At 37.2% G+C, this 272,638-nt stretch overlaps 3 protein-coding genes across 10 annotated transcripts; all 3 read right to left on the reverse strand.

The window, feature by feature from the left end:
* Nucleotides 1-22,454: 22,454 nt before the first annotated feature.
* Nucleotides 22,455-102,065, reverse strand: ZC3H13 (zinc finger CCCH-type containing 13). Of its 7 annotated transcripts, none has more exons than XM_079137884.1 (20): nucleotides 101,575-102,065; nucleotides 94,289-94,411; nucleotides 93,862-93,971; nucleotides 90,942-91,053; nucleotides 76,515-76,623; nucleotides 69,077-69,216; nucleotides 68,222-68,379; nucleotides 62,198-62,395; nucleotides 56,565-56,875; nucleotides 53,295-53,759; nucleotides 47,859-48,050; nucleotides 43,844-43,927; nucleotides 42,935-43,490; nucleotides 39,323-39,426; nucleotides 37,767-38,978; nucleotides 36,261-36,776; nucleotides 32,648-32,800; nucleotides 30,675-30,875; nucleotides 27,648-27,811; nucleotides 22,455-23,299 (listed from the first exon to the last, which is right to left on the reverse strand). In XM_079137884.1, the coding sequence occupies exons 2-20, from the start codon at nucleotides 94,403-94,405 to the stop codon at nucleotides 23,129-23,131; spliced, it is 5,073 nt and encodes a 1,690-aa protein (XP_078994010.1). In that variant the 5' UTR covers nucleotides 94,406-94,411; nucleotides 101,575-102,065; the 3' UTR covers nucleotides 22,455-23,128. The 7 variants fall into 7 exon arrangements, with proteins under 7 accessions (XP_078994010.1, XP_078994008.1, XP_078994009.1 ...); XM_079137882.1 differs by having other exon boundaries at nucleotides 94,289-94,414; XM_079137883.1 differs by having other exon boundaries at nucleotides 101,287-102,065.
* Nucleotides 102,066-102,214: 149 nt separating this feature from the next.
* On the reverse strand, nucleotides 102,215-179,628 carry CPB2 (carboxypeptidase B2). The gene is given in 12 exon segments (XM_079137888.1): nucleotides 102,215-102,611; nucleotides 105,936-106,023; nucleotides 108,417-108,619; nucleotides 114,400-114,493; nucleotides 115,534-115,644; nucleotides 123,734-123,838; nucleotides 125,965-126,066; nucleotides 129,596-129,704; nucleotides 162,672-162,796; nucleotides 164,518-164,589; nucleotides 164,591-164,594; nucleotides 179,528-179,628. Coding segments are annotated over 12 exon segments (1,272 nt in total). The 5' UTR covers nucleotides 179,602-179,628; the 3' UTR covers nucleotides 102,215-102,426.
* A 26,753-nt stretch (nucleotides 179,629-206,381) lies between these two features.
* LCP1 (lymphocyte cytosolic protein 1) lies at nucleotides 206,382-262,005 on the reverse strand. 2 transcript variants are annotated; one of them, XM_079136129.1, is made up of 17 exons: nucleotides 261,990-262,005; nucleotides 260,239-260,349; nucleotides 240,307-240,395; nucleotides 239,120-239,283; nucleotides 238,804-238,933; nucleotides 236,492-236,624; nucleotides 231,306-231,387; nucleotides 229,613-229,778; nucleotides 227,834-227,976; nucleotides 225,337-225,432; nucleotides 223,836-224,031; nucleotides 221,724-221,802; nucleotides 221,080-221,194; nucleotides 220,047-220,180; nucleotides 213,913-214,036; nucleotides 210,511-210,635; nucleotides 206,382-208,183 (listed from the first exon to the last, which is right to left on the reverse strand). In XM_079136129.1, exons 3-17 carry the CDS (start codon nucleotides 240,368-240,370, stop codon nucleotides 208,051-208,053), a joined length of 1,884 nt encoding a protein of 627 aa, XP_078992255.1. In that variant the 5' UTR covers nucleotides 240,371-240,395; nucleotides 260,239-260,349; nucleotides 261,990-262,005; the 3' UTR covers nucleotides 206,382-208,050. The 2 variants fall into 2 exon arrangements, with proteins under 2 accessions (XP_078992255.1, XP_078992256.1); XM_079136130.1 differs by lacking the exon at nucleotides 261,990-262,005 and having other exon boundaries at nucleotides 260,239-260,364.
* Nucleotides 262,006-272,638: the final 10,633 nt, after the last annotated feature.

Genomic DNA, 272,638 nt, shown 5'->3' on the forward strand with positions numbered 1-272,638 from the left:
CTTGGTTGGCATCTATTTTCTTTCAGGGCTTGAAAAATGTTGTTCCAGGCCCTTCTAGCTTTTAGGGTCTGGATTGAAAAATCTGCTGATATCCGTATTGGTTTCTCCCTGAATGTAATTTGGTTCTTTTCTCTCACAGCCTTTAAAATTCTGTCTTTATTTTGTATGTTAGGTATTTTCATTATAATGTGCCTTGGTGTGGGTCTGTTGTAGTTTTGTGTATTTGGAGTCCTATAAGCCTCTTGAACTTGATTTTCCATTTCATTCTTCAGATTTGGGAAATTCTCTGATATTATTTCATTGAATAGGTTGTTCATTCCTTTGGCTTGTTTCTCTAGGCCTTCCTCAATCCCAATAATTCTTAAATTTGGCCTTTTCATGATATCCCATAGTTCTTGTAGATTCTGTTCATGATTTCTTACCATCTTCTGTGTTTGTTCAACTTTGTTTTCAAGGTTAAATATTTTGTCTTCAATGTCTGAGGTTCTGTCTTCCAGGTGTTTTATCCTATTGGATATGCTTTCTATGGAGTTCTTAATTTGGTTTATTGTTTCCTTCATGTCAAGGATTTCTGTTTGGTTTTTTTTCAATATCTCTAACTCTTTGTTGAAATGATCTTTTGCTTCCTGTATTTGCTCTTTTAATTGTCGATTGGTGCGATCATTCAATGCTTGCATTTGCTCTTTCATCTCATCATTCAGTGCATGCATTTGCTCTTTCATCTCATTGTTTGCTTCTCTGATCATTTTAATTATGTACATTCTGAACTCCTTTTCTGTCATTTCTTCTGCCATGCTGTCATTGGGTTTTATTGATGTAACATCTAGATTTGTTTGCAGCATTTTCTTTCCTTGTTTTCTCATATTGTTCAGGTATCAGTGGACCGCTGAGATATTGCAGATTTCCTCTATTGACTTACAATGTCCCTGAAGATTTCTATATATATCCCCCTTAGCCTTCAATAGGCTGAAGTCTTGGAGGAAGTTGATAATGCGGTGCTCCACAAGGAAGCTGGCTCTCTAGGAGTGGTGGCCTTCAGGTGGGGTATAATCCCTGCTTGTGGGCAGAGGTGCCTCCACTTGTTGACCAATGGTCATCCAAAGGGGACCTAGGCTGCGGGCTGAGGCAAGGCCTGTTTGGGCCTGAGTCTCTGGTTTTACCATCCTTGTGGGGAAACCTCACCCGGCAGGGAAGACTCACCCGGTGGGGAGGTCTCGCTGGTCAGTTCCCTCCTAGAGGTTCCCCTCAATTTACAGCTACCACCTGGGCTGGGCTGCCTTCCTCTGCAAAGTTCCCAGGGGCCCGGCCCTACCTCCTGGGCCTGGGAGCCTCACCCTTCGCAGATGAATCTCCTTAGGCTGCCCCTCCTCAGAGAATCTGCCCGCAGGCCTGGAACCTTCGCCCCGCCCTAAGCCTGTCTCTGTGCGGCTCTTCCACCAAGAAGCCTCCTAGATCCTGGGACCCTGCTCTGCACCTAATCGCCTGGCTATGCGGCCCCTTCTCTGAGCAGTCACCTGGGGCCCCGTACAATCGCTCTGAGTCCCAGAGACCCGCCACATGCCTCTTCCTCCATATAGCCACCCAGTATTCCGGTGCGGTCACTAGGAGTCCAAGAAACTCACTGCGTGCCTCCACCTCCCACCAACCACCCGTAGCCCTGGGCAATCAATCACTCCGAGTCGAAGTGACCCTCCCTGTTCCTCCTCCTTCTCCTGATAACCCCTCGGGTGTTCAGGAGCGGCTGCTCTGAGTGGCTCTGAATCCCCGTGACCCGCTGCACGGGTCCTCTGGGCAACCACCCGGAGCTCTGGTGCGGCCACTCAAGACCAAGCGACCCACCACGCTTCTCCTCCAGGCAGCGCCCTGTGTTCAGGAGCTGTCACTTTAAGTCCAAACAACTCACCACTCGCCTTCTGCTCTGAGCAGCCGCCTGGAGCTCCAATGCAGTCACTGCGAGTCCAAACGACCCACCGCGCTCCTCCTCCTCCTCCTCCTACTCCTCCGGGCAGGCCCCGGGGTTCAGAAGTGGTCTGAGTCCAAACAGCTCGCCACGCAGCCCCTCCTCTGGCAACCGCCTGTAGCTCTGGTGCAGTCACTCCGAATCCAAGTGGCTGCGCTCCTCTTCCTCCTCCTCGTCCTCAGGGCAGGCCCCGGGGTTCAGAAGCAGTCGTTCTGAGTCCAAACAGCTCGCCGCTGAGCTTCTCCTCTGGCAACCGCCTGTAGCTCTGGTGCAGTCACTCCGAATCCAAGTGGCCACGTTCCTCCTCCTCCTCCTCAGGGCAGGCCCCGGTGTCCTGAGTCCACACAGCTCTCTTCGCCACTCCTCCCCTGGGCAGCCGCCGGAGCCCCAGTGGTTGCTCCGAGTCCCAGCGCTGTGGGGAGCGGCCTTCTTTACGACGCTCCCAGTTGTCCGAGTTCACTGCTCCAGCGGGGGGAGGGGTGTCTCGCCGGCAGCTCTACTTCACAAAGTTTCCTGCATTCTGGGACCACCGTCCCATCCGGGATGCCTTCCCAATGGGTGAGAGTCACCCGGCTGCTTTGAGTTGGTCCCAAGTGTCTCAATATCTCCTCTTTTGAATCCTGAGTCCTGGAGCAACATGAAATGCAGCCACCCTCTAGGCCGCCATCTTGAAACCTTCTCACTGAGTTTCTTAGCACCTCACCATTGCTGAGGCTAGTTTTGAACTTGGATCATGCCTTTCATAGTGAAGAAACTCTTTGAGGTTGGTGTGTCTCTGACAGGGGCCCTGGTTCCCCAGTGTCTGTTTCCATCACTGAAGCCATCCCACTCCCAATCTTGAGATGAGAGTTAAGATTACCCTGATGGGAATACTAAAATAGACCAAGTGTAACTAGGGCCAGTGGCAAAGGGCTGCATCTACCCTTCCTCTCTTTAAGCTATTTTTCTGCAAAGTTCTGCAAAACGTGTGTACCGCACATCTGGAGCTCCACACCTGGCCTGGATGACACAAGGTATCCCATGATTTCTTCCTCAGTGGAAGGTGTATATGCATGCACATAGAGAGAGCTCATGCCTGAAGTGGGAGGACCCCAAGCTGATACTCAGAGCACCTGGGTTTAAATGTAGACTCCAGAATTGTCCTGCTAGATTTAGAAGTGGCTTAACTACTTTTAACCTTAGTTTCTTAATCTTAGAATGCAAATAAAAAAGATAAAAATACTTAGCCATACAGTTATTTTTTGAGCTTCATGATAGAATATATAAGCCATAAAACTTGTAGGCTGGGGATGTAGCTCATTAGTAGAGTACTTACTTGCCTAGCATGTGTGAGGCCCTGACTTCAATCAGCCCCATAAAAAAGGTTTTTTTCAACTTGTACAGTTTTCCACTCACTAGACAAACATTAAACAAGAGGCAATATGGTAAGAGGTTGAAGATGAGAAAACAGTGAATGCAGTCTCTGACCTGTATAACTTACTGCATTATGTCCCAGCTAGTCCCTTGCCCTTCCAGATCTATGTTCTATTCTTCTCCCTCTGCTATGGGCCACAGGAACCTAATGTAAATGGGCTATGTAATAGCTAGTCTCCAAGATGGTCCTCTGATCCCTGTGACATAATACCCACACCCTTGTACAGTCTCCACACTGAATCAGGGTTGGTCTGTATGACCAATAGAACAGGCTTAAAGTAGATGGTGTGTGACTACTGAGGACATTGTGATTTCTGCTTTCATCTGGAATCCCTCCCTCTGGGGTAAGCCTGATACCACTCATGGAAGCACACTCAGCAGCCCTGTGAAGATGCCATTGTGGGAGGCGCTGAGACTTCCCACCAACAGCCAGGTGAGCGGGCCATCTGGAAGCAGATCCTCCAGCTCTAGTTAGGTCCCAGAACTTCAGTCTAGTTGATGTCTCAACTTTAACTTATGAAACACCCAGTGAAATTGCCTGTGGACTTCTGACCTACAGAAACTAAGATAAAAAATATGTATTGTAGGGAAAAAAAAAAAACGCAGCTCAGTTTGGGACCCACAGCGATTCTAGTCGCCTCTGCGCACTCCCGCTGAATTGCCGCCCACTTGTCCATCTCAGTTGCAGCTCGCCAGTAGCTCCCAGAAAAATGCACCCCAGACACAGGCCTCACGCAAGAGACTTTATTATGCGAATGACTAACACGTCTGCTCCAGGGTGAAAAGAAAGGAAAAAAAGGAAAATGGCGTGTGCACTTCTCCCAGATATTGGAATCTCCCGGGCTGGAAGGAACCAGTAGTGGAGGAGAATACTTGCAAGATGACTGATGAACCAATAGCTAGCTAGCATGTTAGGACTTAAAGTGGGAAGCAGGAAAATGGCTCAGCATAAGCCGGAAATTTCTGTAAGGTAAGAGGTGGGCAGAGCGCGGATTGACAGGTGGTTGGGAGGCCGGAAATTCCTGTAACATAAGAGGCGGGCAGAGTGCAGATTGACAAGTGGTTGGGAGGCGTGGTATCGGCTTTATATTACATGTATCATTCAAGTCAGAAAATTTTTAAAGTAATTTATTATATGGCAATGAATAGCACAGATTTTGGTACCTGGAAGAGGGGTTCTGGTATAAGGAAAACAATTAAAATTGTAGGGGTGGCTTTGGAAGTAGACATTGGGCAGAAACTGGAAGACTTCAAGGAGTACATGAATACCTGAAGAACCTAAAGTAGCTATTGGTAGAAGCCCGTGGCCTTTGAAGAACCTGAAGGTGAGGGTTAGCAGGAAAGCAAGGTAAGGAAAGGAAATTTCTGTTACGGTGCAGCAGAATATTTGGCAATATTACCACCTGGGGTACCTTATATAAATAACAGAATGATTCAACTAAGAGTCCCAGGACAAGAGTTGAAGGTATAGCTTGGTTTCTTCTTTCCACTTAAAACAAAATATAAAAAGTGAGAGATGAAGGAAAGGTAGAATTTGCAGCACCCTCAGGAAGGTATGGGTTAGGGATGAAACCGAAGGTATGGCTACAAAGGATTATTACGATGACAAGAAGATCCAAGAAATTGCTTCAAAGAAATATTGAAAAGGTGGTTTCTTAGAAGTTTAAGAGGACTGTTCCTCCACTATTAACTGAAGCACAAAGTAGGGGAGGGCTTATCTCACAGGAGTGGCAGAGGAGCTTTGGTCTAATGGCATGAATCATATAATATTCACAGGAGACTCACAAAGTTTTTAAGGCCTTAGTACTGGAAAAAACACAGGGAATTGAATGTACAAACAGAATACAAAATTTAAAAGGGTCTTTGGACTCCCAAACCCCTACAGATAGAGAGAGGAAATGGGACAATCCTCAACTGTGAACCTAGACTGCCCTTCGTAGAAAATAAAGATGAAGAGCCACGGAAACTCATTCCCAGGCCATGAGTCCTATCAAGGAACTGTCAGCTGGTACCCAAGTGTATTTCAGAATTCCTATGGACTCGTGACTCCTGTGTTTTCTGTTTCCCACTTCCTCCTTTATGAACAGTAGTGTCTGCATGTCATTTTATGCCCGGGTCATTATATGTTGGATTTGGGGGAATCAATAACTTGCGTCAGTAGTTCACATTTGAATTGAAAGGAGCTATGCTCTCCAGGAATAACCAATGATGACAAGATTCCAGACTTTGAGGTGACTTTTGTAATGTAAAGGGATGAGACTTTTGGGGGCCCTGGAACGGGGTGAATGGTTTCTGGCTTTGTTTTCATGTGAGAAGGATGTGCGTCAAGATGGGCCACAGGTGGACTGCGGTTAGCCAGCCTTTGATATGAACCTCCATAGTCCATGACTTCTGATAGTCACCCATTTGTGGAGTCCTCTCCCTTATGGTACCAGAGTTGGTCTATTTTCAGGACTCCCTGCAGTGATCCCCCATTGTGTTTGGCCAGTAAGAGATACAAGCAAAGATTGGAGGGAGGGGAAGAAGGCCAGGGTGCTGGTTCTCTCACATCTTCTCTGTGGGACCACGGACAGCAGTGGTGGCATTCATCTCCCATGGGCCACCACTCCTGTCCAGTGCTCCCTCCCACAGCCCCCACTCCTCCAGGTGCTGGCTGGAAGCTCATGACTGACCCACAAATGATGGAGGCAGAAGATGGGGAGCAAACCTTGGATCAGCAAGCTTTCCTTTATTCTGCAGCCAGGTCAATCCATCAGGTACGAGAAGCCTCATTTTCTAGGTATGGGAAATGGCCTCCGGGTTCCAGAAGGAGACTGGGTTTTATAGTTTACTGTGAGGGTGAATTAATCATTGGAGACTGTGGACGTGCAGTTTGGACAGTCAGGGACCTAGTTGTGCAGGTTAAAATCTTAACTCAGGAAGGCAGTGGTAAAACATTTGAAACTCACTGTCACTGGGAAAAGCTCACAATTCAGTGTTCACTGCTTATCTTTTTTCCTCTGGGATCCATTGTTACCTCGAGCTTCACTATGTGCTTTTCTCTTTCCAAGAATCATCTTCAATGGCTAAGGTTAAAAATTCAGGCTCCAGCGTTTCAGTATTCACCTCCCTCCTTCAGGACCATTGTGGTTTGGAAGTGGTAAGTGTTTGCTTTGGGTGGAGATGCTGGGGATGAGCCCAGGAGGGGATGAAAATTTGCTCTTTCCCTCAGTGCCTGTTGTTACTGGGAGAGGTTTAATGTTTGGCTAATTTCTTTTTCTTCCTCCTGAGTCACACTGCCCACTTAGGAAGCTTCCTGGTAGGAATATTATTTCCATAACCCTTCACTGGTAACTATTCTCTCTGCCCCGAGTTACTTTGCCTTCCTTTGTTAGCTCCTCTCTTTCCGCACCTCAGTAAATGGCGCCTTCATTAAGCTGTTTTCAGTTCCACCATCTGATGTCATCTCTTGTCTGCTGAGACAGGTCCCTTCAGGTCCACTCTATCCCTCTGCCTAGAATATTCCATACATCTCTTGCCATAACCTCCTTTGTTTCTTCTTTCCTGGTGTTTTGAGCTGGATCTGGAATGTCCTTCCCCAAAGTCTCATATTGGGAACAGGGTCCCCAAGCCAACAAGGTTCAGAGGTGGGCTTTTAGTCGATGACTGGATCATGAGGCCTCTGACCTCATCCATCAACCCACAGCTGAATGGACCACTGCCAGGGAAGACTAGGTGGAGGAGGTAGATGGCGGGTGGGGGAGAAGCCTGGAAGGGTCATCTTCTTCCCAGCCGTGCCCTGCTGACTCCTAGTTACCATGAGCTGAGCAGCTGTCCTTCACTGTGCCCTTCCACCAAGACGTTCGGCCTCACGCAAGCCCAAAGCAGTGAAGCCAGCTGATCATGGACTGAATCTTCTGAAACCACTAGTTCAGAAAAGAACTTTCCTCCTCCGAGTTGTTTATATCAGGCATTCTATGACACAGCAAAGAAAAAGTGACTGACCTGGGGTTGCTCTCTCAAGATTCAACTCAGCAGCCACTTCTGGGGAAACTTTCCGGAACACCCCCTGTTCCAACCTGGCAAGGAGCCTCTGCCCTGTGTTTCCTGCTATGGTGACACTGACTTCATTCTATGAACTAGTCAGTTTATAATATATGGTTCTCCAGAACAACAGAACCAAGGTAGAGAGACAGAGACAGAGAATTATGGAGGCTGACAAATCCCAAATCTATGGTCAGCAAACTGGAGACCCAGGGAAGCTGATGGTATAGTTTCTGGCAGGCAGGCTGAAGACCCAGCAAGAGACACTGAAGGCAGAAAAAGAGACAAGTGTCCCATCTCAAGGCTGTCTGGCAGAGGGCATCTCTCCAACTCCAGGGAGGAGTAGGCCTTGTTCTAGTGAGCCCTTCCACTGATAGGACAAGGCCCACCCACCCTCTTTAGGGAGAGTCATCTGCTTTCCTTGTTCTAACATTTAAATGCTAAATTCATCCAAAAACACCCTCAAAGAAGCACCCAGAATAATGCTTGCCTAAATATCTGGGTATCCCATGGCCCACATGTTGGGAGTAATAACACGTTAACTAACTTAGGCTGACTCCTTACTCCCTGGCGAGTGAGCAAGATCAAGGCTCAAAGGTGGTTTCAAAGGTTTATGATGATAAATCGGACCACCGTCAGGGACTGGTTAACAACAGTTCCGCGAACGTGATCAGCTCGTGCTTGCCATATAGTCCTATGGGACTCTCGCCTGCATGAACCCCCCCCCATGCCTTGCTGACCTTTAAGCTGATTGGTTCCCGCCTAGCCTTCACCCTACATAAAAGCTGTGAGACTTCCTCAATAAATGAGTTCCTGCTGCGACTGGACTCCCTGATGGTGTCTGATTGTCCTCCACCCGGAGGGCTGGGTGCAGGCGGTCAGTCGGCCCTAAATTTCCTGGTCTGACCTTGTTGGGGAGTGCCCACTTCCCTTGTCGCTGGTCGAGAAGAGCAAGGGGGCTTAAGACCCCGACATCTGGCACCAAACGTGGGGACTCTCAAGGCTGATCCGCAGCCAAAGCAAAGAGGCAGCTTTGAAACTGAAAGTACCAGCAGATCAGGCCAAGCGAGTTCCGAGGTAAGGCATCCCTGAAAAGACGGGGCAAGCACACACCACACGTGGTGACCCTGTGCTCTCAGCTCTTAGACTCATACTGAAGAGTAGGGGCCTTGAGTGGTCTGATACACAGGCGGAAAAAGCCTGGGACACCATTATTCGGGTGGCCCCTTGGCTTCCCGCCGCTAATCTTTTTGACTGATCCACATGGAATCATGTAGAACAACTTGTTAGGAAGAGGGAAATCAATTTAGGGGAGGGTCCCCATTGGGAGTCTGCCCTACATTATCTGCTCTGAAGGCCTGCTTCTCTCCAGGACCTCCCAAAGGGGGTTCCAAGTTTCCCCCCAAAGAGCCGCCACCTAAAGAACTGCCAGCTCCTCCCATTGCATCTCCTTCCAGAAACTTGCCACATGGTAAACAACATTGGGAGACCTTTAATGAGGAGCCCAATCCATCAACGTCCGCTCCTCCCAAGGTTGAGGAACCAGGAGGGCAGCCAGCCTCTACACATAGCGAGGGCCCACTTCTGCCCTGGGGAGGCTCATTGCCGCCATCTTGTATTCTGGGGCCACATCAGACTCCAATGAAAGCCCTTGCCCTCCTCCTTCCGGATGGTGGAAAATCTTCCCGGTAGCCATTTTATGATACTGGGCAAGAACTCACTGACTCTAACCTTCCCCCCTCTCTGTATGGCCTTCCTGGTAAATGTTAAAATGTTAGTTTGGGAAGGAATGACTACCGATCACAAATTGGCCTGTGCAGGGATGAAAGATTGCTCCATAGGAAGGTGGATTGTGGCTACCAAAGATATTGGCACACAGCTTCTGTGAGTGAGTGGGCAGATGGAAAGGGATTCCTTATCTTCAAGTCTCTTCTTTCTTGCACTTCTATGCTTTTCCTGCAAACTCGAATGCCTCCTCCTTCTCCCCCTCTTAATCCCTCCTCCTCCTCCAACTTCCACTCAGTTGTTTCTGCTTCCATTCCCCAGCCCAGCCCACCTAGTCCTCCTGCCATGAGGTCCCAGCCCAACCATCAGTGGCATGTCCTAGTAAGGAGTATGATATAGTAGCCCCAGTCCCTACAAGTATTGGGAGATAATTGTTGCACAATTTTCTGCATCCAAACCTGAATTGATTACTAACCAGGAATAAGGGTTAAAATGCCCTAGGCATCAAGTTTCTGCTAGAACATTTTAGCCCCTTTCAGATCCAGTCAAGGCTTACCTTGAAATGTGAATAGAGGAAGACTGAAGGCTCAGTAGGAGATCAGTCTCAAACCCAAAGGGAGGGGGGGAAGAGCAAAAAGAGTCTTACCTGAACTCCAGCAAAAGTAAATTTTATGGTGCTTTACTAAAGTAATTAATGGCCGTATCATTTTTCCAGGACTCTTGTTTTTTTTGAATTCTACATTTTTTTGAGCTCATGACTTTTTTGATCACTTTTATTAACCTCCCTTTCTTCACGAGAAAACTGAAACTAATAATATCTTTCTTACATGTTTATGAGAATGTGAAGGGATAGGAAATGGGAAAGTGCCCAGCACTTTCCATGGTGTCCATTGACCCTAATGCCATGTTCCATTTTGAAAAGTGCTTTTGAGTACATAATTACTGAATTTGAATTTTGACTATTGTGGATATTTGTCCTTCTTTTGGCGTGGCATCTCTGAACATCCTTCCTATGTTTGGGAAATTCTTCACCTAATGAAATTGTCCTTCTCCCAAACCAAGGAAGAAACTAACTTTTCCAGTATCTATCCAGGGCTGGGGCCAGGCATGTGACCAGTCTCCCCCAATCAGAACTGCTACACAAAGATCCAGAGAAGGAAGTAGTTGCCACACAATCTTCACTCTGCTGAGGGAAGCAGTAGTGCCAGAGTTCCTTGGGGAGCACCTGGCCGTGCCTTGCACAGGACAAGCTTTAGGTCTGTATCAGGGATGAATAGTGGACCTCTGCATGGGAGTGATCCTGCAGTGTGATCCGGGCCTCAGTTCTGGTTGCAGAACTTTAAGCCTGGTTCTTTAGCCTCCTAAATATCCTTCCAAAAGTTCTTTTTCAGATTGAGTCAGGAAGAAAATTTTCTGCTGACCCACATAGGACCCATCTTTACTAGTCAACCCTGCTATAACAATCCCATGTCTCAGTGGTTTAGCACACTGGTCAAGTGGCTCTCCTCTAAGTAGGGTGATGACTCCTTCTGGCTTGTGACACCACTGTCTTATAGGGTCTTAGAGTCTTCTGCCAGAATCTCTGTTTGGTCTGGGTGGCTGCTGAACAAAGAAAGTATAGAATGTTTTATGGAGTTAGTAGTGCTGGACCTAGAAAGTGGCCTAAAGATGGACTAAATTATTCCTCCCAGCTATAATCTGTGGTTCTGATCAAATAGAAATAACATATTTGAAGATACATTGTAATGTTCTTTATGATACTTAGAATTATACTGCACTGCAAAAAAGTGAACATCCTGTGGCAACACCCACGAATGTATTCTTTGAAGCTGAGGGTCTTTTTGCAGCATGTCCCCCAGTCATTCTGAAGACCTGAAATGAAGTTGAACAATAAATTACTCTAAATTTGATCGGAATCAGCATCTAAGTGGTAAGGAGAATCTTCATTTAAAAGAGAGAAATTACTGCAATAGGAAAAGAAGGGCTCTTGCAATAGGGAGAATATCAGATGCTTTGTTTTACATACCTAACAGTTCTTTATTTTCTATTCATATGGTGACCTCTCAGAAACGTCACAGAGCAGGGCTTTGGCGCACTTGCAGTCCCTCACTCAACATGGAAGTCCTGTTGGAAACTGCTGGGGGTACTGTGCCAGGGAGAAAGGGCAGTGAGAGGTAAGAGCTCTTCACCCTTCGCCACCTTCTGCACCCAGCATGACCGGCCAGCCAGCACACTTTGGTCTACAGCACATCTCCACGTAGAGATTGGGGTTTAAATGCTGTTGTTACCTTGGGGATGGGGTGATAATATTCTGATTTGAACTGTTTGGTGGGGGGAAAATATGTGAGTTTTATCATCAGAGTAGGAACTGTTAAAATGTTTCTTTCATATTGAAGAAAAAAAGAAAGAAAGTGGCCTCCATCTTTCCTCAGGGCAGGTGGGTGGGATGACATAGGATAACTCTATGGCCAGTTCCACCACCATGGCCTTGGCCAAGACCTCCAAGCTCTACTTTTCTCATCTCTGGAAGAGCTCCCTCAGTCTCTCTGGATAATAGAGACATATGGGGGATATTTTAAACACTAAACTGTGTCAAATAGAAACAGATCAGAATCTAGGTGGTAAGGAGAATCTTCATTCAAAAAGAGAGGAATTACTGTAATAGGAAAAGAAGGACTCTTGCAACAGGGAGAAAACTCTGATCATAAAGTCTGCAAGCATCTCAAAAGTCAAGCAAAAGATTTTTTCTTTTTCTCTTTCTTTTCTTTTTTTTTTTTTTTTTTTTTTTGGCCAGGAATTGAACTCAGAGGTGCTTAACCACTGAACCACCTCTCCAACCCTCTTTATTTATTTTTAAATTTTGAGATAGGGCTTGCCTAGTTGCTTAGGGCCTCACTAAGTTGCTGAGGCTGGCTTATAAACTAAGCCTCCCTGCCTCAGCCTCTGGAGCCGCTAGGATTACAGGCACGCCCTACCATGCCCAATGGGATTCTTTTGTAACTGGGAGCAAATAAGGCTGGGAAGGGCAGGTGTGGGGACTTGGGTGGTATGATGGTATGATGGGGCAGCTGACCAAGGAATGCTTTTCCTTGTGTTAGCCAATTCTTAGGAAGGGATGTTGTTCTGTTAAGTTCAAGGTAGGTCAAGACCATGGTTTGGTGGGGAAGTGAGAAGCCTAACTGAAGTTTGTTCAAGTTAAGTCAATGGACACTTAGTTTAGATTGGTCAGTGGAGAGTGTTACTATAATTAATTGGGAGACCATTAGACCGAGACTGCTCCAGTGCCTTGGGTTCCTACATAAGCAATCGAAAAGTCAACTCTGTGTAAACAGTACACAGAACTTAAGCTCAACCATGCAGAAGCCCTCAAGTAACCTCTAACTAGGGATTTTCTGCCTTTTCCCCCTAGTACTAGGGATTGATCCGGGGGTGCTCTACCACTGAGCTACATCCCCAGCCCTTTTTATTTTTTATATTGAGACAGGGTCTCACTAAGTGGTTGAGGCTCACCTTGAACTTGGAATTCTCTTGCCTTGGTCTCCTGAAAAGCTGGAATTACAGGTGTGCACCATGGCACCCAGCTTTGGGACTTTCCACTTAAACCAAGTAGTTTGTCTTGCTTTCGAGAACACCTTTAAAAAGTTTCCCCTGTGCCTTCTTGGCAGCACGCTGAACTGCTTTCAGTATAGTGTTGCTCACTTTGTGAACCACTGCCTACTCCAATAAACTCTTTATAATTTCCATGTGCCAGAATTTATCTTTTAATGGGACAAAGCGTTCAGTTAATTGTTGATGAGACAGAGAATGGGAATTTGGAAGGTCTACAAATAGCTGTGTCATAGATAAATAAGGAGTGTCCCAGAGTCTTAGTTAAACCACCTGGGAAACGTGACTCTTGGCAGTAGCATGTCCAGAACATGATAAATGAGACTCAGGTAGACTTAATGTCAACCAAATACCCAGAATTATATAAAATGACTATAATAATAGGAACATGAGAAAGAATAATATGATTACCTAGCCAATTGATTTGTTATCTTTCATTTCTCTAATCTATTTTAATATATAATAGTGCTAAGTATGAGATAGGGTGCACCTCAAAGACAAACCACATCATGTATAGGAGGACAGTAATATCTGGGTTATGAAAATGACTTATGAATCGAGTTTTAGTGTTATCCATAAAGCCCTTGGCACTTGGAATTTTCATTCAAATAAAATTATAATTTCAGCCTATTTACCAATAAGGTAAGGCTGAAGTTTTTTTTATTAAATATTTTTACACAGTATTTTAAGTTTGTAATTTCCTATGTTTAGACCAGTTTCCAAATGACTAAGTCTTAAACCAGCTAATAATATGTATACAATATATATTAGTGTATTTTATGAATCTGTTGTTAGTCATTAAAATGTTATTACTTATGCTCAGCAGGTTCATTTCAATTCTCAGTATTTAAGCTGTTTACACAGTTAAAATACCAAAAAGGCTTACTCAACATTATGAACCAACAGTAGGAAAAAACATTTTCATAATTGAAGTAACTTTGAACTTATGTATACAAAACACATTTGAGATCAAGAAAATGCTTCCTACCCATCCTATGTATCATAAACTGATAGGTTTGCTCTTCCCACACAGAAAGATAGAGGAAAGAAATTTCCACACAGATGGTTTTGGGAGTCATGGGGAGGAAAGATAGGAGAAGGTTGTTAATGGCCAGCAAGTATCAGTCACTCTAGTAGGCACCTCTGTCTTACCAGCGAATAAAAAAGGGAAGGAGGCAGCAACTGAGTTTCTCAAAGAGCCCCAAATCCATAGTTTCTTATTATGGATTGAATTGTGAGGTTTCCTTCCCTGCACGTACCCTACCTAGACAGCAGAGTCCTTTCAGGTTTGTGTAATATTTGGTCTGTTTCACATTTCACAGGGAAAAGGAAAAGAGCAAAGATGTCCTGGGACACAATATATAGATAAATTAGTTAACAGGATCCATGGAATGCTGGTACAAGCCTTGATTAACTGATATCTGGGTCATGATCTCTCCATGAAGCCCACAGATAGGCTAGTGTGGAGTAAATAGAACACTCCATCTTTCTTTCTCTCCTAACATGATCTTTTTCAGGTTTAATTATATGAAGTTTTGTATGGATTTTTTTTTTTTTTTTTAGTATAATGGATTCTGATTGAACAATGATACTACTGGCATGTGCTATTTTGCATTCTTACCAAAGTCTGCTTGTTAAAGATAAGTGCTACAAGTTTAATTTATGCTGCACCCTGAGGAGTCTTGATGGAAAATAAAAGCCAGTATCCATTTAAAAATTGTAATATAAGATTCTTCTCCAAAGAAACCAGCAAAGAGCTTCGGGAGAGATGGTAATAACATCTCACACATAGCCACTAGAAATGTCATCAAGTTATTTGAAATTATCTGTTAGCCTTTTTAACTTCAAAATGACTAAAAGAGCTCCTAGGTTGCATAGCTAATATTAATAGGAAACCTGACCACATTTGCCCTTTAGGGAACTCACATTCTCTATGAACAATCAAATTCAAGGATGAACCCATTTAAATCCTCATTTGCACAATACAAAGATTAATTAAGCAATAATCTCTTTAACCCCTCTCATCCATGATGGATAACAGGTTTGCTAGTTAACTTCCTTAAGCTAAATCTATGGTGGTGGATATTCTGGGTAGCTGGTTAAACCACAGTAACAATTTTGACAAAGCTTACTGCTGCCTTCAATTTGCCCTTAATGATTTGTGACAGCTGCAATGAATTCATAAATATTGCTCACTGAAGACAGAAAGAATTGGTGTTTATCTTTGGGGTGCCTGAGACAGAGCAAGAATGAAGATAAAAATCAAGATGTGATTTCAGTCACAAATGTAAAAACTATATTATACTTTGAATTTTTAAAAAATTCATTAATTTTAATCATTTTGCTCATTTTTCCCATCATTAAATGTATAAATTGACATGGAAAAATAATGCATAGAACTGAAGTCTAGAAATAAGGGAGTAAAAATTAATGAAGCCTAAGAAATATTTAAGACCTGTATTTATGTCTTAATATGGAGAAAAGAAAAAAAAAGCTACATTAAAAGCACGAAAGTCTTAAGTGGACCCAACCAGAACCTGATTAAGTATCATGATTCTGCCATAAACTCCTTCTATCCTTACTTAAAGGAATAAATCTAGGGGGAAAATATGCCATAAATTACATAATAGACAAATTTTGCTTTGCAACTTGATTTAGCAAACATTTACTGTGGTGAAGTAAAAGAGCTATTTACTGTGTTGTAATGGGAACTGAAAAAGTCAATTAAAAATGGCCTCTGAATTCAAATTATTCATAGTATTAAAATAATTAAATGGGAGGTCATTAATCCAAGTTAGTTCTAGCACCATGGGGTTCCTACCTAACAACAGAATTTAAGAGAAAATGAAACTTAAGTCCAGTCACTCACAGGTGGCCATCTGGGAAATTAATTGTATTGTCCTGAACTCCCCACCAGGATAGTCCAAACAAGGCAATAGCTCCGACTTTAACCAATCAAATACTTTCTCTGTTGTGTTTCTACATTCCCTTTATAAAAGCTATCCCTAAACCTCCTCCAGTGGAGCCCCCAAACAATTTCCATTTGGAGGTAACCAACCCATGAATTGCTCAAATAAACTCTTTAATGTGCCAACGGTTTTTTTTTTTTTTTTTTTAACAAGTTTGAAATATAAACACATGTGAACCAACCAAAGACAGACATGGTATATAATACTATAAAACTATAATAATATAAAGTATTGTCAGAGGCATGCTATAACAGACAAAAAACAAGTGTGGAGAGAACAGTTTGTATTGAGAAATTTCATTGAAGAAATGGCACTTGAATGTAACAAATTTAGTAGGAAAAGGAGGGTTGATGGTAAGCAGGAGGTGGTAATCCCAAGACAGAGGAAGCAGCATTTGATATTTGTAAAGAAACTATTGGTGTGCTTGGCTTTGTGCTCTACCATGGACATGCAAAGGTAGACAAAATACCTAAGATGCTCAGAGTCAACTAGGAGAGCCCCATCTCTCAGAAGATGTATAGGCACACAGAGCTATGAAGTTCTACAGGATGTAAGAAAAAAGGAAGTCATGATTGGAGATGTGGCTGGAAGGTCCACTTTGGGATGAGATTATGAAGTGCCTTCATTAATCAAGGGTTGTATTTGGACTTTGTTCCATGGAAAACATGAAACATTCACAGATTCTTTAAAGCAAAAGTGAAAGTCCTAGAAACTTAGAAACAGGCTACAATCAACCACCTTACTTTTTATAAATTGAGAAAGTGATGCTCAGAGAGGTTAAGTGATTGGCTATGTTTAGATCTTTTAACAGTGGACCTCAGCTAGAAACCAGACTGAGTACATCTGCATCTTAGGATAATTTAGACAGAATATTCAGGTGAAAGCGTGGAGAACCGATTAGGAAGATGGGGCTGAGACAAGGTGTCCAAGTAGCCAGTAGCAGCGAGGAGGCTGTTAAATGAACTAAATAAATGAGATCTGGGATTTAGTATTAACTAGTGTTTTCATATAATTTTGGCTTTTTATTTGTTAGTTTCCAAACTTAATGTACTTTATTTATTTTTGGTACTGGGGATTGAACCCGGGGCACTCAACCACTGAGTTACATCCCCAGCCCTATTTTGTATTTTATTTAGAGACAGGATCTCAACGAGTTGTTTATTGCCTCACTTTTTCTAAGTCTGGCTTTGAACTCGAGATCCTCCTGTCTCAGTCTCCCGGGTCGCTGGAATTATAGGCATGTACCACCACACCCAGCCTTATTGTATTTTAAAATCAGAATTATTCTTTATTTTTATACAATTCTCTTGATGCTTTTATTTCACTTTGGAGAGCAGAAATAGGTTTAACTCCTTACTTCCTGTCTACAAGTGCTAAGGAGGTACACTGTACAAATGGAAGGACGTTTTGCCCTAAGTCACTGATCATGCAACAATGAACTACTGTTGGGTTTAATGAGAATGAATACATATTTAATGGCTAGTGAATGCAATTTATAGCACTTAATAAAAAAAAAGAAGGCTGTACATTTATATTTTAACTGTGGCTATGGAATGGACAATTTAGAGAAGTGACAACACTAGATCTGGACTTTGGTTCAGTCTTGTGAAGTTGGCATTGACTTAGGCCTGAACTTGCACCAATATTTCATCTTACCACTGAAATTGTGGAAGATACTATTAGCTGACAAACCAAAAACCTGTATCAAATCCTCATCTCCCTTTTAGCATAAAAGACTACATGTTCAACTTCCAAGTTTGGAGAGGACTTCAGGAATAAACATGTCACATAAATTTATTTTTCCCCTATAAATTATACACAAGCAACAGAGACTGTTAAAAAAAAAAAAAAAAAAAAAAACTCCATAAATTCTATTTCCAGAGAAATCAGGAGACAGATATAATCTTCAAATGCCAAAACAGGCATAGGGCTGCCAACAGGGCCAAGATTTTATTAAGTAGTATAGTGTGTGGAGACAGAGAAAGGCGGTGAGTCAGCAGGGACCAGGCAGTTGCATATCTAGCAAAAAATATCCTCTTTGAATGTGAAATATTCCCTCCTGGAAAGCGAACACAAGTCCTTTATTTATAACAATGAGGGGCAGAGAAGGGCAAGATTGGCTGTGGAAGCTTCTTGAACCTGATTTGGTTCAAGGAAGCACAGAAAGAGGCCACATTTACTAGAGGTAGCATACTTCTGTTGTGGCATTGGCAGAGGAGAAGCACAATTATGAAGTGTGGAAGTCTACCATGGCCTGCATTTCCTGCACATGCAAACACTGCAAATCACTGAGTATCAAGTACTTAAGAAAAACTGTTGTAACACTGATATAAAAATACTCAAAAAAAACCCCCCAAAACAAAAAAAACTAACAGAACAGGACACGGTGGTGCATGCCTATAACCCCTGCAACTTGAGAGGTTGAAGCAGGAGGGTTTGCAAGTTCAAGGCCAGACTGAGCAATTTAGTGAGACAGTCTCAAAATAAAAATATAAAAAGAGTTGGGAATGTAGTTTGGTGATAGAGTGCCTCTGGGTTCAAATCCCAGCACAACAACAACAAACAGAACAGAAACTAGAAAAAATTTACAGATAAACAAAATTACACACCTGCAAAATTTTGCAGAACAGATGAAAACATTTATCCATGAATATTAAAATCTAGTGATTCAATTGTCTCTATAAAGAAAATTGACAAAATAAAATGTAAAAAAATCAAGGAAGAGATGATGGGGTAATTAGAAAAAGCATGAGCTCAGAAAAGCTGTTATGGGAAAAATATACACCATGGGAGACATACTTAATAAAGAAATAAAAACGAAATGAAGTCTGGGGATGAAGCTTAGTGATAGAGTACTTGTCTAGCATGTACAAGGCCCTGGGTTTGAGAGCACTGAAAAAATAACAAAAAATCCAAAAGAAATAAAAATGAAGAAAACATTAAATCTTGTTCTTTTGTTAATAATTCAGATCAACCCTCACACTAAGGAGAACTTGAGGTGAACAAACAGCCTATTTAAAAAATTCTGCTTGAACATTGGAAAGCCAGTAAGGTATCAGAGAATTCCTGTGCCAAGATTCAAATAAAGATGGAAAGTCAGAGGTAAGTCAAATATTTGAGGTTAATTTTGCCTTGGCAATTTACAATATGAAAAGAAACTAAGGAGCTGGTCAGACATTGGGACATCCTCTTGGGGAAGACAGAAACATAAGAGCACAGGATTCACCAAGGATGGAGGTTATTGGAAGCCTTTGTACTTTAGGTCTAGACCCCAAAGTTGAACGCAAGGAATGAGGGCAAGTCAGGAGCGTCTGTGCATAAGGTCAGTCTAGACCTTATGGTCATCTTAGTGATCCAGATAACCCTAGTTCCTAAAATTTAAGATATCCTAAATCTGACAGTGAGTTCAAGTACCTGGGAGAAGCAAACAAAATTTGTCTCTCTCTGAAGGAGAAAGCAGCATCTTAGACCTTAATTTTTTTCTACAATTTTGAATATAATTAGATACCCAAGCTGAGAGGAGAGAATATGAAAAAGCAGCAATAGAAATACAAAAGAAACAGAGAAGCAAAACCAAATATTAGTATTGTTAAACATACATGCAGAAGTTAAATTAACAAACCTAAAACTTGGATATTTTAAGATACCAAGTAATGAATTATATACCATAAAATGAAATAGGAATTCATGAGTTCATTCTAATACAAATGAATAAGTGGGGAAAGAATGGGTAGGAAAAGTTGTTAAAGTAGAATTTTAATAAATGTGTAAGAAATGATGTTAGAAAATTGCTACTTGGCAACTACCACAGCAATAAGTACATAACACTTAAGCTTTAAATTTTTCTGACCTGTTCTATATTCCTTTTTCTCTTCTGTTTGACCTTTTTGATGTGATTATCTGTTAGCATTCTGCTTTCAAGTAAAATTCCAACTTCATATAGTGTATACATTCTAAACCTCAGTTGTCTGTGCATTAGTAATTTTTGTTCTGCCTGATCTACTTAAATTGTTTAGTTTTTACATTTATTCTGAAAGGAAATGTTATATTGTTGTAGCAAGTAAAAAGTCAGTACCATTTTCCATATACAGAAAAGAACCCAACATTAACTTAAAAAGTCACAACAGAAAGGGCTCATCTTATGTGCACTTTGGGAAATTCTATATTCCAAGAGGTTTTGCCAAGATTTAGACAAATGCCCCAAATGGTAGCCATGAGTCATATATAGCTATTTAAATGTAACTAATGTCAAACAAAATTTTAAAAACTCAGTTCTTTCACATGACTTTCTCTGACAATCTAAAATAGTACCCTACCAACCTCCATTAGTTATTTCTCATGCCCACCTTTTTTCTTTCATTATAATCACTGCAAAACTTAGAATTACTTTGTTCACAAGTCTGCTTACTTTCCATCTTTGCCTAAGCTATTTAAAATGACAAAGCCCTTAAAAATACATACCAAGACAGCATGATGGGAAATCTGAGTGAAGAGAAGCCCAATACAGTTGGGAAATTATGTCTACAGATTCGTGTTGAAAGTTATTTAATAAAACTTGTTTCAATTTTCAAACTATGAATTCCCCCAGAACACATCATTGCATTCAAAATACTCAAGTGGAAAGATCAACAAAACTAATGAATAAAGGAGTTTATTATATAGAGATTTAAAAAATGATAGCAAAATAAAGCAAGTCCAAGTTCAAATTTAAATACAATATTTTAAAATATGGCTATATAATGTTAGGGAAATCAGTAAAAGGAAACATCTCACTGATGATTCATAAACCTTTTTAAATAGCAAGCTGAGTTTGAGCTGGCAGCTCTTCTTGTGAGGTTTAAAAACATGAACAATACTTACCATATACCTTAATCTTACTCAATTTGATAGGAAGGAACAAAGTGGGATACTCAGCTGATGCCAAAAATGTGCAAGGTGACAAAATCGCAAAATCCTAATGTACTCATAGAATAGAATGGAGAAGGATGACCTGCATTCACTGTTCAGGTTAGAGAAGTGCCAGGTCATATTTTTCAGCATATTATTACTTAGATACACTCATAAATTTTTGTGAAATAAATGTTAACTACTGTCAGTACATTCTTTTACTAAATGGGGAGGATGGCTGCCAAAAAAGTATCAAACAGCTGACTCAATCATCTATGTGTTAACTCCCATTTATTTTGGATCACAAACATACTTTTGCTCCTTCTTTATTCAGACAACTCCAATAGCTTGAATCCACTTGTACAATTATGGCAAATGGACAAACCTGATTTGTCACTTATGAGACAGAAGAACCTTTAGGTGTACTAGCAAATAATTTAAAGACTGAAAGATGTTTGCAGGAACACTGGTTCAATTCAGACTTTAATTATGATCCAAGAGTTTTTAATAAGAAATCCTATAAAAAGATTTGCTTTAGAAAAACTTTTTAGATAAATGCTTAGCAATGCTGAGACTGATTGAATTAAAAAAAATTAAGACTTAACGGTACATTTCCACTGGGAACGTGAAGCTCTGAATATTGTGACCAAGTGAACAATCAACAGTTTTTAAATTTTCTTTTGCAATATAACAAAAAATTCAAAATAAAAAAGGCAACAGATTTAACTGAGTGGCAGATTAACTACATAATTTTTATTCTATAAATAATTTTTTAAATATTTCCATAGTGAACAAATGGAAAAAATCATTATTTTTGTCATATCCCACAATTATGGGAACCAGAAGTTTTAAGACTTTAAATCTTTCAATTTAATTTTTTTTTAAAGAACTTTTAACTCTTTATGCTACAGAGAACAATATTATCCACTATAATCAGGAAGTGGTTTCCTATCAGGCATTCGTTCTCTAGGGTCTTAATTTTCTTTATTTAAAACATTTACTAAAGGAAAAGGACACCAGGAAAATATGATTCCTTTTTTTTTTTCCTTCTCTGTTAGCGATTTTCTTATACATGCTTTCAAAGTCATTTGAAAATAAGATTATTTCCTTTGTTGGGTATATTATATAAACTAACTGTACAATGAATGTTTCTTCAAATGAACAAAAAATTCACACTGGTGTCACAACATAACTTTTAGAGAGAAGGAAACAAAACTACTGAGACAGGTAACATGGGCTCATAGTTCTGATAAAAATCTGTGAAAGGACATGATCGAAAAACATTTTTTATTGGTTTCCTTTATTATCATCATTACTATTACTACTTTTTGCTCACAAATTCTGCAGCTTGCAGTCCATTTCAAGTCTTTCTACTAAGATTTCACTTCATGAGTTAAGCTTGTACAGAGAACAAAGAAGGTATGCTGTAATTTTTAAAAAGTAAATTCATTTTACATAGTATAGGATGGAGGCAGTTTAATACAATTAACCCATTATGTCCCATCATCCTATATAGAATTCCTATAAAAACTTACATTGTGCTATTTTATAGATACCCTATATAATTTTATAGGTTTTTATAAGTGTCCTATATAAATGATGATGGGACATAATGTGTTAGTTATAGTACTGAAGAATATAATGGTAGATTTTTAAGCCTCAGATTACATAACTTTGTTAACTACTAGTTTAATTCAAGTGTTACTAGCTACATTTGAAGTATATCCTCAACACTTAATCACACTATGTCCAATTGTCCAATAATGACACGAGCAGGAAAATATTTGAAGCACAAAGTTGTAATGTAGATGATAAATGTTTCAGAACATAAGGAATAAAATTAATGAAGAGCAAAGTAAATCTATAACAAGGAAAGGCAAGGTACATTTATTAAAAATAAAAATAATACACAGTCTCTGAAAACGAACAACAAAAAAGCATTCAGAATACAGACATCCAATATACACTCAAACAATTCACACACATTAAAAAAATCAAAGACCCATGAAGTAATTTTTTTAGAACTTTTAAAAGGAAAAAAAAAAAACTGGCTTACTCCTCTAGAGATCTGCCTATAAACACACTATGCTAGACCAGCATTCCCTTTCAAATGTTCTGTTCGACATGGTGTTGCACAATGTGTGCAATTACTTTGATGAACATTGTTTCTGAATAAAATCATAGTTTCTGTATAGATGATCCAGAATATAAATCAGTGGTTCCATTTCATAAAAAATATTCATAAGCTGGAAGACCAGTGACGACCGTTTTCCAAAATCTTCAGTTTTAACAAAAGGTACAGACTACTAAATCTAGATGCTTTCACATTATTCTGCATGAGTATCAAGTACAGTATAAAAATTAATGTAAAATCCTAAGTTAGCCAAAACTAGTGTCTCTAAAGGTCAAAGTTCTTCTTTACTTCATGGCTGATAAATCTTTTCTGCCTTTGCCACTAGTAACGTTTGTCAAACCAAAGAACTTTGAAAAAGAATATGTACTGCTGAAGGAAGATAGTGCCAAAATGTCATAATGAAGTTCAGTCTTAAGACACACACAGTTCCTGTTGGATACTGGACTGTGATAGTTTATTATCTTCAGTCTTTTCATGTCCTGGGGCATGGCAAATAGTCTTCCGCTTAAATAACCGAAGACTCAATCGTAATAATTCATTGTCTACCATTGGATCATTTGTGTAAGCTTGTTTTACAGTACCCTATTTGGAGAAAACAAAAACAAATAAGGAAAAAAAATGTACATTATTAGTTGATAATAGGAAGGACAGAGAGGTTAACCTTTACCAAAAATATCAAAGTTATATATTTTGAATGGCTATTAACTAGCTTTACTGAATTTAAAAGCAAAATTACAAATGTTTCAGACACAACGAATCTTAGAAAAGAAAGAAAACTTCAGAGAGCACCTAGTCTAATCTCTTGCTTAATGTAGAAATTCTCTCAGCAGTTCCTGACAGGTAATCAAGCAGTTTTTACTCCATCATTTCTAATGACAGAAAACAAAAGAAAAAAAAATACACTGAAAATTCTATTATTGAATGGCATTATTTTCTTCATGTGATGAATAAAATCTTTTCTATAAAGCTACACCCTAACTCAATCTTTTTATTTGACAAAACTTAAAGAAGGGAAGAAATATGGCTTTTTTCCTTCCATTTTTCTTTTGTAAGAGTTTATGTCCCATATTCAGCTGAGCTCCAGCTGAATAATGACAGTTGGTCATGCAATATATGGGTACTACCACACACTAAAATGTATATATTATTGTAACGTAAAGTAACATTAGCATTTTGGAAAGTTACTGTCACAAAATTTTGTTGAATCATCCCTAACTGTGTGCATAATGAAATAAGGGTAAGATCTTAATACTACCAGCACTCCTCTTCTTTTTTAGAATCCTCAAATATCAGTGATAGTGGTTCCTGGCTCACATCTGTATTCTTTATGTATATGCCTGTGTATGTTACTGAGGATTAAACCCAGAGCCTTGTGCATGCCAGGCAAGTGTTCTACCATTAAGTCACACTCTCAGCCCTATTCTTAAAATTTCATGAGACAGGATTTTGCTAGATTGCCTAGGCTAGCCTTGAACCTGTGATCCTCTTGTCTCAGCGTCCCAAGTAACTGGGATTACAGACATGCACAATGGTACCCCACACACATATATTCTTTTTTATAAAACATTTTATTGTATAAGTTGAGGTACAGTAAAATTAACTTTTTATGTTAGTTCTATGAGGCCAAATTATGTATAGATTCAAGTAACCATAATGACAATTAGGATTGAAAAGTTTTATCACTCAAACTCCCTTTGCTTGCCCCCTTTGTATTCATATACTTTTTTCAACTCTAACCCCTGGCAATCAATGACACATCCTCTATTATAGTTTTGCCTTTTCTAGACTATTATATGAATACAGTTTATAACCTTTGGAGATTAGTTCCATTCCTCAGCATATCTTTGAGGGTCATCCATTTGTTAACAGTATCAATAGTGTGATACTTTTTGGTGACAACTAGTAAACTTATTGTATGGACTATGACACAGTTCATCCATTATCCAGATGAAAAACACTGGAGTATCTAGTTTTTAGAGATTATGAATATAGTTGCTACTAACTTTTGTGTATAGCTTTTTATATGAACATAAGTTTTCACCTAAGACAATACCTAGTAATGGAATTTCTAGTTCATGTAGTAAATTTATATTTAATGATGTTAAACATCTTTTCATGTGCATTGTTAATTAGTATGCACATATAAGAGAAAACATTCAGCTTTTGGTTTTTGGGGACTGGCTTTGCTTAGCATGATATTCTTTAGCTACATCTGTTTCTAAGATTTTGGTGCCTACGTGCTCATTGCTATAATTGTTTTTTGTACAATGACCTTGTTTCCTATGACCTTCTTAAACCCACTAATTGGTTATAGGATTCTTTTTCTTTTGGTAAATTCCTTGAAATTTTTTACATAGGTATCATGTTCTATCTACTAATACAAATAGCTTTATTTCTTCCTTTCCAATCTATATGCCCTTTCTTTTTCTTGCCTTACTGAACTGGCTACAACCTTCACCATGAACTATTACATTAACTACTATGTTAGTTATAGGGTCTAGCTACAAATTCAACTTAAAAAATAGATTAAAGACTATTCTGGTTATCTATTCTTGAGTAACTTTTGGTAGCCTGTGGCCTTATGAAACTCAATCCATTTATTTTAAATCATCAAATGTATGTGCATACATTTATTTTTAGTATCCCCTTATTATCTTTTAAAATACCTGTGGGATCTGTAGTGATATCCCTATTTCCATTCCTGATACTTATCATTTGGATTTTCTTTTTTGCCTTGTCAGTCTGGGTAATGAATTATCAATTTTATTAATTTTTTTCAAAGAACCAGTTTTGTTTTCACTAATTTTCTCTAATTCTTTTATTTCATTGAGTTCTATTATTTCCTTCTTCGGTTTGTTACATGTTCTGAATATCCTTTTAATTCTTTTTTTTTTTTTGCGGTACTGGTGATCAAACTCAGGGCCTTGTGCTTGCAAGCAAGCCTCTACCAGCTGAGCTGTCTCCCCAGCCCACTCCTTTTAATTCTTTAACACTGAGATTTAAATTAATTTACAACAGCTATGTGTTCTCTTTGTATCTGTCACCTATTTCTCCCGAGATACACTGTAAATTATAAGTTTTAAAATTCATTCTCCTTAGAAAAGATGATACCAATATATGGGGTCAACAGTTTTCCACTGTTTTCATCTGGTAAGAGTCTACCACTTACCCTGGTGAATGGTCCTATTATGTACCTTTCTTTTATAATCATAGAACCTAAAGGTTTTTCTTAGTATTTTGCATAGACTGTATAGAACCTGTAATTATTTTTCTTTAGTTGTGTCTTTTTCGTTTAGCTTTCGTACTAATATTTTTAACACTGAAAAATCTGAAAATTTGCAATGTTTCCTTCAGAAGAATCATTTCAGACATTTATAATGTGCCATTAAAACTTTTTATAATGTGTCAAATATTAACTGTTTGTGCCTTGTACTGAAGGATTATACGGTTCTGAACAAAGATTTGCCATGAGAAATTTTCAGGGGTGTTTTGGTTATTAAAATTTTTGAGGAGCACCATGGCATGTTAGAAGAACTAAGGCGGTGTAACACCTGGTGCCTGTCTGTAATCCCAGGGGCTGCAAAGGCCAAGGTAGGAGGATTAAAAGTTCAAAGGTAGCCTCAGCAACTTAGTGAGGACCTATCTCTAAATAAAATATAAAAAAGGGCTGAGGATGTGGCTCAGTGGTTAGGCACCCCTGGGTTCAATCCCAGGTACCAAAAATAAATAAATAAATAAATAAAAGCAATAGGATTCTAATGAGATTGTAAGCCATATTGTCTTTCTCAACTGACATTCCTTATCTGAACCAGACAGAAAATGATGTGAATAACAGTTTTCAATTTAATAGCAAAGAGGGTCACTGGTATCATTTTAGGTGCATAAAAGAGAAGGTGATTTATTCCACACATGTTCAGGGTATGGGGAGTTTAATTCTCTCAGAGAAATGGTCAGCTGAGAAAGGCTGCAGGGAGAGATGGGCACCTAGGTAAAAAAATAAGGAGACCCAAGTTACGTGTTCAAGTGGGAGGGGCAAAAGAAAGTGATTGAAGCAATTGTCAAAAGTAATTTTGAAGTAGGTCTTTAAGCAGGGAAGACTTGGTGATTATATAGTCTCAATTTAATATTTTAAAAGTCTCTTCTTCATATCTGTTTTCGCTTTAATTTTTCTTATTTTTATAATTAAATACTCCCCCCAAAACCTAAGTATTTTTCTTTAATGAAACAGCCTTTTCTTTAGTAATGTTATACATTCAAAGATAATTCTATGTTTTGCCAATAGCACCTACAAAGAGTCAGTAAAAGTTAATGTTTTTCTAACTTTTTAGGATTAGCTTCTTTTGTCATACTACTCATGCCTATCATACCCACCTCAAAAGTCAAACTTCCAGTTTACTGTTTATTTTTTTGACAAGTAAAGGATTTTAAGGCCAGTTTACTAACTTTAAAAAGCCCAAGATGTTTTTAATTCCCTTCCATATCTAAACTTCTTTTATTTTTCTTACTTCTCAATTCCTTTATTCTTCTCAAGCAAATGTTTAAACTTAATAACTTTCATTTATTTCCCTTTCTTCCAACTTGGCATTCTCATAAGCACTATTCCTATAAATATTCTCACCTCTGTATCTGGGAATTTTTGTTTTTTGATCTTCAATTTGAATACATTCTAATATGCCTGCTTCTCTAACAAAGCTTCTCACTTATGCAAAACATTTTCTAGAAGGAATATTTTAAACTTTTTTATGCATGAAGTTTTGAACAAATAATTATTTTTCAAAACAATCATTGATCAATGCTATGGAAGTAAAAGTACTACAAAGCCACACTTACAACAAAACTCAAGACTGCATTCTCATTGTTAATCAATCAAATGAAAAGTATTTCATTAATACTATTTACTTTGTATTTTTTCCCAAGGAAATAATAGTACCTTTTCATTTTTAACAAGCTGCTTTCGAATTGCAGAATCCCGTCTGAAGCACAGTGCTTTACAACATGGCCCAAGATCACTAAGAAGACTTGCTCTTTCTTCTTTTCGTAGCAATGCAGCCATGTTGAGAGCCCCCAATTCATTCTCAAATAGATTGTCTGCATCTTTCAATACAAATAAACGTGTATTAAGTTTTCCTACAGTAGAAAAGTATTATCAATGGCTTAAGTGAATGCTGAGTTTATGACTTATCAAAGTTAGCAACACCGGTGAAAATTATTTTACATTAAAGGCAATATATTCTCTGTAAAGGACCTTCAATATAGTATGTGGCTGGTTTTAAACAAACATAAATATTCTGACAGCTGCTTTAAATTTATTTAAGATAAAAGAAAAGCAAACATGGGGAGAATGTAGACTCTGATTACTGACTGTGAGAAGAAAAGTTTAAGAATTTCTGAAATCAAATTCAGTATGTTGATTTCCATCAACTACTTAGAGTTATAGATTTCAGCACTGTATTATAGTGAGATTGAAATATAATACCCAAGATGTGACCTCTAAAAAAAATCAACTCAGAGAAAAAAGTGATTAGTCAGATTATCTGTAAATTACTATAAAAACTTGAGACAGTGTATTAAATTAGTAAAAACACATTTTTAAGTCAAAACATACACTTAAAAACAGAAGAATTAAGAAAATATTTGATAAAAATTTACTGGATTAAAAAGTAAAAATAACAAAACAGGACCAATCAGTACCAAATAAAAGGTCAAGAGTAACAAAAGCATCAAGTATGCCTCTGTTTCTAAGACATTATCAAACAGGTTGTTAATTAGACTCCATCAAGGAAAGCAGTAAATAGCATCAAAGTAAATCTAAATCAGACACATTTGATAGAGAATGAACAAAGTTGCATTACACAATTCATTTGGATTTTCTGAGATACAAAGTACAAGCAACGAAATTAGAAAATTAACAAGAAACTACTTTTATATAATATACGTTGCAAAGAGGTTTGTACCTAGTTGATAGTTATATAAGTATAAATAAATAAAAACTAACTCAAAACTAGTTCCCAAACTCTGAAGTCTATTTGAATCATCTGAGGAGTTTTTAAAAATATACCAATCAGACCTACAAAATCAGAATCTCCATATTTGGGCTGAGATACTTTAAAGGAAAAATAAGGTAATTCCTCAGACGATTCTGTTTCTCTCTCTCTCTCTCTCACACACCCATGCACACACAAGTACTCATTGGCATTCGCATATACACAAAGGTATTCACATATACACATACAAAAACGTACTCCATTCCACTATAATCACAAATTAAATCTGCATTGAGCCCACACTCTTTTTTGAAAACTGTTCAGTAGGACAGATTTTTTTAAAAAGCATTTTTTAGTTATTGATGAATCTATTTTATTGATTGACTGTGCTGAAAATAGAACCCAGTGCTTCACAAATGCTAGGCAAGTGCTCTACCTCTGAGCTAAAACCCCAGCCTATATAGGACAGATTTTTACTGGTATTCCTGGCATCCTTGCCTTCTGTTTTCAGACAAGATGCAAAACACTTTCTTTAACATATGTAAAAGACTAGGAAACCTGTATACTTTTTTTTTTGGTACTCGGGACTGAACCCAGGGGTGATTAACCACTAAGCCACATCCCCAGCCCTTTTTATTTTTTGTTTTGAGACAGGGTCTCTTTAAGTTGCTTAGGGCCTCACTAAATTGCTGAGGCTGGCTTTCCTGTAAACTTCTTTAGAGTATAACATAGCTAAACTTCCAGTCTTTTCATAGTTTTGACAGACTATAAACACAAAATGAAGACAAGTAAAACAAAGGATGCAAAATAATTGGCATGGAGATACACTCTCTTCAGTGTTGGGGCACTAGAACAGACCAAATGAATACAAACATGAGTATCAATTATTTTGCAATGGTACTGGGTACCTACTATGTGTCAGGCATTGGTATATGCAATGCATAATTAGTATAAAGAGAAAATTAGACACTGGATGTAGAAATAAACAAAACTAAGTCCCATTCCATATGAAACATACATTCAGCATCCTTTATCAGTTCTCTAGTACCACTGTTAGGGAATAGACATATGTAAATGGGGGAACACAGGTTAAGAAAATAATTCTATAAAATGGAAACACTCTGCTGACCCCTACCATGCTTTCTTTTTCAAGAAGGAATTTACCTGCAGCTCTGTCTGGCTTCAGTGGACAGAATATATATGTCACATTCCTCAGCAAACTACCTGTTCACTGCAGGAGAAATGCAGGCCCAAAATAATGTGGATAAGAGGAACCCAAGTTATGTGAAGGAGGAGACTTTTGTGACCAGATCCTGAAACTCTGGGAGATAAGAACAGTTCCTCCTAACCATAAAATCTGTAAGAATGTATGGTTAAGAATTCAATTAGAACCAGTCAGGATGGGCCAAGGTGACCTAGAGTTGCCATGACAGTGGGGACTTTAAAGTCTGATGTCACCCTGGGCCTCTCTGGAAACTTCCATTCCTATTACTCAGAGCAACATTTCTGAAATCTTTCTGACTTAATTGCAAGAGTCAGGGTTTGAAGGGGGTGTCTTCACACTGCCTCAGTTTCTCAGAAGGTCCCAGATCTGTAATACTACCACCACAGCACCAAAAAATAGGAAAGGTCTGATTCTTAAGCAACAATCAAACCTTCCTCTTACAAACAGTTCATAGTTTCAGGTCTTACTTATCATTAAGCAAGTCCTTTGTTAAATTTTAATACAGAAAGTTTATTTTATTATTTTTGTAACTTTTCTGTAGGAAAAGTTTTCCTCAAAAATACATTAAGAAAGGAATTTTGATCATGAGAACTAAATAATGAATATAAATGACTGCTCTAAAAAACAAACAGCAACAACAACAAAGTTCCTATAGTGTGAATACTACATGATAACTAAACAGAATTCTTTTCAATAGCATCCTAATAGTTACAGCAGACATGACATAGTTAAAGTAAAATGGAATTACCTTTGGGTTTTTCTAAAATTCTCTGGCACGTTTCTTTGACTTTGGTAAAGAGCTCAGAACCTGCCAGCTTTTTAGAAATTCCAACTCTTAGCATAACGGCTCCAGGTGTGAATTTTAAGAGTGCAGCCCCAGGTTCTCGTGGTTCTTTTGGATGTTTTGGCATAAGACCAGACCAATCCACATCTATCACATCTAATGGATCTGTAAAAAGTTAAAGAATAACATTTTTCTTCACATCAGAAAAAATAGAAGTCTTATCTACAGAGGAATAGAGTTGGCTCTTGGTAACCATGGGTTTGTATGTGTGGATTCAACTAACTACAGATAAAAAATATACAGAAAAACAAGTCTGAACTGATCATGTACAGACTTTTTTTTCTTGTCATTATTCCCTAAATAATATAGTCTAACAACAATCTACAAAGCATTTACATTTTAGTAGGTATCAGAAGTAATCTAGAGATAATTTAAAGCATGCAGGGAGTCATGGATTTGTTACATGCAAATGACTGCATAAATCAAGTAAACACAGCCTTAACACATAAATAAATAAAATCATTTTCTTAAAATGAACGTCTTCTTATAAAAATGAATATTTAGAATCTCAAAACTCTCTATCAAAAGAGAACAGGTAAGTTAACCGAACCCTAGAAAATAACTGATTGAAAAATTAAATGGGAGACTTCCAATGAAAGAACTCCATTATTTCACTAAGATAAGGCCTGATGTTTTGAAACTTGGTAAGAGAATCCTGTCAAGGATTAAATCTAGGAGCATATTTAGTTTGTACAAATGCTCATACACGTACATTTTAAAGGTAATAATTAATTATGAAATTCCTCTAAGGATCAGACAGTGACTATTATTAACAGTGAGAGCAAATCATCCGTCCAAAAGGAACAGCTAAAGAAATATAATAATGTTCTATTTAGTAATATCTAATACCAGAAAATGACAAAGATAACAATTATATCTTCTATATTAGTATGAAAATTTGTGAAATATAAGAGCAGAGAAAAATCAAAATAAAATTTCATATTTTGGGGCTGGGATTGTGCGTCAGAGGTAAAGTGCTCGCCTATTTCAATCCTCAGCACCACATAAAAATAAATAAATAAAGGTACTGAGTTCATCTACAACTAAAGAAAAATATTTTACATAGACCAAGTACAGACCCTCACTATGATTAAAAAAAAAAAAAATAAGGTCGGGAACATTCAGACACAAATTGATACGATTCAATGAGAATGTCAAGGGATGTTTCATGGGACAGTCACTTGAGTAAGTTCTGGCAATGTACGAAGTGCAATAAGTAAAAAAATAATTACTGAATTTAGAAAACAAAGAAGTTACAAATACATTCAAATATAATTAATATAATTTCAACTACTTTTTTTGAATGGCTGTTCAAAAAGTTGGCTTATCGCACCACAGTTGAGAAGCATCATTGTACATCTACCATGTAGAACACTAGGAGGCAAATCAATATTTAGTTAGATTCCACATCATACAATATAAATCTTAAACTCTAAAAAGGAAATCTTATATTTCTGCCTTTTTTTTTTCCTTTTCTTTGGCACTGAGGATTGAACGTAGGGGTGCCTTACCACTGGGTTACATCTCTAGCACTTTTAATATTTTATTTTGAGACAGGGTTCCTGAGGACATCCTTAAACTTGTAATACTCCTGCCTCAACCTCCACAGTCACTCGGATTACAGGTATGCACCACCATGCCCAGCACAATTTTGTATTTTCAAATGAGCCTTTTGCAGAGCCAATGTCCAGTTAAAAATTATCAGGCATATAGACTATAATTTTCTTTTTATTGATCTTTCAACCTTACTTAAAACATAAAGGGGAAATTTCTAAATGTCTCATACAAAATTTTATAGCATGAAAACAAAGAATACTTTACTACCATAAATTATCCCCAGATAATTCTTATGTTCAACCACCTCTGCAAATGATTACCTGGCATCTTTTCTTCATCCTGTTGGTCCTCTCTCTTTTCTGCATCACCTGCCAGAATTTCATCTAGTTCATCATCACTAATTGGCTCATATCCTTCTCCAGCACCAGATCCTAATGAATGCGCATCATCTAACTTGGATTCATCATCTCCTGCTAATACACAAATTAATTTCATGTCATAAAAAAGTATTAAAGGGAAGGAATGACCAAGTCAAACCAAAAGGTAAAGGCTATACATACTATAACAATGTGAAAAGCATTTTTTTAACAGAAAACTATATTTTTAAACTAGTCAAACACTCCATAGTTTCAAAAGAAAACTAAAAAATAAAATTTAATTAGTTAAATTTACTTTTAGTGATAAGAACACAACATGAACAGCAATCTCAGATAAGTTCACAATTAAGATATCAGAAATAAAAAGCTACCATGAATACAATAATATTGATTATGTGTATTTTGTTAATTTTTGACAACAAAACTTTCACATTCAGAAAAATCTTCTAACTTCAAAAGACTGCGATAATTTCTTTAGCTATATAAACTCATTACTTAAAAAAAACTTGCAATTTTTTTTTTTGGGGGGTGTGGGTGTGGAACTGGGGATTGAACCACCATTAGTATTCTGCCTCTGAGCTACATTCTGAACCTTTTTTATTTTGAAAGAAGGTCTTGCAAAGTTGTCCAGGTCAGCCTTGAACTTGTGATTCTCCTGCCTCAGTCTCCTGAGTAGCTGGGATTACAGGTGTGTGCCACCACATGACTGGTTCACTGCAAACTTACTCTAAAGAGATATTTTAAACTTAAATCTTAGTTCATGATATTTCACTCATTATAGAAAGAACTTTCTAGCACTGAGGTAAAAAGTATCATTAATTCTCTTCCCTATCCCCACATTTTCCTCTAATTAATGAATGTGATTTTAGAAGAATGCTATGAAATACCTTAAAAATATTTTTGCTGGTATCAGTAGTATACATTGTATCAACTTTTCTCAACTAGTACCTATGCTGAACATTGTTTCCCAGTGAGTTAGTTATGTTTACTACCCTAACTACTGAGTACATTCAATGTTTCTACTAGCAATCCATGTACTTTATGGAATCTACAACTCTTGTTTTCAAACCACAACACTATGATGCATGGGTTTGAATGTGCAGCAAATAAAATACCAGGCAATGAAATGTTTCTCATCATTCTGATTTTTATTCTATTAAATTCTATAAAAACCTCCCTATATCCCCACCAATTCATTTCCAAGGCAACCAATTTTAATAACTTGGTTATATAAATATACATCTAAACATATATAATAGCACTTTAAATTTTTAAGCTTATTCAACTCATTTTTATATGTGATATACATATATATGTGAATACATATATCACATAGTAGATGATTCACCTGTAAATTTCTATGCTGCATTATCTGTAGTTGCAAATAAAAAGAGGGTAACATTTTAGGGATGAGGGACACTGACACATAAGAGAGCTATTACGATTAGTTCAATTATACCCCAAGGTTGTACCTCCATCAGAATCATGGCTCATGATGTGATGCTATTTATACTTAAACTTGAGATGAAAACATAATATGAAAAAAACTGAATAGAAATGTTTTTGTTAAGTCAAATAGAACAAAAATAGGTATAACAGCATATTGAGGTGTCTGTTTTTAAAAGTAGTGGATTTTACTATAGGTTAGATGCTATCATACAGAAAACTTAAAAAAATCATAATCTTGGTGCTTGGAAATAGGTTATTTCAGAACAGTGATATAAGCACTGACACCAGAAACAGACAGTCTCAGGAAGAGAGAAATTCCAGTAGAATTCTTAGGGGGACCATCACCCCTATTAACCTAGGCTATAATTCACCAAGGAGTAAGATGTGGGGCATACATGTACAGACACAACACATCTTCCTTTCATCAGACATTTAAAGCATCCCTGATGATTACGAATGAAAAACTCTGGTCCCTAAAAAGTAGTACCGTACAATGGGGAGAAAATTAATGAAAAATAATTATAATGCTAATGGGAATGCTGTAAAAGATGTACAAACAAGGTGCTATAGGAATTTGAAAAAGTGCCTTTTGCAGAGGTGCTTCCTAGAGGAAATAACTGAGACAAAGTATGAGTAAGGAAGAAATGATAAAAGGGAAAAGGTCTATCAGGAAATGGTTCAGGTACAAAAAAGGACTAGAGAATGGGAATGAATGAGTCAATTTGTCTAGTATACTGAAGGCAAATATTCTGAGATAGTACATAGGCAATAATATTTTATTATTAGTTTTATCGGCCATGTAATACATTTGAGCTATAGTTAAATCCATTGTTTATAACACCTCTTAGTTATCTAAATAGATATCTCAATATGCCATCTGTTCTATATATATACACACACACACATACACACACCCTGCCCGTTTGGCTTGACAAAAACAATTCCACATGAGAATTTTTTTTTTTTTTTTTTGGTACCAAGGTTTGAACCCAAGGGTGCTTAACCAGAGTCACAACCCCAACCCTTTTTAGAAATATTTTATTTAGAGACACGGTCTCGCTGAGTTGATTAGGGCCTTGCTAAATTGCTGAGGCTGGCTTTGAACTCATGATTTTCCTGCTTCAGCCTCCCAAGCTGCTGGGATTACAGGTGTGTGTCATCAAGCCCAGCTCTACCACAGATTCTTTATATTACTTTAATAAAAATGGTACTGAGGTACACAACCTTGGGGTATAACTGAATATAACTAAACTAATCACTGTGTTAGCACTCCTGCAAATGAAGCTAGAGTCCCCTTAACCCAATGATGAGACAGTTTGTCTAGCAAAGTGGTAGTGAAGGGTGAAAAGTAGAGGCAGTGGAGTGAGGTTCCACAGAGCCCAGGCCCCAAACCAGCTCAGACTGGGCCAAGGTGTTGATGCTGACTTCTCTGAGTTCCTGTTCTAGGAGTGAGGAGTGCCAGCAGGGTTCTACAGTTGATCTGCCATTAAATGCAGTTTCAGCAAGTGCTATTATTTCATATATTTATTCTTAGTTGCTCTAGAAAACAGGAACCACTAATAGTTATGTGAATCCCTCTCTGAACTAAAATGTCATTTCAATTTTTGTGATTTTATTTTTAACATTTAAGAAAAGATGTGATAGTTATTCTTTAAAATCTATAGACACTTCATTACCCTATGTACATGTATGATTACATGAATGGTATGAATCATCGTGTACAACCATGGAAACAAAATGATGTACCCCATTTATGTACAATGAATCAAAATGTAGTCTGTAAAGATTTTTAAAAAAATCTACAGACAATGCATCTAAGCAATGTATCATTTCAATGGTCTGGCATACACAGAACTGATTACCTCATTCTTTGATCTCTTTTTATTTTAATCACTAATTCTTTTATTTCAGTAGGATTATGTAAGCCAAATTTGTACTAGAGTGGAAGACATATTTTAGTATCATAGGAATTTTCCTTATGAATCTACTTCCCCTAATGAAGTGAATTTGCCTATCAATGAATGACCTTTCAAAAGAAAATATTTATTTCTCATGAAATTGGAAAAGGAATAGAACAATGTAACAGAGAAATCAGTAAGGCACTCACCTTCCACACTCTCAGTTCTCTCAGCTTTATTCATATCTTCGAATCCTTGCACAGATCCTAGTTCTTTATCCATTCTTTCTTTATCCAAAGCTACAGAGTCTCGGGAAGTACTTTCCAGGTCTCTTTCATGTTCACTCTCCAGTTTTGCTTCGTTGCGTTTCACAGACTCTATTTGAGAAGAAATCTCAAAAGTTCTATCTCTATCTCTGTCCCTTTCAACAGATTCAGGAATTAGTCTCTCTCTTTCCCTGTCCAGGTCTCTTCTTTTGTCTCGCTCTCTCTCACGTTCTCGCAATCTATCCCGATCTCTGTTCCGAGGCCAATCTTTATCAGCTTCCCTGTCCCATTCTCTTGGCCTTGTATCCCTCCTCTCTCTCTCCCGCTCTCTATCATGCTCATATCGATCTCTTTCCTGAAGCCTATCTCTGCTATCAAAAGATCCAGATCTTGAATGGACTTGCCGATCTGATTCAGGAGAACTTCTTCTTGAACTATGGCTTCTTGAATCCTGGCGATCTAAAATAAATATGCCACATACAAAAATTAACACTAAATAAAAATAAACTACTTCATTTTAGGATCTTTTAAAGTTACAATTTATGTTCCACATATTTTCTCAATATATTCAATACTCTATAAACTGTATATTCTACATAAATGTTTCTCTACATACATATGCAAATAACTCATTTTAGGGAAAAATTTCTTTCTCAAGGGACTAATTAAAAATTTCCTTGTCAGCTGGGTACAGTGGCGCACACCTAACAACTAGAGGCTGAGGCAGGAGGATCACAAGTTCAAGGCCAGCCTCAGCAACTTAGTGAGACCTTATCTCAAAATAAAAAATAAAAAAGGCTGAGGATGTAGCTCAGTGGTAGAGTAGCTGTGGGTTCAATTTCAAGTAATAAAAAAAAAAGTTTCCTTGTCTATTTCCACTATAAAAATATCTTGAAGTAAGTACATAAAACGGTTAGGTATTAATATACTTAATTCTTTGATTTCTCTCTCATTCCTCTCCTACCTTATTTTCTGAGGTCAAAAAGGGCAGTACTGGCTGAAGAAAGATATCAGGAAGGTTAAATTTGCAGATGTTGATATAGGGCTTGAGTACATATAGCTTTTTCACCAAGTCATATCATTAAAATCCCGACATTAAACTGTTAACAGCACTGAATGTACCTCTGTTATAATGTTGGTCTTAAAGTGATAATGGGTGAGATATTATTATTATTATTATTATTTTTTTTTGCGGTACTGGGGATTGAACCCAGGGCCTTGTGCTTGCAAGGCAAACACTCTACCAACTGCGCTATATCCAGCCCATGAGATATTATTTAATGGGATAAATAAGCCTTTTTTCCCCCAAGTTCCATTAAAAAAAAAAAAAAAAAAAAAAGCTTAGCCATCACATTAGAAAGCATGTGGTAAAAAGTAACTAGGTATTACTTTAGCATTGTAATTTGTATAAAATATACTAACACAAAAACAATGACTAGATCGTATTACCTGAAGAAGTACTTCGGCTAGGCTCTCCACGCTTTAACTGGTCAATCCTAGATTTTCTCTCTCCTGTGATTTCCAGACTTTTTGTTTTTTCTCTATCTCTTGAGCCACTATGCAGGACTCTCTTTCGACTACCTTGGTCATCCCCACTTCTATGGGCAGAATCGTTGGATGGGGAACGCAGACGGCCAGAGGTGTGACTACGATTACTCCGATTACTCCCAAGGCTGCTGCTCCTCTTTTGATCCACTGGCTTGCGATGTGGTGCATCTTCTATGGTCACATGAGATGCCTCTACTTTTTCTGCTCGTGTCCTATGGCATTTTCTATGGGACTCTTCATTGGCAAAAGTAGCACTGGTAGTGTTGGTGGGGTTTGCAGAGGTGGAAATGGCGGTGGAGGAGGCAGTAGCAGTAGTAATAGGAGTGGAAGCAAGAGCAGCAGACGCAGCAGTACTGGCACCAGCCAAAGGAGGTGGAGGAGGGAGAAGAGAAGACAAAGGAGAAGGGGTACTACCAGGAGTAGCAGTGGTGGCAGCATGCTCTGATTCTGTCACCTCAGTACGGTCAGGCACATCCTCATCAGACCAGTCACTAAAAGCTGTATCTTCTTTCTTCTGAGGATCCTCTAGCATACTATCCTTATCATTGGAAATTTCAACCAAATCCTCTTTGGTTGTCATAGGAGGAGTTCGTGGCCCTCTTTTCTTCTTACTTTGCTGGGCCACTTCTTCATCAGAAATATCAGAATCACCTTTGGATCTTTTACGTTTTTTTTCAATATTTTTCTTCTTCTGTCCTTTTTTAGGGGAAAAGACTTGACCATCTTCAGATGTTATCTCAATGTTACTCCTCTCTATTCCAATATCATCCTCTTTTTTTTTCTTAATAGGTTTCTTCTGAAGTTTAGCTTTTTTCTTATTTTCCTCATGAGCTCGATCGGATATATCACGATCTTCAGACTGGTGGTGGCCAATCAGGTCTTGTGTACGTGTTCTTGAGTTTTCCAAGATTTCTGTCTGCTCTCTCTGCTTATCTACAGAAGAAATTTTCTCTTTGAGTTCTTGCTCTTCATAGCGCCTTGAACTCTCTTTTCTTTCTGGTTTACGATCTTCCTCTTTCCATCTACCCTGCCTGTCTTCAGTGAGGTGTGATGGGCTAAGAGAACGAGATTCTTGAGGTCGTACAACCTGGCTCAAGAGTCTATGTTTTTCATCTATACAAAAAGATAAAAATAACAACATGTTCACCAGGTGAATAAACATTGCATGTTACATTTAAATAACAGTTGGACAATCACTCACTTTTCATTTGAAAACTTTTAAGATGACAAAGGCCTACTATTTGGCTTTAACTACAAATAGTAGGAAAAGGCAGTGCCATTATGATAAATGACTATACTTCTAATGCATACTTGGTCACAAGGAAATATTTTGAGGCAGTAGAGCAAAAAAACTTTCTCAAAAATCTTAATTTATCAGTTCCAATTAGTGTCAAAGAATGGTTTACTAGTTACAAATGAGTATGAATACAGAGATGCAGAAAACAGACAGTGCTTACTTTTATCATCTCCACTGTTGTAAGTGTCACTGTCAGGAGAATGTTCACGCCGGCGCTTAGGTGACTGCCGAGGACTGGGACTCCCTTCATTTCTATAGCGCTTTCTAAATTGGACAAACAAATGCATAAAATTACAAAGGGTGAAGACTTCTTTACTATGTTTTTTATTTGTATATTGTACTATAACTTATAATTACAGAAAAGCAATATTGTCTGAGCTGTATCACACAAAAGGTGTCCTTAATAAAGATTCTTTACTTCATTTGCTAACACTTCAAATTGTAGATTTAAAATACATGGCAACATTTCTTTCTTTCATTATTCATGTAGAATCACTCAAGTGAAAATTGCCAGGTTTAAATACGGCAAAATGGTAACATACAATTTGGAGAAGTCAATAAATTAATGTACCCTCTAATATAAACATTCACCAATTTTACAATTTCTTATAGAAATTGCCTTGTGCATGGAAGACAGATAAGAAAATCTTGTATTATCCTTGGAATAAAAAAGTTATGAGTTCAACTTATAGCCACATTATTTACTATGCAGCTTTAAGTGAGTTCCTTAAAGTCACCAAACCTTAGATTTCTCATCTGAAACCAGAGAAAAAATTAGTTGTCACAAGCCCAGTACCAGACATGTTATTTGTACGTCGTAAAAAGTAACTTCCTTTTCCCTTCTTAGAATTTAAATCACTTGCTTGACGATAGGTAAATAATTTATATGTCCATTATATTTCTTTTTCCTTAGTTGAGTTTTAAACAAATATTGATTTATACATCTCGGTACTTAAATTATTCTAGTATTTTCTTATGTTTTCATTACATCTGGACCATTTTTTTTTTTTTTTTTTTTTTGGACCACTTATTTTTCATTAACCTTGTTTATAAACATTAGGGTCAAAAGTTGAGGAAGATGCTGCAGCACTTCCATCGTGACAGCTCCTTTATGTAGATGAGTGACCAACTGGAGAAGGAGGCAGTCTCAAGTGTACTGTGACAACTCACAGGGCCCCAGCTTGTGCAACTTCTTATCCAAAGCTTCTCTCATCAATAGGTGACCTACTTCCTCATTCTTTAAGCCTGCGCTGGTCTAGTGACTTGATACATGACAAAAGAATATGGTGAAAGCAACACTGTACAAATTTGGAGAGGACTCAAGAAGCTTTGTGGCTTCTGTTTTTGCTCTCCTGATATGCTCCATAATTACACACAAAAACAGAATTTAGACTACCAGATGCTGAAAAGTCAAATGGACAAATAAGGTACCCCAATGTAAGGGCACCTTGAATCATCTGGGCACAGCTGAACTGTCAGGTCAATTGTAGACACATGGTCATCTCAAGCAGGATTAGCAGAAACTACTCTGCTAAGTCCAGGTAAAATCACTAATCCACAGAATCATGAGCAAATAAATGATGGCTGGCTTTCAACTACTAACTTCTGAAACAATTTAACACAGTAATAAATAACTGATACACTAGAATAAAATACATTTGAAGCATGAGAAAAATAATTTATAACTATTTTAAGGAAATACCCAATGAAACAAAATTAGAGTAAAATGAATACTATGTAAATTCAGCTAACCTACATAACAGATGTTTTAAAAAAAAGTGCTGGATAGATTCAAAGGACTGAGATGAAAATACAAGTAACAAAATAGTTAAGATATTAATATCATTTAACTGGTCTGTTTGACTTCTAAGTTTCTAGGGTTAGTCCCAAAGTTTCGGATTTTCATGGCTAACGAGGCATGAAAAAACAGAAAAAAAACTATTGCTTATTATAAGTAGAATGAGAAGTACAAGCAGAGAAGTGGAGAAAAGACACATGAAGTTTTTCTTTTTAATTTTAAATATTTTTTTTTTTTTTAGTTATAGATGGGTGCAATACCTTTATTTATTTTTATGTGGTACTGAGGATTGAACTCAGTGCCTCACACATGGGAGGCAAGCACTCTACCACTGAGCTACAATTCCTGTCCTAAGACACATAAAGATTTGAGAATTATAATCAGAGTAGAGAGATGCAGAAGTCAGACCAGGGAAGAGAAATATTACGTATGTTTGCCTACATATGATAAAGAAAGTTTCTTTAATATGAAGTTCATATTATTGTAGAATTTTTTTAATGTGGGGAGAGGGAAGCAGAAAGTAAGATGGAGAGAACACTACAGAAAATTCTGGTTGCAGATTAAAGAGCAGCCAAGATGAAGAAGAAGGTTCCACTTTGGAGCTGAATTGTATGCTCATAATTCAGAACAGCAATGATGGAACTGGCTTAGCCAATCGCTCTCAACTCCTCCACTAATGAGAGTTCCAACACAGAGAGGGTGCTAAGGTAGGTATAATCCTAAGCCCAACCAGGGCATCATTTGGAGAAAAATTTGCAAAGACTGGAACCAGCACAGAGGGAAAACAGTAGAAAGATACCATTCCTAATGCTATAAGAATTTGGTTATGGCCATAGCAGAAGAAACCAAAACTAACCCTCAATTTCCCAGGTACCTGAGCAAATAAGTTCTTTTGATGGGGGTCAGGGGAGTGGGGTGAGGAGAGAGTGAGAGTGATGAGAGAAAGATAATAAAGAAATAAAGAAGGAAGGTGGGAAATGCCCTCATATATTCTATGAGATGCCAAGAAAATATATTTGGACCCCAATAACCTATTATACCTTCACAGTATGAGAGGATACTTCCTTGTCTCTCATCTTCTAGTTATACAACTACAGGAATTCTTAGTTTCAATAACACTGTGAATGTTTCCTATAGGCTAGAGGTGGTGACTCCATATATGCAAGCGTAAGAAACTCAGGAATAGCATAGGGAGTATCTCTTGGTGACTAGCCAACATCATTAACTAGTTATCAGGAAGATGTGATAGGACACAAGTTCACTAACAATCACTTTTATGTTGGATTCCTGCTAAGGCAAAGTCTCTAGCAAGTCAAGAAGGTTCACATGCCATAAAAAATGTATAGTAAATAAGAAAGTATTCTATGGTTTGGGTGTGGTTTGTTTCCCCAAGGTTCATGTTATGGAGGCTTGGTCCTCCATGTGGCAGTGTTGAGGAGAACCTTTAAGAGGTGGGGCCTAGTGCAAGGTGATTAGGTCACTGGGGGTACTGCCCTTGAAAGAAACGAATGCTGGTCTCTCAGAATGAGTCAGTTCAGAGCCAGGCCATCCTCTCATTTGGCCTGTTTGCATGTGCTGGTTCCTCTTCTTCACTGTGTTTTAAGAGAGCCAGAGGGCCCTCACCAGAGGCTCAACAAATGGGGTTGATTGATCTTGCACATTCAAGTCTCTGAGCTAAATAACTTCTTTTCTTTATATATTACCCAGCTTCTGGTATTTTGTTACAACAATAGACAACAGACTAATACAGATTAATTTATATAAACCCTGGATTAAAAAATAAAATTTAAAAATTATTTTCTAGATAATTAAAGAGTTTACACCATTATATTTATATATAATAAATTTGAAACAAAAAAAGACAGAAGATAAAGATTTAATAGAAAATTAAGGGCACACTGAAAAGCATTAAATGAAACTTATGAATTGTTTACTGAAATGTTAACTTACAAAATTGATTCATATCGTTCTTACTTTGATTTTCTCTCATCATGTCCATCTCTTGGATTACGATCTTCTCGAATATCTTCTCGCTTTTCTCTGCGGTCATCTCGTCCCTTGTCCTTTTCTTCCCAGTCCCGCTGACGTTCTCGTTCTTTATCCCTTTCTCGCGCTCTTTCTCGTTCCCGTTCTCTTTCTCTTTCCCTTTCTCGCTCTCTCTCCCTCTCTCTCTCTTCTCTTTCTCGCTCCCGTTCTTTTTCCCTGTCTCGCTCCCTCTCTCTTTCCCTCTCTCGGTCATGGTCACGATCTCTCTCTCTGTCACGTTCTCTTTCCTTTTCTCTTTCTCTTTCTCTCTCCCGCTCCCTAGCACGCTCTCTTTCTAGTTCTCTTTCTTTCTCTCTTTCCCGATCTCTTTCACGTTCCCTCTCTCTCTCCCGCTCCCTGTCTCGTTCTCGTTCCCTATCTCTCTCTCTAGCCCTTTCATCTCTTCTATCATCCACTCTGTCTACTCTTCGTTCCTCTCTTCTTTCATCACGCTCAAGCTCGTCATTCCTTCCCTGATGTCGAATTGGTGAGCTTGGTCTTTGATCTACAATGAAAATCAAGTTTTGTCAGTGATTAATTTAATAGATAATCTATGGGTAATACAGCATGGCAAATCTTAAATTTTATCTGTGTATATATGGGTCACACTGGCAACAAATTATAAATCAAGTACTATATTTACTTTAAATTTAACCATCCAAATATTAATCACCCCTAGACCTTTAAAAATTATTTTCTTAAACATATATTTCATTTGCCCTCTAACTACCATGTTTCTGCTCCCCAGCAACCCCCAACCCCCTCCCACTGATCCACTTTTGATCTTTCTCTGCATGCTCCCTACCCTACCTCCAGCCCACTGCTCCAACCCCGCTTTCTGCCATCTCTACCCTTCACCTCTGATCTTCTCTGTCCCCCCAGCAGGACCTGAGAACACTGGTGGCAAAGGATAGGGGCAGCAGGAGGTGTAGAACATAGGAGCTGAAGGAAAAAAAAAATTTCCCTCGTAAGTCACACCTCTAATTTCAGGCCAAAATATATACACATCAAAGTGCAGCTATTATGTGAGGAAAATATTGTAGAACAAAACTAAACTAGAATTAAGGGTACTGATGGCTAACAATCTTGGAACAATCAAATGTAAAAAGTGTTTCATATCAGTGATATAAATTTATAATTAACTAACTGCTAATAAAAATTTTATTTAATCATATAAATGATCACTCAGATGAAAAGCTGTTGTCCTAAGATGTTAAATGAGAATCTCAATTACATTTTATATAATTTTCCAATCTACACACAAATCACATAAACACAGAGAAATGAATACATGCTGTTTAAACAATCACTTGAGCAAGAAAATTAGGCTGGGATCAAAAAATGTGTAAAAGAATGGCATGAACTTTTCCAAAGAGCCATTTTTTTTAAAGCAACTACTGTGGCACAATCTAGGCTATTGTGATGTTTCTATTTTTGAACCATACAAATATGTCTATTAGTTAATCAATAAAGATCAAACTATAATACATCCAACAGATTAGTAAGTGGAACAATCTAACATCAACTTATTAAGCAGAATAATTTTGGAATATTTCCAGAGAAGGATTCAAAATAGTAGCTTAAATATCCCTCCCTTAATGCTATGAAAAAGTTAAGACTTCTCAATAGTTACTATTTAGAGGTTATAGATTCAGAATAAAAAGGAATTTTAAAGCTAGGACAAAATGAAACCCTATTTAGTCTTTTCTTGCCTTTCTTCTTAAAAAACATAAATTATGGTCCAGAAGTGACTTTGGTGACTTTCCAATTACAGAGATGGTAGCTGCATTAGGACTTTAGGACTAGAAAGTCAGTTTTCCTAAAATCTTTTTACTTCTGCTAAAACTAATTTAAATTAAGGTGGTTCTATTGTATCACAATTTGGATTTTCAGAATGCTATATATGTATGTTTTAGATTATCTGAATTCTCAATTTAGGGATCATAACCCAAATCATAATTACAAAATTACCTGAAACATTCAACACTGCAACTTACATTAATTCATATTCAAAATTTATGAATAAAGCAATACCAAGGAATAGACTACTTTACTCAGACACCTTCTAGACAAATAAAACCTTTTCTCATATACAAAATGGCATTGTCCCTTACTTCAAAGGAAAATGGAAAGAATAAGAGCACTACTCTTAACATTTCTAAACTATCTTCCCTTTCTTCCAAAATATGTTCAAAGATGTGCTTCCTTCACAAATTTCCTTAAATAATGACAAACCTATTTGTTAAAGCTGGCAATCTCTGAATTATCCACATCTCGTTATTCCTAAGTACTATCAATTTCATTTCCAGAAAATCTTTCTTTTCCTGTCTCTATCTCTATAATTGTTATATTAATTCAGACCTTGATCAGCTCTTCTCAGAAGATTAGGTCATCAACAGTCTATCTTTGCCTTCAGTCTTCCACCAGATACTTAATATATTTTTGATGAAAACTCTATTTGTTCCATCTGCTTAAAAGCAGTTATCTTATAGGCAATGAAAAGCAGTTGAATTCAAAATGTTCAGCCCAACTTATTAGGTCATTAACAACCTGGTCTATAGTCTCTTACCAGTCCTCTTCCCTGGCTCCTTCCCTTCCCTACCAATTATAACATTCCTCTACTCCAAACTTACAATCTAATTCTTTATTCCTCCAAAGTATATGTTTCTTTTAGTCCTATGTGTCTGCTTATGTTACATCTCTCACTAGAAAATAGTTCTTCCATTTTTACTTCTAGCAAACTTAAATATTCTGAAGGCCCTGGTTCAGATGTCCCCCTCTCTAGTTAAAGCAACTTTCTTGGAATTCTTTTTGGTCCTTTGTCTTCACACAGAACTTTATACTGCAGTAACAATTATATTTTAGTTGTCTATTTGTACTGTAATTAGACTGTGAACATCAGATCTAAAGGAAAGATTTAAATTTCTGAGGACAGAACAAGGTTCTTGGGCATATCTCTACCCTCAACCTCCATGAATGCTATACTACTCACTATACTTTAGCCACATTAGTCTTCTTTCTAATTTGAGGACATGTTAGGCTATTTCCCACCTCAAAGAATTGCACCTGCTCTTTTCATGCAATGTTCTTTATTTTTGAAAAACCTAGCTACTTCTCTTGCTTTTATGCCTCTGCATATTGGCATTTTTCAATTTATTCATAAACACTATATAGCAGGTCCTTCTCTTATTCTTTATTCTATTGGGTCCATTGTTTGTTTCCTTGATAACCTCAATAATCATTTACTTTAGCGGGGAGAGGGAGAATCCCCACCTCCCTGTCCCACTTTAAGTTCTATAAGGAAAGAACTATTGTATTCCAATTGCCCAGCAAAGTGCTTGGCATGGGTACTCAATGCACATTTGCCTTAATTAACCTCAGAAATAGGTTTCTCTTTCAATCATACAATTGATATTTATTGAAGTAGTTATAGTAAAATAAATTAGAACGATGACGTATTCAGAAGACCAGAGTTTGAATTCCAGTTCTGGAATTTCCTTCTCTGTAATACGGGAAACTTACTTCTCTAGATTTAACCTCCTAAATGTGAAAAATGGACTATTTTATCATATATATAATATATATATATATATATATATATATACACACACACACACATACACATATATATATATGTGTACACACACACACACACTCACAGGGACATTGTAAAGATTAAGCTAAAAAATATATTTAAAGTAACTATCAAAGTTCCTGACACATCATAGAAGCTTAATATGTATGGTTAAACTAAACACAAGACTGAACACCAAATCTTCCTATAGAATTCTGGCATGAGACGAGGAAAAACTTGAGCTAGGATGTGAGAATAGAAAAAAAGTACCAGGACACAGTGAAGAGAGGTTGTCAAAATGCTAGGGAAGAAACAATTTCAGAAACACAAAATGTATAAATTCCAACCCTATCTATAACCAACGAAATCCTACAAATCTTTTAAACCAAATGCACTGGGCTTACCTTTAACAAACAACCCAACCAACTCTCCTGAGTCTGATCTTATCCTTAAAGGAGATGATTTCTTAAGGATTTTGCTTTCCTCCTGTTACTACCCATATCAAGATAGGATGATATCTCTTTAATGCAGCCCACACTAATGCACAAACATTCAATTTGCTGGTCCACTAAATTGTACACTATTGTAATCTCACATTATAGTGAACTGTTTTTTAGAAATCAACCAAGATCTGTGAGACCTTCTTCAGATTTTAAATGTTTAAAGGCCCTAACATGTACAGGCAAAAAAAAAGCATGCCAAAGAAAGTGCTTACAACCCTTAAGTGCTTCCTAGTAATCTTGCTTCAAAATGAATTTTAAGAGATCATCTATTAACAGAAAACTTTTACTTAAGACATCTAAGAATATAAAATTAAAAAAGCAAATATCATATATTTTCAGAACAGATTGTGAATAAAATGTTTCACTGAACCATCCCAGCCCTATCACTTTCCTTGCTCCTCTACAGCAGTCCTTATAAGACTCTATTGACCACAGGTAATGAGTAAGGAGGCAGGATCCTTAGGTGAAGATTTAGATACTTCCTGAATCAGAACTGCCTGGGATGGCACTCAAATCTACATTTTTCAAAGAGTTGTGAGCAATTTAGTTAAGATAGGAAACATGCAATAGCGCCCCCCTCCCCATTCTTATACTCTGCAGCCTGAGGTACTGATAGCTAGTTATTTACATAATGCCTCCTACAGCAAGTGAACAAAGACTATGAGTAAATAGCTTCAAATCATCAAGCACAGATCTTAAAAGATACTTTATATTAAAAATAAAATTGATAACCATTTTAAAAACAATATGCTTAACAGAAGTCAGTTACTACGTAATAAAATTCTGTTTGACAAACCTCTCTCTCTGTTGTCACGACGATCTCTCTCTCCATGTCTTCTCTCAAAGGAAGAATCCCTTGCTTGATCTCTGTTGTCTCTTTCCGGGTATCTATCTCTTTCAGGATAGCTACTTCGAGTTTCCCAGCTGTCATGATAGTTGCTACTACTACTGTGACTATCAATTTGAGAACCTCTTGTGCCTCGACTTCCTAGACAAAGGATATTCACACAAATATTTAACACACATACAATATTCAACAAGTTTTGTCAGTCACAATCTTTTCTCCTAAAAAATACTATTTTTTTTGTATTCTAAAATGTGGTAACCATTTTTTAAAGAATACTAAGCACTATAGCAGAACATCTAAGTTGTTCAATGACTAAACAGAGTAATATAAGTTCCAGTTTTCAGTTTTCCTTATCTCTGAAAAAAAGTCCTATAATAGAAACAAAGTAACACTGTCTTAATGTAGAAAACAAAATGAAAATGATTTTCACATATAATTCATAGAAATATCATGAAAATAATGATATATGAATATATGTTATTGTTTTAATTCCAGTTTACAGTAAAAATATTCCAATATAGAACCAAGGTTCTTTGGCAACATGAAGTGATATAAAAATTTTCATCAAAAGAATTCGGAAAAGAATGTTCATAAGTAACTTCATTCAGAGCAGCCCCAATTAGAAAATACCCAAATGTCTTCAAGTAGTGACTGGTTAAACAAATCATGGTAAGTGGAATAATATTCAACAATAACAGGAAAAACTACTACATACAATGACTTGAATGAACAAGATTATGTTAAGTGAAAAAGCTAGTGTCAACAGGACATACAGCATGATATCATTTATGAAACACTCATGATATAATATAAGATACAAGACATAATAGAGGTTGCCAGGTACCAGGGGTCAGAAAGGGTATGTGGGTATGGGTATGGTTATACTAGGGTAACACAAGTAAACTTATAAGGTTATAGTTTTTTTTTTTTTTTTTTTGTTTTGTTTTTAAATGACAGGATCTCACTATGTTGCCCAGGCTGATCTCAAACTCCTATAACTGGGGCTAGAGGTGCATGCTGCTGTATCTGTATCAGCTGAGTATCCTGATTATGAAGAAAGTAATACAATGCTACTCACATGATCAAGCTACACACACACACACACACACACACACACACACACACACACACACACACACACAGAATGTGTGTAACTAGAGAGATCTGTGGATTCTACAAATGTTAATTTCTTGGTTTCACCATAGGTGTGTAAGATGTAAACACTGGGAAAGCTGGAGAGTGGGTATAAAGAGATTCCTTGTTCATTTCTTTGAAATGCCTGTACATCCCCAATTACTTAAAAATAAATTTTTAATAACTTTACCTGGGGGGGCATAAAGGAAAGGGGTAGGGGAAGTTGTACTAGGGCTGTGATAATCCAGCAATACTTGACAAAAACAAAAGGCAAAAATTCTGGAGGGTTCTACCTTCCCCTTCATAGAATTACCATAGATAAACCCTGGGAAAGATGAGCTTATTCTAAATTTTACACATGAAAAGCCAACCCACCCAAACCAATAATCAGTCTTATCTAGAACTGAGGAAATCCTACACAGCTTTTTAAACCAAATGCAGATGGCATTTCTCCAAGATGTGCACAGACACACATAAACATATACATATACATACATACATACAGAGTTTACATGTAACAGGCCTGGAGCCCTAAAATAATCACAGCATAACTCTAATGTAATAAGGTATTATTACATTATTAATAATCTAAATATATGCAAAGAATATTTTAATAATTAAAGACCAGGAAGAAGAAATTTGAAACATTTTTAAAGATAATAAAAGGGCTATATATAAATCTAGGAATGAAAGGTTAAACATTAGATTAGATGCAACTAAGAAAAACAATACAAAGATAAGTCTTGAGGCTATGACTCAGAAGGCAAAACACTGATCAAAAAGATGAAATATTGAAAGAAACATTAAGAATCAAGAAAGATTCTATGAAGAGAATCAACATGTCTAAAAACTATATGTTGCTTAGAGTAATATTTAAAACAACCCAGAAAGATTGAAAGGATTGAAAAAGATTTATCAAATACACACTAACAAGAGCTGCCAGAATAGCCTTTTGTAATAGCAAATTCTCAAAAGTTAAATCAAAAACTGATCAAACTACAAGAAATTGACAAATTCACAAATTTCTACATGATAAAAGACTTAATTCACTTCTCTGTAATGACAGAACAGTAAGACTTTAAAACATCAGATGTAGATTTCAAAGTATTAACAAACCTGATCTTAGAAACATGCTTTATATCCAATCATTAAAAGTACAAGCACATGCAGGACACTTACAAAAACAGTTTCCTGGGCCACAAAATAAGATATAACAAATACTCATACCAAAGAACTTATATCAAACAGTGTTTACCTGACAATTAACATGGAGGGAAGAGACTTGTTAAAAGCCTGACTGGAAATCTAAAATCTAATTTCTACTTAATTCATGAGTCAAAGAAGAAATTATTAAAATTCACAAAGTGTTTAGAATGGGTACTAAGAAATATTATATATTTCATAGAAGAGTAAAGCACAACAGAAGTTATGAAATAGAATGAAAAATACAAAGGAATATAAACAAGGTCAAATACTACTTTTCTGAAAAGATTCAAAAAAGACAAATCTCTGGCATAACTGAACAAGAAAAAAATAAGGGAACATGACTATAGATACAACAAAGATCTTACAAAATATATTTAGGAACATCTTTGTATCAAAAATCTGAAAACAGCCATGTACAGTGGCACTTGCTTGTAATTCCAGTGGCTCCTGAATCACATATTCAAAGCCAATCTCAACAACTTAGTGGAAGTCCTAACCAACTTAGTGAGACCCTGTCTCAAAATAAAATGTAAAAAAGGCTGGGGCTGTGGTTCAGTGATTGAATGCCCCTGGGTTCAATTCCTGGGAGGGAGAGAGGAGAAGAGGGAAAGGGAGATGGAGAGGGAGAAGAGGATGACAGGGAGAGAAGAGAAAGAAAAGGGAAGAAAGAAAAGGAAAGAAAGAAAGGAAAGAAAGAAAAAGAAAATACAATAAAAAAGAAAAATTTCTTAGGGGTGTGGGGGGACTTAACTAGAACTGCTTCAAGAACAAAAAAAGAAAACCTATACAAATCTATAAGAGAAACTCATTTGGTGGAGAAAGCTCTAACCATCTGACAAGTGTTACTTAACTTTCAAAGAACACATAACTAAATTGTTCAAAAAATTTAAAAAAGCAACACATTATATATAACTAATATAACTTTGAGTCCTAACCCAAAGGAGGGCAATATATAAAAGGAAAACTCTGCAGCGATTTACTAGAACTGGTTAATACTGGCTGGGACAGCTGTAGGTATCTCTTCCCAATTCCACATGACCTCATGTTAGTAGCTTGAAATCTTCCATGGTAGAAATTATTTAGACCATGATAACTGGCAAAAGGCAAGTCAAGACTCTTCTGAATATTAAGTTGTTAAACATTTATCACTGTACCACTGATGGTATGCCAACCTCAATTAAAAACATAAATGCTTAATTTAAAAGTAAATTTTAAACAAACTTATTCTAGAACTTTAAAAAAAATGACGAAATTGAATTTATCTCAAGAATGCAAGGACAGTTGCAAATTTTAAAAACATTAACAAACTAATAAAATATATCAATGAACTATATATTCTCAAGAGAAAAAATCAGCAGTGACAGAGATTGTTGGCTAAATTGGGTAATTAGGAGACTCCTTAACACAATAAAAAGCATCTGCAAAAAAATCTACAAACACCACACTTGATGCTAGGAACAAGCCTTAAAAATCCGAAATAAAGCAAAGAAGCCCATTCTGTTTATATTCAATACTACATTTTTGGAGATGTTCAATAGGTAATTGAGAGAAAAATAATAATCAGAAATGAACAGTCAAATCTGTCTGTTCCCAGGTATATTTGTTAAAAGAATTAATTAGATCTATTGGGAAAATATAGCAACAACACTTAAATACAAGATTAATATACAAATATAAATTACCATTTCCAACCACCAGAAATAAGCATTAGAAAATATGTTTTAAAAGATTCCATTTACATGCACATAATTATTCACTAACACACTTTCTGAAAAAGACTGGAAAGACTAAACATCCATTAATGCAAGACTTGTTAACTTTATTATACATCCTACAATAGATACCAAGTGCCAAAAGGAGGAAGTAATTGTTTACTGTGGTGAAAGATATGAAATGATTTTCACAATAATTTTAAGTGAAAACAACAGAATCCAGAATAATTTTTTAATAAAAATTTCTTAAAAATTATTTTTGTGAAGCTAGAGGGGAAAATATATACATTTGCTTATGTCAAATGTTTTGGTAAGGATACATACGAAGTTGCTAAGAATCATAAGAGGCAGAAGGGAGGAAAGTTTTTCATTATATATCTTTATGTTTGAAATTTTGAAACAGGTGAATGCATTATTTAAAACATATTCTAACTTCAAAAAACGTTAAAGTAGCATTTATAATGGCAACAAAAATAGTATCCAGGAATAAAATATATGTAAAACCTTAATAGGAAAAAGTATAAATCAACAAATTTAATAAATTTAAATAAAAATTAACGGTATTTTGATGAAACTAAAAACCGTTTTCTAAAACTTAAAGAAAAAAAAGTGTCAAGAAAAGATGAGACAATTATGAAGAACTTTCAGGCTCTTCAACACTTAAATGTGAAGCAATAATATGGATGAGGGATAGATCAACAAACCAATGGAAAGAATACAAGTAGAGAGTTCTGCAGCAGTGTCTGTGGAGAGGGTAGAGAAGGAGGTGGATGAAGGAAGAGAGGTCAAAGCTAATTAAATCTCGGTAGTTTGGAGAACATCATAAATAACATTTAAGTCATGTGGGTGATGGTAAATGATTTTTCAGGCAAAAAAAATGGCTCAAGATTCTGATATGAGATGTTCTAAAGCAAGTACAAATACTACAGAATATATATCAGTCATTTCTGATGTCATCAGTTTTAAAAATCCACCATTTTAACTTATTCTAATAATCATTTTATCATCTATAAATAATTTATTAGGAAATACTTTCTTGTGATTCTACTATTTTGCTTGATAGTAATTTTCTTAGTTCGATACTAATCAAGATGGAAGGTATGACTGGATAAACCACAACCAGGGGGTCTATAATCCAACCAGGGGCCCCACTGTATTTCACGACTTTAATAATTCCAATATGGAATTTATAGGGAATATTGCAAAAATTACCTTGACAAAAAGACAACAATGAATATAAGAAATAATATATTTAGAAAAGAAATATTAGGAGATTTAATACTTTCTATATAAATATACAAGATACAGTTTACTGACAAGTCAAAAACCTTACCCTTTTCAGGTAACTCTGGACCTCTCCCCCTACTTCTGCCCATCCGGTCATTTCTAATTTCACTTCGAGACTCATTTCTGGAATCATTCCTTATTTCAGTACGAGAACCTTCTTCTCTCAAGTGATTTCTGCCATAACTCCGGGATTCTTCCTGATATGCATCCTCCTTTCGATGAGTATCTCGACCTTCACGGTCCCTGTAGTCGTGGGCATCACGAGCGGACCGAGAATCTCTGGGATCACGGGTCTCTTTACTATCTCTGTTATAATCCCTCATCTCCCTTGAGTCCCGGATATCTCTAGAGTCTCTTAGTTCCCTGCGGTCTCTGGTGTCTCTGGTATCACGACGGTCCCGACCATCTCGAGGTTCTCTTTCATCTCTGTGGTCTCTAGAAGAGCTCTGATCCTGTTCATATTCTCGTTCATCTCTGGTGTCCTTTTCTCTATCCCTTTTGCCTCTAGTCTCTGTAACACAATTTTGGAAATCAACTGTAATTCTTTTTACAAAGTTTCAGGAAACTAGACAATATATTTAATTAGACCTTTATTACAAGAGTAATTCATGTGCTTTGCAGAAAGGAGAAAACATGAATGAATGATAGAATTAAAACTATTTATATGCTAAAATTCAAAAGGTAATTTCATTAAGACTTGATAACTATGTTCTTAATTGGATAAATGTTGAACCCAAAGATCTCCACCCCAATTTAACAATACTTACAGATCCTCAACAACTGAAAAAAATAAGAAAAAAATAAAAAATAAATAAAATAATTCCTTTCCTCTCATTGCTGGCTTATTTTTTAGAAACCATTTTAGTTCCAGAGGTACGCAGTACTTCAATTATTTCTATTGAGTATCAGGCTAGATTTAAAACACACATGACCACCTCAAATCAATTTAAGTACTTGAGAGTGGCCCACCATCAGTAAGCTAGTTGGCAAAGAAATATTATTTTTCAGTCTTTTCCTTAGTAGGTCAATGGTATGACACTCATGGTTGTGACAGTTTCTAGAGCTTTCTCTATTTAAAGCATTTTCTGATGTATCATAGAAAAATAAGAAAATAATTCCACTTTTTAAAAATGGACATCACTGATTATCTAAACCAACTTTGTTGTTTTATATATGAAGTAATACAGGCCCAAAGTTTAGATATCTCATACCTCATGAAAATTTACAAAGATTAGAAGCCACTATTTAGGCATGCCTAGAAAAGGGATATGTTGACTATAAACATAAATCTGCAAGACAGTTAAAATATTAACAAGAACCCCAAAGAATAAATCCTGATCTTTTTATCAGACTCTTTTGCAAGTTCTCTTACATTCTGGAGTTGTCATAGTCTGAGGCTATTTCAGCAACTGTAGCAGCCTTATGCCTAAAACATTTTAAATTTATTCCTTTTATTGTCCTATTGGCCAGGTCCACAAACTCTCTCAAGGAATTCTCAAATAATCCTCAAGACCTGTAGACCCTCACATCAATAGCCAATCTCCCCTGCCAATGCCTGTGTCCATATATACCCATATTCACACAAATGCTAAACACAGAAGCAATGGGCAAGGATCTGATATAACCCTCTCTTCACACAACTATGACTTCTACTCCTCTTCCATTACTAACTGTACCTTAAAAATGTGTCCACTTAGTTCCAGACTCCTTTTTCATGATGCTGTCCTCAGTCTTTACAAATACACTTACTTACTAATTTTATTCCTTACCTCCCCACCCTTCCGGAAATTAAGGATAATTTCCTTTCAGAAAGGAAATTACATTTAAATAGAGGAAGGAACTTTGCTAAATCTCTTCTAAAAAAGATTAAAGAAACATCCTCTTTACAAAGGATTCTCCCATAAGCACTCACCAACAAAAAAGCATTCCTATAAGACTCGACTGATTATTTTCCCTTCATTAGTGTTTAATAACAATAAAGAATTTTCATTTAATAAATTGTCATTAAATGTATACTATATTCTTGGTCAAATCTAGTTGCTAAATTTTATTAAAATTAATAGGTGCCAGACATGGTGGCGCACACCTATAACCCCAGAAGCTCTGGAGGCTGAGGAGGCAGGAGGATCAAGAGTTCAAATCCAGGTTCAGCAAGAGTGAAGCACTAAGCAACTCAGTGAGACCCAGTCTCTAAATAAAATACACAATAGGGCTGGGGATACGGTTCAGTGCTTGAATGTTCAATCCCAGTATCAAAAAAAAAAGGTATAAGAGAATTTTCCCATTTTACCAATTCTCCATAAACTGTGTGGAAGATTCCATCATGAATTCTATAAATATAAATGATGTTCCATATACACTGTTATAGTGTTCTGATCCTATAATCATGTATATAAGGATTAATTCTATAAAACAGGTACTTTCTCTGGTCTCTACCTATATATCCACTAGTTTTTTGGATAGTAGATTTTGAGTGAATATTGCTTGCACCGTTAATATGAAGAACATAACACGTTTTATAGGAGACTGCTCTAAAGTACTCAGAAATTTAAAATGAATATTAAACCAAAATGTTGTTGCCAAGTATTTTCTAAATACTATGTTCAAAAAAACTAACTCAGGAGAAGTTCAATAAACAAGGAAGGAAGCTTAAACAAGAAGTACACAAAGGGATGAGAGCGTGAGTAGGGAGTTGCATATCTAACGATATAATTCTCAGGGATCCAGAAAGTAAAACTGCTTTGCTTACTTCTTTTTTTCAGTGCTGGGATTGCACTCAGAGCTTCACACATGCTAGTAAAGAGTTCTACCAATGAGCTATATCTCTGCTCATGCTTATTTCTTTATTTTGAGTTACGTCTAGAAAATCAATGCAACGACTTGGTTGCACTGACCTTCTAAAAAGTTTCCCCAGCCCTCGCCCCTTTATCAAAACCCTTTCAAACTTTTAAACTCTGCTCCCTGCTTTGCTGTTTTTCTTCCCTTTACCTCTTGTTTTTAAAAACACATTAGTTAACTGAAAACGACAAAGAAACAATCAGATGGGCAAAAGAACACACATCTCAGAAAGCACCAACTTAGCATACTTGTAAATGCCACTTGTGCATACTTAATAGTTTAAACTCCCGTATCTTTGAGCATTTTCAATTGCCCTTAAGAATGTTAGCCGTCATGCTACAATACTAAACATAGCATGAACCTCCTCCATCCCTTATAATAACATATGGATGTCCAATTTTTAATAAAGAAAATATGTTTTTAATTAAAATAACCTAAAAAAAAAGAAAGAAAAAGGAAGCTGAAAAACAGTATATACCTTCCCTCCTTTCATGACGCCGATCATGTGACTGTGAAGTTCGTTCATGATCATGCCTCCCTTTCTCTCGCATTGGAGAGCGATGTCTTGAAGGACTTTGCTTTCGCTGAGGAGAAGACAAGCAATGTGAAGGATAAGGAGAAGCAGAACGTCGTAAAGATGGAGTTAAAGTCCGCTGGTAAGATGGTGAAGGTGTTCTTTTTCGACGGGGAGAAGGAGAATGTCTTTGAATAGATGATCCTGATTGTGAGGATGATGAGTGATGTCTAGAAGATATAGGAGAATGATGCTGTCCTGCAGGGGAAGTAGATCTATATAGAAAAACAGCAATTAAAAAAGTGTTCTTTTAACAGCCTTCCATTCCAGCCAAAGGAATATCTTTTTTTTTTCTTTTTTTTTTTTTTGATGGTGCTGAGGATTTAATCCAGGGCCTTGTGCATGCTAGACAAGCACTCTACCAACTGAGCTATATTCCCAGTCCCAAGGAATATCTTTAAAAAGAAAACTAACTATAAAAGTTAAAAACTAAAGTGTAAGTAATAATTACAGGACAAGTTTAAATTTATAATACTCAAAAATTATAAATAAATTGCTTTTTAAAAGATGTGACTGACTTGTAAGTTAAGTGGAAGTAACAGCTTTAGAAGAGATATGCAGTGCCCTTCTCCCAAGCCTTGGTGCCAAAGCACGCTGACTTTTTCAGACAACATTCTCCCTGAGCAGACTTGAAGTATAGAATTCATTTTGATAATATGATAATATAAACAAGTATAAACAAGCTGTGAAAATACATGTAAATTCAAGGCCCTGGGGAAAGGAAAGCTATTCCCAACCACAAAAAGCAAATCTGTGGCGCCTGAGTTGACATTTAGGACTGTGAAAGAATTCTATGGATAATGAGAGGACAATAAAGTGTATACTGTCATCTTTAAAGTGCCTTCACTTGTGGGCAGCATAAACTGAGATTTAGTACATAATTCTTCTTAAACTAGGGCCTCCTCAACTCTAAATTGTCTTCTTTCACTGCTATCAGCAGAACAACTTATAACCCCATGAAGAACATCTGAATTATACCTAGAGTCTGTTATGCCATAATCTGTGTGTGATAAGATAAAGTAAACGTATCTGTGCAATAACTAACAAGAAAGAGTATACTGTTTACAAATAACATTCTATACATCACACACCCAGGTAAGTATCATATTTCTCAAACCAATAAGCTAGATGTTTATTCAAAAAAATTCTGACATTCTAGTCAAAGTATTCTAGAATTACCTTCAATGCCTATGATAAATATATTTTGTTTTAGTATCTGTAATGGTGGCATTATTAACCTTACACCAGGGTTTATCAATCCCTGTACTACTGACATTTTATACCAGATAATTATTAGGTGTTGGAAGTTTGTCCTATATACTGCAGAATGTTTAGCAGTACCCCTGCCCAAAAGTTGCTAGATGTCAGCAGCATCCCTACCACTGAGTTGTGACAATAAAAAAATTACTTCAGATATTGCCAACTGTCCCCTAGAAGACAAAATGATCTTTAGATGACAGCCACTGCCCTGTACTATGATATTTATAAATGATGCCTCTGTAATTTACGTGTGTGTGTGTGTGTGTATAAAAAGTGATCCCATATATCAGAAAGGATTTGCAGAAAAAGAATTTATATAAACAAAAAATAGAATAATAATTGACTGAAAAATAAAAATCTGCTATCTGGAACACTATATTTGTCTTAACATGTAGTTATCTGTCATTCCAATGAAGCTTTATGCTTTTATTTAAAAACTATAATTCCTTTCAAATATAATAAACCATAAACCACTAAAATTTAAAAGTCTCTAAATAGAAATTTATTTACTTACACATAGAAGTAGAAATGTTCAATTAGTCTTACCCAAAGTTGGAAAACCATTTATGATCAATAGCCAAACAGATGCATCTTACTGAGCAGGAAAATCATTACTGTCTGTTTCAATTTTGTTAAATGCTTGTCATTTGGAAATATCTAAACTAATAAAGACTGGCTTGTCAATGAATGAACGTTTTAAATTTATTTCTGACATATATTTAAAATTGTTTCATGAATGTCTATAACAGTCTTTGGTGATTAGTTCACTGACTAAAAAAAACAAAGGTTTATTTATAGTATCTTTTAAAAAACTTACAGTCCAATCACATTTCTATACAAACTTGTTATCTATAGCATGAAAGAAAAAACTAGTTCATGCTTGAGATAATCAAGCTAATATTTAAGGCCAAGATACTAACATATTATTACGTAATGGCTTCATCATTTTAAACATGTTTTCTTCTTACCCTTTTAGTTTCAGAAAATTCTTTATTTAATTAAATATCTTTGCATTTTCCTCTTTGTTAGTACTCTTTTAAATGTCTAATGACTGAGAAGAGGGAAAAGAGAAGACCTTGTGACCAAGACAAGATGGGTCAAATTATGGATGTGAGCCTAACTGGACATATACCTTTGCCCATTCTGCATAGAGCTGAAGAAAAAATAAAAGTTCAGAGAAAACAAGTAATTTGTTCACAGCTTTACAGCAAGTAATTGGCAGAACCAGGAAAAATTTTCATATGTGTAACTTGAAGGTTTGTGTATTTTTCATTACACTGTAACTCAGAAAGAAGAAACTGAGATCCCTCTAAAGAGTTACATGTTTCCTAAGGAAATATTAATTTCATGAAAGAATAAATTTGGAAATTAATAAAAAATGAACAAGGGGTGGGTGTTCCTTATCAAATCTTAAATATTTCATAAGTCTTGTGAACCAGGAAAATACTCGTCTCTGATGAGTACCAATACAAAAGCCCTCCACACAATACTAGCAAAATGATTTCAACAGCATATAAAAAGGATCACACATAATAGCTACATGGAATTTATTTCTGGAATGCAAGGGTGGTTCAACATCGTGAAACATTAACAAAATAAAGAAAAAGGACTACTTGGCATCTACACTGACATATACAAAAACATCTGATGAGATTCAACACCTATTTGTGATTAAAAATATTAAAATTAGGAATACAAGGAAACTACTTCAACTTAAGAAAAGGTCATTTATGAAAAACCCACAGCTAATATCCCTCTTAATGAAGAAAAGACTGGAGTAAAGTTGAGCCCAGAGAGGGAGGGCGAGTGGGTGGGCTTGGGGCTCAGCGGTTCATCTCACGGGCGCCCCGGGGACTCGAACCCAGATCCATAGACACGCCGGGCGAGCGCTCTACTAGATGAGCTACTCGCCCACTAAGACTGAAAGTTTTTCCTCTAAGATCAGAACAAGGTAAGGATGCCTCTTCTTGCCACTTCTATTCAATATCATGTCAGAAGTCTTACAGCAATTAGGCAAGAAAAAGAAATAAAAGGCATCCAAATTGGAAAGAAGTAAAATGATCTGTTTGCAGATGGCAAGATCTTACATGTAGTAAACACTACATTCTAAGAAAACATACAAAACAAAACCTTACTAGAACTAATAAACAACTTTGGCAAAATTGCAAAATAAACAACACACACACACACACACACACACACACACACACACAAAAGTTGTGTTTCTACCCACCACAATGAACCAATCTCAAAAGGAAATTAAAACAATTCCACTTATAGCAGCATCAAAAATAATTCTTAGGGATAAACCTAAATAAAGAGATGAAAGACATGTACACTGAGAACTATAAAACACTGCTAAAAGAAACGTAGAAATAAGTGGAAAGATATCCTGTGTTAATGCTTAGAAGATTTAGTATTAAAATGCCCATACTACCCAAAGCAATCTACAGTCAAAACAATTCCTATCAAAATCCAATGTCCTTTTTTGCAGAAACAGAAAAATTCATCCTGAAATTTATATGGAACTTTAAGGGCCACCTCTTCAAATAGCCAAAATAATTTTGAAAAGGAATGAAGTTGGGGGATTTGCACTTACTGATTTCAAAATGTATTAAAAGCTATAATAATTTAAAAATTTTTTTAAAAAAATTATTTATTTTGATTCATTGTACACAAATGGGAAACAACTGTTGTTTCTCTGGTTGTACAAAAGCTACAATAATTTTATCAAGTATTGTACTGCCATAAAGACAGCCTTATAGTTCAATGGTATAGAATACTTAGAAATAAATCTATATACGGTCAAATAATCTTTCAAAAGGATGTAAAGACCAATCAAAGCGGAAAGAACAGCCACTTCAACAAATAATTATGGCAAAACTAAATATCCACATACAAAAGAACGAAGCTTGGACCCTTGTCTAACACCATCTTACAAAAATTCACTCAAAATAGACTAAATACCTAAATGTAAGAACTAAAACTACAATATCCTTAGAGGAAACAAAGTAGAAAAGATTCCTACATTGGACTTGTCAATGATTTCCTAACTATTATACCATAAAAAACAACAGCAAAAATAAATGAGATTACATCAAACTTAAAAAAAGTTTGTATATCAAAGGACATTATCTACAGAGTAAAAAGGAAACATAAGGATGGAAGAAAATATTTGTAGATTTCATTTCTGAAAAGGGGTTATATATCCAGAATATAGGAAGAGCTCCTACAATTTAACTATGAAAAAAAAAAAAAAAAAAAAAAGCTATTTAAAAATGGGCAGATAACTTGGATAGACACTTCTCCAAAGATGATAAACAAGAGATTAGCAAGAACATGAGAAGATGGCCAATATCACTGATCATCAGTGAAAAGGAAATCAAAATCATGATTTAATCACCTTATACTCTTAGAATGGTTACTATAAAAAAACAAAAATAGTAAGTGTTGGTCAGGGTATAGAGAGATCAGAAGCATTATTTTCTGTGGGACTGTAAAATGGTGTAACTGCTATGAAAAACAACAATGAAAGTTGCTCAAAAACTTAAAATATAATTAACATATAACCCAGCAACCCTACTTCTGGGTTTATATCCAAAGGAACTGAAAGCAGGGACTTGAGGAGTACTGCCATGTAATAGCTATACTATTCACAACAGCCAAAAGTAGAAGTAATTCCAATGTCCATCAACGGATGAATGAATAACCAAAATTTATTCCACAAGAAATACTATTCAGTCTTAAAAAGGAAGGAAATTCTTTCACATGCCACAATATGGATGAACACTAAGGACATTATGCTAAGTGAAATAAACCAGTCACCAAAAGACAAATACTTATGATTCTACTTATACAAAGTATTAAAGCAGTCAAATTCACAGAAATACAAGGGAGAATGGTGGTTACCAGGGACTGGGAGAAGAGAGAGAAGGAAAATTAATGCTTGATGAGTATAACGTTTCAGATTTATGAAACGAAAAAGTTTTGGAGATTTACTTCATGACAATGTTTATATATTGAATACTACCAAACTATATACTTAACATGGCTAAGATGGTAAATTTTCATGTTTTTACCATATTAAAATATTAAAAAATAAATTCTTAAATTTAATGTATATTGAAATATCCATGACTAACTGTGGGAACTGTTACACTTATGCATACTTAATAACAAAACTAGATGCCCATTACAATAATGCCTGAAAGCTCCTGAAAAGGAAATACTCTAGATTCTAGAAAAGCATATTGTTAAAAGCATACGATCCTACTTACCTTGGTTTCTCTCTTTTTTCTCTTTGCCTTTCAAAATCCCGTCCTCTGTCCTTTCCCTCTCTTGGTTTTTCTTCTATCCTGTCTTTCACTTTATACTTTTCTTTATATTTTTTACCCAGAGCAATATCTTCTGGTATAGGAGGGGGTGGACTAGGAGTACGTGGCCCTTTCTTTTTACTCTGGTTGGTTTTTGAATTCCTGAAGGTAACACAAAGTTATTATTAGAGAGAGATCCAAGTATTTCTGTAAGATCAAATTGATATTTTTTAAAGGGCTTGGTTTCTTCCAATTCCTTGCCCTTTACTATGTTGTATACCACTAACCCATAGCCAGGAAAAAAATAACTCACAGAAAGGAGCAAAGAATTGTCTTGTTAACTTATTTTATAAATGCTGCACATTATTATGCAATTTTAAATAGTAGGTGTCTGAAAAAAGATACAGATGGAGCAGGGAGAAACTTTTAGGAAACAAAATAATATTGTAAAATAAAACAAATGCTTAAATTGCATTTTTTAGTTTATATAGAAAAGTAGGTACAGAAAATAAAAATCATCTGTAATTCTACTATCCCAAAATAATTACACCTGGATATGCTTCCACACTTTCCCCATGTCTCTTTCTCTATTTATTCATTTAAAATTAAATATTCACATGCAGAAAGATGAATCTGGACTTTTATATCATGTATAAAAATTGACACAAAATTGATGAAAAATCTAAATGTGGGCTCAGTTGGTAGAGTGCTTGCCTCACAAGTACAAGACCCTGGGTTCTAACCCCAGCACTGGAAAAAAAAAAAAAATCTAAATGTAAAATCTAAAGCTAGAATACAAAAAGTTTCATAACAATGGACTTGGCAATGATTTCTTGGTTATGGCACCTAACACATAGGTAACAAAAACAGAAACAGACAAATGGGGCTGTAATCAAAGGTAGAAAATTACATGTGTCAAAGGACACCATCAACAGAGTGAAATATGGAACCAACTTGAAAAGTAGAAAATATTTCCAAATCATATTTAGGGAATGGTTACAACTATTTCATCACTGGAAATGGTTGTTAATCTCTCTGTCTCTCTCTCACATACACACACATACTCATGAAAATCCCATTATAGTATTTTGTAAGATCTTTTTATACTGAACATAGAGTGGGTGTTTTCTATAACAAAAAGTAGATTTAAGTAATCACTATTATTGACTGTATAGAATTTCTTTGAATAGACAAATGCTCTGTAACTTATCTAATCAATTTCATATTTATGTTTTTCAGGTGGCTTCCAAGTTCTGATCATTATATAGGAAACACAATATCATCCACAAATGAAGTCCCAAGCATTGTTAGCAAACATTTATTTAAATCTTTGAATCTTGTTTAAGAAATCTTTCCCAACTTATAGATAATAAAGATGGTCTCCTAAAATTAGGGAATTTGTCTTTCATATCTAAATCTTTATTCAACTTGTAACTGATTTTGTGATAGACATTCTTTTGGCACTTCAAGTAATTTTATGTAAGTGGTATAACTTTGTTCCCTTTACATTCCAAACTGGCTGTCTTTGTCTCATACCTGAACAACAGTTTAAATGAATATAATACTTTCATGTCAAAATTCTTTTCCCTAAAAGCTCTATAAATAGTTACATTTTGTAACATTTAGTATTATAGATGAGTAGTCCAAAGAGTCATTTTCTTTCCATACAGATGTCCTGGCTTTTCTGTTGGGGTACCTAAAAAACACTCTTCCTTGGAAAAAAAATTTTAACTAAGCTGAGGAATTAAAAAAAAAAAAAAAAAAAAAAAAAACTTTGCCAGTACTCAATAAACTGTTCCAATATGAAATTTCACATTGTTTTACTCATTTTCATCTAGTTTTACTTCACCACTTCCTTGTATGATTTCTTTATTATTTAGTTACCACATCTCCTTGATCTTTCATATCAAATTCCTGTCATTTCCATCCTGCTCCTATTTTATAATAGCTTAAGCTTATCTTCAAATTCAGTAACTTTTCTTTTAAGTAGCAACCATTTTACTAATTCTAAATTTGGCAATCTCAGTATTCTCCTATTTTCAGCTTGAGAATCTTATTTTTCCCAAAATGATCTCCATTCTTTTTTCCCCCCAAGATCAACTATTCTCATTATGCCAATAAAATATCCTCTCTAACTGAACCAAATTTATGAAATAACTTAGTACTTAAATTTGTTCCTGTTTTCTGTACTAAGCTTTCTGTGTAAGCCATCTACTCTGTGTTTAATCTTGTACTAGGTTTTTTAGTAGCCCTTCTTTTCACACATCTGCTGAGTTTTCAATGTTTATTCATTTTACTATCTATTGATATTTATACATGAAGATTTACACCTAAATCCTGTAACTCATTTCTTAATTACCTTGAGTTCTCTAGTTTCAAGATTCCTTAGATATAAAATGATTAACAGTACAACCTTCAAAGTTCCTGATAAGATTTTTAAAATATAAAAGCATAAAAGTATCTGACTCATACTAAGCATTCTGAAAATTTTGTTCTCTTGTTTCTTGTCCCTATTTCTAACTTTCACAGATAGGGTCAACCACTTATGCAAGTAATATATTACTAAAATATGATTACCAAATTCATTTTTCACCCTTACCCTCTGCTAACAACCACATTACCACAAATCTCATTGCATATTTATGAGATGGTTCAAATTACTTACGCTTCTAACAGATAAGTTAGATGCCCAAGATTTCTAAATATTTTTTTTTCCATTTTAAAGATAAAAACTAGTCAACTCTTGGGATCTATATTAAGAAGTTTTAAATTTTAAAAACAAAAATGATAGAGGAATTTTTGACACAAACTGTATTTTCACATTATTGCCTGTGATAAAAGACTAGTTGGGTGCTTACCAAACTTTTCCCCTAGGCACAGGGCTGAACAATACTATCTAGACTTTTTTGAAATTAGGTGTGGCCCAACAAACAAAATCTGACCAAAGCAATGTGAGCAGAAGTGAGGAATAGCAATTCCAAGGACTCCATATGCCAGGCAACTGTAAACTATAAAGCTAAATAAATAAAATACTCAATTAAAAAAAAATCTTTGTACATTTCATTCTTTGGTTTCCTTGAAAGTCCAAGAAAATAGAGCCATAAGTCAGAAGTTGCCTAGGTTAACAAATTCCCATGCATATGACAACCACCTGTTAATCAGAAATCACCATTTTCACTTCACTTAAATAAGAAATAGACTTCCATTGTGCTAAACCACTGACATTTTGAGAGTAAGCTATTACTACACCCAGGATTATCCTAAAAGACTTACAAAAGTATAGGACTTCTTCACATTGCCTTTAAAAACATGTTTGAAAAACACAATTATGTTATACTGCATTGTTTTCCAAATGAAAAGGTCAACATTGGTTTTGCATATTCTGAAACCAACAAGAATCTTTTAATATTTTTAAAGTCAATGAATGATTATTCTAGGTAGCACCAAGTCCATTTACTATTTTTGGTACAGAGCATACTTATTCACTTCTATGATTTTTAGGTTCTCTCCCCACTGCCCCCAAAACCATTTCTTTTGAAGAGCTCTGGACACACTTTATACTTCTCTACACAAATAAGTAAAAGTTCACCTAATAAAAATTAAGACTAAAAATGCAGATGGACAGGATAATACATTTATGATTTTTAAATCACTCTCACATCTCAGAATAACTATCATACTAGATCTTACAATAAATGTTGGAAAAAAATGCCAGCTTTCAGAGAGAAGTTAAGTTTTAATTTGTCAGTAATTATATCTGCATATTCAATACAATAACCTAGTGAGACCAAGGACGAATTTATCTGATTGTCACCTCAGGTGACTTACTGGCACTGGGAGAAACGCTTCATTGAATTTTAACTGACATTCTAATACTTACTTGTTCTTAATATGTTTTCACACAGTTTATAGTATGATCTAGCAATGAAATTTAAAGTTGACTGACATTCTCTAGATAATGTGAAATGCCTAAAGAAATACTATAATTAATTCAGTTTTGTTTGTTTGTTTTCCCAGACACACAAATTTATTGAGGAAAACAGATACACATTTAAGGAAGAATACTGGTAATTTCAAAAGTGAAAAGGTACCTTTGGGAGTAAAGCTATGAATACACATTCAAGGGAGAACGTAGATCATCTTCAGAGAGAAAAATAGAGAGCCTTCTTTGAATTTTTAATGCACTATTTTCCAGGCCCTTCCAATTTACTATTAAATTAATGGTGCATCTTAAAGTAAACAACATATTAGAATACAAAAATACAATAGTTAAATCAATGTGACAATATTTATTAAAGGACAAGTTACTAATACAGCAGTGTGAGAGATAATACGAATAACAGGATGAAACTAACCCTCATCTAAACAATTATTAAAACTTCTATGAAAAGAGTTTCAAAGATTTCATGAATATAAAGGATAAGAAAGTGAATACGGTATATTTCTGATAGGCAATTTGTTGCAGAAATGAATGGAACTGATGAAATAATGTAACCAGTTAGCCAATAAGATAGAGAGCAAGCAGTGTGGATCACATCATTCTATGGTTCAACTTCTTCCCTATCCCTTTGAAATATTTCCTTAAACCCAGGAACAAAGGAGAGAACCAAGTCAACTTTACTGAGGGCTTTATTACAATGTAAAGCTTTGTGCAAAGTAGGCACTACTGGAAGATAGAACAATGAGCCATCAAGATCCCAATTTTCAAGAAGCTTAAATTTAATAGAGGTTGTAAAACATATATGTCATGGCTGAAATAAAATGCAAAGGCAATTAATATTAAGAGGAAGATATAAACAAAATCTGATAGGTACACAAAGGGAATAAAAATTATGTTTGGTGAAGAGAAATGGGAAAACTTAATAGAAATTTTAGAATTTAAGCTAGAAATGGAAGGATTGAGTGTAAAAGCTGATAAGTATGAATGTCATCTAAGGAATCTGAATTTCACAGTTTTTCAATGGCATAATAAACTAACAGAAATTGTTCTTTTATGATTTCTCTGATGGCATGTGTATAATTAATGGGTTGGGGTAACAGAATGAAAATGTATATGCCTATGTAGAGCTGAATACTATATAATGTAAATACATTTAGTAGAATGACATAATAATCTAGGTTAAAAAATAACTAAAGTCTGAATTATGGTGTCTCTACAAACTAGAAGGAGATAAATATGAGTTTAATTATGGGTTCATAGAGACAGCATTTGCCAACTAATCAAATGTTGGGGAGAAGTTGTTTTTGGCTATTTTTTAAAAAGTAAAATTAACATATGTTACTTTAATTAAAATAAAATTTAAATGGTACAGAGTGATATTAAGTGAAAAACTGAAGGTTGTGCTATTAATCCCTCAATGTAATTATATTTAATCATTTCTATTTTTATTTCTTCAGCTGGCTATTACAATAATTCTGAATAATATATTTTGCTGTTAGGTGTATAATATAAAAATTAAGCTCTTGGTCATGAACATAAAGAGATAAGAAAAATATTCATCATGTATACTTCAAAATAGCTAAAACTGAAAGTAACAAATGTTCAATAACAGAAAAGTAATAACTAGGTAGTATAAATACTTCAATGACCTAAGGCTACATGTAGCAATACAGACAGATGGAAAAAAATGCTCAGTGAAAAACTACACAAGGAAAGTTATCTATCTATACTACAATTAAAAAGAGGAAAGCTATAGTACATTTTGCAAAACAATACATGAGGGTATAATCACATATGCACAGTATCATAAATACCAAATTCAAGTGGGAAGGATAAGAAATGTATATTATGTTTTATTTCTTAAAAAATGAAAAGCTCTGAAGCATAAGCAGATGTGACACATTTTTTATAATTTTATTTTTTGTTAAAAAAAGCTTACACTAAATAGTAAACATTAAAAGTACCCTTCTATAATCAACTGAGTAATTCTTTTTAATATCCATTCAGAAAAGATACTTCTTTTTGGCACTACTTATCACCCTACTGACCTCTGCTGGTCCAATAGGGGAGAAGATACTGCAGATGTCTTCCTATCTTTCTTGCTAGCTGAAGATGACTTGGGGCTTGATTTTCGCTTCGGAGATTTGCTAGACTTTCTTAGAGAAGGTGATGGAGACAATTTTGATCTAACCACTTCTGGTGAAACCTTTCAAAAGAATTCAGTAAGTTAATTCAGAAACTCCTTCACTTATGATACAACAAAGCATATATCTTTAAAAAATTAAAAGAAAAAGTAAAAATTAAGTACTACTACAGCTACCATCTGTTAATAATAGCCTGACTCCTGAACTTGTGCTTTTTTTTTTTTTTTTTTTGTGGTGCTGGGGATTGAACCCAGGGCTTTGTGCTTGAGAGGCAAACACTCTACCAACTGAGCTATCTTCCCAGCCCCTGAACTCGTGCTTTTAACCAGGATGATAATTAACTGCTTTAACATATACTAGTATGACAAAAGCAAATGAAAATAATGAAATTTCAAACTCTCAGAAAAACCATAAATTATATTCAAACCAATTATATCTCTATATTTTAGAAAAATGAACAGGAATTCTAGAAACAACGTGGACCTGAAACAGGCATGTAATCTTGAGCCCCATTTTATATTAGCTGGTGATTCTAGCAAGCAAGCTTCAGTTTTGTTCAATAGCAAAATACTTCCTATTATCTAACAGATTAATGTGAAGATTAAATGATTAACATATGGAGTAGGTGATTTATAGTGAGCTGCTGATCAATATATTGGTATCCTAGTATAATTTAGGATGTAGCAAGCAGCTAATTTCTCTGAACAACATCAATGTTGATATTAATTACTAACATGAATATTGCAATAAATAGGATACCTCTTTTTTAATGATAATTTCTTCTCTCTTCTCCATATTTTCTTGTTCCAGCTTCATTAATTCCCTCTGTATCTTCTGACGCTTCATTTCCAATGACAACTCATGAACATAATCATAATTAATATCTCCATTGTCAGAATCTTTAAAATAAAAATTTCATTACTAGTCAGAAACTATCAATATTATCTATATAAAAATTATAGTTTTTTTTACCTATTTTTATACAAATTTAAATGGCAGATTCTTTCATTAAAATAATACACTTCTAAAAATTAAAGAAATATCTTGGTGCATGAAAAATCACCATGGTTGATTTCTTAATGAAAAATCACATATTTTTATAGCTTCCAGATTTTCTAAAAGTGATATGGGGTTGTCTAAGGGTTGTGTTTTTTGTTAGAGCTGGGAATGTAGCTCAGTGGTAGGGCATTACCTAGCATGCATGAAGTTCTGGATTCAATCCCCAGTACCACAAACTAGAAAAGTAAAGAAAAGCTACATAAAGCACCCAGCTGAATTTTCTAAAAACTGAAAATACCAAAGCCTTTGGTGTTTCACACTGCATGATATGTGGATATCTCCTTGATTTATTTAAAGACTTGTTACTAAGGTGAGATTATATTAGGAGTACAACACTGCTTCTATAATTTTGTCACTTTTATTTGCGAGACAACTGATTTGTATCTAAAACTAAAGTTAACTAATTTTAATACTAACATGTATACATATGCTAATTTCTTAAGGACTTAACATTTATCATTTAAATGGACTTATATGTCCTCATATTAAAAATGGTCCATTCTCAATGGATCTGATGCCATCTTTCCATATCCAATCTTTTTCGGTTTAGAAAAAAAATTAAAAAGAGAGTGGTATGAAGATCTATTTTATTATAATATACTGAGGTTTTCAATGGCTGCTGGCAGTAGTACCCCACTCTTCAACCTCCTGTGCCATAAATGTAAAGAAGTCTGGAGATAGGAATACAGTGACTTCTCTTCTAATCCATGACCACTGTTGAGCTTCACTGATCACAGCTGAGATGCCTTCTTAAGGCATACTTTCATCATTTTAGATCATTTCTTAACCTGAGGTAAAGAAACAAAATGAAGCCACTAAAGTATAATAAAGACGTCTAGTCATACTTGACTGAGAATAGATATCACAAGAAAACAGAGATCACTGTCACGTGCAGTTAAAATGCATTAGAATAAAATCATCCATTCATGCTTGAAGATTCAGAGGGTAGCTATGTATTTCAATCTGTGTGATCAAACTTGATTACACATCTTATGTTAAGAGTATGATGACAATATTTCAGTAAATTGTAAAATAAACTAAATCAAGTTTTTCAGTTAATGAGCAATTACTGAACATTTAAGGTAATGTAGATATTACTGGATAAAATAACTAGATATACTGAATTTAACTAAATGAATAATAGCTATCTATAGTTACTATTTTGTACTCCATTGAGACACTTTACATCAGTGAATTAAAATATTCAATGATCTGTTTTCATTGTGTTCTTAAATAAAATTCCATATCCAAACATCTGGGTAAAACAAAGGAAAGAGTAATTAATTGAAGAAAACGATTAAAAGTGTTTTTGAAGATATTATCAATAACACCTTAAATATCTAAAAACTACTATTAGGAAATATCATCAATATGGAACACATATAAGAAATGAGAAGATGCTTTCAAGTACTCAATTCCCAACTACCCAATCAAGGAAGAGAGGTCTGAGCTATTAAAATATATGTCAAAGTCAATGTGTTATGGCTAACATATTTTGCCCAGAGGCAAAGATCTCAAGTCTTTATTCAGAAAACACTTAGCTTTATTCATATCTATTATAATCAAAATTCAGATGTTTTCCTAGCCTATAAAAGATGTAAAAAACAGAAAGCACAAAATATAAGATGAAACTCAAAGACAGAAGCCTGAAATTAGTTAATAAATTTAGAAAATGTCTTATATATTTTATAGCCTAAGGTTATCATTGTAATTACCTTATAAAACCTCATTGTAAAACTGATTCTAAGAAAAAGATTCTAATTACATATTATAAAACCTGATTGTAAAAATGATTCTAAGAAAAATATTCTAGTTACATAATAGAAAGACATATTTAACAAGGCAGAAATTTGAAAAAATATATGCAACGAAAAGGTTATTACTCTTTATAAATAATTCTCACTGATTAAAAGAAGCACAGGCAAAGTAATTCACAAAAAAGAAAAATGCAAATGGTACACATAAATATGCCTTTTTATGTATTATGGACACATTTTTAAAAATTACCTTATTAATTGTTTACAAAGGTTCAGATAAAGAACATGTTCATTCTCCAGTGGCAGCAAAACGAGTATGTCTAATTTGTAAAATAATTTTGTTAATATGAGTAAAAGCCTTCTAACATTCATAGTCTTTAATATAGCAATTGCACTTCAAGTGAAATTTATTACATTAAAAAAAGATTTTAAAAAACATATATAAGGATTAAAGACTATAAATATTTATTTTTTGTTTTTATTTATGATACAGTCTCGCTGCTAAATAAATTCTGAGTACATAGTAAAATATAACGTTCTTATAGTCCTCCACTGGTATCCTCACTGCAGTAGTAATAATGCAAACAATTTAGTGTTGAATGCATAAAAATAAACCTTTATAGTTTCTTATTAAACAATAGAATCAAAACTACTAACACTGCTCTATAAACAAGATCTTTCCATGTTATACACAGAGCTTAGTCATCTTCACTTTAATATCTACAAAGCATTGTAAAATGTGAACATACTATAACTTACTTGACCAGTTTTGTTCTAACAGATGTGCAGTTTGTTTTCAATATTTTGCTGCTATCAGAAAGACTTCAATGAACATTTTAATATCTACCTTGATTTATAAGTACCAGTATTCTTTTATTACAAATTTCTCAAACTGCAATTTGTTGATCAAAGATATAAGTAGAGTCTCTGTTTTCACTATGGTCCAACTGCAATCCAAAACAGGTTTACCAATGTAAACTCTCACTTGAAAACATCAGTATTCCTCATTTCTGCCAAAATGATGGATGAAAACTCTGTACATATGTATGTACATATGTATCTATTTTTGTGACACTGGAGATTGAATCCAGGGCCATGCATATGCTAGGCAAATGTTCTACCACTGACTTCCAGTCCTGTCTTTATTTTCTTATCAGCCTTTCCCTGCAGTAAAGTTGAGTATTTATTGGTTATTTCTATTTCTTCTGAGTTACCTATCCAATTTTTGGGGCCCATTTTTAAGCTAATTTTCTTCCATATTTGTGGGAGCTCACTGTATGTTTATATTAGTGTCTTTATTAATGCTAGCACATTACACATGTCAAAAATTTACTCGAGCCTATCACCTCTTTAACTTCTACATTTATACAGAAATTTCTGAATATCCAATGGCTTTTGGATTTTATATTTATTTTAGGAGGATGAACCTGCCTCCAAGGTTACCAAAATATTTCTACTACAATGATACTTTTGTTTTTTATGTTACTGCACGTAATGAATAAATACAAGAAGTGTAAAAAACAAAAACAATTGGGGATGGGGACTGAAAATTTAAAAAGCAACCAGATAAAGAAAAGTTCGGTAGGCACAATAAATATCTGTACTTGCTCCTGAAGGCAATGGGAAATTGGAGATTTTTTAACAGGGGAGTAAAATGAACCAACTTTTTTTTTTTTTTAAGATGACTCTGCAACTCACAGAAGGATAAAAAATAGTTGCAGTACACAAGTATTTCATAAAACTCTCATATCCAGAAAATATAAAGAATTCCTATAATCACTAAGAAATAAACACAACAGAAGAGGCAGAATTGTACAAAATTGGGTTGTACAATGGTTGATAAACATCTGAAAAAGTTTTCAATTCCATTAGGAAAGTACAAAATAAAACCACATTAAGATACCACTATAGGGCTGGGGAGGTAGCTCAGTTGGTAGAGTGCTTGCCTTGCACCACAAAAAAAAAAAAGAGAGATATCACTAAACACTTCTCAAAAGGCTGAGATGAAAAGAGTAAAAAATACTACAGGGGTAACTAGTATACCAATTTTTATTTGGTATTATCTACTAAGGATGAACACACACACATATTCCATGGCTCAGCAATTTACTTTGGAGCTCAAACTTAAGAGAAATGTTCATGTTTACCAAAATATATGTTTAAGACTATTAATAACGCCTTGGTCATAATAGCCCTAAACTGAAAATTACCTAAATGTTCATTAACAGTAGAATGGATAACTTACGGCACATTTATACAATGAAATACTACAGCGCAATAAAAATTCATGAACTACAACTATGTGCAATAGAATATATGACTGAATCTTAGAGATGTATGGTTAGCAAAAGAAGGTAGGCACAAAAAGGGGCTATTTTGTGGATTGTATTTATATAGGCATCATTTGTTTTAATAAAAAAAATTTAAGATCATTTGGGGTTTAGAAAACAGAAGGAACTAGGAGACATAACATTAAACAAGGGATGAGATTAGAAGGTTATTTTGGAGAAATATATTCATAGGCAATAAACAAATATCTTAAAAACTAGAATAATAGTAGTAAATTAAGAGAAATGGATGGTTTTGAAAGATATTCAACAGGTAGAAATGTTGCTATTCTGTAAATGCCTGGATGGAAGGAAAGAAAGAGAATCAATAATGACATTCAGGCTTATTAGGAACCAATGATATTTAGAAAAATAGTATTTTTAAGATATGGAACTTAGCTGGAGATACTCAGTTGATGAATGTTAAATCTTTCAATCTGGAAAATCAACTGAAAATTCTAGATTTTGGAGTCATTAACATAGAAGTTAATGAGGCCTGGAAGCACAACTTCATCTAGAAGTAAAAACTAAAAGAAGAAGAACGCAAGGCAAAAGGAAAACAACCAAAAATCTTAGAAGCTGCCTCTGTACATGGTTCTCAGAGAACAGTCTGAGGATTTGGTGGTGGGGAGGAGGGTACATTCCAATTTCAAAAGATCCAAAAGATCAAAACTATTTCTATAATACTTGCCTGGTTTATTAATTCTCCACTGAGTACATAATAGAGTTTTCCAGATGTGATATCTTTAACAGATTGAATGTAGAAGCTGATATGAAAATTCAGCTGAATTCTATTAATAAGCCAGACACTGAATTGCCTTGAAAAAAACATGTAAAACACTATCACTTCCTCATATTTTTCCTTGTAAGAATAGTATTTTGCATAAAAGTATATATTAGGGTTTATTACTATCTTTGTCAAATAATTAATAAGTAGTTTTTAAATTTCTCAAATTCAGTTAACCAAAGAAAAACAAGAAATTACCATGTGATGTTTTATATGTAAAACTACCATTAAAATTTTTTCCTATAAGTCTCAAAGTAAAATCACTTTAGGGCTAGGGTTGTGGCTCAGTGGTACAGCACGCTCACCTGGCATGTGAGGCACTGGGTTTGATTCTCAGCTAGCTAGCTAAATAAATAAATAAACAAGTAAATAAAACAAAGGTCCATCAACTAAAAAATATATTAAAAAATCATTTTCGATTTTTTTTTTCCCCAAGAAGACAGCCAAGGGCAAGATGTTAAGAGATCAACAAATAAGGGACAAAACACAAGGAGTCTCTATATGACTGAAAGACTTAAACAGGAAGACAAAAAACTGAAGAGTGACAGTGCAAGTCAAGCAAAAGAGTGGTTTTTAGGACAGGAGCTCTGAGATGTGTCAAATGCTGCAGAAAGGTCACTTTAAGATAGACACAAGTACAGCTCCATTTATTCAGCAAAGAGGTTATTAGTAACCTTTAAGAGCAGCTTTGGTGGAGCAGAAAACTGTATACTAAGTATCAGGTGAAAAAACAGAGATAATAAGGTACATTCAAAAGTTCACTCTGAAGAATTTAGCTGTTAAGTGGGAATAAGCAGGGCAGTAGCTGAGAAATAATATAAGAAAAGGATGTTAGTAATACAGCTAATGAACATAGCTGCTGAGGTAGGAAGAAATCAGATTTAGAATACAAGGGCAGAAGAAAGATCTACACAGAATAAGAGGAAAATAAATACTGCAATATATCAACTAATTATTATAATTTTATAGAAGTAATATTAGATTATAAAGCCAATGAACTAATCATAAGGAATTTTCCTGTTTTTTCTTAGAAATAACTTTTGAGCAGATTGTACTGTTCCTTAATAAGTACTGATGTTCCAATTACTGGAGAGACATGTAGGGTACTTTTCAAGCCTTGGTCTGTTTTAGAGATCATTCTGAAATACAGTAATAAATATCCTAGACATGCAAGTTCTTGGTTCTCTATCACAAGGACTCACTGAAATCAGCCACTGTCCCCCAAAAGTAATATGCAGCCAAACAGGTATGGCTGTGTTCCAACAAGTTTGTTTTCGAAAACAAAAACAAGCAACATTTCATATCATATGCTATAGTTTTTAAACTCTGGTGTAAGTTTACAGCTTACCATTGAAAAAGCTGTTAAAATTCTTAAGCCCTTTAGTTTTGTCATCTGAAAATAGGATAACATAGCTTCTGAATGAGAATAAAAATTATGTTAAAATGTCCAGTATATTCATTGTATTCAGCAAATATTCGGTTCCCTTTCTCTATAACTGGGAACATGAAATTACAAGTGCTCACCTTATGGATCAAAGAGGTGGAGAAAAGAGAACATTCATGGTATGAAAAATAAATACTTATTTGTTAAGACAACAACTCAAAGATGATTTTGCTAATTTTTATGAATAAATTCCAGGACTCAATTATCATCTAATTTCTTCTGATAGAATGAAAGCCAAATTTCTTAGAAATAATTTTCCCAAGAATTTAAGACTTAAAAATCTCATTTTAAAATATTTTATGTAAAACAACATAAATTTAAATTTAATTTTTTAACTTTAGTATTGAGGAATTTAAAAATTTACAACTGTAATAAAGAACTACGATAATACACAGTTTTAAAGAGAAAAATAGGATAGTGAAGTTGAAATATGCACTGCAAACTCTTTTTTCTGCTTTTGTAAAGGGCTGCCATTTGCTAGTTTCTATCCTGTAACTCAGAAACACAATAATTCTGAAACAATGGGGAGATCACAGGTAATAAGTAATGATTGGCTTTTGATTTTGCTATATTAGGGACAGAACCCAGGAATGCTCTACCACTGAGCTACATCTCCAGCCCTTTTTATTTTTCTGAGACAGTGTCTCACTAAGTTTCCCAGGCTGGCCCAGAACTTAACAATCCTCCTGCTCCAGTCCTGATTAGCTTGGATTACAGGTATGCACCATCGCATATAGCCTTGAAAAATGTTTTAAAGCCTATAAAAGGTCTAAAAAGTAAATAATCAAGAATTGATTAAGTATGCAAAGATTCTGAAACTCACCATCTCTAGTAGCTTCCCATTCTACATTTTCTTCTTCACTTTCTGGAGTTCTCTCCTTGGTGATTTTTATGTCTTCTTTTTCTCTATGTCTTCCTCTTGAAGATTCTTTCTAAAAAGTATATACGCACAGATTAGTGTATTTTAAAATAATATATAAGGTAGTTATTGTAATACATAGTGTTTTAATTTCAGTCATCCTTATTTCATCAAATTAGTTTTGTAAATAATCATTTATCTACAAGTACAGAGGAGCATTAAGTTCTAGTACAGCAACAAAATGATAAGAATATAGTATAATTACTTTATTAAGAACTGCAATTTAGTAAATGTAAGAAGTAGCTAAGATTCAGAAAATGCAATATAAATGTAAAACTATTAAGTGTTTGATATTCTACTACTAGGTTTCTATGGAAAAACCATGTGGGAAAAGACAGTTTAAAATGGATAAAATGGAAAAGATTTGTAAGTGACCATATCTAAAAATTAAAAAAGTTCAGCTATTTACAGATGTTCAAAAATCATTGATCTAAAATAGTATCCATTTTTCTGCATACCTAAGGATAAATCAAACTCATTTAATAATTTAATAGTTCTATAAAGACTTTTTAAAAAGAGATTTTACTTATTTTGATGAACCCAAATGGTAGCTAAAACAGTTAACAGATTAATCCTTAATATGGTAGTTAAAGGACAGGTTTTACTTTGGAAAAACAGGTATAACAGTATCCTATGCACAAAACAGGACAACAGTAATTACACTTATAAAATTCAATTCAAGATCCTATTTTATAAGATTCCAAAGCACATTTTACTAGGTGGTGAGAAAATAACCAGTGCCATATAACTGTTGTCATTCCACCACAATGAAATTCTCACTTTTATTAACAATCTACAAAATACAAAATAATGACAATAAATAACATTATATGCTCAAACTTTGAAGTATTACCAATGATATAATTTGGCTGCCCAAAACACAAATCAATTTCTTCAAGTTTTATTTTTAAAGATCTCTGACATAACTGCCTCTCAATTTTACATATTTAGGTATAAATATGTTGTAAGACTTAATTGCAAAATGATATATATAGTTGCTGGTAAGACCATATAAGGCTAATACAAGTTATTAGAAGATTAAATGACAAAACTGCCATGGAAAAATTGTAAAGGGTCAAGAAAAGAAAATGAGCTCTTATTTGTACAGAGAAAAATAGGAAGACAATCTATTTTGAATCAAAAAATATAACCTGTGGAACATCAATGAAGAACTGTCCTTATATCCCATGCAACTTTGGAATACTGTTAATTAAACCCACTATAAATATATATTGTATATAACCACATCAAAAATATGTTAAAGGATATTTTTTCCAAATTAATAAATAAAATGCTTTGTGCTTTCTGCTAAAGTATAATTGCCTGACTATAAGTTTATTTTTTTTAGATTTAGAAACAGAAATAAAAAGTCATTATTTATGTAAATATTTCATAAGTATCTTGTATTGAAATTATATAATTTTTGAGTTGCCCACGTCTTAAAAATATCTATTATTAAACACTACAGACTACCTGCAGCTTCAATATGTGATGAAATGTCAAGTTAAAAAATAATGTTTTTTCCTAATAATTTGTCCCTATCTCACTTCAAATCATAATATAAGAGATTACTTTGATAATACTTATCAGAAAAGCCTCAGTCATTTAAAAGAATATCATATTTCCTCATTTTCTCTACTTCAACAACATATAACTTGTTCAAGCATGCTATTCCTTTATCAAAGTTATTTCCCCCTTTGTTTTATATTCAAAGAAATGGGATCTGGAATTACTTGTCATATGAGTACCATGGTTTGCTTTCACATTCCTATATTTCTTGAATAGAATAGTTTGTCATCATCTCTTAAATTCAAACATATTTATTAGAAGTGTAATCTTCTGACATTTTATTTTCTATAATTAGTCATCCTAGAACATACATGTGTTTAAATACTTGTTACAGAACCACAACATTTAGTCAAAACCACTGGCACCAGATATTTCAGAATTTTTTTGAATTTCAAAGCACATTAACACTGACAATAGCTTGGGTGTGCAGTGGCAGCCTCTGATCAAACATACTAATATTTTTTAGAAAAACAGGAATTCACCAACTGAGTAAAGATTATAATTAGGTCATTTCAAGTAAGTTTTACTGCCACATAAGTCTATGCCTAATTTTGGAAAAACATCAGACTATGTTTTTTGGATTTCAGAAATGCAATAAATAATTGTGGATACTTAATAACTGATTTCATTTCTATTTTAATATTGTTATACACATATTTCTTGAACATTATATGTTCATTTTGACTTTTATTGTAAGACAGTAAGATATAAAACAAACGAAAGTCTTGAGGCTAAGAGTTGAGAACCAATACTATAATAAGTGAATTAGTAACTAAATAATGAAATGTTAGGAGCCTTTGTGAATCATATAATATAACCTCCTATTTCATGAAGAAAAATTTTCTTTAGGACTAGTTCTGATCTCTGGAATCATGCAAAAGAAATTTAACACTTTTTCCACATGCTAGCCCTTTAAATATTTGAACAAATCTTATACTAGACCAAAGGTCAAAGATAAACTATGTTTATTGTACATACACATTTCATGATTTTCACACTTCTTGTTACTCTGCCATCTTCTCTATACAAATCTGCCAATGTTTCAATAAAATATACTACCCCAAATTAAAGAGTTCATATTATCTATATGCCAGTTTTTCGAAAATTGATTGAAGGATTAAATATAACTCACAGCAAAATCCAAGTAAGTTACTTTGTAGATATATGACAAACTGATTCTAAAGTTTTTATGGAGATTCAGAGTAGACAACAAAAGACTGAAGATCAAAGTTGGAGCACTACTACTGGACGTCAAGACTTAATATAAAGCTACAGTAATCAATACAGTGTGGTTATCAATTGATATAATATACAAATATTTTTTAAAAAGTGCCAAGAAATAGACGCACAGAGAAATAATCAACTGATCTTTGACAAAAGAATAAACACAAGTGAGTAGAAAAAGAATAGTCTTTCAACAAATGGTGCTAGAACAACTGGACGTCCACATGCAAAAAAAAAAAAAAAAGAATCTAGACACACATGTACTTACATCCTTCACAAAAATTAACTAAAAACAGATTGCAGACCTAAGTGTAAAATGTACTAGAAGATAAGAAGAAAATATCTATATGATTTTGGGTATGGCACTGACATTTTAAGTGTAACATCAAAGGCACCATCCATGAAAGAAATAATTGATAAGCTGGACTTCATTAAAATTTATAACATCTGCTTTATGAAAGATATTGTCAAGAGAATAAAATAGTCAAAGACCAATAGAAAACATTTGCAAAGGACATCTGATAACTGTTATCCAAAATGTGAAGAATTCTTAAAACTCAGTAACAAAACAACCTGATTGAAAACTGGGTCAAAGACCTAAACACACACTTTTATCAGATGGCAAATCAGCATATGAAAAGATGTTCAGCATGATATGTCATTTAAGAAACTGCAAAAAATAATAGAAACCACTATACACAGTGTGGTGGTATCTGAAGGCAGTTAAAATTCAATATACTGGTAAAACCAAATGCTGGTGAGTTGTGGAGCAACATGAACTCATTCATTGGTGGAAGGAATCAAAATGATATAGCCAGTTTGGAAATTAGGTTAGTAGCTGGCCCCCAATATTGGGAATTGAATCCAGGGGTACTCTACCACTGAGCTACATTCCCAGTATGTTCTATTTTTTATTTTGAGACAAGGTCTTACTAAATTGCCTTGTTTGGCCTCGAATTTGAAATCCTCCTGCCTCAGCCTCCTGAGTAGCTGGAATTACAGATGTGTGCCACTGTGCCCAGCAGTTTGGCAGTTTCTTATAAAACTAAGCACAAGCCTTTTGTAAAATCCAGCAATAACATTACTTGGTATTTCAAAGGAGTTAAAACTTAGGTCCACACAAAAGCCTGCATGCCAAAACTTAGGAGCAACCATGTCCTTCAGCAAGCAAATGGATAAGACTAAAAGGCCAAATGTATACTACATTTTTAAAGTGATAATGATTTTTTGATAGGGTCACTATTACAAATTCAACACTATGTGGTGAGACACAGATGGAGTTTGAGGAGCTGCATATGTGCAGAAAGAGAGGGTACGTGAGAAATCTCTGTACCTTCCATTCAATTTTGCTATGAACCTAAAACTGTTCTAAAAATAAAGTCTATTTTTTAAAAAAAGACGAATGAAATTACCTGTAATAGATAACAAAAGCAAAAGGTTATTACGGGTTAAATATCCCTAATCCAAAAATCTAAAATTTGAAATGCTCCAAAATCTGAAACTTTTTGAGCACCAAGATTCCACATGTGAAATATTCTCTATCTAACCTCATGTGACAGGTCACATGAATATACAGGGGCAGGCAGAAAATACTGTGTAAAATTACCTTCAGGCTTCATATATATCTTTATATGATTTCATGTTTAAATGCAGGTCCCATCCCTAAAATGTTTCATTATATATAAACAAATATCCCCAAATCCATAAAAATCCAAAATTCCAAACATTTCTGGTCTCAGGATTTGGGATAAGGGATGTTCAATCTGCATCCCTAAAATAGAGATTTAAAAATAGATATAAGTAACCCCCCCCTCTCAAAAAAAACAAAAACAAAAACAAAAACAAATAAAAACTGGAGGGGGGGGAATGGACAGGAAACAGAGACAGAATTCACAAAAATTATACTTAAATAACATGAGAATGACTAATGTCAAAATGAGAGAAACAAATTAAAACTACACTGATATGCCATGTTTCTCCTATCAAACTGGCAAAAATACAAGCCTGACAATACACACTAAGGCAGGCAAGGGGAAATAAATAGGCACTGTCATATACTACTGGAAACAGTGCAAATGACCCTGTCATTATTTAACTGTATGGACATTAATCCTTTGACCCAGCAATCCCTTTTCTAGAACTGTATCTTTCCCAAAACCCATAAAAATACAAAATGACAAGTGCACAGTCACCCACTGCAGCCCTACATAATAGCAAGACTGAAATAACCTATATTTCTCATATAGAAAACAGTTGAATAATGTATAATGTAAACAGTAAAAATGTATAAGAAATAGTCCTACACATTACTATGGAAAGATCACCGGGATATAGCATTAAGTAAAAAAAGCAAGTGAAGAAAAATATATAAAGCATGCTACCTTTTATTTACACACAAATCTGTGTGCATATACACACATATAGGTATGTGTATAAACTTATATATAAGCACACACATACACACATATATATGTAGCAAGATGAAAGTGGTTACCTACAAAGAAGAGTGATCAAGGGATGGAAGTTAGACTTTTTTTTTTTTTAATGTAGACTGTTTTGTAGGTCAAAGTTTGAATTCACTCAAGATTAAAAAAAGGAAGTCAAATTTTAACATCAAAATGAAATAAATGAACCCAACTATGTATCAATTTGGTGGCTTAACCATATATACAAGAACTATTTCAAGTCACTTAAAATACAATAATTTAATTATATATTCCTAATGGAAAGATTTAACAGGTGTATCTGTAATAGGATATATATTAAGAACTATGAAAATTTTTGAGCTCTTTTGAGTAATCATACTAGTAATAAAATTCTTAATTGCTATTCTGGAACTATTGAAGATAAGACAGATAAAATCAATGTCAAAAGGGACCAAACTATGGGGTTCAGCATTAAGAGGGGAAAAAAAAAAAAAAAAAACCAAAAAAATTAAATAAAAGCCCTGGAATCCTAAATCTGAATTATTTGAGCATAGTTCTGCTTCTTTTTTTAAGAGATAATACACATATATTTCCAAAGTATGCTTAATGAAAAGCAATAAAAACAATGACTAATGTAATGGCAATAAGTTAAGAACTTCAGGGAAAAATGACTGATTCCAAGTATAGAGTATGTCTGAACACATGAAACAATAGAACTATCAAAGATTACTGAGCTGGAATTAAAACAACAGTGTTACAGTTTAAAAGTGACTTGTACCCCAAAAGTTCATGTATGAGACAATGCAAGGTTTACAGGTAAAATTAAATCATCCAGTTATGAGAGCCTAAATCCTATCAGTGAATTAATCCCCTGAAGGGATTAACTGAATAATTGTAGGCAGGTAGGGTGTGGCTGGAGGAGGTGGACCCCTGGGAGAGTGCCTTTGGAGTTTATATATTGTCTTTGTTGGGCAGAGTTCTCTCTCTGCTTCCTGATTGTCATGTCCTGAGCCACTTTCTTCCATGATAATGCTCTGCCTAATCTCCAGCCCCAGAAAATGGAGCCAGCCTTTTATGGACTGATGAGCCCCATGATAATATTTTCCTCCTTTAGTTGTTCTTGTCAGGTGTTTTGGTTGTAACAAAAAAAAAAGCTAACTAAAACAAAAGGATATCACTGAACTTCATCAAAGAGGAAAGACATTTTGAAAGAAATGAAAATTGCAATGAAAGAATGAAATGGCAAGCCACACACTGGGGAAACATACATACGTAGACCTCACTAAGAACTGGTATCAGGAATATCAAGTTTATAAGACAAAGACATTAATTTATGAGGAAAAGATGTAAACAGCTAAACGTTCAATGAAAGACACACATAAGATATACAAATATCCAGTGAATATAATCAGAGATGGTCAACATGACTAATCATCAAGAAATTCAAGGTAAAACATACATAACTCGAATAACTAAAATAAAAAAGACCAACAATGTCAAGTATTGGCAAGAATTTCAAAAAGAAAAAAAAACTCATTTATTGTGGATGAAAATGTAAAATGGAACAAGTACTTTGGAAAATTACATAAGCAGTTTCTTATAAAGTCAAATATATACATATCATATACTCACCATTCTATTTCTAGGTATTTATCCAAAGATAACCTATGTCCACACAAAAACCTACACTCATGTTCATAGCAGTTTTATTCATAATAGCTGAAAACTAATAATAATCCAAATAACTGATGAATGGATAAACCAATCTTCACACGTTCATATAATAGCATACTAATCAGCAATAAGAGGAAAAACTACCGATACAATCAACAATGTGGGTGAATTTCAAAAGTATTATTCTGAAAGAATCAAGACAAGAAATACATATAATTCCAATCAGGGACATATCAGAGGTTATCAGGAATGAGTTTAGGAGGTGACTGACTACAAAAGGGCAAAAAGATACATTCTGGGATGATAGAAATGTTCTATATATCTTGATTGTGGTTGTAGAACAGTGTACATCTGTCAAGAATCAAACTACATACTTAAAATGGGAACATTTCATTGTTTACAAATTGCACCTCAATAAAAATTTTAAATGAGCTCAAGATCCAACATAAAAAGCTCCCAGAGGTAAGGGGGCATTTGGGCTTAAAAATATAATAGTGGCAATGGATTAATTTTGAAGAGACATCGGTAAGAACTGATGATTAGCTTAATATAAATACAGATGGTCACTAGATTTATTCATATATACTAGTTAGAATACCCATATAAATTTCTTTGCTCTCTCAGCTGAGAGGTCTTGAAAGAAATGACAACCCAATAGCAATAAACACATCTAGCTCCTAGATTTTCATTTCTAATGCCATTCTTCAATCAGAGGAATGGTGTGCATGTGTACTTGCCATGTCTTATTATGTGGTCTGTGGTCACTGTGCATCTACATGTATCTGTCTGTCTGTTCCCTTGGAATCCATCCATTAGACTTTGGGGAAGCCCAAGCTATTCACATGAAGAGAACCACATGGAGATGAACCAGTCTCCAGCTGACAGCTAGCATCAACTACCAGACATGTGAGTGAACAAGTACACCTTCAAATGATTCCAACTCACATGCTTTCAGAACTTAAGCTAAGGCCCATACATCACGAAAAAGACAAGATGTCCATACTGTACCCTTTCTAAATTGCTGATGGAATTTATGAACAAAATAAATGGTTGTTTAATGACAAGGGATAGCATGATTTTTTCCCCTTATGAAATCTTGTACTACAATTTTAAAACCCCATAATTATCCTATACTACACATTCATTACCAAATTTGTGCTCTTATCCTTCTCTTCTAAACCTTTCTTTTGAAATAAACATTCATTTGATCTATTTATAACTATAGCAATCAGCTTCCTAATTGCTGATTTGGTGACTAGTATTCCTATTTTGCATTTACACTATGCTTTATTCTTTCCTAAGAATTTTCATACATACTTTCTCACTTTATTCTCTCCCTAACTTGTGACACATTGGGGCAGGTACATTTATTTTACTGATTAAAAAAGCAAGGTCAAGAAACTTACTCAGGATAGTTAGTAACAGTGTAATGGCCCTCTAACTTAAAAAGTCTACCTCTACATGAATACTATTTAGCACAGCAGTTATAGTACTGTCCCCTTCCCTAGTCAGGGTTATTGTTTTGAAACCTAGTTAAAAGTATCGAGGTACATAAAAAGAGCAAAGTAATAGACTAGGGGATGGGAGAAGGAAGAGAGTTTATAGGAGACTGTGAAGCAAAACTAATAATTATATATACATTCTGGAAGGTACAGTTCCCAGAAACAGTAGCTTCTGGCTAGGACTTAATTTTTGATTCAGAATATGATTGAACCTGGCAATTAAGAGCAACAAAAGCTCTACCACAGCGTGCAAAGTCAATTTTAGAGTATGTGTGCTGAGGTAAACATGCAAAGTCAAAATAAATGGTATCCTACAAGACATGTGGAATAGGCTGGAAGTTGGGTAATCAAGATTCACCTTGAGATCCACCTACAAACCGAAATCAGAAAAAAAAAAAAAAAAAATCTGAGAAATAATCTTATTAAATTGATCCAGGACAAATATCAAGTCTAGATAAGTAACCAGTTTAGGGCAGGAAACCAAAGCAACTGATAAAACATTAGGCAAGGGAAAGAGAATATTATTCTGAAGTTGCAAAAGAAAAATCTCTGAAAATGACTATAGGGACCAGGAAAAAATCATTAAAATGATAGATTAAGAAAAATATTTTTAAAAATATTAAACCTGTTGAAATAATTAACATTCAAAATTAATACCAGCTGTAACATTATTTTAATTGTTTCAATTTCATATTAGAAGGCAGATAAAAAAAAAAACTGAAGACTGTAAAAACAAAGTATCATTCAACTGTACATCAAAAATGGTTAAAATGGAAAATATTATGTATGTTTTGCCACAATAAAAATTTTAAAAAAATCAATATGTGAAAATAAACAGATCATTGCCTTTGCAATATGTTCTGAGGTAAGATTTTAGGTAAGCAAAGGGATACCTAAAATAGATATTCTCCATGATGATGAATAATTTAATCCTTCCTGACTGCAGCCACAAAGCATCTCCTAAGAGACAAGGACCCCCATAGCCCATTAACATCCCTATCATCAACAAATGCTTGAAAATTCTTCTTGACCACTATAGTCAGGGGTCTAATTTTGCTTTCAATGCTAATTTTTCTATTGTGCTTAAATTTTACAAAATTACAAGACTCTGTTATAGAAGACAACAAAATTCAATTACTGTATTTGAAAAGTTCACTAGATTATTAAAAGCATCAATTTCCTACAGACTCTAAATAGGTCTCTTAACTGTCAGTTCCACTATGTTAATTTCTGTTCATATCAACTAGGGCAGTCCTTTCCAATACAAATATGTAACATAAATACATAAGTAATTTCATATTTTTCATTACCATGTTAAAAAGAAAAATGGAACGGGTAAAATTAAAATACTGATAATAAAGCCAGGCATTGAGGAACACACCTATGATCCCAGCTACTTGAGTAGCTGGGAGGCTGAGGCAGAAGAATCAGAAGTTCAAAACCATCCTGGTAACAGAGATTCTACCTCAAAATAAAATTTATAAAGGGTTGGAGATGTAGTCCAACAGTAGAACGCTTGCCTAGAATATAGGAGGCCCTGGGTTCGATCAACAACAACAAAAATGTTGATAATATATTTTATTTAATCCAATAGATTGGAACTGTTGACATTTCAACATATAATCCAATATAAAAATGAGGTATTTTATTTTCTTTCAGTACTATGTCTCTGAAATTCAGTATGTATTTTACACTATGGCACATCTCAATTCAGACTAGCCACCATGGACATCACAGATCCCAGACTACTAGAGGATTCTCAAGCCTGGCTGTACATCAGAACCACTTTTTATCAAGTCACCTTACTAGTTCCATGTTCTGGATGAAAGTAAATTGGTGAACAAGACAGATCTCCTGGCATACAAATTTCTTTTCTCTATTGCTAAACCATAGTGTGACACACAAAACCAGTCACAGTCTGGTCCTCGTATACTTCTTTAGTCCTTATCTTACATTCAGATACTATAGTTCCTAGACCCTAGGCAACCAGTCTCAGGGTTTCTCAAACACATTAGTCCTTTAAAATGCCTGACCATTATCGTATTGGATTTTTCTTCTTCCCTGCCACCCCCATTCACTTACCTATCCTTTAATACCCAGGGCAAATGTCAGTTCCCTCTGAGTAGTGTTCCCTGGTTCTTCAAGTAGTTATTTATTATCTCCATTGTGCATTTTCCTTATAACTCTCTGACGTACTAACATATGCTACAGATTTACACTTTATTTATTCAGGAATTTGTCTCCCTACAAAATTGGGGATTATCTATCAACCTCATAGATGTATCAGAGTTGACATCAGTAACAGAAAAGGGGTGACATTTTAGTTAACTTGCTGAAAACCACATGCATCCTATCTGCTATGCCTATATTATCTATGCCACTGCTACCCTTACCTAAAATAAATCTGATGTTCCTAAAGGAATTCATTACATGAAGATCCATAGTCACATGTGCTGCAGCAGGAATGTACCACAGAAATGGAAAGTACCTGTTAATCTGCCATACATAGCACCCCCCAAAATCGAAACCCTAGTGTTCCAGTTTATTAACAGTTTTCTGTACATTTAAAATGTGAATTCCCTTAAACTCTTGACTATCCCTTAGATACATATGAAGTCTGGGGCCTTTGAGGAATTTCTTATCTAGGAAAAGCATGAATCTGGCTTTAAATTTCTTAACAAAACACCTACCTTGCCCTCTTCTAACTTGATATGATGAATATATATGCCTTTATGTTATACAACACATTTATATTTAGATATTCATTAATAACCTAAATATCCAATGCTAACATTCATCCTCTATCAAGAGCTTAAGGTCAATTTACATTAAAGAAAAAGCTAAAAGCCATTTTAATACCAATATATACCATTTATTAAATAGTCAACATGGAATAGTCAATCACGTTGTTTTACATACATTTTCTTCACAACAACACATTAACAAAAGCCAATACCTCCATTTTATAGGTAAGGAAACTAACAACAGAGCTTAAAGAACAATGCCCAAAGTAATATATTCCAGATATCTGCCCCTTATGCTATTCAAGATCATCTAGTAGTATGCTAGAGGTAGTTTGCACTAATTTATAAGAGGTGACTTAAATTTTTAGAAAGTCTAGAAGCCATTAAACAAGTCATAATTAGAAATTAAATGATAAATAACAAATTATGCTAAAAACAAAGGTAGTTAATTACTCAGAATTCATTCTTAAATATTTTAGTATATTTTACTCTTTAGATTACTTGCATTGTGTGTGTGTGTGTGTGCGTTTATAGTGGGAATACCTTATATACTACATAATGGTATGATACTCAGCATCTCTTCCCAACTATGCATTCAGTGATATCTTTGATAGCTTCAAACTGACCATTATGGAAGTATTTACACCAAAGAAATTAATAAATCCTACAAGGCATGACTTTCCTCTAAGTAGTTTTTAAACATTTACCAGCTGATCAGAAAGTTCATCCATTATTCTAAATCAATACATTATTTCAAAATGCAATACACAGGTTTTATGCCTAACCCACAAATAATGATTTCATGGATTAGGGGTAGAATATCAGCATATGTGCTATGAAAATGATCTCCCCTCTTAAGGAATTTTAATAAATACCTTTTTGGACATTACTATTTAAGATTTCTAAAACTGTACTATTTTATCATACAAGCTGTTAAGAAATCTACATATTTAAAACTGCATTATTTTAGAAACCAGGAAGTCTTTAAAATTATAATGTGAAACTATTAAATTTTTTTTTTTTTTTAATTAAGGATCAAAAATAGTAACAGAAAGCTTCTACATATGTTAGAGCCAGGGTTAGAGATGTACTTCAGTGGTAGAGTGTGTACTTTCCACACACAAGGATTTACATTCAATCCCAGCACCACAAAATAATAATGATAGAACACTTATATGTATCGGAAACTACAGAAGAGGTTGTTGTTTATACAATTACATAGCTTTCATTAAAAAAATTATAATACGGGACAACTGGATATCCTCATGTACAAGTATGAGGACGGACCCTTCCCATAGTTAAAAATTAGCTGGAAATGTACCAAAGACTTAAATTTAAGGCCTAAAACTATAAACTTCTTTTGAGGAAAACAATATAAATCTTTTGTGACCCTAGATTAGAAAATATTTTTTAAAATGACAACAAAAAGCATAAGCAACAACAAAACAGATTAAGTTGGAATTCATTAAATTAAAAACTTTTGCACTTTAAAAGACACATCAAGAATAAGAAGAGAGCTGGGTGTGATGGCAAGTGCCTACAGTTCCAGCTACTTGGGAGGCTGAGGCATAAGAATCACCTGAGCCCAGAAGTTCAGCGTTACCCCAAGTAATATAGCAAAACTACTTAAAAAAGAATATGAAGACAATGCACAGAATGGTAGAAAACATTTGCCAAGTCATATATATGATAAGGGACTTATATTTAAAATATAGTGGACACTTAAAATACACTAATAAAGACAATCCAATTTTTAAAATGGACAAAGGACCTCTGAAGATATACAAATAGTTACTGAGTACATGAAAAGATGTTAAAGCAATGTCAGCTATCAGGTAAATCAAAAACACATAGATTATCACTTCACACCCATGAGGATGGCTATATTTAAAATGTCAGATAATAACTATTGGTAAAGAGGTGGAGAAATTGCAGTCCTCATGCTTTGCTGTCAAAAAATGTAAAATGGTGCAGCCTCTTTTGAGGTTAGGTGGGGTGGGTCTCTTGAACTCCTGAATTCCTGCCTCAGCCTCCCAAGTGATGGGACTATAGGCACACAACACTACACCCAGCTTTGGCACAGCCTCTTAGTAAAACAGTCTGGTAGTTCCTCAAAAGGTTACACATGGAGTTACTGTATGACTCAGCCATTTCACGCCTTTGTATAAATCCAAAAGAAATGAAAACATATGTTCACAGAGAAACTGGTACACAAATGTTCTGAGCAGCCTTATGCGTAAGAGCCAAAAAGCAGAAACAGCTCAAATATCCATCACGTGATAAATGAATAAACCAAATGTGGCATATCAATACAATGTAATATTATTTGGTAAAAACAGAAATACTGATGCAGCCTATAATCTTTCAAGAACCTTGAAAATATGCTCAGTGAAAGAAGTTGGTCACATAAGATTGCATATTTATGATTCCATTTATGTAAAATATCCAATATAGGAATGTCTATCAAAAGAGAAAGAGGATTTAGTGGTTGCTTAGGGCTGGTGGTCAGTGGAAAATAAGAAGGGTGACTCTAAAAGGTATGGGGTTTCTCTTTAGAGTGATGAAAACTGATTATGGTGACAGTTGCATGAATGTTTAAACCATTTCTCTATAAATCTGCTACAAACACAAACACACACTTAAATATGATAAATTTTTTGAAAAAGATAGCTATGGGAAATATTCTTATTCCTAAGAAACACTTTTTTTGTGTGTGTGAACAACATTATAAATTGTATTTCTCATTTGGCTTTACTGCCAAAAAACTCACAGCTAAATTTTGTGGTCCTATTTGCATTCTTCCACCTAAGTTTTCTAGTTCACCTTTTGTTATTCCACTAATTTGCTTTCATTGTTTTAGTTTATATGTGTTCTACTTTAAGCTACTTTAATTTTTCTTGGCAGCAAAATATGGCAGAATTTAGATACTCACAATTCCCACCAATGTACAAAACTTTACAAAGTTCAGTTTGAACTCTGCCAGTCAGTATTTTTCATCTTAACTATCAGAAAAAAATAAACAGTTTTGGCAAGTAATTTTTTCCCTCTAAATTCCATTAAACTATACAGGACATAATAATGACTAACTATCTATTTACCATATATTTATCATACATCATAACATTTAAAACCGTACATAAAGAATAAATCACTACTAAAATTTAAAACAGGTTTGGGGAAATGCATTCCTACCCTAACAGGTGAGGATGACTCCTCAGTATTTCGTTTCTGGGGCTCAGCATCCATATCTTGGCGCTTGTTCTTCATTCTTTCTCTGAGGTCTCCTGTGGGTCTTTCTGGGGACCTTTGTATCAAAACACAAAACAAACGATACAAAAAATGAAAATCTGTGTTTACATACATTTTGTAAGAATGTTTTCTAGAAATAAACTCATAAATCTCAATGTAATTTTCTAATAGTCCCTGGCTCCTAGATTTCTGAAAAACAGTTATTTTGTTTCAGCTTAAATATGAACATGTAAAAACTTGAGAGCAACACAAATCTTCTTCCAATACCAAGCAAATGTGTAAGTTACAATTCAACATACACAGGTACTGGTGATATGAGTGAGAAACGATATGTGAACTGAGAAAAAATAAATATGTGATTAATGGCTTGACTTCTTTAACTATTAATAACATAAATACATTAGTCATATTTGGAAACAAAAAGATAAAGTTTTAAGCTATAAAGTCACAAAATCAGTCTAGAGGCAACAGCATTATGATTTATACATGTATAAGGTTGTATAAATATCAACAAAATACAAAAATATTTTATAGAGCTTTAAAATAAAAGTAAACACATAAGTTTTGTGCTAACTCTGGCGACTTTTTTAAACTTTAAAGTATTTTAGAATAAGCTGGGCACAGTGCCACACACCTGTAATCCTACCAACTAAGGAAGCTGGGGCAGGAGGATGGCAAGTTCAAGCAACTTAGTGAGACCCTGTCTCAATATGAAAAATAAAAAAGGATAGGGATGTGGCTCAGTGGTAAAGCACCCTTGGGTTAAATCCCCAGTACCAAAAAAATTAAAAAAATAAAAAAATTTCAGAATAAAAATAAAAGAATTCAAAGCAAAATTTTAGAATAGTGATTTCATATTCTATGGATTTTTAAATGAGGGGAAATTACACATATTTATGTCTAATAATGGCAAGGCTTCATAATTTATACTAGGAATTTGATGGTACATGCCTATGAAATTATTTCACACTATTACTAACTAGAAGAGAAAGGAGAAATAGAAAAAGTGGTGACTTTAAAGAATATTCCTAGAGCAACTTTAAAAGAGGGCAATAGAAGGAATGCACAGTGCCTCTTTGACCATGAAAAAATGCTACACATATTCTTATGTATGTGTACATGCATAAATATGAGCAAATCACATAAATAAATCTATTTCAGATAATAAATGATTAATCACTTTATTCAATTTATCAATTATTAATACAAACCACATGGTTAGTAAATAATTTGAGATAATTCACTTTAAAGATCCTCACTGATACTTAAATGTAAATTTAAAATATCTATATGAAATGTCATAACAGTTAAGTTGAAATTGGAACCAGTACTTAAAATGGCCTAAATTGTAATCATGGTATATATCTAAATCATATGTGCCTTGGTTTCCCTTATATAATTAATAAAACAGTGATATGTACTTATTTCTATCTCATACAGAAACTAACAGAATGAATGCTCAATACACAATGAAGACTCAATAAATGACTTAAATGTCTTATCCAGAGATAGCAATTTCTAAAATACATAGCTGTTCTTTCCATCTTTGAATCACATTATGAACTACATTTTTATTCCCTACTAAAAGAAAAATAATAATACACAAATATGGAAGAAATATCAGATGGAAAGTATACATAAAATAGAACAATTACAACAAAAAGTTCTTTATTCTAAGTCTAGTAATAACATTATTTTTTCTTTTTTAGACAAAGATCTCTGACTATGTTCCTTAACTGCCTCATATGTAAAAATTCTGAGCTAACACTAAATTTGAGTCAGATAATAATAAGTATCAGATGAATTAAAATAAGTATTAAAAGTGTGGGATCAGAATAAACAAAACATTAAAATAGTTTCCCCAGATGTGTTTATGTATATATTTGTAGGTAGACCTATATAATAAAGACTAATTTCCCCACATTAACAGGAGTGACAAATGACCATCTAAATACAAATAAAGCAGTATTCGGCATCACAAAGAAGCTAAAATGTACAGTGTTTAAGTGGAAAGTAAGTTAGCTAATGTTAAGAGTTCGCATTTTAAATTCCACTAAACTTTAAAATCTGCGCGTGCGCGCACGCACACACACACACACACACACACACACACACACACACCCAAATTAAAAAAAAATCTACAATTGCTAATAGTGTAGATTTTCATACAGCTTTTCACACTGTTGCTGCAGCCTAAACCATGAGAACACCTATTTTTAGTACTAGGTAAATTATTTACCAATCAAACTTAAGTTTGTTGTTTTTTTTTTGTGACAATCTGCCTGTATGCTACCTCTATAAACATCATTACAAAATCATGAGGGAACTAAAAGAAAAATAAAAAGGTCTTTAGTAAGCAAATTTAATTTAGCCAAGCCCCCTCTATTAACCGCAAAATGATGTTCTAAATAGGAAGCATGTTTATTATGCACAAGTAAATACATACTTCAATTATACTAACATATTATGATAAGGGATTTGGCAAATGGAATTTAATCAAAGGGCTTGCTTAAAACTTGAATTCAGAGCACCTTAAAAAAATATCCTGAATTTTAAAATAGAATTCTACTCTCTTAAGTAGCAATTTAATATATACTTAGGGGGAAAAGTAAGCCATATACTTATTACAAAAAGATCTACTGTCAAAACAAATAAATATTAAGCATATATGCTAATTTTAAAGTTAACATTTTATTAATATAAAAAATAACAAGCAATAAATTCGTGTGATCTTTGACTATTGATAAACCACCAAAACAGAAAATATGACCAAATATATGGTTTTACTTCAGATTTTCGTACTAGATGAATTGAGAGAGTCAACGTCTAATAGATTGTGAACAATTCGAAGTTCTCCATTTACCTTCTATAATTGCTGCTATAACCTTTACCACGAGGTGAAGGGCCATGGACAAATCTACACGTGTTTCCATACAGGCAGTTGCCAGTCTTCAGCCAGTTACGGCACTGTGTCTAGGAGACAGATATTACTATGTAAATTTCATATTTATTTCTGGAAAAAAGATACTAACAGAACAAAATTAAAACAAATGCTATCAAAATTCCAGCTAATCTGTGATACATTACAAAAAAAATTTAGAATATGAAAAAAACCCATAAATGCTACCATCTTTTCCACTATTTTTTATAAAACACATTAAGCAAAATTTATTAAACCAACATTTCTATAATAAAACAACCCATTCACCTTTATGATACTGATCAGTATTTTCTATAACAGGATTCTAACAGAAACTCTTTGAGACTACTAGTGACAAGTGACAACTCACCTCTGCTGTACTGCCAGTGCTTGGTCCAAGCCTCTCAAATACACTGGGTCTTCGAGATGTGCTATCAGAGATGGTCTTGGTATTTTCCACTGTGACTTTCCTCCTAATTTTTGACATTTTGTACTACTTTAATGAAAAAAGAGAGAGGCAAAACTAAATTTCTTCAGTTTTAAATAACTAAGCCCATAACTTACAAGTAATAAAACTGTAGGCAAAATTACACAGGATTCTCCTTAGGGGAAAAAAGATATAGGAGAGATGATATAGGTAAACAAAAACAACATATCTTCTAAAACATGCCTTATTAATAAATTCACAACAACTTTGAAATATGATGTCTAGAAACATACCTTTTCTGCAGGGTGAACAAAATATACGATTCTACTCACAGTTTTCATAGTACATTCAACCTCAGAAAATACACTACAAAATGTTTAGTTTACAAGTTATTTACAAAATTTGTTTCAAAATTTAGTAACTCAATCCTTCAAGAAGTTGTTAACCAACTAGTTAATTGAAAAAGACAGCTGTGTCAAATAAAATGAGAAAATCAAATCAAATGAATTTTTATTGTAATTTTAAATTTTTTATTGCATTTATTTACTGTATAAAACTCACACAGCTGAAGTGACAACAAAAGTTAAACTTCAAAAACCAGCATGGGAGAAAAATGAATGCCATTTAATATTTTATTTGTCTAACAGAAGTCAAAGAAAACCAATCTGATCAAGGATATTTATTTTACAATACTACACAAAGAAGGAAAAGAAGGAAAGGAAGGAAAGGAAGGAGGGAAGGAGGGAGGGAGGGAGGAAGGGAGGGAGGGAAGGGAGGAAGGGAGGGAGGGAGGGAGGGAGGGAGGAAGGAAGGAAGGAAGGAAGGAAGGAAGGAAGGAAGGAAGGAAGGAAGGAAGGAAGGACGGACCTCAATGTTGCAACGTTAATAAAATGATTTGCTTTCAGAATAGGACAGGTTGCAGAACTAGAAAAAGTCAAGGTGTCCTATGTTGACATAGAAGTCAAAGGTGCTAAAAGTAATAAACAGGCTATTTTACCCCTATTAGCAGCAAGAAACAAAAGACAAATTGTAAAAAATATTTCTAAAAAGTAAATAAAAATATTCTAACACTAACTATAATAGAAAGCTGATTCTACTATATAACTGGATGATTCAATGACAAGTAAAAATATGACATAATGGACGTAAGGTATACATTAGAAAACAGTATTAAATTTGAGACCAAGAAATAACCCAGAACATACTGGGAAGCACTGTGAGAAGTGGGTAGAAACTGCCTAACCAGAAAAAAGGGGGGGAAAAAAAAGAACTAAACTATATCACACTTAATATTGACTAAAAATTAGCTAAAATCTTATTAGTTATCAAAAATTAGTTATCAAAAGTTCCTAGAATGAACCATGGCATCTAAAAAAGTCAAAGTTCCATTTGGTAGAGAATTAGTCTTTATAAATATTACAAATATTCTTTAATACAGTTTCAAAGTAAAGATATATTACTTGGAAAAATATTCATGGTATTACCAAATAATAATAATTCTTATTTTGTAAACAATGTTTGGTTGAATTAGGTCCTGCAGGTCATATTTTGAAAGAGATCCAAAAGATGAGGACGATGTTTGACAAGGAAAAACAGATGATGACTCAAAAGGAAAAGATAAATAATACAATATGGTTATTTTAAATTGGAAAATTTTAACATAAAATATGATCACTGTTTTAATAAAATAGCAAATTAGTTTTTAGTAATTCAAAGAAGATAGAAAATAACTTTAAAATGATTACATATTTTAAAAATCAGGCCAGGCATGTGGTACACACCTATAATCTCAGTGGTTAGGGTGGCTGAAACACTAAGTAACTCAGTGAGATCCTGTCTCTAAATAAAATACAAAAAGGGGCTACAGATGTGGCTCAGTGGTCCAATATCCCTGAATTCAATCCCTGATACCCCATCACCCCCAAAATTAGTTCAGTGTGTCACATAAATGAAAAAGAATTTGCTATAACATAGACTAACATGTATCAACTATTCTCCAAACAAGAAACTACATGCCAACTCTGCATATTAATATCAACCTTATAACATAATCTTAATTTTTCTTGAACTCATTTGCAACTCAAATATGAATTTACAGAGGAAAATTTGGCAGTTTCACATGTCCATTTGATTTATTTAACAAAAAAGAATGTAACAGCTGAGAGAAGTGAAGCTAAGAAAGATCTAGAAAATGTAGTTTTGATTAACTTAGAAAAATACACAGAAATTAACAATTTATATTTACACAGAATTCAATAAAAAGTAAATATGCCACCAAATATATAGGAAAAGTTAAAGAATAAAAAACATTTTAAAGTTCCATTATATATTACTATAAATATTAATGTGGATGTACATTCAATACAGTTTCAAAGTAAAGACATATTACTTGGAAATATTTCAACTTTAAGAAATTTCTTGACAAACTTAAAATTGAATGAATTCTAAAATTTCCTTATGAGCTATACCTAGAACCTGTAAAGAAGGAAAACCTTTTAGTCTGTCTCATTCCACCACAGTGCTTCAAGAAAACTAATGGGTTAATTCTGTTCCCAAAACCTCCACCTTCAATGTACCTCTATTCCCAACACACCCTCTTCCAAATTGGGGGAAAAAAATTAATTGGGAGATGCTGTGGACCTTCAAGAGGTAAAGCCTAAAGAAGGTCCTCAGATCTGGGGGCAAGGGATCAAAAGGGATCATGGGACCTAAGTTGGTCTGTCTGTCTGTCTGTCTGCTTTCTGGCTTGTACACAAGCACTTTGCTCTTACAAGCACTTCTGCAGACTGTACTACTCTCCCAAGAGGCCCAAAATGATGGGCCCAATCTTGGGCTTAAACCTCCAAAATTGTAAGCCAAAATAAACTTTCTTTTCTTCATAAGTAGCCTGTCTCAGGTATTTTGTTATAGTGACATGAACTTAATATACCATTCATAGGAACTTTTATCAGTAGTCAATAAAAAGTACTGAGACATTCATGAGACATTTTAGTATTGAGACACTGATGAATTTGCATGTTTTTGATTGCAAAGAACACAAAATATAACTTTTAAAATTCCATTTGTCTAAAAATACATATAAAACTATAATACATCAGAAATAACTACCTTTTCAAATATTAATTTAAAACTATGTAACCAATGTATGTAACAATTAGAATTTTCAATCCTACTTAAAGGTTTGGGTCCACAAAGGAAGAGGAATACTACAACAAAATAAAATGTAGATTTCATTAAAGGGGAAAATCTTTTCAACTCTTATTTGAATAGGCTTCAAAGAGCCTTATAAATGCTTCAAAGTAGAAGAGTTAGAAACAATAAAATAAAAATGCTATCACAGGGATTTTCCTATCATGAAGATCATATCAGTAACTTAATTTAATTTACTCTCATCTCTGAAGGTTTTCCTCCATTTGTTTTGGTTTAAGTTGCCATTGCACTTTCATTCACATCATGTTTTCCCAAACACAGGCATTACCAAAGCCAAGTAACATTGGTTCAAGTCTATTCAGTTATTCTCCTACTTCTTTCCATTTGCAGAGTAAATAAATATCTGGAGTTTCTATAATCTGTTTTCAATTTTTTTTTTTTTTTTAAAGGGGACACTTAAGAGTCTACTGATTAAAGCACAAGAGTCTTAAAACTTAGAATCGTTCCTCTGCTCCAAGGAACTTAACAATATCACAATGTATTCAGAGGTTCCTAAGATAAATATGCTGAAAAAGGAGAACAAAGATGCTCCTTTTTTTTAATAAATAAATACTCTTGAAGCCTAATTCCTAAAGTCTTGTCAACAAAACATATATAAATGGCGAATACCTCATCCAAAATGCTTGGGCCCAGAAGTATTTTGGATTTCAGATTTTGGAATATTTGAATATATAAAATAACTTGGCGATGGGACATAAGTTTAAGTACAAAATTCATCTACATTTCACACAGACTTTATACATGCAACCTGAAGATAATTTTACACAACATTTTTAGTGTGCCTGTGTTTTGGCTACAACCATCATATGAAGTCAGAGGTGTTATTTTCCACCTGTAGTGTCATGTCAGTGCCCAAAGAATTTTGAACCTTGAAGCTTTTCAGATTAGGGATGCTAATTCATACAGATATAGTATCTTTACTTTAAACCATTATTACATCTTTCCTGTGTCTCCTCTACTGGTTGCATAAATGAAAGTATAACTCATTTTAACCTGGATAAGTAGTAGCACAATACCAGAAAATCATCAAATACTTAAGCAATTAAAACTACATTAAAATAACTACTAGTAGGACAAATCTCTATATCCTGAATTTCTAAGATTAAAAGGGTTATTTTAAAAAACCTTTAGATTGTTGAAAGGAACAAAAACTATTTGATGCAGAGTTTTAGAGAACTTTTAAAAAAGAATTTTCTAAAACAACCTTCAAATTGCTAATCTGTAGATTTAAGACTAAAAGTGTTTCAAACTGGACACCAAATAGAAGGGACAACATATGTATTAACAAGGCGATTCTGTGGTACAGTGCAGTAATTTGTTAAAAAGACTGTGTGCAAAGAACATCCATGTTGCCAGCTACTATAAAGTGAATAGAGTTGCAACATGCAAAACCATTTTTAAGAGAATAAAAGGCACCAAAGGCTGAATGTTTTCCCTGATAAGTGGATGATGATATATATAATGGCGATGGGGAGTGGGGGGAAGTGAGAGAAGAATGGTGGAACTTTAGATTACGTAGAGGGATATGGGGGGGTAAGAAAAAGGTGGAATGAGAAAGACATCATTACCCTATGTACATGTATGATTACACGAATGGTATGAATCTACATTGTACACAACCATAGAAACAAAAAAGATGTACCCCATTTGTATACAATGAATCAAAATACAGTCTGTAAAAATAAAAAATAAATTAAAAAAATAAAATAAAAAATACCTTAAATGGGTGGAAAAAAGAGAATAAAAGACTGTGTGGGGCTGGGGATGGGGATCAGTGGCAGAGCACTTGCCTGGCATGTGTGGGGCACTGGGTTGGATCCTTAGCACACATAAGAATAAACAATATAAAGGCATTCTGTTCTACAACTACAAAAATTTTTTTAAAAAAGACTATATATTTATATACATACACCTATATACATATATAGATATATCTATGTACAATCTTTTATTCTTTGTGTGTATGTAATATTATGTATATATCTTCACACCAGTTAAAGTTTCCATTGCTACTAAATATCTGGTAAAGTAGTTCCACCTCTATGTAAGATGGGGGGTGGATGATGAAGAGGTGTGGAATACTAATTCTCCAAATAAACATAAGTTAAACAATTTTTGCTTTCAATATGCAAATGCCAATGCATATTAGAATATAAATCAACACTGATGACATTAAAATTTTAATGACACACAGAAGTTAAAACAGCACTTATTAGTTCTTAGTATTTTAAATTATATTACAGATATGAAAATGAGATAAGTTTTCATATTTCAAAATATGCAACCAATGTTCATTTGGAATCACCACTAATCAAGAAGTCAAAAAGCTGCATACAGTGGGCCCTCCACTTTGTTACTTTTTCAACAAAGTATATTTGAAAAATATTCAGAAAAAAAATGTGTACTGGAAATGTTCTAATTTTTTTCTCATTATTCCCTAAATAACATGGTATAACAACTATTTACATAGCATTTACAGTGTATTAGTGTATTAGGTATTCTAAGCATAGAGATGATTTAAAATATTCAAGAGGATGTGCTTAAGTTATATTCAAAAACTGTTATTTTACATATGGGACTTGAGCATCCAAGGAATTTGGAATCTAGAACCAATTCCCTGTGGATAAGGAGGGTCAACTGTGTATTTGAAAATATTGTTTCCTATCAGATGCACAGAGTGAAAGTCTTAGTTTCAGAGTACATTATTCTTACAGACACATGTCTGTGTCAACTTTCTTAGTGTCTTTTGTTATAATCTAAATATTAAATTGGAAATTATTTGAAAGGGCATAGATTATGTCCACAAAAATCTTCAAAAAACTGTCGCTGAAGTACTAAAGTCACTACTGTCAAAAATAACAGAACTAGACCCGGCTTACCCGCACCACATACTACTATACTGCATAATCATATGGATTGATTGCAACAGTATCATGGACTTTGAAAACTTGGGGTGTAAAGATCACTTCCTAAACTTTTTAAATTATTTGTCTGAAAATCCAAACATCTGCAGAGATTACACATGCCCAAAATTTTCAGAACAGTTCGAATTAGTTGAAAGCCTCGTAATATACCTGAATTGCTTAGGACATTACATTCCACATACGAGGTCCTACCAAAATCGCAAATACTATCAACTCTGAATACTTTCCAGCCACATAAATTATGAACCTATTTAGACAAAGGAATTGTCAAATATCAGACCCTCTCCTTTCACTCCACCTTCCCAGTTTCTGACATAGTTGCCAAAAGTAACTACCTAGGGAATGTGAGAATAAGTAGCACTCCTCAACTCCAGGACGTAAGTCGTTATCACTGTGGTGAGAAAAGCAAGACACATAATCAAAAGTTAAGAACCCCTTTTCGTTAATAGGCTAGAATGCGTAAAGAGGGAAACTCTAAATCTAAGGATGGTTGCACTCTTTCATAGCACACAAATGCGAATATCGCGCCAGGGTTTCCATGCCTATAGCAAATAGAAGAGAGGGGTAAAGCCTTCTGTCTGTGTCGACCTGTCCCCTTTAGACAAACGTCAGAATCATAAGTTAACAGCAAGAAACTAGGTCTGAGCACAAGGAGCTATTACAGAACTAGGGGTGGGATGCTCAAGCAGAGCTCAAAATCCCAGCGTAACCGAAGCGGGGATGGTGGACAGCCAACCCAGGCCTCCCCACTCCGGGCCAGCCCAACGCCTTTCCTTAGATCCCCGCACCAATTCACTGAACGCTTACCTCCTCCCGAGCTCCCTCCCCAAACGCAATCCGGAGGTGTCACCGCCGCCTCCGCTCCGAGGAGCTGGGGAGGCGACTCTCTGTCCCCGCGCCTGGCCCCGGGAGGAGGACGACGAAAGGGAAGTGCACGCGCGGCTCCCGGGAACCGGCCCTCGGCTAGCGAGGGACCCACGGGGCGTCTCAGAAGCGGAAACCGACTGCCGCTTCGCCAGTATCAAGCGAGAACCGAACGTAAGAAAAAACAGAACCAAAGGACTGGAGAGTAAGAAAAGGCAACGAAAACACTACCAGGCCGCTAGGAGGATCGCCTCAAAACGCCGCCGGAAGTCAGGGTTTACCCTGGTCCTCTGTAGACCAAGGCAACTTCCGGCCGCCGGATTAGTCGTCAGCGCGCCGGCACCGCCCCTTGGCAGACGCGCCTCCGGGGCGTAAGACCGGCTGCGCGTTTCGGGCGTTGGTGATCCTCGGTTCTGTGTTGGGAGAGGCTCCAGGGACGCTGGGGGCTTGACACCGCTGAAACTCGTACTTAAAAGTAAAGTGAAAGAGTTGCCTCTTTTCATTGTATGATTTCTTGCAATAAATAACTGCGCAAAATTCAACATTTATTGTTGAAAGTAACCACAGCCATTCATTCGTTCAACAATGTTTATGGGGCCGGGTGCGTTGGTGCCAGAGGTGGTATTTGTCCTGTATTTGACACCCCCTCCCCTTTCTGGGCCTTTGTCTATTATTGTGGAGCAAACGGAATACACTGTTGTGTTTTTGAAGATGCAAATTTATTGAAAAGTCGGAGCAGAAATCTTCAGTGTATTCCTGCCCACGTTTCCTTTTGTTTTTAAGATCCAGTGATCTGCATGAAACTGAATTGCTCGAGATGGCTAGTCAAACATCAGACATCAAAAGATCAGTACCTAGCCTCTTAGATTAAAAAAAAAAAAAAAAAAAAAAAAAACATAAACGTGAATTCCCTTGTCTATCTTAATTTCCAAGTAGTATGTATTTTGTTTTTGACAAAATCAAGAACTAGGAAAATCTTCGATCAAAACTACCGATCAAGCTTAATAGAAACTGGTACAACGATTTGGTTTTGCTGGAATCAGTAAATTAAAACTATGGGAGCAGAGTGAAAAATCAAGGACATTAAACGTTTCTGATTACATGCCAAACTATTTTAGCGACAGCGGCGAGAGCTTCTGTACAAGTAGGTTTGATGTAACGCTCAGGCAGCAAGAATCCGTATCTGCCTTTATCTCGAAGTTCAATTGTAAATGAATATTTGATGCCCAAATCATAGATCCAGTCGTCGGAACCTCCAGGAGCTAGGTCTAAAAGAAGAAATTGCTTTTTGAAATATAACTGTCAATTAATTAACAATGGAATTTTTAAATTTTTCTTTTCTTGTGAATATGAAAATAGCTTTGCTTTTTTTCTATAACCTATGTTTCCTATAGAAAGTGGAGAGTAAGGAAGAAAACAAAAATTACCCATAACTCTCCCATAATCCTACCAAGGAGTGATAATCACTAGTAACATTTTAGTGCTTTTTTCAGTGCATGCTTTCTTACTTTTTGTTTTTTTTTTTCCCCACATAAATAAAATCAGAGTATGCACATTGTTTTGTAGCATTTCTAAGCATAATCATTGTAATATTTCTAAATATAATATCAAATTCAAATATACATCATTTCCTATAATCTCATAGTATTACTTTATAAATCTAGATGTAATTGTTTTAAATATTTATTTAATTGGATACCTTTAAATTTTTTAATTTAATTATTAGAAACAACTTTACAATGGGAACCCTTACTTATAAATAATTGCTTCTTTGTTTCTGTAGGATATTCTTTCCTTCAAGTAGATTGGCTAGTCCAAGGTTGTACACTTTTTTTTTTAAACTTTATTTCATTTAGGTTTGGTTTTTTTTTGTTTTGTTTTTGTTTTTGTTTTTTTGGTATGTGGTGTTGAAGAATGAACGTAGTGCCTCACATGTACTAGGCAAGTGCTCCACCACTGAGCCACAAATCCAACCCCATATGCACTTGTTTTTTTTGCATTTATGAGGCATGCATTTCCAAATATACTTCAAAAGAATTGAGCCATTTATATTTCCTGTAGCAGGGTATGAATATGCCTACTTCTTCTATATCATTGATGGGAATTTTGCATTCCAGCAATTTTATGGGTGAAAAACAATATATAATTACCCTAATTCACATTTCTTTCATTATCAGTGGGTTGCACATTTTCTTTGGTATATTGTCCATCTTTTTATTTTATATCAATTATTCTTACTCATTTTTCTACATGGTTCATTTACAGATGATTTATAAAAACGACATTAATGTTGTTAGCCCTGTTTCATACGTGGGGAATTTTTCTCTCTCATTTGGATTTTTTGGCTTTGAACTCTGTGTATGACTAGATTTTTGTATTTTAACATCTAATCTGGAATTTATTTTGTAAAACATTTGTTAGTAATTCGACTACATTTTTATTCTAAACAACTTGTCATGTTTTTGAACTCCATTAATTGAATAATTATCTTCTTTTTGAGGTGCTTCTAAAATACTTATTCTTTCAAATGAACTTCAAAATCATTTAAGTGTTTATTGGGATTTTATTAAATATGCAAATTAATAGTTTTTTAATATTTTCTACTCAAAAACATGTAGACATCTCCTTTTATTTATCTCTTATATACATCAATAAACTTTCTAGGTTCTTCAAATGGGTCCTATAAATTTATTGTGTATTTGTGTGCACACACATACACTTAACAATAAATCCATATATGTGTGTGTATATATGTGTATATATATATATAATGCATCTGTGTGTGTGTATACATATAGTCAGATCTTTTTTCTTTGTTTTTTTTTTTTTTTTTTTTTTTTTTTTTTGAGGTACTGGGGATTGAACCCAGGGCCTCATGCATGCTAGGAAAGTGCTCTATCACCAAACTACGTCCCCATTTTATTTTCTGATTATTCTTAAATATAAAGAAAGTTCTAGATTTGTGTATATTTTGTTCACAATCAGCCACTTTAATTACCACTTTGATTTACTAATATTTTTGGTTAATTTTGTAGTTTCCCAAATAAACAGTTATTTAATATTGCAAAAAATGATTATCTTTGTCTCTATCTGTAATTGAATAAATGATGAGATTAACTAAAGCCTTCTTTATAACACTAAAAAAGTATCAAGAGTAGTTTCATGTAAAAAAATAGATTCATTCATTCATTCAATACACATTTCTGATAACCATGATCACCATCTGACATTTCTTCTTCCTGCCATTTCCCTGCACTTACATACATTATGTATGGATGAATATGTGGAGAAAGACTGATGTCATCTTAACTGGGAGCTGTTCTATAAGTTTCTCGAGGCACTGTAGTTAATGCTATGGGGAACAATAATAGAGAACAAGATGGGAACCAAGAAAACTTCAAATTGTGGAGGGTAATTGGGATTCCTCTGTAACAGGTAAGGGCATGGATCTAGGGCAGCAAAGTTAGCAGTAAAACACCAAGGGACAGAGATACCATGTGGACCAATCTGGCTGATAGTCTGGGATTGAGAGGAAGTGGGAGATTCTGGGACTTCCAACTAATATGGTATCTGGTGCTCAAGCAACTTATTAAAATTATGTGAATGTGATTGGTTTTATACTGCCACAGATCACGCTTGTTAAAGGAAACTCTAGGACTTCGAATACATTATCTCAAAACCTTTTCACATGTGATTCCCTCTCCCTGGATGTCACTCACTTTTATCTGGCAGCCCTCTACTAGGAAGTTCTCCCAGAAATGTCACTTGTAAAGAGGGACCTTCCCAGGCCTCTTTAGCTAAGTAGGGTCTATAATCTATAGTCATTCTCAAACCTATAAGCCTATTTTATTTTCTTCAAAGCATTTGATGAAATTACACTACAATTTTACGATTTGTTTGCACTAGGAGCTGGCAAACTTTTTCTGTAAAGGAACAGATTTTACATATTTTAGGTTTTGTGGGTCACATGGTCCGTTATAATTACCCAGGTCTGCTGTCATGGAAGCCCTCATACTCAGTGTGCAAATGAATGACCATGACTGTATTCCAATATGCCTACTTATACCCACAAATGTGAATTTCACATAATTTTCCTGTGTCAAAAATTGTATTTTTCTTCTGATTTTTAAAATCATTTAAAAAATAGGAAAATCATTCTTAGCTCACAATTTATATAAAAATAAGCAGTGGGCTAGATTTGAGTTCAGGCTGTATGTAGTTTGCTGATACCTGGTTGCATGTTTATTTTCTGTTCATCATATGCCATCTACCCTCCAACTTTAAAAGGGAAAAATCATTGTAATTCTACCATGGGTACAATAGAGTCTCTCAATAAATATCTTCCAGCAGAAATTAATCAAAAAGGCATTCAACTGCAGTGTGTTACACTATATAATTTCTTAAATGTCATTTTGGCTTCTTTTTAATGTGATCATTTATTAATACAGCTTGTTCAATACTGTCACAGCCATTTCACTTCTGTTTCTGATTATTTAAAGTTTCCATTTGGAAAAATTAAAACTACACAGAAAAACTGAACATGATTTCTTCAGTACTCACAGGTCTCCAAAATCTTAGGAAGAAATACTCACATAAACTCTCTGAGCCACTGCCATGTGTATACCTGATATTTTTATTAATACTCTCAATTGCACGAACTGCTTCACTCGCCACCAGAGACTAGAAGCAACAGAATGTGGAATTTCATTCATGAGAAACTTTGAAACAAGACAGGTAGAACTTTCTAAAAACACAGTCATATTAATTGAATCAAAGTGTTATACAGAAAGTCTGAATTTATCCAAAACGAAAATTAGGGAGAATAATACAATAACTAAAACACGTTTTCTACTTTATGGCAATCCCAACTGGGTGAATTTAAACTCTTCCAATGCACTGAATATTTTTATTTAATTTGCACAAAAATTATTCTCACATAACTTTCCAAGAATTCATTTTATGCAAAATGAACAATATTTTCACAGTTTTGGAGTTATTCTATGCCTATACAAAATTTCATCAAACTTTAAATCTAATCTCTCTAAACATGCACATATACCCACTGCATGCATGAGTCACTTCTCTTTCTTTCCCAAAACTCCTATTTTCTTTTTGGATAAAATGTTAAATGACTTCCAAAGACTCATCAAGCATAAAAGGATTATGCCTCCAGAATGGAGCAGGATAATGACTAAGCCCCCTTTCAACTACATTTGGTTCCAACGTACACAAAGCTTTTCTGAAGTTCCCACTTAACACCCATCTTTTCTGAAATTGGGATTAGCATTATGAGTTTCACTATCACCCTTATGAAAAACTCAGAGGAATGTCATAGGATATTATATTGTGATTTTTTTTGTTCAAAAATTACATTTAATGGAAACTGATTGGCTACATAACAAAATACAAATTGATTCTGACATTAAAACCCCTTCACAAATTGACCTCTTCTACTTCCTGATGGTGTCACCCTCGATGCCTGCACCCTAGGAGCACCTTGAACAACCTTCCTGTGGGAAACACTGTGTCCTCTGTGTGGAATGTCCTTCTGTAGAAGTCCTCCTTCAATGCCTGGCTGAAATGGTACCTGTTCCTTGACATCTGTGACACTTTTTTATTCCTGTTTCTTTATAGGAAGTCCCTCCTTGATAGACTGCAAATTCCTCAAGAACTCAGGATTTTATCCTCTCACTTATTTCAGCACTCCTCTCAGAATGAATTAGAGACCATCTCCTGCTCTCCCAGTCATCAGTGAGTTCTGCTGCCTGTGCCATTTATTTAGTAGTGACCATTAAGTCACCCACGGGTATAGCTATTTGTGATTGCTTATGACCAAGCTCCCTAATCACATGAAGTCATCCTAAAGAGCAGAGTCTTACCAAGTGCTTCTTTAAATGTCTATTGAATATAGCATTTTATACATAATAACTCTCAACAAATATCTGTGCTGATGATAATCCAAAAATAAGGCAAGTCAGATTTGCTCTACTTCCAAATCATGATATCCTTTAATTTCTTCAAAGATAATACTAGTAAAGACTACATTAAGTTTTGCCTTTGAGAAAAAAAAGAAAATCCAAGAGCCAGACATGGTGGCACATGCCCATGGTCACAGCTACTTGGGAAAAGAAGAGAAAGCAAGCTCCACTAGTGTCAAATATATCTTATTTAGAGACAGGGTCTCACTGAGTTGCTTAGGGCCTCACTAAGTTGCTGAAGTTGGTTTTGAACTAACGATCCTCCTACTTCAGGCTCCAGAGTCACTGGGATTACAGTCATGCACCACCATGCCCAACAAGATCAGACGTTAATGCCATAATACTCCACTGTCTGCAAATCATCTGCAATGAGGACTTGATTAAGTATAGCCATAATCTATCAAGAACCCTTGCTCCTTTTCCATTAACTCCAACAAGGAGTGTCTGGGTCCAAAAAGTGACCAGAGGGTAGCCCCCTGTGTGGGTTCTTTTTGAACTGTTTGTACTATCCACTACATTGCAAAACAAAACAAAACAAAACACCAAAAAACACAACCACCAAATAACAACGACAAAGTCCAAAAAACAAAAACAGACTCTTGCCTCAATGTAGAAATTGGAGATTCTTTAGTAGCATCACAATCTTGGGGATTGGGAGATCAGTGCATAAACTATTTCCATAGCTAATACTAAAATAATGACTGTGGTTCTGGGACTTAATCCATGGCGGGCTGTCCTCGGAAGCTAGTGATCCCAATGCACCTCCACAATTCCACAGACTCTTGTCCTAGCTCATATAGCTTCAAAAGCAGATCAGTCCAGGTTAGAACAGTGCCCTCCTGACCTTCAGAGAATTTGACATTTTCTTAGGGAAGCCATTTGCTTGAATGAAGTTCATGACCTCCTAGTAAGCCCAGTTCTTTATATTCTCTTAGTGAGCCCTGAGCCCAGGACAACTCTTGGTGGAGTTAGGCCATGATGTAAAAACATCTGTCTGTCCTCTAGAGGAGAAAAATTTCCCCACAGTTTCTGGTTCCTTAACTAAGCATTATTTTATTTCTGAAATACTGAGAAAAATAATTAAGTAGCACTTACCAGTTCCTCATGGTCTTTGCTTTTGCTTCTGTTATAGGAATAAGGAAACAGTATCTGCTGGGCGTATGAATGCATGCTAATGTAAGCTTTAATTTGGTTGATATTTTTCCTCAAGAAATCAGCCACTGCCTTCACTTCTGGTTCAGACTCAGGGTAAAGTCCACAGTAGGTTTCAGAGCATGAGAAACTTGATGCACCCTCCTCTGTAGTAAAATTGATAAGGAACAATTAATAATTTTTAAGGGGATGTGCATACTATCATCATTTGGGTTGCCCTAACAATGTGTTCTAATATCTGTGGTGCAGCAAATTTAGATAAATGGATTAGGTAAGTTATACTCCATGTATGTATAATATGTCTACTGTCATGTATATCTAAAAAACAAAAAAATGGATTAGGGAGAGTTCTGTAAGGACATATTTCTTGTGTCTAGTAAATATCATTCAAGGATCTTTTAAGCCAAATATTTATATGCCCTCATAGCAGATCTTCTAAGCATCATTCCCAGATCCTGTCTCCCTTGAGGCTTGCGGGGAGCCATTTTGCAACCTTGAGAAAGCAACTAGGAAAAGTCTCAGAGATGTTGGTCCTGCTTCCAAACTTCTGGTTATGTGACGAAACATAAATCACATTCTCTTTAATCTGTTTGTCTGATATTTGCAGTTTAGAAACTGCTAAGCAGTATAATTCACAAAAGAAGAGCCTCCCTTGGGAACTCAATATGCAAGTCTGCCTTCTGTACTGCTTTTAACTTGCTAACATGGTTTCATAAATAAAATGGGATACTGATATTCAGTGCAAGAATAATGTTTATTTATTCCCTTGAGTAAAGAGAGTGCATATCAGTTCAGATCATAGCCTGTCTTTCAACATTCCTCCCTCTGTCCCTAATTCACAGGTGTGGAGCTCCAGGGAGCCACATCTGACCCAAGGATAATTCCTGCTTGGGAACAGTTGATGTCCCAGACTTAGATCTTTAACTTGCATCTGCCAATCTGAATCCCTCCAATGATAACTTGAAATTGAGACCAAGATACTAGTTTCAGTACAACTTCTCTATTGAACAAAGAAGATAATAATAGTCATACTACCAACTTATGCCCACAGAGCACATGCTAAATGTCAAAAACTGTGCTAAGATTTATGCAATGTCTAATTTGATCCTCACAGCAACCCTGTGAAGTGTGTGCTGTTATTGTAGGAGTTGCAATTTTGACACTGTTGGTGGTAACCATCTTTCACCCTAAGAGGCTCTGTAACATGTTGTTAAGCATCCCATCACTTGGTTTTACTCTTGACTTTTCCATTCAGTAGTCATATGGCCTTGGGTATCATTTTAAACCTTTCTATACCTCAATTTTCTCATCTGCAAAATGGAAAAATTATACATTAAATGAGTATTGAATGAGGATTAAGTGAGCTACTTCATACAAAGTGTTTTGCACAGTGCCTAGCATATGGTCTGTGTTCCATAACTGCTGCTGTTTATCATCATCATCATCATCATCATCATGAATTGGGACCCAAAGAAAGCCACTGTGCATCATGGAGATGAAATGGGAAGAGGGGGAATCACTTGGCCAGTGCTGCAAGGCCAGTTCCTGTCTGTGTCTGAGTCCAGCTGCATCCCTGCCATTAGGTTCCATGGGCTACTCCAACATCCCCACAGAGTCTTCCTTTTTAATTTGAGCATGTTCTGCTTTCTTCCTGTTATTTGCAACAAAACAATCTTGATATTCCTTAAGCATTTTTCTTTCTGCACAAGGAAAGGTGCTGAACATCCTCATCCTTTCCAAGGATTTTTTTATTTTTTAAAAAAGTCTTTTCCAGGCATTTTTATTTGCTATTTTATTTTGGTTAAACCATTTTTGATAGTTCATGCACCTTTAAATTTCCTTGCCCTATTTTTCCTGATACATAGAAATACAGAATAAAGATTGTTTATTGGGAATGGAGGCTGGGGAGGACATGAAAACACCAAAAAGAGACACAGTCCCCTAATATAAATCCTCAGACTAGTACTGTTCAATTGAAATATAATGCAAGTCAGATATTTATTTTAAATTTTCAAATAACCACTTTAAGGAAAGTCAAAAGAAATAGTCGAAATTAAGTTAATATTATAATTTCTTTAACCCTATATATGTATATAAAGTCATCTCCATTTCAAATCGATGTAAAAATCATTCATAAAACATTCCATTACTCTCTTATACTGAGCCTTTGGATTCTACTGTGTATTTTATACTCACTATATGTGTCAATTCAGACAAGGCTCAGTAGACAGATTTGATTAGTGGCTACTACACTGGCGATAATATAAAAATCAAAATGACTAGAGAATGGTCAAATAGAGAGCAAAAATCCTTTTCTGGGCCTTAGAGACTTGCTGACAGGGGCGAACTGTCACACATCAGCATCATGTTGGGAATTGAATCAACCAGGTGGAACAATTTTCTGAAATCTAATAATACCTTGCAAGGTTTGAAAAATATGAGATTGGCCAGATTGCCTCCTGAGCTGGACATTTCAATGGACTTACAAAATGTATAAAACGCTGATTATCATCTGTTTCCAACCACCAAACTTGTGTCAATCTTACTTATCTTTCCCAAAGAATGCTAACCTGCCATTTCCACATCTCCTTGTTGTAAAAACACAAGACCACCTTCCCTAGGTGGAGCACGAAAACTGTTTCCCAATTCGCAAACCTATTTTACGCTCAAATGAAACCCTTTGTTTTTATTTTAAACTTGTTTATAATTTGTTGGTTTACACTGGATGGTGAGCTTCAGTCTCTCATTCTGTGACTGTCATTCTAGACATCTCAAATATTTTAGTGGAAAAAGTCCTAAAGAATCAGGAAACTTGCTTCTGAGACTCTGCTTTGCTCTTAAACAGCCATGTTAATCTGGGCAAACCATTAACACCTCTTTGAGCCTCAGGAGCCTCATCTGTAACTTGAGGCACTTGGCTTCAAGCTCAAGTATTCTTTGATTGATAGACATGGAATCAAGAGCACTATGAAATATCTAAAATAGGCTACTTCATAGAGATAGAAAGTAAAATTACCAGAGGTTGGGGAGAGGGTAGAGAACAAAGAAATATTGCTTAATGATTACAGAATTTCTATTTAAAGAAACAGAAATGGTTTTGGAATTAGTAGTGATGGTTGCACAACATTGTGAGTGTAATTAATGTCACTGAATTGTGTGATTTAAAAAATTTGAAATGGCAAACTTTATGTACATATTTTGCCACAATAAAAATAATTTTAAAAAACAATGAAAGAAATGAAAGATTTTTCATTGTACAAAAACTTTGTAGTTTAACTCAGTATTTTATAATATGAATGATGCTATCTTATGAAGTTTAACAGAGATCCTCATGTCCCTTGTGTATGGACTGGATTTGTATTTTGAGGTCCTAATGCCCAATGTAACTGTATTCAGAGATAGGATCTCCAAGGTGATAAGGCTAAATTAAGTTCTAAGAGTGAGGCACTAGTCAATCCAGCATGACTAGTACCCTTAAAAGAACAGAGAAGGAAAGAGACACCAGGTAGGTACTTGCACAGAGAAAAGACCTTGTGAGGATACAGCAAGAAGATGGCCATCTGCAAACCAATGAGAAAGACTGCTGGAGAAACTCACTCTGCTGGCACCTTGATCTTGATCGTCTATCCTCCAGAACTGTGAGATGATACATTTCTGTTGTTTAATTCACACAGCCTATGGTGTTTTGTTATAGCAGCCAGAGTATACTAAGATATCTCCCAGCAACCTACCCCAACCCCATCTCCAAACACACACACACATACTTTAGAATAAAATGAGCATAAAAAATGAATAAGTAGTCCATGTTAGTTTCCTGATGTGCTCTTTTACATAAAGAACCACATAGGCACATTCTGGTTGTATGGACAAGGAAGAGAGATTTAATTCTTTCTCACTGTCTTGTTTACACAGCATTGAAGAGATGTTAGTGTTTGTTCTATTGGGGATGCTTGCTTTTATATTTGCTGCTTGCTGTTTCTGCTTTTAACTCTTGTGTTATATAATAAAACCACAGTCTGCTTAAGAGGGGACTGAGATATTTCTTGATAACAATAACAGAATACATTTTGACTGCCTGGTTATTCAAACAAGAGGACACTGACTTCAACGTGAAAAGTACAACTGAGCATGCAAAGAGCTTGAAAGTAAAATAGAAGTTCTGAAAGGGAAATGATGGAAGAAAGATTGCCATAGAAGAATTTTGAAAAATCCAATCAGACTGGGTTTATATCCCAGCTCTGTCACTTATTTGGAATGTGTCCTTGGACAAGGGACTTGCTATGGTTTGAATTAGTTTGTCCCCTTTAAACTTCAGTTGAAATTCAATCCTTCTATGAGATATTAAGAGATGGCACCTTTAAGAGGTGATGAGGGCTCTGTTCTCATGAATGGGTTAAATTGAGAGTGGATCTCCTGTAAAATCCATTTTGGCTACATATCTCCAGTACTCCCTGTCTCTTGCCATGTGACGTCCTATGCTACTTCAGGATTCAACCAGCAAGAAGGTCATCACCAGAGTGACCCCCTCATCCTTGAAACTCAACCATGAGCCAAAATGAACATCTCTTCTTTATAACTTCCCCAGTCTGTAGACTTTTGTTATTAGCAACATAGAAAGGACTAGGATGGGACTGAACTTTTAAAGCGTATCTATGCTGGTTAAACCTAGGAGATGAAATATGTGAACTACTTCGCACTTAGTAACCCTCTATTTATTTGAATTATTTTTCAAATGAGCAGCTGCTACTTTGAGTCCCTGCACAGTTAACAGTGCTGCAGCAGCTTTTGGGTCCCTGGGAACACTCTTCTTAGGCAATCTCAAGGATGGCTCCTAGGGAGACACCCTGAGTGGCTGGTTCCCTTATGCCCAAATCAGGATTAACTGCTTCTTCCTCTGTGGTCCTTCTGCATCTGTAACTCCCAGGGCAACTAAATGCATTCACAGGTTCATGAAAGCAGCATTCTGTGAGAGCCCTCCATGTACCAGGTTGGGCTGGGTAAAGCCCCCACGGAGTTCTAATCTAGAAGGGGAAGGAAGTAAAGGAGCAAGGTGAGACTGCCACACGCGCTCTGGGATAGTGATGAAGTTCAACATCACAAATTTTTACTTCTTTTGAAGGAAATGCATGCGATCATGCTGAATTACACAAAAGTGTGGGAAAATGAGGATGTTTTTGTGGGTGCAATACCATCTCTCTCTTGTCCCCACAGAGTCATGTGTACCCATTTTCAAAAATACAGGTGATTTAAACTCATTGTTCAATGTAGCTTTGTTTTATAGCACTAGTAATACTATGGAAAAAAAGATGAACTAACACCTACCTCCCTGAGAGCAGATTGTTCTCAAGTGCTCAAATCAGTATTCACTGGGCATTGTAGCTCATTCAAATCAAAGAATGATAAATTCCCACTGTGCTTATCTTTCTATTTTTTTACATTATTATTTAATTATTTGCTAGTATCTTCTTCATATTATTCATAAAAGAATTTACAAAAGTGAAGAGAGAAAACAAAAGAAAAATGTTTTCAAACACTATAGAAGGTAAACATTTACCAGCACAATTGAAAAAGAGAGGCCCTAATGCCACCCCAGGTCTGTGATATCCTGAGGATGAGTGTTATTTATTAATTAAGGAAAGATCTTCATCTTATTCTAAGATAATAGAATCTGGAATTTTGAAGCCCAAAGGGAACTTAAAGAATTGGTCCCACCTCCTTTTTTCTTAAAGATGAGAAAACAGTATGGAGGAAAGAGTAAAGCGATTTGCTGATTCTAGTCAACATTCATAGTATTACATTTACCTCAAAAGTTTGTTATTTAAATTATTCCCCATCTCAGATGAGCCTCTCCTATAATTAGTTTGAATTCCCAATCTTTCCACCCTCTTAATGAAGCAGCAATACTAGAAATAAGCAAGCAACCTACCACACCAGTGTTTGGAAGCAAAGTTCCTATTCAGGTCTGTTCCAACACAACGATTGTTCTCATGGGAAGAGCGGTTCTTTCTCCACATTCGATTCTAAGGAAACAAAACAGAAAGAGATAACCAGGGTGGTGTTTGCAGCTCGAGGAAGTATAGAATTTATAAAGCCCAGGGGCCAGGGTCGGTTGTCTCTCTTCCACCCCACACCTCTGTCCATCATCGCAGCATTGTCTCTGCAGCCTTTGGTTCCACTAGGCTGCTTATGGACCTTCTTGTTTAATCTTGTTTCCTTTAACTCAGTTTTACACATAGACTGATTTTGAGTTCCTTCGAAGAAAAGCAAAATATTTTAACTTTGTGTCTCAACTCAAAACTATGAGTCATAAGTTTCGATGCCCTCTTCTGATAGGTGGTTATGTGTTAGTCTTTTTCTTTTTGAGATGCATGCTGAAATGTGTATTAATGAAATGATATGGTATCTGTGATTTGCTTCAAACAATATGAGGAAGGTAGAATGAAGTAGATAGAATGAAGTTGGCCACAGGTTGTGTTCAGGTTTGGATTCTAAACATTTCTCAGTGACCCATGTGCTGCAGTCTTGGTTCCCAGATTGTGGGATGATTGGGAGTTGGGGAGCCTTTAGGAGGCAGGGCCCAGTGAGGTAAAGTCAAGACATTTGGTGATGCCTTGTAGGGGATATTGGGACCTAGGTCCTCCTTTTGCTCACTCTGCTTCCCAGTCATGATGAGGTAAGCAACTTTGCCCACCACATGTACCAACCATGATGTTCTGCTTTGACACAGACCCCAAAGCAAAAAGCCAAGGGACCGTGGACTAAAACCATGAGCCAAAATAAACTTTTCCTTCTTTTAAATTGATTACCTCAGGTATTTTGTCACAGTGATGGAAAGGTAACTAACACAAGTTGATTGTACTTGAAGCTATGTAATGAAAACATAAGAGGTTACTGTACAAGTATGTTCATTTATTTATATTTAAATTTTCCATAATAGAAATTAATTTTTTTTAATAATAAGGCCTTTGTGCCAAGATTCAGGAATTTTCTATGAATAATTCAATCTGTAATTCTCATATCCCCAAAGCAGGCATGTTTTGTTTTCTTCACTTTCACCTACCTTTTTCCATGTGTAGTCATAACCATCCACATTAATTACTGGCATAACATAGAAATCCATGTGTCTCAGAAGATTGGTATACAGCTTTTCTTTCTCATAGAACTGAGTTACCTACAAATTAAATAAAATACATTTGATAACATGTCATCTTAAGTCCTTCTAAACTTGAGTCTGGTTTAATATGTGATTTTCTTTTATTTAAAAAAAAATCATTTGGCATGTTCCAATTTGCAGATTTAACTTTTAGGAAGAATATTCCTTAAAAGGACTGAATTAGTGGTGGTAAATGCCCCACACATTTTCTTCCTATTAAATGGAGTCAGAAAACACAACAATATTTATTTATTTATTTGTTTGTTTGTTTGTTTATTTACTTACTTATTTATTTGCTGTGCTGGGAATCCAACCCAGGGGCTTGTACATGCTACCACTAAGCTATATCCCCAGTCCCAGAACCATACATTATTTAAGCTTTCCTTCAAAAAACAGAAATAAGTCTTATTAAATACCTCTATAAAGATTTAAGGAAGCAAAAACCTGTATACAGTTCAGCTCCTCTTTCAATAATTCTTATCAGAACTTACACTAACCTTGTCTTGTTCCCCCATCTGATTAGATGATATTTTCTGTGTTGTCTTTAGAATTTGTTGTGAAGTTTAATGTTTGCTAGAATTGAGTGCTTTAAAATCTGTGGTAGTTTTTCCTAGGTACTCAATCTGAGTTCTAATACATACCATCTGAAATGTTTTCCTTTGCTTTAGACTCATAACAGTTTTGAGTCATACATTTCAGCATGATCCAAAGGCATCCACAAAGTCTGTTCCAAAATGACCAAATATGTAGGCAGGAGAACCACAGGGACAAGTTCTGACTGGTTAAATAAATTCATCTTGGGCAAATTTTTTTCTTAAATTTTTAATTGTGACAATATTGCTCTCTTTCAATTTGTGGATTCATTTATAATTGTTGCCTTAAACTTTATAAAAGATATTGGTAAGAAATGCTTTTTTCATTATTCATAAAGTGTTTTTTAAACCTACCTTAGCTGTAGCTAAAACTTTACCATTTCCACTTTAAATATTTAAAACACTGTATCCAAGTTTCCATTTAATAATCACAAGTCATTAAAATTTTTTTATCAGGATAATCATTTATGAAGCATGAGAAAAAGAAAGAAAAAACACAAGTTGTTGTTTTACTCTATTACAGGTCAGAAATAAAAGCTTAATAAAAGGAAACAAAATTTAGAGAATGAGAAAACCACTTTTTAAATAGTTAAGCAAGCAGTTACATAAATGGTTGTGCTACAAATTTGTAAATCATTGTTAGTGTCATTTTTCAGCACCAAATGTAGCATTTTATCCTTAGAACAATATCAGGAGAGTCTCTTACTTTCCAAGTACTGATGCATTTGTCATTTTAGTTTTTCAATGTTTGCTGAATTTTCAACTGACATGGGATGGTGGATTTCTTTATTTGCTTCTCTCTTTATTTTTCTACCTTTAGCATTGGTTGGATGAGTCTTCCAGTAAAAAGTTCAGCTCTGAGAGATGATCTGGGTTACCCTGGAATTTTTTTATGTATAGGCAGGCTCCAGATCATGGGAGAGAATGGGCTGCACTGGTCTTCTGTGCACCTAGTCCTGCCTTCATGGTGGCTGCAGTGGCCATCTCAGGGGTAGAGACAGCTATTTTTCCTTAACAAAATCATTGAAATACAGTTGACAAACCAGAAAAATTCACTGTTTAAAAGTGTGAAATTCAGTCGCTTATAGTATTCACAGAGTTATACAACCATCACCACTATTTGATCCAGAATATTTTTATCACCACCCATTAGGAATCATTCTCCTTCCCACTCCTTCCACATCCCCCAGCCTTTGGCAAAAACTAGTCATCTTTTTGTGTGTATTTTCTGGTTTGGGACATTTCATATAGACAGAAGCATAAACTATGTCGCTTTTTGTGCCTGGTTTGTTTCTCTTAGTGTAATGTTTTAAAGATTCATCTAAACTGTAGCATGAATCAATATTTCATTTCTTGTCAATGCTGAATGATAATGGTTTAGATATGAGGTGTCCCCAAAAGCTCATACATGAGAGTTTAAAGATAAAATGATTGGATTACAAGAGCCTTAATCTAATCATTGCATTAATCCACTTGAATGGATTCACTGGGAAGTCACTTTAGGCAGGTGGGGTGTGGCTGGAGGAGGTAGGTCAGCTGGGGTGTACCATTGGAGTTTATATTTTATTCTGGGTGAATGGAACTCTTGCTCTCTGCTCCCTGGTGGTCATGTCCTGATCTACATTCCTCCACCATACTTTTGGACCACAATGTTCTGCCTCATCTTGGGTTCAGAACAGTGGAATTGGTTGGTGTCTCTGGACTGAGACCTCTGAAACCATGAGCCAACTAAATTTCTTCTTTATTTGTTCTTGTCAGGACTTGTGATCACCGTGACAAAAGAACTGACTAAGACGACATTCCACCATATTTTGTATGTCCACTCACAAGTTTATGGACATCCGAGTTGTCTCCACTTTTGACTATTATGAATAGTGTTGTTATAAACATTTGTAAGCTAATGTGTTCCATTATCTCAGGTATGCATATGGTAATTCTACCTTTTGAGGAACTTCCAAAGTAGCAGCACCATTTTACAACCCCAACAGGAATTAACAAGCATTACAATTTCCCCACTTGTTATTATGTAGCCTTTTTTGTCATCTGTCTTGATTATTTTAGCCATACTAGTGAGTTTGACAGGTACTTCACTGTGGCTTGGACTTGCATTTCCCTAATGTCTAATGCTATTGAGCATCTCTTCATTTACAGTTTTCTTTGTCCATTGTGTCTCTTCTTTGGAGAATGGTCTATTCAGATTCTTTGCCCATTTTTAAATTGAGTTGTCTTTTTATTGTTGATTTGGAAGAACTCTTTAAATATCTTGAGTATAAGTCTTTTATCACATGTACTTAGCAAAAATTTTCTCCCATTCCATGAATTATCTTTTGAGATTCTGGATGGTGTCCTTTGAAAAACTCAAAAGCTTTTAATTTTGGTAACCTCAACTCTTTGTGTGTATGTGTGTGTACGTGTGTTTGTCTCTGCTTCTGGTCTCATCTCTAATAAATCATTGCCTAATCCAAAGTTGTACAGATTTACTTCTAAGAGTATTCTTCTATAGGTTTTATGTTTTCAGCTTTTACATTTTTGTCTCTGATGCATTTTGAGTTAATTGTTACACATGATGTGATGTAGGGGTTTAACCAAATTCCTTGGTACATGGATATCTTTTTGGATCTGGTACAAAAGCCTTATCCAGTTAGGTGGTAGGTCTGTCTAGGTGTTCATTCAGAGATGAGGATCCAAAGTAAGCAGGAATTGGTGATGATCTGAGATGCAATGGCAAGGTAAAACCAGGATTGCAGAGGAGAGGTGTGGTTGAAAGGAAAGATAGAAGGAAGCATGTGACAAGGGGACTTTTCAGTGCTGCTGGAGGAGAAATGGGTCCTGACATAAGGTTGACCTGAATGGAGCAGTTGGGTGGTTTTACAACATTCTTGGGACTTTGGATATTTTTCTAATCAGTTAAAGGGGACAAAATTGGAGTGTACTGGGTGATTGGCCAAACCTGTGTTCCTTTCCCAGCATTCTAGAGATTAGGGGCAAGATTATAGAAACAGAGGAATTAAAAAAAAAATTCTTAACTGTGAATAATGTTATTACTTTAAAAAATATTTCCAGATTTGATATTTTCCCAATTATTTATACTTTGAAAGCATACAATAGAGATTACCTAATTGTGACACTAAAGTAATGTAACCTGTAAAATACTATAAATTGTATGATTCTTAGTACTCTCAACTGTGGTTAAAGACATGATTTTTAAAATAACATTTTAGGTAACTTGAACATATTCACACATCTAATAAAATTCTTTTTTTCCCACCAGAAATCACAGTACATTTTATTATATTTTCTCCATATTTTTTATTGGTGAATTATAGTTGTACTTAGTAGTGGGATTTGTTGTTACATGCATACAGCATAACAATATAATTTATCCAGCATCATTCCCCAGTACTAATAAAATTGTTTACTATCAACTTTGGTTAGAATATCATGGATCTCTCTAAGCATATGTTAGCCAGTGTGTTCTCAGAGTATTCTGTGAATGTATTTACAGTTAGTTTTACATCTACTGAATGGATCATTCTTAATGAGGTAGGCAGCTGAAAGAATTATACTTGACACCTAAAATGCAACACATAAATATTTGTTGAAGGTCTGATTTCCCAACAAGGAAGGTAATATAAGTGAAATGGCAGTCCTGCTATTAAAGGGAAAGAAGAAAGATGAAGATAGGCTGCCAGAGAGGAGCACGGGAGGGAGCGGGAGGGAACGACTACAGGGGGACAGTGAATGTAGATGGGTTCCTGCCAGCAGGACCTGTGACAGAGGACGACTCCGCTGATCTCAGGTACACTGCAGCTTTGTCTCTTACATGATGCTAAACAACAATAATACCTCCCAACACTGGAACCCATGACCGTTTCACAGAGTATATTAGGACATAAAAGCACATTGGACCCAATGCATGGAAAAATTGTAAATAAACTGTTGATGCAGTTTACCATTAAAAATACAGAAAGGAGAGTAGGTCTCAGTCTTTACTCAATTTCCACATTATGTATACATTGTTCAGACCTTGTCCAATGGCAATGAAGCACTTAGCTCAGTGGTAGGTACTATGTAGGTACCCTCTGGACCCCAGGTTTGTATTTCAGTCTAAACCTAAAGCAGTAATTGAAATTTCGAATTCCACAGGGGAAGGAGGGCACTGATTGTGTGTGCCAAACAATATACTAGATTATAGGAACATGCACAAAAACTGACCTTAGGTGTAGCTTCTACCTTCAAAAGCTAACGATTGGAAAAGAGAGAGCAGCAATTCAATGCCATATGTGTTATAATAAATGCCAGGATATACATGATGCCTCAAAAGAAGGATAATTAATTCTGGGGTGTTTAGGGTTGAAACTTCTGAAGAGCAGGTCAAGAGGCAGGGGAGTGGGGGCAAGTAATTGAGGATTCAGGTAAGTGAGTGGTTTATGATGTGAGCCCGAACAATTAGTAAAAACAAGGTTCCTGGAAAAGAGCTGATAAATTAGAAAGAAAGTCTATATTCCCGGACTGGAAATCTACTATGGTTAATAATGATAATTTAAAAAAAAAAAGATGCATAGCAGGTATAAGAAATGAGAGGAGCAGAAGAGGAAATTAAATCAGATTAAATGGCTTCTTCCTTGTCCTTTCTATGGCCATATTTTGGATGTAAGGATCAGGGAGAGCATTCTCTCTGGCATTCAGAGGACGGTCCTGGGAGAATTTCACTAAGCCAGGGTTGAAGTGAGGTTTAATGTGGCAAAATTCAAGGAGGTGAGAAGAAGTTTGATAGATGAATCTCACACTCAAATTTTGAATGACAGCAAGTTGTGGAGAATAAAGAACTGTGAATGAGGGAATTATCTAGAAGCCAGTAGATGGCGATAGCAAGAAGAATCAAGGGTGGTGCAACCAGATGATGAAGTTCAAGGGAGAAAGAAAACAATGGCAACGTTAGGATGGGACTGTGGACCCACTCCTCCTAGCCACTGGACACCTGATAATGTGAAAGAGCAGCCCTTGTACTTGGCAGAGCGAGTGTGAGGCAGTATCCTTAGCAACTCATGTATCAGCTAAAGCGAGGAGAAGCAGAGAGAATTCCATGAAGGTCCTGAGGTTGGAAAGTCATCAACTAGGTACACGGTTAGATTCGCGTTCTCCATGGCAGAGGTGTGGAGCGAGGTTAGTAATGAGAAAAGCCCGTTGGTATAGAAAGTACTGTGCACATATTCACTGGGCTCTTACAGTGTGCTAGACCCTGTGCTGGGTTTTGGCTGTGGCACTGCAAACATGCACACGCCCAGTCTCCACTACCACCTTTGCAGAAATAGAAAGGATCTGACTTTAACTTCTTGAGGACCAATGGGAGGCACACAGAGAGATGATGTGCCCTGAGTTTCCATAAGTGTTCTACCTCCCTCACTGAGACCAGACTATATGGGTTTTGAAACTTTTAATGAATCGAGGAAGGAACTGAGAGATTTAAAAATGAAGACTTCGGTTCACCTCTGAGCTTACTGATTTTTAGAAGTAAAAAAATCTATTGAAAATCTTATAGCTACTGGGCTCAGAGGGACATGCCTGTAATCCCAGTGGCTTGGGAGGCTGAGGCAAGAGGATTGTGAGTTCAGTCAGCCTCAGCAAAAGTGAGGCACTAAGTGACTCAGTGAGATCCTGTCTCTAAATAAAATACAGAATAGGGCTGGGGATGTGGCTCAGTGGTCTTCTGAGTTCAATCACTGGTACCTGCCCCTCTCCCCAAAAATATTAAAACCAAATATTTTATTTTACTTTTCCTCCTACAATTGTTTGAACCATTGTGATAGTCAGATGATCTGGATTAGTTTGAGATAGGCTAGGATGAAACTTCTTAAACTTCCATTCAATAGAACTTCTTGACTATGTTGACATGGGCCATAAAAATCTGGTTTATACTGTGGAGGCAAAATACTTGGGCTGTATCTTGCTCCCTGTTGTATCTCCAGGGTCTAGAATCTCATGGTCAATTTATAAATATTTGTGGAATAAACAAATTAATCTTACAAAGATTTAGCAAGTGGGTAGAGGGTAGGATGTATAACAGAGAGTAAGGGCATCTATTAGGGACAATTTTACCAACATGAATTAGAGTTTATTTCTAGCCCTTTTCAGGTTCAACAATAGGATAAAAAATTAATGTTCTTTCTCTCTCTCTTGTACCTTTCTCCACTAACATCTGCTCCCTTCATTAAAACTGTCTAACTTGGGCGAAGTTTAAAATTATTCAATGATTGGGCTGTGTTAGGGTCTGGTCAGTTGGGACCAATCCCATTTGATTCAGGTAGTGCCAGTGGTGTTTGGAAGGTCCTTGGTGGGCTCAGGGATGATGCAGCTCCCATCTATGCAGAAGGGAAGATGCTAAGGCAAGTGAACATGGATAGAGGTGTTGGCATTTGTCAAGACTCAGTGGTGCAGAAATAGCTTTACTTTTTTTTTTTTTTAAGCACTGGGGATTGAACCCAGGGATGCTTAACCACTGAGCCGCATCCTCAGCTCTTTTTTATATTTTATTTAGACACAGGGTCTTACTGAGTTGCTTAGGGCCTCAATAAATTGCTAAGGCTGGCTTTGAACTCCAGATCCTCTTGCCTCAGCCTCCTGAGCTGCTGGGATTATGGGCATACGCCACTGCAAGTGGCATAACTTTACTTTTGATGTACCACATTTGTTAAGACAAATCTAAGTGGCAGTCTCTTAATTTCTCAGCTCAACTATTTTGTGTCACTGGTATTTGTGAATACAAAGACTATAATAACCATTATCAGAAGGACACATGTTTTGACTTACATTTCCAGTGGCATGATCCTGTGTTTCAATCAGTGTAGGTGATATGTATCTATTTTATAGGATTTGAAGCATAAAGTTTCTGTTTTCATTTTAGAGGATTTCATTTTAATTTTGGAGGATTATATTCATTCTGTGTTTTACGTTTTTGGCACACTGTTAGTCATATATGACTTTTTTTGATGCCAATCCCTTTTCATCAGGGACAGAATTCCCTACTATAACAAATGTAAAAACATTATCTGCCCTGTAAGCTGACTTCTCAAGGGCAGAGTGTGGCAAAAGATATTCATACTACGACTCAGACAGGAGGAGAAGGAAAAGGAGGAGGAGGAGGAAGAGAGAAAATTGAGACCCAACTTAGATAATTGCTTCAGACATTTCTTCTACTTGGTAAACATACTATAAATAGCATTCTGTTTCTTAATTACTTTCCAATATTTAGCTACAGACAGAAATGTAGGAAGGAAAAGATCAACAATCTTAAGGGTGATTTAAATGCTTGAAATCACAGTTAATGTGCATAAAGTTCACTCGGAAAGCTTGTAAGCATCCTAGCTTTCAAGTCTCACTTGCAGATTTTGAGTCAAGAATTCTGGGACGTGACCTGGAAAAATGCATTTTACTCACAGCCCAGTTGATTCTGACACCTGTGATCTTAGACCCTATATTTAGAAACATTGGCATAAGGGGATGGGAAGACTTACATAGCCAATGAACCACAAGCAGAAAGCAGGAGAGATCCATTCTCTGGCATGGATTCCACAGTCAATCCATATGGCATTTTTGGCTGTTTGTTCTTTTCCAGAAACCTGCTCAAAGAAACCCAAAAAGTGACAAAATTGAAAGCCTCAGTATAATAACTTTCATATCTATAGTGCTAATAATTAATTTTTAAGGGAAATTTTAAAAGCCAGAGAGATTAAGAGATGCTAGCTAGTGGTCACAGTAATGACACCAAGTCAGGGCTGAGGACTGAAGTCCAAACTCTTGACTTAAAGCAACTTTTATCCCCCCCCAAATTATCTAGTGGAGCTGCATGTGGAAGTGTTGAACAGAGGACAGAGAACAAATACTTGGGGCCATATCTTCACGCTTCCTTAGAGATCAAGGAGTGTGCATTGGGTGGGCAGCCTTCTGCTGGAGGTGTGGAGATACACAAGGAGACAAACTCCCTCACCATTGTCCCAGAGAGCACACTCTTTACATGTAAACTATTTCCCCACTTCACACAGGAAGAAGCACACTTCTATCTTCACATAAACTGATACTAATAGATCAAGGGACTAAAGCTTTTTTCTGATCAACAGCATGGCAGTATGAACTCTCTGGAATTAGAAGTCTCAACCTTTTCTCAATGATGTCTTCCAAAGAGTTCTCAACAACACCTTCACAATTAATCATACTTTATTTGATTTGAAAAATTAGTTACAATATAATTTGGGGGTATGGAGTGGAAGGAAAAGAGTGTTGTAAAAATCTAACAAAGATGTAGAGTTATAATTTCAAAACAAGAAAAGGAGAGTAAAACATTGCCATCTGAACCACTCTAGGAGGGTTTTTTGTAACCTGCAACTAGCAAGATCCAAGAAGAAAGTAAGTGTCAAATGACCATGAGTGATCAAACTGCACAGTCAACAGAATTACCCAGCTGATTCAACCTGTGTTCTGTCAAGAAAATCCAGAGTGGCCTAGATTAGTCCTTACATGATCTTTCTATTTTCATTGGAAATAGGGAGGAACCCTACAGACTCATATTATGTACAATCCTTGGTCAAGTAAGAGGAGGACTAAAGCACCCAGGATGCATGCTTTTCCAACGTGTTCTTTTAGATTCCAGACACCTAGGTTCCAAGAAGTACACACAACATGGCTGAAATAAGCATCATTGGCAGACGTGTATGTGATTACATGGATGTAATCTGATCGACTGACTTCACAACTAAGAGGACTCAACATTTCACAGGTCTGTCTTGAGTTTGCACTGTAAGCTCTTGCAGGGACAGATCGAAATCGAGAAATTCTGACACAAAGTCTTGTCTTTGGGTGACTGAAGAGGCTCACCTATCTGGTTTGTGTGTAAATTTGATATTACTAAAGCAAATGTACTTTTCCAGTGATTACGTTTTTTTCAGTCTCTTTAAATATTTTTAAGGGAGAGAGTGATAGAAGACAGAAATGCAGAATTAGAAACTGTAATAGTCAGGAAATATTATGGTCATACCTCCGAAAATTCTCCCAGTGGCTACATTCGCTGACCTTTACTAGAGCAATTTATTCAAGAGAGAAAACACCCAGTCCATGGTGGTATGGGTTGATTATATTCTCTCCCATAAGATTTTGCAACTGAAAATAACCAAGTGGATTATGACGGGAACATAAAACATCATGTTCATTAAAATGGATCATCATTTTATCAGATATCCTTGCCCTGGTTCCCATTTCCCTATGTTTGGTTGTTCAGCTTTTACTTTTGTTTAAAAAGTCACAGTAATGTTTGTTCAATAATAGACTCCTCTCTCACTTGCTCTCTTTCTCTCTCTGTGTCTGTTTTTCTCAGACTAAGTCAGTCAGAATGCAATGGCAGTAGTATAAACAAAACCAGTACTTGAAAAATAACCCAGGCCACTTCCTTCATTGAATGAATGTGGGTGCTGAATGAAGCCCACGTCAAGTTAAACAGCTTACCTAACATCACATAAACACAGAGTTGATTCTAAAACTGGGGTTTTCCCTCTTACATCTTTAATATATCATTAAAGGAAAAGATTTAACAGTAGTAACAAACTCCTAAGTAGCTGGATATTAGAGTTGAGGAATAATTGAAATACAAATATTTCTGTACTTAAACAAAAAAGGATCCAAGTTATAACAAATATTGCCAGAGAACTAATACCCCCTTCAAGTTGAAAGATCGATGACTTTCCTTACAACGTACCTTTAAAACATACAGTGGGTGCTTCTCATATGAGGATCCAATGTGAATTTTTTTAAGCATCTCAGGATACCTCTCAGTTATAACTTCTATCCAAGAATAGATCTGTCCAAACAGAAGTCACAGGTTAGTCACAGGATGAGTTCAAAGTATTTCTTGACCAAAGGAAGCAGACAACTTTTTCAGAGAAAGGAGATTCCTCTAAAACCTTTGTATATGGAAGAAGCCAGAAACTAAAACACTTGGAATGAGATGTTTCTTCTTCTATTTAGAAAAATTAATAAAGTCAAAGTTTTGATCAATGTGGTGTTTAGAGAAAGAGTAGAGAAGTACCAAGAAATGAATGGAAACATAGGAAAAGTTTATCTGTATTATATGACCTCTAAAAGTTACCTTTATAGGTTCATCATGTTGAGTCCCTGTCTCGGTGTATGAGACTGACTTGCCATTCATTCAAGAGTTCATGTTTTATATAAACACAATGGAATATTACTCAGCCATAAAGAAGAATAAAATTATAGCATTAGCTGGTAAATGGATGGAGTTGGAGAATATTATGCTAAGTGAAATAGGCCAAGCCCAAAAAACCAAAGGCTGAAAGTTTTCTGTGATAAGTGGATAATGATACATAAGAAGAGGGCAGTAGTGGGGGCAGGTAAGAGAAGAATGGAGGAACTTTGGGTGGTGTAGAGGAAAATGGGGTGAGAGAGGGTGGGGGAAGGAAAGATAGTAGACTGAGACAGACAGTATCACCCTATGTATATGTACGATTATACAAATGGTGTGAATCTACATTGTGTACAACCACAGAAATGAAAAGTTGTACCCCATTTGTGTACAATGAATCAAAATGCAGTCTGTAAAAATAAAAATTTAAATTAAAAAAATAAAATCTAAAAAGGGCTCAGTGGTTAAGCACCCCTGGGTTCAATCCCCAGTACCATAAGTAAATAAATACATAAAATAAAAAAAAAGAGTTCATGTTTACATGAAACTTCAAAAAAGTAAACTTGCTTTTCAAGGTGAAGGGAGCCCAAGGCACTGTTTTACCCAGCACAAACAGCACTGTCACTGTTTCCCACTGAACTGTGCAGGCACAGTGAGGCTGGGGGACTGGCAAGGGGCAACGATGAGGACAGTGTGGAGAAAACAACATTCCTTCTGGAGAAGCGTTTGATTCTGGACCTCCTCCTGGGTGGGGGTGTGCTTGTATTTCAGTTTCTGTCAAGATCATAGTGGGAGGAAAAACCAACTAAATTCTGGAGCTGCTTCTGCTTCTGAAATGGGAATGGTCGAGCCTTGGCTTTGCCTCTGGGAATTTTTCTAGAAGGAATTTCAAGTAGCAAGTAGGAGTAGCAATCCTAGTTAATGAGAGCTGGAGCCACTGACCTTCCATGAGTGGTGTGTGTGAGTGGCTGTCCCCATGCAGAGAACGAAGAGGCCTGGGGGCCCCACCTGCTGACATGTACCAACACTGTCAGTGTCTGGGGTGTTCGAAATGAAGCCAGCAGGGATGTCTTCACTGGAATTCCACTTCCTGCGTTACTCTTCTAGGTATGAATACACTTGAGAGGACTACTACCTGAGGTTAACTTATCCTATAGCATTGATAGCTCTTCCAATAGGGGAGGCTGTGTCATATAAGTCAGCTTTACTGGCAAACGTAACTCACTTCACACTCTAACCTGGGATAACGAAGGAAACAGCCTTTAATGAACTCTTGGTTCTCACTCTTTGTTTTAAGAAATATTTTCTGGCTATTCAATATTGATGTTCCTCACTCCAATGAATTACTTAAAATTTTCTGGTGTGATGAAAGAAAATTTCTCACCCATTGGGTCATCTTGTGAGGAGGGCTGATAAAAAGATCACTGTGGAAGGGGAAGGAAAGACTCAGAGGAATTACCTAAGAGCAAGATCACCATGGTTCCTATGAAAGGATTAGAAGTGTGTGAGGGCAGGAGAGAAGTCCCAAATATTTTCTGCAATGACATGGTGATGGATTGAATTGTGTCCACCAAATTCATATGTTAAAACCCCGACCTTGGGACTTCGGAAGGTGACTGAACTTGGAGACAGTGATTGAGTGAAAATGAGGCCCTTAAGGTAAGCTCTATTCCCATCTGACTGGTGTCCCTAGAAGAGGAGATAAGGACAGAAAGAGTCACCAGGGATGTAGATGCACAGAGAAAGAGTCAGCCATTTCATGTCAAGGAGAGAGGCTCAGAAGAAACCAAGTCTGCCAGTATTTTGGCCTGGGACTTCCAGTCTCCAGAACTGGCAGCAAACACACTTCATTGTTGAAACCACACTGTCCGTTCTTGTCATGGAATCCCTAGCTGATGAACACAGTCGCCTATTTGTTTGTTCTTCTCATATCATTCCAACCCTTTCTTCAGAATTTGTCAAGAAAACATAACTTTTTTGAACAAAACTATTAAAACATATTTTTAGAAATATTAAAAAATGCTTCTGTTTAAGGAACCCCCCTTTTCCCCATGAAACTCAACACAGTAGTGACACTTTCACCTTCTGCACTTTGGAAACCATGTCATCCTAGCATCTCAGCATCAAGTTTGTTATGCACCGCTGGTGACATAGGCTGAGGTTAAGTGGCCTATGTGGAACAGAGCAGAGTACAAGAGGTAAAGGAGCAGATGCCATTCTAAGATCCTCAGCCATCAGCCAGGCACATGGATTCTAGAAGCAGACTGAGCTTGGGTGTAACTGGAAAGCAGCAGATGTACCTAAAGATTAAATATAAAATTGATTTTTATTACCCAAGTCTTAGATGTTTAAAAAACATGGAAGTGGATCCCTAAAAGTTACTGGGAATGTAGTAAAAAATGATTTAAAAAAATCTAAATCAGGCAATATAGCAGCATGCTCTGAAGCAAGAACAAGAGTTATCAAGGTGTTTTATGATAGGGTATAAAAGAGAAAATTCTCTGAGGTATTTACCCTTTAATGAACAAATAAGAGAAATGACCCTTAGTGCATGATGTGAAAGCAACTGAACATGGGCAACATTTTCAGATTCCCTCTAGAAAGACTAGAACCTATAAGTACTAATAGAACAGAAATCCAGTTTCTTAAAGGTTAAAACACAGGCATTGTACGATTGTGATTATGATTATTACCGTATTAGTTTAAGTGGGTTCCTTCTCAGGGGAATAACATGCATTTATTTATACTGTATTAACAATAAGTGAATATATTGCTTTAATTCAGTGAGGTAATCTGGCAATTATTCAGGAAGAGTAAAATTAGGGTCACAGTCCAAAGAGACATGAGTATTGGGACTGGTGATTTTTTTGTGACTGCTTCAATCAAAAGCTTCTAAGTTTAATTTTCCATTGTTCTTTAGCGTGCAGTGGTATTCCCAGGAGCTAAAAATACTTTTAACTATGGACAAACATCCTTTTGAGAGGCAGTTTACCAAATAGGATGCAATCTTCTCAGGAAAGATATCTCAAAGAATTAGGTACCATCATATAATGAACCTTAAGTGTCTTTTTTTTTTTTTTTTTTTTTTTTTTAACATCTTCACCCGTGATGGTTTGTTGGCAATTGCTCATGGTGGAAATGGCAATACAGGTTAAATGAAGGCAGTAAGAGCAGTGTCATAACTTACTTCATTGAGTGAGTGATACTGTTCATAGTATGAGGAGGAAGCCCGGGGGCTGATTGTGTCATTGTAAGTCTGCTGTCGAATAAGATCTTCCACATCCGCCATCAAGACGCTAGGTGAGGAAACATAGGATGAGCTGGTTTCCAAGCAGAACACTGACCTTCCCGCATGGTCTGCTGCAGGCACAGTAGGTGAGCATGGGGAAAGATCATCGCTAATGAATCTAATAAACAGTTCATCAGGATAAAATGCCACCATCTCCCATTGTGATAAACTGAATTCACAGACCCTTTCAGTAGAGCCTGCGAGGGCTGGAGAGAAAGCAGCTTCTAGGATGCATGGTTTCAGGACTTCCAAAACCTCACCCTTTCCCACCCATATCTACATTTCTTTTTCTTTTCGGTACCAGGGATTGAACCCAGGGGTGCTTAGCCATTGGGTCACATCCCCAGTCCTTTTAAATATTTTATTTAGAGGCAGAGTCTCACTGAGTTGCTTATAGCCTCCATAAGTTGCTGAAGGTGGGTTTGAACTCACAATCCTCCTGCCTCAGCCTCCCTAGCTGCTGGGATTACAGGTGTGTGCCTGCCTGGATTTTTTTATTGACATGTGCCAGTTGTTTTGCTGTCAAAGATGATCAAAATGTCTTGAGAAATAGAATTACAGGGGAAAAAAAAGATTTGGAAAGTGATCTCACTTCATCTATCACCTAGGCAAACACATGAACTGAATTAAGGCACTCTAGCACCTGGGATGGACAATTTGAAATTAGCTACCACATTAATAAAGGCTTCTCTACTTTTATTTAAGCCAATAGATAAAAGCTAAGCCTTTGACATCAGAAAGGTTTCAGTTTGACTTCTAGTTCTGCCATTTTTCAGCTGGCTGACTTTGAGAAATTCCTTTATTCATAAGATTTTTTTAAAAGTTTGTATATTGAAGACAATATTTACCTAATAGGGTAAATAATTCTTATTTAAGAATTGAATGATACAATGTATAGATTGGCTCTGCACAGTTCCTGGAAGGCAGTAAATACCTGTGATATATTAGTAATAATTTTTATAGCATATTATCCAGAGCCTGTTCACTGATACCCAGAAGAGACCATGGTCTCAAGGAAGGCCGGAGAACAATGGAAGGATGCTGGCAGGTGGGCAGTGGATATAGAGGGGAGATGTTGGACAAGAGAAGCAAAGGAAAGGGGACAGACTCTGAACAGAAACAACACCTGATATACTTTAAAGAATTTTTAAATCAATTAATGTACCTAGCAGGTGCAATTTTTAAAATCCAATTTGCAAAATTAAACAAGGCACAGGGAGGTAAGTAATTCCTATGAGATCACATAGGAGGATAAGCGGCAGTGCCAGACTCCAACCCAGGTGTTCCTCCGAGTCAGAGGATCTGGTACACTTTCTCTTCAGGGCCAGAAATTCAGAAAGGTTTGCTGACATTGTGAAGGAAGAATTTCTACTAAGGAAGAATTTGGAAAAGCTCAAACCTCCTCAGCCCCAACTTTTTCAAGAGACATATCAAAGCCTAGTATACTATGGTAAATGACCATTTTACTCCCAAGGTCTGGGCACAGAGAAATCACAGAAAGAGAAAGGATAAGAGGCTCTATGGATCATTGGGTCTAACTTCATTGCAGATAAAGGTCTGGAATTACAAGAGGGTGAACAACTTGTCACAAAGCCAGGCCTTGGGCTTTACCACCAGTACATTCCAGAGATTTTCACGCTGCCATGTTTAATGTACTTTATTTTTGCAAGAAGCTGTCACTTCACCTCCTAATCATGCATAATGGGTGCTTATAATTGCTATTTAATAGCTATCAACTGATGCTTACCTGAATGGAATTCTGCTCGTATTTAAATGGGCTTTCACATTGCTTACATCAGATGCATTCACAAAAAAAATGGACTTCTTTTTTCTTTGCAATGAATTCAGCTGTTACTGGCTGCCAGAGAACAATCTACAGTTTTGGGGAGAGGAGGAAGAATGATACAGTAAAAGAGTTGTTCATGTCATTCTCATCAGTAGCTAGAGTCATAAAAGTTGTCTCTATAAAAGGGACATGAAAAGGACACTGTCTATACGCATGATAATATAAATGTCCATGTTGCAGGGAGTTCCTTTTATTCTTCTCATTAACTCTAGTTGTTAAGAAAAGCCTAAAACTTACCAGATACTCAATAAATATTCAGTGAGACAATGAATGAAAGAATGGACATGCTTATAACTCAAGTATAAAACTGGACGTGTGTATGTCAGATGTTTAAAGAAAAAATGAAAATTTTGTCTTAAAAGAAAGTTGATTAAACATTAAATTTATCTAATAAAAATTCCATATACTTGATATTATCATGTCAGCATTCCTTAAATCTAATTGACCTTTGGACAATGCCTTCCAATAATATTTACTCTCAATCTTGTTTTAAATTTTTTTTTTCTGGTACTGGGGATTTAACCCAGGGGCACTTAACCACTGAGCCATATCCCCAGCCCTTTTGTATTTTTTCTTTTGAGACAGGGTCTCACTAAATTGCTTAGGGTCTCTCTTAGTTGCTGAGGCTGGTCTGAATTTGTGATCCTCCTTCCTCAGCCTCCTGAGTCTCTGGAATTATCAGGCACATACCTCCATGCCCAGCTATTTCTCTTTTTTAAAATTTCACTTTTGTAAAGCACTTTCGAACACATTTTCTTTGATCATTATAATGCTCCTTTGATATAAACAAGGCATATGTTTTTGTTGTTCAGACAATTAAGGTTCATAGCTAATTTGTCTAAAATCATTTACCAAGTAGCAGAACAAGAAATAAAGCTCTAAAATTTCTGATGCTTTCTTTGTAGTAGTTTTTATTTATCCTGTTGTGACAATAAATATGTGCCATTCAACTCTTCTGCTGCAAGGATCACAGGTAACTGGTGATCCCAGTAGTCTGAGGTCACACTGCCCAGGGCTGCAGCCAGCCCTGACTGAGCACTATGGGCTTGTTCACTCAGGTCCATTCCTCCCAGATACAGGGCTCTTAAAACAGGTGATTTGACTAGAGGACTCACCACTGTCCCCTCATCCAATGCTTCTTGGAACTGCACTGCAGTCTGCAATCCTCCTGCAAGATCCTTCTTCCTGCAGAGGCCTCAGAAGGCAGGTGCCCCCTGCCATCCCAGCGTCCTCCCCTATGTCTTTAGAAAACATTCCCTTTATGGCTCACACTTTGAGTATGATCTGACCTCTATTCTCAGAGAACACTAACAAATATGGAGCTGCTGGTTTTTTACTGTGTTATTTTCTGCATCCTGTCAATTTTCAAAACCTTAGACATTCTGGGAGATGGATTCCAGGCATAACAATTTTAATAAATGTTCCCTGTGTCTTTCATGCTCATTCCTTGAGAACCACTGATTTATTAGCAAGATTCTATTGAATGTCTGATACTGTAGTGGCTTTGTAAAGACACACTTTAAACCACAAAGTACTAATATGAAACTGGCTGAAAAGTCAAGAGCACAAATGGAAGTTCAATTTGGGGAACCAACAAGTCCCTGTATTCATGGGAGGGCTGAAACCTATCAGATAGGAGTTCACACCAGATGCAAAATCATGAGACACAATGTAGGTGGGAATGTGGCATACAATGGCATACAGAATGCTACCAATATAGGCACAAATTAGGGAGAAGATACCTCGTAGGTTGTAGTAAGATTCTGCAGAACTTGAACTTGTCTAGAGGTTCTAGGAAGAGCAGATAAAACCTGGCCACTGGGGAAAAAAACAAAACAGAATTTTGATGTTAAATAAAAGTGTGGAAATGCAATATCCATCCTAGAGGTGCTTCTAGGTAACTATAAAAAGGAAACAAAATTTAAAATGTTAGAAGGACAGAGGATTTAGGTAAGAAGAGAATATGTTCTCATTCTTTCTATTCCTAAGCAATTGCAAAATCAGCAACTATTTTGACTGGGGTTCAATTTGCAGAGCACTAACTTCTTTCTTCTCTCTCTGTATATCAAAAAGGAAAAAAAATAACAAATTAGTTTTTATTGTTGCATGGAAGTGGAGAAAGGTGAACTCATATGCTGTCAGTAGGAATGTGGATTAGTAAAGCCATTATGGAAAACAGTATGGTGGCTTCTCAAAAAAAATTAAAAACAGAACTACCATAAGATCCAGCATTCCTATTATTGGGCATAGACACAAAAGAAATGAAATCAGTATGTGGAAGAGGCACCTGAACTCCCAGGTTTATTGCAGCACTGTTCACAATAGCCATGGAATCCATCTGAGTGTCCATCAATGGATAAATGGTTAAAGAAAATGCGGTACATACACACAGTGGAATATTGAGCCCTATGAGGAATGAAATCCTGTCATAGGTGGGAACACAGAAGAAGCCAAAGACATTATAATAAATGAAACAAGCCAGGCATAGAAAGCTAAGAACTGCATGATCTTTCCCACTTGTGGAATTTCAACAAACTGATCTCAGAAGAGAGTAGAAGAGTGATTACCAGGAGGTGGGAGGAGGAAGGGATGGGAAGATACTGGCCAACGGGTACAATTACAGTAACAGGTAGGATTACAGTTAGAAAAAGGAAATCACTTCTGGTGTTCTGTTGTAGTAATGGTTAACTATGTTGTGTTGAATATTTTTAAAATAGCAAAAAGAGAGGATTTTAATATTATCATCACAAAGAAATGATAAATTGTATAAAAAGTTGAATACACCGAGTAACTTGATTATTACATATATATATATATAATAATTATATTGTATTATATATGTAACTATTTTGTATTATCTATATATAATAATCACAATGTGATTGTTATATAATAATAATATATATAATATACAATGTGATTATTATATATTATATCACAAGGCATCACAATGTACTTCATAAATACATATAATTATTATGCCAATGACAATTTTTTGATATGTAAGAGAATATTTATGCTGACACTAGCTTATATATTATAGAATAATGTTTATGACCCATCACCCACCACTTAAGAAATCCAACTTTAACTGGCATCCTTAAAACTACCCATGTGTTCCTTTCTCCTCAACTCCCCTCCTATATCCCTAAAGGTGTCCACCCCATATCCCTAAAGTATCCATCATCCTAAATTTTCACTTTACTTTTTCCTTTGCTTTTCTTCATAGTACAGATTTTTTTTTTGTACCAGAGATTGAACTGAGGCTGCTTAACCACAGAACCACATCCGTAGTCCATTTCATATTTTATTTTGAGACAGGATCTCAACTAAGTTGCTGAGACTGACTTTAAACTTGTGAATCCTCCTGCCTCAGCCTCATGAGCTCTCCCTGCACCTCCCTCATGGATGAGGAAAGGGCTCCTGCTGGAGGGATGGGCCTGGCTGCAAAACAAATCTATGAAATTTATTTATCAGAAATAATGACAGAAGACAGAATTATCTTAAGAGCAGGAGCATGACTGGTTGAGCCATCCAGAAGGGTCTGACTCTAACAAAGGAAGGAGCCCGCACTTGCTTTATTTGTAGTGGCACAGATCAAAAAGGGACTGGTAGGAGCTTCTTCCGTGACAAAAAGGATGGAGAGTGGAGGTAAGCAAGCCCTTTGGCGCTAGAGGGTCACTCCCACATCCAGTGCTTGTATTTGAACTTCAGCAGTGAACCAACGCAGAATAACCACATGACTCATGTGGACTCAAGTAGTCTTAGGAGCCCTGAGTTCCTGAGGCCAGATCTTCCTGGTTAATGGCTCAACTATGCTTGGTTCTCATACAAGCCATGGATGACTTCCCACACTGAACCACTGAGATTAGAGGCATATGCCACCATGCCCAGCTTCCTGTGACTTTCAGTTTTATTTTTCTGACTTCCTAATGAAGCACAGTTATTTCTCTTCAATTCTTGGCTTATGAGTTATGCTTGTTCAGGTCATCTGCTCATTTTTTTCTATTAATTCGCCTGTATTCGTGTAATAATTGACCAGTATAATTACTTTCTATACACTAGATATTATTTCCTTGTCAAATGCACATATTGCATATATCTTCTACCAGCTTGTAATTTGTCTTTTTCTTCCCCTCTCCCTGACCAGAGCTGGGGATTGAAACCAGAAACTCATCCATACTAGGCAACTGCTCTACAACTGAGCAACGTTCCAGCCTCTGTTTACGATGTCTATTTATCTATCATGAACTTCAAAATTTGCTTTTCATCCATCATTTCCTTCTAGGTTTGTGTTATTTAAGAATTCTTTTCAAATCCCTGGGATATAATGATATTCTCATTTATCTCTTTTAGTTTTCTTATTTCAGCTTTAAAAATCACTGAAACTTATTACTTAGTGTAAATAAGGAGTTGATTTTCAGTTTTTCTTACTCAGCATCATGTATTAATTGTGCAGGGATCTACTCTATCAATTTGGTCATGTGTGTTAAGTTTCCATACCAGCTGGCAGAAAAAGCGATGACTCACACCAGCTCCTCTTCCTGGGACACAGAAAAACTGCATTTCCCAGCCATCCGTGTGACTGTGTGAAGACCTCCTACCTAAGCTCCAGCCAACAAGGATTAGGGTGAGAGTTAAGAGCAGTATGTCTTCACGCACCCGTCCTTTGTCTCATCCTGGGATTGGAGCAAAGAGCCCCAGGATGTGGAGTTGCATAATGGAAGGAGCCCAGAAGACCAAGTTGGAGGAGAGTCCTAGGAGAGTCTGTTGTCTTCATTGATTGGTGATGTGAGTGGGAAACTGTTCTGGTATGGACATTAGTGTCCCTTCTAAATTCATGTGTAGAAATACTAACCTCAAAGGTGGCAGCATTAGGAGATGAGGAGGGTATTAGGAGATGAGGAGATGAGGCATGGCTCTTATGAATGGGATTAGGACCTATATATAAAAGAAACTCGAGACAGACCCCCAACCTGCAACATGTGAGGGCACTGTGCCTTATAAACAACAGAAACTTTGTTCTCACAGTTCTAGAGGCTGGGAAGTCCAGCCTAGATTAGATTTGACATCTGAGAAGGGACAGTTTCTTGAGATAGCACCTTCTCCCCGTGTCCTCATATATGGAATGGGAGGAGGGACTCTTGGCTCTGATTCTTTTAAAGAGCCTCTTGGTTTGATCTTTTGCTTTTCTGTGTAAGTTTAAAAAATCAGCCTGTCATGTTCTATGAAAAAATGTTAGATTTTCATTATAATTATAACGAATTTATAGATTAATAATTTGAAAAGAACTGATATACTCATGGTTGTGTCTTCTCATCGGTACACAAAATAGGTTTTTTCTACTTGTTTATGCCTTGTTTAATGGCCTTCAAAAAAGTTTCATAGTTTTATCCATAAAATGTTGCATATTTTAAAATTACATGTGTTTCAACAGTGCTGCCTTTTCTTTTGTAAATGGCAACTTAATCGTCCATCTCTTAGTCATCAAGACATAGAAAAATTAAGTTGATATTTGGATATTGATTTTTATTCATTTCTCTTGGTAATTTTGATAATTTTAATGTAGATATTTCTCAGCAAGCAATCATTATGACTACACATACTAAGTTTTGCTTTTTCTGTTTCACTGCTTATACATCCTTTATTTTTGCTCCCTTCTTCTCTTATTCTGCTGGCTCTGACTCCAGTATAATGCCAAATAGAAGTGGAGAAAAAAATACATGAATCATAATTTTTAAGAAAATTGCCTAATGTTTCACCATTAGAATGCTTGTAGATTTTTGGGTAGATGTCTTCTGTCTGCCTGAAGAAACTACTACTCTGATGAGTTTTTAATCTTGAATGGGTATGAACTTTACATGTTTTTATGATATGAGCATATGGGTCAGTGTCAGTTTTAAATACTGACACTTGGTTTAATTTGTTTTCTCACTTTTGCTTTTTCATATTCTGTCTGACAACTCTTGCTATGGCTGTGAAGGGATCCTTAGTGATTCTCGCACAGCCCAGGCAATAGATTAGCATGACTCAACATGCATTTACTTTCTTTTCACATACTATTTACTCAGAAAGGGAAGAATTTCTTAGCAAATTTTCTCATATCTGCAGCACCCTAACTTTTTTTTTTTTTTTTTTTTTTTTCGGTGCTGGGAATTGAACTCTGGGCCTTATGCTTGAAGGCAAGCACTCTACCAACTGAGCTATCTCTCCAGCCCACAATTTTGCTGGTTAAAAAAAAGAATTAGGTAAAGAAAGATAGCAGTGAGGTGAGCAATTGCAGGTCTATGTGAACAGCATTAACAGCAATGGCATCAGGTTTCCAGTATACTTCGGAGAAACCTCACAAAAATTATACTCTTTAATTTAAAATTAAGCATGTCCTCAGCTACTCCAGAGACTGAAGCAAAAGGACCACAAATTTGAGGCTAACCTCAGCAAATTAGTAAAACCCTGTCTCAAAATAAAAAATAGAAATGGAGTAGAAGTTTACAAAATCATAATACAAAAACCAATCGCTTTCCTATACACCAACAATGAATCTGCTGAGAAGAAATCAGAAAAACAATTCCATTCACAATAGCCTCAACAAACAAACAAACCAACAAACCAAATCTAACCAAGGAAATGAAACACCTCTATATGAAAGCAATAGAACAATGAAGAAAGAAATTAAAGAAGACCTCAGAAGATGGAAATACTTCCCATGTTCATGGATAAATGAAATAATATTGTTTAAATGGCTATACTACCAGAAGCAATATATTGATTCAATGCAACCCCCATCAAAATACCAATGCCATTCTTCAGAAAAGTAGAAAAAACAGTCCTAAAATTCACTTGGAAGAATCAAAGATCCAGAACAACCAAAGCAATTTTAAACCAAAAAAAGCAATGCTGGAGGCATCACAAGACCTGACTTCAAATTATCCTGCAGAGCTATAGTGACCAAAACTATATGGTACTGGCATAAAAACAGACACACAGACCAATGGTACAGAATAGAAGACACAGAGACAAACCCACAGATCTATAGTCATCTGATCCTTGACAAAGGTGCCAAAAACATACATCAGACAAAAGACAATCATTTAACAAAGGGAGCTGGGAAAACTGGTTATCCATATGCAGAAGAATGAAAACTGGACCCTTATCTCTTACCCTGCACAAAAGTCAACTCAAAGTGGATCAAAGACCTAGGAACTATGCAACTCCTAGAAGAAGATGTAGGGTCAACACTGTAGCTTTGAAGCACAGGCGATGACTTTCTCAATAGGGCCCCTACATCTCAGAGAATAATGCCAAGAGATAATAAATAGAATGGTGTCAAATTAAATAGCTTCTGCATAGCAAAGAAACAATTAGGGATGTGAAGAGAGAACCTACAGAATGGGAGAAAATCTTTGCTAGCTGTTCTTCTGGCAGAGGATTAATATTGAGAATACATAAAGAAATTTAAAAAAAAAAACTTTACACCAAAAAACCAAATAACTCAATTAATAAGTGGTTGAATGAATTAAACAGACACCTCTCAAAGAAGAATACAAATGACCGACAAATAGGTGAAAAAAATGTTCAACATCATAAGCAATTCAAGAAATGCAAATGAAAACTACTCTGAGATTTAATCTCACACCAGTCAGAATGGCAGTCATAGAGAATACAAATAATAATAAATGCTGAAGGGGATATGGAGAAAAAAGGAACAATTTTACACTGTTGGTGGAACTGTAAATTAGTATGACCATTTTGGAAATCAGTATGTAGGTTCCTCAAAAGACTAGGCATGGAATGACCATGGGACCCAGCTATTCCACTTCCTGGTATTTGTCCTGAAGAATTAAAGTCATCATACTACAGTGATACGTACATACCCATGTTTTAATAACACAATTCACAATAGTCAAACCTAAAACCAACTTAGGTGTCCATCAATGAATGAATTAATAAGGAAAATGTGGTATATATACACAATGGAGTTTTTTTCAGCTATAAAGAAAAATAAAATTATGCTTTTCAGGAAAAGGGATGGAACTAGAGACCATCATGTTAGTGAAATAAGTCCAACTCAGAAGGTCAAGGGTCATATGTTTTCTCTCAGATGCAGAAGCTAGAGAGGAAAAGGGAAAAGAAAGTAGGGGCATATCTCAAGAAAATCAAAGGGAAATCAGTAGAGGACAGGGAGGTGGGGAGGGAGGGAAAAGTGCTTGGGATTGATAATGGCCAAATTATATTGTCATATTTTATGCATATACAAATATATAACAACAAATCCCATCATTATGTATAATTATAATGCACCAGTTAAAAATGTGGACAAAATAAATAAAAATAGCTGAGGATATAGCTCAACGGTAGAGCATTCCTGGCTCCAATCCCCAGTAATTCCAAAATAAATAAATAGAAATTAAAAAGTAATTAAATTCAGTTAGCTAAAATTAAGCTACACTGTCATATTTGTCAGAGGAGAGCCCATTTTTTTTTAACTGAACAAGATTTTCTTTTATTTTTGGATAACTATTGCCCCTTGACATATGAGGATTAAAAATTTTTAAATCAGAAGGAAAACATTTCGCTCTTGTTTTATTTAAACTACTTTTAAGCTTTGCTTCCAATTAAGGTGGAAAAACAAGGACCCATATACCCTCCTATCTGCAAGAACTAAAAAGCAGGACAAAATGGATGAAATGGTGGCACTCAAGACAAAGGACAGCAGCAACATGGTGACTAGGGGTGACATAGTACCCTGGATTGGAGCTGGGAACAGAAAAAGGGCATATGTGTTGTTTCAGTCAACTTTTTCACTGCTGTGACTAAAATACCTGACACGAACAACTTTAGAGGAGGAAAAGTTTATTTGGGGGCTCATTGTTCCAGAGGTCTCAGTTCATAGGCAGCTGGCTCCATTCCTCAGGGTTCCACGTAAGGCAGAACATCATGGTGGAAGAATATGGCAGAGGGAAGTGGCTCACATGATGATCAGAAAGAAGAGAGAGACACTCCACTCACCAGATACAAATATATACCCAAAGCCACACCCCCAATGGTCCACCTCCTCCAGCCACACCCTACCTGCCTTCTGTTACCACTCAGGTAATCCCATCATGAGATTAATTCCCCGATTGGGTTAAGGTTCTTATAACCCAATCATTTCTCCTCTGAATCTTCTGGCATTGTCTCACACACAAGCTTTTGGGGGACACTTCACATCCAAACCATAACATGTTGAAAAGCAAATGAAATCCAAATAAGTTCTGGAGTTTAGTTAATAGTATTAGACCAATGTCGGTTTCTCAGGTTTGACAAATATATCATGATTGGATAAGGTGTCAACATTATGGGATATTGGGTAAGGGAGGTCCACTCTATTATCTTTGCCAATTTTCTGAAAATCTAAAAATATTCCAATAATAATTTTTTAAAAAGAGAGAAATACCAAGAGCTTCGAAAGTACAGAAAGGGTTATGATAATTTCTGTTTGTCATTTTTCACAAAAAAGATGATGGGGTGAGTCAGAATGCATGAGAGAACATACGGTCACTATGGCAGGAGACCAAGGGCACTGCTGGGGAGTTAGCAACCTGTTAACTGCTGCCAACCATGACAGGTGAGGAGGCAAGAGAAGAATGGTAGCTCAGACAGAAGTGAGTTGGAGAAGTATTTTAGTCCTCCTCCTAAGAAGGTTCGGATGCATGCTAAGAAATTTGGACCTCGTCTTGTAGGTAATTAAGAATTAGGAAAGTAACATTATTGACAGCAGGGAGGAAGATGGTTTTATTTTGGGAAACTTGATTAAATGATTATAAATATAAGACACAGAAAATAGCCCCTAGAGAGACTTGATTATCAAGGAGGGAAAATGTGGCTTACAGAAACCCTAGACTGGGAAATTTTATGCCAATCCCTAATACAAGCACAGCATAAAACTCTTCAGTCACTAACCTAAAGACATGTGTTCAAGGGTATGTATCACAGTATTATACATAATAACAATAACTAGAAACTGATGGGAATGCTTATCAGCAACAGAACTGATGAATGTTCATGGTATCTCCACATTGTAGATGTTTGGCAATATAATAAAGAATGAGTTGATTTATAATGATTAACTTGGGTATGGATTTTCATGATCTATTAAGGGAGAGAAGTGAGATGTGACAGACTATGAGAGAAAAAGAAGAAGAAACTATTGTGTTGAAAGCAGGACAAAGTTATGAATAAATAAAGGACACGTTTGTGAACCTTGATTCGGGGGGTAGGAAATGGCAGCAGAAGGTGAGAGGCAGGGGAGCAAATAAGATTGTTTCTAAAAGAGAGGTCTTCCAGGTGCAAAGGGGTATATATTATTTAGTTGATGTCATACTATACACAGGGACATATAAATGTCCCAGAGAAATTCAAGAAAGCAGGACTGGGGTTGTGGCTCAGTGGAAGAGCACTTGCCTAGCATGTGTGAGGCACTGGGTTCGATCCTCAGCACCACATAAAAATAAAATAAAGGTCCAATGACAACTAAAAAGTATTTAAAACAAAAAAGAAATGCAAGAAAAGTAACCACTAAAATGTTAAAGATCTTCCCTCAGAGGGGTGAAATCTCAGTGTTCTCTCCCCTAATCTATGTTTTTTCCAGTTTTACTTTTTTTAACCCCCCCCCCCCCAATTTTTACAATTTTCACTTAATGAGGAAATTACATATTAAAAAACTACCTTGTGACAGAGGCACTACCAGGCTTCTCATCTCATCAGCACATCCCTTGTTCTCTTAATAGATAGAACTTCCTTTGGGTCCATAGCGGAACATAGTCACCTGGTGGGTTTCCGGCCTTACAAACAGGTCTCATTCTATGAGTCTTTTGATTCCACTTCTCACCATTGCCCTTTAGTTCTGGCTTTTTAGTTCATCTCATGCATACCACTGTTTTCTCCAAGCTTCTAAAAACCATCTTTGTAGCATGTTAGTACTATCTCTGAAAGATCTAATTAGACTTTACAGGGCCATGGGCATGTGTACCTCCTTTGGGGGATTAGTCCCTCTTTATTACTGCCTAACACTTCCATAACCAGGTTATGCCATGACTTTGCCCTAATTATTTGCCTCTTGCCCAGTTTCAAACCCAAGTCAGCTCTTAGGCCCCCAGAAATTCTTTCTGAAGTAAGAGTCGATTCCCACAAGGAAAGACCCTAAAATAATAGATAAAACATGCAAAAAGATCAAGACTCTCACAGCTCTCTTCCTAAGTAGACCTTTGACAACTTATTCAGGTAATTCTGCATTACTACAGAAAGGGCAAAACAAATACTTTGAGATCTTTGGATGTAGAATCAAATGTGATGCTGAAATCTAGGGGCCTGAAGTTCTAGGGTAAGTTCAGTTCATATAGGTGAACTAAGTCCACAAATCCCTCAATAATTATTCCGTGGTCCCCAAATGTATAACTGAAATGGAAATACTCAGTGCTTGCAGAACGCCCACATTGGTTCTTACTGTTCAGGTAAAAACTGTCCTAGTAGGTGGAAAAAAACAAACAAACAAAAAAAGAGATCTCTGCAACTTTATAAAATAAGCTAGGAAATGTTGAAGAGTATAATTATGAGGTTAAAATGCACCATCAAAGATTTTGATATGTTTGAGCTTATATTGTGATGACTGGACTTTTTCTACTTGATTTTGATCAAAGTGCATTAGGTAATGAGATGAGTGTCAGTCAGATCAACCCTATGCAGAGTTTACAATGTTGAAAGTTAATTCGTAACTCTGTACCCCCTTACTTACCAGAGGAGGCTATAAAAAGCAGAGGAGGAGAAGCAAGATTTGTAAAGCAGTTGGTATTTCTTCAGAGTAAGTTGTTCTCTCTGAGCCACCACCTTCCAAAGGGGATGGAGTTTTGCTGCTACTCCCTTCACCTCCACCTAGCAGGGAGGACCTGTGTGAGAAAGTTCGATATTTCCTCCAGTTTAGGCATGCAAGGATTGGCGCCTTGGTCACTCCAGAGACAGCTTAACCCACACGTGGCAGGTCTCAAGTTGGCTGGATAGGGACTAAAGTCCAAAGAAGATGCACTTCAAGTTGGGCAGTTATCACCCAGATGCTATCTAACAGGGCCACCTACAGGAATAAGGGGATCTCAGCAGAGGATCCAGGGGACAAAGCAAGATTGTCAGGAATGAAAGATGTAGTCACAAGTGACCACCCAGAAAAGGATGGATCTGTCCTGATCCAGAGAATTCCTGAACGAGGGTGGGAGGGATCTCAAAAAGAGTCAGGGGTGTGTAAGAGGTGAAGAGCCATTTTCCTCTAAAATTAAATTACATTAAATTTGACCTGAGGAATGCCTCTGGTCCTCCCTAGCAAGGAAGTACAACCTAATTTAGAAGGAAAACAAACTGAAAGCCTCATTTAGGTGTGTTTTTTTTGTTGTTTGTTTGTTTTATTTTTAAACATCTGGCTGTGTCTGAGCCAATCAAAGGAGCTGAGTATTAGCCATCTGATCAAAACATGTCCAAATAAGCAAACATCAAAAATATCTATCAAGTTGTTTCTGTACCTCACTTCTGTTTTCTGCACATAAATGACTGTAGCTCTCTGTACCTTTTCTGATTCTGAGGTTACCCAATTTCCAAATCATTCTTTGCTCAATTAAACACTGTTAAATTTAATTCAGCTAGAGTTTTTCTTTTAACAATAGAGACTGAGATATCTGAATAATACCTAATACTTGGTTGAACTTGATACTCTGATTTCAAAATTGAGGCTTTTTGCATTTTATTTTTTAAGATACCAGGGATTGAACCCAGGGTTTAACCACTGAACCACATCTCCATATATTATATATATTATATATATATATATATATATATATATATATATATATAATTTAGGGTCTTGCTGAATTGCTTAGGGCCTCACTAGTTTGCTGAGACTGGCTTTGGACTTGAAATCCTCTTGCCTCAGCCTCCCAAGCTGCTGGGATTACAGGTATGTGCCACTGTGCCTGGCAGGATGTTCACATTTTAACATGACCCAAAGACAGTCAGTTACTAAGAAGTGAGCTGAGAAACCATGAAATTTTCCATGCAAGAGCAGGGAGGTAGGGTGTAATGACACGGCCCGTACCCCTGTGCCAGTTACTAGGGAGGCTGAGGCAGAAGGATTGCAAGTTTGGAGCCAGCAAGGGCAACCTAGGGAGACCCTGTCTCAAAATAAATAGAGGGCTAGAGATGTAGCTCAGTGGTAAAGCGTTTACCCAGCACGTACAAGGCCCTAGTTCAATCCTCACTATGGGGTCGGGGGGCACCAGCAGAGAAAGATAACCCCACTACATAAAATGTCACAGAGAGCAGTGAGAGATGAAAAATAAACATGTATTTTTATTGCATCCCTGCAATGATACAGTTAGAGTGTTTACACAATAACCATTTGAGAAAAAAATTTCTTGTACCAAAAATAGAATAAAAAGTGCAAGCGCAGTGGAATAACAGGTCACTTAAAAAAAAAAAAAAAGTAAAGTGATGCTCAAAGAGAATGAATAAATTGTCCAAAACTTTATAGCAGATCTGAGGTTCAACTCTCCAGCTTCTGAGTTTTTAATATCTATGCAACATGTTCCATTTTTCCCCCTCTAAGAATGGGATTATGCTCATCAAGGTCTGTCCCCTACTATGGTTCACAGGGGAAGGATCACACCTGTCATAATTCTGAAGGATTATGTTGAATTTGAAAAGCTGGTGAGATGCTTCTGAACAATACAACCTAGCCCACTGCTGCAATTTTGTTATGCGCATTACTATGTCTTAGGTCCACTGGTGGTCTGTTCTTTGAGATGAAAATAATATATCAGTAGGAGCTAAGTGAAACAGAATGAACTGGTCTCCAGGTAGCCAGATAGTATATGAAGTCAACAGAAAGAATACTTCCTGTGGTCTATTAATAATTCAGAAACTCTCTATCCTCAATGTTCCTCCACTCTCCAGTTTTTTCCTACTTTTCTCACTTTTTTTTTTCAAATAAATAGTCCCCGCTGACAAGCTGCACTTAGGTAATCACTGCACAATACAATTAATGACTTTGTTTACAAGATTCTTGCTAGTTTTATTTTTATCCTTTATAGTGTTTGGCCTTTAAAATCAAGTGAATATGGAGATTTTTTGTTTTTGGCTGCTTTCTCTTTGGCATATGGTATTCATGCCTTTAAATTTTTTTTTTTTTTTGTCATTGTTCCAGGGCATTTCACTGATGAGATTTATCAAAATGCATCCACAAATCAGCCACTAAGAGATTACTTGAATACAAACTGTTATTAGGAAAATGATCACAACAACAAAACAATAACAAAGACAGTTTAGGGAAAACCAGACCATTAGTTCTTTTTAGAAGGGTTTATATTCTTGCCCCCAGCAATAATTTATCAAAGGCTGTTGCTCTAAATGAAATTAGATTTCCCTTTTAGCTTCAGTAATAGCCCATTCCTGGAAAAGCAAAGCTCAGAAACATTTGGTTTAAAAAAATTATTTTACTCAAAGAGAGAAGAGTTTGCTGTGTTATTTCTGGTGATGGAATTGGAACCAGGGTTCAGTTGTGCATCTGGCTACTAAGCTGCAGCTCTCACTGCACCCCCCCCCCACAGGAACCTCCAAAATATGCACAAGTATTGATTATTTTCAGTGTGATATTATTTGGTTGATTATAGTCATATTTTCATTCTACTCTTCATGCATAAATGTCAATCAGATTTCAGAGTATGTACCTGTGATCCCAGCTGCTCAGGAGGCTGAGGCTGGAGGATCCATCCAGCCCAGGAGTTCAGGACCAGCCTGGGAAACCTACCCAGATCATATTTAAAAAAAAAAAAAAGTATGGCAGCCTAGACGTGAGCCTGTGTACTAAGATCCCAAAGTCAGCTACAGGCAGCTCCAAGGATGGTTGTGCTGTGTTGGCTCTGAGGCCATATGTACACCTGCCAGTAGGTGAGGACCATGAAGGTGAGGACCTCCAGCCCCTGCCTCTCTTCCCAGCTCTTTTCCCAATGGACTATCTTTTCAAATTCACTATGACTAAAGCTGACCTCCCTTCAACCTAGCTTCTAATTTCTAGATTGCTTAGAGGCCATGCTATGCAATGCAGGGTTGAAACAAGGTTGAAGTTCAGATTTTTAACCAAATCTAAACTCTATGCTTATTGTTTGTTCTTATGATTTATTCTTTCTTCTGGGGCTCAATCTCCTCCCCTTATAAAATATCCATAAACATGACCAGAATGTGCCTGGCATGGTGGCATATACACATAGTTCCAGCTCCCAAGGCAGGAGGCTCTCTTGAGCTCAGGAGTTCAAGGTCAGTCTATGTAACACAGCAAGATCCTGTCTCAGAAAAAAAAAAAAAATCCTAGCATGTAGGGTTGTAAGCATTTAACAGGGAACATTGCTCAATGCACCAGACAAACACAAACACAGGTGCTAAATAACATAGGTTTCCTTCATTTCCTCTCACTCCAATGATACTGTCACTATCAACACTAAAAAAGTTGGACATGATATGATTAGTTTTCCTCACTTCTTGTTCTCTCTTAAAATCAGTCATTAAGTTATAGACTATTAAAACTAGCAAAAGACCTTAGAAATCACAGTCATTTGATTTATTGGTAAAATGCAGAGACAAGTCACCAATTATTCTAGCGATTCTGATTCCCATATCACTTCAGTAACAAACGCTATTTCACAATTTACTTGATATTTGACAATCATATTGAACAAAAAGGAATCTATCAACTCTTCAGTAATCATATACAGACACAGCTTCAGGCCCATAATGTAAGCTCCATTCTCTGAACTATCGTTCTATGATTATTTATTCAGAAAAGAGTTTTTGGTAGAATTTTCCCTGCTTCTGATACATTCTTTGTCATATATCCCATCTGTCTTTGCTGTTCACAAAAATTAGGGGAGGGATCCAACTCAGAGAATAAATAGAAAAGAAACAGATCATAGAAGCAAAAGGGAAATACGAAAGAAAGAAAAAAAAAAATAAGACAGTTCCAAAGGAAGCAATATGATTTTTTAAAAACATAAAAATTGACTAGTTGGTAAAGTTCAACAATACTTGTACCCTGGAACTATTCACTCCATGTATTATATAGGCTGTAGCATGAGTTATTTGTGTTCTTCTAGGTAATTTATGATAGAATATCTAAGGGAATCACTCTTCTAGTCAAATATAAGAATTAGATATATTCATGTATGCATTCTTTTAAAACATAGCTATTATTCCTTTCATATTTCATGCATGCTCCAAATCTCCTACTTAATAGCTTTACCCTCTTCTCCATCCTATGGACAAGAGAAAAATAAATTATTATCCACAGTTAATTCTATCTACAAAGACAGGAAAATATAAATCATGTGATCTGATAGGGTCCAACAAATTACCTTTATAAAAGATTCCATGTCATTATTCTTCATAGCCACTGAATATGCTTATCATCCAGGATTCTCCCATAATAAAATAGATCCAGAAAAGAAAAAGATACTACATCTAACGATAGCCTGTTGTACTGAAATCCAATTATTTGTCAGGGCAAGTTGAAAAGTGTCCAAAAGAGCTGGCCCTCAAGCTTTAACATTTTATTCCCCAACCCACTACACTGACTTCAACCCACTACACTGACTCTATTCAACGAGAGACAAGAAGCAAGGAAAACAGCTCTGCACAGTGTGGGATTCTAGTTGAGTTACCTCTGAAAGGCAAAGCCATGCTGCTTACAGAGGAGGATGACAGCAATGAGGACTCCAAGGTGATGAGGCTTCATCCCAACAGAGATTTGCTGTAAACAGAATTCTCTGAGAAGAAGGCCCCTGAGAGCCGATTGTGCAAGTCTTCTTTACATACTAGTTAAACTGTAACAGCATGTTCCCTTTCATTCCTGTGGCTCAGTCAACTTAGCTTCCATTTTTACTCCCTAAAAGAGAAATGCACATTTGTTTAGTTCAGTGATTGTTTCATACCTGAACCTTCGGAAAGAAAGTATGATGGGACTAGTCCTTAGTTTATGTTGTCTAGAGAATGTTTAATTCCTCAGGGGATATAGGACCAAAATAAAAGGCTGGTGATAGCCAAGGATCCTGTCTGATTCATTTCAGAATCATAGCCGTTGATTATAGCCCATGTTGAGAGAGATCTCCACCAAACCACTAAAACTGTCTTCCTTGCCTCTTTTTTTAATTTTTTTTTTTTTTTTAAGTTTTCAAGCTCTAATGAAGATATGAGAAGGTGGGTGGTGGTTCCCAAAATTTGTGGCTAATTTAAGGCTGAGAATTGAAGCTTATATGGAGGATTATAGAATCTCCATTCGAAAATATCTTTCCTTTTTTTTTTTTTTTAATTTTGAAACAGGGTCTTGCCAAGTTGCTCAGACTGGCCTTGAACTTGTAATCCTCCTGCCTAAAGCTCCGAAGTAGCTGGGACTATAGAACTGTGCCACCATATATGGTGCTCAAAAATATCTTTCCTTTCCTTGTCCATATGGAAGGAAAGGCCCACCCAGAGCAAGGAACACCATGTCATGGGGGCTGGTTTGAGTAACAGAGACATCAGGTAGTTTTGAATCACTTATATTTAAGGAGGGTCACCACAGCAGCCATCATCTAAATCAAGGCCCACTACCTATCATTTCGAAGGTGTCGTCAAACTAAGTCTAAACAAGTGCAAAGCCATAGCCATATTCTAAGTGGAGAGAATCTTGATACCCCTCCCCACACTCCCACTGGTAAATGCACTTGAATACTCTTGAGGTCAGAATAGGCAAATTTGCAAAATAAACAGCCTATCCACAATGAATAAACTGAAAAAGAAAAGGGGGAGATTTCAAATCTCTCCCTCTGAGATTCAAAATCAAACAAACGTAATGGATTGAAGTGACCCCCACTGAAATGACTTTTTATATAACAAAGAAAGAGAAATAAGAAAATGCATTTGTATCTACTCATATGTGGAGAAAGAAACACAGGAAGGGTAGAATGGAAGTCAATAGGACCAGTTTCCTATGGGGAAAAGAGGAGGGACCAAGAAGTGAGTAGGAGGGATGGGGGAAAGGACAATTCTATGAGTAAACCTTTTTGACTAATTCTGAATTAGAGAGCCATGTTAAGTTTTCACATATTCAAAACAAACAAATTTTAAAAGGAATACAAATGAAAGCAAATAAATCTGTGTTTCAGATGAAAAACATAGTCATATTAAAGGAAAGAGGGAGAAACTAACCCAAATAACTTTTACCTTTTTTATTTTTTAATGCAAAAGGCAACTTTAGGAGATCCAAGATGGCGGACTAGAGGGAGGCTGCGTTCCTTGTCGCTCTGTAACTCCGGTTTCAAGCAGAGGCTATCTGTTTCTTGGTGAGGCAGTTTTTGCTGCTTATCGATCCCCTGCTGTTTATCCCATTTGTCTGCTGTGATCACCTGCAGTCTGCCAGCATTCTGACACCTTTTTTGAGTGCAGATTGCTCACTGTCAGGCACCTATCATCTGCCATTTGCCTGCCTCTCACCTGTCCATTGCTTGCCTTACACCTATCCATCACTCAACGCAGGAGTTTCACCTCCCGATCGTCCAACAACAGTCAGCAAATTGATCGCCGACCGCTAGTGGAGGAACAGCTGCCTGCTGTTGCCTGGAAGTTCACTGTGACAGTACCTGCAGGTTTGATTAGATGTGGCTGCCACCATTTTGAGACAACAGCCAGGCCCCATAGGACCCCTGGCCATACTGACTGAGACCTGTCTCCAGGATCCCTCAGCCCGACCGATCACTCCCTACCTCTGGGACCCTCACATTGACTGACTGTTTCCTGCCGCCAGGACCCCCAGACCAACTGACTGTGCCATATCACTGGGACCCCAGACCAACTGACTGCACACATCTTCCAGGATCCCGCAACAACACCAAACACACCCGACATTCAGGACCCCTGCCTGACCAACCGCACCTGCCTCCAGGACCTCCAGCAGACCATGTCCACACCCTGAGCTGCAGCTCCCCATTTGCCAACACATTTCGAAGCCAGAGCAGCCATCTTGGATAATCCTGGAAGCCGTAGCTCCGATCTTTAGGTGTGGCAAATCCCATCCTGAGATGCCCACTGGAGATTTGAAGCTCATTGTCAGGTACCTTTCATGCATCAAGCTACTGAACTCTGGGAGGTTTCATTACTATATGACTGTTATACTGTAGATTTTCTTTCTTCTCCTTATTGAAAAATTTTAAGTTGTTATTTCTTTACTTTTCTTGCTCTCTTTTCCTTTTGTTTACCTGTTCCCTCAGAGTCTCTTTCTCCCTTTTTTGCATGCTAACAATTTCTTTTGACTACACTCTCACCCTTTCTATTATCTAGAACTTCTGTATATTCTTTGCTCATCCCATTAACAGCCACATTCTACATCCCTCTGCATTCTCTTTGTCCTCCATTAGAAACTGCAGACCTTATTGCAAATCTGTTTGTTTTACTGAAGAGAATATTTAAACTCATTCTGTTTATTATGACAATATTGTTATTGTCCTCATAGGGGCTATTTGGTCTAGGAATGCATACTGTCTGAATTGGGCACTGCTAATATTGATCTCCCCTTAAAGAAAAGGTTTTGGAAACCTATAGGGCCACTATAAGCCTATGGGGGAAATCTGCAATACCCCAGATCTGCACTGTTAGAGGGGAAGATACATGAACAACATGAAAAAACAAGGGAAGAAAATGATCCAAACAAATCTAGATTCTATATTAATAGAATCCAATGACACTATATTAGAAGAAATGTCAGAAAAGGAATTCAGATTATACATAATTAAGGTGATTCACAAAGCAAAGGATGAGATAAGAGAGCATATGCAGGCAATGAATGATAATACCAATAAACTGAAAGAGCAACTGCAGGAAACAATAGATCATTTCAACATTTCAACAAAAAGAGAGATCCTCAAAAAAAACAAAAACAAAAACAAAACAACAACAACAACAACAAACCAAACGGAAATCCTTGAAATGAAGGAAACAATAAACCAAATAAAAAACTCAATGAAAAGCATCACCAAAAGACTAGACCACTTGGAAGACAGAACCTCAGACAATGAAGACAAAATATTTAATCTTGAAAATAAAGTGGCCCAAACAGAGAAGATGGTAAGAAATCATGAACAGAATCTCCAATAACTATGGGACATCATGAAAAGACCAAATTTAAGAATTATTGGGATTGAGGAAGGCACAGAGATACAAATCAAAGGAATGAACAACCTATTCAATGAAATAATATCAGAAAATTTCCCAAACCTGAAGAATGAAATGGAAAATCAAATACAAGAGGCTTACAGAACACCAAATGCACAAAATCACAACAGATCCACACCAAGGCACATTATAATGAAAATGCCTAACATTCAAAATAAAGATAGGATTTTGAAGGCCACAAGAGAAAAGCATCAGATTACATATAGGAGGAAACCAATACGGATAGCAGCCAACTTCTCAACCCAGACTCTAAAAGCTAGAAGCGCCTGGAACAACATATTTCAAGCTCTGAAAGAACATGGTTGCCAACTGAGAATCCTATACCCAGCAAAACTAACCTTCAGATTTGCAGATGAAATAAAATCCTTCCATGATAAACAAAAGTTAAAAGAATTTACAAATAGAAAGCCTGCACTACAGAATGTTCTCAACAAAATATTTCATGAAGAGGAAATAAAAAACAACAAAGTAGGTCAGCAGAGGGAGGAACTACCTTAGAGAAAAACCACTCAAAGGAGAAACCAAGTCAAATTAAAAACCAAAAATAAACCCAAATGACTGGGAATACAAATCGTATCTCAATAACAACCCTGAATGGCCTAAATTCATCAATCAAAAGACACAGATTGTCAGAATGGATTAAAAAGAAAGACCCAACAATATGCTGCCTGCAAGAGACTCCTCTCATAGAAAAAGACATCCATGGACTAAAGGTGAAAGGATGGGAAAAAACCTCCAATGCACATGGACTCAGTAAAAAAGCAGGAGTTTCCATCTTCATATCAGATAAAGTGGACTTCAAGCCAAAGTTAGTCAGAAGGGATAAAGAAGGACATTTCATACTGCTTAAGGGAACTATAAATCAGGAAGACATAATGATATAAATATTTATGCCTCAAACAATGGTGCATCCCTGTACATCAAACAAATCCTTCTCAATTTCAGGAATCAAATAGACCACAACACAGTAATTCTGGGTAACTTTAACACACTGCTATCACCACTAGATAGATCTTCCAAAAAAAAACCAACCAAAGAAACCATAGAACTCAATAACACAATCAATAACCTAGACTTAATAGACATATATAGAATATTCTATTCATCAACGAACAATTCATTTTCTTCTCAGGAGCACATGGAACCTTCTCGAAAATAGACCATATGTTATGCCACAAAGCAGCCCTTAGGAAATGCAAAAAAATAGAGATACTGCCTTGTGTTCTATCATATCATAATGGACTGAGAGTAGAAATCAATTACAAAATAAAAAACAGAAATTACTCCAACACCTGAAGACTAAATAATATGCTATTGAATGAAACATGAATAACAGAAAACATCAGGGAGGAGATAAAAAAAAATTCTTAGAGGTCAATGAGAAAGATGATACAACATATCAAAATCTCTGGGACACTATGAAAGCGGTACTAAGAGGAAAATTCATTATATGGAGCGCATTCCAGAAAAGAATGAAAAGCCAACAACTAAATGACCTAACATTACAGCTCAAAGCCCTAGAAAAAGAACAGAATAACAGAAAAGTAGTAGAAGACAGGAAATAATTAAAATCAGAGCTGAAATCAATGAAATTGAAACAAAAGAAACTATTCAAAAAATTGACAAAACAAAAAGTTGGTTCTTTGAAAAAGTAAACAAAATAGACAAACCCTTAGCCACACTAACAAAGAGAAGGAGAGAGAAAACTCAAGTTACTAAAATTCATGATGAAAAAGGAAATATCACAAAAGACACCACTGAGATACAGAACATAATGAGAAGCTACTTCGAAAATCTGTATTCCAACAAAATAGAAACTACCGAAGACGTTGACAAATTTCTAGAGACATATGCTCCTCTCAAACTGAACCAGGAGGACACACACAATTTAAACAGATCAATATCAAGCAATGAAATAGAAGAAGCCACTAAAAAACCTACCATCCAAGAAAAGCCCAGGACCAGACGGATTCTCAGCCGAATTCTACAAGACCTTCAAAGAAGAACTCATTCCAATACTTCTCAAAGTATTCCAGGAAATAGAAAAGGAGGGTACCCTACCAAACTCATTCTATGAAGTTAATATCACCTTCATACCCAAACCAGGCAAAGACACATCAAGGAAAGAAAATTTTAGACCAATATCCTTGATGAATATAGATGCAAAGATTCTTAACAAAATGTTGGCAAACCATATCCAAAAACATATTAAGAAAATTGTGCACCACGATCAAGCGGGGTTCATCCCTGGAGTGCAAGGATGGTTTAACATCCATAAATCAATAAACATAATCCATCATGTCAATAGACAAGTATAAGAATCATATGGTTATTTCAATTTACGCAGAAAAAGCGTTTTACAAAATCAACACCCCTTCATGCTCAAAACACTAGAAAAAATAGGGATAGTAGGAGCATACCTGAACATTGTAAAGGCAATTTATGCTAAGCCCATGGCCAACATCATTCTTAATGGAGAAAAACTGAAACCATTCCCTTTAAAAACAGGAAAAAGACAGGGATGTCCTCTTTCACTGCTTCTATTCAATATTGTCCTCAAAACTCTAGCCAGAGCAATTAGGCAGACTAAAGAAATTAAAGGGATACGAATAGGAAAAGAGGAACTTAAGCTGTCACTATTTGCTGATGACATGATTCTATACTTAGAGGATCCAAAGAACTCCTCCAGAAAACTTCTAGACTTCGTGAATGAATTCAGCAAAATAGCAGGCTATAAAATCAACACACATAAATCTAAAGCATTTTTAAGGAAGAGAGAAAATTGAGACCCAACTTAGATAATTGCTTCAGACATTTCTTCTACTTGGTAAACATACTATAAATAGCATTCTGTTTCTTAATTACTTTCCAATATTTAGCTACAGACAGAAATGTAGGAAGGAAAAGATCAACAATCTTAAGGGTGATTTAAATGCTTGAAATCACAGTTAATGTGCATAAAGTTCACTCGGAAAGCTTGTAAGCATCCTAGCTTTCAAGTCTCACTTGCAGATTTTGAGTCAAGAATTCTGGGACGTGACCTGGAAAAATGCATTTTACTCACAGCCCAGTTGATTCTGACACCTGTGATCTTAGACCCTATATTTAGAAACATTGGCATAAGGGGATGGGAAGACTTACATAGCCAATGAACCACAAGCAGAAAGCAGGAGAGATCCATTCTCTGGCATGGATTCCACAGTCAATCCATATGGCATTTTTGGCTGTTTGTTCTTTTCCAGAAACCTGCTCAAAGAAACCCAAAAAGTGACAAAATTGAAAGCCTCAGTATAATAACTTTCATATCTATAGTGCTAATAATTAATTTTTAAGGGAAATTTTAAAAGCCAGAGAGATTAAGAGATGCTAGCTAGTGGTCACAGTAATGACACCAAGTCAGGGCTGAGGACTGAAGTCCAAACTCTTGACTTAAAGCAACTTTTATCCCCCCCCAAATTATCTAGTGGAGCTGCATGTGGAAGTGTTTGAACAGAGAACAGATGAACAAATACTTGGGGCCATATCTTCACGCTTACTTAGTAGATCAGGAGTTGTGCATTGGGTGGCAAGCCTTCTTGCTGGAGGTGTGGAGATACCACAAGGAGACAAACTCCCTCACCATTGTCCCAGAGAGCACACTCTTTACATGTAAACTATTTCCCCACTTGCACACAGGAAGAACACACTTCTATCTTCACATAACTGATACTAATAGATCAAGGGACTAAGAGCTTTTCTGATCAGACAGCATGGCAGTATGAACTCTCTGGAATTAGAAGTCTCAACCTTTCTCAATGATGTCTTCCAAGAGTTCTCAACAACACCCTTCACAATTAATCATACTTTATTTGATTTGAAAATTAGTTACAATATAATTTGGGGGTATGGAGTGGAAGGGAAAAGAGTGTTTAAAAATCTAACAAAGATGTAGAGTTATAATTTCAAAACAAGAAAAGGAGAGTAAAAACATTGCCATCTGTAACCACTCTAGGAGGGTTTTTTGTAACCTGCAACTAGCAAGATCCAAGAAGAAAGTAAGTGTCAAATGACCATGAGTGATCAAACTGCACAGTCAACAGAATTACCCAGCTGATTCAACCTGTGTTCTGTCAAGAAAATCCAGAGTGGCCTAGATTAGTCCTTACATGATCTTTCTATTTCATTGGAAATAGGGAGGAACCCTACAGACTCATATTATGTACAATCCTTGGTCAAGTAAGAGGAGGACTAAAGCACGCCAGGATGCAGTGCGTTTCCAACGTGTTCTTTTAGATTCCAGACACCTAGGTTCCAAGAAGGTACCACAACATGGCTGAAATAAGCATCATTGGCAGACGTGTATGTGACTTACATGGATGTAATCTGATCGACTGACTTCACAACTAAGAGGACTCAACATTTCACAGGTCTGTCTTGAGTTTGCACTGTAAGCTCTTGCAGGACAGATCGAAATCGAGAAATTCTGACACAAAGTCTTGTCTTTGGGTGACTGAAGAGGCTCACCTATCTGGTTGTGTGTAAATTTGGATATTACTAAAGCAAATGTACTTTTCCAGTGATTACGTTTTTTTTCAGGTCTCTTTAAATATTTTTAAGGGAGAGAGTGATAGAAGACAGAATGCAGAATTAGAAAACTGTAATAGTCAGGAAATATTATGGTCATACCTCCGAAAATTCTCCCAGTGGCTACATTCGCTGACCTTTACTAGAGCAATTTATTCAGAGAGAAAACACCCAGTCCATGGTGGTATGGGTTGATTATATTCTCTCCCATAAGATTTTGCAACTGAAAATACCAAGTGGATTATGACGGGAACATAAAACATCATGTTCATTAAAATGGATCATCATTTTATCAGATATCCTTGCCCTGGTTCCCATTTCCCTATGTTTGGTTGTTCAGCTTTTACTTTTGTTTAAAAAGTCACAGTAATGTTTGTTTCATAATAGACTCCTCTCTCACTTGCTCTCTTTCTCTCTCTGTGTCTGTTTTTCTCAGACTAAGTCAGTCAGAATGCAATGGCAGTAGTATAAACAAAACCAGTACTTGAAAAATAACCCAGGCCACTTCCTTCATTGAATGAATGTGGGTGCTGAATGAAGCCCACGTCAAGTTAAACAGCTTACCTAACATCACATAAACACAGAGTTGATTCTAAAACTGGGGTTTTCCCTCTTACATCTTAATATATCATTAAAGGAAAAGATTAACAGTAGTAACAAACTCCTAAGTAGCTGGATATTAGAGTTGAGGAATAATTGAAATACAAATATTTCTGTACTTAAACAAAAAAGGATCCAAGTTATAACAAATATTGCCAGAGAAACTAATACCCCTTCAAGTTGAAAGATCGATGACTTTCCTTACAACGTACCTTTAAAACATACAGTGGGTGCTTCTCATATGAGGATCCAATGTGAATTTTTTTAAGCATCTCAGGATACCTCTCAGTTCTAACTTCTATCCAAGAATAGATCTGTCCAAACAGAAGTCACAGGTTAGTCACAGGATGAGTTCAAAGTATTTCTTGACCAAAGGAAGCAGACAACTTTTTCAGAGAAAGGAGATTCCTCTAAAACCTTTGTATATGGAAGAAGCCAGAAAACTAAAACACTTGGAATGAGATGTTTCTTCTTCTATTAGAAAAATTAATAAAGTCAAAGTTTTGATCAATGTGGTGTTTAGAGAAAGAGTAGAGAAGTACCAAGAAATGAATGGAAACATAGGAAAAGTTTATCTGTATTATATGACCTCTAAAAGTTACCTTTATAGGTTCATCATGTTGAGTCCCTGTCTCGGTGTATGAGACTGACTTGCCATTCATTCAAGAGTTCATGTTTTATATAAACACAATGGAATATTACTCAGCCATAAAGAAGAATAAATTATAGCATTAGCTGGTAAATGGATGGAGTTGGAGAATATTATGCTAAGTGAAATAGGCCAAGCCCAAAAAACCAAAGGCTGAAAGTTTTCTGTGATAAGTGGATAATGATACATAAGAAGAGGGCAAGTAGTGGGGGCAGGTAAAGAGAAGAATGGAGGAACTTTGGGTGGTGTAGAGGAAAATGGGGTGAGAGAGGGTGGGGGAAGGAAAGATAGTAGACTGAGACAGACAGTATCACCCTATGTATATGTACGATTATACAAATGGTGTGAATCTACATTGTGTACAACCACAGAAATGAAAAGTTGTACCCCATTTGTGTACAATGAATCAAATGCAGTCTGTAAAAATAAAAATTTAAATTAAAAAAATAAAATCTAAAAAGGGCTCAGTGGTTAAGCACCCCTGGGTTCAATCCCCAGTACCATAAGTAAATAAATACATAAAATAAAAAAAAAGAGTTCATGTTTACATGAAACTTCAAAAAGTAAAACTTGCTTTTCAAGGTGAAGGGAGCCCAAGGCACTGTTTTACCCAGCACAAACAGCACTGTCACTGTTTCCCACTGAACTGTGCAGGCACAGTGAGGCTGGGGGACTGGCAAGGGGCAACGATGAGGACAGTGTGGAGAAAACAACATTCCTTCTGGAGAAGCGTTTGATTCTGGACCTCCCTCCTGGGTGGGGGTGTGCTTGTATTTCAGTTTCTGTCAAGATCATAGTGGGAGGAAAAACCAACTAAATTCTGGAGCTGCTTCTGCTTCTGAAATGGGAATGGTCGAGCCTTGGCTTTGCCTCTGGGAATTTTTCTAGAAGGAATTTCAAGTAGCAAGTAGGAGTAGCAATCCTAGTTAATGAGAGCTGGAGCCACTGACCTTCCATGAGTGGTGTGTGTGAGTGGCTGTCCCCATGCAGAGAACGAAGAGGCCTGGGGGCCCCACCTGCTGACATGTACCAACACTGTCAGTGTCTGGGGTGTTCGAAATGAAGCCAGCAGGGATGTCTTCACTGGAATTCCACTTCCTGCGTTACTCTTCTAGGTATGAATACACTTGAGAGGACTACTACCTGAGGTTAACTTATCCTATAGCATTGATAGCTCTTCCAATAGGGAGGCTGTGTCATATAAGTCAGCTTTACTGGCAAACGTAACTCACTTCACACTCTAACCTGGGATAACGAAGGAAACAGCCTTTAATGAACTCTTGGTTCTCACTCTTTGTTTTAAGAAATATTTTCTGGCTATTCAATATTGATGTTCCTCACTCCAATGAATTACTTAAAATTTTCTGGTGTGATGAAAGAAAATTTCTCACCCATTGGGTCATCTTGTGAGGAGGGCTGATAAAAAGATCACTGTGGAAGGGGAAGGAAAGACTCAGAGGAATTACCTAAGAGCAAGATCACCATGGTTCCTATGAAAGGATTAGAAGTGTGTGAGGGCAGGAGAGAAGTCCCAAATATTTTCTGCAATGACATGGTGATGGATTGAATTGTGTCCACCAAATTCATATGTTAAAACCCCGACCTTGGGACTTCGGAAGGTGACTGAACTTGGAGACAGTGATTGAGTGAAAATGAGGCCCTTAAGGTAAGCTCTATTCCCATCTGACTGGTGTCCCTAGAAGAGGAGATAAGGACAGAAAGAGTCACCAGGGATGTAGATGCACAGAGAAAGAGTCAGCCATTTCATGTCAAGGAGAGAGGCTCAGAAGAAACCAAGTCTGCCAGTATTTTGGCCTGGGACTTCCAGTCTCCAGAACTGGCAGCAAACACACTTCATTGTTGAAACCACACTGTCCGTTCTTGTCATGGAATCCCTAGCTGATGAACACAGTCGCCTATTTGTTTGTTCTTCTCATATCATTCCAACCCTTTCTTCAGAATTGTCAAGAAAACATAACTTTTTGAACAAAAACTATTAAAACATATTTTAGAAATATTAAAAAAATGCTTCTGTTTAAGGAACCCCCCTTTTCCCCATGAAACTCAACACAGTAGTGACACTTTCACCTTCTGCACTTTGGAAACCATGTCATCCTAGCATCTCAGCATCAAGTTTGTTATGCACCGCTGGTGACATAGGCTGAGGTTAAGTGGCCTATGTGGAACAGAGCAGAGTACAAGAGGTAAAGGAGCAGATGCCATTCTAAGATCCTCAGCCATCAGCCAGGCACATGGATTCTAGAAGCAGACTGAGCTTGGGTGTAACTGGAAAGCAGCAGATGTACCTAAAGATTAAATATAAAATTGATTTTATTACCCAAGTCTTAGATGTTTAAAAAACATGGAAGTGGATCCCTAAAAGTTACTGGGAATGTAGTAAAAAATGATTTAAAAAAAATCTAAATCAGGCAATATAGCAGCATGCTCTGAAGCAAGAACAAGAGTTATCAAGGTGTTTTATGATAGGGTATAAAAGAGAAAATTCTCTGAGGTATTTACCCTTTAATGAACAAATAGAGAAATGACCCTTAGTGCATGATGTGAAAGCAACTGAACATGGGCAACATTTTCAGATTCCCTCTAGAAAGACTAGAACCTATAAGTACTAATAGAACAGAAATCCAGTTTCTTAAAGGTTAAAACACAGGCATTGTACGATTGTGATTATGATTATTACCGTATTAGTTTTAAGTGGGTTCCTTCTCAGGGGAATAACATGCATTTATTTATACTGTATTAACAATAAGTGAATATATTGCTTTAATTCAGTGAGGGTAATCTGGCAATTATTCAGGAAGAGTAAAATTAGGGTCACAGTCCAAAGAGACATGAGTATTGGGACTGGTGATTTTTTTGTGACTGCTTCAATCAAAAAGCTTCTAAGTTTAATTTTCCATTGTTCTTTAGCGTGCAGTGGTATTCCCAGGAGCTAAAAATACTTTTAACTATGGACAAACATCCTTTTGAGAGGCAGTTACCAAATAGGATGCAATCTTCTCAGGAAAGATATCTCAAAGAATTAGGTACCATCATATAAATGAACCTTAAGTGTCTTTTTTTTTTTTTTTTTTTTTTTTTTAACATCGTTCACCCGTGATGGTTTGTTGGCAATTGCTCATGGTGGAAATGGCAATACAGGTTAAATGAAGGCAGTAAGAGCAGTGTCATAACTTACTTCATTGAGTGAGTGATACTGTTTCATAGTATGAGGAGGAAGCCCGGGGGCTGATTGTGTTCATTGTAAGTCTGCTGTCGAATAAGATCTTCCACATCCGCCATCAAGACGCTAGGTGAGGAAACATAGGATGAGCTGGTTTCCAAGCAGAACACTGACCTTCCCGCATGGTCTGCTGCAGGCACAGTAGGTGAGCATGGGAGGAAAGATCATCGCTAATGAATCTAATAAACAGTTCATCAGGATAAAATGCCACCATCTCCCATTGTGATAAACTGAATTCACAGACCCTTTCAGTAGAGCCTGCGAGGGCTGGAGAGAAAGCAGCTTCTAGGATGCATGGTTTCAGGACTTCCAAAACCTCACCCTTTCCCACCCATATCTACATTTCTTTTTCTTTTCGGTACCAGGGATTGAACCCAGGGGTGCTTAGCCATTGGGTCACATCCCCAGTCCTTTTAAATATTTTATTTAGAGGCAGAGTCTCACTGAGTTGCTTATAGCCTCCATAAGTTGCTGAAGGTGGGTTTGAACTCACAATCCTCCTGCCTCAGCCTCCCTAGCTGCTGGGATTACAGGTGTGTGCCTGCCTGGATTTTTTTATGACATGTGCCAGTTGTTTGCTGTCAAAGATGATCAAAATGTCTTGAGAAATAGAATTACAGGGGAAAAAAAAAGATTTGGAAAGTGATCTCACTTCATCTATCACCTAGGCAAACACATGACTGAATTAAGGCACTCTAGCACCTGGGATGGACAATTTGAAATTAGCTACCACATTAATAAAGGCTTCTCTACTTTATTTAAGCCAATAGATAAAGCTAAGCCTTTGACATCAGAAAGGTTTCAGTTTGACTTCTAGTTCTGCCATTTTTCAGCTGGCTGACTTTGAGAAATTCCTTTATTCATAAGATTTTTTAAAAGTTGTATATTGAAGACAATATTTACCTAATAGGGTAAATAATTCTTATTTAAGAATTGAATGATACAATGTATAGATTGGCTCTGCACAGTTCCTGGAAGGCAGTAAATACCTGTGATATATTAGTAATAATTTTTATAGCATATTATCCAGAGCCTGTTCACTGATACCCAGAAGAGACCATGGTCTCAAGGAAGGCCGGAGAACAATGGAAGGATGCTGGCAGGTGGGCAGTGGATATAGAGGGGAGATGTTGGACAAGAGAAGCAAAGGAAAGGGGACAGACTCTGAACAGAAACAACACCTGATATACTTTAAAGAATTTTTAAATCAATTAATGTACCTAGCAGGTGCAATTTTTTAAAATCCAATTTGCAAAATTAAACAAGGCACAGGGAGGTAAGTAATTCCTATGAGATCACATAGGAGGATAAGCGGCAGTGCCAGACTCCAACCCAGGTGTTCCTCCGAGTCAGAGGATCTGGTACACTTTCTCTTCAGGGCCAGAAATTCAGAAAGGTTTGCTGACATTGTGAAGGAAGAATTTCTACTAAGGAAGAATTTGGAAAAGCTCAAACCTCCTCAGCCCCAACTTTTTCAAGAGACATATCAAAGCCTAGTATACTATGGTAAATGACCATTTTACTCCCAAGGTCTGGGCACAGAGAAATCACAGAAAGAGAAAGGATAAGAGGCTCTATGGATCATTGGGTCTAACTTCATTGCAGATAAAGGTCTGGAATTACAAGAGGGTGAACAACTTGTCACAAAGCCAGGCCTTGGGCTTTACCACCAGTACATTCCAGAGATTTTCACGCTGCCATGTTTAATGTACTTTATTTTTGCAAGAAGCTGTCACTTCACCTCCTAATCATGCATAATGGGGTGCTTATAATTGCTATTTAATAGCTATCAACTGATGCTTACCTGAATGGAATTCTGCTCGTATTTAAATGGGCTTTCACATTGCTTACATCAGATGCATTCACAAAAAAATGGACTTCTTTTTTCTTTGCAATGAATTCAGCTGTTACTGGCTGCCAGAGAACAATCTACAGTTTTGGGGAGAGGAGGAAGAATGATACAGTAAAAGAGTTGTTCATGTCATTCTCATCAGTAGCTAGAGTCATAAAAGTTGTCTCTATAAAAGGGACATGAAAAGGACACTGTCTATACGCATGATAATATAAATGTCCATGTTGCAGGGAGTTCCTTTTATTCTTCTCATTAACTCTAGTTGTTAAGAAAAGCCTAAAACTTACCAGATACTCAATAAATATTCAGTGAGACAATGAATGAAAGAATGGACATGCTTATAACTCAAGTATAAAACTGGACGTGTGTATGTCAGATGTTTAAAGAAAAAATGAAAATTTGTCTTAAAAGAAAGTTGATTAAACATTAAATTTATCTAATAAAAATTCCATATACTTGATATTATCATGTCAGCATTCCTTAAATCTAATTGACCTTTGGACAATGCCTTCCAATAATATTTACTCTCAATCTTGTTTTAAATTTTTTTTTTTCTGGTACTGGGGATTTAACCCAGGGGCACTTAACCACTGAGCCATATCCCCAGCCCTTTTGTATTTTTTCTTTTGAGACAGGGTCTCACTAAATTGCTTAGGGTCTCTCTTAGTTGCTGAGGCTGGTCTGAATTTGTGATCCTCCTTCCTCAGCCTCCTGAGTCTCTGGAATTATCAGGCACATACCTCCATGCCCAGCTATTTCTCTTTTTTAAATTTCACTTTTGTAAAGCACTTTCGAACACATTTTCTTTGATCATTATAATGCTCCTTTTGATATAAACAAGGCATATGTTTTTTGTTGTTCAGACAATTAAGGTTCATAGCTAATTTGTCCTAAAATCATTTACCAAGTAGCAGAACAAGAAATAAAGCTCTAAAATTTCTGATGCTTTCTTGTAGTAGTTTTTTATTTATCCTGTTTGTGACAATAAATATGTGCCATTCAACTCTTCTGCTGCAAGGATCACAGGTAACTGGTGATCCCAGTAGTCTGAGGTCACACTGCCCAGGGCTGCAGCAGCCCTGACTGAGCACTATGGGCTTGTTCACTCAGGTCCATTCCTCCCAGATTACAGGGCTCTTAAAACAGGTGATTTGACTAGAGGACTCACCACTGTCCCCTCATCCAATGCTTCTTGGAACTGCACTGCAGTCTGCAATCCTCCTGCAAGATCCTTCTTCCTGCAGAGGCCTCAGAAGGCAGGTGCCCCCTGCCATCCCAGCGTCCTCCCCTATGTCTTTAGAAAACATTCCCTTTATGGCTCACACTTTGAGTATGATTCTGACCTCTATTCTCAAGAGACACTAACAAATATGGAGCTGCTGGTTTTTTACTGTGTTATTTTTCTTGCATCCTGTCAATTTTCAAAACCTTAGACATTCTGGGAGATGGATTCCAGGCATAACAATTTTAATAAATGTTCCCTGTGTCTTTCATGCTCATTCCTTGAGAACCACTGATTTATTAGCAAGATTCTATTGAATGTCTGATACTGTAGTGGCTTTGTAAAGACACACTTTAAACCACAAAGTACTAATATGAAACTGGCTGAAAAGTCAAGAGCACAAATGGAAGTTCAATTTGGGGAACCAACAAAGTCATGTATTCATGGGAGGGCTGAAACCTATCAGATAGGAGTTCACACCAGATGCAAAATCATGAGACACAATGTAGGTGGGAATGTGGCATACAATGGCATACAGAATGCTACCAATATAGGCACAAATTAGGGAGAAGATACCTCGTAGGTTGTAGTAAGATTCTGCAGAACTTGAACTTGTCTAGAGGTTCTAGGAAGAGCAGATAAAACCTGGGCCACTGGGGAAAAAACAAAACAGGAATTTTGATGTTAAATAAAAGTGTGGAAATGCAATATCCCATCCTAGAGGTGCTTCTAGGTAACTATAAAAAGGAAACAAAATTTAAAATGTTAGAAGGACAGAGGATTTAGGTAAGAAGAGAATATGTTCTCATCTTTCTATTCCTAAGCAATTGCAAAAATCAGCAACCTATTTGACTGGGGTTTCAATTTGCAGAGCACTAACTTCTTTCTTCTCTCTCTGTATATCAAAAAGGAAAAAAAATAACAAATTAGTTTTTATTGTTGCATGGAAGTGGAGAAAGGTGAACCTCATATGCTGTCAGTAGGAATGTGGATTAGTAAAGCCATTAGGGAAAAACAGTATGGTGGCTTCTCAAAAAAAATTAAAACAGAACTACCATAAGATCCAGCATTCCTATTATTGGGCATAGACACAAAAGAAATGAAATCAGTATGTGGAAGAGGCACCTGAACTCCCAGGTTTATTGCAGCACTGTTCACAATAGCCATGGAATCCATCTGAGTGTCCATCAATGGATAAATGGTTAAAGAAAATGCGGTACATACACACAGTGGAATATTGAGCCCTATGAGGAATGAAATCCTGTCATAGGTGGGAACACAGAAGAAGCCAAAGACATTATAATAAATGAAACAAGCCAGGCATAGAAAGCTAAGAACTGCATGATCTTTCCCACTTGTGGAATTTCAACAAACTGATCTCAGAAGAGAGTAGAAGAGTGATTACCAGGAGGTGGGAGGAGGAAGGGATGGGAAGATACTGGCCAACGGGTACAATTACAGTAACAGGTAGGATTACAGTTAGAAAAAGGAAATCACTTCTGGTGTTCTGTTGTAGTAATGGTTAACTATGTTGTGTTGAATATTTTTAAAATAGCAAAAAGAGAGGATTTTAATATTATCATCACAAAGAAATGATAAATGTATAAAAAGTTGAATACACCGAGTAACTTGATTATTACATATATAATATATATAATAATTATATTGTATTATATATGTAACTATTTTGTATTATCTATATATAATAATCACAATGTGATTGTTATATAATAATAATATATAATAATATAACAATGTGATTATTATATATATATATCACAAGGCATCACAATGTACTTCATAAATACATATAATTATTATGCCAATGACAATTTTTTGATATGTAAGAGAATATTTATGCTGACACTAGCTTATTATATTATAGAATAATGTTTATGACCCATCACCCACTTAAGAAATCCAACTTTACTGGCATCCTTAAAACTACCCATGTGTTCCTTTCTCCTCAACTCCCCTCCTATATCCCTAAAGGTGTCCACCCCATATCCCTAAAGTATCCATCATCCTAAATTTTCACTTTTACTTTTTCCTTTGCTTTTCTTCATAGTACAGATTTTTTTTTTTGTACCAGAGATTGAACTGAGGCTGCTTAACCACAGAACCACATCCGTAGTCCATTTCATATTTTATTTTGAGACAGGATCTCACTAAGTTGCTGAGACTGACTTTAAACTTGTGATCCTCCTGCCTCAGCCTCATGAGCTCTCCCTGCACCTCCCTCATGGATGAGGGAAAGGGCTCCTGCTGGAGGGATGGGCTGGCTGCAAAACAAAATCTATGAAATTTATTTATCAGAAATAATGACAGAAGACAGAATTATCTTAAGAGCAGGAGCATGACTGGTTGAGCCATCCAGAAGGGTCTGACTCTAACAAAGGAAGGAGCCCGCACTTGCTTTATTTGTAGTGGCACAGATCAAAAAGGGACTGGTAGGAGCTTCTTCCGTGACAAAAAGGATGGAGAGTGGAGGTAAGCAAGCCCTTTGGCGCTAGAGGGTCACTCCCACATCCAGTGCTTGTATTTGAACTTCAGCAGTGAACCAACGCAGATAACCACATGACTCATGTGGACTCAAGTAGTCTTAGGAGCCCTGAGTTCCTGAGGCCAGATCTTCCTGGTTAATGGCTCAACTATGCTTGGTTCTCATACAAGCCATGGATGACTTCCCACACTGAACCACTGAGATTAGAGGCATATGCCACCATGCCCAGCTTCCTGTGACTTTCAGTTTTATTTTTCTGACTTCCTAATGAAGCACAGTTATTTCTCTTCAATTCTTGGCTTATGAGTTATGCTTGTTCAGGTCATCTGCTCATTTTTTTCTATTAATTCGCCTGTATTCGTGTAATAATTGACCAGTATAATTACTTTCTATACACTAGATATTATTTCCTTGTCAAATGCACATATTGCATATATCTTCTACCAGCTTGTAATTTGTCTTTTTCTTCCCCTCTCCCTGACCAGAGCTGGGGATTGAAACCAGAAACTCATCCATACTAGGCAACTGCTCTACAACTGAGCAACGTTCCAGCCTCTGTTTACGATGTCTATTTATCTATCATGAACTTCAAAATTTGCTTTTCATCCATCATTTCCTTCTAGGTTTGTGTTATTTAAGAATTCTTTTCAAATCCCTGGGATATAATGATATTCTCATTTATCTCTTTTAGTTTTTCTTATTTCAGCTTTAAAAATCACTGAAACTTATTACTTAGTGTAAATAAGGAGTTGATTTTCAGTTTTTCTTACTCAGCATCATGTATTAATTGTGCAGGGATCTACTCTATCAATTTGGTCATGTGTTAAGTTTCCATACCAGCTGGCAGAAAAAGCGATGACTCACACCAGCTCCTCTTCCTGGGACACAGAAAAACTGCATTTCCCAGCCATCCGTGTGACTGTGTGAAGACCTCCTACCTAAGCTCCAGCCAACAAGGATTAGGGTGAGAGTTAAGAGCAGTATGTCTTCACGCACCCGTCCTTTGTCTCATCCTGGGATTGGAGCAAAGAGCCCCAGGATGTGGAGTTGCATAATGGAAGGAGCCCAGAAGACCAAGTTGGAGGAGAGTCCTAGGAGAGTCTGTTGTCTTCATTGATTGGTGATGTGAGTGGGAAACTGTTCTGGTATGGACATTAGTGTCCCTTCTAAATTCATGTGTAGAAATACTAACCTCAAAGGTGGCAGCATTAGGAGATGAGGAGGGTATTAGGAGATGAGGAGATGAGGCATGGCTCTTATGAATGGGATTAGGACCTATATATAAAAGAAACTCGAGACAGACCCCCAACCTGCAACATGTGAGGGCACTGTGCCTTATAAACAACAGAAACTTTGTTCTCACAGTTCTAGAGGCTGGGAAGTCCAGCCTAGATTAGATTTGACATCTGAGAAGGGACAGTTTCTTGAGATAGCACCTTCTCCCCGTGTCCTCATATATGGAATGGGAGGAGGGACTCTTGGCTCTGATTCTTTTAAAGAGCCTCTTGGTTTGATCTTTTGCTTTTCTGTGTAAGTTTAAAAAATCAGCCTGTCATGTTCTATGAAAAAATGTTAGATTTTCATTATAATTATACCGAATTTATAGATTAATAATTTGAAAAGAACTGATATACTCATGGTTGTGTCTTCTCATCGGTACACAAAATAGGTTTTTCTACTTGTTTATGCCTTGTTTAATGGCCTTCAAAAAAGTTTCATAGTTTTATCCATAAAATGTTGCATATTTTAAAATTACATGTGTTTCAACAGTGCTGCCTTTTCTTTTGTAAATGGCAACTTAATCGTCCATCTCTTAGTCATCAAGACATAGAAAAATTAAGTTGATATTTGGATATTGATTTTATTCATTTCTCTTGGTAATTTTGATAATTTTAATGTAGATATTTCTCAGCAAGCAATCATTATGACTACACATACTAAGTTTTGCTTTTTCTGTTTCACTGCTTATACATCCTTTATTTTTGCTCCCTTCTTCTCTTATTCTGCTGGCTCTGACTCCAGTATAATGCCAAATAGAAGTGGAGAAAAAAATACATGAATCATAATTTTTAAGAAAAATTGCCTAATGTTTCACCATTAGAATGCTTGTAGATTTTTGGGTAGATGTCTTCTGTCTGCCTGAAGAAACTACTACTCTGATGAGTTTTTAATCTTGAATGGGTATGAACTTTACATGTTTTTATGATATGAGCATATGGGTCAGTGTCAGTTTTAAATACTGACACTTGGTTTAATTTGTTTTCTCACTTTTGCTTTTTCATATTTCTGTCTGACAACTCTTGCTATGGCTGTGAAGGGATCCTTAGTGATTCTCGCACAGCCCAGGCAATAGATTAGCATGACTCAACATGCATTTACTTTCTTTTCACATACTATTTACTCAGAAAGGGAAGAATTTCTTAGCAAATTTTCTCATATCTGCAGCACCCTAACTTTTTTTTTTTTTTTTTTTTTCGGTGCTGGGAATTGAACTCTGGGCCTTATGCTTGAAGGCAAGCACTCTACCAACTGAGCTATCTCTCCAGCCCACAAATTTTGCTGGTTAAAAAAAAAGAATTAGGTAAAGAAAGATAGCAGTGAGGTGAGCAATTGCAGGTCTATGTGAACAGCATTAACAGCAATGGCATCAGGTTTCCAGTATACTTCGGAGAAACCTCACAAAAATTATACTCTTTAATTTAAAATTAAGCATGTCCTCAGCTACTCCAGAGACTGAAGCAAAAGGACCACAAATTTGAGGCTAACCTCAGCAAATTAGTAAAACCCTGTCTCAAAATAAAAAATAGAAATGGAGTAGAAGTTTACAAAATCATAATACAAAAACCAATCGCTTTCCTATACACCAACAATGAATCTGCTGAGAAGAAATCAGAAAAACAATTCCATTCACAATAGCCTCAACAAACAAACAAACCAAACAAACCAAATCTAACCAAGGAAATGAAACACCTCTATATGAAAGCAATAGAACAATGAAGAAAGAAATTAAAGAAGACCTCAGAAGATGGAAATACTTCCCATGTTCATGGATAAATGAAATAATATTGTTTAAATGGCTATACTACCAGAAGCAATATATTGATTCAATGCAACCCCCATCAAAATACCAATGCCATTCTTCAGAAAAGTAGAAAAAACAGTCCTAAAATTCACTTGGAAGAATCAAAGATCCAGAACAACCAAAGCAATTTTAAACCAAAAAAAGCAATGCTGGAGGCATCACAAGACCTGACTTCAAATTATCCTGCAGAGCTATAGTGACCAAAACTATATGGTACTGGCATAAAAACAGACACACAGACCAATGGTACAGAATAGAAGACACAGAGACAAACCCACAGATCTATAGTCATCTGATCCTTGACAAAGGTGCCAAAAACATACATCAGACAAAAGACAATCATTTAACAAAGGGAGCTGGGAAAACTGGTTATCCATATGCAGAAGAATGAAACTGGACCCTTATCTCTTACCCTGCACAAAAGTCAACTCAAAGTGGATCAAAGACCTAGGAACTATGCAACTCCTAGAAGAAGATGTAGGGTCAACACTGTAGCTTTGAAGCACAGGCGATGACTTTCTCAATAGGGCCCCTACATCTCAGAGAATAATGCCAAGAGATAATAAATAGAATGGTGTCAAATTAAATAGCTTCTGCATAGCAAAAGAAACAATTAGGGATGTGAAGAGAGAACCTACAGAATGGGAGAAAATCTTTGCTAGCTGTTCTTCTGGCAGAGGATTAATATTGAGAATACATAAAGAAATTTAAAAAAAAAAACTTTACACCAAAAAACCAAATAACTCAATTAATAAGTGGTTGAATGAATTAAACAGACACCTCTCAAAAGAAGAAATACAAATGACCGACAAATAGGTGAAAAAATGTTCAACATCATAAGCAATTCAAGAAATGCAAATGAAAACTACTCTGAGATTTAATCTCACACCAGTCAGAATGGCAGTCATAGAGAATACAAATAATAATAAATGCTGAAGGGGATATGGAGAAAAAGGAACAATTTTACACTGTTGGTGGAACTGTAAATTAGTATGACCATTTTGGAAATCAGTATGTAGGTTCCTCAAAAGACTAGGCATGGAATGACCATGGGACCCAGCTATTCCACTTCCTGGTATTTGTCCTGAAGAATTAAAGTCATCATACTACAGTGATACGTACATACCCATGTTTTTAATAACACAATTCACAATAGTCAAACCTAAAACCAACTTAGGTGTCCATCAATGAATGAATTAATAAGGAAAATGTGGTATATATACACAATGGAGTTTTTTTCAGCTATAAAGAAAAATAAAATTATGGCTTTTCAGGAAAAGGGATGGAACTAGAGACCATCATGTTAGTGAAATAAGTCAAACTCAGAAGGTCAAGGGTCATATGTTTTCTCTCAGATGCAGAAGCTAGAGAGGAAAAAGGAAAAGAAAAGTAGGGGCATATCTCAAGAAAATCAAAGGGAAATCAGTAGAGGACAGGGAGGTGGGGAGGGAGGGAAAAGTGCTTGGGATTGATAATGGCCAAATTATATTGTCATATTTTATGCATATACAAATATATAACAACAAATCCCATCATTATGTATAATTATAATGCACCAGTTAAAAATGTGGACAAAATAAATAAAAATAGCTGAGGATATAGCTCAACGGTAGAGCATTCCTGGCTCCAATCCCCAGTAATTCAAAAATAAATAAATAGAAATTAAAAAGTAATTAAATTCAGTTAGCTAAAATTAAGCTACACTGTCATATTTGTCAGAGGAGAGCCCATTTTTTTTTAACTGAACAAGATTTTTCTTTTATTTTTGGATAACTATTGCCCTTGACATATGAGGATAAAAATTTTTAAATCAGAAGGAAAACATTTCGCTCTTGTTTTATTTAAAACTAATTTTAAGCTTTGCTTCCAATTAAGGTGGAAAAACAAGGACCCATATACCCTCCTATCTGCAAGAACTAAAAAGCAGGACAAAATGGATGAAATGGTGGCACTCAAGACAAAGGACAGCAGCAACATGGTGACTAGGGGTGACATAGTACCCTGGATTGGAGCTGGGAACAGAAAAAGGGCATATGTGTTGTTTCAGTCAACTTTTTCACTGCTGTGACTAAAATACCTGACACGAACAACTTTAGAGGAGGAAAAGTTTATTTGGGGGCTCATTGTTCCAGAGGTCTCAGTTCATAGGCAGCTGGCTCCATTCCTCAGGGTTCCACGTAAGGCAGAACATCATGGTGGAAGAATATGGCAGAGGGAAGTGGCTCACATGATGATCAGAAAGAAGAGAGAGACACTCCACTCACCAGATACAAATATATACCCAAAGCCACACCCCCAATGGTCCACCTCCTCCAGCCACACCCTACCTGCCTTCTGTTACCACTCAGGTAATCCCATCATGAGATTAATTCCCCGATTGGGTTAAGGTTCTTATAACCCAATCATTTCTCCTCTGAATCTTCTGGCATTGTCTCACACACAAGCTTTTGGGGGACACTTCACATCCAAACCATAACATGTTGAAAAGCAAATGAAATCCAAATAAGTTCTGGAGTTTAGTTAATAGTATTAGACCAATGTCGGTTTCTCAGGTTTGACAAATATATCATGATTGGATAAGGTGTCAACATTATGGGATATTGGGTAAGGGAGGTCCACTCTATTATCTTTGCCAATTTTCTGAAAATCTAAAAATATTCCAAATAATAATTTTTTAAAAAAGAGAGAAATACCAAGAGCTTCGAAAGTACAGAAAGGGTTATGATAATTTCTGTTTGTCATTTTTCACAAAAAAAGATGATGGGGTGAGTCAGAATGCATGAGAGAACATACGGTCACTATGGCAGGAGACCAAGGGCACTGCTGGGGAGTTAGCAACCTGTTAACTGCTGCCAACATGACAGGTGAGGAGGGCAAGAGAAGAATGGTAGCTAGACAGAAGTGAGTTGGAGAAGTTATTTTAGTCCTCCTCCTAAGAAGGTTCTGGATGCATGCTAAGAAATTTGGACCTCGTCTTGTAGGTAATTAAGAATTAGGAAAGTAACATTATTGACAGCAGGGAGGAAGATGGTTTTATTTTGGGAAACTTGATTAAATGATTCTAAATATAAGACACAGAAAATAGCCCTAGAGAGACTTGATTATCAAGGAGGGAAAATGTGGCTTACAGAAACCCTAGACTGGGAAATTTTATGCCAATCCCTAATACAAGCACAGCATAAACTCTTCAGTCACTAACTAAAGACATGTGTTCAAGGGTATGTATCACAGTATTATACATAATAACAATAACTAGAAACTGATGGGAATGCTTATCAGCAACAGAACTGATGAATGTTCATGGTATCTCCACATTGTAGGATGTTTGGCAATTATAATAAAGAATGAGTTTGATTTATAATGATTAACTTGGGTATGGATTTTCATGATCTATTAAGGGAGAGAAGTGAGATGTGACAGACTATGAGAGAAAAAGAAGAAACTATTGTGTTGAAAGCAGGACAAAGTTATGAATAAATAAAGGACACGTTGTGAACCTTGATTCGGGGGTAGGAAATGGCAGCAGAAGGTGAGAGGCAGGGGAGCAAATAAGATTGTTTCTAAAAGAGAGGTCTTCCAGGTGCAAAGGGGTATATATTATTTAGTTGATGTCATACTATACACAGGGACATATAAATGTCCCAGAGAAATTCAAGAAAGCAGGACTGGGGTTGTGGCTCAGTGGAAGAGCACTTGCCTAGCATGTGTGAGGCACTGGGTTCGATCCTCAGCACCACATAAAAATAAAATAAAGGTCCAATGACAACTAAAAAGTATTTAAAACAAAAAAGAAATGCAAGAAAAGTAACCACTAAAATGTTAAAGATCTTCCCTCAGAGGGGTGAAATCTCAGTGTTCTCTCCCTAATTCTATGTTTTTCCAGTTTTACTTTTTTTAACCCCCCCCCCCCCCCAATTTTTACATTTTCACTTAATGAGGAAATTACATATTAAAAAACTACCTTGTGACAGAGGCACTACCAGGCTTCTCATCTCATCAGCACATCCCTTGTTCTCTTAATAGATAGAACTTCCTTTGGGTCCATAGCGGAACATAGTCACCTGGTGGGTTTTCCGGCCTTACAAACAGGTCTCATTCTATGAGTCTTTTGATTCCACTTCTCACCATTGCCCTTTAGTTCTGGCTTTTTAGTTCATCTCATGCATACCACTGTTTTCTCCAAGCTTCTAAAAACCATCTTTGTAGCATGTTAGTACTATCTCTGAAAGATCTAATTAGACTGTTACAGGGCCATGGGCATGTGTACCTCCTTTGGGGGATTAGTCCCTCTTTATTATGCCTAACACTTCCATAACCAGGTTATGCCATGACTTTGCCCTAATTATTTGCCTCTTGCCCAGTTTCAAACCCAAGTCAGCTCTTAGGCCCAGAAATTCTTTCTGAAGTAAGAGTCGATTCCCACAAGGAAAGACCCTAAAATAATAGATAAAACATGCAAAAAGATCAAGACTCTCACAGCTCTTTCCTAAGTAGACCTTTGACAACTTATTCAGGTAATTCTGCATACTACAGAAAGGGCAAAACAAATACTTTGAGATCTTTTGGATGTAGAATCAAATGTGATGCTGAAATCTAGGGGCCTGAAGTTCTAGGGTAAGTTCAGTTCATATAGGTGAACTAAGTCCACAAATCCCTCAATAATTATTTCCGTGGTCCCCAAATGTATAACTGAAATGGAAATACTCAGTGCTTGGCAGAACGCCCACATTGGTTCCTTACTGTTAAGGTAAAAACTGTCATAGTAGGGGAAAAAACAAACAAACAAAAAAAGAGATCTCTGCAACTTATAAAAATAAGCTAGGAAATGTTGAAGAGTATAATTATGAGGTTAAAAATGCACCATCAAAGATTTTGATATGTTTGAGCTTATATTGTGATGAACTGGACTTTTTCTACTTGATTTTGATCAAAGTGCCATTAGGTAATGAGATGAGTGTCAGTCAGATCACCCTATGCAGAGTTTACAATGTTTGAAAGTTAATTTCGTAACTCTGTACCCCCTTACTTACCAGAGGAGGCTATAAAAAGCAGAGAGGAGAAGCAAGATTTGTAAAGCAAGTTGGTATTTCTTCAGAGTAAGTTGTTCTCTTGAGCCACCACCTTCCAAAGGGGATGGAGTTTTGCTGCTACTCCCTTCACCTCCACCTAGCAGGGAGGACCTGTGTGAGAAAGTTCGATATTTCCTCCAGTTTAGGCATGCAAGGATTGGCGCCTTGGTCACTCCAGAGACAGCTTAACCCACACGTGGCAGGTCTCAAGTTGGCTGGATAGGGACTAAAGTCCAAAGAAGATGCACTTCAAGTTGGGCAGTTATCACCCAGATGCTATCTAACAGGGCCACCTACAGGAATAAGGGGATCTCAGCAGAGGATCCAGGGGACAAAGCAAGATTGTCAGGAATGAAAGATGTAGTCACAAGTGACCACCCAGAAAAGGATGGATCTGTCCTGATCCAGAGAATTCCTGAACGAGGGTGGGAGGGATCTCAAAAAGAGTCAGGGGTGTGTAAGAGGTGAAGAGCCATTTTCCTCTAAAATTAAATTACATTAAATTTGACCTGAGGAATGCCTCTGGTCCTCCCTAGCAAGGAAGTACAACCTAATTTAGAAGGAAAACAAACTAAAAGCCTCATTTAGGTGTGTTTTTTTGTTTGTTTGTTTGTTTTATTTATTTTTAAACATCTGGCTGTGTCTGAGCCAATCAAAGGAGCTGAGTATTAGCCATCTGATCAAAACATGTCCAAATAAGCAAACATCAAAAATATCTATCAAGCTGTTTCTGTACCTCACTTCTGTTTTCTGCACATAAATGACTGTAGCTCTCTGTACCTTTTCTGATTCTGAGGTTACCCAATTTCCAAATCATTCTTTGCTCAATTAAACACTGTTAAATTTAATTCAGCTAGAGTTTTTCTTTTAACAATAGAGACTGAGATATCTGAATAATACCTAATACTTGGTTGAACTTGATACTCTGATTTCAAAATTGAGGCTTTTTGCATTTTATTTTTTAAGATACCAGGGATTGAACCCAGGGTTTAACCACTGAACCACATCTCCATATATATATATATTTAATTATATATATATATATATATATATATATATATAATTTAGGGTCTTGCTGAATTGCTTAGGGCCTCACTAGTTTGCTGAGACTGGCTTTGGACTTGAAATCCTCTTGCCTCAGCCTCCCAAGCTGCTGGGATTACAGGTATGTGCCACTGTGCCTGGCAGGATGTTCACATTTTAACATGACCCAAAGACAGTCAGTTACTAAGAAGTGAGCTGAGAAACCATGAAATTTTCCATGCAAGAGCAGGGAGGTAGGGTGTAATGACACAGGCCCGTACCCCCCAGGAGTGCCAGTTACTAGGGAGGCTGAGGCAGAAGGATTGCAAGTTTGGAGCCAGCAAGGGCAACCTAGGGAGACCCTATCTCAAAATAAATAGAGGGCTAGAGATGTAGCTCAGTGGTAAAGCGTTTACCCAGCACGTACAAGGCCCTAGTTCAATCCTCACTATGGGGTCGGGGGGCACCAGCAGAGAAAGATAACCCCACTACATAAAATGTCACAGAGAGCAGTGAGAGATGAAAAATAAACATGTATTTTTATTGCATCCCTGCAATGATACAGTTAGAGTGTTTACACAATAACCATTTGAGAAAAAAATTTCTTGTACCAAAAATAGAATAAAAAGTGCAAGCGCAGTGGAATAACAGGTCACTTAAAAAAAAAAAAAAAGTAAAGTGATGCTCAAAGAGAATGAATAAATTGTCCAAAACTTTATAGCAGATCTGAGGTTCAACTCTCCAGCTTCTGAGTTTTTAATATCTATGCAACATGTTCCATTTTTCCCCCTCTAAGAATGGGATTATGCTCATCAAGGTCTGTCCCCTACTATGGTTCACAGGGGAAGGATCACACCTGTCATAATTCTGAAGGATTATGTTGAATTTGAAAAGCTGGTGAGATGCTTCTGAACAATACAACCTAGCCCACTGCTGCAATTTTGTTATGCGCATTACTATGTCTTAGGTCCACTGGTGGTCTGTTCTTTGAGATGAAAATAATATATCAGTAGGAGCTAAGTGAAACAGAATGAACTGGTCTCCAGGTAGCCAGATAGTATATGAAGTCAACAGAAAGAATACTTCCTGTGGTCTATTAATAATTCAGAAACTCTCTATCCTCAATGTTCCTCCACTCTCCAGTTTTTTCCTACTTTTCTCACTTTCTTTTTTTTCAAATAAATAGTCCCCGCTGACAAGCTGCACTTAGGTAATCACTGCACAATACAATTAATGACTTTGTTTACAAGATTCTTGCTAGTATTTTATTTTTATCCTTTATAGTGTTTGGCCTTTAAAATCAAGTGAATATGGAGATTTTTTGTTTTTGGCTGCTTTCTCTTTGGCATATGGTATTCATGCCTTTAAATTTTTTTTTTTTTTGTCATTGTTCCAGGGCATTTCACTGATGAGATTTATCAAAATGCATCCACAAATCAGCCACTAAGAGATTACTTGAATACAAACTGTTATTAGGAAAATGATCACAACAACAAAACAATAACAAAGACAGTTTAGGGAAAAGCCAGACCATTAGTTCTTTTTAGAAGGGTTTATATTCTTGCCCCCAGCAATAATTTATCAAAGGCTGTTGCTCTGAATGAAATTAGATTTCCCTTTTAGCTTCAGTAATAGCCCATTCCTGGAAAAGCAAAGCTCAGAAACATTTGGTTTAAAAAAATTATTTTTACTCAAAGAGAGAAGAGTTTGCTGTGTTATTTCTGGTGATGGAATTGGAACCAGGGTTCAGTTGTGCATCTGGCTACTAAGCTGCAGCTCTCACTGCACCCGCCCCCCCACAGGAACCTCCAAAATATGCACAAAGTATTGATTATTTTCAGTGTGATATTATTTGGTTGATTATAGTCATATTTTCATTCTACTCTTCATGCATAAATGTCAATCAGATTTCAGAGTATGTACCTGTGATCCCAGCTGCTCAGGAGGCTGAGGCTGGAGGATCCATCCAGCCCAGGAGTTCAGGACCAGCCTGGGAAACCTACCCAGATCATATTTAAAAATAAAAAAAAGTATGGCAGCCTAGACGTGAGCCTGTGTACTAAGATCCCAAAGTCAGCTACAGGCAGCTCCAAGGATGGTTGTGCTGTGTTGGCTCTGAGGCCATATGTACACCTGCCAGTAGGTGAGGACCATGAAGGTGAGGACCTCCAGCCCCTACCTCTCTTCCCAGCTCTTTTCCCAATGGACTATCTTTTCAAATTCACTATGACTAAAGCTGACCTCCCTTCAACCTAGCTTCTAATTTCTAGATTGCTTAGAGGCCATGCTATGCAATGCAGGGTTGAAACAAGGTTGAAGTTCAGATTTTTAACCAAATCTAAACTCTATGCTTATTGTTTGTTCTTATGATTTATTCTTTCTTCTGGGGCTCAATCTCCTCCCCTTATAAAATATCCATAAACATGACCAGAATGTGCCTGGCATGGTGGCATATACACATAGTTCCAGCTCCCAAGGCAGGAGGCTCTCTTGAGCTCAGGAGTTCAAGGTCAGTCTATGTAACACAGCAAGATCCTGTCTCAGAAAAAAAAAAAAAAATCCTAGCATGTAGGGTTGTAAGCATTTAACAGGGAACATTGCTCAATGCACCAGACAAACACAAACACAGGTGCTAAATAACATAGGTTTCCTTCATTTCCTCTCACTCCAATGATACTGTCACTATCAACACTAAAAAAGTTGGACATGATATGATTAGTTTTCCTCACTTCTTGTTCTCTCTTAAAATCAGTCATTAAGTTATAGACTATTAAAACTAGCAAAAGACCTTAGAAATCACAGTCATTTGATTTATTGGTAAAATGCAGAGACAAGTCACCAATTATTCTAGCGATTCTGACTCCCATATCACTTCAGTAACAAACGCTATTTCACAATTTACTTGATATTTGACAATCATATTGAACAAAAAGGAATCTATCAACTCTTCAGTAATCATATACAGACACAGCTTCAGGCCCATAATGTAAGCTCCATTCTCTGAACTATCGTTCTATGATTATTTATTCAGAAAAGAGTTTTTGGTAGAATTTTCCCTGCTTCTGATACATTCTTTGTCATATATCCCTTCTGTCTTTGCTGTTCACAAAAATTAGGGGAGGGATCCAACTCAGAGAGATAAATAGAAAAGAAACAGATCATAGAAGCAAAAGGGAAATACGAAAGAAAGAAAAAGAAAAAATAAGACAGTTCCAAAGGAAGCAATATGATTTTTTAAAAACATAAAAATTGACTAGTTGGTAAAGTTCAACAATACTTGTACCCTGGAACTATTCACTCCATGTATTATATAGGCTGTAGCATGAGTTATTTGTGTTCTTCTAGGTAATTTATGATAGAATATCTAAGGGAATCACTCTTCTAGTCAAATATAAGAATTAGATATATTCATGTATGCATTCTTTAAAACATAGCTATTATTCCTTTCATATTTCATGCATGCTCCAAATCTCCTACTTAATAGCTTTACCCTCTTCTCCATCCTATGGACAAGAGAAAAATAAATTATTATCCACAGTTAATTCTATCTACAAAGACAGGAAAAATATAAATCATGTGATCTGATAGGGTCCAACAAATTACCTTTATAAAAGATTCCATGTCATTATTCTTCATAGCCACTGAATATGCTTATCATCCAGGATTCTCCCATAATAAAATAGATCCAGAAAAGAAAAAGATACTACATCTAACGATAGCCTGTTGTACTGAAATCCAATTATTTGTCAGGGCAAGTTGAAAAGTGTCCAAAAGAGCTGGCCCTCAAGCTTTAACATTTTATTCCCCAACCCACTACACTGACTTCAACCCACTACACTGACTCGATTCAACGAGAGACAAGAAGCAAGGAAAACAGCTCTGCACAGTGTGGGATTCTAGTTGAGTTACCTCTGAAAGGCAAAGCCATGCTGCTTACAGAGGAGGATGACAGCAATGAGGACTCCAAGGTGATGAGGCTTCATCCCAACAGAGATTTGCTGTAAACAGAATTCTCTGAGAAGAAGGCCCCTGAGAGCCGATTGTGCAAGTCTTCTTTACATACTAGTTAAACTGTAACAGCATGTTCCCTTTCATTCCTGTGGCTCAGTCAACTTAGCTTCCATTTTTACTCCCTAAAAGAGAAATGCACATTTGTTTAGTTCAGTGATTGTTTCATACCTGAACCTTCGGAAAGAAAGTATGATGGGACTAGTCCTTAGTTTATGTTGTCTAGAGAATGTTTAATTCCTCAGGGGATATAGGACCAAAATTAAAAGTCTGGTGATAGCCAAGGATCCTGTCTGATTCATTTCAGAATCATAGCCGTTGATTATAGCCCATGTTGAGAGAGATCTCCACCAAACCACTAAAACTGTCTTCCTTGCCTCTTTTTTTAAATTTTTTTTTTTTTTTTAAGTTTTCAAGCTCTAATGAAGATATGAGAAGGTGGGTGGTGGTTCCCAAAATTTGTGGCTAATTTAAGGCTGAGAATTGAAGCTTATATGGAGGATTATAGAATCTCCATTCGAAAATATCTTTCCTTTTTTTTTTTTTTTTTAATTTTGAAACAGGGTCTTGCCAAGTTGCTCAGACTGGCCTTGAACTTGTAATCCTCCTGCCTAAAGCTCCGAAGTAGCTGGGACTATAGAACTGTGCCACCATATATGGTGCTCAAAAATATCTTTCCTTTCCTTGTCCATATGGAAGGAAAGGCCCACCCAGAGCAAGGAACACCATGTCATGGGGGCTGGTTTGAGTAACAGAGACATCAGGTAGTTTTGAATCACTTATATTTAAGGAGGGTCACCACAGCAGCCATCATCTAAATCAAGGCCCACTACCTATCATTTCGAAGGTGTCGTCAAACTAAGTCTAAACAAGTGCAAAGCCATAGCCATATTCTAAGTGGAGAGAATCTTGATACCCCTCCCCACACTCCCACTGGTAAATGCACTTGAATACTCTTGAGGTCAGAATAGGCAAATTTGCAAAATAAACAGCCTATCCACAATGAATAAACTGAAAAAGAAAAGGGGGAGATTTCAAATCTCTCCCTCTGAGATTCAAAATCAAACAAACGTAATGGATTGAAGTGACCCCCACTGAAATGACTTTTTATATAACAAAGAAAGAGAAATAAGAAAATGCATTTGTATCTACTCATATGTGGAGAAAGAAACACAGGAAGGGTAGAATGGAAGTCAATAGGACCAGTTTCCTTTGGGGAAAAGAGGAGGGACCAAGAAGTGAGTAGGAGGGATGGGGGAAAGGACAATTCTATGAGTAAACCTTTTTGACTAATTCTGAATTAGAGAGCCATGTTAAGTTTTCACATATTCAAAACAAACAAATTTTAAAAGGAATACAAATGAAAGCAAATAAATCTGTGTTTCAGATGAAAAACATAGTCATATTAAAGGAAAGAGGGAGAAACTAACCCAAATAACTTTTACCTTTTTTATTTTTTAATGCAAAAGGCAACTTTAGGAGATCCAAGATGGCGGACTAGAGGGAGGCTGCGTTCCTTGTCGCTCTGTAACTCCGGTTTCAAGCAGAGGCTATCTGTTTCTTGGTGAGGCAGTTTTTACTGCTTATCGATCCCCTGCTGTTTATCCCATTTGTCTGCTGTGATCACCTGCAGTCTGCCAGCATTCTGACACCTTTTTTGAGTGCAGATTGCTCACTGTCAGGCACCTATCATCTGCCATTTGCCTGCCTCTCACCTGTCCATTGCTTGCCTTACACCTATCCATCACTCAACGCAGGAGTTTCACCTCCCGATCGTCCAACAACAGTCAGCAAATTGATCGCCGACCGCTAGTGGAGGAACAGCTGCCTGCTGTTGCCTGGAAGTTCACTGTGACAGTACCTGCAGGTTTGATTAGATGTGGCTGCCACCATTTTGAGACAACAGCCAGGCCCCATAGGACCCCTGGCCATACTGACTGAGACCTGTCTCCAGGATCCCTCAGCCCGACCGATCACTCCCTACCTCTGGGACCCTCACATTGACTGACTGTTTCCTGCCGCCAGGACCCCCAGACCAACTGACTGTGCCATATCACTGGGACCCCAGACCAACTGACTGCACACATCTTCCAGGATCCCGCAACAACACCAAACACACCCGACATTCAGGACCCCTGCCTGACCAACCGCACCTGCCTCCAGGACCTCCAGCAGACCATGTCCACACCCTGAGCTGCAGCTCCCCATTTGCCAACACATTTCGAAGCCAGAGCGGCCATCTTGGATAATCCTGGAAGCCGTAGCTCCGATCTTTAGGTGTGGCAAATCCCATCCTGAGATGCCCACTGGAGATTTGAAGCTCATTGTCAGGTACCTTTCATGCATCAAGCTACTGAACTCTGGGAGGTTTCATTACTATATGACTGTTATACTGTAGATTTTCTTTCTTCTCCTTATTGAAAAATTTTAAGTTGTTATTTCTTTACTTTTCTTGCTCTCTTTTCCTTTTGTTTACCTGTTCCCTCAGAGTCTCTTTCTCCCTTTTTTGCATGCTAACAATTTCTTTTGATTACACTCTCACCCTTTCTATTATCTAGAACTTCTGTATATTCTTTGCTTATCCCATTAACAGCCACATTCTACATCCCTCTGCATTCTCTTTGTCCTCCATTAGAAACTGCAGACCTTATTGCAAATCTGTTTGTTTTACTGAAGAGAATATTTAAACTCATTCTGTTTATTATGACAATATTGTTATTGTCCTCATAGGGGCTATTTGGTCTAGGAATGCATACTGTCTGAATTGGGCACTGCTAATATTGATCTCCCCTTAAAGAAAAGGTTTTGGAAACCTATAGGGCCACTATAAGCCTATGGGGGAAATCTGCAATACCCCAGATCCACACTGTTAGAGGGGAAGATACATGAACAACATGAAAAAACAAGGGAAGAAAATGATCCAAACAAATCTAGATTCTATATTAATAGAATCCAATGACAGTATATTAGAAGAAATGTCAGAAAAGGACTTCAGATTATACATGATTAAGGTGATTCACAAAGCAAAGGATGAGATAAGAGAGCATATGCAGGCAATGAATGATAATACCAATAAACTGAAAGAGCAACTGCAGGAAACAATAGATCATTTCAACATTTCAACAAAAAGAGAGATCCTCAAAAAAAAACAAAAACAAAAACAAAAACAACAACAACAACAACAAAACCAAACGGAAATCCTTGAAATGAAGGAAACAATAAACCAAATAAAAAACTCAATGAAAAGCATCACCAAAAGACTAGACCACTTGGAAGACAGAACCTCAGACAATGAAGACAAAATATTTAATCTTGAAAATAAAGTGGCCCAAACAGAGAAGATGGTAAGAAATCATGAACAGAATCTCCAATAACTATGGGACATCATGAAAAGACCAAATTTAAGAATTATTGGGATTGAGGAAGGCACAGAGATACAAATCAAAGGAATGAACAACCTATTCAATGAAATAATATCAGAAAATTTCCCAAACCTGAAGAATGAAATGGAAAATCAAATACAAGAGGCTTACAGAACACCAAATGCACAAAATCACAACAGATCCACACCAAGGCACATTATAATGAAAATGCCTAACATTCAAAATAAAGATAGGATTTTGAAGGCCACAAGAGAAAAGCATCAGATTACATATAGGAGGAAACCAATACGGATAGCAGCCAACTTCTCAACCCAGACTCTAAAAGCTAGAAGCGCCTGGAACAACATATTTCAAGCTCTGAAAGAACATGGTTGCCAACTGAGAATCCTATACCCAGCAAAACTAACCTTCAGATTTGCAGATGAAATAAAATCCTTCCATGATAAACAAAAGTTAAAAGAATTTACAAATAGAAAGCCTGCACTACAGAATGTTCTCAACAAAATATTTCATGAAGAGGAAATAAAAAACAACAAAGTAGGTCAGCAGAGGGAGGAACTACCTTAGAGAAAAACCACTCAAAGGAGAAACCAAGTCAAATTAAAAACCAAAAATAAACCCAAATGACTGGGAATACAAATCGTATCTCAATAACAACCCTGAATGGCCTAAATTCATCAATCAAAAGACACAGATTGTCAGAATGGATTAAAAAGAAAGATCCAACAATATGCTGCCTGCAAGAGACTCCTCTCATAGAAAAAGACATCCATGGACTAAAGGTGAAAGGATGGGAAAAAACCTCCAATGCACATGGACTCAGTAAAAAAGCAGGAGTTTCCATCTTCATATCAGATAAAGTGGACTTCAAGCCAAAGTTAGTCAGAAGGGATAAAGAAGGACATTTCATACTGCTTAAGGGAACTATAAATCAGGAAGACATAATGATAGTAAATATTTATGCCTCAAACAATGGTGCATCCCTGTACATCAAACAAATCCTTCTCAATTTCAGGAATCAAATAGACCACAACACAGTAATTCTGGGTAACTTTAACACACTGCTATCACCACTAGATAGATCTTCCAAACAAAAACCAACCAAAGAAACCATAGAACTCAATAACACAATCAATAACCTAGACTTAATAGACATATATAGAATATTCTATTCATCAACGAACAATTCATTTTCTTCTCAGGAGCACATGGAACCTTCTCGAAAATAGACCATATGTTATGCCACAAAGCAGCCCTTAGGAAATGCAAAAAAATAGAGATACTGCCTTGTGTTCTATCATATCATAATGGACTGAGAGTAGAAATCAATTACAAAATAAAAAACAGAAATTACTCCAACACCTGAAGACTAAATAATATGCTATTGAATGAAACATGAATAACAGAAAACATCAGGGAGGAGATAAAAAAAAATTCTTAGAGGTCAATGAGAAAGATGATACAACATATCAAAATCTCTGGGACACTATGAAAGCGGTACTAAGAGGAAAATTCATTATATGGAGCGCATTCCAGAAAAGAATGAAAAGCCAACAACTAAATGACCTAACATTACAGCTCAAAGCCCTAGAAAAAGAACAGAATAACAGTAAAAGTAGTAGAAGACAGGAAATAATTAAAATCAGAGCTGAAATCAATGAAATTGAAACAAAAGAAACTATTCAAAAAATTGACAAAACAAAAAGTTGGTTCTTTGAAAAAGTAAACAAAATAGACAAACCCTTAGCCACACTAACAAAGAGAAGGAGAGAGAAAACTCAAGTTACTAAAATTCATGATGAAAAAGGAAATATCACAAAAGACACCACTGAGATACAGAACATAATGAGAAGCTACTTCGAAAATCTGTATTCCAACAAAATAGAAACTACCGAAGACGTTGACAAATTTCTAGAGACATATGCTCCTCTCAAACTGAACCAGGAGGACACACACAATTTAAACAGATCAATATCAAGCAATGAAATAGAAGAAGCCACTAAAAAACCTACCATCCAAGAAAAGCCCAGGACCAGACGGATTCTCAGCCGAATTCTACAAGACCTTCAAAGAAGAACTCATTCCAATACTTCTCAAAGTATTCCAGGAAATAGAAAAGGAGGGTACCCTACCAAACTCATTCTATGAAGTTAATATCACCTTCATACCCAAACCAGGCAAAGACACATCAAGGAAAGAAAATTTTAGACCAATATCCTTGATGAATATAGATGCAAAGATTCTTAACAAAATGTTGGCAAACCATATCCAAAAACATATTAAGAAAATTGTGCACCACGATCAAGCGGGGTTCATCCCTGGAGTGCAAGGATGGTTTAACATCCATAAATCAATAAACATAATCCATCATGTCAATAGACAAGTATAAGAATCATATGGTTATTTCAATTTACGCAGAAAAAGCGTTTTACAAAATACAACACCCCTTCATGCTCAAAACACTAGAAAAAATAGGGATAGTAGGAGCATACCTGAACATTGTAAAGGCAATTTATGCTAAGCCCATGGCCAACATCATTCTTAATGGAGAAAAACTGAAACCATTCCCTTTAAAAACAGGAAAAAGACAGGGATGTCCTCTTTCACTGCTTCTATTCAATATTGTCCTCAAAACTCTAGCCAGAGCAATTAGGCAGACTAAAGAAATTAAAGGGATACGAATAGGAAAAGAGGAACTTAAGCTGTCACTATTTGCTGATGACATGATTCTATACTTAGAGGATCCAAAGAACTCCTCCAGAAAACTTCTAGACTTCGTGAATGAATTCAGCAAAATAGCAGGCTATAAAATCAACACACATAAATCTAAAGCATTTTTATATGCAAGTGATGAAACATCTGAAAGGGAAATGAGGAAAACAACTCCATTTGTAATAGCCTCAAAAACAAACAAACAAACAAACAAACTTGAGAATCAATCTAACCAAAGAGGTAAAAGATCTCTACAATGAAAACTCAAGACATTGAAGAAAGAAATTGAGGAAGATCTTAGAAGATGGAAGGATCTCCCATGTTCTTGGATAGGCAGAACTAATATTGTCAAAATGGCCATACTACCAAAAGTGCTATACAGATTCAATGCAATTCCAACTAAAATCCCAATGATGTACCTTACAGAAATAGAGCAAGCAATCATGAAATTCATCTGGAAGAATAAGAAACCCAGAATAGCTAAAGCAATCCTCAGTAGAAAGAGCGAAGCAGGGGGTATTGCAATACCAGAACTTCAACTACACTACAAAGCAATAGTAACAAAAACGGCATGGTATTGGCACCAAAATAGACAGGTAGATCAATGGTACAGAATAGAGGACATGGACACAGACCCAAATAAATACAATTTTCTTATACTAGACTAAGGTGCCAAAAATATGCAATGGAGAAAAGATAGCCTCTTCAACAAATGTTGCTGGGAAAACTATAAATCCATATGCAAGAGAATGAAACTAAACCCCTATCTCTCACCCTGCACAAAACTCAATTCACAATGGATCAAGGACCTTGAAATCAGACCAGAGACCCTGCATCTTATAGAAGAAAAAGTAGGTCCAAATCTTCAACTTGTTGGCTTAAGATCAGACTTCCTTAACAGGACTCCCATAGCACAAGAAATAAAAGCAAGAATCAATAACTGGGATAGATTCAAACTAAATAGCTTTCTCTCAGCAAAGGAAACTATCAGCAATGCGAAGAGAGAGCCTACAGAGTGGGAGAAAATCTTTGCCACTCATACTTCAGATAGAGCACTAATTTCCAGAATATATAAAGAACTACAAAAACTCTACACCAAGAATACAAATAACCCAATCAACAAATGGGCTAAGGAAATGAACAGACTCTTCACAGAAGAAGATCTACAAGCAATCAACAAACATATGAAAAAATGTTCACCATCTTTAGTAATAAGAGAAATGCAAATCAAAACTACCCTAAAATTCCATCTCACCCCAATTAGAATGGCGATTATCAAGAACACAAGCAACAATAGGTGTTGGAGAGGATGTGGGGAAAAAGGTACACTCATACATTGCTGGTGGGGCTGCAAATTAGTGCAGCCACTCTGGACAGCAGTGTGGAGATTCCTTAGAAAATTTGGAATGGAACTACCATTTGACCCAGCTATCCCTCTCCTTGGCCTATACCCAAGGGACTTAAAATCAGCATACTACAGAGATACAGCCACATCAATGCTCATAGCTGCTCAATTCACAATAGCCAGATTGTGGAATCAACCTAGATGTCGTTCAATTGATGAATGGATAAAGAAACTGTGGTATATATACACAATGGAATATTACTCAGCTATAAAGAATAATAAAATTATGGCATTTGCAGGATGAAATGGAGAATATTATGCTAAGGGAGATAAGCTAATATCAAAAAACCAAAGGACGAATGATCTCGCTGATAAGCAGATGATGACACATAATGGGGGGTGGGAGGGGGGCAAGAATGAAGGAAGGCGGGACTGTATGGAGGGAAAAGAGGGGTGGGAGGGGTGGGCGGGAAGGAAAAAATAACAGAATGAATCAAACATCATTACCCTATGTAAATGTATGATTACGCAAATGGTATGCCTTTACTGCATGTAGAAACAGAGAATCAACATGTATCCCATTTGTTTACAATAAAAATAAATTTGAAAAAAAAGGCTACTTTAAAGAGTTGAGAGCTTAAATACACTGACAAATTTTTAGCAATTTTTATGCCAGATGTTTTGCACTCTATGTTTCCTTGAGAGAACACAAAAACTAATGCATTCTGAGCATTTCTTCTTGCTGGGTGCAGCTTTTAAGAATTTCCTTTAATGAAGATGTATGAACTGTAAAGTCTATGTATCTAACATTAACTTTATTCTTCCCCCACTTTCCACATACTAGTTCAGCTGCATGTAGCACTCTGGTGTGACAGATGTTTCTCTGACTTTTGGCATCTACTGTCCAGTGGCAGGAATCCGCTGTCGGGATTATGGTTCCATTTGCAGTTGAGCTGTACTTGATGACTTTTAAGAGATTATCTTTATACTTGATGCTGCTCAAATCCATTACTCTGGTCTAGATGTGGACTTACTTTTTTATTATCTTGCTTAGTACATAGAATGGAGTTTTGATCTTAGGATTTAGATATTTCTTCAATTTTAGATGCATTTTTTTTTTAAATCAGGTGTTGTATCTCTGCTATTATCTCATCGGGTCTCCCACTGGAGTTCCTTGATTTCTTCAGGTCTTCAGGTTTTTAAAAACTGTAATATTTGTCTCCAGATGCTCAGCTGAGTGAGTTTCTCAGCACTATCTTCAAATTCACTAATCCGTCCTCGGAGGGCAATTTAGTCCACATAGATAATGGAGATGTTTTTAAAAAGTATTTTAATGACTATATTAATCTTTCATAACTGATTCTTTTTCATGTTTACCAATTTTTTATACCAACATTTTAAAATATTGCTATGGCTTTGGAATGTCTCCCCAAAGCTCCTATTTTCAAAGCATGATCCTCAATGTAGCAAAGTTCAGAGGTCCCTTAGGCAATGATTAGGGCTCTGACCTTACCAGGGGATGAATCCAGCAAATAGATGAATGACAGCTGGATCAACTACTGGGTGGTAATTGTAGGCAGGTGGGGCATGGCTGGAGGAAGTGGGTCATTGGGTTTATGCCCTTGGGGACCCTGTCTGTCCCTGGCCCCTTCCTCCCCCATCCCCAGTCTCTGCTTCTGAGTTGCCATGAACTGAGTAGCTTTCTTCTGCCATGTCCTTCCACCATGTTTTCTGTCTTGGATTGAACATCTGAAGCTGTGAGTGAAAATAAATCTTTCCTCTTTTAGTTGTTCTCATCAGGTGCTTTGGTCACAGTGATAAAAAGTTGACTAAAACAATTATTTAAAACCATTTTATTGTACTATCTTTTATGGATAAGATTCTTTCAGTTTTCTTTCTTTTTTGTTTGTGCTGGTGCTGAGGATCCAACCCAAGGCCTCATGTGCGATACTTGGGCAAGTTCTATTTTGACTGAGCTATGTCCTCAGTCCCCCTTTCAGATCTGTGGTTGATAATCTTGATCATACTTATTTTAAAGTCTGTGTCATACTGCTCTATAAAATTAATTATTTTGGGGGTAAATTCAAGATCTGAGTATTCATTTTTTTAGCCACCTTGTTTGAAATTTTTTTCTTCTGTGGTTTGGAAAACTGGCTTGCAGGCTTATTTGGAATCAGACATTTTCTTTGGGGTAGGAAGTTCTCATCTTTTGTTCCTCTCCCTCTGGGCTCCTGTCTCCCTGTTTTGCACATACTCTCAAGCAGCTGCTGAACTTCCAATCCAGAACCCTGACTTGTGCTGGTTTTTGGAATTCCTAAATCAAGAAAATATTATGGCTTTCAAAGACTTGACTTCGTTACTGTCTTAGTTACTCATGGCTTAGTTACTCTTCTATCTCCTGCAGACCAATGGCTATTTATAAACCAGTCCTACACAGCCCAGAGCTGCATTTTTGTCCTTTTTAATGAGGCACAGGCAGTGAAATGCACAATCTATGTACAACTTGATTAGTTTTGAAAAATGTGTATGCTTGAGTAACCCATACCCTATTAAGGTATAGAAAATTTCCAGCACCTCAGAAAGTTTCTACTTATCTCCCAGTCAAGCTCCCCTTAACTCCAGCAGCCACTGTTGAGAGCCCATCACCATAGATTAGTTTTGCCTGTTCCAAAACTTCATGGGATTATAAGATATGTGCTCTTTTATTTCTAGCTTCTTTTGTTTAGCCTGCTTTAAAGATCCTTCCATATGTTGCATTGACCAGTAGCTCGTTCCTTTTTATGGCTGACTAGCATTCCATTTTAAGAATATAACACTGTGATTATCCATTTTTCTATTAATGGGCACCTGGGATGTTTTCAATTTGGGACTATAATGCATACAGACATTATGAGTGTACTTGGGATAAGGTTTTTATGGATAAATGCTGTCATTTCTCTTAAGTAAATATCTTGGAATGGTTTTGCTGAGGAATGGGGATGTTTGATTTTATTTGCAACTGCTGTAACTTTTTACAAAGTAATGAAACTATTTCATGCTCTCATCGACAACATATTAGAGTCCTAGGTTGGTTTATATTCTTTCATGCAGTCAGTCTTCTTCATTTTAAGCTATTCTAGTACATGTCTGGTGGGCTCTAATTTTGGTTTTAATTTACATTTCCATAATAACTAATGTTGTCGAGGAATTTTTTTGCACTTATTGGTGACATTTTTGTGGTAAAAAATGTAGCATTTGTTCAAATCATGTGTCTAATTTTTAATCACATGGTTTGTGTGTACTACTGATGTGTGGGAGTTATTTATATATTCCAAAGTTCAGTCCTTTTCCTGGTATACATGTACACACACACACACACACACACACACACAAACACACACACACATAGTAAATGTATCTTCCTTGAAATGTTCCTTTTTGAAGAATTCAGTTATCTTTTTATTATTAACTTGTAGGAGTTATTTATGTATTCTGAATAAAACTGCTTTGTTGAATATACATTTTGTGGATAGTTTCTGACACTTCATGGCTTGCTTTATTTATTTATTTATTTTAATTAAAAATCATAAATTTACATAGGGCAATATTGTTTAATTCATTGTTAATTTTTTCCCTTCCCCCCTCCACCCCTCTTTTTCCTCTATTCAGTCCTTCCTTCCTCCATTCTTACCACCCTCCTTATCCCTAACCCTAAACCTAACCCTAACCCTAACGCTAACCCCTCCCACCCTCCATTATATGTCCTCATCCGTTTATCAGCAAGATCATTCGTCCTTTAGATTTTTGAGATTGGCTTATCTCACTTAGCATGATATCTTCCAATTTCATCCATTTGCCTGCAAATGCCATAATTTCATCATTCTTCATGGCAGAGTAATATTCCATTGTATATATATGCCACAGTTTCTTTATCCATTCATCAACTAAAGGGCATCTAGGTTGGTTCCACAATCTGGCTATAGTGAATTGAGCAGCTATGAACATTGATGTGGCTGTATCTCTGTAGTGTGCTGATTTTAAGTCCTTTGGGTATAGGCCAAGGAGTGGGATAGCTGGGTCAAATGGTGGTTCCATTCCAAGCTTTCTGAGGAATCTCCATACTGCTTTCCAGAGTGGCTGCACTAATTTGCAACCCCACCAGCAATGTATGAGTGTACCTTTCTCCCCACATCCTCTCCAACACCTATTGTTGCTTGTGTTCTTGATAATCACCATTCTAATTGGGGTGAGATGAAATCTTAGGGTGGTTTTGATTTGCATTTCTCTTATTACTAGAGATGTTGAACATTTTTTTAATATATCTGTTGATTGCTTGTAGATCTTCTTCTGTGAAGAGTCTGTTCATTTCCTTAGCCCATTTGTTGATTGGATTATTTGTATTCTTGGTGTAGAGTAATGTATTTTGAAGAGCAAAAGTTTTTAATTTCATTGAGTCCAATTTATCAATTTTTATTTAATGGTTAATGCTTTCTGGAAAGCATTGATTAAGAAATTCTGAACAACTCAAGGTCATGAAAATCTTGAAGGTTTATATTTCTGGCTTTTACCTTTAGATTTATGATTCATCTCAAGTTAATTTTGTGTGTTATATGAGGTAGGGATTGAGGTTTTTTAATTTACCTTAAGAATATTCAGTTGTTTCAGCACTATTTCCCGAAAAGACCTCCCTCGTCCCATATGGAATGCTTTATCATCTTTGTAAAAAGTCAATTGACTCTACATATGGGTCTACACCCTAAATTTGCAGTGACTTTTTTTTTTTTTGTCACAGCAATAATAACTAGAATAGCTCTGCTTTATTTCTTGTTCCTTTTCTTTCCTTGTGCTTTTGTCTGGAATTTTCTACTGACCTGGCTTCAAGTTCACCTATTCTTTTCCCAGTTATTCCAATTTGCTGATAAATGCATTGAAATAATTTTTCATTTCTTATATTCTCCCTCTCGCTCTCCATCTATCTATCGTATATTTTATTTCTGACCCTTCTACTTAGATATTTGTGTTGAGTCTTCCTCTCACCATTGCATTATCCCATTTGTTCATGCATGTTGTCTGTGGCAACTCTGCAGCTGGTTCTTTTGACCATTTCCTCCCTTGAAGATGGATCACCTTTCATGCTTTTTCACATGCTTGTAAATTTTTCTTGAATGACAGATATGATGTGAGAAAGAATAACATGCACCAAAGTAAATAGTATCTATGCCCCGGAAAGGTCACATATCTTCTCTGGAGTCACCGCTATGAAGGATTGAGTCAATCTAGGTGGGTCTGGGCTTTGATGTTATTTTTATTAGATTTTATTTACCTCAGACTTCAAATAATTTGCAGGCAGGACCAAATCCTGTCCTGATCAGGTATTGGAATCTGACTATCTGTAAGATTTGTCTTAGTTTTTCTTCCTTGTCTGCAACTGTCAGCAGACCCAGCATTCCTGTTCCATATGAGGAGTCTCTTTCAACTCTCCTGCCTGTCCCCCAGTCACAGACAGGCACTGCCTCCTCCCAGTATAAGACCTGGCTTCCCTGTGGGGCTTCTCTCTCCTCCCCTGCCCTGGCCCCAGACATTAGTGTCCTTGAGTACCTGAGTCTCAAAGATGTCATCTCTTAGACCTTCTGACCCTTGCCTGGGCAGATGACTACTGTCTTGTACCCAATCTAAGACTGGGAGTACCTTTGGCGTTTGTAATGGTTAATTTTATTTATAAACTCAACTAGACCATGGGGTGCCCAGATATTTGTTTAAATATTATTTTTGGACGTGTCTGTGAAGGTGTTTACAAATAAGATTAGCATTGAATGTGGGTGACCTCATTCAATCCATTGAAGGCCTGAATAGAATAAAAGACTGAGGGAGGAAAAAAATAACCGTCATCTCCGAACGGAATGTCAGTCTTCTACTGCTTTCAGACTTGTAGTGGGACTGGAACTTGCACATCAACTCCCCTGGATCTCCAGTTTAGTAACTGCAGATTCTGGAAATTCTTAGCCGGCACAACCACATGAGCTGATTCCTTATATTAGCTTCCTGTTTGTGTGTCTCACACACACACACACATACACACACCCCTACCTGTATATGAGTATAAATCTTTTTAAGTCTATATCTAGGTATCTATCTATCTATCTATCTATCTATCTATCTATCTATCTATCTATCTATCTATCTATATCTCCTATCAGTTCTTAATCTCTGGAGAACCCAGACTAATAGAAGGTTATTCTCAATTTCCTATTCTGCTCTTTGACTTTGGCAGACCCAAAATATTGTGCCTCAGACAGGGTCTCTTTCTTCTCTATTGCCTAGCCCCCAATTTTGATTCATTGGTTTCCTTTGCACTGTCAGTTCTCTGATGGGCTGTAAAAACTATGATTTGGGAGGTTATCCAGCCTATTTATTCTCACTGTTAAGGTGGGAACAACATTTGTGTGCAGCTTTCCATATCCTAAGCAGAAATAAAAATCTGGCAGCATTTTTTTATTAATTTTTTTATGAGTTGGGAAAAATGCAGTCTGGCACCAAGCATGTCCTCAGGACCCACAGCAGTCACACTCTGGGTGCCACTGCCTGCCTTGCGCCTTCAGCACCTGACACTGTTCTGCATCTCTGTTCCATTTGTTGTACTTGAGATTTCTTTTCATTTTCTGTCTTTTAGGGGTTAGTCCTTTGAAATTGTTTCTTTGAAAATATCAGTAATATTGATAGGCCTGTAGTAGAGCTTATTAAGAATAAAAGAAACAATGTACACATTACCAATATCAGGAATGGAAGAGGAAAATTCCTATAAATTCTAAAGATATTAAAATACAATAAGGAATTACTATAAATAATTTATGCTTATATATTTGATTAGCTATATGAAATGGACCAAATTTTAAAATATGCAAAGTGTCAAAGCTCACCCAAAATGAAATAGATAACAAGGATAGTCCTGTATCTATTTAAATAATCGAAGTCACAGTTAAAAATTCCTTCTCCAGTCAATTCCAAGATTATATTACTTTACGGCTGAATTTTACCAGAAATTCAAGGACAAAATAAAAATAATTTTACCCAAAAATTTAAAGTCAAAGGAACCCTTCTCAATTTACTTGATGAAGCCTACATCAATTACCCTGACACCAAAGATTGATAAAAATATATGAAGAAAACACTACAAATCAATGTCCCATATATTCATGAATATAAAAATCCTTAACAAAATTTTAACAAATTCTGTCTAGCAATGTATCCAAAGAATATGTCATGGACTAGGCTTGGTGGTGCATGCCTGTAATCCCAGTGGCTCAGGAGGCTGAGGCAGGAGGATCATGAGTTCAAAGCTATCCTCAGCAAAAACAAGATACTAAACAACTCAGTGAGACTCTATCTCTAAATAAAATGCAAAATAAAGCTGGGGAGGTGACTCAGTGGTGGAGTGCCCCTGAGTTCAATCCTTGGTACTGCCCCTCCCCCAAAAGATTCATGACCAAGTAGGATTTACTGCAATACTGCCAAGTTAGTTCAACATTCAAAACTAATTAAGTAAATTCACCATGTCAACAGAATAAATTTAAAAATCCACAGCTGGAAAAAGCATTTGACAAAATTCAGCAGTCACTTACGATAAAATCTCTCAGAAAATCTGGAATAGTAGGGAAATCTCTCAATGCAAAATGTGAAAACCTACAGCTGACATTAAACTTAACCTGGTTGCCTGAGTGCTTTTCCTTCAAGTCTGTTAATGAAACAGAATGCTCACTACCACAACTTCTCCCTCCTCAACCCACAACACTGGGGATTGAACCCAGGATTGCTCCACCAGTGAGTTACATCCCCAGCTATTTTTATTTTTATTTTGAGTTAGAGTCCCAATAATATGCTCAGACTGGCCTCAAACTTGTGATCCTCCTGCCTCAGCTTCCAGAGTAACTGGGATTACAGGTGTGCACCACTGTGCCTGGCTCCATTTCTAGCATTTCTATTCAGCATTAAGTTGGAGATCTTAGCCAGTGCACAATGGCCAGCAAAGGAAATAAAAGGCAGACAAAATGAAAAAGAAGTTAACCTGTCTTTTGTTCACAAATGTCATTATCACTTACATTGGAATTCCCAGTGAATATACAAAAATGTTATTAGAACTAATAAACTTAGCAAATTTCAAAAAGCCAAGGTCAGAATATAAAAATCAGTTATATTTCTATATACTATAACAAAGATAAATTGAAAATGAAGTAAAGTATACCATAAAAAATGTCAAATTCTTAAAAACTAAATATTTCCAGTTTGTTCAAGATAAAAGCTTAAGAGAAATTAAGATGACCTGTATAAAAGTATATACTTTTAATGGATCAGAAGACTCTATGTTGTCTCTGTGGCAACTCTCTCCAGACTAATCTTTAGCTTCAACATGATTCCCAATCAAATTTTCAGTGAGCTCTTTTATAGAAATTGACAAACTTATTCAAATGTTTTGTTCAGAAATACTTCTTCATGTGTCTCTTGCATTCCTAAACATATTGTTTGGAAGACCAACAAGTAAGATCCTGACCATTATTTACTGAGGCCATTTCTCAGGTTGTTTTGTAAGTGAGCAATTTTGAGGGATGAGCTAATGTTTCACTCTGGGACAAAAAGTCAGCTCGCTTACAGTTTGATTTAAAAAAAAAAAAAAAAAGAATAAAAAAAAGACTCCTCAAACCCAGTGTTTCTCTCTTGCAGTACAACCATTGCATGTATGGACATCTATCTGGGCTCATGTTGGCATGGCTCCCCTCTGCCAAGGCACACAACTGGTGTACTGGTCCCTGCCGAGAAGTGACAGCAGAGCAGTGGAGCTGTGGAGCAGTGGAGTGGCAGCCCAGATGGATTGGAGCCCAGGGGGCAAGAACTGTTGGTGTCTTTGTGGAACCTGCCACACAGGCAAGGAGAACCAGCACCCACTTGAGCCAAGGCACACCAACCTGTCATCTTTTGGCAGCCAGGCCTGGGCACCATGTAGAGATCTGCTGCAGAAGCCCGCTCCACACTGCGCTGCAGCCCCATCCCATGCTCCCTCCTGCTCCCTGACCTGCCCCAAGAAAATGGAAGTGGGGCAGACTTGAATGAAAGTTGGGATTCAATAATCGATCAATATTGTTAATATGTTTCCAAGCCCTAATTAGCATAAGTTAGGACCAATAGCAGTGAATCAAGTGATATATAAATGCCTAGATAAGTATACTCTGATGGAGAAAACCTGCTATTGGTCCTTTTGCACTGCAGAGTTCTGTTCCTGTTCTTCAATAAATCCTACTGTTACACACATCTTGGTCTTCGGGGTTCATTCTTTGAATTCACAAGAACCAGAAAGAAGAAAAAAATTGATGGTGAGCTGATGGTATCTCGGGGAAATGAGGGTTGAGACACCGAGATCTAGAAGCAGCCCAGAAGGATGATTCCCAAAGTCTGAGCCCTGAGCACAGCAGGGCCTTTACTTTTTTACATAAGCAAATTTTGGGTACATCAAGGCAAGAAAAGTGGTTCCATTCTACTGGAGGGTGCATTGTACATTGCTTATATGGGTACAAGCTTGTCAACAGCCTAGGTACTCTTAGCTCATACAGCCTAGGAACTTTTACTGCATTAAGCCTAAAGGGGATTGTTCTGTCCCCATTGCTTTGTTTCCTGCTTCTGCTCCTGCAGTTATCTTTTACAGGTACCTGTTAGCCATTACAAGCCTCTATGGTTAAATGTCAGTCAGCAGAACTGCTGTGTGTCAGTGTACAAAACCACCCCTCAGTTCTTAAACTGCTAAAGTTCCCATTTTACTCTACCATAATGGGGTCTGCTGCAACATTGGAGGGCATAGCCCACCATTGAGAATTGCAGTTGGCCAGCAGAAGCAGAAAACTCCAGTCTCACCAGCTAGCAGAAGCACAGAATCAAGTTTCATATTAAAACTGGTTTCACTGTTGCAATGCCCTATGCACTTGGGGATGGGAACAAGGGAAACTGATGCAGATGATGATGCTTATGCTTGCTGGACTATGAGTAGACCTTGTCATAGACCTCAGAGTCCTAAGTCTTCTGCCAGCATTCAAATAGTTATAGGCTATCTTTTTAGCTTCTAAGTGGAGTAAAATCAAATCCAGGATATAATACTCAATATGATGTTCAAAGTTTCTAGTTTAGCCAAAATAATTTTGAAAAAAATAAACATTGGAGCATTTAAATTTCCTGGTTAGAAAACTATAATATTTAAGTCAGTGTGGTATTGGCATAAGAATAAAGAGACTAGAAACAGATATTAGTGGGACAAAATAGTCCAGAAATAGACTCATACATATAAGATGAACTGATTTCCAATGAATTTGCCAAGATAATTCAATAGGGAAGGGATAGTATTTTTAGCAAATGGTACTTTAAAATATGATATCTTTATGCAAAAGAATTCATCTGGAGCCATACCCTGCCCCTTATAAATAATTCAAGATGGATCTAACACCTAAATGTAAGAGCTGAAATATTAAACTTCTAAAAGAAAACATAAGAGAAATTTTTGTGGCCTTCAGTTAGACCTTTTGGGGTATGGAGTTAGATCTTTTTGGGTATGATACAAAAAGCACAAATCAAAAATTAAAAAGTTGAAAACATGGACTTCATAATTAAAATCACTTGCTCTTTGGAAGAAACTGTTAGTAAATGAAAAAATAAGTCCTGGACTGGAAAAAAAGTATTTGCAAAATACATATTAAGTAAGGAATTGTACCCCAAATATTTGAAGAACACTTGCAAATAAAAAAAAGACAAGTCACCCCACCCAGATACTACCAAAGAGTAGCCCCTGCTCCAGCTTTCTTGGGCAGGGCTAGCATTCCAGGCAAACCCACTTCCATGCTCAGGAAGCAAGGTGGCTGGTGGACTTGTTAAGAGCCAAATGCTGGAGAGTTAGGAGACCAGAGAATTTGCCTTTGGTCAAACTGGAGGAGCTATGCATGTGAGTGAAGGGAGGGACCGAGGAACCATCCCAGCAGCCTCCTAAGCTCCTTCTGCTTTAGGGAACTCCCACCTCCTCTCCCTGAAGGCTACAGATTGCTCCATCTTGGTCCACTTTGAAAAAAAGGAAACTAAATTCAGTAAAGTCATGACACACTTGGCCAGCTGCATGATCCTTGCCCTATGTATGCCTTGTCCCAGCTCTGGACTTCCCTGATACTGATTACCCTGAATTATCCATGCCCCACCTGATAGAGAACAAGGTCACTTCCCCCGATTTAACACTCTCTCAGCAGGAAGCAGCTTGGAGATGTCACCACCCATTTTTTCATAAATGTGGAAGTAGAACTTGACAGTGGGGAAATGTAACAGTGATCCACTTTTTGCTTTGAATTTAGCCCTTGCTGCTCTGCCACAGTGACTTATTTTTAAAACAGACATGTTTCTCTTCCTTTCTCTCTTTCTCCCTCTCTAATCTCAGGGTGTGTGGGCAGACAGGTTACCTTTCTTCCCCATCCTAGGCAGAGTTATCTGTCCTTGAGCACACGCCCACCACGGGAACAAAGTAAAGTAGACTTAGAAATGGTACCAGAAGATCTAAAAAATGACTCTCTCCCAAATTAACAAGTGAGTTACAACTCTGACAGAGACCTCTTTAAAAATTCCCTGTTCCTGCTGACAGTCTTTGGGACAGTCCCTGTGTTTCTCCTTTGCTAGCAAAGCAATAAAACGTCTTTTTTCTTTTCCTAAAAAAAACAAACAAACAAACAAAAAAAACAGACAAGTAGATAATACAGACACTACCAAATACACAAATGACCAGTGACCATATCATCAACATCTTCAGTTGTTAAAGATATGTTAGTTAACTTCTCATTGCTATGAGCAAAATACCTGACAAGTGACAAGAACAACTTAGAGAAGGAAAGTTAATTTTTGGCTCACAGTTTCAGAGGTTCAGTCCATGGTCGGCCATTTGCATTGCTCTGGGCCCAAAGTGAGGCAGAACATCATGGAGAAAGGGCATGATGTAGGAGTGTTGCTCTGCTTGTGGTGGTCATGAAGCAGAGAGAAAGAGAGAGATAGAGAAAGTGAGGCACCAGGGAAATATAAACCCCAAAGGAACACCACCAGTGACCTTCCCCCTCCAGCCATGCTCCACTGCCTACCATTACCACCCAGTTGTCCATCCAAACTATTAAGTCATTTGATCTCATAATCTAATTATTTCACTTCTGAATATTTCTGTTTTAGGGAAGGAGTTTTTGAGGGATACCTCATATCCAAACCATAACAAAGGAAATGCAAAATCAAACTACAATTTGCTATCACATTTCCCCGGAATGGCTAAATTGAAAAAGGTTGACCATAGGAAGCAGCAGTGAGGATGTGGGGCTACTTGAACTCTCGTGAATTGCTTCTGAGAGTGCAAAATGATCCAGTCACTTTGAAAAGTGGTTTGGTGATTTTTTTTTATAAAGTTAAACATATACTTACCATGTGTCCCAGAAGTTCTTTTCCTAGAAATTTATCCAAGTGAAATAAAAATGTTTGTCTATGAGAAGAACTGAATGTCAGAACAACTGAATGTTCAAAAATGTTTGTAGCAGCTTTATTATAATAGTAGAAGAAAAATAGCAAGACAATCCAAGTGTACAACAAATGGGCAATGATTAAACAAACTGTTGTATATCCATATAATGAACAGCCATGAAGCAGTAATAGAGAACAGACCACCCTGCTATGCTCAACAAGACAGGAGACCCTCAGAAACATTATGCTGAGTAAAACTAGCCAGATATTAAATGATTTCTATTACATAATTCCATCTATATAACACCCTATGAAGGGAAAAACCACAGGGACAGAAAATAGGTTAGTTATTGCCAGGAACCAGAGCTGGGGCAAGGGTGAGCCTACAGGAGATGCAGTGTGTTCGGTGGAGGGGTTGGAAATAGTTCTTATTTTGATCGTAGTGGTAGTTGCTCAAATATAACCTGCCCAAAGTCCTCAAATTTGACAATTTTATTGCTTGTGAAAACAAAGAATGGAAAGAAGGAAGAGGGGGTGGAGAGAGGAAGGGAGGAAGGAGAGAAAGAAGAAAGGTTCTTTCTCTCTTCTAGGTGCCTCTCTGTTGATTCTGGCACTTCTGGCATGAAGTGAAAAGGACATAGAAGATGGTCTCCATGCTTGGCTGTGAAATCACCTGTCACCCACAAGTCCCTTGGTTTCTTGAAAGTGTAGCAGCTTCTTCTGAGAAAAATGAGGTTAATAATTTGCTATAGCAGAGAGCAGTTATGAGGATTGAAAGGGGATCATTGAAAAGTAATGGGGAAACCAGGTGCTTAATATGCCCTCTTCATATTAAGAAGGTAAAGGAGGAAGGGAGTGAGCAGAGGCCAATGTATGCTCTGCCTGGATCTCATCTAGCTCACCATGACCTTGGGAACAGCTAGTCTTCTTTCTCTGCTATTTTCTGAGAGATGGATTATAAACTACTACCACAAAAGGCAATCTGGTCTCAGCAGATCTATGTGATTGAATCATACCCCCAGGACCCAGCTAACCCATACATCAGTTCTCTAGCCAATTTGGAATATTAAGTGACAAAAATTATATGGTAAATATTTTGTGAAGAGCCTAAATTCTCTGTCTTTATTAAGGTTGTACTTATGAAGCTAACCTCTGTGTTGAATGGTGTGCCTTGGAGTTGCTCTCAAATTGGAGCAGCTTGAGAATAAGGGCAAATGCCATTGTGACCTTGGCTAGCCTCGACTTGGATATGCAGTACAGGATTATTGTTAGAGAAGTCCCGAGACAGTCAATTAACTTAAAGTCCCTTTATTATGAGTCAAGTACCACTCAATTTGCAAGTTTTCCTCTCAAAATCATTCAGCCATTAAAGCTGCATGATCTTGGGAGGTTTTGAAGGCACATAATTTATAAATTCTTTTTCTCCTTAGTATGTTTTTTTTCTCTCATTTATTTGTGGAAAGTAAATCAGTCTTATAATTTACAAGAAGTCTTGGGGTATCTGCCTCCTTTATTTCTAAGTTGGAGGAAAGAGGATGCTGCCTCAGAAACCATTTCAAGGGGAGATATAAGACCTAAATGCAGAGAACTCAATCCTGGGTTCTGATTTCTTTGCTTTGCATGCAAGATTGGGCCTGAGACCTATGACACCAAAAAGGTTACCTGGCACCCAAACGGTTGAGTGCTCATTGATTGAATGGTTAAATTGTGAAGAAAGCAAGGCTTATCTTTGGAACATTTCTAAGCCTTCATTCCCTCTTTCTGAACCAACATTCCCTTTTATTGTTCTGTCCACCCGTTAAGATGCTCCACTTGGGTCTGCCCTTTGGAGAAGTACCCCATGCTATAAACAAGTAGTTCTCAAACATGATTCTGTATTAGAGTCACTGGGGATCTTTAAATATCTAACTTCCCTGTCCACACATCAGATCAACTATATCAGAATCTTGAGGTGGGGGATGTGATGCGTATAGGCATCAGTCTAAGGCTCCTGAGATGACTGCATCATGCAGGCAAGTTTGAGAACAGCTGGTCTGGACCAGTCCTTTTCTAAGTGTGGTCTGTGAGTCATGGGCTGCAGAATCTCCAAATATAGATTTTGAACTTACCAATCCTATAGGCGCTGAGTCTCCAGGTGGGATCTGGAACATTTATTGTGACAAGTTCTTGAGGCAATTATTTATTTATTTTAATTTTTTTCTGAGGTGCTGGGGATTTGAACCTGGGTCAGTGCACTCGGGATGCATGCACTGTACAAGATGAGCTATTCGATCACTGATTCTTAAGTACCCTAAAGTCTTAGAATTACTCCTGAGCCTTTTGCTAGTCTATCCATCTTTTTCTTGTGATAGGGCAATTCTCAGTCCCTATCAGACACATTGGTCTTTTAGTTCTCAAAGATACCAAGTTTCTTCCATCCTCAAAATCTTTGCATGTGATAGTCACTCTACCTGGTAGACATTTTCCTTTCTCTTTTTGAAGTTAGGGATTTGGCAGAGATAATAATACTAAAGTTATAACTCCAGGAATTTATGGCAAAGTACATGTTTTGGGGGAGAAAAGAATAGTACTGTAAGTCCTTGGGACAGATTGTTCTATAGATGGTGGAAGTAAAGCTGGTGGGTTTGATGTGGGTGGTGGAAGGAACAAAGGGAACGCTTCAGGGATAAGGCACCAATGGAGTCAGATTATTAAAAAGGCAGCCCTGAGCCACCACGAGGAGAATATTGTGCCAAGAGTTGCCTTGAATATACCCATTAGGACCATTAGTAGCAGCTCTTCGGACCTGTGCCAAGGAGAGGGTGCCACAGGAAGAGAAGAACCAAGGGGAAGGGAACATTAATGGGCAGACCTGGGTGATAGGGGAGGTACCTGAATGGAGGGAGGGATACTTTGGCTATCTCAAATGATAATAAGGATGGGAAAATGTTCATAGAACATTATTTTAATCCCTCAAGTCCAGTGTAATTGGGGAATTGTCATTCAAAGCCAGGTAACTTAGTCTTCTAACAACTGCATATCTTTTTAAGGAGACCTCTATTTTTCTAGAACAGTATTTCTCAAACTTTAGTGCTCATGTGAATTCTTAATGAGTTTTCTGTTGCTCTCCTTGAATATCACAGCCTGAGTATTTACAAAGAAAAGAAATTTATTCCTTGGAGTTCTGGAGGGTTGGGAAATTCAAGGTTAAGGGGCTGCACCTAGTGAGGGCTTTCTTGCAGAGTCCTGAGGTGATGCAGGGCATCATATGGTGAGACACAACAAGTTTGCCAGAGAGAGCTCAATTTTATAACAAAGTCACTCCCACAATAAGCCATGAACCCATTCATCCATCAACAGATTAATCTGTTCACAAGACTCCCAAAGATAATTTCTGATGATCACATCTCCAAATTGCTTTAGCATGTGACCTTCAGAATTAAGTTTCCAACACATTAATCCTGGGTAACAAACATTCAAACCATAGCATGAATCAACTAAGGATCTTATAAAAATGCAAATTCTGATTCCTAGGTCTAGGATAGTGGCAGAGACTGCATTTCCAACCAGCTTCCAGCTGCTCCTGATCAAGTATCACAGTAGGAGTAATGAAGATTGAATATATGGGACTCATAACAAAAGGCTTGTCATAGCTGAATCCAGAAATGCCTATTGAATTATCAGATTTTATGTTAAATCCCATATAGCATTAGAGTTAGATCTTTGTCTGCATTCTTATTCTCTAAAGATGTCTATACCAAAAGTGATAAACCATAGCTCTCTACTAACCAAAACACTGTTTAGAGGAACTCCAAATTTTTTCATCAGATAACATAAACATTGCCACCATTTGCCTACCTGCCTCTGAGTCATTAATGGTGAGACAGTGATGTTTAACTAGGTTATCTGTTTTTGCACCTGTCATAGATTGGTTATTAGATATATGTGGACTTTAGACATAAAAAAGTTTACGCAAGTTTTTTTTTTTTTTTTTTTTGGTCATTTATTCACTGACTCAATTGGTAAAATCTGTCTTCAGAAATAGGAAGGAAGGACTGAGTAAAGAGCCATCTTTAGCAGCTAAGAACTCTGGTTACAGGAATTGTCTTAGGAAATTGTCAAAGTGATGAGATTTCACAAGAGGATCAGTCAACATGGATGATGCTTGTTCTGAACATTGACTGTGCTTTCTGGATTGTTAGACTGGCAGGGTTGTGCTGGGAAGTATGTCAAATTGACCAAGAGAGCACTGTTGGCCTTCACTCCAAGCCTCTCGGTATGCTGGGTTAGAAAAAGAACAAAGGTCAGTGGCATTGGGTATTATAACTGTAGAGAAGGTGGGGACTCATGGACATGTCTCTCATGCATCAAGCCTCAGTCTGAGATGGGCTGGGCTAAGATTTTGCGTGGTACATTCTGTACCATAGAACCATATTTGTGTTGCCAGGGACAGACTAGATGTGTGTGGGTGTGGGTGTGTGTGTGTGCACATGTCCAAATGGATAAACTCACCAGGCTGACCGAGACTTGACAAGGTCATCTAATCCAATGCATTGCTTCACACAGGTTCTAATGTCATGATTTCCAGGCAGAGAGTAATCAGTCTATTCTAAAAACTCTCCGGGTGAGTCTAATGCACCACTTTTCCTACAATTACTTTTCTCTGTTCAATGTTTCCTGGCATCAGGAAACATTTGTTTATGACTAATATAAATCAATTTCTAAACTGTTACTGAGCTCTTTTTTAAAACCTAGAAATATACTTGGCTCTGTAGGGGATATCAACATGTGTACAGCATGGTTCCTGCCCACTTCTCATTCATCAAGCCTGAGTACATACACAGACATTTGTTGATCCTTCACTCAGAATTGATTTTGTTCCCCTGAGCTCCCATAATATTAAAAAATTTGCAATTGCATTTATCACCTTCTGCTTTTTATTACAACTGTGTGTGCATACATTCATGCACATTATCTCTTGCTGGATTAACATATTTTTTACATATAAAAATTGGAGTTGGAATCAGCTCAAGCATCTGTCCCAGATTACTATTCTTCACAAAATAATTTGAGGAAACTTAAAAGAATCCATGTTTTACTACCATCCATGTTTCTTGCTAGGCCAGAAACTTGGTAAGTACCTGTTCAATGAAGATTAACATTCTGTGCTCAAGAAATGGGTATAATATTATTCATTGTGGGTTTATTTGCAACATCAAAAAGATTGAAACAACCCGGATATCCATTTAGAGGCTGCTGGTTAAACAGAATTTGGCACATCCATGCAAATGAATGCTACACACTTGTTGAAAAGTTGAGGTAAATACAGGGAACAATCTCTAAGATAAGTGAAACAAGTGAGCTGCAGAATTATGTGTATTATACACTAATGTTTATAATAAAAAAGGTGGTGTGTGTGGGCACATGTCTGATATGTAATATATGCACCGAATATTCCTAGGAGAATACAAAAGAAATTGTTAATAGAGGTTGACGTTTGGGATCGGGAACTGGGGGATTGGGACAGAGGCACTGGGCAGTTGATGGACTATTTTGGGATCAAAAACCCTATATGAAGAGTTTGATAAATTCTGTGGTACGAATACCATCCTCATGCTAATTTCAAACAAACAATGGTTTGACAGTGGGTATAAAAGTGAAACAGACATTATTACCTCATGTGCACGTAGGACTGCATGACTGATGTGATCCTGCAACATGCATAATCAGAAGAATTTATGCATGACCTATCAAAATGTATAAATGCATTCTATTGTCATGTACAACTAATTAGAACAAATAAAATTTAAAAAATAAAAAAAAATTCAGTTGACTTCAGTGAGTTGAACCAGTTTCAAAGCACAGGAGCAGGAGAGTGACCTACTTTCCACTGCAGACCCTTTGGTGCCATTTTAGTTTCTTATGCCATCTTTGAATTGATCTTTAAAGGTAATAATAAGCTTTTACATTTAGAAAAATTATCATGCTGTATTCCTTTAGTCTCTTAAGATAGTCATTGCTCTCCTATTTTGATGGCACTTATTATGTTACTCTGTACTTGTTCAATCTTTTTATTTATGAGACTTTTAGTACAGTCTGGTACCAAATAACACTTAATATCTATAGCCTCCTGAAACTTAGGGAAGGTAGCCCTATCCTTAGAGGAGAAATAGCAGGAATGTTCGGGCCAGGAAAAGAGTCACCCTCAAAGATAAGCTCCTGGCAAGACACAAAGCTTAGGTACAAAAGCCAGCTTCCTTGCCACAGTGTACCCATGTGGCTCCTCTGCAGGTCAAGATGTGGCCATGTCACATTGATGGCAGGCTTGCTTCTCTGTCTCAGCAGCCTGGCCTTGAGGGAGCTGGCTGTAGCAGAATCCCTCCATCCCTGAAGCTCAGCCAAGAGAGAGGAGATCCAGGCACAGTCAACCCTAAACATTCCTTTTCAGTTCACTGTAGAAGTCATTTTGAACCATCCCCGAAGTCTGATCTTCATGACTGGGTTTAATGTGCTTCTGAGAATTTATGCTTCAACTCTCTTCACATAACCAACTGTAGCTTATTCAGTTTTCTGCTAAAACATTTCTCCTCACACTCTTAGTTTCCTGCCATAAGGTCAAATCTCACCTTACCCATCTTTACTACTTATCACACCTGTCATTTTAACTGCATAACATCTGTTGTTCCTGATCAGCTGAGTGTAACGCTTGCCTCCTTTATAGGCATATTCCTAAAACCTCACACAGTGTCTCGCATGTAGTAGACACTCACAGCATGTTGGCTGAGCAAATGAATTAATGAGTTACAGTGTGCCTTGATTAAACTTTCAAAATGAAATAGCTAGAGACACCCAATATTGGGAACGTTTTATTTGGAAATATCTTGAGCATTATTTTATCTTCATTTTCCATTAAGGCAGTAACATTCTTCCTTCCTGGAGGCAGATGGGGGAAAATCATCCAAGGCTATATGAAGTTCAGACTAAAGTCAAAGCCAACCACTTTGCATTCAGATGCAGTAAAAATACTGGTTATGAGCTGAAAGAAGCCATATATTGGCTTCCTGAGCCCACTGCCAAGGAATGGATCCAGGGCAATGCATTTCAATTGCTTTGAAAAATGGCGTAAGTTCCTTTACTTCCACCTCTAAAGAAGACTCTTCATTAATGAGCTCTTTCATCATGACAGAGAGAGCCTCGTGTTGGTTCACAATGCTCTGTTGCTCTTTAGCCTTCAGTAGGTTTTCATAGAAATTGCTTAATTTATTAGAGCTGTTCAAATTCGTACTGTTCTTCTGGTTTCCTTTTGGAATTCTTTAAATGTCCAATAAATTAGTTCTTCAAAAACCAACTCAGGCGGTCCTTATCCTTGACATCTGGCTAGGTGTATGTGCATGTGGGGCAGGGGTGCTATTCATTGGCACATATTGCCCCTTGGGGCTTAGGGGTGGCAAAAAGCTTTTGTAGTACCAAAAAATTTTTTTTAAAGTAAACATTTCTAATATAGCTTGGCAACAATCAGATATGCTATTTAAGAGCAAATGAAAGCTGAGCAGAATTGCTTCCAAATGTGACCAGATATTTAGCCATACCACAATAACAACCCATTCAACAAGATGGGTTGAATATACGGAAAGGCAGCGAGTGAGTGCCCTGGAGGAGAGAGGCTTAGTGAGATGCTTAGTGAGATGCTCTGTCCCCTGGTGGCTTTCTTCTCTATTACACCTTCCTTGCATCCAAACCTTCTGCCACTTAGGAATCTACTGGAGGGCACAAGATGTTGGATCTAGACAGAGACCAAATCCTAGCATTTGAAATAGGGTTTTTTACTGTCCATAACAAAAACAAATGACATTTGGGATCCCAGTTCCAAGGAAAGGCTCTGATGGTGAGGCTTATTTGTGCAGGCTATCAAGACTCTTGGGAGAACAACAGCCTGACTGATTTGTCAGATGCATCAAGTGGCCCAGAGACAAGAATGGCAGGAAGAAGTGCGTCACAGAACAGGCACATTTTGGGAGTGAGGGGACAAGTGGAGCAAAGTCACAGGGAGATAAGGTAGGAGAAGGGGACAGAAAGGGGCTCGTATTAGACAATTGGCCTCTATTGGGACAGGCTTGATATTTTGCCTTTGAGGTCCTCATGTTGAACAAGGAAAAAAGGCAGCCACATTAAACTGGTTTGAAAGATTATGTCAAAATTAATAACACTGCAGTTTCTATTCTTGACTAACAGCAGAAGCAGGAAGAATTCCTGGAAAATGAACTTCTTTTGGTTTTCTCTAGATTTTCGAAGCAGAAAAAAAATCATGAATTGAAAAAGAAAAATTAAGAGATTGGTGTCCTGCAAAAATAAAAGAAGCTTTTTTGTTGTTATTAAATATAGGAGAGGCTACTTGGCTGAACAAAGATGCACAGTTTGGAATCTTGTACAGTATTGCCAAGGTGAAAACTTGGAATGGCTTGAATGGTCCTTGTGCATCCCAGGAGCACCCTGTGCTGGGCCACCTTCCCATCCCGCTGATCTTACACCCTCTTCATTCCCTTCCCCATGAGGCAAGCAAACACTGTCATGACCATCTTGGGGTTCACTTCAACCAGGTCTTCTGGGAGGGCATATACTCTTGCTCCAATTTTTCGGGCCATAGAGATGGCATACCTAAAAGAGAGAAAAGAGGTCAAATGAAGAGAATCTGAGCAGCAAGGTATGAAGAAGACCCCTCAGGATATAGCCACAGTTGTCTTACACTCAAGATGGAACCCAGCTCTGGAATCCCTGGGCAGCCACCTCCACCTCACACGTCAATCCTTTCATTCCTTTCCCCATTTCAATTCTCACCCACATACAGATGTAGGCACGTATGGTACTATAGTGCTAGAATAGCCAGAGTTTCATATTCTATATTTTTCACATAAAATTATCCCAGGTACATTAGAACATTTTTGCTTTATTTGCAGTTATATAAAGATAATTTTTATTATTTATAATCCATTTTCAAATGAGACCATGCTACTAGTTTGCAGTTCTTTTATTCGCCTCATTTATTCTCTAATAACCTCTTACTATGGCTACTCCAGAGATATTTTTTCCACCCCACCCAAAACCCCATTACTTCCTTCTGCTCACCTAAAAAACTTTATTCTTACTTTAATGATCAAATTAAGAGCACCAGGCAGCAATAGTCCCATTTGTTTTTCCTTGTCCACCTCTCAGTAATTTCTTCTGTATTTATTATTAATGAAATAAAATTAATTTTCATTATAAAGTGGACAGGGAAAACAGTTTAAAAATCCATAAGTGAGCTTCAAAAGACACACAAACTTGCCACAATAACAATCATTCTGAGCATTTTGTGTAATTCCTTCCGCTTGTGATTTCATGTTGCCCTTTCAGGAAGTGCTTAGGAGCTTGTGCTCTGAAGTCAGACACTGAATCTCAGCACAGTTTAAAAATTCAATGACCTTTGCAAACTCCTTAACCTAATCAAATTCCCCTTGACCAGCTAGTCTCAAAAGCTTTTAATTTTTTTTTAATTTCTGAGTTTTTGCATGTGTTCTTTTATCTAGAATATTCTATTTCCTCCATTTGTGTATCTCCTTCTTACTTGCTCAGTTTAGATGTTATTTGTTCTAAGAGCTTTGGTCCTTTCCTGTTCTCCCTATGGTATTCCCTACTCCATCTTTTATACTATCCATCATGCTCTATTGTAATCATAATTGGATTATTATTATTCTCTCCATTAAATTATGCTTAACATCATCATCCTGGGAGAACAGATCCCTACCTACTTTCCTCAATTGGGAACAGAGAGGGCACTGTTAGAATTACAGAGCAGGGATGCTGGGCTCTAGACACTTACAAATTTCAGATCTGTGTTACAGGTTCAACCATGTCCCACCAAAATATAGGTTGAAGTCCTAGACCTCAGTACTTCCTCTTATGACTTTACTTGCAAATAGGATTGTTGTGGATGTCATTAATTAAGATAAGGTCATGCTGGGGGGCCCTAATCCAGTATGGTGAGGGTCCTTATAAGAAGAGACACAGACACACAGAGAGTACAGACAGCCATGTGAAGTCAGAGACACACAGAGAAGATGGAGGCAAAGGCTGGATTTATACAACCACAAGTCAGCGAATGCCAGGGATTGCTGGCCATCACCAGAAGCTAAGTAAGAGGCATGGTACAGGCAATCTCCCTCAGAGCCCTTGGTAGGAACCAGCCTGGCTGACACATTGATTTTAGATTCTAGTTTCTATACCTGTGAAAGAATGAACTTCTGTTGTTTTAAACCACACAGTTTGTGTGGTACTTTGTCTTGACAGCTCTGGGAAACTAATATGACCTGCTTTGAGAAAGGCAGCTCTCTAGAGCAGACAGTGCAGAGTTGTAGGCTCTGAGGCAACTTATTCTAGCCTGCCAGTATAGCAGAGAGGCAGTTATAGACAATATATAAACAAATGGACTGTGTTCCAATAAAACTTTATTTAGTAATGCAGACATCAGTTCACATCTGGCTCAGAGACTGTAGTCTGCTGACTCTCATTCTAGAGGAATCATTTGGCAGGTGGCCTGAATGGTAAAGTACATGGAAGCTGTTCTTCAGCTGGTGAAGTCTCTGGTCTTAAACTTGACCCCTGCCTACTCATATCCATGGATATTGGTGAATGGGATGTTTGTATTTGGAGCTTGCAAAGCATGGACTTTATTTTGGAAATCTGCTATAGATTAAAATTAGAAACTTGGTTTAGACTTGCTTCTTAAGTTCAAGAAATTGTTTTTTGTTTTGCTCCCATTTTAACATGGTGAGTCTTAAACTGCTATTGCACCACATCTAAAATAATAACGATGAGATGAAAATAAATCATGAGAAGAAAAAACATGAATAGTACAAAGTACTTGCACAGAAGCACAAGCCTTAAATTTTACAACTCTCTAGCTGCCCCTTGGGTCCTTCCCTCCTGATCTCAGGTTAGTTACGTACTTTGCATTGTTGAGTTTCTCTTCATCATTCAGGTTTTCTGTTTTCAGGAGGTCATAGTTAATGGAACCTGGTTGAATGGCATCGATGAGATCCAGAACGGGAAGACTTGTACTAATCTTCGGGTCCTACATAGAGAGAAAGGGAGGGTTTTATCAAAATCCTTACATACCAGAGTGATTTCCATTTGGATCAAGGGAAGTGAGTGGTTCCTTCTTAAATATGAACTACATACAGCCTGGTCTGTTCTGGGAGACCCCCACCACAGCATTTCACACCATGTTTCACATCCACCGTAGCTTCTGCAGAGACATCGGTAACTTCCCAGAAAACCCACTGCCTACCAACTGCAGGAGTCATTCTCAAATGAGGAATGGAAGGAAGCTAGCAGAGCAGAGAGGAACGCCAAGGTGGAAACGTGTCTCTGAACTACTGCTTGTACAGTAGTTCAGCGGAGGAAGGAATGATTCTTAAAAAAGAAACCATCCGAAAGAAGACACGAAAGATGTCAGAAAACCCTGCTTCATGTGGAGGGACACCTCAGATGAGTGGCAAGAACCCTGGTGAGGGTGAAGATGGACGGGGGTGCCAGTGGAGGCTCCTTTCCTGGAGACCTCAGGGAAAAGGAACTGTGGTTGCCAAGGAGACAGCAACAGCAATGATGGTGACTAATATCTGTTGGTGTCTTTTCACTTACTAATTGTCACCAGGGTCTTTTAAGGATGGAGGCATCTAGTCTGGTTATTTTGTTTGTTTGTTTGGCTCAAACTCCGCCCCCCCCTTTTGTCTCCTGTCTCCCTCTCCTTCATCTACACTCCTTGATTTCCTTTCACTTGTGTATTAATTTATATTTGATCCATTCTTCATATTATCCTATCCCTCCCTCCTGCTTTCCTTTATCATTTATTTTTTTAAATTGACACACAAAATTTATTATGTACACCATGTTTAGAAGTATAGGTGCATTGTGGAATGATTAAACTTTAGCTAATAAATGCATGACAATATACATCACAGGGTTATCATTTTTATGGTAAGAAGGTTTAATATCTATATTTTATCTTTTTGGCTTTTCTTCAGGGGTGGGTCTTGGGGATGGAATCTGGGGCCTCACACATGCTAAGCACATGCTCTACTAACTGAGCTACATCTCCAGTCTCCCCTCTTAATTGACAAATAAGTAGAGGAATTTCTGAGGCCAAGTGACTTGCTGGGAAGTAGTAGAGTTGGGAATCAAACTTAAAATTCTAATTAAAAGTTTGGGCTCTTTGGCATTTGTAAACATTTTGATGTTTGTACCTAAATCTGTGAATGGACCTCAGATGTGAACACACAGAGTTCTCTAATAGGGACCCACAGACAGGGGAACCTGTGAGTGCAGCTGCATGTCACCATCCAAGCACGATGAAGGCCAAATACCTCTTACTTTAAGGGGCTGAAGCCAAATAATTTCTAAGTATAAGCCAAACACAGGACCCTGCAAGATGCTAGTTCTCTAGCGTTGGCCTGTATGTATAGGTAGAATAACATTTCTTAATAACTATAATGAACCCAGTTTTACATGTGCATGGGTAATAAAAGAACCATTGCAGAATTTAAGTCAAGATAGAATCATAATCTAGTATCCATCATCAGCCTTGGCCTCTATCTCCCAGAACCTTTCAGTGAAGAAGCACAAAAGAAAGCAAAATGGAAAGATTTTGAGTGTCTCCTTCTTCCTGCTTTCTGTTCACCATCCTGTGAGGTGCCAATCTGCAGAGTAATGGCTGCGACTGGTAGCAGAGGTAGATGATGAGGGACTGGGATTATTTCCACAGTGGTTAATCAAAAGTGGGTTGGGGCTGGGTACGGTGGCACTCGCCTGTAATCCCAGCAGCTCGGGAGCCCGAGGCAGGAGGATTGCAAGCTTGAAGCCAGCCTCAGCAACTTAGTAAAACCTTGTCTCAAGATAAAAAATAAAAAGGACTGGGGTTATATCTCAGTGATAGATTGCCCCTGAGTTAAATCCCCAGTACTGAGAAGAAGAAAAAAAGTAGGTTGGGTATTTTCTTAAGGGTTTCACTTAAAAGGAATGTGGGGCTACTTTAGCATTTCCTTTTGGTACATTGTGTGGCCCTTTAACCTAATCAGTTCTGCAATGACTCAGTGAGAAGACAGAAGAAAATTAGACCAGAAGGTCATAAGAAACAAAAAATTACCAAACAGTCCTAAGAGTGAGCCCAATCACTTCCACGCCCCGACAGGAACACCCCAGAAGCCATGGTGTAATTAACAGGCTGGAATGACGAGTATTTTACAAGGAGAAGCACCTCTGCCTCCATGATTGGTCACTCAGGCTCAGGGACCTGTGGTTATGCTCTGTCCTAGACCTCGCCCCACAGGTAAAAGGTGATTTTGCCTCAATGAGGATCATCACTTCCAGTTCTTTGTTCTGATCTTGGAAATTCACCTGAGTTTCAGTTTCCTCACCCATAAAATGAGAACAGTAAATGCTGACTTGATAATGCATGTGAAGATGAACTGATGAACAGAGCTTCCTGCATGTCTTTGACTCTGTTTTTCCCCTTTCCAAATCTCTCTCTTGAAGGATCTGCTCACTTTGGTGCCCAGCCTCCACCCCTAGCTCTGCTCAGTGATCCAGACTGAGCAGGGAGCTTGAGGTGGGGCAGGGTGGCTCTTATCTGTGATGAGCTCAGAGCAGGTGGATGCTCCTGGGACAGCCCTACCCAGATCTCTCTCTACTCTTCCCAGTGAGAAGAGACTTCCATTTTTTTTTTTTTTATTTTGAAGTAGAGAATTGATATCATAAATGAACTACCTCACAGACCCTTGTCAACACAATTCTGAAAGGCTCCCTCCCCTCAATCCTGACCTTTAAACTAGAAGAATGTAGTTAATATGAATCAAGTGAGCAGGTCCCTTGGGGAACAACCCTGCTAATGTAGGCATCATGAGTTAAGAAATTTAATAAAATATAATGCCATCATAATAAAAATTGAATTTGGATATAAATACACTTTTTTAAAAAAATCACACGGGAGATCTTTTAGCATTTTATATTTCATCAGTATAATGTTAAAAATCTGTATCATGGAAGTATGCCATGGAAGTAGGCACATTTAAAAAAATTATTATCATACTTTATGTTACCTTGAAAGAACAAGATCTAAAATGATGTGTGAAAAATGACTGCTTTTTAAAATTAATTACCATGGGAGAAAGTGAGGAGGAATTTGTCAGTGCAATAGACGATGAACATTAAAACAATAATGGGTCATTTAAGAAAAAGTAGAATGGGAGGGGAAGCCTCAAACCTCTAACATTGAAGGTCATTTAATATACAGTGAAAACAATAAAGATAAGCACAGGGCTCAGGTGGCCTCTAATAGAAGTCTAGAATTTTACCTTGAAACTAGAGATGGATGAACTTTTCTCTGCTTCCTTCAGTGTTTCATTCACCCAGTTGATAATAATGTCATCATTGACCTTCTGCCCACCACCGATTTCTTCAAGGATATTCAGTGTGTACCTGAATAAAATCAAGAATAATTTCTGGAGAGAAGTTGCTAAAGAATTGAACAGGGTGAAATCCTCTTCTTAGGTATATCATAGAAGATCCTCTGAATACCATTCCCTTGTAGGGAAAAAAGTATGTAAATGACATTAGCTCCTTTTAGAATAATTTAAAATATAAATGCATGGTTGTTACAATGAAATACAAAGGAAATACCTCCCTCTAAATACTGCCTGTTGCTCGGGGCAGGAAGAACAATCAGAGAAGAAATGTGAAGGAAGAAAAATGAAGTGAAGACTTCCAGTCAGTGAGGTGTGGAAGAAACAACTCAGTGTTAGAAAACTCCCTGTAGGCAATGAAATAGAAGAAAAAGACAAAAGAATTTCTTACACCACATAAATAGAAATGTTAGCTACACACTAACAGAAGGCAACCTCCAGCCCAAAGGTAAGAGTTGCTTTAGCTACATACTGTTTTTTAGAACTGGTGTTCTTTTAGGGGAGACATTTATTAAGGCACTACTTATTAAGAAGATGCTTTAAGCTTTTAACCATTCCATGGAGAGAGAAGAATTCCTAAAGCTACTCCTTTGGGAAAAGTAAGAAAATCCAGCAGTTGAGCAAGGGGCAGGTTTGCTGACCCCATAGTGCAGGTTTGCAGGAGAGGGGGTCAAATTACTCATGAAAGACTTCAGGGCTGGGTGACTTACTGTCCTCAAGTTGAAACCCAGGAAGCTTGTGATGAGTCTTCCCTGGAGGCGCCTAAATGAGGACACCTACCACTTGGGTACCTTGGGATTTTGCATAATGCACTGCGTCCTCCCTCCAGTTACTGCTTTGATACAAAGTACAATTTCCCCATGATTTTATACATGGATTTTTATTTTATCTTTGACCCCCAGAAGAAGAGCAATGTCCTGCTTCCTCTGGGTTAAAGCAACTTCCATCCTTGTAGGCGTGGAAGAAAGTGACCTCGGCAACTTTTCTTTATCAAAAAAATCACCTTTACCAAAATGGAACTTACATCCCCTCCGTGACGCCTCCCAAGTCTCCCCCAAATTGACGATTTCCTCCGCATTGTGTTTTTGTTAGAATTTCCCTTCTGAAGTACTGCCTCATGTCCTTTGTCAAACTTCTTAGTGTGGCACACAAGGCTGTTCACAAGTAGTTTGCTCTCCTTTTTCAACACATCTATGATTTCCTTCTTCCCTCCTCTCTTCCTCACTCACCCCCAGCTCTCCTTCTCTCTCTCTCTTTCATTTCAACTGGACAGAACTATCAGCAGATACCTGACCACACCAGGCATCATCCTGCTTCCTGCTTCCTGGATTCAGCTATACTGGCTGCCTGTGATGCCCTTTACCAGAGTGAATTTCTAATCCTTTGAAACATTCTCAGCTTAGCTCAAGCATCGCTTTTGCAACCCATAAAGTGTACTAATTATTATTATAACCCTTGCTTTAAGCCTGTTTCTTAGAACTTTTTATGGAGATAATGTCCAGCATGTCCCCTTGGACAGGTCCATGTTCTCTGCATCCCATGTTGTTTTCAGGGGACAGCAGAGTGCCCTGGGCATCTAATAAACAGAAGCAAGAAGTGGCGGATGAAATAAATAGAATGACTTTTTCCTGCTCTTCTTGTGGAAGAGCAAGGAGAAAATAAAGATAAGAAATGTTTAGTTTGGGCTCAGAGATGAGGCCAAAATGCTAAGGAATCATGAGTACATAGGACATAAGTCCCAGGCATACTTTCTTTTCTTTCTTTTTTTTTTTTTTTTTTTTTTTTGCGGTGCTGGGGATCAAACCCAGAGTCTTGTGCTTACAAGGCAAGCACTCTACCGACTGAGCTATCTCCCCAGCTCCTCAGGCATACTTTCGAAATATTCCTAGTTTGAAAAAGATCTTGCCTCCTGGGTGCTGTGGCACACACCTATAAACCCAGCTACTTGGGAGGCTGAAGCAGGAGGATCACAAGTTCAAGTCTAGTCTAAGCAACTTAGTGAGACCTTGTCTCAAAAGAAAAAATTAAAAGGGTGGGATTAGTAACTCAGTGGGAGAAGTAGCTCAATGCTACTAGTATTTGCCTAGTATGTGCAAAGCCCTTAGTTGAATCTCCAGGACCAAAAAATGAAAACAACATTACCTTTGGTCTGTTCATAAAGAGTAAGTTTTGTGGCATAACTGTCCTCTTGTTTCCTGATAGCTAGCATATGTATCACGTTATCAGCATTTAGCGTAACAATTAAAAATTTCTGCCCAATGAACTTCTCAATAAGAAACAGCAGGTCGGTGCTTGCTTCATTAGGTTTTCTCTACATCGAACCTGGCGGAACAAACTAAATGTAATATTCTAGCAGTTTCCCTTATTCAGGACTTAATTCTCTTTCCCCTCATCTGGAGTTTCAGCCCTGCTCTGCTGACACACTCAGGGAAACAGGAGCTGAGCTTCCCACACATCTCTTGAGCTTGGGAACTAAATGGTACTGAAGGGAAGCCCACCTTTATACAAAAGTCTATACGTGAAAATAAAAAGCCACCAAGGAACAGGGGCCCTTGTTGAGGTGCAGAATATCGTGGAGGCCACTTACTTTGTTTTGGGTTTAAAAATAGACCTTCAAGGTGGTACAGGGTTCTGGTGACCACAAGCAGTCTTTGCCACCCCAAGTGAAATGCAGGGGTTTAAAATGGAGTCAAACACCCTCTTGTAAGTATAATGGTCAAAACAAAGGGAAGAAAGCATAAAATTAGGCTGTAGCCTCAACCTCAGATCATCCACTAAGCCATTACTCATCTAAACACATAATCGAAACGTAAGATGAAATGAATTTGGCCTGGGTCTACCTAGATTTTTCCTTGCGAGATAATTGCCCTTTATTATCAAATGTGTTTGGGGGCAACTGTGCTATTAGATGGAACCCCACAGACAAGATCTCAGTAGTACCGGAGCTTGCAAAATGTGCTGTGCTGAAAAGCCTTTCATCAAAATGAACCCGCATTATGAGCCCAGCTCCGGCCACTTCTTCATTCAACAAAAGAGGATTGATGAGGTGTGAATGTGAGGGTCCAGGGAGGGTGTGATTATTACTTGCTCGATTTCCTGCCTTCCAACATTTGTTTTATTTATCTAACATGGACAAGCTCGTGTTTTGTTTGTCAAGGACCTATTCTGACTTCGCCCCACACAGCCTGTTGGTGGGGAGTTCGCTCATCCACTTGGGTCTACCATCATGGCCATCTGCCGGTGGCCCGTTACAGGCTTTTGTTTCCAAATTTATACACACACCATTTGCCAGCTGTCCAATCTGAGAACAGCCTCTGTGCTTCCGAAGGGAAAAGGGAGGCTGAAGCATATCTCCCTCATTTATTCTTAGGAAGAAGAAATGACATGCCGTTTGTTGCCCAAATAAATGAACAAATTAGCACATCTGTGCAATCCAATGAAATAAATTTCAGCTAGAACTGGATGTAAATTTAACAGATCTGTTAATATGTGGCATGCAGAGAAACAAAACAAGAAAAGAAAAAAATAATCCTTTCTGATTCCATTTACAAAATTGCCAATTGCTCTTTTCCTGCAACAAGAATGAACTTCTTGGTCCACTTTCTTACGTGCACAATTCTTATGTAGTAAACATTCATGAGAAATATGGCTTTTTAACCAGGTGAAGGGTATGGCAGCAGAATAGACCTTATCGTATATGTATATGAGCCCTACAATAGGACTTTGGGCCACATTTTAATAAAACTTTCAGAATAAAGATCATATTACAGAGTGGTTTTCAGAATGGTATGAAAATTAAAACAGAATAGAGTTTATCATTAAAAAGACTATATTAATGATTATTTTGTATTACAACCCCTGAGTGAATTTAAATGTTACAACTGAAAAGACTTACTTAGGTGCTTAAAGCAATCAGTATCCAAAATTATTTTGTTAAAAATTAAAAACACGTGTGAAAGACAATAAAGCTAGTTTAGAAATAGTTTCTGGACATATCCTGGTGAGAAAGACCCTGTGTAATTTTCAGCAACGGTCTAGAAATACTCAGTAAAATAGAAGATACAGTTGAAGTTTCTTTAACTCTGGAGTTTTCTGTGCTAGGGATTCCTAACAACATTTGCCTTTCATTGTTAAAGAGACCCCAGTTTTGAAATGGGTAGCAGAGTCCTATATTTGGTAAATCAAATGTGAACCAGGTAGTAGACCTGTTATGATCACTGCTGATTATTCTACATCATCTAGAAATGATGGCACTGTTACATTGAGAACCGTTTATGAACATTAGGATCTGTGGACAGTGGAACTAAAGCTGAAGTGACTTAAGGACATGACAAATCTTGTCTTTGCCATGACCTTGTTAGACAGAAGGTGATCTGACCCATGGCTGCTAGGGCTTCCTTCCAGGTAGAAAAATAAATCAAGTCATGTTAACATAGGTTCTAGTAGAAGGATGTAAGATTGTGCCTGGCCAGAGCTATCACTGTAGCAGGAAAGAGCAAAGCATTTAAAAATAAAGTATTTCATACTGACACAATGATCTAAGCTTCTTCCCAGATTCATGATTTTGTACCGAAAAGGTGTTTTTTTCTTATAATCTAGTTTCTACTTATATATCTTATTCTATTTTTATATTTAATGAGGGTTCCCATATAGTTCTCACATTAATCAAGTTTATATTCAGCTGAAAAAAGTATCCAAAGTTTTCTCTTATAGAATATCTCTATTAAAGAAATTTCACAGAGATACACTTTAGCAGAGAATTTCCATGTTCTCTATTAGAGTGATTTGTGCTTCTGGTCATGATGGAATAAGAAGGACCAGACTTAAACTCTTAATACTCAATGAAAAGCATATGAAATAATGCTGGGGAGGGAGAGAGAGATTGATTACTGAATTTGAAGACAAAGGAATACATACTAGCTACAATGAAAAAATTAAACATGAAGGAAATAATTGAAGAGCATATCAGTAAGTTCAGGGATGACTTCAAATAAGTAAATATATACATGAACTTGGGAGTTCCCCCAAACAGGGTCACTGAATATAGAAGACATATTTCAACAAATTAAAGTCAAAATTTTCAAAATTTGATGGAAAGTTTAAGCCCACAGATCAAATAAACTTACTAAACTGCAAGCACAAGAAAGGACATTGCACATCATAAATAAATGGTTTAAAACTAATAAAAGGAGAAATCTTAAAAGCTGCCAGTGAAGAAAAGATATACTACACACAGAGAAACAAAGATGAGAATGACAAGAGATTTCTTTTTGTTGTTGTTGTTGGAAACAATGCAGGCAAGAAGACAGTGAAGACTATTTAGAAGTGCTAAAAGGGGAGGGGGAGAGAAGAAAATACTGTCAACCTAGATTCTACATTCAGAGAAAATCTTTGAAAAATAAAAGTGAAATGGAGACTGTTTCTCACATGTAGAAGTTGGAAAAAATTTATCATCAGCACATCAGTGCTATTAGAAAAATTTCAAATAGAAGGAAAATATACTAGGTAGAAATCTGGATCTACACAATGGAAGGAAGAACACAAGAAATAGTAAATGCATAGATAAATACACTAATTTTCTACTTGTTTTTAAATCCCCTTCCAGGGTAATTGTTATTTACACAAACCAGTTAAAAGTAAAAGGATTGACAAAGATATACCATGCTAACAACTAATCAAGAGAAAGCAGTAGTAGTTATATTAATACCAGAAAAAGTAAATTTCAGAGAAAAGCATTTCACTAGGCAAAAAAAGGGTCACTCTATAATGACAAAGGTATGACTCACTAAGACAAAACAACAATTTCAAATGTTTATGAACCTAATAACAGATTTTTACAGTATTGGAAACAACTGATTGAAATGAAGAAAGAAAAAATCTCAGGAAAATAAAAAGTACTTGATTGGTTATTATGCTTAGCTTACAACATAGTTTTACTGAATTAAATAACATTCCTAAAAATGTCTTAGTATATTTCCAGGTATATAATCCATTCAATAAAAAGTTATTCTCATTAGTCATATTACCTTCTCATTAGCTGCCAAACCAAGGCCAGTGTTAGAGTCCGGTTTCCTTCATTAAGATCTTGTCCACCAATGCCAACCAGGGAAAACTTAGCTTGATTCTTCCCCAATTCCACTGCATAATTACAATTCTCAAGCTGTTGAAGAGCAAGGAGGAAGATATTTAATATCATCACCTTGATTCTGATGAGCACCAGATAAAATAACAAAAGAAAAGACACAAAAATGAAATAAATAAGATCAGACTCAATGATTTCTCAAATCACAAGTGGTTCTGAAAGTCTAGGATTCTAAAGGAATTAAAGAAGTTTCCGTCTCTCCTTATTTAGAAATGCTTCATCTCCAACAAAAATATTCAGTATACTTTGGAATGCAAAACTAAAATAAATTCATTTTTATGAACATTTTGTAGCTCTATTTCACCATATAAACAGAGAGCCATCCTCAGTTACCTGTCCATACATAATATTTCTACAGTAGGTGAATTCAGACTGGAAAATCTGGATTCTCCATTCTGTGTTCGTATAGCAGAAAGACCTATAGGGCCAATGTTCCTTTAGCTACTCATGGATCATTAAGAGTCACCAAGAGAAGAAATGGAAAGAAATGGTTCCGCCAACCCTGTTGTTACAAAATAATGTCCCCACTGTGTTGACAGTAGACAAACTATTTGTACTAGTCAAGCTGTCAGTACAAAGCTCCAGTTCTTTAGAAAATTAGAATGAGGATCCTGCTGGGGAAATAAACCCTGTGGCTCTGCTTGCTCTAATTATCTTAATTAGAATTATTATCTTAATTAGAATTTTTACATGGTAATGTTTAAAGACATCCAACACAGAATTATAAATAAGTCATCGACTGAAATAATGGACTCACTTTAATAAAACGATTCAGATTTCTGATTGCTGTAGTATAATTTAATCCCTGGATAATATTACTTATCTAAGCTTGGCATCCTGATAAAGTATTCACAAAGAGCTCTTGCAGACTTACGACTTCACCTGCCTACGGTAGTATCAGAACGGTCATTGTTTACCTTCTTCATGTTTCCCCCCAGTTTGGGGTATGGTGGTTTGTTTACTCTGTTCCAGTCAACAGGGACTTTAATCTTTTCATAGAGCTGGAAGATGACCAGGGCATCTGATAAGTCACTGAATAAAACAAACACAGAAGAGGGAGAATTCTTAGATTTCCAACATTGTATGTAGGGCCTACACTGGGCCAGGCACTTCTTTCTATCTTATCTCCAGGAACATTTACCATCACCTTACTAAACAGGTAAGAGTAATTCCATCTGTAGAGGTAAAAACACTGTGACTCAGAGAAACTGGGGAATTACTGTCCCCAGGTGTGACCAGCTGTGCCCCTTCAGCAGACATAAGTTACCTCCAGGAAGACAAGCAGGACTTCCTGAACAGCATAGGAGACTCTTAACATCAAACCTAGCACTCATTGCTTTGCCTCATTGTGACAAAAGAACATGGGCTTCTACACACAGTCAATTTGTCTTGCTGAGATGTGATTTTTCTACTAAACACACAGCAAGGTTGGTACATGGAGATGAGCTTTTTAGCTGAACATCTAACATCTGCAGCTCACTGTGGCACTCCCCACCCACTTTATCCAGGTACATGCAGTTTCTCCGTCTCACATTAGGGATGAGTTCCCAAATGTTCTTACCTGTATAAATGATTGACACGAGGGTTAACGCCCAGGGAGTTCATCCAGTTTCTAAATGTCCGCTCTTCCCTCGTCTCACCTAGATTAGTGAAGACTGGTTATCTTTATGTCCCTCAGCCACTTTTATTATGTAAGTTTAACCAAAGAGGCTGCAATAAAAACTGAAGGTAGAATAAAAAATAAAAAAGACCCTAGGATTTGGATGGGGGTTGCTATTCTGTATTCATTTCCCCCCTATTTCAATTCAATGAGTATTTCCACAGCATCTATTAGTGGTGTGCAAGATTCTGTGTAGGCTAACTATTCTGAGTTGTCCCACAAAGACTTGACATTCTTGCAGGAAAAACAAGACTCTTTGCCACCAAACAGATCATACAAGCTAGAGAACTCACACAGGGGGCAGGTGTTTTGACTATATGGGTTGAGATGGAGAAAAAAATAGCATGGGCTAAATTCAGAGGGGTGGAATTGGAGTTTTACTTTCTGGGCTAGTAAGAGTTAATGAGTTAAGAGCAGAGAATTTGGGAGAATGGTGAGAGGTGGGAATAGGAATCAGAGTGTAAATATGAACACAAAAGGAGCAATAGACAAGGTCTCTGTTGAGAACATCAGGACGTGATTTGTTGGGAATCTGTGCAGTACAGCACACAGTGACAAGGCTGTCTAGACGCTGGAACCAGAACTGGAGATCTCTGACTGCCAGGCAGCAGATTTGGGTTGATATATTAGACAATGTCAGTCATTATGGGCTCTTTTTTAAATTACTATAATACATTCTTATGTGAGGCAGAGATATAATGAAAGCTGTATTGGATTGTGCCTGGCAGCAGTGTGTGGAATTACTAAGAGGTGATATGCATTTAAATTAAACATGCAGAGGGAACAGTGTTTGGCGCTAGCTTATGGAGGCATATTCAAGTGTTTGATGAATGGATGAATTCATCAAAGTCCTATTAAAATAATTGGTGTATGAGGTAATATGAGTCCAGAAGAGGAGAAAGGAAAAATAACAATCTAGAAGGCATTCTGAATGAAGAATTATTGGTATTTGTTGATTTAATAGATTTAGTGATGAAGGAGATAAAGATATCATAGTAGAACCCAAGGTCTTCAGCTTCAGAGACTAATGAAAAACAAGTGATATGACTAATGGAAATGGAGAATCTGTAAAGATGGGAACATATGGGACGGGAGGTGGGGTGGAAAGGCAATGGGGATGGGCACAGGAGAAGGGATTAGTTCTGTTTTGTATATGATTCATGTCAAAAGATAGTGAGGGACCCAGACAGTGATATCCTAGAGGCAGCTGGAAATGAGTGATTGGTGGGCTTGATATTTAGACTAAGGATCAAGAAACGAGTAGACTCCTGACCACGGGTTATCAAATGATGCAAACGCAGTAGTGTTGGATATGGACTCTTTCCAGCCAGAGTAACACACCGTGGAAAAGGATTGACCAGTATTGTAAATCTGTATTGCCTTGCTTTGGTGACATTCATCTAATATTAATTTTGACTTTTATTTTTTTGTTTCAACATCATGATGAAAAAAATATGGATAAGTGAACATCTCTGGCATTTTTAGCTGATAGAAGTTGACTAAAACTGTGTGCTCTTTGTCCAATCTTAGGGCATGAACCTGCAAGATACAGCTGTCAGGATTCTGCCTCAAAATACTTTTCTGTGCCACTAATAATCCAAATAAAAGAAACAAAATAAAATTAAAATCTGAGAAAGCTTATCCTGATATAAATTAAATATCATTTTTACATTTCTTGCCTCTAGGAATTAACATAGTCAATTAAGAACATAAATTAGATTTCTGGAGCTCAGGATTGATTTCATCCAATAGTTAAATGCACTGTCTTCCCTGAAACACTTAATTCTGATAATGGATGAAACCTGGGTATGATGGATGTGATATGATCATATTTGATTATTCCTGCCTGGCTGTCATCGTGATGAATTCATTCTCCTTGGTGTAGTCAGAGAACTGGTGTGCTGCTTGCAAGTGTGAGGGGTTTGTATTTTCTTGGGAGGTGATTCTGAGTTGCCATTGCATTAGATTTGTGAACATTTTCCCAAACATCTTAAGCAACTGGTTTACAGTCACCTTCGAGAGCCCCCCAGTCGATGTCCTGGTTCTCTGGTTTGTGCAAGGCAGGGTATCTGTTAAAGAGGTTGGCAATGAAAGCCAAGTTCAACTTGGGGTTCCCTCGAACAACATCTGTGGCTGTGACAAACTGCCGGCAGCCTAGCCTCTCTGCTTGCTGCAACATGCATTCCGCCCTCTGGATGTCATCCTTCTCCTGCAATGAAAAGGGACATCTCAAGGCTGGGTCAAAGCTCCCCATGCATGCTGTAGATGTGTACAAGGTGAAAAAGAAATGGCAATCCCACTGAAAATCCTTAATGTATCTCCACCAGATCCAGAGCAACAGCACATTATTACTTACACGCACCTGCACCCAAATCAGAGAGTCACAAGTAAAAAGAATCTCAGACATTAGGGGACTGAGATCTCTCAGCTCTATCTAGAAACATTTCTGATGAATGGTGGGTTTGCTCTGTTTTTAAAGAAGTTCCATGGATTCTGAAAGCTTACTATTTAAGGTGATCTTAATTATGTTAAGCCATCAAGCTTCCTTTTCATTACATTCTTGCACAGACTTCTTGAGTTTTTGTCTACTTATAAAGTTTATTAAGTCATAATTTGTATTCCTATTTCTAATTCATAACAGATATTTACAACTGTCAATAAGAACATCCCTTATTTCCCACACTGAGTTGGTACACTTGCAACTCAAACAAAAATAAATATCAGTTAATTAAACTGAATTGCATATTGTCACTGTAAAATCTAGAACATCAGTTTGGCTTTTGCAGATGGAGAACCACTAATTTCACATGCCCAAATAACTGTAGAGAATCTAGTCATTTGTAAGCAGTCTTATAACAAGGCTAAACTTTTATTGAAATATGGTCTATGGTTCATAAACTCTTAAGAAACCACCAATTTTCAGAAAACAGAACATTGGAATTATTTCTTAAGTTGATAACAGTAGACATAATACCTTCCATGAGTTTTCTCATTTGCTTTCACTTTATTTCTCATTCAGGAATGAGTTGACTTTGATATTAATTCACTAGATTTAATTCCAGTGACATTAAACAAAGCACACAAATGGACAAGGCCACCTCTCAAGGTCAGTATTATTAAAAGTGGTTGGGGAAACTGAAGGACTTGCTAACTGAATGATTTGATCATTACCCCAGTCATCCAGGCATTGAAACACCACACTGTACCTCACACATTTTACGGTTATGATGTATCAGCTGAAAATAAAATAAAACCAAATGGGGAACAAAGCTAACATTTTAACATGCACAACTGTATTGGTATTTAGAGTCTGTGGAATAAAGGACACATTAAGGAGTCCAGCATTTCATTAACATTTGTTTCTTTCTTTAATGATTTATTTCTAGACTCAGTTTTCCACAATTATTATTGAACACTGTTGACAGTTTTTAGTAGTTTAATAGGGGTTTAAGCAGGACTCCAGAGAAGGGGTCATGCAGAGAGCAATGGAGTAACCAAATGTCTATTGTCTTACCCTTAATCCTGACATGTCAATAACAACAGCAGGGACACCTTCTTCATCTCCTTTTGGAGCCACCTGCTCAAGCAGGTGGTAATAAGCTTTTGAATCCTGTGAAAAATTAAGAAATTAAGATATCAAAACAACACAGCTAATTACATACTTAGCCCAACCATAATTTCCCCAAAGCAAACATTTTATTTCTAATTCCACTGTCATTCAAGAATGTCACTTAATTACCAAAGTTAGAAACATTTGCTCATTTGAATATTTTATTTGGTTGCATATTTGCATTTGCTTTCCTTTTTAAAGGAGTTTCACAATTAAAAATACAGGACACACATAAAAGGCAACCCAAAGGAGCAGATATTTTTCTGTCATCCTTAGGGGAGGAAAACAACTTATTAACATGTATTAAATTGTATACAGGAAAATATATATACCTTTATATTGCTGTAGAAGTCAGTCAGCTAAGGTTTAATTAAAAAAAAAGGTGACAGAAAAAGGAAGCAGAAGTTTAAGCAGAGTTTATAAATACATTTAAATGGACAATCAGCAAAAGAAAAATAAAGATTTCAAAGACAGAAGGTTGAAGCATTAACAAGAAGTCTTTTTGTAAAAGGAGAAATATTATAATGACAAGTACATTTAATGCTTTTCTAGAAACTAGAAAAATGGTTAAATTTAGTTATAACAGATTGGACGTAGGTAATAAATTCTCAAGTTTCCTTAGATTCTGGAATGTGCTTATTATTGATATAGAATTCTCAGAATGAGTCTTAAAAATACAAATTTATTCTCAGTCAATGAAAGTATACAGAATTCCGAGCAAGGAAATCATTTAATAGCACCTTAATTTCTCTTAAAGACTGGAACGTCAGCTACTAAACATTTTTAAAACTGGGTAGGGTCTGGGCAGAGCAAACGTATGCTCATCACGCTGACCTTAGGAAAGTGAGAATGGAAGAATGTGGGCCTCGGGGCCACTGATGTCGCACCTGGGGAAACGGTCTTCATCTCCTTTCTTTCTACCCTCCCCTCTTATTTTTCTCTGTAGCTATTTTGAAGTCAGTGAAAGTTCTGTGCAGGTGGTAGGCACCCATAAAATCTGCCTGCCAGGTGCTACATCTTTTTTGCTTTGCCTTTCTCAACTCACCCACTGTTCCTGATTTTATGTGAGTTAAAGACGCCTCCTGAAAGGTGCCAGCTCCTCAGACAAGCCCTGCAGCCTAGGCCTCTGCTGCTCCCTGAGAAGGGGCACAATTCCCTGGACTGCTCAGCCTGCCAGTTCCTGTCTCAGATAGTCCAAAGTGGTTATTATTCTGAAGAGCACAGCCTTTTTGTGCTAGGAAATGTAGTAAATTTATTGCTACAATCAAGCAGCCTAACTTTGCCTGAAATGATTTTCAACCGTCAAAGGGACTTCACTGTTGATCACCAAGGGAGCTGAGGTCCACCACCTGCTAAAACCCCATTTTGGTGGTTGGGACTAAAAGAATGTTGATAATCAGTGGAAGTTATAAGATTAGGAGATGAACTGGGTTAAGATCCCAAGGAATGGGGGCCTTTCTATCAGGAAGCTTTGCTCTGTGTCTGGTGGACCCTGAGTGCTAGGCACCATTGAAGTCTACATGATGCAGTAGTAGGAAGCTGTAACTCAAGGAATTATAGGCCTGGTAGACTCTTGGCAGGCCATGTGACCTCTCCTCTGACCCTCTATTTGGAGGACGCCTCCTTAACTTTTGAGGAAGTGGATACTGAATATCTCCTTGGGCTGCATCTCAGCATCTCACACCAGTTCCTATGAAAGCTGCTTTCTCATAATCCTGAAATGCTCCTTAAGTGTGCCCTCCCTTGGTCCCTCTATCATCAGCGCCAACAGCTGTCTCCTCTCCCCTGGTCATGGAACTTTTCATAGACTTGCACACCACAGTGTACGCCTCCCCAGTTTTTCCCCTTGAGGACTCCTTATCTCAGTTTCCTTATTTGTAAAATGAGAGAATAATAATCCTGACCTCAGAGCTTGTCGTGAGGATTAAGGGAGTCAGTGCTTGCACAGAGCAGTTAGAACAAGGCCTGGCATGGAGCAGACACCATTTGCTGTTATTAGTTGGATTAGAATAGTCAAGCTCGAGTGATGTTTTAAAGGAATTCCCATCCGGTGCTCCCGTTTATGACACCAGAGCCATTAGAGTCCTATGTGTACTCCTTTTATCTAAAAAGCAGTCTCATCTCTTGCCCTGGCACTCTCTCACCCCGTGCCTCTACTTCCTGATCCTGAAAGTCCAAGCCAAACTTCCCTTCCTTGGACACTGTGCCAGGATGCTGGATAGATGTGAGTGTGGACCTGAATTAGAGATGCCCTCTTAAGGACAGTGAGTGGCTCCAGAAGAGGCCCAGACTAACTCTAGAGTTCTGAAGACAGGGGGCCCAGCATCTGTCTTTTCTCCACTCACACCCCAATTCCCCTTCACTGCGGTAGTTAGTCATGCTCAGACAACGTGGCCCCTACCTTGATGTCGGTGCTGAAGTTGCTGATTTTATTGCAGCCTGCATTTTCCAGGTGGTAATTAGCCCACCTCAGCAGGAGATCTTCTGGGGAGAGCTTCATCAAATCCTCCAGGCTCTCCCCTTCTCTCAAAAGAGCAATCAGGGCTGAAAAAGCACACACACACACACACACACAAACACAAACCAAATAAAAATAAATACAGGGGATGTTTAGGGGAATTCATTGTAATTCTCATGGATCTCTCCTGGAAAGTCAAAGAGCAGCCTTATCTTCCTGGGGCCCAGGTTCTTACAGTCTTTCTCATGAATGAACACTACTATGTCTTAAAAGGATGTGTATGTGAGCTTACTCATTATACCCATTTTTCAGGTGGAGGAGACAAGGTACCAGTGGATCTCAATGCTACATCTAAGAACACAGGGGCAGAGTCACAAAAATAACCAAGAACATTGGCTTGGAATGCTCTGCTGGGTCTATGAGACCACATTTCACAATATGACAACAGTTTTCCTTTTAAGAGATCAATTCTGTGATAAGGACAATGTTCTCTTGTCTATTGTCATAAGTATTTTGTACTTCAAATGCTTACCTGCATCATTATAGCAACCCAACAATGTAATCAATTCTCCTCTGTTTCCCCCAGATGAATAAATCATTTTTGTTCAATTGGATTTAAATTTAGCTGATCTGAACTTGAAAACCAATATTCTTTCTCATGGGTTTTAAGATTTCTATCTGCTATTTTTACGTTTGCACATTATGTTTAATATATTGATTTCAAAGTGATTTCTCAGAAAATCACTTTAATTTGTACATAATGAATAAAAATATGTGTAACTGAAGGTTAAAATTTGGCTACAGATTTCATATTGTTAGGAGTTGTACCTGAAAACTAAGCAAAATATTGTGATTAGTATGATACCTGTCAAGGTCTATCTCTGTCTAAGCAACTGGGCTTGTCACTGTTTAAATGCAGACAGGAGGGTGAGAGAATAAGATTGGCAGCTGCATATTTAGTTCAGAATTTCAGAACCCCAAATGCAATTTTTCCCAGTCTTTTACTAATTTTTATATCTCTTTTATATATTTAAGGTATACAGCATGATGCTTTAATAAACTTATGATGATATACCTAGTGAGTGATTCATATAGTCAAGCAAATAATCATCCTGTCAACTCATAGTGTTATCTTTTATTTTTCCTTTTCTTTTAGTGGTAAGGGTACCTAAAATCAACTTTTTTGGCAAATGACCAGTACACTACACAATATTATTAACTGTAATCCTCATGTTTTACATCAGATCTGGGGATGTATTCATCCCACATAAATGCAATTTTGTACCAATGACCCACATTTTCCTCTACGGTCTTGATAGGAAGCAGGCCAAGTTTCCCCAAATCTGGTGCATATACTGAAGTATATGAATGTGATTTGCTTCACAAAATGTAAGTTAAAGTTTAGTCATATTTGTTATGAAATATCTAAAGGCAAAGTGAGCTTTCAAAAAGAGCTCTTGAGGTTGAAGTTCCAGACAATGAGACTGAAATCTATTTGCTCTAAACAAGCAGCATTATTAGTCTATGGTCTTAAAAAGCTTTTGCTCTGTCATTTTAATAAGTCTGGCTGGTATGGATAGAATCTGTTACATTAATACCACGGATTCAATGTAAGTGTATAGTGTTCTAAACTTGAGAGTTCCTGAACTTACCCTCTGACCGTCCCTGACATGGGCTTTAATGGAACCAGGTCACCCACAGCATTAGAGGTTTAGCTCCTACCTTCATTTCTGCTGAGTTCAATGTCAGCAAACAACCCAATCTTGATGACTTGCCACAGAAGTCCCAGGACCAGATAGGGTTTCCCCTCCTTCAGGTCCTCAGCCCCTATGTTAACCACATGACACCCTATGGCTGAGGCAGAGTTCAGAGCCAAGTTCAAATTTTCCTGAGGGAGAAAAAATATGCAAGTTTGTTTTTTTCACTTTCCAGATGCCAAATGATGATTCCTGATTGACAACAACAACATTTTTCTTCTAGAATGTTCACAGGCCTAAATTCATGGTCTTCACTCATTTCAACACTGAGGAAGAACAGTGAATAATGACAAGAAGAGAAGGTAAGACAGACAATTAGCTCATACAGTGGTCTACTCAGTCAAACCAGCACCCCAACTGCAAGACCCATGCTGGTCAGCATGAAATTAATGAATCTTATACTTCATCTTGCTCCGTGATGAAGCTTACACACTCAACATCCATTAACCAGAAACAAAAGGGCATCTCTGGGGAAAGTTACTGTCCTGTCACTGGCTGTCATTAATAAGACACTTGTTGGCATAAATTATGGTCATAAAAGAGACTAACAGACCAGCTTTTTGACTTGTAGATTGTGTATTACAGGAATAAATGAAAAAAGATACAAATCAAATTCCTGGAAAAGATGGAGGGGTTTTTAACAAGACAACTTACTGAACATTGATAATAACTAGGGAACCTGAGTACACACACGTGCAATATATGAACATAGAGTATATGTGGCTATTACTAATGGCGATGCATGTAATGTAACTCCCAGGCAGTTGGAATAGAGTCAATGACATTTTCAGGCTGGAGTCTATGTACTATTCTTGGATCCATACAGGAGCTATCAGTGTCAGAGTTGTATAAAAATTGTTTTTATGATAAATTAAAAGCACTAGGGTTCTTATCCTAGTGCTCCAATGGTGAATGAAAAAAAAAAAAAAAGCAGTTTCTACTTATGGACAAGATTATGAGACCATTTAACAAGAAGTGCATTTCTGTATTTAATCGTGATTCTCAATTTGGTCATCACTTCCATTTTAAAAGTACAGTGGGTGTTGTTTAAACCCAAATAGGAGATAATGTATTGTTTATGAGTTAAGAAGTAAGAAGACATGGTTTCTGAGCAAGATAATTGCAGTAACGGTAAATATTGGAACAAAAGACAGAAATGCAGCTTACTTCCTTACTGGTGGCAGTTCCAGTTAACAAACAGAAGGAAGCAAAGCAAGTTGTATTTATTACACTAGTGGCTGTGGCATTATATGAAGGCTGTTGGAGAGTTTCCCATTTTTCACACCCTTACTTCCTAGAAAGGCTTATCTTTTCAGTTAAATGCTATGAATTTGGCATTGACTCAAAGAAAAATTACTAGGAAGAGTGTGCGTTCAAACTTTAGCCAATGTGAACTTGATTCCTAACTGGCCCAAACATACACCCAGTACTAACACCCACTATCCAGCTACTAAGACCACACCACCTTCTCTCCCACCTTCTCTCCTGATAAAGGAAAAGACAGAGATGTGTTCATCTATCCCCATTAGTTATGGCAAATCATCAGCCCGAAGGCTAGGTCTGGGGAATAATGTTTGAGCTCCTGCAAAAAACTGACTTGACTTACCGGTGTTCTTCCTTTCTAAGCCATCCCAGACTAAGTAATGGTGGGGACATACCTGAATGGTGAAAGGTGTCAGTTTCTTTTTGTTGATTGTTCTTTCATCAATTGTGTCTGGCACCGACAGGTTGATCATTTTACTGAAAGGGAAACAATTAAATTAAAGAAAGTAGATTTCTGCGTCACAAAGCCTGGTGACATTGAATTTAAATTTCAGCTACATCATAATAGAACATGTCAGCAACTGCAATCTGTGTACTTTGTGTTTAGATATAAAATCAGCTGTGCCATTCTGACACGATTCAAACTATCTGTGGGAAAGGCTACTGTTCCTGAAGCCATATTACTTTATTGAGGCAAGTAATGAGGATCCCGCTTCTTATCCACTCACCCAAAAATAGCTGCAAAAACTACCCTGGCTCCCTTAGCACAATAGGAAATTCCAGTTGGTGACTAAGGCAAATATCCCATGAGTACTTCTGCTTTCTTAGACATGAAAATTGTCCCCACTACATAAAAGACCATCAATACACTTCTGAGTTTATGTAATGCCTACATTTCTACTTGAACCAGATCAATATCTTAATAATCGTATGATGAATGACTTTTCATATCCACCTATAGTAATTATTTAATCAGTGCATTCTAAACTTCCCCCACTTAAGTACCTAATACATTGATCAGACATCCAAAGCAAGCAATCATTGTTATTAAAAAAACAAAAACAAAAACTGATTTTATCCAAGTTAGTATTGGTTTAACCTTCAATTGGGCTTCAATTGGGCCAAAAAAATAAATTCCCTTAGGTTATCTCCATCTTATTTAAAGAAAGAAAGTGAAAACAAATATCCAAAAGGAACAAGACCACAATTTTAAAAAGTAATAATGCAACTATATCTTTTTTTTCCTAACCACTATTTCTTTTTTAATGAGAAATCAGCACTAACATATTTTCCTACAATTTTTAAGCAACTAGTGGTTTTTGTATGTGTGGCTAATTTTTAATGCTCCATTTCCATAACAGGGAATAATATGTTGTACACACACACACACACACACACATATATATATTATATGTACATGCTTGTGTATATGTATACTTAAATAAAAGGCACTACATACAATTTAAGGGAAACAGTCCTAACTCATCCTCTGAGAAATGAAAAACCAGGAATGAAGGAATGAAGTGCAGGGAGATAGAGAGGGGAGTGACTGACAGAAACAAGCATCTCTTTCCTTGAGAAGCTTTTAGTGGAATTGGAGAATATCATGCTAAGTGAAATAAGCCAAGCCCAAAAAACCAAAGGCTGAATGTTTTCCCTGATAAGTGGAGAATGATATATAATGGGGGTGGGGGTGTGGGGAGTGAGAGAAGAATGGAGGAATTTTAGGTTATGTAGAAGGAAATGAGAGGGAGGGGGTATGAAAAATGGTGGAATGAGACAGACATCATTACCCTATGTACAAATGCATGATTACATGAATGGTATGAATCTACATCAGGTACAACCATAGAAACAAAATGATGTACCCCATTTGTGTACAATGAATCAAAATGCAGTCTGTAAAAAATTAAAAATATAAATAATTAAATTTTTAAAAAATGCACGGATATGAAAAGTTGCATAATACTCCAAAAGCAGAACATTTTAATAATTCCCAAAGTATTGCAAGTAATATGTCCTCTATTCAGAAAAGGAAGACATCAATGGGGGATGGGCTAGGCCAGAAAATGCCGTGGCAATGGATTTACACAGGAGGAGGGGCCAGGAAAGGGCACTCTTCAAAGGAAAACAGAAGGCAAAGCTGAGTCAGAGGTTACACGCTGGGAGCCTGGGAGACAGGGCGTGTCTGCTGGTTCCCTTAGTCATTCATGCAGTCACCTGTACAGCCCCCCTGAACTGTGTACCCACACATCCTGGGGGCTGGGAGGTAAACTAGGAGAATGGAAGAACATCATGGGGTTCCTCACGTGCCAACCTAAGAAGGTGGACTTGATCATGCAGGCTGCAATTTAAAATATTTTTAAAAAATTTTACTTTCAGCAGTGGAATCTTTTTTTATTTAATTTACTTTTATTGTAAACAAATGGGATACATGTTGTTTCTGTTTGTACATGGAGTAATGGCATACCATTTGTGTAATCATACATTTACATAGGGTAACGGTGTTTGATTCATTCTGTTATTTTTTCCTTCCCTGCCACCCCTCTTTTCCCTCTATACAGTCCCTCCTTCCTCCATTCTTGCCCCCCTCCCACCCCCCATTATGTGTCATCATCTGCTTATCAGTGAGATCATTCATCCTTCGGATTCTTGAGATTGGCTTATCTCAGTATGATATTCTCTAATTTCATCCATTTGCCTGCAAATGTCATAATTTTATTATTCTTTATAGCTGAGTAATATTCCATTGTATATATATACTACAGTTTCTTTATCCATTCATCAATGAAAGACATCTAGGTTGGTTCCACAATCTGGCTATTGTGAATTGAGCAGCTATGAACATTGATATGGCTATTTCTCTGTAGTATGCTGATTTTAAGCCCTTTGGGTATAGGCCAAGGAGTGGGATAGCTGGGTCAAATGGTGGATCCCTTCTAAGCTTTCTAAGGAATCTCCACACTGCTTTCCAGAGTAGCTGCACTAATTTGCAGCCCCACCAGCAATGTATGAGTGTACCTTTCCCCCCACATCCTCTCCAACACCTATTGTTGCTTGTATTCTTTTTTTTATTTTTTAAAATTTATTTTTTATTTAATTATTTTTTTAATTGTAAACAAATGGGATACATGTTGTTTCTCTATTCCTTGTACATGGAGTCAAGGTATACCATTTGTGTAATCATAAATTTACACAGGGTAATGTTGTTTGATTCATTGTTATTTTTTTCCCTTCCCCCACCCCTCCCACCCCTTTTCCCTCTATACAGTCCTTCCTTCCTCCATTCTTACCACTCTCCTTAACCCTAACCCTAAACCTAACCCTAACCCTAACGCTAACCCCTCCCACTCTCCATTATATGTCCTCATCCGCTTATCAGCGAGATCATTCATCCTTTGGTTTTTTGAGATTGGCTTATCTCACTTAGCATAATATTCTCCAATTTCATCCTTTTGCCTGCAAATGCCATAATTTCATCATTCTTTATGGCGGAGTAATATTCCATTGTATATATATGCCACAGTTTCTTTATCCATTCATCAATTGAAGGACATCTAGGTTGGTTCCACAATCTGGCTATAGTGAATTGAGCAGCTATGAACATTGATGTGGCTGTATCTCTGTAGTGTGCTGATTTTAAGTCCTTTGGGTATAGGCCTAGGAGTGGGATAGCTGGGTCAAATGGTGGTTCCATTCCAAGCTTTCTGAGGAATCTCCATACTGCTTTCCAGAGTGGCTGCACTAATTTGCAACCCCACCAGCAATGTATGAGTGTACCTTTTCCCCCACATCCTTGCCAACACCTATTGTTGCTTGTGTTCTTGATAAATGTCATTCTAATTGGGGTGAGATGAAATCTTAGGGTAGTTTTGATTTGCATTTCTCTTATTACTAGAGATGTTGAACATTTTTTCATATATCTGTTGATTGCTTATAGATCTTCTTCTGTGAAGTGTCTGTTCATTTCCTTAGCCCATTTGTTGATTGGGTTATTTGTATTCTTGGTGTAGAGTTTTTTGAGTTCTTTATAGATTTCAGCAGTGGAGTCTTTAAAATTAAATCTCATGATAAACTCTAATAAAATACCCAAAGCACAGTTGCAATGCTTGAAGCAGAGGAGAGAGGCTCAGGGTCTTGCCCACTCATCTTTTCCTTCATTCCTGAGCTCACCACATACTGAGTATCTGCAGCCACTCGCTAACACTCAGCCTGCAATGACAGAGCAGCTGCTGTGGTGAGAGCTACAGAAGCAGCTTCAAAGACACCATCCTAGCTGGGCATGGTGGCACATGACTATAATCGCAGTTGCAGGCAGGAGGATCCCAAGTTTGAGGCTGGCCTCAGGAATTTAGCAAGACCCTGTCTCAAAATAAAGTAAAGGGCTGGGGGTGTGGCTCAGTAGTAGAGCATTCGCCTAGCATGCACCAGAGCCTGGATTCCAGGACCTCACCCCCAAACACCATCCTGAACTGACGACTGTGTTCACAGGTCTCTTAAGGAGAGAAAACATCCTCCTTTCCCAGATTCCCTATGTAGCTGAGTTGTGTATTTGTGTGCACAACTTAAAGACCTCTTTACTTAAAGACTACAATGTGTCTTGGATTACTTCCATTACCCTCCTGCTATTCTCAAAACCATCTGCTCTCATTCCTCAGAAAACTCGGATTGGAACCACCATTTGATCCAGCTATCCCACTCCCTGGTTTATACCTAAAGGACTTAAAATCAACATACTACACGTGACTCAGCCACATCAACGTCTTAGCAGTTCAATTCACAATAGCTAAACTATGGAACCAACCTTGGTGCCCTTTGGCAGATGAATGGATAAAGAAAATGTGGTATATATACACAATGGAATATTACTTGGTCTTAAAAAAGAATAAAATCATGGCACTTGCTGGTAAATGAATGGAACTAGAGAATATCATGCTAAGTAAAATAAGCCAGTCCCAAAAAACCAAAGGCTGAATGTTTTCTGATAAGTGAATGCTGATCCATAGTGGGTGGTGGGTAGGGAAGAATGAAGGAACTTTGGATTGTGCAGAGGGGAATGAGGAGGGAGTGGGGGGCGGGGATGGGAAGGACAGTAGAATAAAACAGACTTTGTTTACCCTGTATGCATGTATGATTACACTGCTGGTGTGTCTCAGCACCATGTACAGTCAGAAGAATAAGAAGATATGCTCCATTTGTATACAATGAGTCAAAATGCATTCTACCATCATGTATAACCAATTAGAACAAATAAAAAAAATTAATTAGGCCATGCTCAGATGAAATAAAGTAGCACATATTCCAAAAATAATCACCTTGCCTCACTGTATGTCTCTAAGTTTATGCTTATTTCTATACTGTGCATTTCTCCTCTCCATCCAAGAAATAGCAGTTTTTTATTTTTTATTGTAAATTGCTTCCGGAATTAGTCTGCACTCCTGGACCCAGTCAAGTGAAAAAGGCCATAAAAGTATTCCCAGTCCAGCTGAGAACCAAAGGAAGTGGCCCAGGATAAACACCTTTAATTGTGACATTCCAGAAAATGGGCAGTTCTTTGGAAACCAAGAGGAAGTTTATTTACCAAAGGACAATGCCGTCCCCAACAGCGCTAAAGAGATCGTTGGTGTTTGGGTTCATTGGGATGACGTGGCGACAATCGGGATCGTTTTCCAGGGCTTTGTTTATCCAGTTGACAAACGCGTATTTTTCTTCCTCTGTAAGTAAAAAATTAAAATGACTTATCTGCAATATGAAGATGTGATATAAATAAAATTATCCACATGGATCTCAGAATTTCATGCTCAGGAGGGACATTTTAAGGTTACCAAGTCCATTATCTTATTGTCTTACATTTATTGACATTTAAAAATCTCCAATCACTTGGCAACAGAATCTATGTTCACTTCAAGTCATAAAACATATAGCAAGTAGATTTAGAACAAAGCAAAACATGCATATATATTTAGAAATGAATATATACATGTATTTATATGTGTAAATACATTAAAATAATAAAATATTTTATATAGGTATAATTTAAATGTAGTCTAATGCTTTTAATGATAAAACTTGGGGTTCTGCTTATAGCTCTGCTGATTTAAATGTTGGACAATCAGGAAGAGTATCTCTGAGCTTCTGTTTTTTTTTTTTTTCATTTGTTCTAATTATACATGATAGTAGAATGTATTTTGACATATTATACACATATGGAATGTAACTTCTCATTCTTCTGGTTGTACATGATGTAGAATTACACTGATCATGTAATCAATCATATATGCACATAGGGTAGTAATGTCCAGGTCATTCTACTATCTTTCCTATTCCCATCCCCCCTTCCTTCCCTCCCTTCTCTTCATTCCCCTTTTTCTAATCCAAAGTACTTCTATTCTTCCCTATCCCCCACCCCTTATTGTTAAATTAGCATCTTCATATCAGACAAAATGTTCGACCTTTGGTTTTTTTGGGACTGGCTTATTTCACTTAGCATGATATTCTCCAGTTCCACTCATTTACCAGCAAATGCCATTCTTTTTTATGGATGAGTAATATCCCACTGGATATAAATACCACATTTTCTTTATCCATTCATATGTTGAAGGGTACCTAGGCTGGCTCCATAGTTTAGCTATCGTGAATTGAGCCGCTATAAATATTTATGTGGCTGAGTTTCTGCAGTATGCTGATTTTAAGTCCTTTGGGTATAAACCAAGGAGTGTGATAACTGTGTCAAATGGTAAATGCATTCCAAGTTTTCTAAGGAATCTCCATACTACTTTCCATAGTGGTTGCACCATTTTGCATTCCCACCAGCAATGTATGAGTGTACCTTCTTCCCCACGTCTTGCCAACATTTATTGTTACTTGTATTCTTGATAATTGCATTCTGACTGAAGTGAGATGAAATCTCAGTGTTGTTTTAATTTGTATTTCTCTAATTGCTAGGGATGTGGAACATTTTTTTCATATATTTGTTGACGGATCACATTTCTTCTTCTGTGAAGTATCTGCTCTTTGTGCAATTAAGTGAACTTCTATGATATGAAATCATTTGTGATCTAATCTTTCTTTCCTATCAGCAAAGCTGCTTTGAGTTGATCTTGGAAGTTTTAATAAAATCTCAAGTTATGTCTTACACTCTAGCAAAGTATTTCCCAAATTGTGTGTCATTAAAAGCAAGTATCCCTTGGAGAAACTCTGAATCACCAATGTCTGGGGAACACTGCACAGTGAATCCCTCTCTTACACATTCCGAATGCCCATCTGACAACAGAAAAGGCTCTGGAAATTTCTGTACTTAAAAACAAAAAGCTAAATTCTGTATTAGCAACTAAGGGCAGTGTTTAACCACAAACCTATGTTTAAGAGCAAGTGATGTTCTAAAGAACTCTGTTTGGGAAATGCTGGATAACTGTACTATTTTGGGGGGCTATTAGAAGTTTCCATTAAAGTTGTTGGACAACAGTCTTCAGAACAAATGAACAACTTTCTCCAAAATCAATGAAAACACAAACTTTTTGTCCACTCTGCTGGCCTTAAAAATAATCATTATGTTGAAGTAGCTGATTTGGTCCGTAAGATTTACAAAGGAATTCTGGTGACCTATAAAGCATTTTTGAAATGTTGATGAGATCATTTAGTATTGGCCCCTTCCAGAAGCCAGGACTGCTCCTGTATTCTTTGCCTGTACCTGGACCACTTATACCCAGGAAAACAGGTCGTAGACCACAAAGTCATGTTTGCATGTACCCTTTGGTTTGAAAACCAAGTTTAGACTCTGTAGCCCCAGAAGACCTGGATTCTTTCCACCCAGTTCCTTCTCCTCTGACCTTCAGCTCTTGCATCATCCCAACACCCTCCCCATCTCTGCCCCCACCCATGAGCACAGCCTACCTGAGTAGGAATGTTGGGTGCCAACGCTAGACTGCTCTGAGGTGCCACCGATGGCGCAAATTCCTTCCTTCTTATTGATTGCTTTTCTAAAGGTCTTGGCAACCTCTGTGCTTTTTAGGCCGTGAAACACCTGCAAAAGCGTAACGTGTCTTTAGAAACCCAAGCAGTGGTGAAGAAAGTCATAAAGGAAAGAACATATAACAATGGGGCAAGGAGGGTAGGAACATCCTTCTGGATTTTTTTTTTTTTTTTTTTTGAAACTGAATTAAAGTTCCAAATTCCCAATGCATCTCCCAGTATTCCGCAGCATTCTCACCTTGATAAATTCATCAAAGCTGATCTTCCCGTCCTGGTCCAGATCACCAGTCGCCATCAGGTTTTCTGTAATTTCCCTTACTCTGTACCCAGGCAGAGGCAGGCAGGCAGCCTTAAACAAGTCATTCAGCTCGTTGCAGTTGATGTACCCATTGCCATCGGTGTCTGTAATGCACACAGCACAGTGAAGCTTCAGGAAAGTTCAAGTACAGTCTTTAGAGGGGGAGAAGACTAAGGGGAGGTGAGGGAGTTGGGGTGGGTGGTGGCGTTCACAGTTGAGGCCTGTTATGGTTTGGATATATGGTGTCCCCCAAAAGCTCACGTGTGAGACAATGGCAGAAGGTTCAGAGGAGAAATGATTGGGTTGTGAGTCTTAACCCAATCAGTGATTTAATCCCCTGACAGGGATTGACTGAGTGGTGACTGAAGTGGTAGGTGTGGCTAGAGGAGGTGGGAATTGGGGCGTGGCTTTGGGTATATATTTGTATTTGTTAAGTGGAGACTCTCTCTGCTTCATGATCACCATGATGTGAGCTGCTTCCCTCTGCCACACTCTTCCGCCATGATGTCCTGCCTCACCTTGAGCCCAGAGGAATGGAGCTGGCTTTCTATGGACTAAGACCTCTGAAACCATGAGCCCTCAAATAAACCTTTCCTCCTCTAGAATTGTGCTGGTCACATCCTTTGAGTCATGGCAGTGAAAAAGCTGACTAAAACAAGGTCTGGCCCTGGAGTCACAATGTCACAAGAGACATGTTGTTATTAGGTGTGGGCTTTGGCATCACTTCCAACATTCATTGTCAAAAGGGTCACAATTTCAAAACAGAGGTTCTAGCAACAGAATCTGAAGGAACTTTTTAAAGAAATTCTTAAGTAAACCAAAGGTTTAGTGTTAAAGAGTAAGAGAAAATGTGTCACAGGAAACCAAGGAAAGTAGACAAGATAGAAAGGACAACCTGGAGGGACTATCTCCAGGAAAAAGCTACCAGTCAAAAGGAGACCTTACTCTATGTTTTGATCCCAGAAAGAAGTTTTCCTTGAAGCAAACCTTTTAAAAACATGTTTCCTTTAGCCAACTCGACTGGGCCCCTGTCTCCACTGCTGTTTTGCTCATGTCACCATTTCACCTGTTCCAAGGCTACTCAGTAGAGGAAGGAACTGTGCAACTGAGGTACCAGGTCTACTCACCAACTTTGGCAAAAGCCTCTCTGAGCTCCATCATTTCCTCATCGGATACAGATCCTCTGGCCATTTTTTCACTGCTTTATGTAATGGCTCTGGGGAGAAGAACACGGAAATGACTTTGGTACACCCTCATTCTTATACCATGTTTAGAAGCAAATTCCATTCATTAGATGAAGAAGCGCTCTTCTGCATTGCCTATGATTTCTGCCTGACTCCCGAGCAAATCGGAAACAGGCTTTCTCTCAACCCTCCATGCGGTGGTGTCCAGGAACAGCCCTTGACAATCTCTCCCCTCCCTGTGTAAACAGTCTCCTCACGTCAAGAGATGGAGCTTTTTTCCCTTCCCTTGAATCTGGGCTGATCCTATGATTGTTTTGACTGTTAGAAGACCACAGAAGCTCTGCCTATGCCTGGAACTCCCACTTCCTTCCTTTTGGAATGCTCCATCTTGGGGCACTCCCCCTTGGTGCCCCACTGCGGTGCTGTGAGTTGTTCAAGGCACATAAAAGAGCCAGCAGAGGAGAACCAGGTTTTGTGCTCGCTGAACTCCCTGATGATGGCCAGTCACCTGAGTGACCACCTTGGCCCATTTGAGCTCCCAGATGATCACAGTCGCAGCCAGCAGCACAAGGAACAGAACTGCCCAGGGGTGCTCAGTTAACCAGTAGAATAGCGAGAGATGACAAATCACAACATTTTGGAGTAGTTTGTTACACAACATTAGATAACTAAAATGCTTAACTTTTATGTAAATGTCTTTTTGGCGTTATCTTGGCAATGGTATTTAAAACGAATGTTTGGCAAAGACGACAATTACATTTTATAAGTTTGAAGGGAGTTAATCAAAGTTCTCTATATCTCTGGAGATTGAAAGTAAAGGAAGCCGACCCTCTAATAATTCATATAAGGGAATCTGAGGGACCTTCTCAAAAAAGCTGGTCTTGCTGAAAAACATGCTGGTTGGTGTTTGAGCAATTTCCCATTTACTGTGCATCATTGCTGCCCTCTAGTGGGTGAAGAGAGAATGTAACAGAAAATGATTATGTTCTCCAAGCTCCACTGTAATCCACACATATATCAGCATGCTTCAAATAGGAGTTCTACTGAAGCCTGCAGGGTTTCCTGGTGGGGAGGTTATAGTAGAGCAGGAGTGTGAGATTAGGATATTTCTGAATATAACTATATATTTTAAACATTTTAGTAAATTTAGCAATTTTTTTCCCCCAGTACTGGGGATTGAACCCAGGGGTCTCTACCACCAGCTTTTTAATTTTTATTTTGAGACACTATCTCACTAAGGTGCCCAGGCTGACCTTGCTGGGGTAACAGGCATGTACCACTGAGTCTAGCTAAATATATCAGTTTTTCAAAATATTTTAAATTTTTGTCAGTATATTTCCAATTAATTTCCTTTTTTATATTTTCCCATCATTCTACAGTGTTGTACTTGTTCTGTGTCCATCAGCAGCCACACACAGAAAAAGGAAACCGTTTTCACACTGAAATCTGTTTTGAAAAGTTACAGAATAATGTTGCTATATTTCAATTCATTTAAGAATCCAGTTTCATCTTCAATTAAAATTCTTATTGTATTATCATTTGTCTTATATACCTAAGAAGGTGTTGGTCCATCGGGTTTGCTGAAGGAAGACAAACTGTTGAGGACTTAACTGTACAAACAAAACAATCTCATTCGCACCTCATAGTACCCCCAAGAGACACCTGTGAGACACAAGTCGTCTGGCTTTTCTTCCCTCCCTCCCTCCCTCCCTCCCTTCTTTCCTCCCTTTCTCTCCTTTCTCCCTCCCCCTTCTGTTTCTTTCTCTTTTTCTATGTCTCCCCTCCTTCCCTCCCTTTCTCTTTCTTCCTTTTCTTCCTTTCTCTCTACAATATCCTTTTCCAAAAAATAATTTGAGCCAATTCACTAAGATATATCCAAATCCAATCATGTGAAACCAACTGTATTGTGTAACTGGTGAGCAGAAAAATAAGATTGGGTGAACCAGGAGGGCGGGAGGGAGTATAATACTGAAAACGCACACCCTGCATGTCTTGCTAGAAGTGGGCTGAAAAGTGAGCCCCTGTTCTCTAGAAGCAGATGCAGTTATCATCAGTTACACGGCTCACCCCATCTTGAGAAGACAAACCAACCCCATTTTCTTAGGGCAGCAGAACCAAGGTCTGATAGCAAAATCTTCACCCAGGTGGTTTTTAAAAAAGGACACTGTGGGATTCAGTAAGCTTGAGTTTTACATTGTTATAATATCCCTCTATGTATGCTGATGGCTCGGGTTTGTATATTTCCATTTTATTGAGCAGGAAACACAAGCTCAGGAAAAGTTAAGATGCATATTTTGAATCACATGGCTAGGAAGGGAGCAGTCAAGACTTCAGTTCTGAAGTCTCTTCTCCCCTCTCAGGCTGCCTACTCAACCCCATGCCTTCAGATTCTGGTTAGACTCTTGCCCACTCATTCAGAATTTCACTCAGCAACTACTCAGTAAACATCTAGAATTCACACAGGCCCATGAAGATTGAAAACCTACAACACAATCTAGCTGAGGAAACTCATGCTTGCCTGTGTTAGAAAATCAAGGCTTCTGTTTTAAGAATTTAATAGATAAGCTGGGTGAGGTGGCAGAACAGTGACGACCTAAGCAACTTGGTGAGACCCTGTTTCTAAATAAAATCTAAAAAAGGACTGGAGATGTGGTTCGGTGGTTAAGTGCTCCTGGGTTCAATCACCAGTTTAAAAAAAAAATTAATATATAACTTTGTATCCTGTACTAATGGTCCTGACTGACTTGACTTGGTTCTCCTTTATACAATACCCCACATGTGCATGAAGAATAGACTCTCCCACCTCATACTGTAGCAAGGCCTGGTTCTAAAATCTGGTGTACAGCTCTACAGCTGGCTGGCCCTTCTTATTTTTAAGCATCTTAACTCCTCTTAGTTCATGCGTGTTCAAGGAATTATGATATAAATTCATGCAGTTAGCACACAATTTATGAATGCTTCCTATAAGCCAAGCCCTGTTATTTGTTTCAGGTGAGCTGAAACAAATGCTGACCCAGTTAGCTGCCCTAAAAGCAAGAAACAATGCTAAATGTAAGGAGGAGAAACAGGATCTCTGAATCCAAACCTGGCCCTATCCTTTGACATAAGAGTATTATATTTTGGAGCAGTGTAAAGAGATCAGTGAGAAATGTAAGTATAGGCAGAGAACAAGGTTGCTTTTTTTAGTGTCAAAAGCAGAGCCAAGGAAGAAACAAAAGAATTATAGTGTTGAATTAAAAAAAAAAAAAAAAAGAAATCTAAAATTAAAAAAAAAAAAAAGCAAAGATCATGGTATTCAGGGCGTGGTGGCACATACCTATAATCCCTATAGCTTGGGAGGCTGAAGCAGGAGGATTGCAGGTTCTAAGCCAGCTTCAGCAATTTAGCGAGGCTGTAAGCAACTTACTGAGACCCAGTCTCAAAATAAAAAATAAAAAGGGCTGGGGATGTGCTCAGTGGTTAAGCTCCTCTGGGTTCAATCCTGGTTGGTACCAAATCAGTCAAAAAAATCAATCAATCAATAGATAAATAAATAAACCAACCAACCAACCAACCAACCACAGTATACTGAGGAAGTAGAGAAAATATTTTACTGTAAAAATATTTACAAGGCCATTCAAATAACAGACTTTAGAAGGAAAAAGGAAAGGTTATTTTAAAATAATGTGAATTTTAAAAACTACAGCAGGTAGGTCAAGAAGAAAAATCTCAGCATCTGTGACAACATTTTCCCAAGAGATTTAACTTGGGGAAGTCAAATAGTGAGAATGCTTTCGAATTTTAAAAATCCCAAAGTTTTTTCAGAAATTTAACAGATAAAGCAAAAGGGAAGAGGACTGGACTGTACGTGAACTGCAGAAGGAATGGCCAACAGCTGAAGTGGCCAAGATAGTGTTTGCTTCTGCTGGACCCAAATAGACATCTGGACAGTCTCTTTCATCATCCCAGTGAGCAGCAGGTTCTGGAAATGCAACCTAATTTTTAGAGACAGAAGGAGCCTCAGAAATAATTTATTACAGCTCTCTAATTTTATAGCTACGAACACTGAAGGGGCAATGAGATGAAATGCCTTAACCACGAACATGGGTACAAGCCCGCAGGCAGCGTGCATAATTTTATACAGGTTTATAAATGTGGTTATTGATGAATGCAGTGGGAAGAGGATGGGCTACCAGTGAAAGGGCCACTGAAGCCTAGGACTAAGAACGGGACCCTTTAACTAACTCAACTGCATACGCCAAATGACAGCGTTTCCCCAGAGCAAAGCTGCAGGAAGAAACAGAACTAGTGTAAAAACGTGCAGATCAGAGCATTTCTAAAAGGATGTTGCTTAGTCTCTGTGTTTGCCTGACAAAAATGTGCCCATTTGAACTCATGCATGTTTGAGGGTATGGGTTACAATTATGTTGATAAGGTTCATAAGGATATCTGATGAGGCTGTCAGTTTACAAATACTGGCATCATATTGGCAGCAGTAATGGGGCATGAGGCGGCACTGGGAGACTAAAAGAAGGGACTGAAGAAGACACGTGTCTCTTAGAGCATGAATGAGTGCTTTCTTTAGTTCTGCTTTATTGCCCCTGCATTGAGTATGGCCTTTTTACTTTGATTCTTATTTTTGTGCTGGGGATTGAACCCAAGACCTTACAGATGCTAACTAAGCATATGCTCCATCACTGAGCTACACTACTAGCTCATGGCCATTTTTAATGACAGCAGCAGCTAAGTATGCCCTGCCAGGAACTATTTGAAGGTCTTTGTAAATCAGGAATAAGTTTTGGAACTTTGTTTCTGAATCACTGCCCAAGTCATAAATCTAAGAAGACAAATCATTCATCTAGGTCACGTCTAGCTGCTAGTTTTTCTGTGAGCACTTAAATTTATTAAATCAATAGTTGTAGAATCCCAAGACATTTGACCAAAGAAAATACTGGATGTTCATTTTTTTAAAATTATACAATTATTTAAAAAATCTTAAGACAATCAAATAACTCTCCCAAGATGCAAAAGCCGTAAAGTCTCTTCATTCCTTTAAGTCAGTGAGATTTGAGTCTCTGTTTAAAGATAGCCGGTATTTCCCAGAGCAGTCATAAAAGGGAATTTCTGAGAATGTTATCAGGAAAGTATTTGACTCAGTTCCCTGAAGTCTCAATTCAGAAACCATTGTAGGAGTTTACTATTGAACACAGTGCTGAAGAATTTGCAAAAGGAAATACATCCTCTAAAGTAAATGCACAAATGTGAATGGAATTTTTTGTTTTGTAAATGATCATAAAAGAAACAGAAAGAGGGGAAGGTGGCCTGGCCAGAGAGAGATGCTCATGGCCACAATTGTTTCTGAAAGGTGGTAGCACTGTGCTTGTTGGTGGTGTGACTTGGTATCATGATGCCCAGTTATGTAACCTGCTGGAATTAGAGGGCATCTGTAACTGGCATCACATCGCTAAGGGACTCTTTTGAATGTGCCCCACTTTTCCTGCAACTTAACTCAGCAATTAAAGTAAAACTGGATACTCAGGACTCAAATTCCTAGCCTACCCCAGTAATTTCAGTACGCATCCAGGGGGAGGTTATACAATTTCTTCAAGGAAACTAAGAGTAATCTAAAAACATGTCATCTAGAACAACATGAGTATTGTGTTAGTGTATGAAGACTAGGCAAATGGAACATAAAGATGCCAGGATTCCAAAGCAAAATAAAATACCCATATATTCTTTTAAAAAGTGGTCATCATGAAATTATATAAGGAAAAAGTTTTGCTTTTAGTTAATCCTACCACCCCTACCCAGCATTTTATAAAATAGACAACCTTAGTGGATCTAACTTTGAGAATATAATAATTTACAAGATGTATTTGGGATACCATTTCTCTATGGAACAGGTATTATTCACTTTTTACAGAAAGGGTGATTCTGAAAATACATTTTAAAAATGACTTTCAGAAATCTAATAAGTACAAATGGCCTCAAACACAGATGGCCACTTAAGGAGAGTTTTATGAATCCTTTTATTAAGTTAAAATCTTTTGTTTGTCTCTTTCTCTTCCTGAAAATACACTGGTTCTCCCAAGGGCTGCTCCAGGGTATAGAACTCTCATCTCTATAATCTCTGACGCAAAGGTCACAGGGAGGAAAGGTTGGGAAAGGGCATTCACAGGGTAGACTCAGTGGCTCTCCTCTGACACTCTCAGGCCATGGAAACACTCAGAGGAAGCCAGCAGGACAGATTACTCCAAACCTGATTATCCTGGCATTGCTCTGGAAGCCTCTGTTATCTGCGCTCTCATGAGGGGGCTTCTGAAGCTATACAGTCAGGCGCTAGACCAGCTCTCTCGGCAACTGAGGAGTTCTCACCTCTTGGCCTCCTCTCTGGCAAACTCCTGGGACCTCTGTTTTCTGCCAAGTTGCCCAAACTCATTTCTTGTAAGCAGAGAGGATACTCCAAACTGGGGTATAGAGACACCTCTGTGTCTCAGTCTCTCTCTCTTACCCACCAGTCTACAAAGGATGATACTCCTGGCACAATCTTGAAAATCCACTCTACCCTTCATTTCACATTTCACCACAAAGACCTTAAGATCCATACTTTACTGAAAACTCAGGGTATTCCACATACAACTTTTCAAAAAGTTGAATGTTAACGTAGACTAGCCGGTTATTTACCATTGCACGATTGCCTCGATATCAGAAGTCATTCACTCCTCCTTTTACTCCACCTACATGTCTTTGTGCAAGGCACAGCTATAGTTGCTGAGAGTGAGGCATTACAATAGGCAGGACACAGAGACGGGTTTCATGAAGCCCAGAGTTAAATGTCAAGTTTCCAATGCAACATGTAGATTATGGCTAATTTATTGCAAAATGGTTAATACAATAAAAAATCTTCTCAAGATAAAAAAAATGAAGTTAAAAAAATAACTAAGAACAGGAGAGAAAAGACTAGATAGGATATTCGCACAGAAGCTTACTAAAAACATCAGATGCCTAAGTTGGCATGTGCAATAAAGATATTGGGATAATTAATACACTGAAGACCTCCAAAGGGACCCCAATGAAAATAACCAGCAGGGAGTACAGAAAAGTGCTGCTCCTGGCTATCAAGAGATCTAGGCTGTGACCTGCCGGTGTAACTTCAGGCTCCATCTTGTTGAAGTACTGCAGGTAAGCCTAGAAATAGGTGCAGGTGCCCTCAGCAACTGTAGCTGTGGCCCCAAGGTATCTTCAGGTAAAGTGAGCAGGGCTCCTTCCAGTCTGGCTCCCAGGGGTGGGGAGTCTGCTCCTGCTCTCACCTCAGCAGCACATCACACAAGGCTCTGTCCAGATGCATCCTCCTCATGGACCCAGGTGGACGCCAGCAGCTCTCAGCATAGAGCTCAAGAGCTCAGCCCAGAGCAGAGCAATTTTCCTAGCAGCATGTGGGGACCTGTTTTCTGAGACGTCACCACACAGTTTAAGATGCGCTGATCCAGTTCACTCCTAGTTTCTAGGCAAGACAGTGTACAAACTGTCCCAGAAACAGAGCCATCTACTCCTTTCTTAAAAAGAGCCAAATAAGGAAGCTCTACAAACTCGCTGGTGTCTCATATCCCTACTCTGTAACCTAAATCTTTTCTGATATGATTAAAGCTCCCTCATTCTTGGGCTATTTTCAGAGGGAATTATAGGAGCTGCTCAATTCATAAAAATTCCGTCAACTGCCTTGGGGACTGTCATTAGGGTTTTTTGGGGTTTTTAAAAAATTCTTTTAATCTGGTTTTTTAGAGATCATTTTCCAAATCTTTGTTGGTTTTCTTTGCTATCTTCTGAGTCTATTCCAACTTCTTTAAATAATGAACATATTAGAGTCATAGTATAGTCATTTTGGAAAACATGATAGGGAGTCCTGTAAAAGCTAAAAGTAGAACTAATATATGATCCAGCAATCCCATTACTGTATGTATATATCCAAAGCACATGAAATTGTTATGTTGAGACCTGTGCACTCCAAGAAATGGAAGCAACCTAAGTATCCATCAAGTGGTGAACAGAAAGAGAAAATGCGACATGCAGTATAAACACATTGGAGTATTCAGTCTTTCTTTCTTTAAAAAAAAAAATTTGTCGGATGCAGTTGGCACACACCTGTAATACCAGTAACTCAGAAGACTGACTGTAAGAGGATGGTAAGTTCAAGGCCAGCCTTGGCAGCTAAGTGAAACCCTGTCTCAAAATAAAAATAAAAAGGATTGCGACTGTAACTCAGTGGTATAGCACCCAGGGATTTAATCCCCAGTACGAGAGAGAGAGAGGAAGAATATAGATGAACTTGAAGCACATTGTGTTTAAGTTAAATAGACCAGGCACAAAAAGACAAATACTACATACTCTGACTCACATCTGGAATCTAAAAAATAGTTGCTGTTCTAGAAGTTGAGAGCAGAACCATGGAGGTTGGTGGGGGAGTGGCCAGTGGGTACAATGTTAAAGGAAGACAGCAGGAAGACGTTTAAGAGGTCTACTGAATAGCATGGTGGCTGTAGTTAATGATGCTACATTACATTCCTGAAAAATTTTGGGAGAGAGGATATAAAGTGTTTTCACCACAAAAATGATGACTATGTTAGGTAATCCATTTGTCTGTTAGCTGGATTAACCATTCCACAATGAATATATACTTCAAAATATTATGTTGTACATGATAAATATATACAAATATGTCAATTAAAAAAGTCATTATTTGGGGAGAAGACACTTAGAATAAAGCAATAAGAACAAGAATAACAAAAACTATAATAGTCTATTTGGAGTACTAGAAATTGGGTTACAGAGATTAGGGGATTCTGTGTACTGTCTTTGCAACTGTTCTGTAATGCCAAAATTATTTCAATTATAATTACTTATTTGGAGAAAAAAGAATAACAGAATCTTTCCATGTACAGATGGAGTCTCACCTGAATGTTATTTGCATATCACTACCTGGACCATGAAATCCATCCTCCCATAATTCTGGATGTCTGCCACTAAATTCATACATTTGTATATTTACTCCTTCAGCAGACATCTGCCAAATATTTATAATATGCCTGGTCCTGTGTTAGCTGTTGAGAATACAATGAGATATGGCACTGGCCTGTTCAGTAGGGGAGAGACATTGATCACTGGAATATAGGGGGGCTTTTTAGATCCACAGGAAGAAGTAAGAATAGCTCTCCCCTGGAAAGCCAAAGCCCAGAGGAGGTGGCATTTGACCTAGTGCAATGGTTAGAATATGTGCTCCAAATTCATGTGCTGGAAATCTAATCCCCAGTGCAACTGTGTTGAGAAGTGGAGCCTAATGGAAGCCCTTGGGCAGAGCCCTTATGAGTCTCTTGCTGCTGTATGGCAGGACCACGGTGCTTGTGAAAGCAAGTTGGCCCTTCCTGCCCTTTCTTGTGTGTGCTTTCTTCCTTCTGTCATGGCACAATGCAGCAAGAAGGGTGTGGCCCCTTACCCTTAGACCTCCCAAACCAGAAGAAATACATCTCTGGTATTTAGGAATTACTTAAGAAGGCATTCTGCTTAAATGGCATAAAATGGCCTAAGACACCTAGATTTTAATAGATAAGTAGGAGACTGCTTGAAGATCAGTCTGCCTTTTTCTTTATGTATATGGAATTATTAATCTATCTTCTCTCCATAGAAAGCCAATCAGTTTGGAGTCAGTGAAAATAGCTAAGGGACAAATTAGAAGACCAGCTGGTCAATAGTGAGAGCAGTGCTAGTGGTTTCGCAGTGTTAAATGTTTTATATGTATTATCACATTGAATTCCTGCCACAGTCTATGGAGTACTACTATTATTTCCACTTTATAGATGAAGGAACTGAGGTTAAATAACTGGGTCACATACTTCTGCCTTTCCTAGTGACCATTAGACCCATTACTACCACCCAAGGCCTCCACGGTAGTCAGGTGCTTACCACTGAGCTACGCTTCCTGGCCCTTGCATTCCTTTATCTCAAAGTTCTACCCTTCTCTGGGGTTACTCAAAAGGAATTTCTCTAAGTCCTTGTATTCATTAGAATTACTGATTAATAAGATTTTACTTGGGACCAGAGCTCTTCTAAAAAGTTTTAGATGTCTCTTGAGTTCCTCAACATCTTAAAGGAAGTGTTAAGAAGAGCTAGGTCACCACTAGGCTTGATTCTTCCTGTCATGTGCCAACTCACTCTGGGGGGACTGGGGTCCTCTCTGTTGGTGACCTTCACACCTCAGTCATCTACTCATGTCTCATAAGGCACTTGCCTTGTCCTAGGTACTGAAAATACAAAGAGGAACAGCAAAGAATCCTTGGCTTAGAGGGGCAGACAAACAAGTCTACTGAAGGAAAATGGTCATGCAAATGAAAGATGACATTATCATGAGTACTTTTTAAAGACACCTGCATTGGGGTGCTTTGGGAGTGCTAGAGAAGGAAGCACTTAACTCTGCCTGGGATGGGAAGGGAAGGGAAAGGAGAGAAAAGCTTTCCAGAAGAGGCAATGCTGACCATTAAGCTACATCTAAGGAAATCAGTAAGAGTTTTCCCAATAGACAAAATAGAAAGGGGTATTTCAGGCAGAAGAAATAGCTCTGTGAAGCGAGCAGACAAGCAAAAGCAAATGGGAGACTGTTGCAGGTTGGGAAAAGCTGAAGCCAGGGAGATTGGAGGCAGAACTCCAGCAAAGGAGGCCGGGGGTACAAGTGCGGTCCTCACAAGCTCTTGTCTGCAGCAGGAAATCCTCGACCATCTGGGCTGCTCTCCAATGCTCACTGCACCTGCTACAGGTGATAGGAAGCAAACAACACAGTGATCCTGCCGAGAGCTGATTTGGTTCATGTGTACATCACTTCCTCTTTAGGTCACTGTCTGCCATTTAGAAAACACTGCCAAGTCAAGAGGGAACTGGAGATGTTAGAGATGGGAAAATGGGGCCCTCCGGAGTGAAGTTACTCCCCAAAGTCTCAAAGTGAGTCAGTAGCTTGTCCAAAAAGAGAAGTAGAGCCACCAGAGTGGTAGTTTGGTTCAGTCAAGTTGAGAGAAAAACACATCAATTAGCATCTTAAGAATCCAAGTGTTTAAAAAAAAAAAAACTTGCACAGTTTAGGAAAGAAGGCGAGGGAAGGGAAATGAGGAAGACAGGGAGGGAAGCAAGAGTACAAGTTAAACAAAATTTCAAAGAACTAGAACTTTCACAAAACTTTCCTGGGGAACGAACTTTAATGTCCACTACAAATTGTATGATATAGTCACCACCTGAAAATCACACTTCATTGTGTATATATTATGTGGGGGCAGGGGGACTATAAATTTTCATTTTCACATCCATCTTCTCTCTCCAAAAGTCCTTAGCCTCGCCATTCTGTTTTGTATACCACATTTCTCACCCAGAGCCCAGGAAGCCCCCACAGACATGACAGAACTGGTAAGCGATACCAGAAGCCAACAGCATGGTATTAGTTGATCTTGTGCTCAGTGGTCAAAGGGTTCTGGGCTCAGCCTTGCCTGAGACATTGACAGTGGAAAGTACCTTTTAACAGTTGAGGAAGTGGGGCCAGGGTGAAAAAATGTACAGCAATTTTAAGAAAATCCCAGCCACATCCATCATGAGTCATGAAAAGCAAAGAGGTCTGTGGGCATCTGTGGTGAAAGGCAGTGGTGTCCCTCCCCGTCAGGTGCACTAGTACTCAAGAACTGGTTCTGCTACCCTGCACTTTATTTCTACCTGCTCTTCCACTCCCTAAGTCTCCAGAAATTTTCATTCATTGCAGTTTGAGCTAAAAAAAGAAAAAGTGAGACTATGTAGAATGCACACAGCAATGCCATCACAACCTTCTACTTCTCTGTGCTGGGGTCAGGTACTGGGAACTGAATCCAGGAGTGTTCTCCACTGAACCACATCCATAGCCCTTTTTATTTATTTTGAGATCAGGTCTTGCTAAGTTGCCCAGGCTGCCTGGAACTTGCAATCCTCCTACCTCAGCCTCTCGAGTCTCTGGGATTACATGCATACACCACTGCACCTAGCTAGCTTCTACATATTCTTAGTAATGTAATCTCATTTTCAATAGTCTCCTTGGAGATGTTCCTTTAGAATCTCAAATAACAAGCTTACTTTGAAAAAAAAAAACAAAAACAAAAACAAAACAAAACAAGGAGTTACAGAAAAATTAAAGCAGGAAATGTATATTAATTTGATGAATAAGCTTGACAGTTTTTAAGTTTGTTTTTTTTTTGTGTGTGTGTGTGTGTGTGCGTGTGTGTGTACTGCAGATTGAACCCAGGGGTACTAACTACTGAGCTACATCCCCAGCAAACCCCCTCCCCTTTTATTTAAGTTTTGAGGCAGGATATTGCCAAGACTGGCTTTGAACTCTTGAACCTCCTGCCTCAGCCTCCCAAACTGCTGGGATTATAGGCAGGTGTACACTATCATGCAGGGCTACCTTGATTTTTCTTTTTTAAAGTCACAGTTGGTTTATGAATATTTACCTATACCAATTCACAATGAGATATACTACAGCATTTTTCTTGTCAAAATTTTCAGTGGCAAAAAAAGACTTAAGTGGCTAAATGAGCTATTCAAATACCTTTATAACTGTTATTTTAAGGACTGTACATCATAAAATATTCAAGCATTAATTTGTTTTTCAAACATGTTTGGTATTTGTTTGTTTTTCAAACATGTTGGTCTGCCAACAGCCCCATCAAAGGTGAAGATGGGATTTCTTCCTAATAGAAATGTAGCATTAGGAACAATCATTCATTACTCAATTTCAGAAAGGAGCATTACATGTATTATCAGAAGGCATCTAATGGATGATGTCAGAGGATACGATGCAGTTTAAACAGACGTGGTTTGCACCTTTCAGAAACTGTTCACATAAAATGGAAAAGAGGTAAGGTGTGAATCTCTACTCAGCCAGTTACTGGCTCTGGGACCTTGGATAAGTCACATAACCCCTTCCTGAACCTGTTTGGTCATCTGTAATAAGGAAGATAATAATACCAACTTTACATAAATAACTATTTGTGGAAAGAAAAGAACAACTGCATTTCAAGTTCTTGGCATGACATCCAGCAAATGTAGTGATGCTGGGTGTGGTGGATGGACACACGGGCTGACAGCATGGGGAAATGGAAGGGAACGATGGACCAAGGACACATTCAGTAAGTGGGGAGCAGCTGCCTCATTTTACAGACAAGAGATCTGAGTCTTAGAGGCTCGAGAGCCCTGCTTCATCTCCATGTTTGGAAAAGAATGGAATATGAGTCCAAATCTGACTACATTTGCTTCCCTTTCTACCACATCTGCCTCCTTCATGCATAGGAACTGCTTTAAAACCTGTGAAAAGCATACACATTCTTAAAAAACTGACATTCATAGGACACTGGAGGGAGAATCAAGACACGGAAAGTGCAGGAGGGTGGGGAGCAGGGAGGAAGACCGTGAGATCATCACCAGAGAGAACTGTCCCAGCTGTCATTCTCAGTGGTCACAGGTAAAAAACCGAATTAGTGATATTCTGATGAAAAGTCAACATGAAAGACAACCAGGGAGAGGAAAAATCTGAAAAGGTCCTTCAAGGTGCCCACCATATTTCATCTTTCCAAAGGGGAAATTTAAAAAAATGTTTATATACCACTGGAAATTGTGTAGGATGGCCAATTTGCATTTTTAAGATGAAGGAAGGGTGCTGAACACTGCAAAACTATACACATGTTCATTTTCTTACTTTCTTTTTGCACTTGTTACCTAGTTTTCTCCATAAGGAATTTATATCCCATTCTCCCTTCTTCAAGCTGATCCTTCTGGTGAAGGTAACACAAGTTGAGTATCATTTATATACAATGTTTGGGACCAGAAGGGGTTCAGATTTTATAGTTTTCCAGATTCTGGAATATTTGCAAAGAACTTAATTCAAATATTTGAAATCACAAATGCTCCAAAAGTTCCAACTTTTTGAGCATTATGTTAGTACTCACAAAAAGTTTTGAACTTCGGAGCATTTCAGATTTCAAATTTTTGCATTAGGGCTATTTAACTTGGATGAGCCAACAATATCGAGGAGACACAAAGAACCTGTATTTTGCTGGGTATGGTGGCACAGCAGCTTGGGAGGCTAGGGCAAAAGTTCACAGCCAGCCTTAGCAACTTAGTGAGGCCCTAAGCAACTTAGGGACACCCTGTCTCAAAATAAAAAATAATAAGGGCTGGGAATGTGTCTCAGTGGTTAAGTGCCCCTGGGTTCAATCCCTGGTACCAAAACAAACAAACAAAAACCCTATATTTTACAATGTTCCAACTAGGCTAATGAAAACACACTTCTAATCATAAATTTTGTCTGAGGGATGGCAAATAGAGAAAAACATGCAAATTTACACAAATACATTTATGTAGCTCTTCATACATTTGCATGCATAGCTTGGATAAATTTTAGTGATCACCACTAACTTTCAGTGACAAGGGGACCAAAATGCAGGGTATTATTTAAATGCAAGGTAATTATTTCATTAATTTACTTCCCTATGGAAAGTGTAACCAGAGAAAAAAGGAAAAGCAATTATCTGGAAGACAGAAATTCACATGCCTAATTAATCTGCCTGCCAAATTTGATGTCTTGCCTCATCTGCTGTGGAGAACATAATCTCTTTTCCACTTTAGCTCAGCCATCAAGAAGATATGTATGCAAAAAGTATGAGTAAAAAAGGAAGGTGTGTGCTTGTGTGTGCGCGTGCGCAAGAGAAAGGGAAAGAAAGGGGGAAAGACAGAAAGAGGAGGGGAGAGAGAGAGAGGGAGAGAGAGACCCTGTCCATCTGTCCATGTAACCAGCACTAGTCTAAAACAAGAATCAATGCTACAACCACAGAACTGTGGCTTTGCTAGTTCCTCAGTTTAACATTTTAGCTTTTCCTTCCGCCCGAAAAACAATTGACCATATTTGAGAAATAGCCTCCTTGTAGCCTGTAAGTGGGGCTGACACCACCCTGGCTCTGAAGTTGAGCAAAACTTATTTTAACTCAGTATGTAGGTCACTTTTTACCTGGATTCTTCCACTCAAAATTAAAAGAATCTTTTATTCATTCAGTTTTTAGCACACCTATATTTAACCATTTACTGTGCAATGACAGATATGTGTACTTGGATATAAATGAAAAACTGCTTGATTTATTCATGACTATTGGTCACGACAGATTAGAAAATAAATGTCACTTGACTAAAATTATGCTAAATTTCCAAGAAAGAGAGCCTTTTAAAGCTTCTGAGGGTGGAAATCATGTTTAATGACATATTCAAGGCCTACAATTTAGTAAAAATCTAATACTCAGTCAAGTGCATTGTAAGGCCAAGTGCTGCTGCTGCTGCCAAAGCAGAATATTCTGTCTCACAGAAGCAATGACATATGAATACACTTCTCTGGGGACATTACAACTATTTGAACTCAACTTGAAGACTTGGGCACACATAAGCATCACAGTTTACTGCCTGTTTATACCAGAAGGTTGTTCTAGAATTCAACAGGTGATGTGACATTGATTCAACCGTAGAAAATTAAAAAAATAAGCTGGGTGTAGTGATGCATGCCTGTAATTCCAGCAACTTGGGAGGCTGAGGCAGGAGGATCACAAGTTCAAGGCCAGCTCAGCAACTTATGGAGACCCTGTCTCAAAATAAAAAATAAAAAGGGCTGGGAGTGTAACTAATATGGTTAAGGCACTTAGAAAAATGCCCAATTCAAAGCAGGTAGCATGGAAGTATGAACTGTTATTTGGGCAATAAGTTGAAACTCCTCTCCTGTCTCTACTATTTGCAAGGTCTTACAAGATACAGCGATTATGCAATTGCTGGGAAGACTGATGTAATGATTGACAAACCAAAACAACAGGAAGAATCTCTAGTATAAGTTAAGAAGTAGAATCAGAAGGGAACTGGGGAAAGGGACAGGGAGACGCCAACTGGAGGGGGATCCCCTAAGAGACAAATGTCTAATCAGGAGAGAACATTCTGGAATTTTAAAATGAAAACAGGTTGAAGCATCAAGGCTTTTAGTTTAAGAAGTGCATTGTCATCTGGCAAAACAGGGAAACTTGAAACTCTCCAAATCTGTGACACTGATTAGTTTTATATTTTGATGAACCCTAATTCCAAGTTTAATTTCTGCAGTGCTCAGAATGTTATAGTTTCACTGGATATCTGTGAGCTGGGAAACTACTAGACTCCCTCCCCCCCCACACATTAAAAACCTACAACTCTAGAGACAAATTAATCCAAATAATGTCATTCTGCTATAACATTTGATTAGTGATAAAGTCCACCACCTTTATAATCTGACTTCATAATCTTCTAACTCTTCATAAATATAATCTTATGAGCTTACTTCTTTATTTTACCCAACCTGATTTTAAAATTTGTTTTCTGTCTCTCCTGTACTCTTTAGGTAACAAGAAGTTGACTTGAAAATTATCTAACGATAACCCAAAGTGACTAAGTAAAAACTACTGATATTTGTTCTTGTGTTCTTTATCATCAAAGCCTATTACCGGGTACATAGTTTTTGTAAGAACAGCTAGTTTCTAGCTCAATAAATCTATTTAGACTAAAATGATGGGATTATAATTTTTCCTGTATACCAAGGTCACTGCATCATTTGCAAAAATTTTCTCTCCTTTCTTCCCTTTTTTCTTTCTCTTGGGTCAAACCCATATCTCTGTACATGCTAGGTAAGTACTCTACCACCAAGCTATACCACCAGTCCTATTTTATAGAGTTTTAAATTTCTTGAGCTCAATGTCCATTTGATGCCTTGAGGCTAAAAAGTAGAATAGTGCTTTGGCAAAGATGAAGCACGATAGACTCGAATCATTCAATGACAGCTGTGTCTTCCATCATAAGCAATTACTGTGGGAGCTCAATAACTGTAAGTCAAATCAAAGATTTCTATGTATACATAACAAACTGATAAAAAGTACTTGTGACAAATGTTCATTTCAATAAATATCATTAGCACCTACACTGCCAGGAGACAGAAAGAATGCCAAATTTACTCTAAGATAAACATACTAAGCAAACTCATGCGCACACCCATTAGTTGGGGGTTGGGGGTGGGAGTGGTAGAGACAACAGGGAAGTCCTTTGAAGGAGCATGTTTCTTGAAGTCAGCCTTGAAAAATGATCACAAATGTTACCAATAAAGGGGGGAAAGCAGTTAAAGAAACAGTTGAAGTGAGTGAAAGAGCATAGAACTTTCCGGTGGCTTGTGGTCTGGTGCTGAATGTGGGTAGGCAAGTGGGGGAGGGGAGGGCAAGAGCAGAAGGAAGTGACAAGAAATAGGGTTAAGGAAGTGGGTTAAGGCAAGTTTGTGAAGGCACTAAATTTTTCAGTAAAGTTATTAATAAAATACTTTTTTCTATTATATGAAATTTGCAATGATACCGATTTATAAAAATAAAAGTGTCTCTGGACTTCTTCCAAATACCATCTCTTTCTCTGTTTCTATCTCTGTCTCTGTCTTTCTCCCTCTCTAGCTTTCATAAACAAGATCTCTTTGGACAGTTTCAGTAATGAAAGTCCATAATCCTCTCCACCGAGGGCAAGCATGCTGCATGGAAGACAGGCTCTGGGAACTCATATAGGGAGCCCAGAGCTGGAAATCCTGGCCACTGCCCAACAGTGACCTTGGTCCAGCTCCTTCAGGAGCTAAGCCCACTCTTCAGCTCTAAAACAGTAGTTGAGAAGATTCAACAAGGTCATGCACCAAGAGCGGCTGCACACAACAAGTCCTCAAAAGTTTCAAGGATAACCATTACAGTCAGCCCTCCACGTTCATGGGTTCTGTATCCACGGATTGCATTAACTTCAGATCACAAGTCTTCTAAAAAGAACTTGCATCGGTGTTAAACATGTGCAGATTTTTTTTCTTATCATTATTCCCTATATAATATAATATAACAACTATTTACATAGCATTTACATTGTAGTAGGTATTATAAGCAACCCAGAGATGATTTAAATCACACAGGAGGATGTGTGTAGGTTCTATGCAAATACCACGCCATTTCATATAAAGGTCTTGAGCATCCAGAGATTTTGGTAGCCACAGAGGTCCTTTTCCTGTACCAACTTCAATGTACACATTTGAATGAGACTTCACTTGTTGGCTTTCCCTTCCCCAGAGGGTTCAGAGATAGAATAATAAATGAAAACACTGAAATTGTATCTCTCATTAATGATTGTTTCAAGGCATAATTTGCAATGGAGATGAAATTTTAAATGCTACAGAGAAAAAATATCCCTGGGATTGCTAATGAAATGTCTGCCCAAACACCAGTCCATTCTACCACAGCTGTGTTTCTTCAAAGGGCAAAAGATGTAGCTGATTTCCCCCTTCCTCACTTTACGGGGGTGAGAGGGAAAGAAGAAGAAGAAGAGATATCTGATAGCACACCAGTTTGATGTTTTGACAATATAAACTTGATTTGAATTAATTTTTTGTATTCCTTCCCAAATGTAAGGGGAAAATGCTGAGATTCCTTTATTTTCTAATTTATTTTATTCTCATTATTATTTTTACTTAAATAAGACAGCGTAGTTTTTAGTCTTTTCTGAGGTTTAAACTTCTGCAATCCCACATTTTTGCTAGTTCAATACCACTCAATGAGATGTATGAAATGATATTGATGGTCACATTTTGCCTTGTGACCAGAATTTCACATTTATAAGTAAATGGTAAAATTCCATTCAAATTTGCCTGCGCAGATATTCTTTAAACTATTTTACCTAGTTACTTAAAGAATTATGATGGTAACTCTTTGCAAATTCAAAATCAAGATGTGTATGGATAATCCACCTCTTTTTGTTTACTGAAGGTTTTTTTAAAAAGTTGTCCTGAGGGAGTAATTATGGAAAACAAGTTGCAAATACTTGATTAAGAAACATTGGGTTTTGATAAGTATGCTGATTAATGCATCCATTTTCAGTCTTGATGGCTTTCATGTGTATCATCTGTCAAAGGCTCTTAGGATTATTTGATGTAGACAAATAAAAGCTGAAGCTATAAAATGCAAAATCTCTAAGCTTCAGTGAAGTTTCTGGAATGAATATCCCATATCAACTGTAGAAGAATAATCTATTGTAATAGAAGGCTTTCCTCCAGAATCAAACCGAGTGTTCATTTGTATGACCATAAACATTAACAAATAATTCAGGCTAGCTGACAAAAACAGTACAATCTACAACATAAATTGCTTTTATTTTTAGAGAACAAAGGGAGAGAAGACCTCTAATTCTGTGTGGCTATTAAGCACACCCATTAAAAAACGCTTGCTGCCAAAAATCACTCAAATAACTAGTATCACATTTGGTAACGTATGACCCGAGATGTTAATATATCCACTAAAGTTCTATAAAGAAGTTTTGTGTTTTTTTTTTTTTTTTTTAGGAAAACAGAACCACAGGAGCTAAAATTAACCTACCCCCATTAGGCTAATGAGCAATGCAACCCAAATGATCAATATGCACTTTCCTGAAAATGTTTTAAAGTAGATAAAATCACAGTAAATAGCCTTCCTGAAATAAAGCAATGGACATAAATCAGAACATGGTTTGGTTTTAAAAGGAAAAAAAAATCCTCATAGTTTGGGGGCAGAGATAATTGCAGATAACTTTGAGAAGAGCTGAATTCAAAGAGCTGATGGTCCCATCCTGAACACCACACAAGGTGGCTGTAGGCTTCCTGAGCAGTTCGGGGAGGCAGGGCACACAGAGGACTCAGGCGACAGGTGCTCAGATCTCCCCTGGAGGCAGAAGACAGAGTCCCCAGAAACAGCCCAACATCCTCACAAGCAGTTACAAAGGACAAAAGAACATGAAAAAATTTACCTTGTAGAAGAACTCCTTGTTCGTCCTGGTGTGTGACCAGAAACCCCCTTCTTTCTGAACTGCAGAACAGCTTTGTCAAGCCCGGGTATGTGGTCACAAGGCAGGAAGTGACTAGAGTGACAAATCATCAGCCAGGAAAGAAATAGATTTTGTCTTTATAAGGACATTTTACTTAACTTTTTTTTTTCATGTCCCCTCCCCCTAAAATAATCACCTGACAGAACAGGTCACACTCGATGCAGACGCTCTACCACTTCCTCTTCAGCATTTTTCTATCTCCTTCTCTTCCTTTTTCGTCCAGCTGTCTCCAGTGAGCCCTGGGCTACTTAAGCCTTTCTGATCATAGATAGCAAATGAAGGCCAGCCTGCTACCTTGACTTTTTGGCCTGAGCCTAGTTGCAAAAGCAAAGCCCAGGTGTCTACCTACTTATAGCAGAGATGAACAAATTATTCATTTCTAGTGAAAGCCCCAAGGAGAAAGGTGGCCGTACACCTGAGATAAACTGAAAGGGATTTCCTTGGGAAAGCCCCACCCCGGCTGAAACCAAAGCCTTCTTGAGTCCCCTAACAATGATCTTATTGGTACAAATAAAACAAAACGACCTCTTTAAGAGAAGGACCTGAAAAGCAAAGGTTACTATATTATTTACGCATTCTTTTATTTATAGCACACCTATGTGCTAAGGATCTCCTTAACCCAATTAAAGATTTCAATTATTTAGATGTTTCCTATAAAGAACAACAGATCACACAGGCAGTTGCTATCATTAAATGGGTAGCTTCACACAGACCAGATTTTTTTTTTTTTTAATGCAGATTTTATAAAGTTAGTAGGGTTGTGAGGGAAGTTTCATTCTATGCCCAAATCCCAGATGCTTGTCTTGAGGACAAATTCCTATCTTCAAATGGAAAATCTTCAAATGCTCATGTTGGTTGTAAAAATTGTGTAACACCTTGAATAACGTTGACTAAATATTAAGCACAGTCTACTGCCCAGAGACGATGTGGTAAATCTGCTGTTTAGCAATGAGGATATAACATCTGGCTGGGCTCCCAGGTCAGATGGGGAGTTGAGGATCTCTGATTATTCTATAAAGACCCATGTTTGCTAGAAGACATGGACCCTATCAAGGGGCTGCAGAATTCTGACCAGCTGGAGGGCTACCCTTAGACTTCTTTGCTTTTTTGATTTCTCCTCTAGAAAGTTCCTGCTTTTAACCTCAAATGTTAAACCAAACTGTTCTGACTTATCTTCTCCATTAGCCAGTGGTGTAGATGTTTAGTTGGAAGTATATAGGGACCATTTAGGGGAAGAGAGTGGGGAGAACAGCAGAAAGGATGGTGGAAATCCAGTCCCTTTTAGAAATGGTTCTAGACAGAAAACAGTGATTCCTCCGGAAAGACTGAGGAGCATGAGAACCTGTTTTCTCTGTTGTATAATTACTCCCATTAATAAGTTACAGAAGGGGGTTAGGAAGCTCCTGAGTTCTTTCAGGACATCAGAGGAACACCCACACATCACATTTATGAGACTGATCATACTAAGGAGCAGCATAATGCTGGTGGAATCTACCATGTGGAAACCCCCTCTTTTGGGGCCCTTTAGAGGACTCCACATGGTGTCTTAATGGGTGAAGTCTGAGGAGATTATGAATCTCCCTTATCTGGTTCCACATTCTTATGATTTCCGGATGGAAGGAGGGTCCAACAGTCATGCTTCATCAAAGGGAACAGATAAGCAGGTCATTTACCTGGAAGAGGGTGAGCGGAAGCATTCTGTATCTACTGGTGCCCAGTCATCTGAGACCCGAGGACTCTGCAAAGAGCAAAACATGTTTGTGCCTTTTGGTTCAGCAGTATGCAAGTGCCTCTTAGAACTGGTGGCTGACAAAGAAGGTACGATCACTGATCTCAGAGTATGAGGTCTAGTGAGAAGAAAAACATGCGAGTAAATAAATGCCATCTATAAGAGGAGTAAAAAAAGATAGTGGTAAGATGCAGATGCAGATTTGAGCAGAGTTGACATTTGAAGACAGTCAAGCATGACTAGCAGATGGTTCAAGTTGAAAGAAAGATTTAGTATTCCAGACAATGTTTAGATCGTCAAAGATGAAAGCCACTGAATTGGGTGTTGCTTAAAAGCAGCCAGTCGACGGAGACCTCTTCTACCTCAGCACCAACTGAGCTCCGATTCCACATCCCCCGCTGCCGGCAGCCACATCCAGGCCTTCACCATCTCAAGGCCCACCCCATCCCTCAATCTGAATCTCATTATCTGCCTTTTAGTGGCATAAACCTATCCAGGTGCAGATAATTGCTTAGGTCTTAGACCCAGATTTTTTCGGAGAATATTTAATAATGGCTGGTGTTTCGAACAGCTTGTGCATTATGATCATCAACAGAAGAATGGCTTTGGTTTTACTGTTGCTTCTAGGTTCTCCTCAGGTGAGCGCATCCAGAGCAGCTCTCTCCACACCACTCTGCTGCCACATCTCCCACTTCTCCGCTACTCTCTGCTTTTCTTTGCCTACATCCCACCCCCAGGGCTTGCTCCAAAGTCCACAGCCTCAGTCCCAAATAATCAGATCACTCCACTCTCCAGTCTCTGAATGTTGGTGAAGAAGGTCACAGAAACAGACTTGGACTGCTGTAAACTTAAGCTGATGAACTTCATCTTACTTCCAAGAAATACTTTTATTGAATTTTATTAATTTCTGAGAGCAGGCATTCTCAACCTGGGATCCACAGACTCCTAAGATCACATGCATGATGAAGTACATACAAAGGTCCACACGTATTTATTCATCATATTATTAAAGAGATCACCGACCCCAAAAGGTTAGGCACCTAAAGTCTGTCCTTGTGCCTCAGTCTTCTCCATCCTTCTACAGCTCTTCCTGGCCCAAGATTCCTCTGCTGCCCCTTCCTCATTGTGAAAAGCCAAGTGATCTGGCGGGTACCTCCTTATCTAGCACCCTTTGGACTTACAAGATCCACTGCCCCTCCCCTTCTAAAAGAGGTGTTCTTCCTTCTTTCTGAGGTCACCGGTTCCTCCTTATGGTCTTAATCTTACCTTCTACTTCCTTAGATACCTTGTGCCATTTATTATCTCATGTTTTTCTAGCTCCTCTACCTCTTCCCACTTCCTCTTCCTGCACCCCCAGGACATACCCCTGGCTCCTCTTTGCTATCCCCCCACATACATTGGGCAGGGGATGAAGGCAACTGAGATGGGCACAGTCCCTGGCTTGGTAGAAGGTCCACTGTAGTTGAGGACCCAGACATGTAGAAAGGCCAAATTCCATGACAGATGGAGAGCAGAGTGCCAATGGGAACATGTAGTACCAACCCCCACTGGGGGCCCAGGAGGCAACCACAGGAGCAAGGGAGGGGATGGCTGGGTGCAGGTGCTGGACCAGCTGCCTGGGTCAGACCCCAGTTCTACTGTTGTTCTCGTCATGTGACCTTAGGCAAATTATTCAATTTCACTGGCCTCAGGTTCTCATTTAGAAAGGGGATAAGAATGATGTCCATTTTATATAGCATGAGGGCTAAGTGGACTGATAGATGCAGAGAACTTAGCACCTGCCACATAGTAAATGCCATGGGTGTTAACCAGTCTTTTAATATTTATACCAGGCTCTGGACTAGACCCCTCACATACATGATTTCATTTATTCCTCTCAACAACCCTATGAATTAGATGTTATTTTTGGTTTTTCTTCCATTTTTAATTAATAGCCTCATTGAAGTATGATTCATATGCCATCAAATTTACCCTTTAACACTGTACAAGCTGGTGGTTTTTATCATATTAACAGAATTGTACAACCATTACACCTATGTAATTCTGGAACATTTTCATCATCCCAAAAAGAAACCCTATACCCATTAATAGTCACTTCCCTCTACCATCTCTCAAATTCTTGGCCATAGGCAACCACTAATTTACTTTCTGTCTCTGTAGGTTGGCCTATTCCAGACATTTCATCTAAATGGAATCATAGAAGCATGATCTTTCATGACTAGCTTCTTCTGTGTAGCTTGGTTTCAAGGTCCACCCATGTTCTAGCATGTGGCAGTACTTTATTCCTTTTTATAGATGAATGATATCCATTGTATGAGAACATAGCACACTGTGTCATCGATTCACCAGTTGATGGCCTTTGGATTGCTTCTACTTTTTTAATAATATGAATAATACTGCTATGAACATTTGTGTACACATTTTTGTATAGACATGTTTTCAATAATTTTTTAAATTAAGGTAATACACATACATAGTTTGGGAAGTCAGATATTACCCCAAGCCTCATTTTGAAACACCAGCCCCCTGACAACACCATTTTCACCTGATTCTTCAGAAACAGCTATTTCCAATAGCTTCAGCTATTTCTTCTGCTATTTAGCTCCACATTTCCAGATTCTATGCATACACTATATATGCATTATTTGGATATATATTCATGTAGATAATATACAATACTTATATAATTAATATTTCTACTTCCTGCTCAAAAAGATAAAGATCTGATCCTCAACTACCCAGTAACAAGTACACACTAACCCTCCTACCATCCTCTAAAAGTTTATAACACTTTTTAAATTAAATCATCTTTCAATTTTTACAACTATCAAAATACTCATAACCAAGTTATGTAGTAAGTATGTTTTTGTTTTTGTATCTTTTTCTTTTCTCAAGATTTTATGTACTTATTACCAACACTGCACCAAATTCTCTAATGGAGCTAAAATACAATAAGAGTATCAAGGAATGAATTGCTTCCGCTTTTCCCCCTTGGAGAGAATGGCCCCTGGAACTTTCTGGCCTCCTGTCTGGTGCTGCCCAGTCGCCACCTACATGTCCCTTCAATCCTCATCCTGCGAAGCCCTCTCTTCCCCGCTGAGCTTATCTCCTGTTTCTGAACCACATCCCTTCTCCTTTCTTGGTCTACTTCCTTGTTTTAATGAGTACATCCTCTAGTAGATTCCTGAGAAATAATATCTGGGACATAAATTTCCTGAGACATTTTACACCTGAAAACATATACAGTCTACTCCCCCTTCTTGGAAGCCCACACTTCTAGGAAGTCATCTCTCAGAATTTTGAAGAAACTATTCCAGTGTGTTCTGCATTCCAGTGTTGCTGTTGAGAAGTCTGAGGCCATCCCCACTCCCTTGCATGTCATTTCTGTTTTCTTTCTAGAACTGATTAGGGTTTTTTTCTTTACGCCTGAAATGTATTCTGAAATGTTTTGATAATGTGTCTTAGTATGAGCCTGTTTACATTCACTGTGCTAGGTACTCTCTTCATCTGGAAATTCAAATCTTTCATTTCTGGGAAATTCTGTTTTCTCTGTTCTCTTTCCTTGGAATGACTTATTTGCATATTGTACCTCTTGGGGTAATGCTCTAGTTTTACTTTTTCCCCTTCTATTTTCTGCCTCATGGCCTTCCTGTTCTACTGTCTTCAAAATACCAACTGAATGTTTTATTTCTGCCATTATTATTTAAATTTCTGAGTCTATTTTGTGTTGCTACAACAGAATGCCACAGACTGTGTAACCTGTAAAGAATGGAAACTTTATTGGCTTATATTTTGAGTGGTTAGGAATTCCTAGGTCACAGAACCAGCACCTGGCATGGGCCTTCAGTCTGTGTCATCACATGGTGGAAGGTGAAAGGGTGAAGAGCAAGAGGGGGCCAAGTGTGCCCTTTCATGATGCATCAATTCCACCCACGAAGGCAGAGCTCTCAAGGCCTAATCATCTCTTAAAGTTCCACCTCCTAATACTATTATAATGGTGATTAAATTTTAATATGAGTGTTGGAGGGGACAATACTCAAACCATAGCAATAGCCCAAACTCTTTTTCTCTGTTCTTTTTTCTTGTACAGCAGTATGGGGATGAGGATGGAGTGGGAAATATCTGTATGTTCTTTATATAAATTTTCCACCAATTTTATTTTTCAGCTCCACCTTGCACCCCAGTCTTCAAAAATATCTGGTGCCTCAGAGTCCTGAGCTTTGCCGAATGTCTATGGTGTGAATTGAATTTCTTCTTGCTGGCTTCTCTCATCACAGGCCTGGGGCTCAGTGTTGCTGTGTGCTAAAGCTCGTAACAGTCCAACGACTTCATGGCCTCCAACATTCTGCTGGTATCTCTTGTGTACTGTTGCCTCCTTTGATACAATCTCCCCTACTCCACTGGGAATTCCTTGAGGTCAAGGGCTGACTTTGTTTTGTCAGCTTCCAAACACTGTACCAGGCAACTCTAAAGTGTTTGCTGAACAAATAAATGAAGAGAACTAAGCTGATACTTGAAGGATGATATGGCAAGAAAGGGTGGAAAGATTCTCTAAACGCAGGGAATGGCATGTTGAAAGATCACAGGTGAGAGAAAGCAGCACATCAAGAACCCGACAGACACTGGATACTACTGCACTCAAGAGGGCAATGCTGGGGGATACACAGCAGGGGAAGAGTTAGAGGATTTAGCAGAAGCCAGCTTTTGCCTGTGTCATGGGCTTCACCCTGTGAATTAGGGTTTTGCAAAGAGGCAGAACAGGATGTGTATGCATGTGTACTCATATATACACATACACATGTATGTGTGTGAATGTTTCTATATACGCAAAGGTATTTATTATAAGGAATTGACTTATATGACTATGGAAGCTGACCATTCTCAGGATCTTTAGGGTGACTCAGCAAGCGGAAGACCCCAAAAGCCCCTGGTGTAGTTCTAGTCCAAAGGCTGGCAGGCTTGAGATCCAGGAAGAGCCAATGTTTCAGTTCAAGTCCAGAGGGAGAAAGACGCCAATGTTCCAGTTCAAAGGCAGCTAGTCTGGAAGAATTCGCTTTTATTTTGGGGTGGCCGAACCTTTTCTTCTCTTCAGGCCTTTAATGAACTGGATGAGGGTCACCAACATTAGGAGTTGTCCTCTGATTTACTCAGCCTACAAATTTAAATGCTAACTTCATCCATAAATTCTTGTCACCAAAATACCTAAAATAATGTTTGACCAAGTACGTGGTCACCCCATGGCCTAGTCACGTTGACACATAAAATTAATCATCACACTCTGCAAGTAATGGGGAGCTATTTTAAGATCTGTATCAGTTTTCTTGGGCTGTGGTAAGAAGTACCACAGTATCATCTCATAGTTGTGGAGGCTAGAAATCTAAAACTACAGGTGTTAGGAAATTGGTTCCTTCTGAAAGTTGTGAGGGATAATTTATTCCATGACTCTTTCCCAGTTTCTGGTGGTTTACAGGCAACCTGTGTCATGCTTGCCTTATTAAAGACATCACTCTGATCTTTGCCTTTCTATACATCTCTGTGTCCAGACTTCCCATTTTTAAAAGAAGACAGTAATATTGGATTTGGCCCCATTCTAAAGAGCTTATTATAACTTGATCATCCATAAAGACCCTATGTCCAAAGGCAGTCACATCTGTAGGCAATGGAGTGTAGGACTTCAATATTTTTTGGTGGGACATAATTCATAACAGAGTCATACATGGAAAGTGACACAGTTAGATGTGCGTTTTAGAAAAATCTCCCAGATTCAGTGAGAAGAACAAAATGGCAAGGATTAGCATAGGGGTGGGGATAATGACCATCCCAGAGGCCCTTCCCTTCAGTTGGGTACAAGGTGATAATAGTGAAGTGAAACAAAGAGAGGCAGGTAGATTGAAGAGACAATAGGCAGAAAGAACATGAAAGGACTGCTTGACTGCAGAGAAAGACAAACTGAATACAGAAGTGAAGGGTGAACCCTGTTCTGGATGGGGAGCTGGCTGGTGGACAGTGGTATCATGCAGTAAGACAGTAAACTCAGAAGTGTCAGGAGCCGTGAATGAATTATAGGTTTGTTTAAGCCATCTCAAGGCAGGGGGATTGCTTTCCTGAGAACTCTCTGTGAAATTCCATCCATCCGACACTGCTCAGATTGTGCTGACACCCTGCCCAGTGGCTCATACAGCCCTAGGGTTAAACGCAGCAGCCGGAAGAAGAGGAGGCGAGTGTACACTGCTAAGCCCCAACCCAGTCGTCTTCGCATTCTTCTTCCTGTTTTCCTCAGGAAGTTCTTCACTCTGAGTCCCACTCGTGTCCCTGCCCATTTAAATAAAGCACATGAGCTCCACTTTGTTGTTAGATCCAGTCTGCATCAGAGCTGGATCATCCCACCATGCCCCCACTTTTCACATATTTCTCTGTGTCTGGTCTTATTTCTTCAATTTCTCATACCTTTAATATTTCTAATCTGACTCACTGTCCAAATTCAGGGAAATGAGTAAATGTCACATGGGTCGTGATACAAGAGGAGTTTGGAGAAGAGGATTATGAACCTAGGAAATGCTACCTAATTTTACCAGTTTTTACATAATCTTTATTAAGTCACTCTTCTCATTCCTTATCTGAAAACTAGATTCCTCAGTCTTCAATGTCCTTGTCTTTATGTAATACTTGATACCATGAAGTATGCTTTCCTTTCTCAAATTCTTTTCTCCATGAACAAATATTAACATTGAAGTGCAAAATGAACAATTCTATTTCAAAATTCCTCTCTCATCCCAAGCATCTGAAACTGAACTTATCATTCCTCCAACAACTAGAAGTCCCACCCTATCCCTTCTTTCCTTGTTTCAGCCAGGACTGTGCCTCTGACTGGGATGGTCCAGGGTCTGCCTTGAATCCTTATTTTTTTTTCCCCCTCAATTCCAACATGTGGTCAAAGTTTCACTTATTTTCCCCTCATAGTGTTTCTCCACTTTGTTCTTTAACTCACTGCCTATTGGATTTGCTTCATGATTTCCCTATCTTCTATCTCATCATTCCTCTATCCAGTCTATGTATCACCACCAAATCACTCTTGAGTCAAAGTTACGCTCTTCCTCCACCCCTCTCCTGCTTGCTATGCATATGAAATGACTCATTGCTCTCAGGATAATGTCCAAGTTCTGTCTCAATCTATCGTTCAAGTGTCACACTAACCATACCAGTCCTCTGGTGCTTCTCAGCAAATCTGTCATTAATTCTCTGTCATGCCGGGTACGTTTCTCATTATGCCTAATAGATTCCAGTGCTCTTTTCCCCTGGAGTCTCTCCCCACTCCCCTGTTTCTACAAAAATGAGTTATTCTCTTAGAACCAAAAACAAGAATGGCAACGTAATTTCGGTGCCCCAGTGAAAAACAAAATTGTGGAATTATGCTAGCTTTCCCTTGCTGTGACAAAATACCCGAGAAAGTCAACTTAGAGCAGGAAAGACGTATTTTGGCTCATGGTTTCAGAGACTTCAGTCCACAGTTACTCTGTTGTTTCTTGGCCATGATGAGAAATACATGCTGGCAGGGAGTATGTGGTGAAGCAAAGCTGCCCTCCTCATGGTGACTGGGAAGCAGATGTCGGGGGGAAGGGCTCAGGATCAAAATATACCTTTCAAAGGTATCCCAGGTGACCTGCCTCTTCCAACTAGGTTTAGTTTCCACTACCTTCCAATAGCATCACCAACTAAGGACCCAGTCTTCAACATGGGGGCCTCTGGGGACATTGGGGACTTTCAAGATCCAAACTCTAGCAGAAATATTTTGTTAAAAAATTAAGAATTTTTAGATGGTGACAGCTTAGTGTTAACCCAAATGTGGGCCATTCTGGGCATAGGGCCCTGGTGAGACTGCATGAGCTACAAATCCATGAGTCTAGCCCTGACCAAGAATCCTTCCTTGACTATCAATCTATTCTTTCTCCTCCTAAAACCTTGGGTACTTGTTCATAAGCCATTCTTGACATCTCCTGCATGCTACTTTTCTTTGCCAATTAATCTTTGTACAATTCTGTGTTTGTAACATTTTTATTCATTCATCAAGATCTTATTGGGAACATACTCATATGCCAGGATGACAGAAAACAAAACTCAGTCTCATAAACTCAAGGAGTTTGCAATCCAAGAGGTCACCATCAGACTAAAAATTATAATATCCTATGAAAAACATCATAATAGAGAGAGAAGCATAAAGTACCAAAAAGCCCCATGGCAGGAAGGAGGACATCTTAGAAAACGTCCAGCTGTGACCACAGTAAGACGTCCCCTCCAAACTGTTAAAATAGCTATTTTCAAAAAGACAAAAGATAATAAATGCTGGCAAAGATGTGGAGAAAAGGGCACCCCTGCACACTGTTGGTGGAATGTAGATTAGTCCTGTCAATATGGAAAACAGTACTGAGGTTCCTAAAAGAATTAAAACTGGAACTACCATCTGATCTTTCACTTTTGGCTATATAGCCAAAGGAAATTAAATCAATTATGTTGGTGACACAGTTCTACCCATTGTTTACTGGTGTATTATTCACAATACTTGTGTTATGACATCAATCTAAATGCATACCAAGAAATGAGTGGATAAACAAAATGTGGTATATATAAACACAATGGAATACTATTCGGTCTTTAGAAGAAGGAAAGTTTGCTCTTTGTAAAATCATGGATGAACCTGGAGGACATTATGTTAAGGGAAATAATCTAGGCACAGAAAGACAAATACTACGATCTCACTCCTGGGGAATATAAAAAAGTTGAACTAATGGGAGCAGAATAGGCAGGAAATGGGGAGAGGGGGGTATGGGAAGATATTGGTCATAGGATAAAAAATTTCAGTTAAACAGAAGGAATAAGTTCTGGACCTCTGTTGTACAGCATGGCGATTCTACCTGCCCCAGCGGACGCCATTGGTATTTTAACCTAAGTCATTTCTTCCCAAAGGTGAGCTGTGTCTTCAACATAAAATTTGAATACATTCATAATAATGTATTATATGTGTGACAATTGCTAAGAGAGTAGATTTTAAACTGTCACTTCAAAAACTGATGTCTGTCAAGTGATGGGTATTCTAATAAGCTTGATTTAATTATCACACATTGCACACTACATCACAATCTTGTTATGTACCATAAATGGATGCAATTTTTATCCGCCAATTTAAAAAAAGACAATGATGTGTAACTAAGTCTTGAGAAATGTATAGAAGCTGGCCAGGAAAAGTGAGGGAGCAGAAAGGATGAATGGCATTTCAGACAGAAGGACCAGCAGATATAAACAGTGTGGGGATGTTATGAACATTTCCCAAATGAAACATGGGAGCATAGGAATTGCACCCTCCCATAGCACCTGACACTGTGCATCCCACATGGACAAATCCAATATATATTTGTTTAGTTGAGAAGGCAAGCTGACTCCATAAACAACATGGCATTTAAAAGTTAAACTGAAAAAGCAAAAGTAACTACAAATTTTAAATATAAATCTAAAATTAATTCTCTAACCATGATAAGTCTTCCAGAGAATTTAAATATATAGCTGTCACGTAAGTGTTGATTTTACATCCACATAAGTTCACCATTCTTCTCTAATAACCATGCAGTAAAAGCTAATTACAGTTATTATTGCTAGGTAGATCATAAAGATGGCTGTTCATCACTGCGAATTTGGTTTTCACCAAAATGTCAAGTATATAAAAATGTTATCGCTACACTATTCCTATTAAATAGTGAAGTTCAACGAATCATGCAGGCTATGTCCATTTCAAAATGGAAAATTCACATACCCGTGGATCATAACAACTACCCTCACTGACATTTTCTAACCCATCTGCATGGCATAGCCCTTGGAGCAGATGCAGGCTGAAATGAGTGTACATGCTTACCTTCAACTTCCTATACTGGCACAAGACCAGACCTCCTCCACTTTTATAAACAGATACATTCCAAAGCTGCTATGCTGAGACAATGTTTCATACTCCCCCAACCACTAAGACTTCAAATAAAGGGGCCCAAGGCTCTAAATTAAGCAGAAATGGAAAGAAAAAGAGTGTGGATCAAGTATTTCAATGGAAAGATAAATATATAAAGTCAGGAGCCTTGTAACAATGTAAACCTAAAAAATAAATAACTAGACATGCAATGGACTGATAAGAAAAATATTTTGAGAAGCAGAGTACATGGGAAAAGTAAAAGGTATGGAATTAGAAAATCTCAGACATAAATTCTGATTCCAGTGTACACTAAGAGATCTGGGGTGAGGCTTTCTCCTTTCCTTCACTAAACTTACGTGTTATTAGAGGAAACACCACCTGTTTCAGAGGGTGACTTCTAAGAATAAATGAGATAAAATGTGTTAACACAGCTGACATGGGGTCATCATTAGGAGTGCTGAATTTTAGTTGAGCCTGCATTATATAAACTGCAATTTACTTTTAAAAAACAAATATTTCATTATGTCATCAAGTTAACTCATTCCTTTGTTTTGTCTTAAGGCTCAAGTAAGATTTATTTCACATCCACTGGGTGTCCAGGCTGGATGCCTTCACACATCATTTTTAATACTTCCAGCAAACCT

Source organism: Sciurus vulgaris (genome assembly GCF_902686455.1).
Source record: "Sciurus vulgaris genome assembly, chromosome: 4".
NCBI lineage: Eukaryota > Metazoa > Chordata > Mammalia > Rodentia > Sciuridae > Sciurus > Sciurus vulgaris.

Coding starts and splice junctions, on each gene's coding strand:
- ZC3H13 (XM_079137884.1), bottom strand. CDS start 94,405: ATGTCAAAAATTAGGAGGAAAGTCACAGTGGAAAATACCAAGACCATC. Junction 76,624..90,941: donor AGTCATCCTCACCTGTTAGG/GTAGGAATGCAT, acceptor TATACTTTTTAG/AAAGAATCTTCAAGAGGAAG. Junction 38,979..39,322: donor CAACAGTGGAGATGATAAAA/GTAAGCACTGTC, acceptor CTTTTTGTATAG/ATGAAAAACATAGACTCTTG.
- LCP1 (XM_079136129.1), bottom strand. CDS start 240,370: ATGGCCAGAGGATCTGTATCCGATGAGGAAATGATGGAGCTCAGAGAG. Junction 225,433..227,833: donor ACTTCAGCACCGACATCAAG/GTAGGGGCCACG, acceptor AATTTTTCACAG/GATTCAAAAGCTTATTACCA. Junction 214,037..220,046: donor GTTTGGCAGCTAATGAGAAG/GTAATATGACTA, acceptor GATTTTATTCAG/GTACACACTGAATATCCTTG.